Raw genomic sequence first — 231,704 nt, 5'->3', positions numbered from 1 at the left:
CGATGGTGGAGGTGTCGACAGGTAGACCAAGTCAGCGGTGACATGAGCTTTGTACTTCGTCATGGTGTTTAATGATCCTCCATCTGAAGATGACGCGGCAGTAAGCCCGGTAGCTACTTTACTTATCTATTTAATATAATAGATTCGACGCCAGAGAGACCTGCAGAAAACGCAGAGAACTGGCGGCGGCTCATCATCATCCTCTGTCTAATCATTTCGATCGACCGCTTCTCTTTATTTCTGCTGCATAATCCACATGAATGACGCACAGTTTCACCAACGCAGAAACTGTTATTCGCTAAATTAATTACACATTTTTGCCAAACGGGCATTTTTTATACTGCGTGGAATTTTAACTGGAATAAAATTCATAATTTTTCTGAAAATTCCCGAAACAGGCCATTATTTTTCTTTGCCTACGATTTGGTGCATATGGTTTTTGTTTATCTGCTCTCAGAAATGCACAGCCACCTCTATGTCACCTCGTATGCAAGCCCACTTTGCAAACATTACAACGCACTATTTGTTTTTTGAATTGCTTCAAAGCCTACGTGATAAAAAAATTAAAACCATTATTTATAAGTTCAACATTGTTTAATGCAACAATTGCTCGAAATAGGCACTGTTTCTCTCCTGGGAGCATGAATTTTTAACATTTTGCAATATTTCTAGCGTGATTTGTATAATTTCAACTTATAAGAATTGGTTTTAACTTTGTTATCGCGTAGGCTTTGGAAATACTCAGAAAACAAAGAGTGCGTGAGGTGTCACTTGACATACCGTTACATTTGAAAAGAAAAAGTAAGAGGTGGCTGTGCAGTTTTGACAGCAGATAAACAAAAACCGTATCCACCAAATGATGGGCAAGAAAAAACAAAAAGCGACCTGTTTCTGGAATTTTTACAAAAATTGTCTATATCCAAGTTATGAATTTTATTCCAGTTAAAAATTCCACACTGTTTACCTAAGTTAGAGGGCACCAAAAGGTATTTTTTTTTGTTTATCTTTAATAATTTTTTAATGGAACATTGATTTTTACGAAATTTGCTATCAAAACTACATGCTTTGGAGTCATTTCTTGTGTTTTATTATAATTGTAAAAGATTTATTAACAACAAAACACATTTCAAATATTTTTCTTACAGGAGTTATCAAATGAAACAAAAAATGATTCAACTAAGGTCCTGTTATTTTTGATTTTTTCTTTAAACCCGATTTGGAAAAAAATACGAATAGGTTAAGTTTTTAGACAAATAATGACAAGTATTTTAGATGCAAAAATTAGATGTTCAATTTTGGATATTTTCGTAAAAATTCGATCGATCGTCGCCTTTATCAGAAATCAGCTCGCACTAATTGCCATTTAAGTACAACTCTCCGAAATCAATTTGGTATCGGGTAACATGCCTTCCTTTGAATGTTTGATAAATTATTATTTAACAGGGCTAATTGCCGTATAATGGGCCGTTTGTTGTTTGTGATAGCCATGAAATGGACAAGTCTCTCGAAAAAAGTTAAGTCACTCTGTGTTAATTTATCAATATAATCCGAAAAGGGTGGACAAACAAGCGCTGCTACACTTTGTTGTGTTAAGAGATTTATTTAATGAAGTCGTCAGAGAATGACTTTCAAGATTTTCGAGTGCTGATGGTTGAAAAATCACAAAACGAATAGAGTTGTTAGATTTATGTAGGTCGATTTGGAAACTTTACATTTCATTGACGACCACATTTACTCACTATAAAACACAAGCCGTAAAGTTTAAGGATCTCGAAGGAGCCAATAAAATACGAAACTTGGAAAAAATATATTACCATTTTTATGATCTCTTAATAAAGGCTTGATTATAAAAAACTCGTTTTACGAGATGACGTCAACCTTGATATAATTATTATTTAACATACAAGTACGCTAGTTTGGAGTAATTAAAAAATATTTCAGTTTGTAAAACACGAGCCTTAATAAATAATTTCGAAAAAGCACTAATGATGGACACCATGATATTGGATTTTTATTGATCGCACGTTGGTAACGTTACTTGAGACTTTTTATACCAACCTGAAATAAATAAACTAACCAAATTAGATGAAATTAACTTTACTCAAAAGACTTGCTTATCACTATTATTAATTTAATTTAGAACGTTGCTCAAGAGGCGCAAAAACGCTCACTGTTGTGTAAGCCGATCACTTTCTTTTGTGATGAGCCGTGAAATTATCTAAATCAAGTGCGATCTAATTTAATTAAAGTAATAACAGCTGACGAGTGAAATAATTTTTCGCACTAATAGAGGTCCAGTCTGAAAAAGTAGCGTGCGCTCCCTTATTTTTCCCATTAGATGGGCAAAGTGACGCCAAAAAGTCCTGTCTTGAGGCAATTCGTCTCGATTTTGTGTGGTCTAGTCAGGAAGAAACCGTCCTTTGGCGTTTAAAAACGCAGCATCCTAATTAATAGGCACATTAGACGGTAACGAAATCGTTTAGTTCCTGAATAAATTAAAAACCGGTAGCTTTGAAGTGATATTAAAAGTTTGATAAATTAACTTTTTGAAAAGTGTTTGCACAGAAAACTAGCCTGAACTAAGTTGAGAGCCGACAGGATTATTTATGTTGAACAATATATGGTTAACGCCTATCTACCTGGTCGTTTCACGATTTGAAATCGCTAGTTTTACCTGAGCTGCGGCCAGAGGGCTTTTGAGGATCGGGGAAAAGCAATAATGTGACGGGAGATACATAAAAGTCAACGAAAATGGATAAAACTCCGAACACGGCTAATTCGGGCTTAAATAGCCGACAAAAGTTGTGTTTTACACGAGGGTCGTTGAAAAGATTTAAGAGCGAAAACTGAAGATGATGGAACAAAGGACGTGACAAATAAAAACGGGGACATGATTTTTAGGATTGTAACAACTCGTAAACATCATGAAACGTTTTCTGTTACAAGATTCTTACTCATAAAGTAATAAATCAATTTCTACCAAAAAAATTATTAAAACTTTTCGTACAATCTCCTAATTCTCTCCTTCTTCCTTCACTGCTCACAATTTCAGTACAAAAAAATAAACTTACCGTGTACCTACAACAATTATTATTTAAGCAGAGAATATACCTATAGACAAGGAAAAGAGCTACATATTATTTGGTCGGTCCATAAAATAGAAAAATAAAATGAAGGACTCCAAATATTAAAAATAAATAACAAAAATAGTTATTTTTTTTGAAAATAATTACCTTTCTGTCTCAACAATAAGAAACTAAAAATTTGAGAAAAAAATTGAGACTTAATTTCCTGAATTATTTTTTCAATTTAACAAAATTTTTCGAAGAGAACTAGTTTTTATTTCAAAAGCGTGTTTAAAAGCACACGAAAAAGACAAAGAAAATACAACATTTTCAATGCAATTTAACAATTTTTTGTTTTTTTTTTAATCTAACAATCGATTAGGTACCTGACTGAAAAATGTGTATGAATGCTCCCAAAAAGCAAAACTAACAAAATTCTTGACCCAACTCGTTTTTGGACGAAAATATTACTAAATATCATGTTATTTTTTATCCAGTAATTTCTACAAACTTTGAAATAACGCGTTTAATTATGCACCCGAAAAGAAAAAACAACACACTTTTAGACTCAATTTGGTAAATTTTGCTTGAAATAGAACGGTTTTGGGTGAAAAAACATACTATGTACTATAGGTAATATGAATCAAAAGTGGCAAAATTATCTAATTTTTAATCCACAAAAAAAGTAAGTTTTTAATTTTTTTGATTCAAATGCGCTTAAAAAATACAAAAATTACATCATTTCTAACAGAATTACCGATGTTTTGGTACTTATTTATTTCATGAGTAAAATAATTAACTGTCTGACTGAAAAATATGCTTGATCTTTTGTAAAACGCAAATCCACCAACATATTCGACAATATTGTGCTTTATTTTTAAAGAATTATTGGAAGATAAATGAGTTTTTGATGACAAACAATAACATTTTTGATCCCGATTTTCAAACAAAACTTTAAGCTAAGCTTAACTTTTAAAAAAGCAAAAATATCACCATTTTTTTTGAGGTAGTTTTTGACGAAAAGTTGCTGATTAACTGGTTCATCAATTACATCTTGATGCAAAATAAGCAATTAATTTTTCAGCCTGGTTTAGCAAAATTTTGTAATAATTGTGTAACAACATCAAATGCTTAACTCAGTATCTGCTTTTCCGACTAAAAATGTGATTAACTGATAAAACACATGTAAAATATTATACAGTGCGTTCAAAAAGTGTTTAGATCAACTCTTGCTGGAATTTAGATTGACAGATTTTTATGGTCTTTGACAGATTGTCGTTTTATTCTGTTGAAGTGTCATCGCTACTTGCGATTTTCTCCAACGCCAGTATTTTAATCAACATACATTCAAAATTGCACAGCAAGAGTTGATCTAATGACTTTTTTAACGTACTGTACTTATGTTTGATGTAAAAATTAACTCACTATCCTACCTATAGGTACTTTATTTGAAATGTAGAGGAAACTGTGTAATAAAAAAAGGTTGGACAAAAAAGAAATGTAAGAAGTACTACGTAGATTTGTTAGATTTATTAATAATAAATGTACATATTTGTATGTTTTCGTGTTTTTAATGGTTCAAGGAATTGGGTCATTAACATTAAACTCAGCCAAGATTTTTGTGTTTTATTACAGTAAGAGACAGATTTTTGTGCCCTTTGGCTGTTTTTTTCGTTTTGCCCATCAGCCCCAATTTTGGTAATGACGGCAGAGCGCTGCGTTCGATTCCCTTCGCCGTTGCAGGAAGCGAAGGTTAGCCCCGAAACCGCAACATCTTTCGGAATTCGTCATTATTAGTGGTTAACGGTGCCGTGGGGCTCGAGGTCGGGGTTGGGCCCCGTATTGGCGTGTTGTGGTCGCGTGACGAGCAAGGGAGCAGCACGCCCGTGGCGCCATAAGGGTCGCTCCATCCCTTATTCAAGAACCTTTTGATCCGCAGGTGCAGTCGCAAACGGCGCGCTTTCAAACAACAAATACTTGCACTTTATCGACGGAGGCATCTAGCGCTTGCTACTTGCATTCATACATGCGATGATAAGAACAAAGCCGAGCAATTTCATCTCTGTCTGCTTCAAGTAAGACAATGCCAGTTTGGTCTTTTTCTACCTGGACAGGTACGGCGCCACTTAAACACACCTCTGCATCCTTTTGCGGCACCGACACACGGCTCATCACCTCGACGGCTCTTCTGCGGGGCTGCTGCGTCATGGATGGGTTATGCATATCCGGATGCAGGGACGGTTCCGTGGATTGTTGCATTGTGTGGGTTTTCACTTGAAGCGGGAGCTCAGCGAAGATTATTAAAACTTGCTCAATTTCATCTATTTTTCAACTATATTCGTATTCGTGTATAGTTGGCATATCTAATAAAATGATTAATCCACACGATAAACTTCTTTGAATGTAAAATATAGGGTGCGATCGCTGTCACACCTATCCTTATATGAAGCCAAAACAGTAATAAAAACGCAGATATTACTTCGATTAAGTATAATATATTTTTGGTTACAGGAATGTTTCTAATCCTATGATAATATTTTTTCAAACAAAATATTTATTAGTTAATTCAGAAAATAAGGAGAATGTTCTTTAGAAAACTTTTCAAACTGATAGACTCCATAAACTGCTCGAAATGTTAGGGATATTGGTGTTCTAATATAACACTGCTTCATAGCAGTTAAAGAAGTTTTATTTTTCTAACATGAAATAAATTGTAGCAATTTTTGAGCATTTGAACTTTTTTTCCATCAGTTGTTTTTCTCTTAAATTCAATATCTCATAGTATTTTTAACTTTTTTTCAATTAGTTTATTTGAATGAAATAGCAAACCCAGTTCTAGCACTGTCTAAAAATGCAAGATAATTCTATAAATTACATTACAAAACTTGGAAAAGTTCTTTACAATGTCAGAATGTTACCAAATTTTTTAATGTCGATTTTATGTTTAAATCTATTAAACAATCACTCTGTGTTTATTTAAAACGTTTTTGTTGTTCATAAAGCGTGGCCATTTTTACACTTTTTTTCATAATATTACGTTGTCGCTGATCTTTTTCTACCAATAATCATTGAGAATTTTCTATAGGAGTATGAATTAAAACTATTGAAAATTTCTTGAAACTTATTAATTAAACAATTAAAAAATTCAACAAAAATTGTTTGATTTTAATTTTGTTACTATTATTTTAAATCAAAATAAATATATTTTTCGAAAATTAGTTAATTTAGGTTTTTTAAACTTTTAAAATTTTATTCAAATTGATTATAGAAGTTTCGGCTCTATATAGCCATCTTCAGATCTGAAAAATGCACATGGTGTATTTATGTTACACATAAGTTATCATAAATACACCCGTATTTATTTTTTGTTTTTTTAGATCTGATGATGGCTATATAAAGCCGAAACATCTATAATCAACTTTGAATAAAATTTTAAGAATTTAAGGCCTAATTTCTGGTACGATCAAATTTCAGTTAAATTTTGTCTCTCAGTTAGATAATGTAATACGTATCTCATTGGCGTTGCTATGTTTTAACTGGGGTTTAAATTTATCTCTCCGGTAAATATGTTTCAAAAAATTGATCCTTAAGGACCTACATTTTTACAACTTTTTAGAATGGAGCATAATATCAACTTCTATGAAATATATTTGTCACTGTGCCTACATTTTTTACTTACTTATGTAGGTATACTATTATTTATAATCAAAATTGTAGGTATTTATTTTTTTTAAATAATTTTTGGTCGTGTTATACAACTTTATTTTTTTTTAATATTATCACACAGAAGAAGAAACTTAGAAAATTTCTGTTTAAAAACGTATAAAAAATAAATTAAATTTAACACACAATAGGTAGGAATAATTAGAGTAGGTAGGTCTTTTCAAAATCTAGGAACTTAGGAGTAAATTGAATTGTTGTCTCATTCGCCGTATTTACTTTTTTCTCTAAATGTGTTTGAAGAAATTTTTCCAAAAAAACGCGGAGATCTTAATGAGAACATTGAGAACTCTTCAAAATCGGGTTTGAAAATTGGAAAAACGCTGGGCAAAGTTTTCCGAATTTAAGAGCTAAAATGTTAAAAGATTGAAAAAATCAACCCAAGTTTGTATTTAATTATATATGATTTAAGTCAATCAAAGCATTGGCAAAAAATCGGGGGCCCTTTGCATGCCGCTGCGGCATGCATGATGCGCCCGATTAAAATAAGGCAATGAAAAGATGACAATAACAACATTGTTACAAGCGGATTGTTGAGCGTAACAATAAATGAAACGACTGTCAATTTCGTCATATTATCCTTGGATGGTTGAGTGAAACGATCTGTTCTTCTATTATTATCGTTATTAACAGCAGAACGACTAAGGAAATACAAAGCAGTGAGTAACGTGACACTGCTTTTCCACCTTAACTATTATTTTCCTCAAAATTGTGACAAAAAATTATTCATTCATGAGCTACAATAATAATTAGTTCAGAATTATGTCCTCGTGTACGCACTCGATGCATACGAAATAAGCTTTTTTGAATAACAAAGTTCCTTCGTTTTTTCAGAAGAGTTAATAATTTTATTAAACAAATTTATGGTGTGCTCAAGTCAGGTCTGTTATTACTTAAGTATACGCATAAATTATGCAAAGAAAAATTTAAATTGATATCGAGATCAAAACCTCCTCTAATTTGCCACTGCTATACTCTTCCGATTAACTAGAGGATGTGTTGTCTTTAAGGAAACAAAGTACCCACTTTTACCCACTTGGATTTAAAAAAAATCTATAAAATGCATCCGGGAATTGATGACGCACTTTGCATGTTCTGCCAAGGATGTGGGACCTTATTTTTCAAAATTTATTTGTCTCATTACAAATCAGTTAATGATTAATATTTTATAGCACAAAAGCTACGGTTCCTAAACAAGGAAATGGCAAATTTATAACAAGATTTGATTTATTTTTTTCAGACCAGCAGTTGGTAAATATTTAAAAGTGTTAAAATAAGGCGTTTTATCGACAAAATATTTATTTTATTTTATCTTTTCTTACATATAACGAATGAAACTGTAGGTACTTAATTAAAAGTTAAAATATTTTTTGTGGCAAAAATTCTTCAGTAAATTAAAAAATTGATACGCATACCTAAAAAACATCACAAAAGCATAACAATTTGAAAGCATATTTAGTTGGTAAATATTTGTTTTTAAAAATAGACAAACATCTATCTACTTTATTTAATTTTTCCTAACTTATAAGTAATGTATAAGAGACCTAGTGTGCCGTAAGAAATATTTTCCATACGTTTTAATGAGTGAGCTTGTCGTAATAAACCATTTAATTGCGCTATTAGCAATAATTTTGCTCTCGATGTTAAGTTTCGTTTTAATTTTCGACAAATTACATGTTTCCACTATGAATCTATTAAAGAAAGTTATTTTTATAAATTAATGTAGTAAATAATTTGCATAAAAAATGTATAGTATCATTGTGTTATTTGTACTTATCTACAGATACACCTGCAAATCATTCAAGTCCAAATTAATTTTTTAATTACATTAATTAACTATTAATCCAACATTTAGTGTCAACATCAAATTTACCCCAAAACTGTGAATCGGTTAGTGCTAAGCCGTCGTCCTAATGTTCGGTTTGTCTAAAAACCCAATTCACACCATCAAATTATAATGAATTGTCATAGCAAAGCACAATATTTAAAGAGATTGAGCATAATGCGTCCGTAATAAAGCACTCGGTGCTAACAACACCTTAACCTAACCTAAAAATAGCGCGCCTTCAAGTCTAGTAGGGCGTGTTGATCGATCAAGGTCCGCCTCTTAACTGCAACTTGGTCTAAAAACACGTTTACGCCTCGCCCCAATCCCCCGCTCGGCCAATCCAATGCGCTGTGGGCGTGGTTTATCGCGCGTAACGCTGAATGGTAGCTCGATCTGCCGGTTGAAAGGCGCAACTAAGCACCAAAGCCAACTATTATATGATTATTCTTCATTATAGTCCCTACAGTCGTAGGAAGTAGATGGTTGGTTTAGAGCGAGCAATTTTCGCCGTAAAAAAACGCCAATTTCGTGTAATTTGGTTTCGGGTTAATCTTCGGATCGTTCTGAGTCAATTACACGTATTATCGCGGTAATTGTGCGGACGCGTGTGTTCGTAGTGCTTCCAGCAGGTGCTCAATGTGTTGAAGCGGAGCGTCTCCAAAGTGGATAACAAACCCTTCACGACGCTGAATTTCACGGACTTGGGGTCCCCGTTCGGGGGGCCTAACGAGGAGCCGCCGGGGACGCCCAACACCATGTCGGGGGAGGCGCACATCGGGCCGCCGACGCCCCACGAGTCCAACACCTCGACGCCGGTGTCGAAGAGCGCCTTCATCGAGCTGCAGCAGCACGGGTACGGGCCCTTGAGGACGTCCTACCAGCACCACTTTAACTCGCCGGCGGGAAACGCGCACACGGGGCCGACGGGCACCCATGACGCGGGCTTCCCGAGTCCCAGGGGGGCTCTAGGGGCTTATCCCTTTCCGCCCATGCACCAGAACTCCTACACGGGATACCATTTAGGATCGTATGCGGCCAATTGTCCGCCTTCGCCCAAAGATGATGGTAAGTGACGGCGGCGGCGGCGGGAGTGCGGCTTGACAGTGAAGAGTTGTTAAAAATGTGGAAAAATGTTGGGTACTTGGGATAAAAAATCAAGCAAAATGGTTTTTTGAGAATAAGTTTAAAGCAGATTATTTTAATTGTTGTAAAATGAGGTGAGTTCGTTTGTGCGGATCGCAGCGGAGGAACTTAATCAAAAAACAGTTCAGGACTGACTGAATTAAATAAGAAAAATGTACAGAATCTCTAGATGTTGTCAAGATCTAACACTGTCCCTAACCAAAGCGCTCCTTTAGAAAAAAAGAAATGTACTTGATTTTTTTCGAGTGCCGAATGCAATGATTTTTGAAACAGTTCAAAAATTTGTTGGTGTGTTTTTGAAAAAAATGTTTGGTGTAAGTACCTAATTGTTCATTCTTTCAGGAAAAAAGTCACGAAATCGTTTTTTTTTCGAATAACCATATTTTCAAGTACCATGTTACAAAATTTTTGTTAGATTAAGAAACAGAGAAATAACATACCGACGTACCCACACACCTAATCAGTTAGTTGTAGGTACATATATTTTTTTATTATGTGTAGTTTCCTCAGTACAGTGAAGATTTTATGTTGAATATTGGCGTTGATGTGAAACTGTTTGCAATGCATTAACATGGATTTTTTTAAACTGGAGATAGATAATAAATAATGTAATGTGTGTTATGTAATGTTCAACAAAATAAACTCTTTACCATACAATACAGAAGATCTAAGAACTCTAGTAATGCAAATATATGAATTTTTTCAAACTGAACCTATGAGTTTTATGCTAAGTCCATTAAAATGAAACCTCAGTCTATTTCTATAATATAACATCTTTTCACTGCAATAGACGATATTTACAAATAGATAAAATTTTCATAATGTAGTAGCTACTTAAAATAAAAGATTAAAAAAAATTTCAGAAATCATCTACTAGCGATCTTTTTTTCTGAGGTGTATTTTATGTTTCTTTGGTGTGTTGGAGGCATTTTAATGTTTATTGGAGTGATGAAAAAAGAAGGGAAAAGTAGATTCCCAGTGTCTCTTGTTTTGTTTGTGCAAAATTTAAAACTTGATGTTCAGTAAAATAAAAACCTCACTGTATACTTAATTACGCTGTTTTTTAACTATAGTATTTATACCAAGGTACTTAACTAACTCCCTTTGGTATAGTTCTTTCTCATCACGTATTGGTACAGTTCCTTCAATAAAACTTTTATGTCCACATGTTAAAAACAGTTTTTCATTGATTAAAATTAATTTCCAGTTTAAATTATTACGCTTGATACTCAAAAATTTTAATTTCTCGGTTGATTCCAAGTGTAGGTAGGTATACTTACTCGTAATTCCAACTTCAAACAAATGTATAAATTTTGAGATACCTATGATAGGTAGGTACCTACTACTTGAAAAATTAAATAAAAAAAATAACGAAATGAAAAAAAATAAAGATTACAACTACTTATGGTCTTTTTGTTAAGCTGAAAGTGGTCAAATACGACTACCCAATAAAATTTAAAACGGTTTCTAAATTCGCAAAAAGGTGGATAAATTTGTGAGACAGTGTAATTTGAATTAATAAGTTCTTCGGTCTCGTCTAGTGATTTTTTCGAACTTTGATAAAACTTAAAAAAAATGTTTAAAACAAAAAGACTGTAGGTAGACGAATAAAAATGTCAAAGAATGTTAAATACAAAGAAAAAGATAAAGCAAAGTTTATATTTTGTAAAAAAAATGTCTTAAACGGTGGTGAATGATAGCAGCAATGTTTAACTGTTAACGAATCAACAACAGTTTTGAGATAAAGTTTCATTCAAATATATATGAAACGGTAAGTAGAACTGATTTCTGAAAAGTAAATTATTATAGGTACAAAATTTTTCTTCAGTTTTATTGCTTGCGTAGTTTGTTTAAGAGAAGACCTATTTATAATATTTTATAACTTAAGCCAAAAAAAAATTAACTGTAAGTACGGCTAGAGTTTTCAATAGGTACAAATTAAAAATTTTTCTTAAACACGTTAATATTAGAGAAATAACTTGCTTCCATCTGCTTTTTTACAAAATGTTACAATTTCTTGGGAATAAGGTTAAAGCAAATGATTTTAATTACCGTAAAATGAGGCAAAAAGTGAGTTCTAGGAGTAATCTAGATCTAGAAATTTATGATCCAACGTATGGTATGTCGAAACACATTTATTCAAAAGCTGCGAATAATTTTTTAATCTTTATATTAATCACGGAATTGTTATTAAACGGTATAGTTGTGCTTCATGCGACATGTGAATTATTTCACTTTTTCGTACACTTTAAACAATTTTTTTTATCACCTCGTGTGATGGCTGAACAAATATTGGAGATGCCAAAGTACAGGTAATCCTACAACAATTTTTTTGCGAAAATTAAAACTCTTGGGAGTGTTTGTAAAACTAATCATGAGAGTCTGGAATTACTTTTGTATCGGAAACAATTATTATTTATCTTGTTTACTCATTTTAATCATGAATTAACAAAGAACTTGCAATTTTATAAGGGGTGTTGAAAGTAGAAAAGACAATTCTATTGATTATTAAATTTACAGGCACATCAGGTCGTGTAAAATTATGTGAACACTCGGTATAACAGGAAACAACTACGAGTTTTTCAAATATCACTACAAAGAATTTCTTGATAAATATTAAAATTATTTTTTACAACTTCTGTGGCCACTTGGTGAAATATGTAATTAAGAATTTTTAAGTAAATTCACATTCAACAATCAATTGCATCCAGTAACACTTTTTTACAATCCGCACAGTTGTTGTAAATTACTTGTTTCAGAAGAAAATCTGTCTTGTTCTATAATTCATATAATAATGGTACAACTTATTTGAAAGAAATTTATTATTAATATTATAATTTAGAAGTTCGTCTTAAAAACCTCAAGTTAGTTCGAAGGCAGGCACGCAAGTTGCTATTAAAAATTAACTTTTGGGTACAAAAATACAGCAAAAGAACCTTTGTCACTTTATTGAAATTTGAACCAGAAAGCAATGTGTAGAGCTTAAAATTTTTCGTAGTAAATTGTGACTGGCCAATAAAGTTCGCCTTATCACTGTTGTTAATTTTCCAGCAGTGTGTGTTGGTGGCGTATTGTCAAATCAACAAGTGGCAATAATGATTTGAAACGGCAAAAATGAAGGTTGTGTTACCGGAATTGATGTAGATTTACGGCAGGTCTGGCGTAAAGCGATTAACCAATTAAATAATTACAAATTGATGAATTAATTGGCCGTCTTTTAATGGGAACTATTTGTGTCAAATTTCACATGTTCGGCTCGGTGGCATTTGGCGTCTTGTCGCAAATAGAATCATTTCAGGCATAGAGAGAGCATTTAAATCTTGGACAAATTAACTCGTTTTGCCATAGATGTTGACGGTATGTTAAGGAATACAAATTGAGTTGTGCAATAATTAGCCATTTTATATACCAGAGGAATGAAACATTCGATCGCTGGCAAAGGAGCCGCTCGTATTTTAAATAATTAGTCGGAAAGGAAAAATGGCATAGTATTGCGGTTGTGTCTCTGGAAACTATTGATTTACAGCCACAACATTCCCACGAGAGTTATGGATTTTTAACTTTATGGAAGAAACGACTCAAACTCGTTTATACTACTGCATGAAATTTTAGCTGTGTGTCCAACGACTTGCGAAATCGCCGAGCTTTTAATTAATTTTTCTAGGAATCGTGTCACATAAACTTTTCCTCGATCCTAATTACCGGCGACCAATTAACGCAAATATTTTCTTATTGCGAGGAAATTTAATGATATTGGCCAATTTGAATCGCTACTTCATGTCAAATAATAATCTTTGACCGGGATTGACGCGTAATTAATAACATTTTTTCTAATGATCGGATAATTGCAGCAATAATTGCAAAAACAACTTTGGTTCTAGTTCCAGTGTCATTAATAACGGTGAGCTCAAAAAGTCCTTCGATGTGTCCTTTTTTACCGCGGCTCCAATCAGTGTACTGTATTAAAAATGCCACTTTATTGTTACTTTCTAATTCAACACCAATTTCCAACAATTACAGCGGAATTAAAAATTGACCAAAATTACTTGCGGACAGCTTGCGAAATGCCTGTTTGAGGGCCTGGGTCATTAGCTCGAGATGGGCGCACACCCATTTGCCCAATTTCCAAATCAAAAACGGACCGCTTCATGTTTTATTCAAGCATTTTTTTTGGAAAGTATTGTGTTTCTCTTCAAAAATACAAACTTATTTGTAGTAAATTTGTGATGTTTCAGTGTTGAAGTGATTTTGCTCGTTTTTGAGCTAGAAAAATGGTAATGAAGCAATTAATGGCCATAAATGTGTGATTACATTTATTAATTATGGGTATTAATTTCGTTTTATTAATAATACTTAAGTTATTCAGTTATCAACGGATTTAGCGTAATTTAGTTTTTCTTCAAAATCCATTGTATAAATCATTTTTGGCGACGTAAATCACTGGAACAAATAAACTGCCACAGTCGGCAATAAAATAAATCAAAGTCCGATTGCTGCAAATTTATTTGATCCGTGCTGTATGTATTAATAATTATGCGAAAATTAATCAACGTTTCCGCAAATAATAAATCGCCGCTGTTGCCGTTATGCTCACTAATTTTCCCGACATTAGATATTCTCAAATAAATTCGATGTTGGTGACAGTGAAGTGGGCAAATCGAGCGCTTCCACACATTCGTTCCGATAAAATATTCAAATGTTCCCACATATTAGGTCGTATGTAAAAATTGAATTTATGTGGCTTTACATCAATCAAATGAGCGATAAGCCGCCGAAATGAATTGTGTTACAAGTTGGAATATTCGATGAGTTTATCGAATGATACAAGTCGATAAGATCTTTCAATGCTGCTGAAATATAATAGAGTGTTGCCATTAACAAGGTGTTTATTGATGGATATCTTGTGACAATTGTCTGGATACAGCGTTATGGCTAATTTACATCATTAAGGCTGCGTGCAATCACAGGCGCACCTACGGAATTATTCAAGCTAGCCCTTTTTGAGGGCACGAAATTAAATGAACGATATTTTGTTTAACTGAAATCGTTTTAGCTATCTAACTGTCTGTTACTAAATTTTGGTAAAAAATTACTAAAACTTGCAGTTTGCTAGAAATTAATTGCTGAATTAATCACTGAAAACTGAAAATTACCGATTTGATGCAAAATGTTTAACACATTCGCATAAAAAACTCTTAACGTCAGATGCTTCTATTAAAAATTATTCAGCAGTTTGTCAACGAACAAATCAAGAAAAAACACCAAAAATGGTGACTTACTCCTGGCTTTGTTTATTTAGGTAGGTATGTCTGGAAGTCGAAAAAAATTCCATAATTTTATTTTTGGTATTTTAAACAGTGTTACTTAAAATGGAGAATAATTTGAGAAGAACAGAGTTATTAAATTTTTTTTGAGAAATGTTTTGTTTTATAGTCTATTTCCTATAGTTTTGTTCTCTTTTTGGGATTGTCTTGAAAATCTATAAATTTTATTTTTGAATTGTTTTTGTAATTTTTTTTGGTTCGTTTTTAAAACAACCAAAATTTTAATCAAAGATTTTAGTGTACCTACCTAATAATTCTAATCATGTCTCAAATGTTTCTTCGATTTCGATTTTATAAGGCAACAGTTATTGTTTTGTAACAGAAATAATGTTATTTGAATTTTTTCTTCCATCCTTTACAAATCAACTGAAAATGTCTCGTCTGATTGTTAAGTCAACAAAGCTTTGTTAATTAATTTAATTCAGATCGTTTTTCTGTAAACGGGAATATTTTCTAATAATTTTGTTTAAACCTAAACTAATGTAATTGGCGCAGTCGGTAGGTTAGAGACATATTTGTGGCGAAAATTCAAGTCAGTCGTGATAAAAATTGATTTTTTTTCAATTCTTATTATTAATTATTATTAACACTCTTAAAATAATAGTTTTATTAAGAGGATGCATAAAATGAATTAAAAAAATGAATAAAATGACAACGCTTTTTTCTCTAATTTTTTTTGTTGTGGTTGCGAGTGTGGAATAGAATAAAACAATGAATTTTTGGCAACGTTTCGAAACTTTAAGTATTTTTTCTTCAAGCCTCAAATTCTGCTTACTGAACACTATAAATATAATCATTTCAAGATGAAATTTGCTTTTATTTAGTTATATCACAAAGAGCTCTTGTCGGCTTTTCTTTTATAGAAATAAGAGGTACGTATGTAATTAAGAAAAATAAAAAATGTAACTAGATCATGTCTAGTTTCTTTTGTTGTTTTCTAGGTGCTTATATCTTCTATTTTATATCTTTTCGTCTTTTTTAGTATAAAAGCAGGAAAGAAAATATTTACAGAGTAAAAACGTTTTATAAGAAGTATAAGCACCTTTACAGTTTAATTTCTCTTTTACATACTCTTTTGTCTATAAATTTGCGTAGAAAATTTTTCAAATTTTGGCCATAATTTCTTCTAGTTCGTTATTTCCACAATTTTTTTATTATAGTCCGACTAGTTTTACTATTTTTAGTTCGATCTCTATCCATTTTTATATAAACTAAGTTAATTGGCGCAGTCGGTAGGTTTTCAAAATTTGGAAAATCTGTTTGATGATAATACGAAATACTTATGCAAATAAGAAAAGTAACATATGTAACTAAATCAGGCTCATAACAAAAAACGTTGTTTTTTGTTGTTTTCTATATACTTATAAATTTCGCAAATACACTTTTACTTCGCTTTCTGAATTTTGTTGATAAATTTGGTTCATTAAACAAAATCTGCCTCCAGCTTGTTGAAACGTGTCATACTCCAAGTCTTCCTCCTACTTGACATCTTTATCAAGTGTCAAAAAACTAGTTTTAGCCCGACCTAGATCCAAAGTTGTCGTTCAAAAGGCCAAGAGGCGTCACCAATAAATAAACAACAATAATTAAAATTCTTTTATTTGCAATTCATATCACCGACAAACACTTCTGAAATCCACCTTATCAATAAATCAATGCCTCACAACATTAAACATTCACACCACATTGATTTATCCCTATAAATGATTCAGGCCGAGTTTAAAATAGCCAGAAAGTTAAGAGAATTTGAAAGTAACCCCACCGTAACAAATTTGATTTAAATATTTTCCCCAAGAGTTCATTAAGTCCACGATCTTAATCACATAATGGGCGTAACGCGTTGCTGTTGAACTTTTTCTTCTCGGCTGTTCAAACAAATAATTCTGTTGCAGAAAAGTGTTTATCGTTGGAGAGGCCGTCGGGCGGCGGCAAGGGCAAGAAGATGAGGAAACCGAGAACAATCTATTCAAGTCTTCAGCTCCAACAGTTGAACCGGCGGTTTCAAAGAACGCAGTACCTGGCCTTGCCCGAAAGGGCCGAATTAGCAGCCAGTTTAGGTTTAACGCAAACCCAGGTCAGTGTCTGATTCCTTACCAGATTAAATTATTAATGCAGAACAAAGCGGTCAATTTGTTTGTTTGAGACAGAAAAGCGCAATCTGCGGCTCCTGGCTCCTTTGACTTTCGCCGATTTTACCTGAATTCGTCGGTAATTAGAATGACAGTAAAGATAAGACGGTTCTTATCGAATTATAATTAGTAGTTTTACGACAGATAACCACTTTTACAACTACCGGTCGCGTTGGACACCTGAATATGACGAAAAGTTTCGATAAAATTAATATTGTGATAAAAATACTTTGGTGAGGTGGGTCTGATAAAAGCGAGGAGGAAGTCGCTTTTTGACAAATTGCTTGTTTGCTAGTTCGCACGTATGCTAATTGTGCGACTTCGCCGAATTCTGGCGAACAATAAACGGATTTATGTGATTGCGTTAGTGTTGTGCATGAATTAGTTTTATTGCGCGAAATCAAGGTTTAAAGTTTAGACGGGATTATTCATTGGTGACGCACTGGCGCCTATAGCTTTGAAAAATACTCTGATATTTTGTGATATCAATTTCTAACCGAAGTTAAATGTGCAAAATGGAATTTGTAATAAAAAATTCATAAATGTATAAAATAAATAAATAAAAAAATAAATGGTGCATTATTATTAAGTTATTACTTATTACTTTACTTCGTCTAGACTTTACTCTAATTTAAAAAAAACGTCAAAAAATCGTATAAAGTCTAATGAGAAAGCATTGTTTTTTCTACATTAATCATATTAAATATTTTTCAGATTAATTTTTTGGTTTGTTTCCGATTTAGAACATTTTTCACTAATTTCTTGTGAACAATACCATTTAGTTAATTTGCCATCCATTTAAAAAAAAATCGCTTTCTTGTACATTTCACTAGAATATTGCCCGATGTTATAGTTCGTTTCGCCAAAAGTGTATGTTACAACAAATTACAAGACGGCTGCTTCACGTGCAGGTGCACCAACCAACAAATAAAAAACAGTCACGTGACTATTTCCAACCAATCGTTGCGCCGAATTCTTCTTGTTTTTGATCCTTATCTCTGCAAAGTCTATCTCGATGATCGAACGAGTTAATTAAAAAGTCGCCCTTATTCAAACAAAAACGGATCATTGAATATGAAAATATGGCCTACTATGCTGGTAGTTGCCGGCAATTAACCCAATGCGTAAAAATTGTTGATGGATGTTTGCTTGCATTTCCTTGCGGATGGCGCTATTAATTAAAGGTGGAAGTGGTACCGATTGACAATGGGATCGATCGGGTGCCCTGTGGGAAGCAATTTTTGTTCCTTTGTGCGAGTAGGCTCCTTAAGAATAATAAAAGAAAGGCCACAATAATAATATGTATCGAATTAATAATTGTAGGCATGAAATTCGAAATTGCGCTCGGTCCGTTGCCCAGGCAAATCTTGACAATCATTAATTGTTATTTTATTTAACGATGATAATCCGAAACGCGCTTGGTCTACTGCATTTTACAGTATGCTGCCAGGTGAATTAATGATGGCAAGAACAGTAGCGAGTTAATAAAAGAATAAGTAGATGAATGGAATCTCAAGTCTTCATTTGATTTCAATTTCCTTTTTTTATATGCGCTTGCTTTTGTTGTGGCAGTCACTCTAGCGAGGAGAATTTGACACAAATCTATTTTCCCACCTGCGGGACATTTTCTTCAAATATTTGCCAACCGATGGAAGGAGAAGTATTTCAGTAATCAGACATCTTGCCCCGCATCGAGAAAATTCACTTTAAATGTTAAATAGCATCCGGGTTTTTAGTTTAATGATCCTTCTTACATAATGGCTCGGTACTCTTGGATTTTATAGCGGGGCAATTAACATTTTTTTATTTATTTACTGTTTATGTTAGCAAATCGTAATTAGATCCATATTTTATAATATTAAAAGAAAAATTCAAAGTGCCGCTATCTTCCTTTAATCAACCTGTTATTACAAGGGATATTAATGTCATTATTCTTGCAGAGGAGCTTTGTTGTTCTTGCATCTGATGGAAACTTAAGTACTGTTGGGGAAATGAATGAAGTGCAGTTTCCATCAAGATAGCGCAAAATTATTAAACTCATTTTTCATCCCGCCTAATTAACAAATGCAAGCATTAGAAGCGCTACGATGGGCTAAGCACATTTACCGACAAAGTAACCGTTTGATTCTTCACTCGAGCTGATATTTCAAAAATACCGCTCGTAGACAAAAATTAAAACAGACTCTAAATCCGTGAATAATTTTTCATACTTCAATAATTACAATAAAAAATCACTCAACTCTTTCTGTTGGGAACCAAACTTTGGCCCATATCTCGAAAAGTGTTGGCTTTTGATGAAAAATAAGAATGTTTTCGGAATCGTCAGACAATTTTCTATAAGACAAACATACACTTATCTTGGTTCAATTAGTCATTTTGCCAAAAAAAGAACCGATGTTCAGAAATTTTTGGATTTATGACAAATTCAATTTTAATCAGTTTCTCTGACAGATATCTTAAGGACTGTCGCTCCTAGGCACAAAATTAAAACAAATTCGGAATCTGATATGAAAAGCTGAAGTACCAATTGTTTGAATTGTCTTACATCAAAATAAATACTTAATTAAAGCGAGCATCTCTAACTTCAACTGTGAAACCAAACTGTGACCAATAACTTAAAAAGTGTTAGCTGTAGAAAAAAAATAGAAAGAGTTTTGGAATCCTCACACAATTTTACGTAAGAAAAACTATAAGTTGGTGTGATTCTAGAACCGCAAAAAAATTAGAAGAGTTTGGTACTTAGCAAAAAAATTTTAACCAAGCTTCTTAAACTTTGGAATTATGATGGTTGGTAAACAAAAAATGGAAACGGATTCAGAATCTCTGAATAATTTTGCATAAAGCTCGAGTATTAATTATCAAGCTATTCATTTTCGATAAAAATAAATAAAAGGAACTAAACTTCACCAGTGAGAAATCTTTTTCAATTTTTTTAAGAAGTCCCAAAATTTGGGTTGTTTTAACTCTATTTTGCTTGATTAACTGAATTCAAGATTTGTATTTTCTGGTTTGGAAGAGTGAATATGTGGTCGCCGTAACGGTGGTGTCCGACTCCTCGACGTCCACTCGATCAAATTTATGGACGCCGTCGTCGGGGTGGCGTCCATAAAGAAGCAAGATTAGCACTTTCCTAATTGACCATTAGCGTACAACTGGGGCTGCATGGTTCATAAATTGTGTTCGTAATTAGTACAGACTGGCGCAGAAGTCGCGCGACAACACGGGGAAAAGGTGCCGCGTCTGGGGCAATTACTCTTTAATTGCGCTTCGAATTAATTCAATTATGTAAGCTAATTGCGGCTTGTTAACACGCCGATTCTTTTTTCAGGAGGAAAGCGCCGAATCTAACGGATTTTTCCCGTTTTCAGCGACGATTAAATCATTGTCGACGCTAAACTGTTTTTAATCCGACGTTTAGCGGCTTGTGAATTATTTAACGATTCGATGTTTATTTGAATTGATTATTACGGGCGGGTATAATTAGCTCTTGGACGAATGCCGCTTCCTTTAAACTTCATCATTTATAAATTCAAGGGACCCACGATTACTTATTTAGCACTCTGGGGACGTATACATTTGACACTAAATCAACGTTCGGTCGCTATTACAGAAATCAATTACTATGCACATTAAGCTGCCAATAAATTAGGCGTAATCTCGACTTTATGGCAAAAATTTGTTTTAATTTTAATATTAAAGCTTCACTGGGGCGTAAAATATAGATACGAGGATATGCTTTGCATTAATTACGATACCTTGCCGGAAATACCGTGGGTTAAATTTCAAGCAAACGTTGCTAAATTTTGCGTCCGTGTGGGGAAAAATCCCACCCCCTTTCGCCGAGTCAGGCTCCCAATAAATAGTGACTTGCAGGCAATAATTATTAAATAATGAATACTCTCGAGACGCATGATATATTCAACTCCTCCTTCTTTACGCATTTATTTCAATTTTATATTTATCGAGAGGAAACATGCATTCGCCCCAATACTTTATAAATTATAGCTTAATCGATACCGAACGGCGGTTCACAAGAAGCCAGCGTGAAATATATAAATAATTTAAGCCTAAAATATTGTGTTTTCTTTGGTGAATTCACCCCGACTTTGTGATTATCGAACGAGCGAAGGCGCTTTTTGGAAAAACTTGTCGCGAAAGTTTGTGTGGTCTGGGGCAGGTAATGAATCGATTCGGTCCCAACACATACGCTCATCAATCATTCAATTAGCGCTGGAATTATTTACATGGCTTGGGGATGGTGCTCGAAGTTGAGGCTGGGCTGGGTTTAAACTTAACTGGCACGATTCGATTTCATTACGATTTCAGACGCTGGCACGCAATGTGCTCCTCTTTGATCTCCAAATTTCAATAAATCAATAAATTTCAACAAAAAGATTCAGCATAAAAGCACCAAATGACCAAAGTTTTGTTAGAAATTGTTGGGACAAATAAAATAAAACAAATTAGTGACGACGTTTTGACACGTTGAGAGAAGGTAAAAACGTATTACCGTTAGTTGTTTGCAAATTTTATTAATTATTCGGTTAATGCAAATTGACGTGCTAACGTGCTTACTTTTGAAGAAGTTAATTGTAGTGAAAAAATCAAATAAAGTTTTGGCATGGTTTTGCAAAATAAGGCTCAAAAAAATTTCATGATTTCCAAAATTTTATTTTGGCTTGGAAAAAATGTGCTTGGAGTCGAAATTTTTGATTCTCGCTTAGTCGGAGTACAAAAGCGTCAACACCTGCCATTTTTTCCGTTTAGTTTTTTTATACATTGGCATAATATCGTCTGAAAAGCGTGCAAGATGGCGTCGTCCGCTTCAGCCAGTGATTTCTTTCAGTAAACCGGCCATTAGCTCCGTATAATTATTCCCCGTCCCGACACCACTAGTGGCCAGTGGCTCTAAAAGTCATAACAGATCAAACGCAAAAGCTATTATTACAAGGCCTGTGTTAAGTGAAGCACGCCATCATCCACTATCTAAAGACACACAATATTCGAGTAAAAAGTCAACAAACAGTTGGACCATTGAAACAACAACAGCACTGTGTGCTGTTCTCCAAGTTCAACCGGTGATTATCTATTGTAAAAATGTCAAAAGTGTGATCCAAAAATGAGATAGGGGCTAGAGATTAACCTGTGATTAGCACAGAACCGAGATATTGAGTGTGTCAGTGAACTTTGGTCGGGTTTTCGCTTTTTCGGTGCAGATCCTATCAATTAAAATGAGTCAACGTGTATAAATTATGGACATACGGAGGGTTCCGACACCATCCAGGCCGGGGTATTCAGCAGCGGCGCTCGTGGCAACGCGATGTACTAATTATAGGGAACTGAAAACCTTTGACATCTGACCTGATCCACTAACGAGCTATCGACGGGCGTTTTGTTACCAGAATTGCTTAACTATGAGTGCGTATGTGCGTTGGTTGCAAGGGAGGGCTCGCTCACATTTTACTTTTTAACTTTATTACTTACTTATTCGCTATTTGGTTTTGCTGTGGACACCCGGCTATTTTCCTCTTCGTTGGCCCAGTTTTGTCGTTCCGATCGTGTCTTGAAATAATTGAAGGGAATGCGTTTAATAGACAGGTGCTTTGAATTTGATCCGGGCTTCCGACGTGGAACAAGGCCAACAGTTTCATATTTAAGAAATATTGGAGGGAACAATTTTAATTTGTTCCCAGCAATTCGTGATGATGCAAATGAGGGAGCAATCAATTTTTTTCTTTGCGACTGAAATTTCAAATTAACCAAACACATATGTAAAAAGTATTTCTCATAGATTTAGTGTCAAATCTAATAAAAATTCAAGTTACTTAAATTATTTAAATAGATTTTATACAGTGCGATCAAAAATTTTTTGGATCAAGTCTGGCTATGAAATTTTGAGCGTATGTTGATTTCTTACGATTACTACATGCGACAATACTGGCGTTGGAGAAAATCGCAAGTAGCGCGTTTGACACTTTAACAGAAAAAAAGATAATCTAAAAGTTCAGATATTTGTAATCACTATATACAGGGTGTAAGGGAATAGCTTAGCAAAGTTTCGTAAGTGAATTGTCATGAGCAGATGAGTTAAAAACTCTTGTATCATTTTTTCCAAAAAGTGCGTACTTTCTTCAGAAATTTTTATTAACCCACCTGTTGACAGCCACTGTGTGGCTTATGTTAGTTTATTAGCAGTTGTTAATTTTTTTCCATTAAACAAAGTGGAGATGGTGGCGCATGGGCGTTTTGGGAATTTTTATAATTTGTGATCAATATGTTCATTTGTGTGGAAGGTTCAAATCCCGGTCCTGGCAAAAAAATTTTGTTTTTTTTTTTTTCATAAAATTTAATAACAGACAAATTGAAATAGAAGAATAACGTGGTGGATCAAGAAGTTAGTTAATCTCTGATGTTTGGTCGATGATTGGTCGATTTTTATAATTTTAGTTCAGCGGTTCTCAAAATTTGGGACTTTATTTTCAGAACGATTTTTTGGGAAAACCATGCATTATTTATTTACATAAATTTTACTTAATCGATTTGTAAACTTTAAACTTTTGCTAAACCATATACCTATTAAAATTTAATAGTAATTGTCAATCACCCTAACAGTAACAGCTATTATAGTGATATCTATGTAAAAAAATACTTCTTCTAATAGAAAAATAACAGCTGGTAGTTTTAATAAAAAATACCCCACAAAATAGTTTGTAGTAGTAGTAATAGAAATTTTTTTCCGAGTATTAGTTTTTCTTTTTTCTGTGAGTGTAGTAGTTGCGTTTGTTGGTGCAGTGTTTGTTTTTTGAGGAATCAATCGGTCGCCGATTGATTAATCCGTCATGACAGTGCCGACTACCGGAAAATTGCATATTTTGCCTTTGAAAAATTACGAGCAAACATAATAAAACGTATTTTCAGCGTTTAATAACGATAATTATCGGAATTTATTATAATATTTTCTTTGGTAACGTGTAATTTCGTTGTGGGATATATCAGATTCGAATCGCAGCCGTGCGGGAGATTAATGGTCGAGGATGGTCCCAGAACGCATCTGGTCGGCTGGAAACTCGTTTTGTTGCAATTAAAAAGGCATAAAAGTATATTTTTCTTTTTTCCAACCATGATCTGTAAAGTAATAAAACAACAGTTTTATCTATTGCGCGCTGTTATAGTCAAATCCGAATGCAATAAGGGCGCCCGATTGCAATCGTGTTTTGCACCGACCACAAAATTAATCTCTGCAAAAAAACACTAGGGAAATAAAATACCTGGTCTCACGCTTTACGCCCAATTAGTCTTCGCTTACTTTCTTCGACATTTTCCTCGTGGCCGGCGCAAGAAGTGGATAATAAAAAAAACGCGGTAATAAATAAAATTAGATGTGTTATTAAAGAAATTAATGATTCGTTAACCTTTGCAAGTAAGTCCAAAAGGAAATGTTGAGTCGTTCACCTACTGGAAATTAGGGACGTGCTTTTACTTAAATCGTTAACATTTTCTTTCACAAATTTTAATTAAGCCCTTTTAATGTGAAATGTCGGTGTCTTCGCTGCGCAACTGACATGTCTTAAAATTCCATTTTTCTTAATTACCAAGTCCGGAACCGTAACATTTACTAATTGAACTTGTCATGGGGGAAACCCAGAGTTCCGATCTACGAAATACCAATTAATGTTTTTTTCGGCTTTGGAACTCTTCAATAGAAATTCTATTGCATATTGTTTCATGGATAAACACAAGGGCGGTACCGAAATGATTTAGCTTCCATTAAACAATAAAACTACCACCACACATGTTGCATCACTTAATTAAAAGCTCTCGGCTCTTATCAAAGTCATTTGGTTTGAAAGCGACCAAAATAATCGGCGGAGATAATTTGTTTCCAGCTCAGTTTCTTTTATTAGAAATGGGCTCAAAGCAATGAGTTTTCAAAAATGCAATCATATCTTGCCCAAATTAATCCAATTTATAAGATGATATCTAGCGGTTTTAAAAAAAATAACAAGTTAGTACTTATACCAATTATAAAAAAAAAGTTTTGCTTTGAAGAAGTTGAGAAGTTTATTTATACATACATTTTGAAAAATCTAAGCTAAATCTTGTCAAATGATTAAGAAATCCAAAGCCAGTAAACTTAATTCTTCTTCATCTTCTTTTTCTTCTTATTATTATTATTATTATTATTATTATTATTATTATTATTATTATTATTATTATTATTATTATTATTATTATTATTATTATTATTATTATTATTATTATTATTATTATTATTAATATTTTATTATTATTATTAAAGATTCAAAAACAGAGATCCCGTCGCGGCGATCAAATTAAAATAGTTCTTACTTGTTCTTTTGCTGTTTTGTTATAACTTTTTTTCTCTAATATTGTTAGATATATACTTGTGTACTTAAATCGAATTTAATTAAATAATTAAGTGTGAATTATTTTAAACCGGCATGTATGATGAAAGTAATTCATTTATTTCATGGTACTTGATTTCAATGCAAAATAGTTTCGAAGTAAAAAAACTGAAGAGCCAAATGAAATTTCTTTCAGGGAACAGCGTGTGAGTGAAACAATTTGCAAATTTTCCTAGTATGTGCTATTCCACGAGCTTAACATACATAATGTGACAACCAACATGACATTGTCGAATAAAACAACATGTTCTAATTGCCACCATGCCTAATGTATTCCGTACAGCACTCGATTAAAATTCATGAAAATAGCCACACACACCGTACTACGGCTGAACTGGGACAAGTGACCTTTCTGGTAGGCAATCCGTTCGGTAGATCCTCTGCTTAATAGAGCAAAGAGTCAGAGGAAGCGACCGAGTTCCGTCTTTGTACTTTCATCGAAGCCCATATATAAAATATGAGGTTTTTTCCTCCGCAATTACCATAAAATCACATATTAATCAAAAGCAAAAACGGTTTAAAACATCATCCAAGGTAATTAAAACGAGTTTTATGACGTTGGCATACACATGCAGATTTCTACAACACTTATACACCTAATACTCTCCTTCCTGCGGCTCGCGATCATTAATTATGTCAATTAATGTAATTTGGCATAAATAGAAAATAAACACAGGTGACAGCTGTGTGGCTTGCCTTTATGTCTGAATGATTCATGTTTTGAGGAATTCCTTGTTCTTTTTTCCCTCGACGCGATTTGTTTATAAATCAAAGTAATTAGATTTATAACGCGTTGCTGCTGTTTAATCACCGGTGACTTCGATGCGAGACCAAGACCCTAACGAATTTTCCTCGGGAAAAAATCATAAATTAACTCGACGAGATAAAACCGTTCGTGACACTTATAATTACAGCTTTATCAAAACTTGAGTTTGAACAATTAGACAGCTAAATTACAACGTACACACTTTCTGGTATCAATGAGAAACGAGACACACTTTTCTGGAAACGTGTTATAACTTTTCTGATTTATTACCTATTCATATGTAAACGGCCATTCCATTTTAACGGACGGGACACTTTTAATTTTCAGTTTTATAATTTTAAAATTTGAAATACGAGCAGGAAAAAGAAGTGCAAACTGATGACGGACGGGACACCAAAAACACTTCGCATTTTTATTGTTATAAGATTCTGTTAACTTAAAAGGCCTTAATTCCAACAACTATTTTTGAAGTAATGGGTGGAACTTTTTTTTACACATGACGGACGGGACAAAATTAAGACAGGTTTATTTATTAAAGAACTTTAACAACATAAAATTAGACAAAATAAGAACAACATTTTCTGTTTGCGATAACGGACGGGACAGCAAAAGTTAAATGACTCTTTTGTCGCAAAAACCGAATCGTGTATTTTGAAGGAAAACATTCTAAAATAATTTTGAAGTTCGGTGTAGGTAAAATAATTATTGATCTCGTGAGTTATGGCTTTATTCTCGTCTCGTGACGATTGATGATCTTGCAAACGCAAGAAATAAGTCGCAGTGTTAAATATTCTGTTTCTTCATCTCATCATCATAATATACGGCCTTCTTTGTAAGTTATACGGGTGCCACACGCGATCTAGTTACGTGAATATTAACTAACTAGCTGCATCCAGCGCAAAATACGAACGTCTGGAATAAATTAGAAAAAATATTTCTGTTAACAGTAGTGGAAAAAAAACTAGTTTTGGGCTAGACGATATTTTATGCATGCTTGATTAAAAGGATAATTATGTGTTGGCCAGTTATGTGTAAATTTTCGGGTTGTGAACGTCGCTTTAGGTGCATTTCTGCTTAAATTAGGCGCTATCTAAGCGCATCTGTTTGAATATTTCAGCATGGCCTGGGGTGAAAAATCTTTTGGCGATAACAAAACTATGGCCAAGTTTGAATAAATTTCCAGTGGTGACGCAACGTTGGAGGCTTTAAAACCCAATTTCCACAACGTATAAACAGTAGTTTAGTCCCCATGTTCAGTAAAGTGTATCGCTTAATTACGTACCGAATAACAAATCATTTCATTTTTTACGGTGGATGATAAAATGACAATAAAATGTTTTTTCAATCGCGAGGAAATGACGACAAAACACGTTTCAAAACCCATTTTCTATTATTCGGAGCCAAGGCCTGTTCTGTTGTAAACAGGAGACCTTGATGTCGCCTAGTGGATGTTTCGCAGAACAGAACCCTCAAACTTTCAGCTCGGAGTGTACAAGTTTTGGTGTAGAGTGTACTTCACCGCCCATATTGCTTGCATAACCTCACGAGTTGGAAGAGAAAAGAATAATTCAGGAACGCCCATTGGACATGTATACCTCGCATCGATTTATAACAGGCAAAAATGTACTTTAAAATCCGGACGAGTTGGGGCCGGAGTCGGATCCAGACGGTTTTCACGCACGAGACGTTTATATTTTGAGGTTTGGAAATTGCTTTTGGGCAAACACTGCCTACAAGTCTGGGGAAAAGAAACGAGATGCCACCCGGGCCACGTACGATTAAATTCTAGCGAATGACCCGCATCCAAAAACAATCATTTTGAGATTCATGTAACGGTTTTAATGGGAAACAACTTTATCTTCACTCGATGCTTACCTACTACAGCTTTAAAACCAAGCTAGAATTTATGCCGCAATAAAACTCAATACATTCTTGCGACTACTTCTTCCAACTCACAGATTCTATGAACGTGTCTGTTTCTGCCAGGGAATGGTTTAGCAAATATTCGAAAATGCATTGTTCAGAAATTCAGGTTCCAAATTTTGAGAACCACTGAACTAGAATGATAAAAATTAGCGTAAACGTTAAAATTATTGACAAAGCAGAGGTAAATTGCCTTCTTGGTTTACTCCATGATTTTTTTATTTCAATTTGTGTTTTGTTATAAATTTTCCGAAAAAAAAAACAAAAAATTATTATATCAGGACTGGGGTTCGAACCCATGCTAGCCCCAATTTTGAAAAATTTTCAAAACGTCTATGCTTCACTATGTTCATTTTTTTAAGAAAAAAATTAACTGCTAAAAAATACCATAAACCACACAGTGGTTAATATTTTTTTAAGAAAGTGTGCACAGAAGAAACTGCTTATAAACTATCATAAAGCACACAGTGGGAAAAAAGTAATATCGTGTATTTTTGGCCACTTTGTTGCTCGGTTTTCAGTTACAGTTTAGTTAATTTTCTTCGTGGGAGCGTACTGGAGGGTTGATGTAATTAAGGCTTTCCCAAGCCCGAAAATAATTAGCTTAGTAACTCATTTAGGCCAGGAATATTTCAATCGTTCTGGTGGGAAACTCGCTAAGTTGGTAACATGATTAACTGGAAGGCGGACTGACTCTTGTAATGGTTTTATATACCTTCTCATTAATTTTAGTTAATTTGTTTTTCGATCGATCTCGGTCGTCTATTCTTTTATAACACGTCTTTTACTCCAAACTGTAAAAGCTCTCCCGTCGTAAATAATCTTCCCAACCGACACCTGTCCCATCGTAAAACAATAAAAACTTTCTAACTCGGCGACCAATTAGCGGAAAATACAATGCCGCGAAAATGTGAAAATTTAATGGACACAACGTCGACATTTCCACCCATGAATAATGGAGCTTTCCCGGGCACGGGATTAAGACGTCGCGGCATCGAGAATAATTTATATTGACAAATGAGGTGTCAGTGCTGCCACTACAAATGTCGAATACAAATGTTACACCAATGCCTCATTTGCAATTCGAAACGCATCGGCTTTCTGGGCTAGTTTTTGTCCAGCGATCCAATGGGCAAAAAAGCGACCATCGCGGGTTCGTCCACCTCTCAATTAAAGGAACACCACACGAAAAGTCACTTTTGACCAACTTCCGGACACTATAAGCGAAATCAAACGCAAGATCTAGGATAATGCTGGAATGTACTTGCTGTCATACCTACAGTTTACATGGTCTAAGATTGGATTTTCTTAAAATAAATAACATTTAATAATGTGATTTCAAAAACTGCTATTTATACAGGGTGGCCCGGCTCAGCTCCCGTCTTTTGTAACTCGCTTATTAGTAAAGTTGGACTTTTAGTATTTTTAATGGTCAAGACCTTCCTTTATAAAAATGAAAAAAAAAATTTTTTTAAATTCAATCTAGCAAAGTTTTATGGACTTTTCTATGGATTTACAACCCTCTGGAGTTACAAATGGTAGAAAAAAATTAATTGGTTCGATTTTTAGAATTTTGATTTTTCCAATTTTTGTTGCGATTTTGGTCGATTCTGGGGACCCGGAACATTTAGCGAGCAATAGCTCCGGAACTATTAGAGATAACCCCATGAAGTGTATTATCGTTGGAAAGCTCTTTAAATTATCTATTTTTCCCAAAAAAAATTATTGTTCTTCGACTAATAGTTTTCGAACAAATTGCTGCTAAATGCAAAAATTGGTAAAATTTTAAAAAATTCATAACTAAAAAACTATTGGGAATTTGGCAATTTTCTTGATGCCAATCGATTCCCCGGATCATTTTGCATAGGTATGGATCAAAACAGTTCCCCTTTTTAGAATAGTTTAGCCGTAAATGAGAAAATAAAAAAAAATTAAAAAAAGTTAACACCCCCCCCCCTTAAAATCGGTCAATTTTTAAAGTGTCTCAAAATCAAATGAAACCTATTCTATCTTGTAGATTTTGATGTGCTCTTTACGATGGAACAAACCGTTTTCTTCTAGCTCTTTTAGTTTGGCCGTAATCGGCGTTTGAAAATTGAAAATTTTTTTGCGAGATATCGCCTTAAGTCCTATGCCATTTTGTAGAGCTTTTTATTCAGGTTGTTCTCGATTTTTCCGTTTTTCGATAACTCTAATAGTTTGGCCGTAATTGGCGGTTGAATATTGAAAAAAAGCGAAAATGGAAACTTTTTTTGGCGTTTTTCTCGGAAACTGTAAGACTTAGAGCAACGAACAAAAAAACATCTGATAGCGCTTAATTTTATCTATTTTTTCGACCAAACCCGGAGCCGCTTCGGGCAACGGTTCCGGCTACAGAGGCGATCAAAGTTTTTCACTAAAAAAATTCATAAAAAAAAACTAAAAGTCGTAGAGCAATGCAGTTTGTTGGGTTGAATTCTACGGCTCATTTCACATAATATATCAATTTTTCACAAGAATTAAAAATTTAAAAATTTTTGCCTAAATTTAGGGTAGCCATTTGTCATAGTGAAAAATTTTACTCATTAAAAAAATTCATAACTCGAAAACTAAAAGTCGCAGAGCAATGCGGTTTGTTCCATTGAATTCAGCGGCTCATTTTCTGTATTATACCAACTTTTCACGAGATTTAAAATTTTCAATTTTTTTGCTAAAATTTCCTGAGTAAAACCTTAAAAGAGGTGAAAAAAAATTTTTTTTAAACTCACTCCAGTAAATTTTTATGGACTTCTACATGTCTTAACAACCCACAAATGTTGTTAAAAGTCCATAAAAAGTCCATCTGTTCGATTTTTTGATGTTTGATTTTTTCAATTTTCGTCGCAATTTTTGTCGATTTTGGGTACCCGGAACATTTGTTGAGCAATAGCTCCGGAACTATCAGAGATAGCCCCATGAAGTTTATTATCGTTGGAAAGCCTTTTGAATTATCTATTTTTTTCAAAAAAAAAATATTGTTCTCCGACTAATAGTTTTTGAGCACATTGCAGATAAATGCAAAAATTGGTAAAATTTTAAAAAATTTATAACTAAAAAACTATTGGGAATTTGGCGAATTTCTTGATTCCAATCGATTCCCTGGATCATTTTACTTACGTTAAAATAGTTGCACTTTTTCGAATAGTTTTGCCGTAATTGGGAAAACCAAACATTGAATTTGTTACTTTTTGCCACTAAAAGAAAAGGGATGTAGGAGATCCTCTGTGTAAAACTTCCCGGTGCAGTCTAGGTCAGCTAATTGCCTGTCTCGTCCGTTACTCACATCCGATTTGGCCTAATGGCATCGTCCCTCAATGAAAAAGAAAATACAAATTCAAATGGTATTTATATTAGCCGCGTTGCAATCTGTCGCCGTTTCCGCTTTATTAAGCAGGATATAGGCGGCAGCAGGCTCTTCCGGTACGTCATGCCCGTATATTCCGTCAATTCGCTGAAGCGAAGTTGGGTGCGGGTTTTGTGCTTCCAGAGCGAAGAAAGGACGGACATGTGTGAAGTGAAGATCGACGATCTGACCGTTCGTTGTCTTGAATTCGTAAATTATTCACAGGGCGATTATAAGCCAGTTAAGGGACATTAAAAAGCGATTAATTGCTAAATGAAATATGAGAGACTAGGTAAATCCGCCGATAGTTGTTATGTAAGTTCGAGGCTCGATAATTACACGAGAGGCGAACATGACGCAAAATATTGTGTTTTTGTACTTAGTTTCTCACACGAATGACATCTCAAGATGGATGTGCAGCACTTCCGGTGGTCACACTCCTTGACTCGAAACGAAAAAAGGTCATTACTTGCAGCTTTCATGAAACGCTGATTTTTCACGTGTGCGCTGTATTTCATATTTATAATTTTCCACATGGTTAGGCGACGCAAAAAACGGGTTTTCCCCGCCTGATTATTCGAAAATCTAGTTGATAATAACGGATTTTTTCCCTGATCCAGATCCTGATTCGTGTCGATTTATTTAATTCAGAAAAAACGCATTATTGCAGTGACTAATCCGCGACGTATTGCATAATTCCCATTCCTAATAAATGCACATTTATGCACTTTTTCATATCTCTTGATCTTGGTGGTGACCTTCGCAGCCAGTAGCCGGAGTTAATGTTGTTTTGTCCATTGTTTGCATGTAAAAAATACTTTATCAAAGCGATTTTTTCTAACTATAATAAAGGCTTGAGCAGGAACAGCACCGCGGGGATAACCCCGATCTTATCTGCCCTTCATGCGAATCATTCTCATAACCCAAAACCAACACCTGAAAGGATTTCATTGAGAACTGCAAACGCACCACAGGTGAATTTCAATTTAAACATATTAAAATATTAAGAATGTGTAAAGAAATGTGCCAAAAAAAATTCTCTCAATCGTTAGCGGATATGTGCCATATAAAGTATCACCTTTACTCCTAATAACGTAGTCTAATATCATTAACTACTGTGTTCAGTTGAATTATTGTTGGTCCTTGGTGTGATTTTTTCTTTGAAGAAAATTAATTTTTTAAATGTCAAGACTAAAAATTAAAAACTAAAGCTTCGATTAGGTGTAGCAATACCGCAGTATTTCGACAGATATGTTTTTTAATTAAAATAATTTCAAGGTAATCTAATTAATTTTCGAGCAATGTTATTCTCAAAGTCCAGGTTCAGTTTTCCCATTTTTAAGTACGAGTAGGTAAAAACAAACAAATTGCATGTCATCTTGCGGTTTTTTTATTTTTCGATGCAATAATTACGCCCTCGAAACCTTCAACTGCATAAACACACAATTTTCTCTTCGCATGGCTGTTTACTCTACAAACAACCATCGACGTTTTTTTGTAAAAAGTTGTCACCTTTGCGCTCTTTTCCACCACAACACACACTCGGAATCGGAAATGTCTTGGACGTATCCGTCCGTGCCTGCATTCCGCATTTTATTTCTTGTTTTATCAAACAATAAAAATTAGATTGGGATCTTCATTGTTTGTGGGTTTCAAACATTCCCTGATTAAAAACAATAAACGAATTCTTGGAAAAAATGTCTCGAGCAAAAAAAACATCGCGTCGTTAATTAAAAATTATGATCAAATCGCCCGGAGCGGCCCCAACAAAGCGCGTTACTCACTTTTAGCCGATGACGAAACCGATGATTGATCGAATGAAAATTTGAATTTGAGAAATAAAAGGAGCCGCAGGCTCGGATGGAGAGTTTCCTCCGGAGAGCATTTCCGCCGTTCCCAAGCCGCTGCGCCAACTTTCGACAAGAAGTGACATCGACTTCCGCGCGTATTGTTTGATTTGTCGCGAGGTAATTAATTGAGTGTGTTGGGCGAATGTGTTTTTGTTCGACGAGCTGATGGGCATCAAAGCGGCGCGTTCTGCATAGTGGGGCTTACCTACCATGTGTGCAACTGTAAAAATGCAACTAATACAGAGACTGCCAACTCTGAAATTTCCTGTTACTGTCATAAAACGTCAATTCACGCTACGTGGAGCTTCGCTTTTAACGGAAAAACATACTTCACGTCGCATTATAATAATATAGTGCGGCGGATGGAACAGACACTCGCTGCCCAAGTCGCAGGGCACTGATATGTAAAGGAAACCCAAACATCGCAACAATTATTCATGTTTCTGTCCAAATATTAGCACCAAAATTATAAATAACACTGTTGCCATAAAAAAGTTTTTTTTTCAGTTCAAATCAGTTTTTTTCGGAATGAAATAGTCAAGTCATTTCGCTCCAAATATTTTTTAATTCAAGAAGAAAGTTATCTTACGGTTCATGTTTACGTCTTAAGTTATGTTACGCCCTTACGTTTACGTTCTTTTTCGTAAATTTATGCCATAATTACGTTGATTGAACGGCATTTACACATTTATTACGTTGTGGTCTTATGTTTACAATTTTGCGCCTTTATGTGCTTACTTTTTGCTGAATTATTTTCTTATTTTTCCCAAGTTTACGTGTTCTTACTATGTTTACGTCATATTTTATTTGTTTCTACTTTTTTAATAGGAAAATTGTCTCTAGCTAGGGACTTTGACCGTCTTTTGCATGTGTTTTAACACAAATTGTTTAATTTAATAAACATTACAAAGTATAATAATTCGCCTAAAACGCCCATGTTTTGCACAAATCATTTCAAAAGTCGGAAAAACACAAATCATAAAACAGCAAATTAGTACGAAAAAGCATTTTCTTTAGCACTTTTTCTACTTAAATACTCTAATTTTTTAAAAGCACCAAGTCAAGATAAAAAAGATATTGTTTTGGAAATTTCTATGCGTGTAAGTTGAATTTTCTGTACGAAATTTACATATCTTGAGAAATTCTAAATAAAAAATTAAACTTCAATGATAAAATGCTATTGTTTTTACCCCTTTTAGGATTTTTTGCACTTTTTGGACTCAGAAACCCAAGATTTTTGGTGAATTCTGTTACACATTTTTCGGAAGATTTTTAAATATACGTATTTTTTTATCTTTTAGCCAAAAATATTAAAACATATCCAAACCATCGTCAAATTTGCACGGTTTTTCAAGCATTTGTGCACGAAAACTACTAAATTAAGCTGACTATTGCATTATTTTTGAAGTGCATTTTTCAGTCAGAAACTCACTTATTTTGGGAAATTCAAAACCAAAAAAATATCAAATTGCGTCGAAAAAGACAATTTATTGTTTTTCTTTTTCAAAGCGTTTCAGCACTTTATCATCATTATTTATCAACTCATTGTTGTAAGTTTGCGTTTGCTATGATATTAACACGAATTCCAGTATTTTTTTCTGTTTATTTTCAAATTTTTTTACTTAGCAAAAAAATAGTTATTTTAAAGCTATTCTTCACTAAAATCAAGAAGAAATTTGCACCAAAAAACAAGGAATACATTGTTTAATTGTCAAGGAAGTTGTTATGACAAATTAATGAAAAGAAAAACTTGCATCCGTAGCTTTTACAAAGTGTGATTCATAATTAAATGCATTGAAGCAACGTGAAGTGACAGTTGTAATCGTCTGCGAAGTGGAAGTCAAGTTCTTACCACAAACCTTTCCAAATGACTGCAAATGACCATTTTGAACACATTTGAACTACAAAGTCAAAAAATGCGGAAAACATTTTTCACCGTCAATTTTTTTAAAAACTAGACATTTATGAATGAATTTGTGAACACAAAAACCACGTTAATGTATTCGAGCAAATCAGGAATTGATTATACTTGTATTAAACGTGAAATTAACATATAAATTTAAATAATTAAAAAGCAATCTTTCTAATTGGAGCAGCGTAGCGTTTGACTTTATCATTTCGTTAATTGAGAGTGATGCCTGGCGATGCTATCTGCTGTTTGAAACGGTAATCCCTGTTAATCTTTTTTCCAAAGTGTTGGCTTAGTGGTCGTGTTCAATTGAGACCACCTGAACGTACGTCTTGAAATAATTGTTTTATCTTGCTAAACGGCCCATTAATAATCCATCAGCGGTGAAGATGATAAATCACTGTTCGAGGCTTTTGATGCAGAAGAAAGGGTTGTTGAGGGTTATTGCTGATCGATTGTTGCGACATGTAGCACGTGTTGCACCCTTCCCGCTGAGAAAATGGCCTTATTACGATCATTGCGGGTGATTATAAACGACGGCCCCTCTCCACTAACTATCCTTATTCAATCAAGACGGGCATTGTGCGCAGTACGGTCCTGTGTCATTATTATTACCCCATTGTGTCTCGGCCGCCGATGAAAAAACCAACTGGATACCTTGATCCTCAATGAATTTATTCGGTTCCTCATCAGGATAACTTGCCAAGATTTTTCTACGATCCCATTAACCAAAATTGATTCATATCTAACAGAGTCTGTGATCCAGATACAATCGCAGAATCAGTGTTTGTGAATTTCTAAATTACGCCTTGTTTCGCGGAATTCCACTTTTTACAACCATTATTAATCCTAATAATTTTCCTGTTACACTTTGCTCTAATTAATTGATGAAAATCCCATAAATCATTCGGAGAGGTGCACAATGACACCAACGCGTCTTTTTCGCAAGCAAGTGCGTTGGCAAAAGCGAGATGACCTAATAAATGTTAATTGAGGAGGATGCTGCGGCGGAAATTCGTCACAACTCGGTTAGGACCATTAATTCATTACATTACACGTCGTCTTCAAGGACTCACACCTGACCTAGACACGCTTCCAAAGCTGCTCAAAAATTGTGCAACACAATGCTGGGAGAGCGGTCGCTGTGTCTTATCTTGATCGCTGGAAAAATCATGTGAAATCAGAAATTTTTCGATTTGTTTCCTCGCGTGTCGTGCAAGTAGGTTTAGCGATTTTTTCGAAATTAATTTATAGGTAAACACCATGTATCAAGGAAGTTGCCTACAAAGACTGGAAACCTTGAAACCCATTAATTATGAAACTTTATTTTTTGCTTGGTACCTACACAATTAACGTTTCATAAGTATCAGTACCGGGTGATTACGTTCGTCATGTTAGTGTTGTGCACCTATCAAAAACGATAAGTGTAACAAACGTTTAATGCACCAGTGGCGTACCCTCTAATGCGCATTTTTCTAATTGCCACCAAACTTCCATATCGCCGTAAAAGCTCGTAAACAGTGACAGTACGAATTAAGCGTTGGGAAAGGACAAGGTTTATTAACGTTATGACATTTTATATTTGTTTTATTGCGAATGAAAACCGCTTTATCGGTTTAAAGTGCTCGTTAAGAAAAATAATAAAAATGTTGCGTGGAAAACACATAAAAACCGATACAAAATAAACACCAACGAGACAAGACCGCACTATCTGCCCCATTTTCACCAACTTAACTGAGACAAATGTCTATTCTTAAATAGTGGTAAAATCCATCGGAAAATTATTTTCAAAAAAACACGGTGTTATTTGGTGATAACTATTTAATCTGGTACCAGTTTCCAGTAATTCCCATGCAAAATACGGACGTTTGTTTGATTAAAATTGTGTTGTACTGGACACACAACAGGCTCTTTAATGGTTTTTGAGAACCGTATTTTTTATTTAAATTGCATCTCCGTGGCGCGTTTTATGGCTTTTTTTGAGCAGATACCAGCTTTAATTAAAGCATAAAACAATCCTAAAATTTCGGCAAAGCTCCTTTAATTAATTAACTCCTCTAATTAATTGGCCTAAACGGTCGTTATGTCTGAAAGAATGGTAAGAATTTGTAGCACAACGCTTGCTTGGAATAACTTCATTTCATCGTGACTTGTGTTTTTGGCCAGTATTTTACACGAAAATGAAGAAACTGGTGGATGTAACAACAAGATGATTAATGATGGACATGACTCGAATTTTCTTCGAGTGTAACATCTCAATCCGTTGGTTGTTTGAAAATTATTGGAAAGTGTTCAAACATATGTTGTTTGAAACGCATTGAACGTTCTGCAAACCGCGATAATACGTGAACCGTGTCGCTGCATTATTAAAAAAAAATAATAATGGAATAAAATCCGGTGGTGGTCCGGATCGATTAGCCGAGAAGCTGAAAAAACTTTTGCAACGGCAGCAATTAAAAAGCAATCAAGTTCCTTTTCGTCGTCTAATTTGAATACTCGTGAATGATATTAGACGTCCTACAAACGGGAATACCGTTCCCTCGTGCGAACGCCGCGTTATCTAGGCACAAAAATGCACGAAAAATTTTTTTCATTCGAGTGTACAACTACGCCTTAGGCCTTATTCCGTTTCCGCTTTACACATGGCAGAACACACATTACAAATGTTACATCGTGTCAAATCGCTAGGGAGCGGCAAACAGTCTCCCACGATTATGTAACGAGCCGCACACCGACTTGGTGCACAACTGTTATAAAACGATAAATCGTCCGAGAAGGCCAATTTTATGCGTTCAATAAAAGTCGTCGTTTTACCCTAAATTCGGATCGTAAATATGGGCGCGCTTCGACCGGAACGAGCGACTTTTTGTGATGGTTAAACGGTCGCTGGATGGCTAAGCTTACCCATGTTGAAAATTAATTCAATTGTTTTACAAATGATGACATGATTCATTTAGATGATGGGTTTTATGAAAGGGAAATGGGGCTGTTCTCATGGGACTGGGCGGGAAATGGACGCTGGGAAAACGCAACTGCCATAACACTAACACAGTTTTCACAGCTAACTCTAATCACTAGCAAAATTTTTTAAATTAACTACACGTAATTTTTGGTGTTGACCAAAAAAACAAGAAGACGGGAAGAACAGGAAAAAAATGGTAGAATATAAAATAAAAGAGAAAAATGGCAATGTGAAGGGAGAACAGAAAAATAAAAACATAAAAGACAACTTAGAGTTGTAAATAATACAAAGCATTTTGTAAAAAGAATTGGCCAGTCTACTGCAAAAATTTTCAAAAATCTTAAGTAGCTTGACTGCAATATTTCTTACTGTCTTACTGTCTCTGCCAATATTCTGAAATAAGTATGTACATTAACAAATGGCAGTGCATGTCGAAGACTAATTAAACAAATGTAAGGAGGAGTTCAGATCGCCCGATGCAGCAGCTGATGGCAGCAAACATCTCAATTCGGTTGTGTTCAGTTCCGCCAGTTGAATAATTCGAGAAAACATTAAAAAAGCCGCTTTTATCGGAGTCAGCGGCCCGACATAAACCATCTTTATCTAACCGAAGACGTGTAATTAAATTAATTAATTCCCTGAACTCCCATGTGAACGGGAAAAATGTCGGACAATTGATGGGACAGTGGAAAGTGTAAAAAAAATCTAGTGCAAAGTGTGTTCAACTTGTGAAGCCCGCAGCTTGAAGCCGCGGCCACTGTCACTCACATGAAGCGTTGCTTTTTACTCATTATAGAATAATAATTAAAAAAGAGTGAACGAGAGAGAGACAGTGATTACAAAACGCCACAATCTCCGCGATAATCTTGAAGACCTTGTAACATTTCCTTTGCTTCAACCTTTGCAGCCCGAGGGCATCGCGGACTCACGACTCGGAAAAAATTCGATTCAGCAGGATTTTGACGGTTGGGGCGTTTACAGTTACAGTTACAGCAGCAAATGTCATGTAGCCTTTGCCCGATTTGCCAATAAAAGGAGGCTAATAAAATTTAACGGGTGCTGTAATTCCAATTTATTGCGAGCTTTTGAACTTTGCGAATATTAATACCGTTTGTGCAAACAATTATTCGATTTGGTGTCTGTCTCGTTGATGTCAGTCACGAAATTAGCTTCTTCGATGAGGTAATAACAATGATTATGAGAATCCCAGTAGTTAATAATGGGTTTTATTTTAATATTGGGATTATTATGTTACTTTCTGCTTCATAAACTTTTTGACAAGGTCTTGAACCATCGGTGAGTTGTGCCTCCGGCGCGGAATTGTTTCTAACCTTTCTATTGTGGAAATGTAATTGCGTGAGGTCATACGGTTTTACGAGAAATTCATTCATTTCGAAAAAATCGGAAGAAAGCCAATAAAACCGCTGATAAGTTAATTGTTTTCTGATACGACGTGATGTTTTCCACTTGGATTGTGTGCAAATAACTTTTTTTTCAATTAAAAATATATTTGTTATGTAAGACAACCTAATGATGAAAGACTGTTACGTAAGTACAGTTTTTCAGACGGATCTTGGCGAAAAAATATTTCGTTTTCTGGGCACTTGTTGATCGCTTGTTCACCTTTTGCACCGCATGATGGATTGGTTCGGAAAAGTCGTGAATAACAGGCCAGTCATGTGAACCTCCTCATCACCTGGAGGATCTGATTCGCGAAAAAAGCATCAGCGAATGCAAGAAACGAATATGATGTCAATTATCGCTAATAATGATCGAATCCAAGCCGCATGTCAACGTTGAACGTCAATTAAGCGTGCAATTAAAGAGCGATTTCTTTTTGTTCTAGGTCAAAATATGGTTTCAAAATAGAAGAAGCAAGTACAAGAAGATGATGAAGGCGGCGCAGGTTTCGGGGGGCAATAACAATAATGGGACACCTGGGGGGCACTCGGGCCTTCTGGGGCCCAACTCGGCGCTGCCGTCGACGAGTCCAGGACCCCAAGGCCAAAACATGATGGCAGGTAATTAGAAAAGACGATTTTTATATGAAACAAAAAATTTATCTTTACGGTGATATTATCGAACGCCGTTTCCTGTTGGTAATAATGGGATTTAAATAAAGGACCGTTATGTAATTTTATTTTTTCTCCTACCGTGCACTTGAGGCAACAATCAAATTGGGTGCCCAATCAGTGGGCTAATAGACTCATGTCTCCACATGACAGATAATTCGCTTAAAATTACGAATTCGATTCAATTCAAGACTTTCATTAGGTTGAGAAGTTGCGACAGGTGGACTGGCCATCGTCCCAAAAAGAAAGCTTGGACTCGCCGAGATTGTTGTATTTTTTTCTTGTTGTTGTTTGTCATTTCCGGCTTGATCTATCAACAAAGTCTCAAAACGTGCGTGTGTTGCTCTATATTTATGATGTAGTGATAAAAATACAGCGAGTGTTTTTACGCGAACAAATTTGCATGCGAGAAGTGTCACGCATCACTCATAAATGTGAGCAAAAATATCAAAGGCAGGTCGCTATTGTTCGACTTTGACGATTAAAAGCTTTAGCAAGGCTTTTTTCAGACGGAAGAATAGAAAGTTTCGGAGAGATTTAACCTAATCGTGGCAAAAAAAGCGGCTAGCGTGCATATCTAAGATATCTAACGTACTACGAGATTAAATATTTCTAGGACATAGAATATTTTGTCCTTAAAAACTACTGCATCTTGGCAAAAGTTTTCTTGACTAACTTTTACTTTAAAATCGAATTTTTTGACATTCTTTTAAAATATGAGTAACTAATTAATAATTAGTCACCAAAGTAAGAAAATACTCGATTTATAAAAGTGATTTTGTGACTATGAATTCAAAAGCATAAAGAAAATTTTTTCGCGGCTTTAGAAAAAGATAAGGTAGTAAATAATGATTATACAGAAAGTAGACAAAATAACATAACTTTTATGCCTTACATTATGTATCGAACAGATAAATTAATTTACTTGTATAAATAACTACAGTGCGTTCAAAAAGTCTTTAAATCAACTCTTGCTGTGAAATTTTGAACGTATGTTGATTTCTTACGATTATTACATGCTAAAATACTGGTGTTGGAGAGAATCGCAAGTAGAGCATTTGCACTTTATTTGAATAAAACGATAATCTATCAATTCCACAGCAAGAGTTGATCTAAAAGCTTTTGTATTAGATAGCATTGTAACTCCAACAAGTAATGTCTAAAAAAATTGGAGTTTTGATTTAAAAAAGTGGATTTGAAATTTAAAAAAATTGACTTGCTGCAGCTTTTTCGTGAAAACAAAACGTTATATTCTATAATTTTGTCGGTCTTTTTTGCTTGCTTTTCCCTTTGAATTGAAATCAGTTTTCTCCGAGGATGTGACGGGTGGTATGAAATTTTTGACAATTCCAGTCGCCACTTTCACTAGTTCCACGAAGAAAAAGAGGCAGATTTAATAACTACTTGCTATAATAAATTCATCTCGTAATCTGCAATCTTTAATTACATATATTACCTTACCGAAAGCACCTGCACGAACGAATTTTTTAGCTTCTGTCTCCCACTAGCTAAATGTCATTGCAATTAGAAAAGTAGTGTTAAAATTTCCTCCTGTTGCGTAATAATAATAATAATAATCGATGGCACCACGTCCACACCCCTCGGAATAACGTTTTGATGAAGGAACGTCGGGCGCCATCTACTGGCCGTACGCCCACGTGACGCCCATGTTAAAGCAAATTCTTGTGTGTTTCAGGGGGCGGATCGTCGAGCGGTTCACCAGCGACAGGGTACATGCAGCACTCGTCACCAGCCCCCAGCTCGACCCCTGGCTCGGACATGTCGGGACAACCGGCTGCTAGTCCTGGCTGGGACGTCAAGCCCCAGCAACCGATTCACCCGCCACCTCATCCAGCGCCGCACCCACACCCGCCACACAACTACCTCCCACAATACTCGTGGTACCCCACGGACAACCCCGGCCTCCTCACGTAAGTGCCCAACTAAGAACGCTTTCCAACACAAACACCAATCCAATAAACAAAAAACTAAATGAATCTAAATTCCTGCATATTCCTGCAAAGTTCGGACTCTTCTTCAGCAAAATAAAAAGGCAATTAAAATCAAATTAAAAAAAATCAACAACTGACCTGAAAAATCAGTAAAAGCAACTCTTAAAATAAAAAAAATAAGAGACGCAATAGAACTTAGAAATCTTCTAAGCAAAGCATGAGAAGAATTAGATCGACCATATGTACAGGGTGAGTCAATAGTGGGTTATTTCTGACACGTCTTCAGATGCAACCAAAAATACTAATTGCTGTTACCACTTGATTACTTCGTTTAATTTAAAAAAAAATTAATAAAATCAACATTGTTTTTTACTTTTAAAATAACAATAGTCCATAATAAAATTTAGCGAAGCTGTCAAGACAAACTTGACAATATCCAAAACAATGAGATCGTGGATTAATTATAATTTTTTAACAATTATCGATCTGGTCAACTGGAATCAGAGTTAATGGTTGCATGTCAAAAAAAAGTCAGAAACTACCTACAATTGAATCACCCTGTATCTACACTCCTAATCTAGAAACAGACAAAAATATTACAAATTAAAATTCAGAAACAGTTGATAATAATTTAAAAAACAACTAAAAAATGTCTCACAGGACAGAGGGGACGTTTTATTTTTAATTTTAAAATTACTTGTAGTTTTGTTAGTATTTAAATTGCCTTCTTTTTTAATACGTTAATTTTTCATTCGTTAATATGTGATTCTAGGTCTAATTTAATAGTAATTAGAAAAGGTGTTGCATTAATCAGATTTCATTTAAGAAACAGCAAATTAAAGAATGCTGATTTATTCACAACAATAGCCACTGAAAAATTTATAAGTATCATTAGGAATCATCAGAATTAGCTTGGCATCTCATAATATTTATACAAAGTAGACAAAAGTATGGAATCAAGCATTTTTTCTTAAGCCAAAAAAATTAATTGTAAGACATTATCGAGTGCGCTTTCGGATTTTTTTTAGTTTTTAAGGAGATTTTTTAAGAGGTCTGGAGTTTTAAATTATTAAACATTATTTCAAAGCCTAATCGTGTGCTGTACTGAAAAAACTAAAAATAATTTCAAATAATTGTATTATTTAAAAATTATTACAATTTTAACGGACTTGCAACTATAATATACTATAGTTATTTTTTCGAAAAGTAAATAGTTTAGTCAAAAAATGCTTGGTTTTTCTTATTTCTCCATTTTTTAAATAAATTATTATTAATTATTAGTATCAATGTTTTTTTCGTGGATTGTAGCCTTGCTTTAGTTATGGAATATATCGATAAAGGAATTAGAAAAAGACTGACTTTATTTTTTTGTAGAAAATAATTTACTCTTAAGAAACTGATGATATTGATAACAAATAATTACTAAACAGCTCCTTTCACCAAAGAAAAATAAACCAAATTAATTTTCTGACTTTTGTAAAATGTAACACTTATCACGTTTTGGACATTGATTAGTGTAAAAATCGTGTCATCAGAGTATTGATACGCATATTTACTAGAAAAAATAAATCAAACATAGAAAATAAACATAAAGTGTTTGCTTTTTTTTTCTTGTTTATCTTTAACAATTTGCACTACCGCGTAACAAAATTGAAAATCCATTTGAACCTGCTAATATCTTAAACCCAACAATAAATTAAAATTTTTAATGAAAGTAAAGAACATTGTGCAAGCATAATTGCATATTTTGAATAAATTAGTATTAAGAAAAGTGAAGGCAACGAGCAACCATGTATGACGTTTTAGCATTAAAAATCATGAATGAAAACAAAACTTTATTTGCTTAATTTGCAATGACTCAATCTGGTGGCCCACAAACAAATATTTGTTGTAGCTATTTACGCATTTATTCTCTGCTTTTTTTCGGAGGGCTACTCGCTTTGAATGCGTTTTTAATTAAACGTACAAGTATGCAAACTTTACGCCTAAAAGGAAAAATAAATCGCTCGAGGATCGTGACGTCTGCTATGACGTTAATTGCTAGTTTAAATGTTTCAATATTAACGCTGATATAATGAAATTCTTCGAGGGGTGGACTTGCAAGGAGCTCGTTTTCCTGGTTTGGTCAGGTCAACGAACGCACAATTTGTTTATTAAAAAATCGTAATAATTGGTCGATTTGGACGTTTCCATAAACTTTGTTTGTCGGCGTCCACAACAATGAACGAAAACTGAAACAATAACTCCGATTCCCACCAAATTGAAGAACAACATGTTACACTGAAATGAACAATGAGCTAGGCGTTATCTTATCCACTGACACAAGTCTTGGTTTTATTTTTTGTAGCTTAATTAAATTAATTTTTGTCAATTGATTTCGGTTTTGTTGCAGGGTGTGGCCAGCTGTTTAATACTGAAGAAAGTGATTAGTTACTAATTAGGTCTATGAAAATTTGAATAACAACGGACAAAGTGAGTGTGCGAACGTAAAAGTAAAAATCGTTGTTGAGTTATGTTTGGATTGCGACTACAGTTACGATCTCAGCAAAGGCAGAAGAAAAATTCCATCCTGTTTGATAAATAAAACACGAGTTCGGTGCAATATGAAGTAAAACGATTCAATCAACAATTAACGTCTTGTGTTAATTTATTTTCCTATCGGTGACGTTTTGTTGGTTTAGTTGTTGCGCTTTTTCATTCCACGCATCAGTTTGTAAGATAGTGATACGACGTACTAGCGGAATTCGTTAATAAATCCGTGGTATAAAAGTGATTGGCGTTTTGAGGTTTCGTGTAATTTTACAATATTGTTTCGAACCTTTCACGACTCGTTTTTGTACCATGGTTGTTTTTTTGGTGCGTTTTGTTGAATATACGAGGGAAAAGTGGGCGAGCGATTGTTGGAACTTGACAACTTAAACTAATTGCGCGATTTGTCACTGTCGGTCTATAAAAGTTTTAGTGATTCCTTGTATAGTATATTGTAAACTATTAGTTGTTGATGATTGTGGTGAGTGTGAGACAGAAGATGTACCTTATTATGTAAAGTAGTGTTTATTGAAAACTGTCTATAATTTTAGGACGAAATTATTATAATTATTAAATGAGAAAATATTTCTAAATGTGTAAAATATATATAAATAACGAACTTTTTAGCGTTCTTTCTCTTCAAACCCAAGCCGGAAGAGCGACTGCAAGCAGGCCCACAAAAACTAACGTTAGCTACGACGCAAAATTAATATTTCAATCATTTTTCATCGGCTGTGTGACTGAATGATGGATTGATAGAAAGTCAAGTGAGACAACTGACCTTGTTGGATATACGTTACGGGAGGCCTAAATGTGTAGCTCGTGGTCGTTGTTTACAACCTTTATTCTAGTTTTTTAAACTTTGGATTAAAGAAAAAAAAGCACACGCCAAATATTCGCAAAATTTCCATCAACTAGCCGACGTTTGATGTTTTGTTTCATCAAGTGTTACGTAACCAGACTACGGATTTAATATGTACATAATGAATGAATAAATTAATAAGCAAAATGAGAAAAATTCAACCCACTGATGAAGGATTTTGATTACGAGGGGCCAGTGGGAGTGTTACAGTGCAGGTAGGTACGGAGCATTCATTACAACATCCTAAATATAAATAAATAAGAACAAAAGTTTAATTGCAAAATCGTCATTGAAAAAAGATTATAAAATGCGCAGCAGACTGGAAAAAGTATTTACCTCGCAAACCCCACACAAGTTTTATTGACAGATTTTATAGCGTAAAGGTAAGTAACGAAATTTTATTTCTTTTTTCTTCTCTGAATAAAATGAAAAACTCGCCAAAATTTAGGCTAAATATTTTGTTATGGAGCAGTTAAAAAATACGACATACAGAGTGATTTATAACAAACTACCGGCGTAACATAAATCATCGTTAACTTGCTGCATAAAAATTAATAATTTGAATCGTTTTGATCGACATTCTTAGAAAAAAACGTTACACATACCTACAGCTTGAATAATTTAATATTTAGATTGACAGTTGTCTTGGATCTCCTAAAATTTGATTAGTAAAGACTCATTTTTTTTTCTAAACACTGAGCTTTAGTAAATAACCTGTAATAATAAAAATTTTGAATAATTAAAAATTTTAATCTAATCTGGGCTTTTTTTCCCAAAAATTCTTTAACATGTAAATGAAACTCGGAATTCACCCAAAAACTAATTTATTAGCAAATTAGATTCAACAACGACATTGACACTTCCACAGTGTCCTTCCAACTAACTAGGCGTTGCCCGTACGCGCCTCACGCGTCATCATTTCCCGCCAATTTCACCAGCAGCGCCCCCTTCACTTAACAGTCGGCCACGCTTCCTTGTTCCACGTCCTCGGGGAACCATCGGTGTTTCTAAAACAAGTAATTAACCAATACCATGTATCCGAGCCGTAGTATACATCTACAGCCCGAGTCCCACTTAAGAACTATTTATAAACAACCTGAAAATAATCATAATCGTGTTTCTCACGTCGAGAATGAATCTGAAAATAATCATAATCGTGTTTCTCACGTTGAGAATGAATCTGAAAATAATCATAATCGTGTTTCTCACGTTGAGAATTAATTAAGAACAACAATAAGAACACCAACAACAACAACAATAAGAACACCAACACCAACAAGATCAGTAACCTCAAGAATAAGTAGAAGAACAATAACAAGAACAAGAACAATAACAACAACAACAAATCATTAACTCATGAGTTTCAACGTAAAGCGCTTAAAAACAACATTTGGGCCCAAAATCGTGAGTTCACGTTGAACTTCACTCAGCTTCACAGCGAACTCAGTCATTCGTCACTGACATCGTCCATTGTTTCGTCTCCACTCGTCGTGGCGACAACGTAATGTCTCAATTTGTCCACTGAATGGACACCCTCATATCGTTTTTGGGAACGCGTCGCCCCCGGCATGTCCGTCACGACATACCTATCGTAGTCGAGCACTTTCTGAATTCGGTACGGTCCCGAATATTTAGGTAACAGCTTCCGACTTTTGCCCTCGTTTGAAGCTCGCGTGGTGCGTACCAACACGAGATCACCTGCATTAAATCTCTTTGGGGCACAGCGTCGCTTGTCATAACGCTCTTTTTGCTTCTGCTGTTCCTTTTCGACACGCTGAGCAACGTCTGCTCGTGTCCGTGGCAAATCACCATCATGAACACCCTCTGTCACCACGTTGGTGAGGATTGAGTCATTAGCATGTCGAGGTGTATACCCCAACAACAATTCGTATGGACTTTTGCCCGTAGTCGAATTCGGCGTAGAATTAATACCCCAACTAATTCTACTCACAAAGTCATCCCATTTCTCTTCTTCTCTCGAGCTAGCAGCAAGCTGAGATAAAATCGTACGATTTAATCGCTCCACCTGGCCATTAGCCCGTGGTGTGGCAGTCGCGGTTAGTACTAATTTAACGTTTAAATCGGTACAATGTGTCTTAAACTTTTTGCTAGAAAAACAAGCCCCACGATCGGCTATTATACGTTTAGGTACACCAAACATTCCTGTAAGAGAAGCTAAAAATGATAAAACAGGGCCCACCTTAGTATTAGGCACGGCCCTGAGAAAGACAAATTTAGTAAATGCATCGATAATAGCTAAAAGATAAGAATTATGTGATTTGCTCTTTACAAATGGTCCCAAATGATCCATGTGCAATGTGTCCAATGGTTGCGAATTCTTAGGTATGGGATTCAAAAATCCTGGCTGCTTTCCTCCGGCTTCCTTATTGTAGAGACACTCCAAGCAGCTAGAAATATATTTATGAACATACCTCCGCATTGAAGGAAACCAATAAGATTTCGACACAGATGCCAAAGTTTTCTCATTCGATAAATGGCCAATTCCATCGTGGTGTGCTAATAAAATCTGGCGTCTTACCGCTTTTGGTACGACCCATTTTAATCCTGACTCAGTCTGTTTGAATACTCGACCATCTTTTAGTTTATACTCTTTGTGAATGGCACGCTCTTCAGCGTTCGTCGGTGATTTTTCCAATATTTCCTTCAACAATGCGCATCTCGCATCCTTCATTTGAACAGCTAAAATCCAATCATCATCGTTAACATTAATATGCAAGACTTCCACTGAAGGCTCCGAAGGATCTAATACCGGATTTCTACTCAAAGCGTCAACGTGACTCATTTTACTGCCAGGTCTGTATTCTACAGTAAAGTCGAACTCAGAAGTCAACAACCACCATCTCCCAATTCGTGGAATCAAATCTCTCTTGGTAAGGGTTGTTCGTAAAGCATTACAGTCTGTGATCACCTTGAATTGAAGCCCCAACAAGTATACTCGATAATGTTTGAGAGAACAGACCACCGCTAGCGTTTCTAGCTCGTACGAGTGGTACCTTTGTTCCTCTTTGGTCGTCTGTCGGCTGAAAAACATAACTGGACGCAAAGATCCATCACCTTGTCGTTGCAACAGAATGCCACCAATTCCAACTTTAGAAGCGTCAGTGTGTAACTCCGTTTCAGCTTCCGCGTCGTAAATTGCAAGAACTGGTCTGCTCGTCAAGATGTCTTTTAAAGTCTGAAAAGCCCGCTCTTGTGCTTCTTCCCAAACAAATGCACTGCCTTTCTTTAGGAGACTCGTCAAACTGTTTGCTATTGTTGCGTAATCTTTCACGTACTTTCGAAAGTACCCACACAAACCTAAGAATTGCCTAAGTTTGTGTACGTCTGTTGGTTTGGGAAAAGCTGTCACCGCTTTGATTTTTGACTCGCCTGGCTTAATGCCTTCCGCACCAACAGTATGGGACTCGAATATGGCGAGTCTGATTCTCGTATGACTCCGCTACCTAACAAGTCATTTACTATATCTCGAACAATTCTTCTTTCGTGATGCGATAACCGATAAGGACGATAAATTACAGGTTTATCATCAGTCAAAGTTAGCTTCATTTCTGCCGCAGTTGTGGCACCTATTTCCGCTACATTTCGTGCAAAACAATCTCGAAATTCGTTAACGAGTTGTAACAATTGCTCGAACTGAGCCGGGTCTAGATTCTTATTGACTTGTGTAAGAAGTTCCCACCGTTGAAAACTCTTTACCTCAACCTTCCCCACAGAAAACACACTCACCGTCGTAGCTGTCCTTTCCTGCTCGCAAGGCTCAGCTCTCGTAACGATTTGCGCCTTTCGATAGACCAGATCTTGGTGCGATAGATTGCGAACGGTCACTAGGCCTCCATCACATGTGACACACCGATGAACAACGTGTTCGAACCCTGGTCTCGGACGTTGACACCCTTCAACGTAATAAGCTCCTTTCCACCCATCGTCTTTTGCCTTGATTCGTATGCAACCAATGGATTGAGGAGGGATCACTGTTTCCTCTTCCGCCCAAAGTGCAACTTTTCGTGTCGGAAGTTGGCCTAGAAATGCTTGGATCGATTCGTTGTTTCCGTCAACTACTCTCACAGCTTCCTCATTTGCTATAATCGTATTAGCACCCGCATTCAGGAAGGTCTGTCCCACTATGACAGGCACACGTTGTGCACTGTCTTCGACGATCAAAGCTTTTACGTTTGCCTTGACAAGATCCACTTCTAGCTCTACTTCGACTTCCCCATGCACTTTGGTGATTCCCTGGCCATAACCACGAATCAAATGTAAACTTGGCTGCCACATCAGTCCCAATTCTCTAGCAACACTTTGCTTGACAAGGACCGGTTCAGCTCCTGAGTCAATGTAAGCTCGCGTCGGCTTACCATTGACCTTAATGTCTATGTAATAATTCTTATTATTACTTGCGTCAGCTACACTTGTCGTTAGTGCCTGCTTAGACATGTTTTCTTTTACTACGTTACCACGTCGGCACTCAGCATCCACATGTCCAATGCGACCACATTTCTTGCACTCAATTCTTGGTTTCGGGCACTTTGTCGCAACATGTCCTCGATTACGACAATTGTAACACCGAACTGACGAATACAGTTTTTGTGCTTCGACTCGACTTGGAAGGAACCTCCTCCTTTCCCGAGGCGCCTGCTTTGCGAGCGTATCCCGCTTGTCACCTTCGGATCTCAGAGTCGACAAATACTCAGCGTACAAGCTTTCGGGTGTAACGTAACGCCCTGCTCTAGCCCCATTTCTGAGAGTCACGTCAGTCATTCCATCAATAAGACAGGAGACTGCATTCGTTCCTGTTATGTCACAAGCCTGCAACAGATTTAATTTCCCAAAATAATATTGTGCCATCTTCCTTCACCCTATTCACTAGCTTACGAAGTGTGGAAGCATAATCGTGGTGATCGGGGAAGGTGGCTTGTAACAAACGTTTCCATTCATCCCAGCTCCGGTCATATGCTGAGGGATCGAGATTGTCGTACCACTCCTTGGCCAACCCCTTGAGTCGACTTATCATGCCATAAATCGTTGTACGTTCGTCCCAACCGTTCACGAGAGCCAACTGGTCAATTTTATGCAACCACTTAGTGGTACTAAAATTGGGGTTTCCTGGAGCGAATTCAGGAATCAAGTCACTTTTAATGCCAACTTGTCCTGATGTGTGCTCAAAATTGCGGTTTAGCAAACGTCGATTCAAGTTTTCCACGAGTTGCTCAAGTCTCGCGATTCTAGCGGATTCGGCCGAAACTGGGGGTGAATTTACTGTAGTGGAGACCCCAGGCGCGGATCTTTTCGGCCGTGGCTCATCGTCACTTGAGTCCGAGTCGTCCGAGTCCACATTTCCTCGGTACCTGTGACGCCCCATTGCGAAAATCTCACCAGAAAACTTTTCGCGCCTTTTGAGCCACACCCAAATGAAAATTGACAGCGTGTGGTTGCGTAACTCCTAGAACTCGTCAGAAATCAGAAAAACCAGATAAATTCGGCTAGCACCCGACTGATTTGTTCAATTTCAAGTCGTAAAACACAATTTTGTTACGAATGAAACGGTACAGATTCCCAAAACTTCAATTTTTGGCCCTTGCCTTGGCGACCCACAAATTCCTCACAAAATCACCACAATTCACCACTCTCTATCGGAAACGATTATTTGAGCAATATCCTACCGCTGCTCTGTAAATGAAACTCGGAATTCACCCAAAAACTAATTTATTAGCAAATTAGATTCAACAACGACATTGACACTTCCACAGTGTCCTTCCAACTAACTAGGCGTTGCCCGTACGCGCCTCACGCGTCATCATTTCCCGCCAATTTCACCAGCAGCGCCCCCTTCACTTAACAAACAACATTTACAAAACACTAGCTACTCACATAAATGTTGTTTTTTTTTAGAAAATGGCACGATTATATGGATATATTTCGTTTCTGATGGAAAAAGTAATAAAACGCTTCAAAGCAAACAAAAAAAACTGTTATATTTCTGCTTATTTCCACTAAATATTGCAAAATAACTGCGTTTTAGGCAAAAGATCTAACAAAAAAAATGGCAAAAAATTGAAAAAAAGGCAAAAGTACTATTATTTTCAACCTAATTTAGTGAATTTACGAGACTGTTTCTAGACGAAAAAAATACTCTAATAAAAAACATTTTGGGTTTTATTTAGTAATTTCTTAATTTTATGATTATTTTAATAAAATCTTATAGAAAAAGCCGAATCAAAAAAAAAACAGAAATAACAATCTTTTCGACCTAATTTCATAATTTTTCGGTTTATCTTTTTATACAGTTTAGCTGGTTTTTAAATAAGGATTCAAGAAAGATCTACTTATTTTAATGAAACAAGGCCAATTTGACTGGTCTTTGAAGAGATGAACGTATTTCAAATAAAAAATGTATTTCAGAAAGCATTATTTGTAATTGTAAGCAAAAACTTTCTGAAATTAAACTAATACATGCTTTTAAAAATGAGCAATTTATTTATACACTTTAATCCATCTCTGACGGTAAACGAGCGCAGTAGGAAATTTCGCAGGATGTAGGTTACCAACAGAAAAAATGAAATTATCGATTTAACTTCCCGTTAAGCGTAATGCGAAAATTGAATCACATGTCGCACAACTGCTAATAAGCGTACCAATAATGAGAAAAATGCAAATGATTGATTACCAGTTTCCCCGACACCCGGTATATGCTGCATAGTTCTGCAGTAACTGTCTAAAATAAACAAATACAACGTAAAATTGTAATAAAGTTTTGTTTTATTTAGCTTTCGTATCAAAATGCCAGTTTTATCAGTGAAGATATCTCCAACTGTCGGAAAATGATCTAGAACTAGATTCGAATTGTTCCTTTTCCTCAGAAAGCGCGCTCCAAAAAAACAGCACCAAAGAACTCATTAACGAGTGTCTTACTTTATCAAAGCAGTTTCCTGCCATATCAACCCACATTCTCTTAGCATATGTAATTTACGCTACCGTGCGGTTTTAATGGCGCATATCTCGTCGTTTTAAATTTTTCATATAATATGCTTCACCGACAAATTGCTAGCGGGCCTTGTGAAATAGCAGCGGCCTCTTTTATTGCCCGATGGGTACTTACAACAAATTTATTGATACTATAAAATAGATGAATGTCCAGCTTAACACCTTGATGGATTTTTCAACGACTTTTTACATGACAAGTGAGGTTTTAGAATTTTTTGCTTTTATTGGACCTTATAAACAGTCGAGAGTTTATTATCCCGAAGGATGACGGATTTATGGCGCCTCGTTAATTTTTCCAAGGAACTACACACAGCCAATTAATCCACAGGATGGTACTTGATTAAAGCATGTTGTAACGGATTTCCTCCGTGCCGTCTGATGTGCAAACTGTGTTGGTCCTTACGACACTTTCCAATCACAGAAAATTTAATCAGTCTTGATTCAAGAGTGAAAGGTCTGGCTTCAGAATATCTCTCGCTTCGGAATATCTTATCATAACTTAAGTAATAAAATCAACAGATTAATTGATATAAGCACCAGCAATTTATTAATGTGACAGTTGTATGTGGACGTTTTTCAAGACGAAACGAATTTTTACGTTTCAACGATTGTCTTGTTCGATTTGTCTAGCTTTCGTCTCGGACGTGTTGCCATGGCGACGACGTCGTCGCGACGCTAATTTGCCACGTAACAAAATGAGCAGTCTCGAGTTAAGCGGAGATTTTTAATTTTTGTACGGGGCACAAAACCATTATTGTAAGATTATAATTTATTGGTATTGCATAAAATTTGAATTAATCACGAAATTCTAAATAACTTGTTGACGAATCAATTATGTGAAAACGTCCAGTGTCACATCGGACAAATCAAAGCGAGATGTAAATCACTTAATAGAATGAGCAGTGATAAGTTGATTTTGCTGATTGACCCCTTGAACTCGGTATTTAAATGCCGTCCTAATATTATGGATTAGCGGTGTAAATTTTTCGTGCACGTCACGTCTGCCATCTCGGTCCGTCGTTTTAATTGAGCTGGAGAGACACTCCGAAGTGGAGGAAGCCAAAAGCCGCGTTCTAAGTGCGAGCTACTTAAGAACTATTTTGGTGCGAAGCGCACAGACAATGTAATTGTATTCAATAAACGGTGAACGAAGGCTTAATGTGACTTAGCAGGTCAGTCTAATTGTTGCAGAGGTCATATCATTTGTAATGTTTAATCTTTGTTTAAATGATAACGTTGTTTAGAGTGCATGCACGTCGGCCAACATCGACGAATTAGGCTCGCTGTGAAGGACGTTCGTCACACTTGGCTTTCGCAGAATGAATATTTACCCTCTGAGACAAGATTTGTCGAAGGTAAAATCTTTAAAACGGTAACGATTTTGCCTTGCGAATTCTACTCACAACTTTGGCTTCTTCCACTTGAATGGACCAGAAACGGGGATGTTCTAATTCAAAAATTTCCCAGCCTATAATTTCTCTTTGGAGACAAAATAGGACGCCCCTCTTCGGCGGATGCATCTTGCGAGCTCTGATATTCCACACAATGTGTTTAGAATTGCTGGCAATGGGTAGGCAGCGACTTGATTCATTGCAAACTAAGAAATTTTTTTTGTCTATATTTATCCAAACTCCTTACTGTACATGTACATACAACCTGACTGCAAAAATTTGAGCCAAAAAGTAACAAAGACTAGGCGACCAATAAATTTTATTGTTTTTTTTTTGGTGTAAGGTACGTATTTAAACTAAACCAAAGAGTAAATAAAATTAAATAGCTTTTTAAATTGTATTTGCGTAATAGAAAAGCTTGTCATTTGTCAAGTGTAGGAAATGTGTAAAATTTTGTTGGTAAAAGCAACTATTAGAAAAGTTTTATTAACGAAAATTAACGAATTGGTAAATTATTGTCCTAATTTTGGCCGTTTGAACGCTTTTGTTTTGTTTTGTATTGTATTTTTTTGTTAACTAAAAAGTTCTAATAAATAACTTTATTTTTCAACCAGTACTCTAGTTAGTTTTATCGTTATAAGTGATCATGACTTGATATTCTTATAATATGTAGTAGCTACAAATAATTCCAACCGTACTAAATTAATTAAAACTGAAAAATTTTGTTAAATAACTGACTACAGAACATTAAATGCTCGATAAAGGTGAAAATAATGTATCTGTCTAGTTTTCAAATTAAATAGAAGAAATATGGGAGCGTATTTAATCATTTATCAAAAAAAAAAAACACAGTAGTAGGGTGCCATTAATTTTTTGTAAATAATAAGTAGAAAACTAAAACAAATTAAAAAAAATATTTGTGAAATTTTTTTTAAAGTAGGTACTTTATGACGTACTATATAGTTTTTTGTAAGGTTTTTGTAAGATTTACACAGACTATTAAACGTAGATTAATTCTTATTTTAAATTATTAACATTAAAAATTTTGTTCAAAATCCAGACAAACAAGATCACTTAATAAAACGGTCGACAAAGACGAAATAAAATTGGTAATTTTTCGATCTCTTGTTGGGAAATCGCACAAAACAATAAGAATCCAGTTAAAAAATATGCTTTTAAAGATTTTCAGAATTTCAGTAAAAAATAAACTTAAACGAGTAAAATTGCTTCAATGTTGATCTATTTTGGTAATCTTTCAGCCAATATTATGGAAATTTTTGTGAATAAAATTTAGTTTATAAATGCAAAGAGAATACCCGCATTATTACCCTTAAAAATGCGTTTTCAGCTGAAAAGGTTGCTAAAACGGTTGAAAAAGTTAAAAAATGAAATAATTGTTGTCGTTTATTTGGTAATTTGTCGTCTGCTTTAGCAAAATCGCACAAAAACTCAAAACTTAGTTAAACATCGTAGTTAAAGATTTGAGAAAAGTAAATTCTCATCTAAATTTTATAACTTTTCGGCTTATTATTGATGAAATTTCGCTAAAAAACGAAGTAAATCAAGTAAAATTGACAAAATTACGTTAATTTTGTGGTCTTTAGTCATTTTTTGAAGAGATCTTGAAAGTGAAATCAACTGTACGTTTTTGGAAACTGTAGCCAAACAAAAATGAGATAACAGAACAAAACTTTGCTTATTACCGTATGAGACCAAAATATTGAACAGTCTTGAAATCTTGATTTGTTAATCGAAGTTTTCAAAATTATCTTGATCGGATATTAGTTGGCATCATTTAGGTGAAAATTAAAGTGAGCTGATTTTACATATATTTTTCTGTTATTTCGGTTATGCAGATATTGTTTGCATGGAGTATGAGGACTAGCAGTCGTTGGCATAAGCCATCCAATTAAGTTTGCGGTAGGAAAATGACGATGACGGTGTGGTGGAAGAAGAGTCATCGAACAAGACATGGGTACAAACGGTAGCGACAACTAACAAGCGAATAATATTTGGAATTTCGCGCAATTTTTAACGCGGCACTTCAAAGACATCGCTACCGTCTAAAAAACCGCTCCAGTTACATATCGATCCGGACTCGGATAACAAAAAATACACAAGCGGCGAATGCCACAAGTGCATGCGTACGTGTACGAGTTACTTTTTACCAAAAGGAATGAGGCATGCAGGATTATTGTACGGCGAACGTATGCGGCCAAGAGTCGGCGGAAGCCCCCCGAGGGGTGCTCCAAGCACAGCCAGCGCTCGACTTGAGAAAATATTCCTAAAGTAACTGATTTTTCACAACTACATGTATCCAAATCTAATTAAATATGACAAAGTAACGGTTTATTACGTGTACGGTAATTAGTTGACTCGTATATCAAACGGGTAAACCGTAAATTTCAAGATTTTTGCTACCGTTTTATTTAATCGAGAATTTAAGCTTAGTAGTATAAGGTAGTTTTTCTCAAAACCGAAAACATCTGCTTCATTATTTCAAGAAGGCCCGAGTGTTAAAATGAGCTCATTTATTAACCGTGGTAATGACCACACATCGCGTTGCCAAAAGCTCTATTTTTTGTGACTTAAACAGCTGTACCCACGTATGTACACTTAAAAGTGCTTTTTTGGAAAGTAAGTTTCATTTGGTGAAAAGCCTTCACTTGAGATCACTAGAGATCCAGCTCTATTTGGAGACCGGAAGCTCGAATTAGGAGCAATCAAAGTTAATCTGCAGTCAGCTGATTGCATTATGCCATGTCCTACTCTTCCAACACAGAATTCATTAGTAGCGTAGGCTGCATAAAACAATCCCCAATCAAAAGTTGCGCAAAACAGCAAGCCCTCGTGTTTAAGAAGGGAGGCATACGGCAAGCACGCGCCAAAAATTAAAATATCTCTGTACAAATCGTTAAATTATAGCAATCATTCGAAATTACACGTTTGGCAGTGGCGACGCGACGTATGCAGAAGGTAACATAACGGTTTTTAACACACAAAAAACCGATTTGAAAAGATCTGGGGCGGTGAATGAGTGTTTTTGAATGCACTCCTTGGCCCAGTATCGGATGACAATCTGGTGAATGCGCGATTTTTTAGCAGGGTTTTGTTACCGGCCGAGTGGGTGTTCCCAGCTCCTTCCGGACACCGTGCGCCGATCCAGATACACCACCAGGGACTGATTTAACAAGAGCTTTTTAACACATTGGGTCTCACTTTAAACGCAATAACGAGCTTTACATTTCATAATTACTTCTTTAGCTATTTGCTACTGTCTTTTGTCTGCCGAATAGATAAAAGTAAAATAACTAATGTTCTCTGATTTTTTCTAAACTATTAATAAGTAGCGCTCTTCAAAATTTCTAGTTAAATTGGATCTTTAAAATAAGTTAAAATGTACTACAAATCATGCAAAAAAGCAAAAAAAATGTCTACTGAAAATCCTACCGACTGCGCCAATTAAAAAACAAGACATTCCTAAGACACGCAATTTTAATGGCTTTTCTTAAAACGCGAAATAAATTGATTTGTTAATAATGGAAATATTTGACACTCTTTATTTTTCCTAAATTCTTAAATTAAATTGTATTCTAAATAAGTTTCAAACATTCTTCTTAATTTAAAGTAAGATATTTTTTTAAATTTTTTATTAGTACCGGCCGACTATTAATGATCGTGATTTTTGTAGCACGTTTTTAACAAAAACCTAATTTGACAATCTTGACTATCAAATTATTTGTCAAAATTTTATGCTCAGTTGTCATTCATTTCCGACCTACGATCGCTGACTTGGCCGTCAGATGTAACAGCCCTAGCAGGGCTAGCAGAGACCAATAACTCAATGTTGCCAATAGATTTTTTTGCCTCAATCATTAAAAGTCATCCGGTATTTAGTTATTTTATTTTACATCTGGAGATTTTTTTTTCAAGCTTTCAGTATTTCTTTCTTAATTTTCCCATAGTTCTTCATTCTTTTCATTTACCAAATTTTTCAGCATTTTTTTTTACTTTTTATTTATTCTAGTTTTTACGTTTTTCAGCTTTTCAGACTTTCGAGTGTATTGGTAGTTTATTTAGAATCTACACGGAGAAAACTGTCTAATATAGTTTGTCTAGTACGTTTTTTCTAATAAAGTTAATAATTTTTTTGTTAGCATTAATACAGACTGATCCAGAAATACTGAGTCTGTTGGCAACACTGGACTTAAATTTTTAAGGATACCAATGGAGTACTCTTCCAGTTAACAACAATTTAACATTCTTGTGGGGTTGTACGTTAATTAATTGTCAAGAGAAATCGAATTCGGTTACAGTGTTGCAAATTACGAGCACAAATACTTTCAAATGTGTTGCCAACAGACTTAGTATTTCTGGATCAGTCTGTAGTTTTTACGTTTTTTAGCTTTCCAGACTTTCGAGTGTATTGGTAGTTTATTCAGAATCTACACGGAGAAAACTGTCTATTATAATTTGTCTAGTTAGGAGCCAGGTTTTGTTAATGGGTAACTTGAGGTATATTAAAATGTAACAGAATATTTTTAACAGATTATTTTATTATTATTTAATAGACTTTATTTTTAATGAAAATTCTAATAATGTGTATTATATTTTTTATAAAGTCTAATGTTTCTTTTTTCCTGTTCATAGTTTTTTCAGTTTCTCAGTTTTTCTGTCGCTTAGTTTTCAGAATTTCAGTCTCAATATTTTTTAGTTTTTTGTGTTTTTAGTTTCTCAGCCTTAAAGTTCCTTTGTCAGTGTTGAAAATATGCATAATTTAATTCCCTATTAAATATTTTTTTAATTTAAACAATTTTTGTATCAGCCTTGATTTTGGAATGAAAAATAATTTACGTAAAAGTGTCAAAATTGGATTGTAGGCCAGTTGTTAATTTTTATTTAATTTATATATTTAAATTATTACAATTGTAATTATTAATTTTTCCAAATCGACAGTGTAAATTTTAATTAGTTGTGTAAAAGACCTATTTTTCTAAGATTCTTAGTTTTTGTGTAATAAATAAAAAAAGTGTGTTTTCCTCAAACTAAGAAGAATCGCCCATTTTATTTGCAACGAAGGCGAAATCCCGTTTCATGTAAAAGACCAGCCCTATAACCGGTTTCACTCATTTGTCCCAGGAATGAGCAATTGACCAATAAAAATATAAAAATCACCTCCTACTTGTTTATGGGGTGCACAAAAAATTGCAAGACGATTGAAGCGTTTGTCATTGGATATCGGGTGGGAGATTGCCTCCCAACTGTAAAACGGACGAATCATAAACCGATTAAAACTGAGCAAAAAACTGTTGTTTGATTATTTTGTAAATGTCGGCCAAACTATCTGGAATTTCGCTGTTTTCTACCACAGTTGTGTTCAAAAATAATTCTGAAGCAACCTCACACGACCTCATTGTGCCCCTTTTGGCATAATCTGTCCATCAAACGTCTCGCAACACAAAACTCCGTGTCCCTTTTGCAAGCCATGCCATACCTAAACAGCATTATTCCACACCGATGAGCAACATCCACCAGGTCAAAACAATCCCATTGTCGCTGGATAAAGCGCATCGTCGGCATTATCCTTTTCCAGGATTAAGCCGACAATCACTCTTGACCCATATAAGCATAACTAAGCGATTCTGCAAACTCGAGATGATAGACAAGAGATTAAGTGTAGCGAGAATGCGGATGAGAATTGCATTTTATATGCAAACTTTTTGTCGGTATTGCTTCATTAGCTCGTGGTTATTAATGAAGCGGTTCAAGTGCGGCCATCTGTTAACAGATAGGGCCCTATCTTATCGCAAATCTAACAGTTTGGGTGATTGGGATTGATTCAAAGTCGCGTGGCTCTCGTGTCGCTCGTTAGAGCCGATTGTCCAAGTGCGATTTTTCCACGTTGTGCAAGAGAACGGACGTACCTTCGGGTAGTGCACTTGCAGGGATAAATCAATGGTTTAATAAACCGCTCTGTTAACGTATCATTAATGTATTTATTCATTGCCACGTTGCTGTAATGTAATTACGGTTAGAAGACAAGTAGGGACACGACTGACAGTTCAAAGTGGTTGTTTCAGTGTTCCAATAAAATCGTTTCACTATTGCACAATCTCGATACGGAATGGTTTGTTGGTGGGAAGTTTTTGTACCACGTTTGCTACCGGAATACAATGTCCATAACTAATTCCTTTATTAGATTGCATGACGTGAATGGTGCCCTGCTGATGGCGAATCAAATTTTATTCTTCTATACAGTGGGGTCATCATTAATTATGCTATTGGAGAGAATTTTTTGTAAACGTTCAGGTGAATGAATTTATTTAGAGCAGCCGAAAAAATCGCGTGATGAGCACAAAATTCATTTCAGAAGTGACATTAATAATTCATTCCACATGATCGATAGGTGTCATTTTATCATTCTCAAACCACACCGGTCTAAGCAATTAATTTATTACCAAAAAAGAACAATTTAACCGAGAAATTTCTACAGAATGCTCAAAAACTGGCGCACCAACTCACTGGTACGTTAGAAGCAAGTGCAGATTATGGGAAAAATGTTGAAAAAAATTTCTAAACTCATATTTTAACAAAATCTGGAACTACTAACTTATTGTGTTAACTTCTTTAGTTTTCATTATTTTTTTATATTCTTATGTTTCATACCAGGTAATCATTCCGTAACAAAACGATGAATAATTATTTTTAAATTTGCTATCAGATTTTAGCAGTTTTTATAATTTAAAAAAATTAAAATTCATCAAAAAATCACAATGTGTAGATGTGCCAACACTGAGAATTATTTCGTAAAAAACTGTTTCAAAAATAATTTATTTTTATTGTTACTCAAATTCTATTACGATCATGACTGTTAGACAACGTTGCCACATATCATTTTTCTAAAATCTGTTATTTCTCAATATCTTTAATACTAAGAATTTTTTTACTATTTTCATCTTTATATGCGCCAGTTTTTGAGCACGCTGTATAAGCCGAGCTGTAAAGTCATAACTTAATTTTGGTCGTGGACCATTTTGGTCAAGGAGTAGTTTTTGTATTCGCTTGCGCTTGAAAAATCCCATGGCCAGCGTCTGAGCGCTGAATAAAAGTTTCACGTTGCGTCTGTTTAATTAGTTTTTGATTACCAGTGTCGAGCACTTCTAAACCGGAAATTTTATTAGAATATTATGAAGCCTGCATAATAAAAAGCTGTCTTTGTTGCAACACAAGTAAACATCTTGCCTTCATGAGTCACAATGCCATGAATCAAGAAAAATTACAGGTGGTGAAGAATGATGTCTCGGAATTCGAAATCGCGTGCAAAAATCTCAATGTCTAACGCTTTTTTCCAGCTCTAGTAATAATCACCTTCGAGCCAAAAGTCGCATTGATTGTGAAAAAGATGAAATTTTTGATAAGTGTGATGCTCGGAGGAGATCAAAGCAGGTGATTTCTGTCATCATCGTCTTTATTTAGATGCGGCATGCCCGAGAGTTGTAATAAACCACCAACACTCGTGAGCGGAATTAATTTTTATTGGCACTCTGTTTTTTCAATTATTTATCTTGTTGAACATGCATACACGTTTCCTGATGCAAAAACTCAAACAGTTACTTTGCAGAAAGGAATTAATTTTATGGTGGTCAAATTGCCTCAATTAAAAAATTACACACATTCATTTTGCATAATCATGTTTTGACTTTCTTCACATTTGAGCACTGCTTCCCAAATTCCATTTGGGTCGAACAATGGAGCGTTTCAAGCACGACACGATTCCACCGAGATAAGAAATTTTAATTTTAAAGTAGGTGTTACGTTTTGGTAATGGCATTGTTGTTTTAATGTAACAAACTCACTTTTTGTAAATTGCCTCATAAATAATAAAACGTCAAAATGCTTAAAGTGGATAAACAAACAAACAACAAATTATTGAAGACTTTATTAATTAGTCTTAATAGGGGTACAATGTCAGGTGTTGTTCGTAGAGCAATTCGTTTATTTCTACTTCAAATAAGACATCTGGGTATTAAATATGTTCACCGCTTTGTTTTTCACCTACATTGCTCATTTCTGAAGCAATTAAAGCTGTTACTTTTTCCTTATTCTTCAAGCAGAACAAGTTTGTTTATTGCATATTTAAATCCGTTCATTCCGTATTACTAGATACAAGTATCCACGTTTTTCCCGATGATCCAGTTGATTTTTTCTTAATTAACCATCAAGTTATTAATTTCGCTTTTATAAGGCTGGGACTTTATTACCTTCTATTATGCAAGCTGTTTACTTACATTACAGCATAATAAATTATAAACCAGGTATATATTCTTCACATACAGAGTGTTACTAAAGGTGAAGACACAAAAATGCGTACAACTAGCTCTAAATTCAAAAAAATAAACAGAAATTTTAGTAATTTCCATAATTATAATAGGTGTTTTAGATTAAATTTAGTATTTCTAACTAAATTTCGAATTAATTTTGATAATTTAAAAAAAAATAACATTACTTCTAGTTTAACAGTCTCGAATAATTCTAAAAAAATCAGTAATTCTAAATTCCACTAGATATCTAAATAAATTTCGAAAATAAATTTTAAATTTTTCCAAAATTTTGTATTTTTATTTTGTACTTATTAACGACCCCTTACTTTGTGTTCTTTAATTACCTAATTCATTAGACACTGGTCTAGATTTCATTAAGAAATAGGTAATGTATCAAAAAATAATCCAAAAACTGAACAAATAAAATCGAGAATGATATTAACTTTGTTTTTTTCGACCACTTAAACAGTTTTTGATCGAAAAACTCAAATTTTGCGGAAGTTTGAAAAGTCGCAAAACTCGGTAAAAAATGAAATTTCGTCTGCATTTTTGTCTATAAACACAATTATTTTGTAAAATGTAAAAATAAACCAAGAAATAGCTGAATGGTGTGACTAAGAGGTTGTTAATTTTTCCTTCAAAATAAAAATGGCGTTTTTTGCGAAATTTTGTTAAACCAAAAAGAAAAAGTAGTAAATTAAGTCAAAATTACATGAATTACTTTAATTTTTTTATTTTATTAGGTAATTATTATTCATGATGAATTTAAAGATCTTCATCGATCACCAGAAGCAATATTTTTTTCTAAATTATAGATCAATTTTGAGTCTTATTTATGTTTAAATAATTATTGAATAGCAATATTTATTTGAAGTGATATGTATTTTTAGTAGTTTTAGTTAGTTTCTCAAAAAGAAACGGTTAATGGTAAGTTATTAATAAATATTATCCATGAAATAACTAATCCATCTTCTCAGCCGTCAATAGCTCTATGCATAAAATCCGCTTAGAGTTTGCATAATCATTAATCAGTAAACCAATACGACGCCAATGAGCATACTTTCCTTTCATTTTTTGATTTTCTACAGGATGGTTATTTTTAGGCAACAACCAGGAAACCACTCAATAAATATTAAGGGATGTTTGTATTAATTTAACACAGTTGGCTTGATTAATAATGTATTGACTAGTAGAAAGCTCAGCTGAGACATCCTGTGTGTGCTTTCCAAAAAAATCAAATTAGAAATTGTTACAGTTTCTGGTTCATCCTCGCTTGATCGAATCAAGTCAGTATTCACACGTTCCGGGATGCTGTGCAGCGGACATCAAACTGTAGTAAGGTGTGAAGTGTGATATAATTATCTGTATTGTCTGAAGATTAATGACACCGCCTGAGGAGGCCGCCGGCTTCCGTTTGATTGCTCCTGTCCCGGCAACTATCAAATAATCAACTGTGACCGTCTCTGCATTCTGTGGAAATGCCCTGACCACCTAATATGTATTGTTCAGGCCTTGCGTAATTCTTCCATGTATAATTAATAATAACCTGTCAAAAGTAGATTTTTTTTCGCTTGGACCGCGGTCTGCATATTGAGATATTTCCAAAACTTTCAGTTAATTACTCTGCATGTTGGCAACATTTTAAGGGTAGATGGGTCCAGCATGCGGAAACGCACCCTTTCAGGTGATGCGATGTGTAAAAGTAACTACCCTGTCTGTCTCGCATTGTGTCTGGGCAGTCCGCCCAAAATGTCAACCAAATATTGGCATGCCCGTTGAATGCCCATCTAAACACGCATAACAGGGATTAGCCGCCGATGGGAAACAGGAAAACGAGGATAATGGAATCTAGTACCGAGGGAACCAAACTTATAAACGCTGGAATATCGAAATTGTGCATCACAAGGTCGGCTCTGGACTATTTTCGGTTCAGTCGCAACTTTAATTGGGCGTATTCTAGGCTCAGAATGGGCTTGTAATTATTATAATCCACGTCAACAGGCTTGAGCCCACACGGGACGCTTTGCCATGGATATAATGTCTTCGAGTTAACAATTGATTGTCAGTCGAAGAGAAAAGTAAATAATACCGAATTAAAGTAATTTGCATAAAGAATAGAGCTCTAATCGAGTTATGGACGACAAGTTATGCTTTTAACGATTTTATGTCCAATTGTATTCCCTTTTAATAATTACAAGGAGTTGGTTGCCCAATGGACGGGTGTTTTGAAAGGCTGTAGGTGGAGACAACACTGAATTAATTTTTTCCAAACTTGTAACTAGAATTGTAAAAGCAAGCAAAACAAATTGTGAGAAAGGTCTCAACCAAGTCACAGCTGAGAATAAGTTTGTGTTGTTCTCATAACTTGGCTTAACCTTTCACTTTTTTCCTAATTTTGGTAAAACAACGACGAGTTTTCTATTAGTATTAACAACAAGACAATAACTGAAATTACCCTGGAAGAAGCCGCAATTTTCGTTTTGTGTTCATTATTAAAATTATCTCTTACAGTTTTCCAAAACTAAATGGGGGGTTTTTGGTAATAGGCCAGTAAGTACTTAAAAAAATTGCGCTTAATAACCGTCAATTTGATTTTGCTTTACGACTGTATAAATGTCTCAATTAGTCGTACACCACATGAAAAAATTGTTAATTTATGTAGGGAAAAATGATATTATTGTCTACTAATAAAAATACACTCAATTCCAATTGTTGGTTTGTTGAAATGGAAATTTAATGAGTCGCTTTTGCCATTACATAACTTGAAAAACATGCAAGAAGTTCATAACGAACGATACGCAAGGTTAGGCAACCCAAAAAACACGTTCTCAATTCACAGGTTCCATTCATAATGAAGGCGCAATTATTGTAATATCTGCATAAAAGAGTCGCAAATTTCGCACATTATTGACGTGATTTATTATTAATTAAGTGGGTTTAATGGATGTGTGGTGTACAACTCGCAATGAACTATGGTTTTTTAATGCTAGTGAGGACTTTCTTAACACTTCATTGTAATTATCAATTACAGTATCAGTCACCAGCTCATAATAAGAGAGCAATTATCGGATTTTGTATGAATTATTTATACGTTTACGACTGAAACTCAAACATCTGCAAAATTTATTTAACAAAATTTAACAAAAACAAATTTTTATGAAAAAAAAACACCAAGTAATCTGAAAAAATTCAAGATGAAGTTTTCGATAAAAAAAAAATTACACCAATTTGAGTAGAAACTGGTGACTTTTCAGTCTGTTTTTACCAAAGTTTTGCAAATAACTTCGTTTCTGGGTGAAAAACGTGCTCAGCTAATTTTGATTTAAATTGGTGATTTTTTCTGGCGAATGCTTGATGGTGTTAAAAACGCTTGCATCCTCTTAGCATAACTCGTCCCCGAAATGTATTCCGATGCGAATGAAGTCGTTGGGAGATTCGCTAACAGGTCTATCAAAACCGCGGCACCTTGCGGCCGAAGAAGCTTTCAACGTTTCGCTTTTGGAAACTCTATCATTAGACGTCGAATTGATAATAACAATTTGTTGGTAATGTTATGGTGGTAACGAGACACGCTATGATTTTTCCAACGAACGAACGAATACGTTTCTCTGCTCCAGTATATATGGCAAAGGTATAGAGTCGGACCGTGTCTGGTGTGACGGAATTTCAACTTTCCAGCCGAAGGGTTAAGTTCCTTTTACCATCGCCGCGAAAAATGCGCGACTATGTGTTCACTACACTCCGACAGAAAATTCTACTAGTGCAACCGCATTTCTGGCTTTCTTCCTGCCACCGACATGGGAAACATACGTTACAATTATTTTATACACTCCAATTAACGTCCGAAGAGACATTGCGCGCTACTGTTTCATCCTATAAATTTCAGAATGCTTCTTCTTTTACTTCAAATACAAAGATTTAATTAATGGTGGCTTCTTGTTGTAATTTTGCGGGAACTTGGGACAGAAATATTCAACATATCCAAAATTTCAGACGGTAGGACGTTGAACTGGTTCATTCCTTCTTCTTCGTTTTGTTGTATGATGACGATAATTAGTGCCAAGAACGGGATCTTGAGATGGTTTATTGACAACAACTTTCAAGCTTCGACAAGAGAACATGATAGAAACTGCCTGTGTGTGTTCGTAATGTCTTCATGTCAAAGCAAATTTGAGAAAATAAATATCGCTTTCGCGTGGCTATTTCGTGTCATAACGATACTATTTTTTACGAAATCTACACATTATTTGAAAACAAATCCATCAATAACAAAAACGTGCGTCTGTTACGATTATATCAAATTACTACTAATAAAATATTTTTTTAAATTACATTTTTATTAATTAATTAAAACAACCCATTCAAGGTAAGCTAGCTTAAACATCTACAATTTTACTTTTTTGACATTTTCAAATTTATTTAGCATCGAAGAAAAATAAATATTTGTTTAACGAGCATAATGTTTGCCAAAACGAGTGAGCGCAGCGCGTATTACGAACAAATTTTTTCCTAATTCTGAAGTAAATTAACTTAGGTCTTGTTTCGTATCATTAAAACCAATGTGCCAAATTAAAACGTAAAAACTTTTTTAAAATTCAAAATGACTTTAGGTCTGGTTTAAGTAATTTTGTTCTTTTTTTATCTAATTGTTTATATTGCGATTTTGGAACCAATAAAATTTATCTAATAGCAAAAAGAAACTAGTTTTCGAAAAAATGTATTGTTTGAACATTTTTATCAGTTTTATAGTTGATAAGGAAACACCAATCAGATAGGCGTTAACTTAGCGAGTCTACCAAAATGATAACATTTATTAGTTAAATCATTCGAAAAACCTACATTTAGGTACTTGCACAAAATAATACTTAAGTGTCGGTTGTTACAAACGTGATTACAAGTATCTAAAAAAATTCGACAACTAAATATTAATTCATTAAAAAAAATAAAAAAAATTACATGATGTATATAGAGAAAAAATAAAACATTTATTAAGAGCACTGGTTTCTGTGTGATTATCAGTTTTTGACAGACATCAGTAAAAATATACCTACTTTTAACAGACTAACCCTGTATACTTACTGCTATGTACAATGTGTTTAAAAATGGTTGTTCATCAAGGTGACTATGAAATACAAATTTAATTTGTCGATTCATCTAAATTACTATCGTAGTTTCTCTGTCAAGTCTTTGAATTAGCTTATCACTCATTTTTTTGCATTTTTTGTTTTGATTTGTGTTTACATTTCCGTAATTTTTGTTGTAGATTTTTTCGTTTTTGGATTCGAAGCTTTTTTGCATTATTTTGACGGATCTGTCACTTTGACATTCACAATTTAAATTAAGCGGCACATGTTCACACGTTCAAATTTCATAGATGACTTGATGAACAACCATTTTTGAACACATTGTATATCTAGCTATTTAAGCTTTTTTCCACCTTTTGAGTAGTTTTTGTTATTTTTAGTTTGTATTTACATAAAAGTTAAAAAAAAAATTATTCGAACTAATGTTCAAACAACAAATTTTCGAGTTTGTATTGTGGTAATTTGAAAAGTTGTTATTTTGACAAAAAACTTTTATCTTCAAAATTTTTGAAAATGGCTTATTTTTTTATTCTTCTCCTGATCTTCCATGAAATTGCCAATGGTTGGTATAGAAAAAATATGGCGCCTTTCCCAATAGAAATAGTAAAAAAAAATTTTTTCAATTTTTTGAGTTTCCTAACTTGGAAGTTAAGTTGTTTCTATTGATTAAATAAAATAATAACTATGTTGCTGCTGTTTTTTGTTTTTCTGAACATTATGCATATACAGTCAAGTTTGTTGGAATTATAATTATAATTATAGACAAGTTAAGTGTCTCAAAAAACGCCCATTCTTCCAAACCAAAAACTAGCTTAGCAGTGTTCAAGGCCCCACACTCGAGCGTGTGTATTCTCTCACATGCTTTTTTCCATATATATTTTGTTGTATTTGTCTCATTGTAACGTCGGCTTATTTTTCGGTTAGTCTACGAAGCAAAACGGCATTGTTTACATCAAACAATGATTACGTAAAGCATTGACACGAAATGTCGTGGAGCAGCATGCAACGAACAAAGAAAAAAACCACTACATCTTACGACAATCTGTCATTTAATGATAGCCTTCCGCTGACGCAACCATAAAAATTAAAAAAGATTTAAGTTCTGTGAAGGTCTCGTCTTCGGGACCTTGCACGAAACAGCCGCGATCTCCAAGAAGAATTACAAAAAAATTGCGCTGTGCTGTGAAAAACACATTGTACAACAAGTACAGTCAGCGACCGAATAAATGCCCCCAAAGTTTGATTTTTAATTTTGGGAGCTAATGCGACACCCACACGTTAGTTCCCATGACATAAATCCTCATTCATCTAATTTATCCAGCGGAACTAATCGAGCAATGTCGGTAATGTAGATAACGGTGCATGCGGCATCTTTCAAGTCTAATTTGCTAGTACTTAAGAAAAAGCGGTCTAGTTCATGAAAATCGAAAATTCAAGTGCCGCCACTTGAATTACTCCAAATTGAACAATGTGCCATGCTGCCAACTGCATGCGAACAAAGCGAGTGAACAGCACTTGAAATTACAAGCGTACCAACTGTTACAAATTCGTATCAAAAGGTCGCACTGCGAAACTCTGAAGACCTCTTAATGTAACTCACACTTGACGTATGTGTGTGACGCAATATTAATGGAAGTATAGTATTATATTTGTCGAACGACGTGGTAATGATGCGAAAAATTGGGATATTATTCGAAAATATGTACACAGCTACGCTGGGTATTGTTGTGTGTAATTCGAATTTTGCGTGCACCTTGTGACACGATGATTGATATATGTGGTGTTGTTTTAATTTATTAATCATTAACTAATGCGTCGGCCCATAAGCTTTATTATTTTACAAACAAACCATTTCTACACATTTGCAACTTCAGCGGAACATTGACACAACAAATCGAATGCTCTTTATTATAAATAATTATCACAGCTATTTACGTAATTATTTATGAAAAGAGCGATTTTGTTCAACGAGCATAATGTTTGCCAAAACGAGTGAGCGCAGCGAAAATTATAAAGATTTGTAGAAGATTTGTATCGAAACATTCTTGAAGAGTAGATATGGTTCTAAATCAATAAAAAATCTTTGTAATTTGTTTTTATTTTTTTATTACTGCTTTTGATTTCATACTGTTATTAAACATTTTATTTATTTTGAGTTTGTGAATTAAAGTTTTTAAAATCAAAAATGTAAACATGTAAACAAATTTCAAAGTTAACTAGATGGGAATTATTTAAAACACACTGTATTATTAATACAACTTTTAATTCATTTAAATAAAAACTTATTTTCAGTAGCCATGTATTGTGTTTTTTTTTTGACATCTTGCTTACTTGCTCATTCTAATCCAATTTCTTACGTTTTAAACCAATTAAGTGTCTAGTGAGTCGAAAGCTTTAGACAAATTAAGAAAGCATCTTATTAGAATTTTTTTCAAGTGAGTTAACTGAATGTTAAATAAAGCTAAATATAAATATCGATGTTTCCGTTGATTTATTTTTAATAGAACAGTGCGTTCAAAAAGTCTTTAGATCAACTCTTGCTATGAAATGAACGAAATACTGATGTTGGAGAAAATCGCAAGTAGCACGATTGACACTTCAACAGAATAAAACCAATAATCTATCAAAAACAATAAAAATCTGGCAATCTAAATTCTACAGCAAGAGTTGATCTAAAGACTTTTTGAACGCACCGTATAACCATGTTGGCAGTTAAAAATAAATTAAGTTTATTCAAAATATTAATTTAACATTTTGGAGAATCTATAGAAAGCAAGCTTATGAAGCGATAATTTTCAACAGAATTTGTATTTCGTTTTTTGTACAATGATGGTTTAGTTAATTCTATTTCTAGTTTTTGAGAAAAATAATATAACTGAACAGAGTTTAATTAAAAAAAAGAGGTTCTGCCATTAGATTACGCAGCTGAAACATCATTAAGCTCAGTTTGCTCTTTTTCTTAATTTTGCAATATCTGGGAATAGGAAAAATCAAAGTCGAGGAAACGTGCACTCGAACACAGGATGTTGTAGCGTAAAGCAATCATTTATGCAAGTAACCGATTTGTTAAGTAGATGAAATGTGAGCCATGTTATCACATTCCTGTGCTTTTATTACGCGAACATTGTTAATTAGGAACGGAATGAATGTATTTTTTCACTTTGAAATCTCTCTCGAACAAAGACTAGATCGAACCTGCTGGATCCGTCCCTGCTTCCTCCGGCCCACAAAAAATGGACAAAAAGTGAAAAGTCCACGTCGATGAATCTTCTTCCATTTTAGCGGAAGCACTAAAGTCTGAAAGCTCGCAGCACTTCCGGTCTGAAGCTTTTCCACCCCAGTGGAGTGACTTCCATTGGGTCTTGGCGCGTCTGCGCAGACTTTCACAAGGGGATGCCACCCTATCACAGTTTACCTAATCAATAATGTAATTCATGCGCCTTTGGCGAAAAAGCGACCGTTTCACGCATTGACACAACTCTTCTTTCGATATAATTCCAGGACAGGAGGAAACTTGTCAAATATCCTCTCGATCGGTGTAATTTTCAAGACATTGCGGATATCTTAGTAATTAGCATTGTGTGGCATTCGCATTTGCCAGGTGACATTTTTCAATTATTGCATATGAGGGTAATTTGAGGCACGCGAAAAGTGCTCAAAAAATTTCTCGAGAGCACATGGCAAATTGCCAGAATTACTGTCATCTTGTTTGCCAACCTGCAATCTTTTGACTATTACTGTTTTCAAAAGTCGGGAACGGTTGTTGCAAGTGGAGCGTTTTGTTTGCTCGAATATCAATCATTCATTGCATTAATGTTGACTCAATCTGTTTAGGTTTATCTTTTGTTAGTATCTGGGGAGAAAATGGCATTTTTATTGCTGTTATGGCCGTGTAATGCAATGTTTGGATGTGTATTTTTGTGTGTGTACACACGTTGTTTTTCTGTACGTTGAGGAACTAATGGATTAACCTTCGGTACACTCCAGTCAAGGTAAACATAGCATGCAACGAAATGACATCATTTTTTAATAAAAGACATTTCTACCAACCAGATTTATTTATTACCTAATTTCTTTAATTTGTCAGGATGTTAGAAAACGTCCCTAACCCACAGTTTTCTTAAAACTGGAAGTAAATCTGTTTTATTAAAATTAATAATTAAAATTGATTCTAAATATGTTTTAAACATCCTAAGGTTGTGTCTAACCTTTATACTTTAAACTAGCATGTCTTAACAATTTTTTGGTTAGTATTGAGTTGAAAAAAATCATTAGGTTTTTAAATGTACATCTAGAGATTGTTTCAATCTGATAATTTCTTAATATTTCAAACAGTTTTTTTATTTTTGATTTCTATTGTAATAAAATTAATTACTTTATTTATTAATGTGATTTTTTAAAATATTCCTTTTTTATCTTTGTTTTTTCTTCGTTCTTCCTCTTCCTCTTTAATCTTCAGTTTTAATTATTCTTATTAAATAAAGGTAAGTATATATTCCTATGGTAGCGCTCAGCTCCGTTTGCGTGTGCGTCATCTGACATTTCTGTCACTACGTTTACATAGCAGGGGCATAGCGGTGACAAACTATCAAATATTTTTTGAGGTTACGAAGTGTTTAAATTATGAGTTGTTACAAAAAATACAGATTCACAAAACAAGAACTAATAAACGCAGAATCAAAAACCTAACGAAACGCAAATCACAAAACACAATAAACGAACAGAAAATACTTGCGATTAACACCGACAACACTTTCGACAACCATGCGATGACGTCTATAATTTACTGTCAATGTCAGTTTGACAAATTCGTGACACTTGACGGTGTTGTCGAAGTGCACATGTAAATTAATGTTCAAGGATACCACCCTTAGATAGCCCTTAGCTGTTTAAATTTGCATTGTTTTTGATAATTTTTTATAGCTTTGTGTTGGTAATGAAAAAATGAAATTGATGACGCACACGCAAATCGAGCTGACCGCCACTATACCTATACCTTCCTATCAATCAAATTTCAAATTTTGTGTATGCTCTGTAAAAACATATATTGTTATTATTTCGTGTTTTTGTTTTTCTTTCTTTTTGCATTTTTATTACGAAAAAAAAAACAAAAAACAATTCAAAAATATTTGCATTTTTAATCAATAATTCGAAATTAATCAGATTATTTGAATTTAAACAGCAAAATTACAACATTATTATAGATCCAGCTTTATATTGAATATGGATTTATTCGAGAAAAATGTTAGATTTATGAGCAATTATTTCCGAGTTATTTTAAGCACCAGCAGACTGATGAAACGCTCAATTAGCAAAGTCTTGGCTTAAAAATAAGTTGTTGATTCGAAGTTATTTTCCCGTCTCATTCATCCCAGCATCTAATAACAAACAATTCATAATGATCGTAAGAAAATTGGTCAATGAAAATGTGAGACAATGAACGAGTCTGTTCCATGATTGCAGTAGGAACAGTTCGTCAAATCCAACTTCCCGGACTTTATTATTGTATTCAGTAGTTCAAAGCAATGTTTATTGTCTCATTATGATCTTTCCTTCCTAATAACATCAAATCAGAGTGAATCCTCTCCTCCCACCGTGCGAACGGTTTTCGGTGCAAGAGAAAGGTCAAAGACGTGTCAATACATAATTGAAGCCCGAAAGGCGCGTCGGATTAAACTGTCCAATCACGCAAGTCCATCACTGCCACTATTAAAAATGCAACGCCGCTTCCGAGATCTCGTGTTTTATTAAAGTGGCGTCATTTTGATTTCTTACTTGTAAATTGGCGATCGATTCGTAATAATAACTGTGAGATTAAGTGCAGTTTAGTATTTTTGCAGAGGAATAATGCGCTCGTTAGACGGCAGGGATTAAAAAATCGTTCAAGTCCGCCCTTTGCAACAATAAAACTTAACGACGTCGCGCACACGTCCCTTTAGCCAATTTGGGTTCATTCAGAGCGATCGAAGGGCCCGACAAAGGTCCATTGAGGAACGGGCTCATCGGCATTCGGGGGCGCCATAGGCGGGCGTCTGCCCAACTTGGGCAACGCTAATTATAATCATTTCACGAGTCCGCACTGATACAGGGACGCTTTTTTTACTCTCATTTTAATACGACTTAGACTACCAGCCACTTTTTCTAATGACACTGGCGAGGGCGAACGTTGTTATTAGGACGATTCCTTTCGGGGCTTTGTTTCGAAATTAGGACCGGCACGACATTTGTTATTTACAAGGCATCAGGAGATCAGCCGCTCAAATCAACCACACAATGACCTAGCCAGAAAGACATATCTAATTATATTTACTGGGAAAAATTACTCAAAAAGACTTACAACATTAAAATTTTTGTTTTTTTTACCTAAAACTGTACAGCATGTATCACCTAAGATATTTTAGGTGGTTTTTCAATTAGGAGCGAAAAATTATCCCAAGTTAAAAAAATTTAATTTTAAAACGTGTTTGAATCATCCAAAAAAAAAGATGGCCACACAAACAACAACCAAGTCACTTGGCAGAGTTTGGCAAGATTTTGTTGTTAAAAACTTGATCCAGGATTTGTAAATACTTGAGCAGTCACCTGCTGAAACAATTGATGAAGCATTGCTAAGCAGCATTTTGTGCACCACTGAAAAAACTGTCAAAGTGAGCGCACTGTTAGACAAGTAAAACTGTATTAATTTTTTTAAAAACAAACAACAGTGGCAGAAATTTTTGTGTTGTGTTGAAAAAGAAAACAACAATCGCCTGTGGAAAGTGTCGTTAGACTTCTTGTAAAATGTTATTCTAATGAAACTTTTATAAAATTTAAAGTTCAAAGAATTTGCAATAATTTGAAGACACACGAAACGTACGTGAACTAAATTAAGTGAGGACAAAACACGTCACTGGCAACGAAAAAATAGTCTTTTAAAGATAAGTTTTTTATTACAGCATTTTTTATTAACAATATTTTTTTTAATATAAGTCTTAAAAGATTTAACATTTTAAAAGGACAAGTAAAAATTACGTTTTTAAGACTTGAGTTGTTGCATTAATTGGATTTTAATTTTTACCTTATAATATTTGCACATATGTGACATATAAGGCAGGTGAGACACTCTGTATAGTCAAAAAATAATTTTTTTAAAAATTTGTTATTGTAAAGTTTATGCACTTTCTTGTGGCTTTAGAACCTTCTACATTTGTTAAAAGTGCATAAAAAATCAATTGATTTGATTTTAAGATTTTTTTCAATTTCTATTCAGATTTTGTTCGTTTTTCGGTACTTGGAACATTTATTGGGCAATAGCTCCAGAACTATTAGACAAAACCACATTAAGTTTATTATCTTTGAAAAGCTCTTTTCATTATCTATCTTTCTCAATAAAGATCATTGTTCTCCGACTAATAGCTAGTTTTCGAGAAAATGAGAAAATTGCGAACAAAAGCAAAAATAGGTATGATAAAAAAATTCATAACTGAAAAACCGTCGAAAAACTGGCCATTTTGTCGACGCCAATCGGTTCCCCGGATCGTTTTACATAAACTTACATTAAAATAGTGACAATTTTTCAAATAGTTTTGTCCTAGTTAGCAATTAATAAAAAATTAAAAAATTTTATACCTACACCCTTCCGCACAAAATGAGTTTTTTTATAGAGTTATAGAGTTTTATTTTATAAAGTTTTTTAAATCGGTTTTAAAAATTTGTTGTATCCGCAAACCAATGTAATTTATTGTCTTTTACAAAGATACAAGATGAAAACACAAATCCGACCTAATAAACAACAATGCTAAAAAGGTGCGTAGGAACAAATAGGTACTTATACGTCTTACCTATAGGTAATAATATAAAATAAAAAAATGATGCTGCAATTTGAATAAAATTAGATTATTATCTTCATAATTAACATAAATTATACACATTGGCTATATAATCGTTAATAATAATTCATTAACAGTTTAGTTTGTATAATGTGTAGTTGTTAGTTTGGACTACTAAACAGGTAATTGTTGAAATCACAAATCTAATACTAATAATAACACTGTTCAACAATTTCTCATTTTTTCCATCTTGTTTACGATCGTACTTATATAAAAATACAAATGTGTAAACGGGTTCAATTTTATATTTGAGGAATTTTAATAAAATTTAACTGCGCCATTTTGCATTATTTTCCACACTTTTTCTATATAGAACTACATTATCTGTATTAATTTTCTTGTAAGAATCAAACACGAAATCCACTGTTTTCAATCTGCAATATTATTTTAAGTAAGTACGTAATTATTTCATATTGTAATGTGAAGATTTTGAACTTTAAATAAATTTTTATAAAAGAAAACTTAGTTGGGGTTATTGACTATAGATGTTTTTTGCAGTTATTTCTCTAGTTTACTATCGGTTTACTATCAGTCATCATAACAGACAAATCAAGTTTTCTTAGAATAGTAGGTAGTTCTGCATCATAGAATCAATGAAAACAATACAATCAAAAATTATAATGATTTTTTTTTAAATCATTTTAATACGAGTAGAAGTTTTAACTTCTCATTTGGTTTTTGTAACAAATACAATTTATATGTTGATGTTTTCAGTTCTTGAAACTTGAACATGAAGAAAGTCTTAAGTAGTCAGATCCGAGAAACTAGTCATTGAAATATCGTATAAGTGACATTGTCTCAAATTCCCCGATGCATCCTGAAATGTTCTCATTCGTATTCAGAGCGCCTGCTTTCAGCAGTCCCCTGAAACTTATCGACGTATTAAAATGGCGCCTTGGTAAAAAGCGCATTTGGCTTTTTGCAAGTGCAACTCGTCTCTATCTCCTCTGTTTAAGGAAACTGTCACAAAGCCGTGTAAAAATTAGCAAACAGCACACGTATAATCTCCGTACGTACGTATGTATCAACCAGCGACTCGAGCGTTGTATAGCGTGTTCTTTACGGATCATACATATTTATAGACTGATCCCAACCTATAATAATAGCCGTCTGAACCTCTGATAATCTCTGCTTTAACACGACATTCTCATTGGTCCTTAGACGAGCGGAAGGAGGGGCGCCAGCATTTTTATGCATTAATTTTGATTTAATTTTTAGCCAACAACACGGTTTTCCCGCTAAATTAGCAGTTGCCCAGCAATTCATTAAAGGATTAAATCATAGCGGCTGGGATTTTTTCCACAGCGGGACACTATGGCGGTAATTATGATTCAAAGAGAATAGACGAGTTTCCATCAAGTTGTGCCATTTCTGCTAATGCATTTCATTCAATTAAATGAGGAAAAAAGTAAGCGGACGCTTTGCTTCTTGCTACTGAATTGATGCAATTTGCGATTCTTCCACAATTAATCTTCCACCTACTTCTTGCAAAGTACAAATAGACCTATCTGCAAGTATAATGGGTGAGAGGCATTTCTTGCAAATGCAACTAATAGCAAAAAAGCGAGGTTGTGCAAGAATTATGCGCTCATCACAGAATTGCAACCGAAAAACAAAATATTACACGCGTTCGAATTTTTCAAATTGTGTTCCACAAGGCACCATTTTGAGGCCCCTTCTATTTACAATATACAGCACAGAAATATTAGAGTTCCTAAATTATGTAAATATTCATGTCTTTGCAGATGATGTGCAGTTATATTATCATTATCATTACTAATTTTTTTTTCAGTAATTCCTTTCGCTTTTTATTATTTTTTTTTTCTATTATTTTTTTTCAGGTTTTTTAGTTTCAGTAAAGTGCAATTTTGTAAATTTAAGTTTGTTTATTTATTTATTTATCTATTTTTTTGCGTAGTTTTTCCATGTTATTGGCTGCTGGATTTACGTAAAATAATGCCACCTGCGTTATTTTCTGCGGAATGCCCCTTATGTTCCATTAAGCGGCTCTGGCAATAAGTGCTTCCTCTAATTAAGAGCCCAGATCTTGTCCAGCCAGTTCCAGATGAGCTCTCCCAAGGCCGTTATCACGAGAAAAATTGTGTCAATGCTATCCATTTGATTTGCGATATAAATATAGAAGAGTGGAAATAATTGTACAATGGTCCTAATGACGGGTTCGAGTTGTATTTGCTCATCGAGATGCAGTTATAAAATGTAAATTTCGCTAAATAATCGTTAATCGCTTCATTGTTCGATACAATTGCGATAACTGACCACATTTTTAGTCACGCCAATTTATAAGCTTAACGACTGTAACTAGAGGATTAGCTGGGGGAGAAAAAGTGAGTGAAACCGATTTAAAATTTGGGTTTTTGTCGTAGTGTGGTGTCTGTCGGTGCATTGGTGGAGGAAGAAGGAACGTGAATGTGAAATAATGAAATGAGGAGTTTGCGAGAATGGATAATGAGTCCAAGTCTTGTTGTTGCAATGTTTGCACGGATCGTTGGATCGATTCGAGTTATTGCACTTGATTTGATTTGTACAAAGTCACCTTGATTGAATACCGCGGTGGTGCTTATTGTCACGCTCGTTCGTTTGTGGAAGCGCTCAAAAAATAGGGAAACTGATATTTGGAAAAATTGAAAAAACTGAAAAAGTTTTTTGAGTTTTGAAAAAAATGTGTTTGAATAAGGCTGAAGTGCAATGTTTTACAAAAAATTTGAAATAAAATATCAAATTGTGAAAGCATACAAATATGTACAGTCACGATCAAAAAGAATGACACCCCTACCAGCTAGTTAACACAATATTCAGCTACTTTATAAACTAGCCAAACGTACACATTAAGCGTATCATATCGAAAAAACTTGTGGCTGCGGTTTTAAAGGTGTCATTTTTTTATTGTGACTGTACACTGTACAAAAATTTTGCCGTTTTGGTTTGGAAACTAAAAGTTTTTAAGTTCCTTTTCGATTTAAAGCAAATTTTAATAATTTTTTGACTTTGATTTTAGTCTTATTGTAATTTCTTTTAGAATTTTTAAATATCGGTTTTACTTATGTTAGCGATTTTCTTACAATAACTAAGAGTAAATGTAATAAATGGGTATATATTTAGAAAAGTATAAGAACTCTACTAGAACATGACGTAAAACTGTTGGTTGCCAGATTTTTGAACATTTTTTTTAGTTATTTATTACTTTAGAGCTTAATTTGAACAAAAAAGTCTAACAACGACTACTTTTTTATCTTGCCAATTTTAATGTATTTTAGATGTTTAACCTACCTATAATCTGTGGATAGCTATTATCAAAATCCACAAAAAATATAGTTTAGATTCGAAGTTTAAACTTGGGTTTTGGTTTAAAATTTGTCTGAAAATTTAGTTTTATTTTACTGAGTTAAGCAAAAAAATTGCAATTTTTTGCAGAATTTTTCAGTTTAGCTTATTTTTTAAAAAGAATGAATATTTTCTAACAGATTTAGCTCAACCATCATTGCACTAGTTTACATATCAGCCGATTTATTAAATAAATTTATATGTAGTTTAAGATAATCTCAACATGTTTGTCGTATACTTTAACAAATCATATTTGTTAAAATGTGTGCAACTTAGGCAAAAATATGCTTTGAGGTGAGTTGTTTTTGATCATTTCCTTCAATCTGTCTTTTTTTTAAGAATTATTTAGAGAAATTACCGAAGTGCAAAAAAATTGCCGAATGTTTTAAAAATAAGTTTTTAATGTAGCTCTTTAGTTTATCTTGTTCAATAAGAATCTAGCTCTTTTAACAAATTGTGTTTTTCTGTTAAATTAGTGTGAATAATTTCAAAATAAATCGATTTATTAGAAAAAAATTTGTTTATTTTAAGGATTTACAAAACAAGTTATAAGTTTGTATTTTTTGGCAACAGCGCCTTTGACTTACCTATATTACCTTGTTTTTAACCAGAATCAAAATTGGTTTATTAGCTTATTTTTTTCAATCTGGTGTTTTTCGAAAATTTTAATTATTTTTATCTTGTGTAGCAAAAATTTTGCTTATTTTGATAGATTTTTTTTGCGGATTTTCCAGATAACTTCAAAGGCTTTGAAACAACAACAAAAGTAGTAAACTTTATTTGAACTTTTAACAATCATGTCAGGTAAAAACTATATAATTCTTCGTATGACGCAAAATCAAAAAATTAAATTCATACTAGAATTGTTTGCGCGGAACTTTGGACTATTTTAAGTGAATTAGGAAAACCTTAATAATTTAATAATTTTTTTGTATCTGGGAGAATAGTTGTAAAATAAAAGTGGTCGACCAAGTTTAGAATTCGGTGCGTTACCAAAATATCCAAGAAAGTCAATAATAAGCCCAATAAATACATGTTTGTCCATCTCTGAAATAAATATTTGATAGATATCCCATTACGTCGTCGATTCCCGATGGCTCCTTATTAATTTTCCATTTTCCGCTATTTCCCAGAACAAGAAAATTTTAATTGATGACCATCACGCATTTTCCACGTACAATTTAAAGTTTAAACCTTTGTTAACTCCACTGTTCGTGTCCGGCTCTAGTCGAAAACATGTAATTTGGAGATCTCTAAACCGCCCCGCATCTGCAATACGATTTATTCAAATATTCATAGCTTCGTGTCAAATAAACATTTGGCGAATTTATGCATTTCGACGGAAAAATAAAGACAAGAAACGTTAAAAGCTAATTATAAACCGCGTTTAAAACTGAAAAATATGTAATGATGGTAATAACAATGCAAGAGCTGCATTTACATTCGGGCGAAATAGAATAGCTTCATTACAATTTTATACACCCTATTCGGGACAGACATCAGAGGGGGTAATTAGTTTTATTGCCGTTTCGACAACTTTTATTTTATTTTGAGAACAAACCCCGATTAAGTTTTAGATTGGGTGCAGGACTATACTTGCTCTGGCCTTAATCATTTCGAAAATGACTATTTTTTATGCAGGACCGCTAATTTTCGTGAAATTTTATTAAAAGCGGAGGAAGAGGCGGCAAAAAATCGGCGCTCCTCGCAGCTTTGGACGCCTTAAACGCAACCGCTCGCTGCAAATGGTGGTTCGTTGGAAAAAATTTAAATCGAGCGCACGTTTATTCCCGAAATTACCATAATTTTGCTAAAATCGATTACAATCCTAAAGCATGGTGTTTGATATCAACTGTGCAATTAATATAAAACGTGTGTTTAAGGATAGCGGACAATGGCGGACTGTGAAATTATGCGGCGATTTTTCTCGTTTTTTGCCCGTAATTGTGGTATTTTGCCACATTTTTGTGTTTCAAGACCGGAAATTTCTGGAGATTTGCCTAACGATTATCGAGGCGGAGTTTGGAAAAAATAAACTTTTTCGAAAACAAGCTGCGCAACAAAGACGCTATTTTTTTGGTTTCGTTTGCTTGTGATTAGTGGACATTTAGCTATGAAATAAATATTTCATAAGAAAACTACCGAAATGTCGAAGCGCTCTGTAATGATAGGGAAAGCGCGCTTCACCCGAACCGAACTAACGTCAAAAGTATGATAATGAATGCAAATGATGCGAGTGGATGACGAAAAAAAAGTATTTTAATAAACATGAGTAAAGCTAAGTAGCATGTTGGAAAAATTTTTTTGGAATAATTTAATAAATAATATGGCGCTCCGGCGCCGGTAAATAAACTTTTTGAAGTAAAATGAGTCATTGTCTAGACATAAATACCGGAGAAGAGCTAATTTGAGCCGGATAATGTGTGAACAATTAAACGCCAATGAGGCGCACCAATTATGGTGAATTACAACTGTTTATTTTTTAACTATCTGGCTACTTAATGTACTTAATTTGTACTTAAATTCTTAGAATTGTCTATTAACAAACTGTCTGTAAACAGTAGTTGCTGTAAATTCTTTCAACAAGTCAGCCATTCCAGAAAAAATGCAACCTGAAACCAAAATTTCAAAATTATTTTTAGTATTCGGTTTAAATTTAATATATATTTTGCGACAAATGGGTTTTTGGGAGAGGATAATGATTTAAATTGAAGTAATTCATTGGATTCTACAATGTGTCTATAAATAATGTGGGATCGTAGTAGGTATTAAAAGTTTGCCGCTTCTTTCAAGAAACAACAAACAATGTTAGTATATGAAAAAAATGGCTTTACTGGTTGTCTAGGTAGAAAAAGTTGATACTTTTCAGAAATTAAATATAAATAAATAATTAAATGCGGCAAATACAACTTCCAGAACCGCCTGAGATCCTACACTCTCTTATAAACAGTTGTAAATGATAACATAAATTACAGTCCTGTTTGAGTTAAACTTGTGATAAACAAATAAACTTGAACATTAACAGTTGCCATGGCAACAACATGTATGTTATTACATAAAAAAAACTAAAAAAAATATAATGTTAATAATTTACTTATATGTGATTTTAATTATAGCACAAATTTTTAAACAGTTAAATTATTTATATATTATAAATAATGCTGTGAAAAAAAAATTCTCTAAAATAGCTGCTGCCACAAAAATTTAAAATTATTACTTAATTATTTTTTTAAGACTAGTGCCTATTTACTCATTTTTTGAACGAAACAAAGCGTCGCTGGATAATAATCTTTACACCGACTCAATATTAATTAATTAATTTTAATTAATAAGATTGTAGAAAAATTCTGTAAAAATGTCCGGTTACTCGGGCGCCATTAAAAGTTGAAATTCGATTAAAAAGCCCCGGTTATTGGCAGCCAATGGGATCGCTTTGTTAAATTAAGTAAAGAAAACAGCCAGTCATACTACGGCAGTTTTATCAACTTATGCGTTGAAGCAATAACATCGGTCCAATGAATTGTTGATTAGCACGCCTTGAGTGGCACAATGGAGCAATTTATTTGGACGACTGTATGCATGGTACTGCTATATAATTTCCTATACATACACACCCACAAACTCTGATACACCTCACCTTGTGTCTGCAGTTAATCGTTCGTTATAGCACACCAAAATGGACGCGGTTATGAAAAAATTATTAAGCCCAAACTTGACTTTTTATTATATAGTTTTCATATACGTACGTAATAAAAGCGTCTGCAATGTCGTTCTATCAATTTTTCAGTAATTCAATTACTTAACCTCCATATTCACCCCTATAATATTATCAGTTATTTCTCTTTTTATTCCCAATCAATAAATAAATGCAGTCGGAACCGAATTATTAACGATGCTTCCGACAATGGAGCATTTAATCATTGGCGTGCAGTGACGGAAAAAATGCTCAAGAGCCGCCGCATTATTCATCAGTTTGCGTGAGATTATGAGATTGATAATTAAAAATATATCAGGTAATTAATTAAGGAACAACAATGAACACAAAACGCCATTAGTAAATCATACGCTCGCGCGAAACACATGAGAGAAAATGGCATAAAATGCTCACCTGACGCCCAAAAAAATTAGATTTTTTTAACCTGCTCTTGCAAAGTTTGTGGACTTTTTATGACTTTACAACCTTCTGGAGGTGTTAAAAGTTTTGATTTTTACAATTTTTGGCGCGATTTTGGTTGATTCCGGGTCTTCGGAACATTTGTCAAGCAATAACTCCGGAACTATTAGAGATAACCCTATGAAGCGTATTATCGTTGAAAAGCTCTTTTCATATTCTATTTTTTTCAAAAAAGATCATTGTTCTCCGACTAATAGTTTTCGAGAAAAGTTCAAATAAAGGAAATAATAGGTAAAATTTTGAAAAATTTATAACTAAAAAACTATTTGGAATTTGGCGATTTTCTTCACGCCAATAGGTTCCCCGGAGCATTTTACATAAGATATAATCAAAATAGTTTCACTTTTTTGAATATATTTGCCGTAACAAATGTTCCATTTGTCGTCGAAATTTTTGTTGATTTTTAATACCCTGAACATTTATCGAGCAATAGCTCCGAAACTATTAGAGATAACCCTATGAAGTGTATTATCGTTGGAAAGCTCTTTAATTATCTATCTTACTCAAAAAAAAATATTGTTCTCCTACTAATAGTTTTTGAGAAAATTACAGATAAATGCAAAAATTGGTCAAATTTTAAAAAATTCATAACTTAAAAACCATTGAGAATTTGGTAATTTTCTTGATGCCAATCGATTTCTCGGAGCATTTTACAGTTGACAGAATCAAAATAGTTCCACTTTTTGGAATAATTTTGCCGTAGTTGAAAAAATAAAAATTTTTTTTTTACAAAATATGACCAATTTTGATAATGTCTAAATAGACTGAGCCCATCTTTAGGACCCAATTCCACTTAATAACTTAAGAAAAACCAGCATATTCATCTGTGCATTTTTCGATAAAAAAATTTTTTTAAGTATGAAATTTTGAAAAAAAATAATTTTTGGAAATATTTGTTTGTGTGCTGATTTATGGCCTTGTAGGTGTCGCTGGATCGTTTTAGCACCATTCAAGTGACGCACCCGCGCCACTGATCATCCTCTGTATTATGTTGTATCCAATTTCACCGGCAGGTAGATTTAAAAATCTATAATAAGTCAGTCAGCAGGAGGTCCAATCCTGGGCATTATGTCCCCCAGCAGGGGGCTCATCAATGAGCTCTCGCCCCCCATCGCGAACTACTGTTTAATTATACACATTACACGAGTAAAAAAGCACCGGCGACGTCTTTGTAAATCAGTGAAACACACTCGAAGAGGTGTTTCATTCTTTTTAAGTATGCGGAAGCCCTTAATTTTATAATTACGCAAAAATTCCGCACAGTGGCAGAGTGCACAGCACGCACAAAAAGTGAAGCCGTGCACAATTACGGCTTCTTTGGGACACTTAGGCCGTTAAATTGCTTGAAATCAATCTACAACTGTCGAAAGGAAGCCTCAGACTTGCGGAAATGTTGGAGTTTTTCATTATTTCGTTTGGCTGTTGGAGCACGTTTAAGAGGTTAAATTGTTAGTGAAATGTGCACACATTGCTATGACAGACACAGCGAGGAGTGATATGTTGCTGCAACTATGTTATTTAACAACAATACAAATTGTTGAATAATGAAATGCCTGTTATTACCATTATTCATGACTTTGTTTCATGCTTTTATGATAAATAAATTGGAACGTTTAAGAGTGCGAGTTGCTGGCGGCGATTTTCAGTAAGGAGTGAAAGAAAATTGTGCCATTTTGTTGAGTATTTGCGCATAACAGTACAATGCTTTTTATTACAATACCTCAGGGCCTAGACAATGTACAGCGTGAGTCTGCTAAAAGCGATTTTTACTACTTATACCTCAAAAATTAATGATCAGTTTAGATTTTCTATCTGACATTTTTTCGAAACGTTTCAGAAAAAAAATATTTTTTTTTATAAATTTATTCATTATCTAACACAAAAGTAAACGGTAAAAATGATTAGGTAAGTCAAAAGCTAAATTAAACTTTACTAAGTTATTATAAGTTGATGCTTTCTGTTTTAATGCGTTCAAAAAGTCTTTAGATCAACTCGTGCTGTGAAATTTTGAACGTATGTTGATTTCTTACGATTACTACATGCAAAAATACACTTCAACAAAATAAAACGGTAATCTATCAAAGACAATAAAAATCTGTCAATCTGAATTCCACAGCAAGAGTTGATCTAAAGACTTTTTGAACGCACTGTATGATTTATTAATTAGCTTTACTTTTTTCTCTAAAATAGTAAAAACAAATTATTTCAAAACCTAAACAAGACTGACAAACAAAATCTGAATTTTTAGCTTATAAGTGTGGTTGAATGCTCGAAAATGATGAAAATATTACCATATTCGATAAGAGTCGGTCATACTTTGGGCTTTTTTTGGCGAAATCTTCTTAAATAAGTGCGTATTTAATTCAGAAACATGCTTAAAACACACAAAAATGTATTTTTCATATAGTTATTTATTGAAGAAAAACGAAAAATAATGTTAAATCTTCCACCTTGGTTACTTTTCGGTTCAGTTTAGTAAAGTTTTTAAAAAACTGACACAAAAAAGTTAAAAATGTGAACATTGTTGACATAGCTTAATGTCAAATAAGCGTTCAAAAACTGATTTAGTGATTTTCCTGTTCTCCAGCAAAATTTCACAAAAAAACAGATTGCGATCGCAAAAAAACACCAGTTTTAGCCTAATTTAAAAATTTTTCAATTTATTTTTGAGAAATATTTTTGCTTGTATTCATAAAAAACAGCAAAAATAATCTAATTTTCAGTCAGAATTAATTTGTTTTTGTACTATTTAGTACAATCTCGCTCAAAATTGTACATAAACACCCACAAAATAAAAAAAATACACAATTTTTTGCCAAATCCGTAAATGTTTTTGAGTTATTTTGGAAAAAATTACAATAATTTAGTGCTTTTCTGATTCATTTCTGACATTTTGTCAGAAATAACCTTTAGTATTTAACCTTGGGTAAATCATAACCAAGCACTGAAATGCGCCAAACCTGGAAATAAATTGGTAACCAGAATATTTTTGGTTTAACCAACAATTGAAATACCGGGCGTTACTTGACCAGAAAGTCTACGAAATTTTTTCTCTATTTTAGCAATTTTTTTAAACATTATATTAATCACTATCAACAATTTTTTATGTACAGTACCTTTTTTATATTTTACATACACAGCATTAAATTAACGAAAAAACGCTTCGTCATGAAGTACTATTGTTACTAATTTAATTAAGACCCCGAAATCGAGCTTGTAGTTGATTACCATAAAACAACTGATCACAAGTTCTACCTTAAATCCTAGCCCTAATTATTTTAATTGTTGGCCATTGTGTAAAAATCACTGGAAGGAACCGTACGAGCTACACTTGACTTCATCTTGAATTAAAAGGGACGATTTTGTAGCTTAATTTATGGTGTTAAAAGTTTACAAAAAGTTTCTGCAGAATATCAAATGTGTCGTTAGGTTAAACATAAAATTGGCCAATTAGAGTTAAACAGCTATAACATCTGTCACCTTTTGACGTGATTCGATTTAATTAGGCGCATTTACATAATATAAATTTAATTTTTTTGTATCTCATTACGTCAGATAAGATTTCAGCCTGCGCTAATTAAATCGTAATGAAAGCAATAAATTACCGAATGGCCATAAATCTCTACTATCTTCTGATTTATTGTATTATTCCTCTACAAATACTGTATGGACGTAAGGTTACAAAAGAGTATTAAAATAAAACCGCTAGGTTGTCAATAACGTATTTAGTGAATTTCTTTGGTGGCACTTGTGTTTTGCAAAAATCCGCCCACACTGGCTGTCGTCCTCTCGACGTCCATTCTTCGCCACATAATGCACCTCTTCAAGCAGATACAGTTACCCATGACTCGGCTCCACGTCAGTTTTTTGTTTGAGAAGGAGCCACAATTAAAGAAACTCCTTCAGTCAAAACAAAGGGAGAAAATCGCTCGACGATCCGAGATATGAAGAGGCCGTGAAGAGGCTGCCGAAGACAAAACGGCATCAGTACAGTAGTTGTAGTGGCCATGGGAAAATACCAAGTGTTTTAACATTCTTTTCTTTATTATCTTGATGCGTCATTCATCGTAACGATTGTGTGCTAGACGCGCTGCCAATCAGAGCATCCTGAGCCAGGAGAAAAAATACAGAGGCGTGATGGTTGATGGAAAAAAAACTGTTTCTATTACGCGACCAGATTGCAACTAGCATTTTTTCGGAAGTAATAAATTGGACAGCAAGGAAACCAATTTAGGTTGTGGCCACTTCGTACAGCGTTCCTGTGATTGAAAAAATAATAACTGATAGGAATAATTAGCGAACAGTAAATTGTATTTTTTTGCTTTCGTGCACGTCGTCATGATCAGGAAGGGAGAGCCCTGCTGCAATTTTGCTGTCTTTGTTGGCGGAAGTGGCGGTCAGTGGCCAAAGGACAGCGTGAGAGAGAGTCGTCAGTGCTTTGGTTTAGTACTAAATCGAAACCTACGCTTGACTTTGTGACTTTGATTTTTCGGCTGAAAAGAATGTCTAATCTACGTCAATGAACTGGTCTTAATTTGTTTTATTGTATTGTATGTGCGTGTGGGGAGGCTTGGAGGGTATGGAAGCACAGGCTTGGCACAATCTTCCTCGCACCGATGCGTCCACGATTGTTCTACAGACCGGAAGTGCACTCTTTCAAGTGTCACAGAACGGCGGCGGCAAAGCTCGGCTCAGGCCGGGGAGACAATCGAAAAATGAAACGAAAGAATGTTGATGGAACTGTGAGGTTTTAAGGACTGCAGGAAGTGCATCTACTATTTAAGAGATCTCAGGGAAATATTGAAAAAAAAATTATTCTGAACAAGGGATTGAGGTTAATTCAGTGCCAAAAATTAACACTTTATTGGTTAAATTAGGTGTGATTTTGTAAATTTTTGCACTGATAATCTCTCAAAGACGTAGTCAGTTGTTGTATCAATAGGTATAATGAAAGTTTGTCCGCTTACCTTCAAAAAAATCATTTTTTTTAAACTCGCTCTGGGATAGTTTTATGGACATTTCTATGCCTCAACAACCCTCTAGAGTTGTTAAAAGTAGAAAAAAAATTAATTGCTTCGATTTTTAGAGTTTTGATTTTTGCAATTTTTGTCGCAATTTTGGTCGATTCCGGGTACCCCGAACATTTGTCAAGCAATAACTCCGGAACTGTTAGAGATAACCCCATAAAGTGTATTATCGTTGGAAAGCTCTTTAAATTATCTATTTTTCTCAAAAAAAAATATAATTCTCTGACTAATAGTTTTCGAGCAAATTGGAGACAAATGCAAAAATTGGGAAAATTTTAAAAAATTCATAACTAAAAAACTATTGGGAATTTGGCAATTTTCTCGATGCCAATCGATTCCCCGGATCATTTTGCATAGGGATGGATCAAAATAGTTCCACTTTTTCGAATAGTTTAGCTAGAAATGAAAAAATAAAAAAAATAAAAAAATAGTTAACACCCCCCCCTTAAAATTGGTCAATTTTTAAAGTGTTTTAAAATCAAATGAAACCTATTCTATCTTATAGATTTTGATGTGCTCTTTGTGATGGAACAAACCGTTTTCTTCTAGCTCTTTTAGTTTGGCCGTAATCGGCGTTTGAAAATTGAAAATTTTTTTGCGAGATATTGCCTTGAGTCCTATGCCATTTTGTAGAGTTTTTTATTCCGGTTGTCCTCCATTTTTCCGTTCCTCGATAACTCTAATAGTTTCGCCGTAATTAGCGATTGAAAATTGAAAAAAAGTGAAAATGGAAACCTTTTTTTGCGTTTTTCTCGGAAACTGTAAAACTTAGAGCAGCGAACAAAAAACATCTGATAGCGCTCAATTTTATCTATTTTTTCGACCAAACCCGGAGCCGCTCCGGGCAACGGTTCCGGCTACAGAGGCGATCAAAGTTTTTCACTAAAAAAATTCATAAAAAAAAAACTAAAAGTCGTAGAGCAATGCGGTTTGTTCGATTGAATTCTACGGCTCACTTTACATAATATATTAATTTTTCACAAGAATTAAAAATTAAAAATTTTTTGCCTAAATTTAGGGTAGCCATTTGTCATTGTGAAAAAGTTTATCCAACAAAAAAATTCATAACTCAAAAACTAAAGGTCGTAGAGCAATGCGGTTTGTTCCATTGAATTCAGCGGCTCATTTTCTGTATTATACCAGCTTTTCACGAGATTTAAAATTTTCAATTATTTTGCCTAAAATTTTAATGATCAATAATGGACCTTTCGACTTTTTTGTCATTTGACTTTTCCAAATTTTGTCCAGATTTTGGTCGATCACAAAATTGTATCTTAATGAATCTCATTAAAGTATACAGGTCACAAACATTTAACGAACTAGTATTTTAAAGTACGAAAGTGGAAAAAATACTCTTAGCACACTCACCTTATTTCTATGTTTAAGGGAATCAAAAGGTAATTTGTAATACAAGTATTATACAAAAATAGAGCAGATTTTTAAGAAATATATTTTTATTTCGTAAAAATAAGTATAATAGTCTAAAAGTATCACACGGGTGCTTGCGTGTTGGGCTTTTTCGTTCCACGTCTCTGGATTTTTCCTCGCAACGGCAACGGGATACGTCATGCCGAACATTGCATACCTGGTGAGCGGTCTCTTCAAAGACAGAATGCGGTCTCGGCGATGTGCCATTGTTTTCACACACCGGATCGTCGCAAAAACAAGGGCGGCTGTGGCCAGCGCACTCTTTGATACTGGGGACGCCGGGCGACTGTCATTTGTTAGCGGACAAACGAGTATCGCTCCCTATACCTCTGTCGTTGCCGGAGAAGTGAGTTATTGCACAGACTTTTCTGTGCTGCTTGCTCTTCGCTAACGAACAAACTACAATAATTGACAATCCAATCACAACCGAATTATTTTTTCACGAAATGACGGATGCTAAATCTGTATTGTGACCACTTCGGAAATATCTGTGTGGCATTTTAAACACAACTCAAGCAGATAATATATGTGTGAAGCGGATTAAACCTTCCACCAATGAAATAAATTATTTTAAAAAATTAATAGAAAAAAAAATTCACACACAGCGTGACCCATGCGCTTTTGCTATGTGAAATATTACCATGCTTAAAGTCTGAAAACCAATAATATTACACAGGGTGTTGTATACAGGGTGATAAATTAAAGTTTTATTTTTTTAATGAAACACCCTTTATATATTTTTACATAATTAGATTTGATGCAAAAAAAGAATGTAACTTTTTTTGTATAATTTATTCATTTTTAAAATATCCTGAAATGTAGACCGTTATAATGTTTTTTGAACAACTTTTTCGAGTGATTTGAATGGAATTAGTTACCGTTAGGGCAATAATCATTGTTACAAATACTCCAGGTTTTTAATAAAGGTGTTGAAGCCTGTAAATACAGTAGTCGAGCCTCATTCTCATTGTCTATTATTACACTCTAATTGAGTAGTTTTAAAAATACATTTTTCATTCTCTTTGATCATGCTGAATAATGAATTAGAGTCTTACGGTGTGAAGACACGGCAAGTAATGCTTCAAAAACCCCAAACCTGGTAATATTTAAATACAATATACATATTGATGAACAAGCCGCTTTGTTATTTAATAATTTAGAGTAGTTAATTCAAACTTGTGACACTTCCCAATTTAATTTATTAATCAGGCCAGAAAATAATTATAATTCGGGTACATTTTTTCAGAAATATCGGCGAACATGCGTGACTTCAAACAGATATGCGACATGCAAGCCAAACATAAAAAACTGACCAAAGATCGAAACGTTTTCACATTTCTAGTACGGTCCAATTAAAATTTTTTCCGACCAACTTGGCAACGAGTTTTTTCGCCTATAATAAACACGTAGTCAAGGTTGTACAATACAAAACTAAAAAATAAAAAATTCACCTAGTACAAGAAAGAAGTAATGCGAAAGTTGCTGGTGGCGCGCTCTGATGCCGAGTAGTCCAACATTTAAGCTCGCCCAAGTTGGTAAAGTAGGTTTCGTTGTGGCGGACGTAATGGCGGTAATTGCTCAAAATTACGGCAATTTGTTTAATTATACATTAATAGCCGTATCGGTGTTGGTATTATATCACATTTAAGTGAGAGCAGAATTGGGCAATTAGACATGCCAATCTAAGAGACATTGACTTTTTTCTCCACTTGTCTATCATTATCCTATTACTGTTCCAATGTTTACATTAATTTTGTAATTATTGCGTTAAAAGCGCATTAGCATAGACGCTGTTTTATTAATCGGGGAAATGATGGGGCAATTAGTTTGTGATTTGTGGGGATTTTCTTGACCGGTCGCTTCACCATCATGCAGATGTCATTTTGTAAAATAATGAACGTCGGCTCTAATCTAGTCGAAAACCGCCAATTTGTGTTTGCGGTTCCTGGATAAAGGCAGGTGAAAAAAGTCCCGTCTAATGGCACTGATGAAAGTTTGATTGACGGAGATGGGTGGAAAAAATTGCGTTTAGCGGCAAAGGCGATAATAGTGGCATTTTTACAGGTTTAATTGGATCAAGTTTGTAATTTGTTTCATGTTTGTGATTCATGTTTCATGGGCAGGTGCCGGGTCTAAAGTTTTCGACTAAATTGCTTCCTGAAATTGTTTTAGCGAGGTGTCCGTTCGGTTATATATTTAATAAAACTATACACCAAATTTTATGAAAGTTACTACAATTACTTTATATCAATTACAAAATTGTTGCTTATACAATGTGTTTTTTAATTATTCTCATCTTGTTAACTTTGATACTAAAATCTTCTGTCAATAAATGTCAAATCTGTCAGTTGTGAAATTCATTTTTTTTAATTTCGTTAAAATGTAACTAAATTGTTACACTGTGTAAGAAAATACTTTTATTATCGAAGCTTATTTCCGAATTGGAGACAATAAATGGAAAATTCGATGTCTAAACGTCGGTAATTAGTTCTATAAAGCGACATATTGTAATTTTACTGAGAAATCCACAGGCGACTAGATGAGAATCATTCTAACACACATTGTACAAGCATATAATAAAGCAGAATAATATATTTTAATATAATTTTTCTACGATTTTGTCTGTGTACTTCTTGTATACTTGTAAATCAAACAAAAAATGTTCTGCAACAAAAAGGCTTTTAACTATAAAGGCATTATCTACAAAAATATATTTTTTTGATTTAATGATTTTTTTGGTCTAAAATTTTTGACTATTTTTGTCATAATATTAAATTATATATTCAAACTTAGCGTTTATTTTATCGAAACCAATTCTTTTTAAAATCTGTTAGTTTTTTATTGACCTAAAAAACATCAAAAATTGTTGTTTCAAATTAAATTTAATGATTTCTTAGTGATTATGATTATTTTATCAAAAACTGCTTTACTTTATGAAATAATTTGCTATAGTTATCTATTATATTTTTCTTAATGAAAAATAAAATAAAATTATTAATTATTCTAAAACAAACGATACTTAAATAAAGTTTTGTGTAAAAATGCGTAAAAAAAACTTATGCATTTTTTGCATAAAATAACTTATTAAAAATCGTTTGTTTCAAAACTACATAAAAAAATAATAATTCTTTTAGCAGCTATATCTTAAATACATACTTACCTACCCCCAATAAGTAAAAAATTGTAAAAAAAAATTTCAACATTTATAAAGAAAATAAAAATATTTGAAAGCAAACGCTCATTTCTGTGTGATTATTAGTTCTTGAGTTTCTGATGCGTTTCAAAATACTTTAAAACTTTGAATAATAAATAACACAAGAACTTTATATGAAAACGAAGTTGACCAGACAACACTTAAAACAATTAATTCAGTCATTCACGAACTCCAGTGCGAAATCTGGATTTACCTAAAATTACAATGTGTGGTAATTCAGTAATTTAATTTGTTTTAATAAAAATTAAATTCATTAAATTTTACTTACATGGCTTTATGGCTTAGTTATTCTCCCTAAGACATAAGAAACTATTTCATTCTAAAGAAAAAACTTATAAAATATACAGAGCCCATATTAATTTGTATTTAATTAATGTTTCACTGCATGGTAACAACGTGTCTACATTTCATTCTAGACGGTAAACTTGTACAAAAATTAAGAATATTTGGTAAATTGTGTCTATAGCTCGCACAAGCACACGATTAATCACATTTAAATAAAACGCAATAGAATCTTGCTTTCGTAAAATAATAATAGATACTCGTATTTATTTAAGAGAACAGTTCAAAAGAGTTTGGAGTTTGTGTTTAATTTTTTTTAGCAAAAACTCATTTAAGCCAAGAAGTTTGTGAAAATTGTGGCCTCGGGACGCAATGAATAATGCCATTTCAAGTGCAAGTAAATAAATATTACAAATGATTTCCTGCAATTAAATATAATTTTATGCACAAGACTAGTTGGTGGTTCGTTAGGTAATAAAAATTTGCTTATTTCTTCGGAATTACGTTATGAAATATTAGGTTTTCCACATCGTAGCAAATTACAAGGCATTAATTTTACCTTATATAGGTACAGTGTGAAACCTTTCGCTCGTGATACTTACCTTTCTAGTGCCTTTTTAATGATTTTTTGTTCGTTTCGCGTGATAGCGTTGCAGATTGCAAAAAGGCCCTCATGTTCGATGCTGTTGCCGTGATGAATGATACAGGTTAGGCGTTTATCGAGCGAATAAAGATCAAACCGTGCGCCACGTTGTGTGAGACGGACGGGTCTCGGATACCGATTATAAGGCTTGTCTTGATTATATGTTTTGATTTTTGTAATGTATCTCCAAGACAGTGTAATCACTGTGCTCCAGGCAGGGTGATATATTCGGCCATCTCCCCAGACGAAGTGACCAGCGAAAACTTGCCATCATCAAAATTTCGTGTCGTTTGTAAAATTATTTCCATGTGAATAAATTGACACGCATGTGGTGCCCTTCCTCATGGTCACGTCTCCATTGGTCCAACCCGGCCCCGCCTCCCACCCACACCATGGCCCTTCTGATCTTACCACGAAGATACTGTCGGACATTTTCCCAATTAGTTTTCGTGAAGCAATAATAAAATTTATTACGGATGAGGTTGTAATTTTGTGGTCTGTCGTCCATCAGATTTTCAATCTAAAAGAGTGTACATAAATCTATCCAGCCGGATAAATAATATTTTAGATTCAAATGGTTATGAGACCAGTTCGATAGAAGAGCAGGCAAACAGACAGGGCTTGCCCCAGGGCTATAATTATAGTAATAACAGATTCACTAGCCATAAAAGCCGATATTACAATTTCCATACTTCTTGGAGAATGCGTTTTATGTTGTTCGCTTTAGATTTCGACCTGATTCGAGACAGCTGCGGATGGCTGCCGGGTTTGGGGTTGAATAAGAAAAATGCGGTTTCGGCTCAAAACAACTTTATTATTACGTAAGAAAAATCTGCAGGAATGCTACAAAAGTGAAGGAGTGTCTTCAATGCTGGGATTAATAATTTATGATCGGTAATGAAACACTCAGACTCGTCACTCTTTTGTCCGCCGTGGTATGGAATTATGTACAGGGTGCTGAATTTTTGATGACTTAAACAAAGCAGACAATAAACAACTGAAGAAATAAAACATGTGCTGTAACGGAATTTATCGACTTGAACCGATTTACGTCCAAACCAACGGATTTCTATTATCGAATAACGCTTAAACCAATTCCACAAAATTGGCTGTTTCAGTATTTTTATTGTCACTTCAGAAAAAAATAAAATGTCACGGCTGATTTTGTTTAAAAAACAGGATAAACGTTATTTTAGGTACACTCTTTTTTATTATTTTGAAAGTTTGCGGTCAACGAAAAAAATGTTGTAATCAACTCATATGTTAATGAGTGATTAATCTTTCTAGAGGCACTCGCTATGGTTCGTTCGTGCTTTAAACAGTAGGTTATCAGACGCCTTCATTAACGAATTAATTTATTAAATAACTGTTAAAGTCCGTGTGTTTTTACATTGGTCTATCCAACTTTTTTATATAGGTAATCACGTTATTCGAGTATTTTTAAAAAATTACTCTATACCACTAATTTTTTTAGAATTTTTCTACAGTTCTTTCTAATTAAAATTAATTAATCAATTCATTCATTATTATACTAAGTACTTCTTGTTACTTCTTGTGTCATCTTTAAACAAACAATGCTTAAGTGTTATACTTTGTGCTAAAAAATCTGTAAAAAAAAATTAAATACTTAAAAAAACGTAATTCTGGTGTTACCAAAAAATTTTTGAAAATGTTTTGCTCGAAAACTTTAGGTACTTAAACATCGTTATTTAAGAATAACATTAATTAATTTTTCGATTAATTAACACTTTAATATTTTTAAATATTAATATTCTTAGGGCCGGTTTATAGAACTCATATAGGAATAACTTACTTATCAACTGTAGGTACTGTATAAAAATGTTAAAAAAAAACTTTTTATATTAAAAATTATTAGCGGTTTAAAATCTTCGCATTTCTAATTCAAAGACTTCATAATACCTACTCGAAAATATAAATTAAAAACGTCAATTTTTTTTCAGAAAGGAAAGATCAACTTTTCGGAACAAGTACGGTAAACATTTGAAAAATGTGATTGTAGGTACTATGAGAAAGTAAGCTACATTATATCTAAATAGGTTTTAAATTTAGTTTTTGTTTCAAAAAATCATTGCTTTTTGTCTACCAGAAAATTCGACTAATTCTGAATGCATTTAATACATTCAAAGCCTCTTATTTATAAAAATCGACTTAATTACGAACTAAATGTGTTATCTAAAGAATCTTTAACTTAAACACTATGTTCACTCGAAAATATGATAAAGGATAGGCAATAAGTCTAGTAGTTTTAATTTTTTAAGCGCTTTAATAACTTGTGTTAAATGTCGAACGCTGTCAATTTTAATTCACATAGTTGACGAATTCTCTAACGCAAATTTTTTACACCTATATATTTCATGGTTTTTTAAATTAAAAACTAAATAATTGTTAAAAAAACTAAAATTCTTAGGTATTTGAGGAAAGTTTAGGATCTGTTAATTAATAGAGTATATTTCAGAAAAACGTGAACTGGTAAGTGTTAGATAAAGTCTGCTAACGAGCTCGTCGCAGGCGCTAATCCATTTATTGCATAATTTGTAAATAATTGCACATTGTCGAGTTTTGCCATAATTTATGTCTTTAGCTATGAACGTTGTAATCAAAACCGAATTAAAATGGCTTAATTAGTCGGTGAATCTTCTCTAGCACCATGTTGTACGTATTCACATGCAGAGCATTCCTTTATGTAAATGTAAGCCAGAGCGTGGATTGGATGCTTGAGGCGAGCCGCTCCAACAGCCAATGACTTCACAATCCGACACAAGTAAAAACATTCACAGACCCACCCATCCACCCAGAAAAAATAATCATTAAAAATACATCAGGTCCAGACCGTCTGTGTACACATTCTTATAATTAACATTGTTTTTGTTGGTGTGTCTCACGATTCGTCCATCACACCCTCGACAACCCTCAATTACATCACGAGCCTGCTTTTTGATCGGACGACTAAAACAAATTCAATTTTTTCCCATCAATTTTTCATTCGCGCGCAAGACAATGACAAATTAATTTATTTAAAAATAATCAACGTGCACACGCCAAACAAACGAAACGTGAACACACAGTCGAAAAAATGGAGTAATGACGAGCCATCAAACGAGCTCGTTACGTACCAAAGCTAATTACAACGACATACAAAAGTGGATATAGAAAACAAACAGCAGCTAGACGCAGAAGGCCATGACGTATGTTTACATCAATGTAAAAAATCGGACTTTCTCACAGAGCCCCACGATTCCTAGAAACCTGACACAGTGAGCCAAGAAAGAAAAATGGTCAAACTCGCATACGAAACACGCGATGTACATTCAACAAAGCGAAATGCACGAAAATAACCATGTCAGTCACGATACATCCCAAACGTACATTCCATGAGAAAAACAACACATCACCAGCGCCATTTCGAAGGGGAAATTTGAAAGGGCTGAATACCAGAGGTCGCGAGAAATCGACGCTTGAATGTTTGCACTACAATTCAAGCGGAAAAGTGAGAGTAAAGAGCAATCAATCAGTCGACGCTTTACGGAAAAAAGATCACAGGAAAAATTCAAACTTAGAAACAAAGAACAACAAGTATTTTGTTATTGTCAAATAACTTCTAAAGAAATTTATCAAAAGACCAGAAAATAATTTATTTATGACCTGTTTTTGTTGTGAAGTTTTACAAAAAGTCTTTCAAATCTTTACAGAAGAGTATGAGACATGTTTTTTCAAATAAAACTTCGTAGAATAGTAGGTAATAGGTATTGGTAAATATTTGGAAAAACTTGCAATGTCTTTATTTCAAATTTGTTGCAATAAAAATTACAGTGGAATACAATACAGTAAATTAATTTTTTTTAATTTTGTCAACACTTTTGAATTTCATTTTTATTGAATTATTTATTGTACATGTTTATATAAAACTAGCCACCATTTTGCAAGATAAAATCAATCAGAAATTTAAACTTCTTGTTGGATTTCCTTGGCGTAGAAAATAAATAAAACAAAATTTAAAAATCCCGACACACCAAACCTTTATTTAAAAACACTACGCGTTTCAACCACAAAGTGGTCATCCTCAGGTGAGAATATAAACTTTATATTTATTTTATATTCTTTATTTATTTTATATTTTATATTTATATTTTTATATATTATTATTATATATTATTTTATATATTTTTATATTTTATATTTATATTATTATTTTATATTTTTATATTTTCACCTGAGGATGACCACTTTGTGGTTGAAACGCGTAGTGTTTTTAAATAAAGGTTTGGTGTGTCGGGATTTTTAAACTTTGTTTTATTTAATCAAAAATTTGTTGCTTCAAAAGTCAGATCTGTAAAGTTTTCCTTAAGTTTGAGGTTTTTGAAGATTTTTTGACAAAGTTTAGAGAAATAAACAAGTTTCTAACTAAAAAATGAACAACGATATATGAACAAAAGCACACAAAATTTGCTGAATTTTGATCTGAAGTTGAACGAAATTATGCAAAACTTTTGTGTTTCAGGTTGAAAAACATGTTTTTTGACCAAATCTGAAATTTTTTATTACGCATTTCGCAAAATAAGTGAGTTTCTGACTAAAAAGTGAACCTAAAAAATAAGGAAATAGTGAGCTTAATTTTATACTTGGTGAGCAAAAATTCCTAAAAACGGCGTAAACTTCACAATTGTTTGAATCATTTTTGGCGGTTTTTTATGAGATTTATAACGTAATTTAGCAAAAACTTTGGCTTTTTGAGTCAAAACCGTGCCGAAAATAATAAAAAAAAACAAAACAATGTCATTTTAATACTTGAATTTTTCAGTAATACAGAAACTTCGAACTGAAAAATTATCTACACGCTTGGAAACTGGGAATTTGGTGAAAAATTAAAGCACTAAATTAAAAAAAGTGCTAAAACGTTTGGAGAAAATTTTTTATTTGCCGATTTTTGAATTGATTCGTTCAAAGTATTTGCCTAATTAAAACAGTTATAGTTTGTAACGTTGATTTAATTTAAAAAAATGTGTCAAAATCTTAGCAAAAAACATTGAAAGCGCCAAATAGGTAAAATATGACGTAAACCCAAACAAAAACACGTAAACGAAAACCTATCAGAAATAAAACCATAATGCGGCAAAAGGTAAGCACCTAAGGGCGCTAAATTGTAAACGTAAAACCACGATTTAATAAACGTGTTAATACCGTTCAATCAAGGGGATTACGAAGTAAATGTTAACATAAGAGCGTAACATAACTTAAAATAACTTTCTTATTAAATTTAAAAAAAATGACTTGACTTCATTCCGAGAAAGAACAGATTTGAACCGAAAAAAAACTTTATGTATTAAAAAAAATAGCGCCGTTTCGGTGCGTCAGAATTATGTGGAAAACGCCAACAAATATCGTTTTTCAATGAGCCATTAAATTCAATTTGTTGATGAGCTGATGTCTTAATGACCTAGAAAATTGAATAATCAATACGTGATTGGAGCAAAACAGTTATCAAATTTTCAAGTAAGGCAGTAATAATAATTAACCTCGTCACACGAAGATATTACGCTGATGATGACATAATTACACGGCAATATCACAAATCCCGCTCATATTGATTGTGCCATGTATTAAATGAGTCGATATTTAATTTCAATAATACTTGATTTTGTTAAAATATCGTATGTCGTGACACGTGAAAATCGATCCATGTACAAATAATTGGCTGAAAAAATGTGTCTGTGTATAAATCATTCCAAATACAAACTAGTTCATTTATAAATAAATAAACTTTCAATTTTATGCTGACGTTTCATTAAAAAGCGCTTTGTGTTGTTAATGTTATCTGATTTGATTTGTTGGTTCTAGTCCGAGCAAAATTGTGTTACAACAGCCAATGTGGGTATATGGTGGTGTATCAAATTATTATGCTTTTACGTATTATAGCTGTTAAAACTATCGGAAAAATAGATATTAGCATTAATAATTCAGTAATGACGTCAACGGTCTTGCAAACATTCTGGTGAATTATTTATAATTTTATGCTGGGTTCTATTTGCAATCAATCGTAATGCATACGGTTGTTTTTGAATGTTTTATTCCGCACTCAATCGCCCGATAGCGGTTTATCAAATGCACTCAAACGCACAGCTAATAATTATTATTAACTAGAGTTTATTTTATTTCAACAATTTTTCGACTTGCATTTGATCATTTTGCGGCGCAAAGCGCACTCTCGTCCATTATTAACTTGGAAAAGGCAGTGCCCGTTTCCATCAATAATTTACGCCTTTAGAACCGTAGTTTTAATCATAGTGGTGTAGTATCGTGAGAGATAGTAATTAAACAGGTCATAACTTTGTATATTTTTAACACTTGACTTAGATTCACTTTACCGCAGCAATAAATTTACGAAAACTCTGCCTGCCTTCGGTAATTAACGATTTTGGCCGTTGATTATAATTTGTGCCACGTCCTGGCAAATAAATTATTAATTCACACAACACCTGTAAATGTATTCATTTAATTGACAAGAAATGTTGGGTATTTCAGTTCAGGCGGCCATATTGTCCAAAGCGTTCGTCTATAACGTAAGTTCGTCCCCTCTTTTTCTTTCGGAGGCGATAGAGAAGGGGGCTGTGTAATCGTGTGTTTGAATTATTGTGAAAAAAAGTAATTACGATAACTTGATATAACACTACATCATACGTGATGTGCTAAGTACAGGCTCTGGGGTTATGATGGGGAATGATTTATTATATTATAGATGGTGCACCACCAATGTAATTTTATCGGGCCGTTCCTACCAGCAATGCGGACCTCCATCAAAAAATAAAATATATTAGCCTCGGTAAAACGGCGAGTAATGGAGGATAAAAGCCTTACTTGCCATTGGTTTATTTCCATAAATGGCAACTACAATAAATCAGGCATTTTTCGTTTGAGAAAAACGGATAAATTGCGCATGTTGAGTGTCTTGCAAATTTTTGCATATTTCTCAAAACTGCAACCTATAACTGCTCACTTTAATTACAGATTTCAAAATCTCATCAAAAATATATCAAATAGAAATACTTAACTATACAGTGCGTTCAAAAAGACTTTAGGTCAACTCTTGCTGTGAAATTTTGAACGTATGTTGATTTCTTACCATTACTACGAACGAAAATACTGACGTTGGAGAAAATCCCAAATAGCGCGTTTGACACTTCTACAGAATAAAACAATAATCAAAGACAATAAAATCCACAGCAAGAGTTGATCTAAAGACTTTTTAAACGCACCGTACCTAACAGCATTTTTGAGTAGCTATTGTGTTCATGTTTGTATTTAAATGAATAAAATTTATTTTAAATTTTGCTATAAGAAGGTGCAATACCTATAGAAAAACACATTTAAATTCTGTTACAGGTATGAGGAACATTTTTATCTCGATTTTCAATTATTTATTTTAGCTTGTAAATGTAAAGAAAATGTATATTTAGCAAAAATTATTTATTAGAAAAGAATGAAATATTTTTCTACAGCAATTACAACCAGTGAGTTAAATATTCTAAGACAATAAAAAAATGTTAGTCTTCTAGTATGTACCTTACCTAAAAAAACTACCACCCTAATTGTTTCATTTTGGCAAAGTTTCTAAAAAAAACTTGATTATACCTACTCAGATAATACAACGTGTTTTTAAATGATTCTCATCTAGTTAACTTTGAAATTGGTTTACATGTAAAAAAAATTGTGCCGCTTTACTCAATTGAATCCTCTGTCAATAAATGTCAAAGTAAATTATTAAGTAGATACTTATTTCTTATGTTATTTTAGAACAAACTATGCTTGTTTGCTTTTTTGTGCAGAAAGTCCGTTCTTTTATTAAAAATTTCTTGCTCAAAACATCATCAAAGCATCGCTGTTTTATAAAATATAACACCAGATATTAATATTTTCAATTAAAGAATTTAAAATCGAAGGAAACGTAGAAAAAATCTGAAAAAATTTGCAGACATAGACAAAAATATTAAGTAAAAAATAGTAAATGCTGAGTTCTGTACGAATATTGGTTTTTAAGATATACTCGTAAAATTATACTTTTGGTACTCTGTGCGTGTTCATATGTATTAAATTTTTAATTTCAAGTTTATAATAATATATTCGGTTCACTTTCATAAAAATCATTGTGGTGCAAATGGCGTACTCTTGGCATTAACTTTTACATGAGTTGTCATGGCAACAGGTAAGTAATTTGCACCACAATAGTTTTTATCAAAGTGAACTGAAAGTAGATACTTTATTATGTTTCAAAGCAAGATGTGAGATAGTTGCTAAACTAACTAAAACAAAAATATGTTTTTTTCTGATTTTTACCAACTTTATCTTCTTCTGAACAATGGATCAACATTTTACCATGTAATGTGGCGACTTAATTTTTAAAACCACATTAAATAAAAAAGAAAAAAATCTCAAACAGAAAAGAATAATTTTCTACAAATGTTTTATTTGTGTAATAGTTATTATTTGAATTTTATTTCGTATATGCGAAGGAAGGAATATTTTGGCCGCGTGATAAAAAATGAACACTAAATATAAATTAGCAGCTCGTTTGATGAAACGACAGCAATTGTCCGTGACCCCAAAAATCAATTCCGAACCGAATAAAATATGAATAAAACGGAACTTGTTTTAACACCTTTCATAAACACAATAAAATTATATTTAAATCATACAATTAGTATTAATTTAGGGAAAAATAACATTGTTTTATTAAAAAGTTGGAAACAAACGATTACTTTACCCGCATATAGTAAAATTATAAATTTTTAATAAAGCAAATTATAGAACGTCCAGTTTCAACAAACAGTTATTCAAGTATTGTGCTATGAAATGTGAATGGTTGCGCCACCTAATGACGACCATCTGAACCAGCAAGTCTCTCACTTATTTAATTTTATTCAATTATAATTATAACATTAATAACTAAATTAATATTGCATTTACTTTTTACAATAAATGTGATGCATGCAAACGCAATTTTATTCGGAATAACATCACCTTTTTTGTCCAAAACTGTAAATAATTTAATGATAACAAAAATATGATTGTTGCAGTAACAACTTATGCATTTTTAACACGCTACATTAAGTTTAATCGTGCGGATGCGAGAAATATGAGAAATGACAGAAAAATTGGCAAACCAAATCGCTAATTGCACTTGAAATTTCACACTTGAAGATTGGCAATGATTTGAAATGGTTTTATTTTTTCAGTTTTCAGTGGCCACATAATTAAGTTTCCGTCGGAAAGTGTGAACGATTTCCGTCACACAATTAGGGTTGAAACGCTGTGTAAACGCGGACATTTTTCAGTGGCATTATTATTTCATAAACTAAGTACAAATTGCTATACTTATCGCTGATAACAGGACCCAAGCATGTTATTTTCCACATATTTGCAACCTTTTCTTTTTCACCGTCCCTCATATTTTTTTTATTACGTTCCAGTATTCGGTAAGTTCGGACAGATAATAAATTTTCTTAATATATTTCTACCACACCCACATTTTATTCCAGCCGTCCAGTCGATTGATCGACTCGATTCAATGTTTTTTCAGCGGCCACTCCCTTGGCCCGCCGTAGATTTCATATCACATTTATGAATAAGGTATGAGGAGTTTTCTGAGTAAGATTTATTGAGCTTGCGTCAAAATCCGCCTAATTTACAGCGAAAAAACGGAAATATTTTTATGAGATTTTTCCAAAAATAGGCCGACGCATCAAACTTGAATAACTTAGCATTTTAAGCTTGGCTTTAGGCGGAGCCAGCTTTTCGTTTTTTAATCCTGGATTGCAATAGACATGCGGTGTCTAATTTAATTTCGCCAAGTCTGCGATAAATCATCAAGTTCCATCCAAGACTATTAGCATCAAGTTTCAGCCGAAATAGTTTGTTTACTTTTACAAAAAGGTTGCTCCGTAATGCAAAATATTGATTGTGAAAATTTAATGCTGTCACAGGAAAATGCAACGTGACGTCTTATTTTTACAAAAGCTACAAGTACATGCAACGTCTTCGCAGCAATTACATGTCATCATCTTGTTTAATAAAAATACAATAATAAAATATAACTAGCATTTAACTAAGTATGCAGTGTGGATTTAAATTACAACCATTTCAGCGTAATGTGGGACATAAAGATGCGTGCGATTCGTAGAAAAGGGAACAAACATGATGATTATGGCAAGGAACGCAGTATGTAATGATATTTTAAACCAGGAGATACACATTTTTTATTTAGAAAGAATTTTTAAATATCCTTCAAAACGTTCAACATTATTTGAAGAAAAATAGTTTGGCATTCTCTATTTTACAACAATCACTTCCTAAGACTAATAAATTTTTGGTTTTCTCAAAATATCTTGTCATTGGCTCGATTTAAAACGAACTAATTTTTAGCAATTATTGCAGGAAATAAAGTTTATCAAAAAATCTTTTCATTACAAAAAAATATAAGTCAATAAAAATTTAATACATTTTTTTTTAATATTGGCTCGTTTTTAGATAATTTTTTTGAAAAATATTCGTAAAATTTTCTTGATTTTTGCAAAAAAAATCATCGTTTTAGTAAAAAAAACTTATCCTTAGATTAATTCCAGTTCCTAACGAATTTAAAAATTTTCCAGTAATTCTATGCTTCCGTATTACTGCCTATAATTCCATAAGTTATCAAGAATTCATTTTAATTTAAATATTTATTTATTTTTTGTTTTCTATTTATTCTTTGCATACTGTTATAACCTCGTTTAAGCTGCTTCTATTGCTACAGCAAAATAAGTGTAAAAATCTGAATGTTTCCAAATGATTTTGCTCGTTTTTATGTGAGAATGAGAAAATAAACATTTCTCAGCAGTGTTGGGAAAATAAAGCGATTTGAACGATTTTTATGAGCCGTTCTGATCGTTTTAAAGACAAAAATCATTAAAACTCAACAAATTTCTAAAAAAAAATGTTCAAAATGTGACTTTCTCGGCCAACTAAAGCTGTTTGAGATATTCTTTATTAATGAGATCAAAAAGATTAGCAGAGATCGATCAGAGTTTATTCTATCAAATTTCCGAAAACAATTTTTGTTGTATTAAGTTAGATTCGATAAATTTAACAGTTTAACGGGTAAAGTACACAATAAAATTCTCCAATTTTTATGAGATGTTATTGTGGACTCTGTATCTATGTCAAATATAAAAATAATAAATTATAATTCTTAATAATGCTCCCAAAGTTTTTAAAAAAAAAATTATAAGTAATTAATTTATTTTAATAAATGGGCAAGTTTTTTGAAGCAATTTTGAGCAAATTAAATTAAACAAAATAAAAAAGGTAAAACTAAGACTCCAACAAAAGAAAAATAAGGTGATTCGAGCATTAAAGGCTCGATTATAACAGAAAGATCGATATTTTTTAGCGCCAAATGTAAAAATTTTCGATTTTGGTCAAAATGAGACAAAATGCGCAATTTTAATCACTTAACGTATTTTTCAAAAAAGTGTCGTTTTTGATCCAAAAGCAATTTTGGTCGTTTTTCAGCTAAAAAAAGATTTAAGTTATTTTCAAACTCCGATAAACCACAAATAATTCCAGAAATTCCAGTAACTTCACACTATTCAAATAATTTCAAGCAATTACGCTTGAATTAAATATTTATTTATGCAAATAGGTTCAAAATCAAGAGCCCCTTGCTGTTTGAAAGTCTGAGAAGAAAAATTAAAGTGTAATCAAATACAGAGATAAAGAAACACAAGCTGCTGAAAAAATAAAAAATATTTTTTTCATTTTATTTTATACTAAACTGAAGCTGAGATCATTAGTGTCTAGTTTTCAAATTGTAAGTTTGTTCTAAAATTTCGTTAGTTTATTTAAATCCCGAAATTCGAAGTAAATTCGCCCCTGCGGCAGGAACAGGAACCAGAGCCCTGGTTTCCGGTGTACAGCAGGATTAAGTAAGGCAAAGCACGACATTCGGCCATCACGTACAAAAAACAGTTGAGATAGATTTGAGGACGAATATAAGGGCGAGCGAACATCTGCCGGGGATGATGGACATGCGAGATGGTCGCCTTTAAAACAATGAAATTTCAGTCACATTTAGAAAAAGCGAATGCCCATCGTTTCCGGCATAAAAAATATATAATAATATATGTACGTTTGTAGACGTCGGAACATAAGTAATAATTATACGTCTGTTGAGTTGGCTCGCCTGCCTTCGGGCCAAGGGCTAAAGCCGGCATACAGTTGCGCTCTATCATTTTAGGCCCAAATTTGTGTTTTGTACAAACGAACGCGGCGCCGAAGAGCCTTTCCGATTCTTTTTTGCTTTTGTTCGTTTCTCCGGTCTTGCAATTAGGAGAAAAACGAGATTTATTACGAATTCGATCGCGATTCCTTTATTGTACGCACGTAATGTTTTAATTTGCGCGGATTAAATCTGGGATTATAAATGTAATTAAATTATTTTAATTTGAATAATGATGTGTGTAATGAGATTACGCGTAATGTTTATTTAAATTTCGCAATTACAACTAAATGAACTCATTATTGTTATTAACCAGATCAATCTCCACCCGGTATAATAACAAATTACTTTTACACAATTATTACAAAAATCATGTTATTTTTTTAATTATTATAATGTGAAACCTCACACAGATCTCGATGTAATAATATTATTTCAAATATTTAAAAGTTTCACTCTTCGTCAGCCGTCGCATCGCTTGAAATCATTCTAGTTTCGTCTATTTTCAGTCAATCTCACTAAATTAATTTTGCGGTAAATGGAATTAATTTGGTAGTTGTGATTAAGTACTTAGATTCTCATTTAAATGCAAATTCGCTTTTTTACGCAGACTTTTATTTAATATCCGCATTAACACGAACAGCGTGTTTGTTATTTTCTCCGTAACATTTCCCTTAACAATTTTTTTGCTTTATTCATTTGACAGAATAGTTGTTAGTGTTTTTATTATTCCCAATCGTTTGTTGCAGTGACAAGCGTGACCTTTGAAGTAGGTGTTGGTATTTATAAGACTTTGGGCTGATTTAAACCAGAAATAAACTAATTTGAATTAAGTACCAGAGATAAATTAAAATTTATAGCAAATAAATTAAATAATTTATTATTTGCAAATATTTTTATTTACCTATTTAGTGCTACTTTACCAAACATTTAATTGCAATTAATTTGGAGTCTTATACTTAATTTAACGATTGTGAATATCAAGTAATTAAATTTATTTGGCTTTCTGAAAACCAACCCTTACTCCGTATTTTTTGAGATAAAAGTGATTACACTATTATTAATTAAGTAGGTAATAAATATTCTAACATCGATCCTAACTAAAACATACATTTTAATTTAATTTAGTTAATAATTTTTTTAAAGCATGTCACATTTATTGTTGCTTTCTGGATTAATTAATTGTAAATGTAATCAAAAAAATTCAAAATTCATAAAAATTTTGATCAGTAAACACTTCTAAAAACAAGTTTTCTGTAATTAATTAGATTTGATTAATTTAACAAAATTTAACATAACTTTTGTGTGTGACAACTTTTACGTATACACTTTTTTCTATTTTCATGAGATTTTATTGTCCTAATTCGTCTTCAGCAATTGTTAAAAATATAAGAATATAAAAAGCTAAGTTGAAATGAAAAATATAATCCCTATTATATTTCCATTCTTTAGAGTAAATAATAATTAAACTATTTGAAAAACTAAATAACTAAAAGCAAGTTTAACCAAATAAAATTTTTGATAAAGAGTAATTAAAACAAAAATAGGAAAAATTAAAATCTTATACAGGGTCCGGCAAAGTATGAAACCAAGCTTTTTTTGTTTAAATTCTTTACTTTACAAAAAAATTAGTTAGTATATCTTGAAGAGCGTTGAAAATGATTGAAAAATAAAATGTTTTAAAATTCCTTTTAGTTTTGGAGTTACGTAATTTTTTTGTTAAAATCACGATCTTTTTTTTATGGTCTAAAATAACTCTTAAACATTGTTTTATAAACCAGAGAATTTTTTTAATAAGGGTATTAAAGTTGTATTTAAGCATGTCAAAAAAAGCTGTAAAAAATTTGGAAAAATTTAATTCTACAAAAAAGGGCACATTTTTAACGCACTAAGTAACAAATTAATAATACATGCAGCATGTTATAAAAAAACCAAATAAAACATAGTTGATTTATTTTGGTTATTGGTTCAATGATAATAATGCCATTAATCAAGGCATCATCAGATGCACTTTCCTCGCTCTGTAATTAAAAAAGTCATATATGTCAAGTATGGAACCTTGCTGGTCTTTTAATTCGTATCCAAGTCCCAAGTAAAAGGATTATTTATCGTACCAACATCCTGCAACGGTCACAACGCTACTAATTAGCCGACTACCTGTATCAAAAGAAAAAATCGTAACTGCTCATTATCGGAGTCCTCCTCAGTGGACTTTTCCGTGAAATTTTCGACAATATTTCAAATCGGTGTTTGAGAAAAGAGTGAAAACAATAATTTCCATCTACCCTTCCCGCTTATTATTAATCAAAAGCTTAGCACCCCCGAATTAGAGGCTCCGTTTCCCGAAAACTATCAAAGAGAATATTAATTAGGCCATCTCCTGCCACTCCACAATTACCACACGGTTAAAAAAGGAAAAGTGGCAATTAAAAATTACCCTAAAACATATTTTAGCAAAGACGGCAGTAGCTCAGCTAGCCGGTAATTAAACACTGCGCTTAACGTTTAAGTTAATCATTAGTTCACTGTGCACACCACCAGAGGGCCCCTCGGTAAGCGTTCCATCCGATGTTCTTTTGTTTTGTTTTTGGCGCCATCTTGCTGCGGGCGCATTCGGTAACCAACAATTATAGTCTCGGTGCTTAGATATATTACTACTTCTTAACTTTATGGTTTTCGAGGTTGGCGGAAAGAATGATTAAAAGTGAATTAAGAAGTTGGCACTGATTGACAGATGGAAGATGGCACTGCACACGCGATTTTTGGCGCGTCGCGATATTTTTGGGGGTGGCGAAATTTTGGATTTTGTGTCAGGGACATTGTTGTCGCCGCAGCCGCCACGATCGAACTAAAGTAGGCTGCTAAACATGCTCCCAGAGTAATTTGTGACGAAATAAGGGGAAAATTATAAAATTACATTGCTCGCTTAAACTACACTCTTTATTTGTGGCTGTGTGCCAACTCTCCGCTTCTCTAGTGAGGGATCGATACGTTCGAGAAAGTGAGAGGCCAACAATTTCTACAAACCACATTTTCTTTTATGTTTTTTTAAAGCAAATTTTGTTATAAAGTCTCTATAAATTAGATTTTTTTCCGACAGAATGTGAATAAAAGCATAAAAAACATAACTAATAAAACTACTTTTTTTAAATATTTACTCACAAATTGAGTAAATAACAAGTTTTTCTATAAAAATTGCATACCATATAACAAGGCTTCTCATTGGTCGAAACACCCCCCCACCACATTCAGGCTCCGCCCCGTGCCTAAAAACGTGGTCCAGAGTATACATCTCTGTGCTTTTTTTAGACAAAAATCTTCTCTTAGACCTCCTTGCTTTATAAAAATTTTATCTGTTTTATATTGCTCTTAGAAATAGATTTTTTTTAATAATAAGAACCTATAACATAAGTGAAGAAAATTATTTCTGTGAAAACAAATCTGTTTAAAAAAAATAAATAAGTTAGATCTTTAATCTTCGAATAAATCTTTAACTATGTTTTAAAAAATACTAAAATTCTTCAAAATAAAAAAATACAATTGTGGACACGGTTTAAAAACCTTTATACTCGTAAACACTCGAACAATTTTGGTTAATGTTTGACAACATTTTAGAAATTCATTGCGTGTTTGTTTAAAAAAACTTGATAAAAGTACGCAAAAGTAGCATTATTTTAAACATCTTTTTTGGCCAAAGTTTGTAAAATAATTACTTGCTTTACTGGATAAAAACCCATTGACTAAATCTTTTGTAAGCAGTGCGTAATTGGAATCATTTCCATACATAATTTTAAAGACTTTTCCCGAATTACCAAGTTAGTTAGTGACAAAATTTTAAGAGAAAACAAACTATTCATGTAAAATGTCAAATAATTTTTTTTACTTAAAACCGTTAACACATTTAACACTTTTTTAAAATTTTACTAAAAGTTAGATTTTTTTAACTGAAACAAATTTTCAGTACAAAAAGACTTAGGATTATAGCCAAGTTTTGACTCGATGCAATTTTGTGTAGAATTTCAGATTAATAAATTATTCTCACAGGGTGGGATTAAAAGTCATGTGGGTGGTTTTGTATAAAAGATTTATTTACAAAAAATAATACAAAAACAATAAAAATCTGTATTTGAAGCCAATCTGCAAACCTTCTTAACAAAAATGCTGACTATTAACCAAATGGAAACTTTTCCAAGTTAAAAGAATCTTTTCTGACTTGGTAACTTGTCTTCTTGGCCACCCTCACCTCATCTCGAGGCGCCAAAGACAGGCACCTCGTGCCCCTTGCAGTTATCGGTGCTTCCTTCCGTTTAAAATTTCATCGAAAACACGAACTCAAACATACCTTTCAGAGAACTGTGAATAATTAAACAAAGTGAAACCATTCGACCGCTTATTCCATTATTGATAAATCAGCAGCACGCTATTCGTGTGCATTGAGAAGGCATTCCTCTCCCATTCCCAGCCAAAAAATCGCCTCCTCGCTCCGGCCCTGTCTTAAAAATTCATTCAGAAAAGCGGACGCCTGAAATCGCCTTGTTGGCACACGGCCACCACGGAATTAACTTTTTTCATGCGGTCGGGATAATTTGAGTCAATTACGCCATTATAATAATCGTATATTGTACGTAGAAGGGGTACGAGAGAGTATCACCTATTTTCCTCGAACTGATATTTTATGAAAGGAAAACTGGATTAAACACCGTTATGGATTGATGCGAACCTGCAATTGGGACTATTGCTGAAATGACCGGTTCTTTTGTTTTGTCAACGATTCAGCGAATTAAACGATCAATCGGATAAATGCTTCTCCCTGTCATCCACAGTGCACACGCATGTAAACCCAGCGGCTAGTTATTGCCCACGTGCTAATTTATTTTTTTTTTCAGAGTTTTAAGCGATATTGTAATCTAATTTTAAATAGAAAAATTAAATTGAGTCTTTTAAACAATTAGTTAACATTTTTTAACTTTTTTAAAAAAGTACGTAAATAAAAAAGATGACGTTTAGTATTTGATTTAAATAAAAAATTAGTGAAAAGGTTGTAGTCTGCAAAACCGCACCCAAAATTTCGAACCGATTTCAGTAGTGTTTGGTGGGCCTGAAGTTTTTATCTGTGGCAATCTTCCTCCGGTTGGTATTACATATGGAACAATGAGACTAATAAATCTATTAGAATTTATTAGGGGCAGTCCTTTCGCGATACAATCAAAATATACCCACACCACAGGCACTCAATAATTCATCTGTCAATGAATTCATGAATAATACAATACGGCCACGGTACATACTGCGTGTTTTTATTTCCTATCTTAATCATTGTAATTTCAAATATATAATTATAAGTCTCCTGAATATTTCTTATATTATACATGCTACTGTGTAGAGATATGCATTAACAATCAGCCAGCTCGTTCTTCCGAATTAATAACACGGCAGAGCCTCCTCGCAACATTCCCATTATTCACGTGAATATTCAGACTGCCTCGAGTAATGGTCCTGTTTTATGGCTTATATGCTGAAGGAGGAGGAATGGGCTAGACGTGGAAAACACAAGCGCTGCCGTAGGGGCTACTTACTAGTGCTGCAGCGACTCGGAATTAAATTAGGAAAAATAACTTATTATACTGGAATTTATTTGCATTTCATTTCGTATTTATTATTATGGGAATAAATTAAATTTCACTCCTTTCTCAGTATTTTACCCATAATTAGGGTAATTACCGGCTCTTTTGCATCTTTAATTGTGCTCCAGCTCTTTTTACATCAAACGCACATTTTCAATATCAATACCAACTCTCGGGCGAAAAGCGCATTTCTTCCCCAGGCTGCGTTTATACGCTTTCGAGACATTTTCATAATTGCATTGACACTGTCAACCGCTATAAAGATCCGTTCCCTGATAGCTGGTCGCCTTAAGGGAAACAGTGTGATTTCTAAGCCGTCAGATGGCGCGAAATTTATTTTTCTATTCACTTTTTTCGAAAACGCAAAAAGTTTTATAGAATCGTAATCAAAATTTCCATTTCTTGCCGAATTTTGTAAAATCTTTTGTCCTGCCTCAATCATCTCATGGCTGGACTGCTTAAACGCGGCTGTGTACATATTAGCCACCAGCAAAATATTTTTAGTGATATAGAAAAAAATAAATTTCAAGTCACCAACAAAACATTTATGGTTTAATTAATTGGACAGACAAGCATTTAACTGTATTTTTTGTTTTGGAAAAAACGGTCAACCTGATATTAATAAACTTTACAAAAAATTCTTACTACCTACATTAGATTTTGTATCTATTAGAAAAAAAAATTAACTCAATATTTAGTCTTTACTGAAAGATTGGATTTGTCTGTCTTTTTTTCAGATGCTATGCAAAATTTTTAGAACTATGTATTTTTGTACATTTATGCATCCGAGTTTTTTTCTACAATTCCTTATCAATAAATTGGAAATATTTATAATAATATATAATTTATAATAATTAACCAAACTGTCGTTCTAAAACAAACGATGCTTAAATAATGTTTTATGTAAAAAAAATTAAAAGAAATTCACGTACGAGGACCTAAATACAGAAAAAAAATATTTAATAGTAAACGTGAATTCTGGATTATTTTACAAGTAGTTTCTATTTGTTCCGTCGATTTGTTCAGTCCTTATCAGTTTTTTTGTCAAGCTTTTTCTTGGAATGAGAAGCAGGTGTACTTGAGCTTCCGAGAAAATCTTATCTATATCAGAGAATTTAATTGCACAAAATTATTATTTGCTGTCTCAGCTTTCTCAATTTCTATTATTAAAAATCTTCATGACAAATTGACTTTTTGTTTTCCAAAGAGAAAAGTGGATTTTGACGTATTCTAAGCTGTTGATCATTTATCTATTTTTCAATTTTTGGGCAATGGAAAAAAACACACAAAAATGACACAAAAAAACATCGCTGATGCTTGATGCGTCACTAAATTCAGTTAAATAAGTCAAACTTAGTTATTATTTATGGCCAAGCTTTACATGATGACTAATCAAGTCTTGCATCCTCTTATTTCCAACTTTCAATCAGAACAGGCAATTCAGCGACTTCATCCATATTCATGATAGGAGCATAAGAAAAGTTGCCATAAAAACAAAGTTGAGTTCACTTCCTGCAAAGCTTAACACATTCCTGAATAAAATCTATTACACAACGTGTTGAGCTTCTTATTGTCCAGCATCAGAAAACAAAATTTTTTCGTTTTGTTTATACCAGAGCAGTCCCCGTCCTTGTCACACTAATTGCCCACTTCAAAGTATCGCGGCCACAGCTCCTAGTCACTAATTACCGTTTCATAATTAGATGGTAGCAGTGTTTATAGCTATTTGCAAGCGGCGATTTTTACTAAACCACCATCACACCTTTCCATAAGCCAGAGAGATCCAATCTCAACATAAACTAACGATTTATGTGCGCGATAAAAGCGCGCGACATATTTTTCCATTGTGTATAATTTTTTTCTCGTGCTTAGATAATCTCTGACGTCTCTATGCTTGATTTTCGAACATCATGTGAGTGGTACCCAAGGTACCGCCCATACCTCCGGCGATGTGGTAGAGACGGCCATGTTATCGGGGCCGTAGGGGCCACAACCGGTCTTACATTTACTTTTGCATCGTAAACAGCAACTGCTGTTCACTTCTTGTGGCGAAAAAAACGCACACAACTGCGAGAATCGTATCATTACGAACAGGGAATTCGACGTTTTTGCTCCCACATTGCGTGAACGATTTTTTCATTCCCAGAGATTTATTCCGGCAAATCTATACACAAGAAAGACGAATTTTCAACTGAAAATTGGTAAATTTCAGATCAGATTGGTTGGCATCTAATGTATTTTCTGACAAATTTAAAATTCATTACCATTTTTTAATCGAATTTAAATTCTCTGTTACCAATACAAGTCTCCAACAAGTACAGTTAAATATTATTATAAAAAATATTTATAAAACTTATTGAAATTGGGTGTAAACTGTATTTGTTCTAAAAATACAAAGCCAACTTGATTTTTTTTAATGTATTTTTTATAAAGAGCATTTTTGTGCTATGGTATAACACCTGCATACCTTATTTTAGTCGAAACTTAAAAAAATACCGAACAAATAAAATTTGGAAAAATATAACATTTTTTTAGTTTATTGTTAGAGCTCTGCCGCTTGAAATTTGATCAAATAATAAGTATAAGTTAATACTATAATTGTTAAAAAACACTTTTAACTGAAGAAGAACACATTTTAATAAAAAAATGTTTAAACACGAAATACATGATTTTTATGTTACAAAAAATGTTCAATATAATTTCCATTGCAATAATGAATACGTTGAACAAAATTTAGCAAAAAATTAATTAAAATATTTTGCGAAATATTGGCAGTTTCGTTTTTTATTCGTTGTAGGTCTTCGATCGCTAAGTATTTTCAAAATTGACTTAGTTTTTTTTCTCTATAAACCTTTATTATTTTTTTTATTATTATTTGTTCAATTTAATTTACAAATTGACATGCATTTGAAGGTTAAACGATAAAAATTTTTTTCTTTTAAACTTGAAATCTTGCTACAGAAAAAAATGTTATATTACATTATATACACGACGATAAAGATTGTTCATCTGCTCATAAAATAAGTAATCAATCTCATTATCGTCTTGTATAATAAATAACTATAATCTTTATATTGTTAATATTGTAATTATTAATTTTTTCCAAGCAATAATGGATATTGAACGAATTTTAAAAATTGCGTAAAAAACCGTTTGTGTTTTAATGAAATTTTGTGCAGAACATCGAGACATTTTTTTTATATGGCGCATATTGTTTGAGACCATGAACTAGATCCTAAATAATGACACAAAGAAATATATTTTTAAACATAAAAATACTTTTAACGACGCTGTTAGATATCTCTTCACTATAAGCAATTAACTATTTCCATAAACAAGTTGTAAACATATATGACAGTTATTACAACTTAAGTAAACATATTATTTTTTACTTTTACTACGTAGCAAAAATGGAAATTTTGTCCCAACAAAAGCCCAGTCGAATCTAACGTACTTGAATTTTAACAACGGTTATTTTTGCTCATTATTGTGTAGGTGTAGATTAATTATTGAAAATCCCACCTTAATACTACCGACTTTGACATTTGTTTGCCATCTAGTAGGCGAGTACAAAACTAGAAACAACAATTTTAATTTTAATTAAATAAAAGTAACGCAGCTAATTACCATATGATACCAAAATTTCTACGTTTTTAATTTTTTTGTAAAATTTTCAAATACATTATATAAAAAATTTAGATTACAGTTTTCTTTAAATAAAGTGTTACAAATTTGCGAGAGAGGTCGGCACGTTGCGTGACAGCCGTCATGTGTCAAACTAGCACGTAACCTAACTAAACAAATTTCAAAATCGCTCAAAATATGTTTTCCACGAGCACGCAGTGTAAAAATTGGATGTTTAACAGCGAAGATGAGTTAAATAAATTACGCGAAGCTGCGAATTTGAAGCATATCCAAGCCTACGGCCGCCACATCAATGTAAGTTTTTCGTGAGTGTTTCACGTTTTTTGAGTTTGTTGGTGCAGGAAGCCGCTCGTTTCGAGTTTTTTCTCACTGCCGAGGAGGAAAAGATAATGGTGAAACGTTACGAAATCCGATTACGCGATTTTTGTAAACGGTTTCAACCTCCGATGACGCGGTGTGTGATCGGGACTGCGTTCCATTATTTCAAGCGTTTTTACATTCACAATTCGGTAATGAACCACCATCCTAAGGAGATAATGTGAGGGGGAGGGATTTGTGTGTTGGTTTATTTTGACTGTGTTTATTAAAGGGTCACGTGTATTTATTTAGCGTGTAAGGTTGAAGAGTTCAATGTTTCCATTCAGCAATTTGTTGCCAATCTCAAAGGCGACAGGGAGAAGGCCACTGATATTATTTTGAACAACGAGTTGTTGCTGATGGAGCAGCTGAATTTCCAGTTGTCGATTCACAATCCGTTCAGGCCAGTGGAGGGACTACTAATTGATATTAAAGTTGGTTCAAGTACCTTGAAAGACTAATTCTAGGAGGCGAGACGGCGCTTTTTACGCTTTTTTGCCCCAAAAACTTCACTCATTTCACCAAGAATTACCAGTGAATTATACCAGCTTTTCAAGAGATGTAAAATTTTGATTTTTTTTGCTTAAAATTTTATGAAAATGAAAATTTTTTTCTTAAACTCTCTCTAGTAAAGTTTTGTGGACTTTTCTATACGTTCACGACTTCCGACCCGAAGTAAAAAATTCGTTTCGCCTCTTAGTTTTATTTCTTCATCGAATTTGATTTCCATTTAATTGTTTTTAGACTAGATGTGCATTAAATGATCCTGAACGTTTAAGGCCTGGAACTGAACATTTTCTCGAGAGAGCATTTTTAACAGACGTTGTGTTATTGTATTCTCCGAGTCAAGTGGCACTAGCTGCTGTTTTACACGCAGCCTCAAAATTGCAAGAAAATTTAGATTCTTACGTCACTGATACACTATTTGGGGTTGAGGGAAGTGGCAAATTGGCTGAATTAATTGAAGCCGTGCGAGCTATCCGATCTATTGTTAAAATGGTCGACGCTACGCCTGATAAAAATCAACAGAAACTTTTAGACAAGAAATTGGAGAAGTGTAGGAATCCTGAAAATAATCCCGATAGTGAAATGTACATCTCCTCCAAATTTTTATTCTTGGGTTAATTGTTACGTTCCAGATATAAGAAACGAATGCAGGCTTTGCTGGACGAAGATGACGATTTGTATCACCGTATTTCGACAAGGACTGATTCTTTGGATAACTCCGCCTTAGGCATGTCAGTGGGTGGTTCACCCGAAGTAGCGTAATATTGTGTACTGTATTTCAATTTTGTGAATAAAAACTATAACTTAAACATTTATTTCCTTGGTACAAAAATGACTTATTACAAATCTTTGGTTGAGTAAATAATTACGAATTTTCGAAATGTCTTCCGAAATTTTGAAGCTGCATCATTGGTGAGTTTTCATTCTGGTGATGTTCCGGAAAGCTGACGTAGTTTGGAACACACTGTCTAGGCACCAGGGGTGTGGTGGGCGGCGGTGGTAACATGCTGGGCACTGAGGGCACACTAGAGAGCCCGGGTTGGCCAGGATAGTTGAAAAACCTAAAAGTTGTTAGCACAAAATACGAAATTAAAAAACATCAAATAAAGCAACTTTTCATTTATTACAAAAAAAAAGAAGTGAATAAATACCATAATCTGTCTCCCAGAAAAATAGGCCTTGGGGTGAGAATCCCCATCGAGGTGTAATATTGCTGTGCTAGAAGTTCGACATCGTTCGTATATTTCCTCTTCCACTTGGTTCTCCGATTTTGGAACCAGATCTTGATTTGCGTCTCCGTTAATTTGAGCGTCTTGGAGAGTTGGCACCTCTTCGCCACCGACAGATATTTGTTCCGTTCAAATTCCGCCTCCAGAGATTTAATCTGTGAGGCTGTGAAGGCCGTCCTCGGCCTCTTCTTCCTCTCATCGTCCGATCTGTTGTCGCCACACTCTAAAAAGCACGAACCCAACACCAAACAGTTGTTTTTAATTTGCCGTGGCGAAATTTATGTTTTAAATGTCGAGTGGGAAGTGCAGACACGTTAAGAAGACGCTAATTTGCGCCAGAGACAGAATTAGATTTTAAACAGCTAACGATCTGGAAAGCGCTGAAAAATGACACGAAAAAACAAACACGCCGCTATCTTGCGCCCATATATTACGGGGAAACATGACTGCAGGCCTTAAATATTGGCTGATTTAAGGACGGTTTCGTGTGCGACGATTAGTGACATTAATTTCTGTTATAAACGACATTTAAGAAGCCTTTGGTGCTAAATTCAATTTACCAGGACTGCGGGATGTTTTAAATAAATTTATGACACTTGCTGCAGTATTTACAGCGGTTTAATTAGCCTGCCACCAAAACCACATTGTTACAAATCGGCAAACATTGGGATTTTTATTTAATTAATAAAATAATTTGGAATTAATTAATCGTCTGCATATAACTCAAGTTATCTCCTGAAAGATTTCCTGCCGACTAATTGCCGGTACATGACACCGCTGTCTAAACAGAGATTAATTTCTTAACTCCCGAAATAATTGCAGATGGTCGCTGGCTTCACTGTTAAATTTAAGTTGTTGTAATACTAATAATTGTTTGGGATTTGTTGGCAAGCTAATAAGCGTGAGCAATTGTTGCAAATGGACTTGAAATAGCTGCGGAAATCGGTTTGAGGGAGCGGGGTGATGAGAGGTGTTTAGTAATTAGACAGCGTTTAGTGTCACTTTGTCTTTTAAAACACTCGCTGTCAATTAGGCGTTGATGTATGGCCGCACGTACACATGTATATCATTCAGTGGAAAAGGATGTGTAAGGAGGTATGCCAAGAGCCAGAGTCGGATATCCCAGGCATTTTCGAATTTGTCTACGAGTTTAAGTATTTTTAATTTGGGGACGCTGAAACGGTTCCTCGGTATTTAGCAGGAATATGTGGAGGGAAGCAATTAGCGGCAATTTTTCGGTTGACGCACCTTTTTGTTTTGTACGTGAATAATTAAAGCACCTGACCAATAAACATCCTTTAGTGTTCAAAAATTCGTTTTATTTCTCTAAATTAGGAGCATTTTTCCCAAATATCGAGCTTATATCATTTTATACAAATCCAATCGCCTCTCAAAATAGAAATTTACTTTAAGGACTAATTTCAAGTTTTTCTTTGATTCTTTAGTCCTGATATCATGAGTAGTTATCTTTTTTTTCTATTATTGTTTAGTTTTTCCTTATTGATTTATTTCTTTTTACTAAAATTTTGCCTTTTATCCCTTGAAAAGTCTGAGGTACACAGAGTTCAGTTATTTTATTTCCATTTTTTTTAATATTGTTTTCGATAAAATCTGTACTTATCTGAAGTAATGTTAACGAATTTTAATAAACTTATCAACATTAAAAAATACACTAAACACGTAACATTTTCGACCTTGTTTGCAATTGGGAATTTTTCACTTATAGACGAAAATTTTGCGAAATAAGTAAGTTTGTTAAAAGAGTTATTTTGTTAAAAGATAATTTGGTAAATGTTTTACGAAATTTTGAAAAATAGATAAGTACTTGACAGTAAGAAGACATTAACAAAACAATGTTATTTCGACATAGTTTGTGATTTTTTTGAACTCTAGTAACGAATTTGAGCGAAATAACTTGTTTTTTGTTCAAAAGACGTGTTAAAATGCTTGAAAACAAGCAAAAATCATTACGAAAACTTTTTTCTCTTTTCCATCTTATGAAGCTTTTCATATTATGGTCATTTTACAAGCCTCTTTGTCTTTAAATTTTAATTTTGGATTAATTAGAAAATAGCCGCCAACAAAGACTATCTAGTGGTACTTTAATTATTTTATCCTCCACTGAGTAAAACAAAAAATAACTTGCTACTGAGATAATAGTGTTTTTTTTTCATAAATTCTTTTATACGAAACTAAAGCAAGGATTTTTTTCAAGCTCCTCAATAATTCACTAATAATTTGAGATTTTTCCATTTCAAACAGTTGAGATGGAGATTTATTTTTCATTTTTAATTTTTTAAATAAATTTTTATTTCTTACTTTTTTCTTCACGAATTTAATTCTCTAGCAGTCTAGCTTTTAGTCTTTTTTTTATTTTTATTATTGGTTTATTTTGTATATTGTACAGTAAATTGTTTTCACTCCTCATTGGTTTATTTCTTTTTATTACATTTTGCCCGTAAGGAAATTTGGCCTTTTGTTCCTTAAAACCTTAAAAATAAATGAGGTACACCAACAATTTTTTGTGCTTTACTTGTAAATACAGCAAAAAGTTGCTAATTATTTGTGATAATTTTATTTTTATAAAATTAGACCAACGATTTTTCTCAAATTGCTGTCAATAATTCGTCATTTATTTGAGAAGATTTATCCATGTAAAACAATTAGTAATAAATCATACTGAATTACATTGACTTAATAAAGTTGCATTAAAAGTTCTGTGCAAAGACTTTTCCTGTTTTTCTTGTTCATTGTACCACAGATGTTTGTTTCTAATTCACTTTTTATTGTTTGTTTTCTTTAGCCTTTGAAAAACTTGAAATAAATACAACGAAACAGAAATTGAAATGCGTCCTCACAAAGGAACGACAAATTTATTTTCCGTATTTACAATCATTACTTATCCCCTTGATATTTTTATCATTTTGTTTTTGCAAAACTGAAAAATCCTCACCGCAAAAATATGCTCATATTTCATTGTCAAACAATGAGATAAAATTAGTTAATAGCAGAGCGCTACAGTCTAATATCCGAGGTAATATAAATCGTAAAATTTACCTCGACGTGACTTGTTTATTGCCGTATCTGATATCAAAAGCTTTCCCTGGTCTTTGATGTTTTCAGCGCTTGTAAATTTTCAATTATGTGGTCATTTTTTACAAACTAAAGTGGACGTAAATACGCTAATGAGGCTTATTTATCGTTACGATTTATTCGCAAACTCACCCTCTTGGTAATTTCTTTGGTAGAAATCGCCGGAAGTCGACACAACTTCTTCGCATTTTTCTAAACTATCACTTTTTAACGACTTGTTGGGAGACAATAAGGAGTCGATTGAGAAATTGATCGATTTTTCCGAACTGATCTTAACACTATCACAGTTTTCAGTCATTATGTGCGAGGGCTTTAATTTTGAGATTTCAGGCGGCTGAAACAATTTGTCTGAAAATCTGAAAGCAGTTTTAAAATTACTTAAGTTCGTCATGGTTTTGCACCAATGGGTGCCAAGAGGCGGGGTTTCAGGAGGGAAGGGATAATTAAGATACATTTAGTTGAGAACATGTGGCTTCAATGGATATTAGTTTTTCAAGATATGAAGCTAATTATTTTTATGGATCGCCCAATTACCGTTATGAGAAACCAAATTTATTTTCAGCGGTTAAGTGGCCTAGATGTGGGGCCAAATTATTTACACATTAACTAGAAACATATCTTATAGTTCGCCACTTGTTGAAAATTGGCAAGAACGGTGCAGCCGTTTAACAATGTAGGTAAATACACCAGCAATTAGCTTAAAAGAAGTTTTTATTATTCTTTACTTAACAACTTAATAACTCACGCCCAAAATGGCAACAGTGAAGGAAATGGCTCCAGAGAAAACAAACTTTTCCCCAATGTAATCCAGGAGCGGTTTAGTGCAACCTTCCTTATACGTCGGTTCCTTGCAGTCTGAATTGTCCTTACAACAACTTTTGAGGTGACTTGTGTTCAAAACCCTGTGATAATCCTGGAATCCGTCGAATCCGCAACATTTAAACTACAATAAATTTCAATAAGAAAACGCAAAAAAATCATTACAACTTTTTTCTGAATATAGTCGTAAAAATCGTCCCATCCTTTGTGTTTTTTCCGAAGGATTTTTTCGAGCTCCACATCAATATCCTTCATATATGGTGAGGAGGCTTTCTTTAGGTGTAAAGCCACAATGCCAAAGTCGGCATAAATTACAAAAATCAGAAGGAACATACAAGTGTTCTAAAATGCAAAAGTAATTGTGATTTCAATGATTTTTTTGGTGCCCACATTAGAAATATTGAAAGTTCCAATAAAGATATGTGTTTGAAAGTTGGTATTCAGCCATAATCCGTTGAATTCTGCTCAATGAAAATACTTTCAAGATGGCGGCACTTCCGGTTATACCGGAAGTCGCTATAAACTTTGTTATTTTAAATGGAAAACTATGTTTTTCGCTGCATTTTTGGATTAGTTGAGTTATTTTAAGGCCGTTTTTATCATCATTCTCTATACCCAAGTTTAGCCGTTTTCGAGATATTTAAGATTTTTAAAAAAAATTTGAATTTGCAATCGTTTTTAGAAATTTTAAAACACCAAAGAAAAGATCTTGGCTTACTCTTTTAAGTGAGCTAAAAAATATTACCAAATTTTTTAAAATGGCAGTGTTATCGATTTTTGAACTGGAAGGTGCAAATTCAAAAAAAAATTAAAAACCCTAAATATTTCGTAAACGTCTAAATTTAGATATAGGGAGAGCTTATAACTGCGTGAAAATAACTCCAGTAATTCAAAAACGCATTAAAAAATATAGCTTTCCATTGCAAATAAGAAAGTTCCGGTATAACCGGAAGTGTCACCATCTTGAAAATATTTTCGTTGAGCAGGACCTTAAAGATTTTTATAAAAAAAATCAGACGACTATCATTATTAGAACTACCATTATTTCTAATGTGGGGTTTAAACGCAACACTCTGTATACTATAGCTAGGAGAAACTTGTTTTTGGATAAAGTGCCGCAACATCCCATGACTGTTGTATTGCACAAAAAAAGACCAAGGGCTATTAGAACAGCCCCAATGTAAACGAATTGATTTTCCGTCGCTTTCTCGTATTTTATTTCGAATTGGATCCAAGTTATGCCAATGTAGGAAAGAATTACACCTAAAGCCTAAGTAAAGTGTTAGTATTTTTCAACTTATAGTGATTTGTTTTACCAGTATTGCACCATTGAGGCCTAGTATCGCTACTTGGACGGAAAAAACCTTCATTTTAGTTGACACAACTGACATTACATGGTTTTGTCCAAAATTGAAAAAAATGGTTCCAAAAACCTAACATTTTTTAAATAAATCGCTACAAAATAATGCAAATGTAGTCAGACATTCCGCAGGTGTTGTGTTATCTTTATAATATTTATTTTGTATTTAAAAATAATGCGTCTAATCTTCAGTACCAACCTAATTTTTGCCTTCCTTGTAGTTTAACATTCGTAACAAATGCGTTGTTAAAAGTAAAAAGTATTCGAAAATGAGTCAAATCACAGGAAAAGTCGTCCTTTTGGGAAGTTCAGGTAACAAGTCTGTCGTAAAATGAGTACTCCATTTGTTTGTAGGAGTAGGAAAGTCAAGTGTGTTTATTCGCTGCACACACGAATTTTTTCACCCTCGTACCACCGCCACTATTGGCACATTATGCTACTTTAAAACTTTCCGAATCGAAACGACTACAGTAAAACTTGAAGTATTTTTTAAATAAAGTGAGGCCCTGTCTAGGTTTAATTTGTGGTAGATATGGGACACAGCCGGCATGGAGAGATTCCGGGGAATTACTTACATGTATTACCGGCATGCCGACGCAGCTCTGATTTTTTTCGACATCACTTCGAGAAAAAGTTTCCAGGAGGTTAAATTCTGGATCAACGAACTGCGAAATAACTGCGATAATTTCAATGCTCCTGGTAAAAATCTCTTGTTTATTGTGGGAAATAAGCTCGACTTAGCGTCACAACGTGAGGTTTGTGTCTAGTTCTAACGTTTTTCATTTTTATAAAAAAAAATCACAGGTATTCAGAGATGAAGCTTATCAGTACGCCAGAGAACAAGGAGCTGTGTATTACGAGTGTTCGGCAAAGAGCGGCCTGGTAATTGTACTTTAAACACACTAGTAATTTAACATAAACATTTCAAGGGTGTTCAGGAACTGTTTGAAGATGTGGCCCAGAATATTTACGACAAATTTGAACCAAACTCTGTGAAGCTCTCCGAAACTGTTGCCATAAATTCGGAGGATAATGTCCGTCAAACAACCAAATGTTGTAACAAATAATAGTAGATATTTCGCATCCAGACATTTACAAAGCCGTAAAAACACGATCTTATTAAAATAAATAATAGAGTCTATAATTTACCCCAACATTAAGGACCTTATTGAATGTGAAATGTGTGAAGTTTAAGTGTCTCAAATCACAAACACGTGCTAAACTATTTACTGGCCACAAAGTGAATATCCAGATGCAACACATTTAAAAAATAAAGGCGTAAAGTTTGATTAATTTATTATTTAGCACCGACAGCTCTTTTCACAATTTTAAATAGGAAGCGACACATTAAAGGGATACGCTTCATTGACTTTTCCCACATGTGGTGCAGCCCCAAATCAAGTGGAAGCGCCACCAATTAGGAGCACTGTGTGTAAGTTTGATCACACCTTTTGCAACTTGTAATTACAGCTCTTATAAATAAAATATGTGCTTGTTGCAAACGTGGTATTAATGTTTAATTTGAAAAACTGGGCGTTTTGTAATAAATCACTCGTTTTACAGTAGGGTTTACAGGAATTTATGAAATTTCGAAATAATTTGCGGAATCTTAACTATAATTTGACACTTGAGGAGACCTGGCGCCTTTATATCCGCACAGATGTGAATTGCTAAATTGCCGCAAAACTTGACTTACTATCAAGTTTAACTTGTAATTGAATCAGTTTCAAAAGATAGCAAGAAATTGAAAGAAGAGAAAATACCTAGCACGAGTAATTTATTATAATAAAGAACTGAAATATTGAGTATAAAATCATGGTAAATCCATTGGAACATGAGTCACAAGATAAAATATCAGTAGAATCTAAGGAATCTCTGGTTAATTTGACACTCAAGAAGATGTGGCGCCTTCATATCCGGTGATTTTGCTACTGATATCTGTGCCAATTATTAAAACAAATAATAATAATAAATAATAAGCAAATAATTTTTTTTATTATTTCCAATTGAGAAAAATAACCTCTTTACAATTAAGGGCTTTTCTAGAAGCAGAGTTTTAACGAACTGCTCTTTAACGAACATATGATAAATGAAATGAAATTTCAAAACAAACTCAAAACTGGATAAAAGAAGAGAACATCATTTAATTTTCAGGATTTCAACCGATTCTGTTTTACCTCTTTTTTGTCGAAAAAAGCCGAGAAGTATTAAAAAAAAAATAAACGAATAAGAAAAAAAAGAAGGAAATAGTAATAAAAGAAGCAAAAACTCCATTTTTCTTTGCCCATCTTTTGGTTGCGTTGAGAAATAAAAAATGTAAGGAATGGTTTTGGAAAGGGTTTTATAAATGAAACAAAATTTTAAACAAAGTACTTGTTTTTAGGGACAATTTTTTATCTCAGATTTTTAACAAACTGATCCTTGAACATATTTTACTTCTAATTTTAGCAAAGTCAAGCTATGTGTCTGGATTTGTTTACGGATTAAATTTACTATACTTTGTATTTTAAAACTCAAAACTCGATAAAATAAGAAAAAATTTGAACCAGAAACTCATTTATTTTGCAGAATTTCAACTAATTCTAAGTGGTTTATCTTTTTTTGTATCTGAACCTTATTTATTTTAATGATTTTGTCGAAAAATGCCGACAAACATTATAAAAAAGGAAAACAAGATAGATATAAAAAGTGCAGCCCAAGGACTTTTAGTGGAATTTAGATTTTGAGCAAAAACTTCAATTTTATTTGGCCATCTTTTAGATGCGTTGGGAAATTTTGAATAAAGTACTCGTTTTTAGTCAATTTTTTGTATCAGAATTTTCCTGAAGAACACATTTGACTCCTAATTTAAATTAAATATCAACATATTTATCTGAATTTGTTTATGGATAAAATCTTCTATTCTCTGTACCTCAAAATTCGATAACATAAGAGAAAATTTAAACGGGAGACTCATTTATTTTGCAGAACTTTAACCAATTCTGAGTGGTTTACCTCGTTATTCTTTTAACAAAAACTTATTTATTTCAAGCGATTTAGTCCAAAAAATCCGACAAACATTAAAAAAAACAAGATAAACACTCAAGAAAATTTATCACTTTTAAAGTCATCCTTTTGCTTGAGTTGAAATAAATTATAAGGAACGGTTTTGGGGAGGGTTTTAGGCAATGAAACAAAATTTCGATTGTAAAACTTTATTAAACTACGTAGTAAAATAATGCAGAAAATAAAAATGTTATTGAATAAACAAAGTTACGTAAAAGAAAAATATAAATTCTGTTACATGTCATAATGATATGAAAAACGAGGTTAATACTGGGACGCATAAACGCTAAGATAAAATTCCAGTCTATAAAACAGAATACGTAGATTTATTACGTCTTCCTACATATCACAAGTGTTAATTTATCAGTTCCGCTTAACAAAAATATTGCTCCAATGATTTCTTGTGTGTAAAATTAATCACAAATTTTGGATATGGCATCAATTGTTCAGCAACACTTCTTCACAGTATTGCCATGTGCTATGCTATTAATACTCAAATTAACCGTCTCCTCTTTCCCCGTATCTGTGGCTTCGAGCTCGCTCGAATTCGCCATAATATTATCGATATTTTCACTGTCGTACACTTTCAGATTGTGGTCACTGCTATTTCCCAGCAGTCGAATCAAGCCTCGCGCTACGTCGTCAAAAACTAAACCTACGCCCTAAAATAACACCGTTCTTTCAATTAATTTACAATTGAAAGAACAGTACAAAATAAATTACCTGGTCATGCATGGCTGAGCATTCGTGATAAGTAGCTCCTATACTTTTGGCATACTGTATTGCCTCGTCCCTATTCACCTGTTAACAAAAAATAGAGAAAAATCAAAGTTTTGGGTTCGTTTTACTTGTCTATTTTTTGCTAGGTCGCTTTTGTTGCCCACAACGCACAGGACCATTGGATTGTCAACGTTTTGTTTGAGTTCAAAAACCCATCCTTGCATGCTTTCGAAACTTTGTCTTAGTGTGATATCGAAAACGATTAAAGCAGCATTGGCGTTGCGATAGAACATTGGGGCCATTGCTTTGAACCGTTCTTGACCTGCGGTGTCCCATATCTGTTTAAAATAGATTTGAATAAGGAAAGAAAACGCAATAATGTGTGTGAATATACTTGAAGTTTTACAGTGATGTCGTCAATTAGGAGTTTACAGCTGAAGAATGAAGCGCCAACGGTTGGGGTGATGTGCTGGCTGAAAGAATTTTCCACATAGCGTATAACTGTGCTGGTTTTTCCCACACCTATTGTAGTAGTCACAGATAAAACAGATAAAATTTTATCAATTTGAGTACTGGATGATTTAATTTCTATGAATATAGTAAAAAATTTGCTCATGTATTTCAATAAATAAACATGTAATTTTAGTAATGAATGAAAGAAAATACTACTTTTATTCAATACTAATTGATTAATTTTTGTTTACAATCAAGCGATAAAAACAAATAAACATAACACAGATAGTGCATTATTTAATAACAATACCTTGATGTCCCAAAACAACCACTTTACCAACAATTGTTTTCATTGTTGCTAATAAAACAAAACAGCCAGTTTGAAAAACTCACAAATCAGATCACACTGACAAATAGTGAAAATGTTGAAACATTGTACTGTAAATCCCCTCACTAGATAGATTAGTTTGAGGTTATATTTTGACGTTTTGATCATAATAAACCAGTAGACAACCAAAAATACTCACATTTGAAACAGAAATCTGATAGCTTCGTAAGGTTTTTTGATCACAGAGGTCGCAAGGCACGATTAAAATTCCGATTACGGCCAAAATGTATCAAAAATTCACCAATATGATTTTTATTATGGTTTCGATTACAGAGGTATTTTTAATTTCTTATTAAAAAAATTATAATTTAAAAAGTAAAAGTCAAAATACCGTAAAAATACGGTGTGTTACAGCGAATTCTACGGTTAATTTTGTGTGTTATATTAATTTGTTGCAATCATAGATTATTCAGAAACTTAATTTAAAAAAATAGTTAAATTTGAAAAATGGTGGAGGTGCCGGTTTTTAAATAAAAAAATTATTATAATAATATTATATAAAATTATTATATTATTATTATAAGTTGAAAACTGAAACTCCTAGAGCAAAACGGTTTTTGCTATCGTATTCTACAGCGCATTTTACGATTTACAGTGGTTTGTTGCAACTCTAAATTACTGAGAAAGTTTATTTTTAAAAATTATGTTTATGAGAAAAATGGTGGATGCGCCGGGTTTTTAAATTTAAAAATTTATAACTTAAAAACTAAGAATCAAAGATCAAAACGATTTGTTTTACGGTTTTCTACGATTTATTTTACGTATTTTAGAAGTTTGCTATAACTTTAAATTATTTGAAAATTTAATTTACAAAATTATGTATATTTGAAAAATGGTGGGTGCGCCGGTTTTTAAAATAATAATTGTAACTCAATAACTAAAACTTTTACAACAAGACGGTTTGTTTCAGCGCATTCTACGGTCTATTTTTCATATTATAAAAGTTTGTCACAGTCCTAGATTGTTTGAAAACTTAATTAAACAATTATTTTTACTTGGAAAATGGTGGATATGTTGTTTTTTTAATTCGTAACCTAAAAACTAAGAGTCATGGAGCAAAACAGTTTTATCCAGCTTATTATATTATATTTTACGTATTATAGAAATTTATCACAATCCTAGATTGTTTTATTTAAAAAATAGTGAATGCGTCTTTTTTTAATTTATAACTTGAAAACTAAAAGTCTTAGTGCAAAACGGTTTATTCCAGTATTTTCACGTATTACAGTGGTATGTTACAACGTTAGATTATTTGAAAACTTAATTTAAAAAAAATTATTTATATTTAAAAATGGTGGATGCGCCGGTTTTTTTACTACAAAATAATAATAATTAAAAATTAAAGTCTTTAGAACAAAACGGTTTGTTTCAGCGTGTTTTACAGTCTGTTTTACGTATGATAAAAATTTGTTACAACTTAGATTATTTGAGTACGCATTTTTAAAAACATTTATTTTTCAAAAATGGTGGAGGCGCCGGGTTTTACTAGAAATTCGTAACATGAAACCTAAAAGTTTAAGAACAAAACCTATATTGCGGTTCATTAGACTAATTTTTTAAGGGCTTTTTTCTTACATACAGAATATAGGTACCAACAACTTCTAAGCTTGATCTTTTTTTAAATAAATATCAAGGCATCATTAAAACTTGCCAATTTGTCTAGAATTTTTCAAACATATAGCGATGTTTCCGATAAAATCAAGTATCCATCGTCAAAGATCCACTAACACGGAGCAATTGTTATTCCGTCGGAGTAGATCCAGAGTGCCGTTTTCCGCACCACTACTCTCGCTCGTTGATTGGGCGTCAGTATCTGCGGGGAAACAATTACCAATCAACATCCGCCACGGGCACTTCCGTTCAGGAACCGTTAGCGGCGTCTCGGCTGACTTGGCCTCGCAATTTGTTTCATCAAATTAGGGAAATGTGCGCAGCGATCCCTACTTAGATTCCGATGATGCCATTAATGCCGAACGGGGAAAGAATTATTATTTCGTTCCCAAAAATTATAACCAAATATAAAACATTAAAAAATAGTCTTTTAATTATTTCCGAAATTGCTCAAAGTAATCGGCTCTAGAATTGTGATTTTTTTTCTGATTGTTATCTGGTCATGTTTTTCGAGTTTGAGCTCTCCTGCAGATATAAATTTAAACGAGTTGTAAAAGAACCGCAATCGGAACAAAAGCACCCCGATTATAAAAATCATTCCGCTTTTATTTATGCGTCTTGATTTTGCATCCTTGTTGCGCTAGTACGAGAGGGTGAAATGCGTTTATTCTAAAGGGCGAATTGGCATTTGTAACGTTTCTCTCTGAACGAATTGTATGTATTACAAGTCCATATCGTTCTTGATGTAATTTGCTAAAAGGTTTTGTCTAAAGTGGAGTTCTCGCTTAACTTAACAACTGATTCGATATCATGTAATATGTATGAGGGACACTCTGGCGCGAAACTCGTGATCTTTTACTTTTAAACACTTTTACACCAACGAGTTTTGAAAAATTTACGAAACAAAAACATTAAAAAAGATTTGGGTTCGTTGATTATGTTAATGGGCAAAGACTGATCGATTTGTCGGTCGATTGGTTTCATGCCGATTTGAAACGTCCATATTTTCGTCTGCTGGCTGTCGGAGTTCCTTCTTTTCTTGGCTTTTTTCCTCGCAGTGTACTTGGAAACAAGCTCACTAAGGCAATAAATTATGAGTTTCTCGACCAAAATTACTAAGATTGGAACCAATCTAAAAGTTTTCAACCAATCAGCAGACGGCATTACCCCTTCCAAAACGAACGCTATCAGATCACCCTCGTTCGCGCTTCAATTGTTTTACGTATGTTTTATTTGGCTTGCTTCTAGCGGCGCCACCGCATTGAATCATGGGAATACTTTGACAAGATAGTTTGATATGGAAGCAGTTTACAATTGATTTTGGATTCTGTATTTCTTGCACAAATCTAACAATTCTTTCAGCAAAAATTACCCATAATATGTTAAATAGAAACTGTAACATTGATTTGATTGGTTGAAAGTGACTACGTAACTGTAATTGAAAGTTTTTATTGGTTAATTGATTAACTATTGCATACGAGATTGATAAATTGAAAAATTGTTTTCTAGAAATGGTCTTTTAGTAGCAATTTTTGTCTCTTATAAAAAATTTTGAATCTTTGTTCCAGAAAATTCCTATAAGTGCGAATATTACTGTATATTTTTTGTCATAGTCTAATTAAAATTTATAGTGATATTTTTTTCAAATTTTGTTATTTTAAAAATACCAGGACTTCTAAAAATATGCAAATTTTTTTTTTATTATTACAACTAAATATACGAAACGATAGCAAGATTTTTCATAAATGAATTCGAGAATGAATGACAGTCTAGGTAAGCTTTTAGTGGGTACTCAAAAATATTTATTTAAAAATTTTAGCTCAGAGCAGAGTTATTTAAAAAATGTGATTATTATCTCGTCCTATTAATTTTGTAATAATTTGTATTTTCTCCACAGTTGTGATGTTATTTTGCGATTTGGATGTTTGGCGAGTAAGAAAACACAAAAATCGGGTGATAAACTCTCGTTTTATCGTTTATTTTTCATCCTCCATTTACATAGTATTTATAATTAGGAACTTTAAATATGTACAACTCCCTAAGTTTTGGAAATTTAACACAATGAGGTAGCGTCACAAAAACGTATTCAACGAGATCATACTTCACAGTACACTTTATTAATAAATATTTACAATTACAAAAACATAAACGCTAGCAATTTTATCACTGGTTTTTACACAACGTAGGGTCTGTACAGAGATTCATCTTGAATTTTTCGACTATCAGTTTCCACCAACTGACTTTCCATGTTTTCCTGCGACGACGTTGGCTTGCAGTTACTTTGGGACGAACTCACTGCTTGCTTATTCGACGACACTGAATCATCCTTGGACGTACCTTTCGCCTCCTGCTGGGCCTTTTTGCTGCGTTTCCACTTCATTCTCCGGTTTTGAAACCAAATCTTCACCTACAACAACAACAAAAAATCGTAAAACCATTCCTGCAATAACAACAAACAAAATCAAAACTGTTTTCTTCTTGCGAGAGTTATAGCAGGGTTAAGCCCAACTTCAAACAAACAGACAGAAGTCATATTTTAGGATTGTGATGACTAACTGCACGAAATGTGATGCGAATTTATCACGTCTCTGGCTTGATTTCCGATTCTTACTTACTTGAGTTTCGGTCAACATTAGGCTTGTCGCTACTTCGAACCGTTTCGGTCGTGATAGATATTTGTTCTGTCTAAATTGCTTCTCTAATTCTAATAACTGCTGGGAGGTGAAGGCTGTGCGAGGCCGCCGCGTTTTACCCAAAAGAGCGTGGCCAGGGCCGCAACCTGCAACAAGCAAAATTACCGAATGTAATGGCCCGAATAAGCCGGGGGCATGATGAGTGGACACGCACAGGGGGCGAAACGGGGCCGTCTATTTGCAAATTGAATCAATTAGGCATTACTTTCAACTAGTTAGGAGGCGAAACGAGATTTTCTGAACCAAAAAAAATCCAACCAATTTACTAATTATTTGGAAAAAATGCAACAGACAAATAGGACAAATAGAAGAAAAAATTATTTTCAATTAAAAATTTGCGCTTCGTTTCGCATTTTACAAAACGCTGTAAATACGGTTAAATATATAAGAAAAATGTTAGGAAGACATTTGTAGAGAATTAAATTTTCTTCAAAAAAGTCTGCGAGACCATATTTCTAACGTCAAAGGTTTAGGCCTTAAAGATGTTCTGAGACTTTGAAGCGACGGATTTGTTTCATTTTACGGGTGGTTAAGTAACAGAAAGTTAATTTATACCTAAACTGTAGAAGATAGAGATATGGAGTTACGAACTATTTTATAGGAAATTTAATTCTCTACAACTTTGTTCCTTACACTTTTTTTTGTATTTTCAACTGTATTCCCAGCGTTTTGGTTCAAATTCATTCTTCTGGACAGCTGCGCTCTCTGGCGGCATTAACGGAACTATCGAGGACGGGTACGTTTTATTTGTACGTCGTTTCCTATCCTAACATTTACATATCCATACTTTTAACTATTCAATAAAAAATCATTATCGGTTGGTCTTTTACTCAGTTTTGAAAACAATAGGAAAATAAGTGTAAGCACTTGATTAAATAATTTCCCTTTGTGATGTTGGGACCGTGTGTGGCTTGTCCAAATTGGCTTCCCTTCTAATCTCGCAAAAAGCATTAGAATTAGTTATATCAAAAATCAGCGCAGCGTTAAAGCAGGGGGATGCTAATTTCGAAAACAAACATGGTGGTTCAGCCCCAAATAAAACTGAACCATCAGAAAAGCCGTGACATATCGTCGAAGCAAATAACACATGTGGCGTTACGTACGGTATAAATTAAGCGGAGAAAATCCCAGTTAACCACATGGGTTGAGTCGATGAAAGCAACAACCCCTTTCAATTCGCTCGTGTTGACGGCAAGTGCTCTCCGATAAATTACTTTAATTGCTGTCATTAACTTGGATAATGTGTCCCACCTAAACATTCGGCACGTTTGCATACCGGGCTGGGTTTTCAGGACGGATAAAAAGGGCAGCTTTTTTTTTGGCAATTTAAAGCTGGAGACAATTAGTCAAAATCCACAAATTTAGGCAAAAATCCAAGTTTTGTTAATTATTTAATAATAATAACAAACTTGATTGCTGTTATTTAAAAACTTAGAAAAGTGTGAAAACGGGTTCAAAACTTAGGGACATAATTTTTGTAGCTACTAACGGATTGGATACAGATGTTTATTTATGTTTGTGACGAAATCCCAAATAATTATTTTTTGTTGAATTGTTATTTTTGCGAGTATGTGGAGCAAAGTGGCTCTTGTAATAAAGCATCCGAGCTTTGGGCTTTGGCCAAAGAGTCCCTGAGCGCGCTTTTTACGCCACTAAACAAAACAAGCAAGCGTCCGTTAAACGCGCCCAATCAGCCATAAAATCGCCGGCACCACCACCGCCACCATAGTCTTAATGCCGCATCTCGTGGGGTGAAATTAGGGTGTCGTTAAATGTATTAGGATATTAAATTATCATGACAATGGCACAATCAGGGGTCCCAGTGATAAATACACTGCAAACATACGGCCCTTCTGGCCACAGGTTTTATACGCAATATGCTGACAAATTAGGAAGGCCAACAGCAGCACTATGAATAATTAAATAAACAAGGAACGGAAGGAAGGATCTTCAGCTTCATTTTCCAGTCGGCACTAATTGCGGCCGAGCGATATTTCACCGAGGCAATAATTCCTCGGAACGTTTTCTTCCAACAAACATAAAACAAGTTAAGGATAATACCATGGATAATGGCTCTGAAACGTGGAATTTCAGCTGTAAATCAGACCGAAACGATCATCAGAATGTTTTAAAGCCCTCCTGCGATTCGGCCGATTGCTTCCTGATATATGGCGATATGCGAGCGCTCAATGCTTATAAATTGCCGGCATTAGGGCGCTCAATCGGACTTGCGAGACGATTTCAGACGTGTACGCGAGCAAAAAATGCAAATTAGTTTAGACAGGTATCTGCGACTGATTTATAAAAGCCATCGTTCCAGGCTCACGCTCCCTACGTCTCAAAAACGACACAAATTTTGTAAAAACGAAAAAAAATATTACGGCTCTAAAAACTGTCAATTCATTATTTTTGAATAATCAAAGACAATTTACAGATGATTCGCCTAAAAATGCTTTGGAAATGGTTATTTTCTCACTCACTGCGCTCGCTCGTGTTCTAAACAATCCTAAAGTTAGTTATTTATTTACATACTAATCGATGTAATACTAATAGAATTTTTCCATTGCGGCAAAGAATTGTCCACTTGTGCGTCAACAGCCAACAGTTGTAATAATGTCAGTGTGAGGCGGTAATTTCGTGCAGGATAACTGTAAACAAAGTTTAATGATAATGGACGAAAGCCCCTCTCAATTGATCCCATTAGGTGTCATATATTTCACGGCCGGCCTATTATAATTCAATGGATTGTTGATATTTGGCCCTATTTAGAATCACCCTGTATTTATACAAGTTATATTAGCAGGTGGCCATCTGTCGTCCTGCCATGCCACCCCATCATCACTTTGTTTATTTTCAACTTGTACCAATTTATTTATTATCACTATGGGGTGTGTGAATTTTCAATACGTTATTTGACAGCGCGGTAATTCTATTATGATTAATTGATTTTAGAGCGTGATGATGCAGTGGTGGTTTATAACTCGGAAAGAATTTTTCAATCGCATGGAAAAACTGTACGAAATCAGAATTAATAAAACTCAAAGGGCTGGCTGCGCTTATCTGCAATTAATCCAATTTTATTGTGAACTTATCATAATTAAACGCATTTATTAAGCCCCATTTCAATTATGCCGATAACTAAAGCTCGTTTGAAGATAATGACACACTATTTCTGAATTATTATCTCAATCCAAGACATATGGTGATATGATTCAAAATTTAATATAAAATTACGGCATAATTTGCCGGGTCTCATCTGTGATCAAATATTTGGATTATTTATATGGCCGATTTCCAATAAGCGAAATGCTTGCACACGCTAGATTATTTTTAATTAATTTCGTATCAAGCGTGAGAGCTTAATTATCCCTAATTAATATTTTTCGCGCATACTTGGCAACACTGATTCGCACCGCCAACGTTGTCAAAGGCTTGATCTGCCAAAATTCCAAGAAACTGACTCTTTATCCATATTTATCTTTGCACACTGTGTTTGTTCAACACCGTTCACTATCACATTACTCGTTCCGGATTCGATAATATCTTCAAATTAATGTTGCCAACCGAATTTCCAAGTCACAGGCCACTTTAATTTTTGTGCTCGGCTCTAAATCTGTATGACAGTATAACGATGAAAATTACAAATTCAAATCCTCGTCGAGGTCCGATTTCACGGTTACGCGAACTGCTAGCACACGGGCCGTTTAATGCGCATTATATGTGATAATTAAATGCAAATTGCAGCTCATCTAAGCGGCATTGCTGAAAACAGCGCACTCTTGATGAAGTGTAATCAAATTACAGCTAACAATGAACGCGACGCTCGTTCCGGCTCTGGATCGGCCCTCAAAAGCCTCGTTCACAAGACACTTAAATCGAAACGAATATGCCGCAGTCGGAAAATAAATTTCAAGCCGAGGCTTCAAAAAGTTTTAAAGTTTCCAAGCAGTGATTTTAATTAAAGCGAACCAAATTTCAATTAATCTACAGAATATCGAACAGATTAGAATATTCTTTCTTATCACCAGAATGTGGCATAACGTCAAATAAAAACGTAAATAATCATTATATTCCTATACAAACATAATAATATATGAGTACATAAAAATACTTTACTTATCCCTACTTTTTAGCGGCCCTGTATACTGCAAAAAGAAAAGGGCCAATTACAGTGCCTTGAGGATCTCTTGTTTTAATATGTATTTTTTAATTTTTTTTTAAATTCTCTGTGTATGTGGATAGATTTGGTATATTGGTCTTCTTTTTTTATCATTTCTATCTTATTTTATTCGCTTCTCTTTCGCAAGTTTTGAAAAAATCGGATAAAGCCCACAAGAATTGAGCTTTCTTCCAGCTGGAGGCGTGAGTTCGCCATTGCTCGGTTCATTATATAAAAAGTGACCTTCTCTGCAATGGTTGTTCCTGCTGCCGCCATGCCATCAGAGTATGCGTCATCTTATTGGTAAGACAAACAAACCGGCTGACGAGCCGTCGCAAGGCGAGGACGACGATTGTAAATTGGGCTTGTAAACACATTCTAACATGATCAGCACTACATTAGGTCCGGGCGTCTCTGTTACGTTGCTAAACTAACCGGAAAACTCCGGATCCTCCTCTCGCTCGCTGTACTCCACCCACCGCACATAACTCCCAAAAAACCTGCCATCGACATCAACATCGATCCTAAACCTGACAACAAGGCGAAGAAGGATTCTCTCAAGGCGACAAAAACGGAACTGATCGCGAGGAAAATAAACGGATTAACCGCGGGAAAAGTTTCGGATACATTGCAGAAAGCCCAGAGTCAATTATTATTTTTCAGAAAAAGGAAATAGAAATCGTTCGATCGATTAGAGGCTCATCACTCACACAATCGGTGTTGTCAGATTATATCGCAATTATGACCCAAATTCGATTAGATCCATTATTTCCTTCTTAGATCTTGATTTGTGTTTATATTTTTATGAAATAGCTAAAAAAATCCAAGTGTCTGGTATTTATCACCATCAGGTGCAACTACTCTCTATTTCTCTATTGGCATGATCTTGTATTAAAAACAATAAACAATAAGGACATCAATCATATCAGTTATTATAGTGATATCTCGCTTTTTTGGAATTTTCGCCACAGTCGAGTAATTTCTTGACAAAGTCGAAAGAACAAGGCAAATAATGGTTTCGGCTTGAGTCAACAAACCGAAATAACTCATCAGCCTCGATCCATAATCGCCTAATACGCTTTCAGAGGCTGAAAAACAAACCGAATCCATCTGAGATTTCATTTTCCGCCGAAGTAAATTAAACTGCTCCGATTAGTTTCGTCACCGTTTTAACCTCGAATTGATTGACGCGCGATTACCAAATTCCAATTTTGATTGATTAAAACACTTATTAATTCGAATGAGATTTGTTTGTTGTCTTTGAACGAAATTTTTCGATATCGATCTTGGGTGTATTTCCGTTGCTAATTACTAATCTTTAATTCAAATCGCGTCGTGCGCTGAAAACAAAGCACAAATTTTCGTTGAGTAATCAAGTTAACTCTGAACTAAAGGAATAAAGACGCAGCGGAACAAAACATTGACAACACATTGTGAACAGATCCCCGGAAAGGGATCTCCCAAATCAAGTTAGCTAATTGCAGGGGCAGAGCGAAGCAGCGGTGCTAAAATTCGATGGGAAGAGAAGAGCTTGGCGGAAACAGAGCATTTGCAGCGAATTAAGAACGATTTTGCAGGAATGCATAGACTGTACTAATCATTTGTTCGGACGCAATACAATTGGGAATGCCGAGATTTACGATGGGGTTGTTAGTTTTTTACTGTTGCATCAAATGATATTAAAATCACTAAATTTGGCACTGTTTGTATTTTATTAATTTTTAATTTTATTTTTTAATAGTAATCCTTAAATCTATTTGAATAGTATTTTAGCGATTGATCACTAGCTAAAAGGGCATCCTAATGGGCACAAAAAGTAATAGCATTATGTTATTAAAAAATATTATGACGCCACACTTTTTTGGACACTCTGTATATAATTAAAAATTAAATATAAGTACAGAAAATTAGGTTCAATAGTGTCCACACTAAGATAATTAATGAGAAGTTAGATACCCTTTGTATGTAATTTAATTATTCAATTAGGTATCGATAAATTTGTTATTTTTATAACTTTGTAATTGATTATTTTTAAAGATAAAATGCACTTATCAAAAACACGAAAAAAGTTGTATGTCATTAATAAAAAATTAAAAGTGACGTGATTACTCAAAACTCAATAATATTGCTATGGAGTCAAAATGTAGCATTTAAAAAAAAATCGACCAGTGCAAAGATATTTTTTTGATTTTTTGAAAAATTTTACCTATAATAATAAATAATATTATAGAAAAGATATGTTTTAAACTAATCCTGTATACTATTAAAATATTAAACTAAAAAATTATTTTTTATGAAAAAATGCATCTTTTTTTACCTTCTGGACCACCTTGTTTCATTAGTGACATTTTATACACAGATTTTAATTTTTTGCAGAAAAAACACGTAAGTGATTTGAAGTTATTATACAGACAACCAAAGATAGCACACAAAATTTATATCTTTATTAGTCATTTTTCAAAAAAAATCTTCCTCTGGTCAATTTTATTTTTTTAAATTCTGTAAATTCTGCATTCTGACACCATAGTGACATTCGCCATTCGTTATTGAGTTACGATGTCATTTTTTTTTAATGCCAAGTTAAAAAGTAACTTTTTAGCCATAAAGTCACTTATTTCACATAAATTTGGCAAAACAAGCTAAAAATAGCAATATTACTTGTATTGCCTTCAAAACTATCCTTGAGCAAAACAAATTCAGACACACCCTTGTATATTAGTAAACTGTGCAAACTGTTTGCTTACAAACAATTTTTGGTTTGCATGGAAATTAAATATTTTTGATAATTTTGGATAAATACTGCGATACTTTTATTGTAAAAATAAGAACCATCGAAGCGGCTTAGTTTTGTAGTTTTTATTTTTGATATTAATTAATTGATTGTACAAAATTTCAAGAAAACTACAGATGTATCGGTAATTGTAGGTATATAACAACACTTAGTGGCAGATAATAAAATTTTAATTTGTCTTTACTCATTTTTTTGTCTATTTATTCCATTCAAATTATAATTTAACAATTTCAATAAGACCGACCTATTAAGTACCTAGAGCATTTTTTGATTCACTGATTCAATGATTCACTAAAAAATTTTATGAATTTTATTCACCTAGTGAATTCACAAAAATTTTTAAGTGTGAATTGAATATTATTCTACTTTCAAATTGTACATACGAAATAATGTTCAAATAGCACCAATTTTTTTATTTTTATTTTTGAATTAATAACTTTGATGAAAATGGCCTTTTAGCGCGATATTCTCCTAACAATTTCAGTAGTATTTCTACAACCCTACCTGCTAAATCGGGCAGCCTGGGGTAAAACATCCCCGTCCTTGCCAGCCACTCCAGCTGCATCTGGTGCAACTGATTATGATTATGATGATTGACCGGCAACTGGACCTTTTGTATCATCGCACCGTCTAAACTATGAAAGGCCGAAGCTTGAGGTTGCGCCTGATAACCGTAAAAATTGCCTCCATTCGGATAAATGTGGTTTAAAAGTCCCGGCCTTGGTACAAAAGCAGTCTGGGGCACTTCTTCGCTTCCTGGTGAAATCGGGGGACTCCGACTCCTCGTAGACGTCGGCGATATGCTTCGGGACGTCTCGGGCGACGTCGGACGGTCATCACCACGTGAAAGAAGGGCATCTATGCAGAAGGAGCCCTTGTTTTCCTGAATTTTCGTATCCATATTCAGCGGTTTCGCCTGGTAATCGTGCACCAGGTGCGACTCTTCAAATTGCGCCATTTTTTGAATTTATTTAGTGAAACAAAAAACAAGCACAGCCACCGCGACTCGCACTAGATGAGTGTGTCCATGGTCATGTGACAGCAACGCCAACTTCGCCCCAGCCGAGCTGTACATAGACTAACCGATTTGAAATGTATTATCCTAATAATATCATGCATTACAGCGACATTAGACGATACATTACACACACTCGAGCAGTGCGCGGAAACGGCGCCCGCTCATTGGCCTGAAACTTTCAGGCCCCGCCTTTTACCCCCCGTAGTTGCGTGGCAACCACCACCGCGCTTTCAGCCGATTTTCAGCTTTGTGAATGCGGGCTTCTGATCGAGGTTTGTCTGAAAGTGACAGAATCGCAGATATATTTCGGTGAGAGAGGTAATTTATTTTTGTGGTTTTTGCAAGTTGTTTCGATTTGGGTTAATTGTAGCTTGTTTTTTCGGCCTTTATGTGTTGGGGAGTTATTTTCTCTGTCGATAAAACTGATGAGTTATGATGGCCTTCGAGGGGGACGTATGGCTTGGATTAGGTGTTGGGGGATTTGTGGAAAAAATTACTGCACTGATATTTAAACTGATTTAGATTATTGGCTGAAAAATGGGCTAATTCAACAACTGCCGGTATTTAATGTTAATAACAAGACGGAAATAGCTGGGGAATTATGTGGAATTTGCAATCTGCTCTAATGTTGTGTAATAACCAACTTTATTACAAAACACATATACAGATTTTCATTTTAATATTTTCATCACAAACTTGAAAATTTTGAGATTATAGAAATTTCAGGAAAAGCACCAATGCTGGTCAAAGTGGCCTACGACTTTGAAATTAAGTTGGTCACATTGAGTAACTTAATTAAATTAATTTTATTCGGCTTTTATTTATTAATATTATTTTTAATTTAATATTTATAATAATTTATAAGATATACAATGTGTTTAAAAATGGTCGTTTGTCAAGTCACCTATGAAATTTGAACTTAATGTGCCGCTTAATTTAAATTGTGAATACCGTCAAAGGGGCAATCCAGAGACAAAAAAGTAGGTACACAACAACAAAAAATTCGCAACTTTCTGTCATCAATCGAATTCTCGGAACATTTTAGGTACATGTTGTATAAAAAATTACAACTTTGTCTCTTTGTATTTTTTATAATTAGACAAAATAAAAAATTACTAAAACTTAAAAAAATTCGATTTCATAAAAGTTGTCCGTAATTTTTTACGGCATACTAGAGAATCTGGCAAATTTTATTCGATCTAAATTATTTTGTGTTATTTTATTATGCACACAACACACAAATCAAAAATCAAAATTGTACAAAGTGTTCAAAAATGGTTGTTCATCAAGTCGACTATTGAATTCAAATGCAATGTTTCGCTTTGTCCAAATGTCTATTGTAGTTTCTAAGAATTGTCATCACTGTCAAAGCATTGAATTTGCTTTTTACAATTTTTTTTCCATTTTTCGACAAAGATATGGTTTGTGTTTTATATTTCCGTGATTTTTGTTGTTGACAATTCTTTCGTTTTTTGAACGTTTTTTGCATTAATTTGACGACATTTATAATTGAAATTATGCGACACATTACGTTTAAATTTTATAAGTGAAACAACCATTTCTGAACACTGTGTAGATATAAATATTTTTCCATATTTTTAAAATTGTTGATGATTTAGCGGTTTCTTCTAGCATTTTACGTACACATTCCCAAAAAATAACAATTTTGGAAAAAATTATACTAGTAAAAAAAATAATTAAAAAAATATTCTCCGATATCTTGAATACCGTTTGATTTTTCACAGTAATTAACCAGTAACTAACTAAAACTGATAGAAATATACAAGGTTAATCTGTTAAAAGTATATTTTTATCTATTATCTTTATCACAAAAACTAATAGTCATACAAAAGCAGCAAATACTTTAGTATTGTTTCTATATATGTGCATTTTTCATAAATTTATAATAACTTTTAGTTCAAAAAAGCGCTTATTAAAAACTTGAAAAAGCAAAAATAATACTACTTAGGGCCTCATTGTGTGATTTTTTTATTTGGAATAGAATAGAATTCTTACATACATTTCGTAGACAATAATGGTTTTAAAATCTTCAAATTTCAATAAGTGTTGTATTGTTTATACATTAAAAAATAAAAGGTGAGTTAGATACATTGAATTTAATCTTTTAATCAAAGTTTAATCAAAGTCACTTAAACCGTTCTTTTAAAAGAACGACTTTCTTGATTTATTTTGGAGAAAACGTGCTTAAAATAAGTACAGTTAAGATGAATCACTGTTTACTCAGTGCTTTTATTTTTCCAAGCGTTTTAAGTTAAATCGGCCGGTTACCAACATTATTGAACTACATGTGGTAAACGGTAGCCCAACAAAAAGTAAATTTGCTCCGATATTTACGTTCCATCAAGTCCTTAAACCTGACGTTAATTGCTTAACTAATCCACGGATAATTGGGAAGTTATTGGTATAACATGTCTGCGTCAAACAAATTAACACTAGTTAAAAACGGCCACTAATGGACTTCTTCTGTATTAACCGCACTCGACGGTATTTGCGATACACTTGTAGCAGCATCCTCAATTACTCTCCTAATAGGTTTGAGGAATTATTCAAGAAAAGAACAACGAATTTTCGGCCAATAATCTCCAGCCAAGTTTGCGCAATCCTCTCCTGATCTGAGAGTGTTTATTTGTCAATTACTCCTAATTACACGATTAATTGCGAAGTAGAAGCAGTTTCTCAAGTAGTTATCTGCGACAGCGATCTCGCCAGATTAGCCCAAATTGATCGATTGTTGGGTCAACAATGTCCTGCGATAAAGTAAATCCATGCATTATCGATAAAAGGCTTAAATGATATGCTTGTTTTGATTGCATAGTGATGAAGATTAAGTTTGATTGAAATCAAGATTTTGTATTTATGGAAGGTCTGGTTTCGGGCCCACTTGGGCACGTACGTCAACAAGCGATGGGTTTGACCAGCTATTAGCCTTGTTAAAGGTAAATACGACGATTGATTCGATTGAAAAATCTGAAGGCAGCTGAAGCTTATTTACCCATGGCTATTGAAAGGGTACACTCTTAAGAGTGCTGTTGGTGGTAAGATGGGAGCTTTTTTGGGAATGTCGATGTGTATCTGCTTGATGGATCGAACACGCGATCCGTATTTAAGTGATAATTATAAAGTAATAGTGACTTGGCGAAACAATGACACATCTATTAGAGCGATTAATTAGAAAATTAATTGTTAGTTTTGTGCTTGTCACAGTTAAGATAAGGATTAAGTTCAGATTTTGAATGGGCTCAGATTAGTGGGTTTAATTTACAAGTGATTTTAGCAAATAAAATTAAACTGAACATTTTGTGAGCAGTTTGCTCGAAAACTTATTATTTATCCAAACCAAACAGAATTATCACCCTTCCTCCATGTGATTTACAGTTTACACAATAAAACATCCATTAAATTTTTTAATAACCCTTATCGCTGTTGAGTACACATTTCGCCAAAAAGAGCAATCTTGCTCTCACGCGGTGGCATTTAGGCAAGCTTTGATCAGGGATTAGACAAACCAAACAGCGATTTTTCCGGTCAAATGTCTCGAGTGCCAGTAAATTACCCATTTCTATTAAAATAATTTTAATGTGACAGATGGATGGGACCAACTGTCAACAGTATATCATATGCTACCGAACAGATAGAGCGAGCCAGTGATTGAGTTACCTGTTGGGAGCATTATTTGTTTACAGAACTGAGATGGATGACTGGCCGTATCGATAATTGATAAAGTGCTGCAGTTAAATAACACTTATGTTTTAATATAGTCGTATTACTGATTAGGTCGTGTAAATATTTTTCAAAGCATTAAAATATGTTTCACACGGTGGGCGCTTTGTGGGAAATGATCGATTAAAAACGGGACATTAAAGCGACATGAATTATGACTTCAATGAAATAAACCAAATCGTAAAAATGGCATAAATCTTGCGCCTGGCGACAAGGTTATTGTCTAGAGGACTCGACTTAAAAACCAATTACTTTACTAAAATATCACCGAATATCACATAGATTTATTTTTGGATTAAAAGATGATTTTTGATACAAATCTTTCCAATTGACGTCAAGGTGTACCAAAAAACGTCAGTAGATAAAACACTAAAACGCTAAAAAAATTTGATATTTTACCCAGTGTAGTAATTGGCTACTTGTCTTAGTTTTGGGCAAAACTGGCAAAAAATTTCACACAATTTGGCATTACTTTTTGACGAAACAATTTGTCAAAAACTCAACTCAGGGAGATGCAGAAATAAGTTTGAAACCAACATAAAATTTGATCCCTTTTTAAATTAAAATTGACCCGTCTCATCATTTTTTTTTTCAGACTTGGACGAGATCGGAGAATTCAATTTTAGTTTAGACACCCTGTATAGAAGACAAACACGATTTGCAAAACCAAAAACGTTTTGTTATTTTTTCTTTAAATACTTGCCTAGAGAACGGTTGTCAAGTATTTTATTGACAAATTTAATGAAAAAAAGTCGAGAATGGTTATACTTATTAATAATACGAGTGCAAAAACACAAGCCTAAAGTTACTAGACACCCGAGAACTTTCGTATGAGTGTTATCCAAAATTTTTTTGTTGAAACGTCTGAATTAAAACACGTTGCTATGGGAAGCGTGTTTTAAAGTAGTGAAAACATGTTGCTATGGGAAACGTCTTTTAAAATAGCGCTTACAATCATTCAGATATTAAAAAGAAGGCTTAAAAAAATATTTTTTAGTCTATTAATCCAAGGCTGTCTCGATCAAAATCGCCCTTAAGTGTGATAGGGTCATAAAAACCTCCGCCATTCTGAATATTATACGCTTTTTCTAATTCCGTTATATTGCAAACATTTTGTTTTATAATATTCTGCTAATCTCACATATTAATTGAACGTCGGGTTATATCGGGGAAAATCCAAACAAATTATCCTTAAACTGGCATAAAAAAGACATAAAAGACGAGAAACTGCATCGAATCATTAATCTAGAAGTAACTCGAGCAAGATGGCGTCGTAAAAACTGCTGATTGTTCATTTAAGCTTAATTAGTAGGCAGTGAAATCATCTTTATGTCCTTCAGCTAGGGAGTTTCCGGAGGGAAGAGCCTTCCACCTCTCTCCCTCCCTCCCCAATTTGACAAAATTATTATATTTTTTATGATCTAAAGTTAATAACATTTCACAGCCTTTTAGATTTTTTTTAAATTCCTCAAGTTGTGTGTTATAGACCGTTTTGCCGACTCTCCCTTTTCCGAATAATTCGTGCAAGCTGCCCAGCAGAGTACTTAGTGCGTAGTCCGTCCGCAACGGCGCTGCGATCCAAATTAGTCCCAGATTAAAACTGCAATGTCCCCCAACGGCCATTAAGGGTACAGTCCCTTGGGCAAGCGACAATTAACCGGTCCTCTCGCATACTCCTTTACTTTCTCCACCCTCATCCCCTTTTCTTCATCCGTCTCATGATGCGGTACAAACACTCGATTCCAATCTTAATCGAGGCGTGAAAAATTTTTAATCCGATTAACCTGCGAGTTTTTTGTCCAGAGGGTTGAAAAAATGATTGGCTTTAATAAGGCGGCCATGTCTGTATAGTGGGGGTGGTCGCCCCCGGCAGCCATTTGTCTAACTGCCCCACTCCGTGCTACACTTTTAATTAACAGAGCTAAATCGTTTAATGTGTCCCCAGACATTACTTTAATCTGGTGCTAATTATAACATCCCTTCTGCTTCGCTCCCCGCGACGACCGTATATCGCGCACATACAACCACCTTTGTTCCATCCTAAAACGGTTGCGTGTTCATGCGACCAATAATTCAAAACTTTTATTGCCATCGGATGAAAAATCACCAGTTATGCCGATATATTTAATCATTTTTTAGCACGGTTTAGTTGGCAATGTTACTTTTGATCATTTATTAGTGGAGTTAGATAACAAATTATTTTTTGTTTTTATCGTTTTTTATTGTAACTCATCGGTGTTAAAGATACCTACTTCATAAATGATGCTCCTCATACACGTTAACACCTCCTAAATTTTGATTTAAATCTCGGTTTTTGATTCAATTTGTGTTTGAAGTAGGTAGAACCAATTTCACAGAAAAGTGACAAAAGTTAATCTAAAAACCATTCAATTATTCAATTACACATCGTACTAGTTTTGCATAATAGAAAGAAGGAGTTAAAAAATGACTTTCTGAAGACATTATAAGAATAATAACAGAAATAATAATAATAATGTTTTTTATATTTTGTGTAAGAAAGAAAAATTTCTTGGAGGCCGTCTTTTGGGCGCTGAAGAAGCCGTTTCTCGTGCTAAAAACAATAACCGTTACGACTCCACCGCAGTTTATAATTGACAGTACTTAGTGTTGGCAAAGTTAATTTGCATAGTTAAAGCGTCCGCATTCATCTCCTTCAAATTGCCGACGAGATGGATGCACTGGGTCCATTTTCGCGAAGATATGAGTGTAGAGGGAAACACTTGGAGTTAAATGTGTCATCTCTCATAATTGCCTTCTTGGATTGTTTCATTAGCGACATCGTTAAAACTAACGACTCTCGAGTTGCAAGCGTGTCCTCGGAAATTATATCTCGTTCGCTCCAGGCTTGACGTTGCGTCGTCACGATCCACGAAAAACTTGGCCTATTAATTTCCCCATTTTAACTTGCAATCACTTTTCTTTTATTGATTCATTCCACTTAGGACATTATTTATGCAAAGGTCGGGCCTGGGAGTGCGCAAGTTAGTGCTCCTAATGTACTAGTCTGCATTCAGATCGGTGTTCTAGCGTTATAGTGGTAATTAACGTTGTGGTTACCGGTAATCAGTCTCGAACCACTTCGGAACGACTCTTCTGGGATTCGCATTAGTTAACAGCCACTATGTGTACCAATTTACCAAGCCTATATTAAGAGAATTAATTCACAGGAATTGCCAAAAATGCCGAGAGATGCTAGAATTATGCAAAACGGCTAACTTACCTACGCCAATTCATCACATTCGTAACAACTAATTACTAATTATTATTATTTAAATTAAAAAATCAACAAATCGATAAATAAGAAGTTCGCGCTGTGTAAGTTTTTCTTAGGATGTTAACAATGTTAGGTCGAAAAACCGTTCAAAATATGATTTTATCCTTGAAAAAGGCTGCAAAAATGTCTTACCCGAGGTCTTACCCAAAATTACCCAAAGAATTTGCTTGCAAAACCGTTTTTATTTAGGTCGAGTAGTTGTCGAGTTATGATATTTTTATTTTATAAATTCAAAAACTATACCTAATCAAAGCCAATCAAAAAATTTGGCGGTTTAAAAAAAATCCGTGCGACTTGTAGTTTATGAGTTTTGTCACTTATTGTCCTTCAAAATTTTTAAAAAATTGGTAAAAATTAATATAATTATTTTTTTCACACACTCAAAAATTTTAGACTCAAAATAATTTTTATTAAAAAAATTAATTAAGCTTCTCTTTAAACGAAACTATAACTAGAATCGTTATCCAGTTTTTATCATTCGCTTGATGGTAATTTAATTTAAGTCTTAACTGGACAATGATTAGCGTAACCCAATGTAAAAAAATCTGAGCATTTAATTGCGAAGTAAATTAATTTATTCACTGCTAGAAACTGGCGCTAGGGCTGCAACCAACAATACACACGACATGTGCAGACTGCGGGGAGGTTTTTTCGGTTGCATTTTTCTCATTTTTTTAAAGGTGGTGTGGAACATTTAAAGACAGAGTAATACCAGGAGTTTATGAAACAGTTTCTTAGGAGTTACTCTGTTGGCAAAAGGAAAATCTTTGCCTCCTGAATAGGTACGAGTACACTTATGTAAAATATTGTTAATGTGTTATGAGAAAATAAAACAAGCAATAAAAAATTCTAAGTATTTTATTTACATCAAGAAGTACATAACTAGTGAAAAATATTCCAAGTAAGTAATAAGATAATTTACATCTGCTGGGTAGAATTACCGTTCCAGGTATTATTCTCATCATCACTATCGTTTTTATTGGACAAACGATGAATATTCCCCTGCCTTCTAATCACTGTTGTTTCGCCACCCCTTCGAACTTTTGGTTGCCCCCTAAAACAATTCCTCAATAGTACAGGCAGATTTTTTTAGGCCCTAGATTAAGATTGCAATAAAAATATAACTCAGGATAACATAAGTAAAAAAAATGGCAGCAAGCCATGTTTTTTTGACGTATGACATCCACAGCCTTCTTGATGAGTAACTTGAAGAATAGTAAAAATTGTTAACTTCAGTTATAAATCTTAAGAAGAATAACAAACCTGTGATCACTAGATGACGCTTCAGCGGCTCGCTTATTATCGTTGCTAGTAGATGGCGCAGGAGCCGATCCAAACACAAAAGTCTTCAAATAACCCAAAAGAGTCAAAATCGGGGTAATCAAAGTCCACAAAAATCCTGTAAACCCTCCTTCTGTGTTAGTAGCAACGACTCCCCTATTAACCGGCAAGATCAAAATAACAGCAGTTGGAACAAGCCCCAGTTGCAACAACGTTTGACTATTCTCAGCTTCAGTAAATTCTCTTCGAGGGAAAGTTGTGGAAAGTGTGTAATTGCTAAACGGTAGATGCAAATTAGCTTTAATGTGAGCATGGACACTTGCTAGCGTGTCACTGCTCGAAAAATCGTTCGTTGCCGTGCTGCCATCTGGCATTCGGAATTGCAATCTGGCTGTGTTTGTGTTGACAGGTCTTGGAGATGACTGCGATTGCGATGAGTGAGCTTGTGGTTGAACTGTGGCTGTTGGAGAGAATTTTGCCGCTCTTTCAGCCTTGTCTTGAGCGATTTGAGCCAAGACTCGTTCACGAGCCGCCTGACTTTCGCGCTTTTCTCTTTCACGTTCTTCAAGGACTTGCTTCAGCTCTTGGTCCTCCTGCCAACGTTTCAACTGTTGCACGTTTTGGCCCATTTTACGACGCTCAAGCTCCTTCTCGCGCTCTTTCTGCAAGATGTTACGCCATTATTTCACTGAGGATTTTGAAGTTACAAGTGTCAAATGGACTTCAATTTTGACAAATTAAGACCAATCAATAGTTTTCGAGAAAATTGCAAATAAAAGCAAAAATTGGTCAAATTTTGAAAAATTCATAACTTAAAAACTACTGGGAATTTGGCGATTTTCTTGACACCAATCGATTCTCCGGATCATTTTACATGAGACAGAACCAAAATATTGTTGTTTTCGTAGCTGAGTTATGAAAACATCGTTTGTTTTATGAAATGTTGCCAACTTAAATTCAGCCACACATTACCTCAAACTCCTCCTTTCTTTTCTCTTCTCGCTTCAGTTCAACCAACTGCTTGGCCCTTTCAACCTTTTCTTCAACTGTTAAATCCTCTTTTCCTGCCACAGCTTGCTGACTGGTTGAAGGCGTTTCGTCTTTTTTCATGGTGCAAACGTCGTTTTCGCACACAACATTTTGCGCCTGTTCTTTGGTGATAAAATCTTGTGATTGTGAAGCAATCGGAGAAAGTCCGCCTTTTTGCAGAATCGAGTTGAGTTTTTCTTGAAAAGTTTTAACATCATTTACTTCAGTCACAATCTCAATAGGCACTCCTTGCTTCCCAATAAAATAAACCGAAGGGGTTGGAACTTGCTTATCTGACTGAGTTAGGGACAAATCAATTAAAAGTATCAACAAAACTTGGATACTACAAAAAAAGGATACAAATTTGACTAAACTGCTGATAAGGTACAGAGTCGGCTTCGATCTTGATTGCCACAAAGCTATCGCTTCCTAATATTTTAACGATTTCCTCCTTGTCGATTAATTCGGTTATTTGCGCTGACTTATCGTCTTTGCCTAAAAACGGGCGAAAAACGACATGGAGAGGTTAGATAACGTTTGCGTTTCTTACCGTAAACGTAAACTACGAATATTGCCTGTTTGGCTTTCGAAGTGACGATTGCTTGGGCGATTTCACCTTTAAACCAGTTCATTTCGATTAAAACTATTTTTTTTTAATAAAAAATGAGTGTTTGTGACAACTGACGTGTTACATTGACAACTGTCATGTGGCGCTAGGTGCATAGAATATGCTAGGTGTCACAAGCAACGCGCCAAAGTTAAATTTTACGAACAGATTTGGACAGAAAATGTGGCGCTAATTAGCTAAACATCTATGGGGTGTTCAGTGCTATAACGGAAAAAGTCCAGTTTTAGTCATTTTGAAAAACGTAAATTTTTGAAACCACCTCTAAAGTGGCCGAAATAGCAAATAAACAGGCAAAATGCTCTTAAAACTTTATTTTGGGTCGGGTATTGAAAACTGTTCTTTATTAGTCTAACGGAAACCATGGTACAAGGTACCGCAGACATTTGTATCCCGAAAATGCACTCTTCAGTGGTGTTTCCTTCTCAACGGTGCACATCATGACGACTTTATCCACTAATTCGTCACTGTGCACAGATTGTCTAAGCCTTTCCTTTAAAAGATTACTATTAAAAGTGCCTTTGTCTGTCATTAAATTCGTTTTGGTGAGAATGCAATGAGCCATTTTTGCTATTTCAGAATCTTTGATTCTTTGTCCACCTAGCGCAACACAATTTGCTGTATCAGGATTTTGCCCTTCATTTTCAAGAGCAGTGAGTGTCTAAAACAATAAATTTTAACTAAGATTAATAACGAAACAACGATTTTCTTACCGGGATTAGAACGACGACGGTTATTAAACAATAAATTTGTTTCATCGCGGTTTACAATAAATAAGCGGAACAGCCCGTCCGTAGCTTTTAAATATTCAAGTTGGTAAAATTAGCACTTTTATACTGGCCATTACAGATTGCAATCAAGATTGCAGCAAATAAATATGGGATATTATTATTTAACTGAATAGCGATAGAGTCACAAATGACTTATTAACTAGGAAAACTATAGTTTTTTATATGCAATAACAGGTTCAATAAAAATTTAAAACAAGATGTTTCAATGTTCCAGCTTAGACTCGCACAATTTGCCAAAAAAATCTTCGTGGTAGGAATTACATTAAAGTTAATTAAAAATGAAAAAAAAACAAATTAAAAAGTGCTATTAAACAACTATCCTGGCCAGATAATTTGTAATATTTAATATACAATGTGTTCAAAAATGGTTGTTCATCAAGTCGACTATGGAATTCAAACTCAATGTGCCGCTTCATTCACAATACAATCCAACCCTTCACATAAAAATTATAGAGCGTATTTCTTCTGTGTAGGTATAAATATGCAGACCGTAATTACAAAAACAAAATAATGCAACACAAAACATAGCACACTGTACTATAATTAATTAAGAATACATTAAATGTACTGTCTCGCAGCTAACACTGTTTCAGTAATTTTTTTCAATTAGTTGCAACAAAATTGTAAAAAATTTCACATTAATTTAATAATAATAATAATAATAATAATAATAATAAAATAATGTTATTTCCAAGCAACTCTGTTTATAAAAATTTTATTTTATTTCAACAATGTTTTACCTACACAATAATCATAACGTGTAAATGTTGACTTAAAGTTAGGCAGGAAATGGTCCAATTTTTGTTTAAATCGCCCAGTGGCGTCCATTAAGGCTGATTTAATATCGCTGTGGATTATTATTGACGACGTTTACTGCACATTCGAGCGGCGCCTAACTCGACGGTGGCGCCGCGACGACGGTGAGCGTCCAAATCATCCGAAATAAGCTGTTTTGCTTGGCCTAATGTGGGTTTTACTTGTGCTGGAACACCACTCGAAGAATTTACAAAATTTGCCAACGTAAAACAACAATCACTTTTTCTAGACACTGCTACACCCCAAGTAAGTGGAGACTTTAGCTAATTTAGTGCATGCAAAATTACAATAGAAAATTTTTCCAACAACGGACAGCTTCGTGAAAAACCATCTTCCGGGTTTGAATTCCTAGTTAGATTTCTTATCAAATTTTGGTGACGTAGTCGTGGTTACAAGGGATGTTCGCAGTAGACAGAGACACCCTTGGGTCTGCAGATCAATACGGGGCGTAATTTTACGCGTAGTCACCCCACACGTTCGGACTTGGAAAACTATTTAAAATTAATCGCTTCATTTTCACACCGGAAGCTATCATCGTAAATTTTGCAAATTTACGAGGGCTTTTTACTGGGTTATTAATTTTCCGATGGTTTGCGAAAAATTTGCTGAGCTCCTTTTTTTGTTGAAAGTTGAGTGGATCTGATTTTTAAGGGATGAATCGACAGTTCGGTTCGAGAGCTGCTGGTTGGAGTGCACTTGACCGAAATGCCAATCAGGGTGAAAATTTGGAGCTTTTACAAGCATTAAATTCAGTTACCTCATGAAATATAAATTTGGTGCACGTGTTTTCGGTGTTATCGACTGATGAAAATTGGGGGTGGGGTCGGGTTTACTACTTAATGTTTCACAATTTTTGTAGTAAAACTGCAAACTTTTTATTTTTTTTAATAAAGCTTCAGCTGATTCAGAAATAAATAAAATATTGAAGTAAAAAAAATGAAAAAAATTAAACGATAGAAGATAAAGGCACTAAAAACTAACCAAAAAAAATCAATACAGTAAAACCTCTCAACAACGGACACCGACGAGGAACTTTTAATTGTCCGTTGTGGAGAGGTGTCCGCTAATGGGAGATGGAAATTATGGTATCGGTTTTATTACGTTCCTACAAAAATGCCCGTTGTGAAGAGTGTCCGTTATTCGGAGATGTCCGTTAAGGAAGATTTCACTGAATTGCACAAAGATTAGCATTTTCTAATAACTGTTTCTCTTTTTAATTAATTTCAATTAATTAAAAATATTAATAGTATTAATAAAATTACAAATATTAAAATAATTTTTAATTAAAATTTTGCATTTTTATTTTAAAAAATTTTGAGCATTTAATATGACAACTAAACACAAAAAATATAAGCAAAAAACAATTACATTTTTTAAAATAAAAGGTTGAGAAGTTGTTAGAAGGTTTAGTTGCGTACTGTAAACCAGTTAAAAATAAAATAAAAATTCCCAACTTTTGTTAACCTTGGGCTCCAACAAAAGCTCTCGTTATCACGAGCCAAGTTGTCACGTCCAAGCAAACTTTGTTTACTCCACTTCTCACGTTGCGTAATTTATTTGGCGTTATTCAGGTGTCCGATCAATACTCCGATATTCTCTCTTACAAAAATCATTTGCTTTCAGTCTTTCCCACACCCTCAGAAGACTGAATAATAACTCTCCAGCAGCTGTCTTAATGGCCCTTTTTTTACGAAACTTTTGCGTAATGAAACCGACTTAAGCGAGCAATAAAACTGGCGCCGTTTAAATTGAAATTCAGCAGGATGTCAAAGTCGAATTCTTCCACCAGAAGCAATTCGATGGAGACTTCTGCAGAATGCGACAGCGAGGTGTGCAGTCCCCAGAGGGACGTCCCCGCCATTCTGGAGGCGGCGGAGGGGCAGGAGGTGGTGCCGTCCAGCCCGCCGCCGTCCTACGAACACGTTCTCGAAGAGGCAAGTATTACATATTTCCAAATTGGAACGAAGAACCCGCCAAGTTTATTGTAAACAACTTTTCTTATAAATTTTTATTATGAGGTTACAAGATGAATTATGGCGGCATCCCGGAAACAAATCGTAAACATAATTCACTTTCTCATAAAACTTCCTAATAAATAATTGTTTTTCAAAAATGAATACATACAAAGAAAATACAAAATAATGCCAGGAAATTTTTCAGTTTTTCGTCTTGTAATTTCAGTTTTCCAATTTCTTAATGTTTTTACTTTGTAGTTCTCTAGTTTTTTAATTTATCTTATCATTCTTTCAGTCACTTATTACATAGATTTACAGAATTTTAATCTTACTGTTTTTTAGTTTTTTTTGTATACCAGTTTTTATTTTTTTTTAGCTTTTCAGTCTCTTAGTGTATTGGTTTTTTATTCAGAATGTCATATATGTTTCAATTTATTAGTTTTTCTCTTCTACTGAAGATTTACGAGCTTTTCTAACAGTAAATGACTTACTTCTAAGTTGTGAAAAAATAAATTAGTAACAAACTATACAAAAAAACTGATTTTAGTAAATCTACTAAAAATAAAAATGTTAATAGAATGATAATTCATAGAATGTTTTATGAATTTTTATGTTACTTATATAATAAGTAATACTTTCCATTTGTGTATTTCTATTTACATTCTAGTGGCAGGAAACGGTGTTACATTCAATTCTGTTGTGTTTTTCTTGCAGACAAGACTCAAGGCCCAAGCGGACGCCTCATCTCCAGTCAATCCGGCCAAAGGCCCGGAAATAATGCACAAATCGAGCAAGGAACTGTATCGTGCTGTGGCCAAGCAGTTCGGGATAACGTGTAAGATGTCGGATCAGTGTCGTTGTTTCGACTGCCAAAGCCATTATTTCGACTGCGAGTACGAACAGAACGAGCAGGAAAAGACAGACGGGGGCCTTGGAGCTGGAACACCAATGTTCATATCGGAAGTAATGCACGGCACTGCCTGCACCATACTCTAATAACTCTATTTTATCGAAAACTGATCGAATTTCGAGGGCGGAACGCCGACAGAGCTTTAATATTATTCATACGTACCTAATCAAAAAAAAAATTGAAGAGTAAAAACGTCTGGCTTTACAGTGAATGATGCGCACATTTTATTAATGGGTTTGTTTTAACGTAATTCTCGTTAGTGTAATAAAATGTAGACTAGCAAGTAGTTCGTGTTGTAAATACAAAACACTTGTAACATATAGCATGGGATAGCTGCTTTCAAACGATCTCAATTCAAGTTGTACGCAAGAGGTGGCCTAACAGTTGTTACCGCGTAATGTAGAACATTTTCCAACTGGGTTTTTTTATCACCGGTCAAAACAGCTACATTTTTTACGAAAGTGAAACGAAAACAGCCATTAGTGACTTTTCTAACTCTGAATGTTCCATTCCTAAAGTTGTATGTCTCCAGATATTACTATTTTCATACTATATCATGTATGTTAGACTAGCCGTAGTCGTAAGAAGGGTGCAGAAAATGTTTCAATTGCAAATACCTGATGTTGGGAACAATGTCAAATTATACGATTAAGCCATTGGTTTATTACTTTGTCACTGGCGACGGGAGAATTAAAGACAGGGTGTCTTCGAACTGATTAAAATATAATCGTAGATTAAGTCCTTTTTTGATCCACTTTTATTACATTGTCCATTAAATGACTGTCCTACGCCCTGGTTAAACAAGCATACGATGTGTGGCAGAAACATGTACTACATTCACTGTTATAATAGAACATAATTTTGTGTTCAGTATTAAAGTACTGGAAAAGTATAACAAACATAGGGCCTATATCTCGTATAAGGTAAATGTTAATGGAAATCGCACCAAAATACCTTTCGCACGTATATTTTGTATATCGGAATTGCAGATAATCGTGTGATATTTTACTTTACCTTATAGTCATTACTGTGAATGTTTTCCGTTTGATTGAATAAAATAGTCAAAGTACAATGCGTTTCTCTGTTACCTACCAAAATTCATTTTCTGTTTAAAAATGACTTTGCCAGCAATGATTTAGAGTAAAATTATTTTGTTATTTTAGCTGATTTCAAATGGAAAATATTAATAAAAGCAGTTGTCTAGGGTTTGTATTTTACGTAAGTAATGTCTTAGATTTTATTTAACACCTTGTTTATTAATTAATAAATATGGGGTCTAGCATTTTTTTTATTATAAAACATGTTGCTGAATATTGAAAAAAAATTACAACAGTGCAATTTTTAAACCAAAATATTTCACTAAAATAAACATTATGTATAAAAAAATAATCGTGTGATATTTTACTTTACCTTATATTCATTAATGTAAATGATCTTTGTTTTATCAAATAAAATAGTTAAAGTACAATGCGTTTAACATTTTTTTTTATCTAAAAAATGGCTTCTCTAGCAGTAATTTTAAGTAAAATTATTTTGTTATTTAGCTGATTTTAAAGTGGGAAATAAATATGAAGAAAAGTTGGTTTAAGTAAGTTGTCTAGAGTTTGTGTTTCAAGTAATTAACGTCATAGATTTTATTTAACACCTTGTGTATTATAATACAAATATTGCAAATAAAAATAAAAATTATTTTCAGTTTTTTAATAAGCTTGTGGTCTAACATTATTTTTTATTATAATACACGTTGCTGAATAATGTGTAATTTAGCAAAACTTTTAAAGCTAAAATAATTTAGATTTAGATAATTTAGATATTATGTAAAAAAAATCTGGGTAAAACTTATGATATGAAAACCCTCTGAAAATAATTGTGATGAAGTAGAGACTTTTTGGAAGGCATAAAGAGAACGTAATTTAATATTAGATTTTACGCTACAATAGTTCTCAAAAAAATTGTTGTTTTTATATTTATTTATTTATGTTTGATAGAAATGTGTCTTTACTGTTCCACAATTGGTGAGCAATTTCGGGTTACAATAATTCTGAAATAATAATTAGAAAAACAACTTCTACTTAGATCAAACTACGGTTGCATTCAAAAAATCTTTAGATCAACTCTTTCTATGGAATTTAGATTGACAGATTTTTATTGTTTTTGATAGATTATCGTTTCATTCTGTTAAAGTGTATTTTCGTCTGTAGCAATTGTAAAAAATCAACATACGTTCAAAATTTCACAGCAAGAGCTGATCCAAAGACTTTTTTAACGCACTGTATTTTGGTAAATTGCTTTCAAATACCTTTCATTTGTCTTTTGCATATACGCTTTTTCAAATTTTTTCTACAGTTTCTTACAATAAAAGCTTAAAAAAACTCAGTAATTTGTTGAGAAAGTTCATAATAACTTTAATATACAGAGTGTTTCTTATTCTAATATAAAATTTATTAAAACACACAAATAATAAAATAGGTGCGTCTTTTTGCATTTGCTAACGGTGTAATAGTCGAAATTTGTTTACTTTTTTACTTATCACTTGCCAGCTGACTGCACCCTGATTTCTAAAACATTTCGCTTTGCTGTACATTTGCCTACCAGTGACCTGTCGTAATTCATAAAAGAGCAAACCACACAAGAATGCATTTCGTTATCGAAGTTTCCTGATCAGTAAGCAACAAAGTAGTCCTCCGAGTTGCAAATAGTTGTTTATTTGATCAAGTCCCAAATGCTCTCTCGTTATCAGTGTAGTTTCCAGTTTGCAATTAATTGCGATTGATCAAGGGACGTCAATTAATACGTCTTTCGATTGATGTTGCAACCACTAGACCAGCCCACTTCAGCTCGCTCGAAAATGAGGGAATTTGCAAAAAAATTGGCACAAACGACGAAAATAAGCTTTATTAAAACAATGAGAGCATATTTAGAATCGTTGATAGTTATACAAACAGTATTTACAACAGACTGTTCAAGCGATTATACAATATAAAAAATTGAACAATCTTACAACGAGTGTGTTAGTTGGAACAGATCAGTGTTTTATGTACAATACAAGAATAATTTTTTTAGAATATGTATGTTAAAATAACGTGAAAGACGTGGAACACTTAAAATCTTCATGCCTCGATTACGAACCAAAAACGCGGTAAATCAGCCTTAATTTATTCGTTATTGAATGGTACAAGACGAACTGTGATCGACGACACATTCGCTGCTTGGATAATCGATATCCTCCTCGAAGTCGAAGTAATGGCACTGGAAAAAAAAAGCACGAATTAATTTAAATTTCGATCGAAGATGAGAGTTGTTTCATTCACGGCAGGTATTTCTATTGAAAAATTTCCCGAATAAAATTGCTTAGCTGTCGGAAAAACTCGTTTTGACAGTTCTAATATGGAATATCATTTTGCGAGCGGATATAAAGCAATTACTCTTTTTCAGGAATAAATAATACACTTCAAGCGTGAAACGCGGAAAGTTTGCATTGTTTGATGCAAGTTAGCGTTGTCTTGGTGTTTCTACATCAAACTCTATTCAGACCAATGTTATTCACACATCCAGATGGGAGCTTTGATATGTGGCGCTCGGCTGGAATCGAAATTAAAATTTCAAAGTAATTACGAGTGGCTGAAAATATACACATCTCTGGAACTAACGGTCTCTTATTTAGGTGCAAAAAAACTGAAATTACGTATTAAAATCTGGAAGTTTAGAATACTTTTTTATTAATTCTTGCTACAGGATAGGGGAAAAATGCAAACATAATTTTTATTGCAACTTTACAAAAATAAACAAACAAAACGAAATAAAACTATTACACAAAAATTACCTGGCATTCTATACATTTGCAGTCATCAGTCTGTGAGCAAGTGAGGCCTAATATCGAAGCGGCCTCTTCGTATAGATCTATACTACTCCTCCTGCTCCTGCAGCCTTCGGAAGCTGGCGAAGAAGCAGACGTTGAACATTTATTATCAACCGATGTTGTCGACTTATGACTCGTATCTTGTCCTGACGAATTCGCAGACTTACTCTGAATAAAAAACTAGAAAAAGGAAAAACGTTTTTAATAAAAGAAAATTCGATCCGACAAAAATGAAATATGTTTTCGATATTTTTATGGTAATGGAAAGCGGACGAAAACAAACGACCACAAAACAAATAACGAAAGAATCCAATTCCACCGATCAACATAATACATAACTATAAACTTGCTAAAAAAATTTCAAATTGTAATTAAAACATCCCACCACTGCAAATATTTTCCCTCACCTAAGCCACCCCATTTCCATAAATAAACAAACCGTTCTAATTAACTCGAATTTCATTAAGGTCAAGCACAAATCAGGCTTGATCACATTTAAAATTAGATTTTTGGCCGTGTGTCATACGGCACGCAATTTCAGCGAGATATATAGTGTGACAAATACAATGTGGCGTAGTTGGTGCCCGGGGGATTCCCTGTCCGGTGTTCCTGACAGCCAACGTATTAGAAGCGACCGGAAACAAGTCGCAAGGAAAAAAAGAAAAAGGAAAGACTTGGGCAAACAGAGCGTGCTTGTTAACATTGCCGGGATTTTCCCCTAACAATCTTAGCCGCCGGAAAATTCTGAATAAACTTGAATAACGAAACTCCAGCCCGAAAGTGGTCACAATAAAAATTTATAAGTTTTGCGCCACAAACTTTCATAAAATCAACAAAAGCAATACGATTCTAATTTACAAGCTACGGATTTATTGATATATTTTTTTTATAATTTTATTTTTTAGGATAGAATAAAATTGTCTCAATTAAAACAGCCTTTTTACAAAATCATTTAAATAGTTAGTGATAAAAACGTTAATGGTTTACGTTGCAAATAACGTTATTTTTACGTTAGTGTGTTTACTGTGGATTTTTCTAAGAGTTTATTTTTTTAAATAAATACATTCGTAATTATGAAAATTTTGTTGGTGGGCCAGTTCCGGCCCTGAAACTTCCGAACCACTTCGTGGTTAACATAAAAATATTTCAGCATTAGGGCTAAGCTGTGTGCCCGTAACCAGCGTACGTGAGTAAACTTTTTAACGTTTCGAATCATCGATTCGGTCTGAAAGCTCGGAAATATAATATATAAAAGGCGCGCTTCCGAAATAATACACCAGCAAGTTGGTGACTTACCTCTAATGCGGGATTAAGTTTCTGTTTAAGTTTGGGTCTTGGTTTGTACTTGAACATTTCTCTTCCTGCGGGCGATGCGAATAAATTCGCCAGATTGGTATTCTGTAAAAAAGTGAACGAGTTTTGCTAAAATTAGAAACACAAACAATTAGCCGCGTTTACCTCGGATTTCGTGTTGGTCTCCAAAAAGTAAATATCCTTGTGCGTGGGGCAGTTTATTATTTCCCCTTTCATTGCTGGAACAAACAACAGGTCAGTGCTATTGTTACACACGACTGGAAACACAAAATTCGATTAATTGACGCTATTTTCTTAATAAGCGGTGTCGGAGAGCAAAATAAAACTTTTTTCAACTCGTTATTATAATTAAGGGGTTGCTACATTTACGAAGAGATTTCGCCCAGTTAACTTGTTCATTTCGTGCTCATTAAGAAAACGAAGCAGGTTTTTTACATTTTCAACTCTTACTAGGACAAAGTCATTTACATTTTCAAGCCAAAAATAAAATGACAAATGGAGAAATTATGTAGATGCGGGCTTTTAATGGACTCTTCTTAATTGATTTCTCGACTAGCTGGAAAAGACAAGCAAGTGTCACGCCGAGAACTAACAAAAAATTGACGCTTTCTCCAGATAACAACACTTCTAAGATACATTTAGTTAAAAATATTTTTAAACAAATTTTCTTGGACCAAAAAAATATTTTTTACAAATTAAACAATTTGTAATTAAGAAAAGCTTTCTCATTTACAATTTCAAGCCAAAATTTTCCACCCAAAAAGACGTGATTGAATTATTTTCAAAGTTAAGGGTGCATAAGTTAGAAGTTAACTCAAACAAAATGTCTTCATAAGTTTGAATATTGTTGTTTTTCAGCTTGAAATATTTCAGATTATGCATGTTTCTATCAAACAAAACTGTAACCAGTCATTTCAAAGAACGATTATTTTATTAGAAGTGTGTGTATTTTGAACTTTGTTTGTGAAAAATATTTGTGATTTTGGAGAAAAGTTGTTTGCAATTAAATGAACAAAGATTAAAAGGTTAATGCAATTTACACAAACATTTTGTAAACAAATATATAATAAATTGTCTAAAAGTGAACACACAATTTTTACGACGTAACTTTTATCTTGATGCTGTTTAAAAGAGTGAAGTTGTCTTTATTTTAATTTTAAAACCTGTAGTTTTTTTTCTAGACATTGCAAAAATTTGATTAAAGACACGACTTCTTATTCTAAATTTTACAAAAATTTGAATTCATTTGATAGTTTTTTAAACATTTTTTCATAGAAAAATATGCTTTTGACTGAAACAAATTGGCTTAAAAATTTTGGACAATTTATTCGTAATTTTTGACACGAAAAATTGTATAACATTCAAATAAATCAATGAAATAATACCAGAAAATTTTTATTTAACAAATAACAATTTTAGAACACAAAAATCATCCTAAAAATATAATTTATTACAATTTATCAAAATAAAAAACAATATTAAATTAAAAATGAGTGACATAATTTTATCCAATACGTAGAAACGAGTTGTACCTGTTCCTACCCATAGAGGGGTGGAAAGGTGGTGGAAGAAAATCTCTCTGGTGTTGGTACTGGTGGTAGTACCGCAGAACCCTTTCCGTAGTACTAGCTTCTGGAGTAGAAGTTTCCAACTTTTCGCCTTGCAAATCAAACAAACACGAATTATCATTAACATCGTATTTTTCCACGGTACTCATTTCGGGTAAAGTACAGTCAAGCCGATTGTTATTGAGTTTCAAGTGCGAAATTTGAACGGCATTGCTAAAAACATTTTTTGGCAAAACCCTGATTTTGTTATGGTCCAGATACAATTTGTTCAACTTGTAATTAAGAAAAGCTTCCTCATCTATTTCCTCCAGACTATTGTGGCTGAAAATAACGTCAACATTGCACGTCCACGCTTGTCTTGAGCCCAAAATTCTGGTCGGTAGAGCGGTCATTAAATTATTTTCCAAGTTGAGAAAACACAAGTTTGGAGCTAACTCAAACCACGAATTGTGATACATTTGGATCTTGTTGTTCTTCAACTTGATGCTTCTCAGATTGGGCATGTAGCCAAAGGCCCCACTTTCTATCTTCTCAATTTGGTTGTCACTCAGATCCAGTTCTTCGATGTTGGTTGCGGAAAAAGTACCATTGGGGATTTCGGTAAGTAAATTGTGCTTCAGACTGAGTTTTTGTAAGTTTTCCAAAGCCCGGAAAGAATCTTCGTCAATTGATTTAACATTGCAAAACTCGACTTCTAATTTCTTGACTGGGGAAAGTCTATGGAAGGTTTCAGGTGTAATCACTGGAATGTTCTTGTAGGTGAGATGGACGTGGTCCAGTTGATTCTTAATTTGTTCGTCACTGAACGGCCGGGATTTCGTCAAAGGCACGTTTTTGTAAAAATCACACAGCACAAAACTGCAACATGTTGCTAGTAAAGTTAGAGAGAGAAAATAGTAACCAGTCATTGTAACTGAAGTGTTAGCACTGACATTACACGATGGTTATTTAAATATTATATTGCCCATCATGTTTATTACATTTTTTATGTGATTTCGAAGAAGTCTTGTTTATAGTGAAATAACTTAAGATAAAAGGTCACAAAGATAAAACACTTTTGCAAATCAATATAAATATGTAAGTATAAAGTGTTCAAAAGTGTAGACACGATTTTAATTTAATTTTAAACAATTGGTTGTGAACAATACGTTTACAGAAGTGACCACGAATTTGCTTTGAATTCAGTTTAATTTTTAAATTAGTTGAATACTTTCGTTGGAAAAATTTTATTGACGATTTTGACTTTTGGACTAACTGTATGCTGGTAAGAGATAACTTTAGAAAAACAACGCAAGCGTCATTAATTAGTTTGGATTAAATTTTGGCTCGGGTTTTCCCTAAAACATTTAAATTAGGAGTATTCTTACTAAATCTGCGTCAGTCATAAAACACAAGACATTAAACTCCTTTCATTTATAATGTATGAAGCACTCTAACTTTCTACCAACTCTAATGGAACAAAACAATTTTTCGATCCGGTTAAAAATTCACGTAGCGGGTAAGACAAGAGTGTTTTTTCACCATAAATTATTCCGTTGTGTGCATCATATGGCAACAATTGAAAGAGAATAATTCAAGCAATCCTGTAGCTTAATAAGCTGTTCTTTGTGCCCTGTCAGCGCTATTGTCCACAGTCACAAAAAATGTTGAGAGATTTTAATAAACGCCAACAATTTACAGATTTAGTATGTGTATCGATTAATGTTGCACTGCATCTTCTCCACTATGTACTCTCTTTAATTAATAGGAGCGATGTCATGAACACACACCGGCAGCTACCTAGCAAAGCGGGTGATGTAATGTTCTTCCAGAACCATATTTTCCCTTTACACTATTGTACGGCATTTAATTGAGTTTGCTGAAACATTAAATATAAGTATTGATTTGAGCGAGTCTTTGTTTTGCAATTTACAACGTTTATTTGAGCCAACTCATCAGCGGCTAGCAGGCCATATGTTTGTGCAAATATTGACCAAATAAATACATGTTGCAATAAAGACAATTAACACGAATTGCAGTATCAAATGTCGCAGAATTGAATTAATTTTGATTAGGCAAGAACCCGCATTGCCTCACATCTATCCGAAATTAAGCTCGCTAATATCTTACGACCTCACTGCGGACATAACTCCAAAAAGCCATGTTCTAACACGCATTCTATAAATCTTACAACCCCTTGTCGCCATTACTCCGAAAGGGCACAGAGACGGTTTAAATAATCGCCAGAAGGACGTGGACTAAGAGCTATCAGTATAAGAAAATATTTGATTATGCCGTAAACAAGTGTTATTAATTAATCAAGTCAATTAGGAAGTTGCAAAATTAATTTAGTATTCAAACATATTGTGTGGCTTTGGAGTAAATATTAAAGAGGCTGCTGCGTTTCCTTATTCGTGTGTTAATTTGCGTTATTTATGGTGCGCAGATTTGCGCATAATTTGAGGCACAAACGAATTGTGACGGTGGCAAAAAGACGTAAACAACACATATTTTATTCTTTCCAGACTCGTTCTGTAACTTTTTATGAGAAAAATTAATGGGAGTGTTTATCCGCCTGGAATCCTGGATTCAGCGCACCAAAACTTACAAGCGGAGTTGCGGATATTTAATGCTTGAACTAAATAATAAATTGATTATTTAACACTAATAAAATGTTGGCAAATAATAATAATGTGAAGTTATGTGTATCTTGTGAAAATTATTTTCTTCCTCCAAAAGTTTTGTTACTGTTTACAGCCAGTAATGGAAACATCTCTCAATATTTTGGAAAAAACAGACCAAATTTTACAAAGTGAAGCCGAAAATTATGAGTTTGTAAAGGTAAGCGAAAATTATACTACCTCAGCACCTTTCAACCAAAAATTAAAAAAAATGATCACAAGTTATCTTATTTCAGTTTTTCTGACAGAAAAAATTATTAGTTATTTAAGGCGGGGAGTAATTAAAATTTATATTTTTCGCGACGTTTCTATTTTTATTATATCTTCATCAGGTTTCAATAATTAAGCGTCTTACTTGAACTTGACATGGCACAAACACGTATAATTATTAAAGCCTGATGAAGATTTAATAAAAATCGAAACGTTGCCCTAAATATAACCAATAATCTTTTCTGATCATAATCATAATTTTCAAGGGCATAAATGTCATCTCAATTTTTTTTGAGCATTTAAGCATCTGTTAGAGTTAAAGTTTGTTCTTGAGTTTTCGCGAAAAGAAATCGAAAAGTCACTAACACTTAAATTCCAAAATTACTTCCTTACTTTTTTTTTAACGCATTTTTCAGCCAAAAATGCTGTTATTTTGCAAAATTTTGTAAAAAATAAGACACTTAAATATTCTGAAATGAAATTTATTTTAGCTTACTTTAAGTCTTGTTGAGTTTTTATCAAAAAAATTACTGTAAATTGAATCAAAAATAACTGAACTGATTTATTTTGTAACAATTTGTTAAAACACATTTTAAAATATTAATATAAATAAAAACTAATGTAAGTTGCTCTCAATTTGGTTCGTTTTTGAGCAAAACTTTGTCAAAATAATATTTGGGCAAAAAACATATTTTTAACTTAAAATTTTAAGCTAAGAAATTTTGCAAAAACCAAGCGAAAAATCGCTAAATTAAGTTAAAAATTACATAATTATTGTTTTTAAAACCAGCCAAAAAATAAAAAAAATATCGCAATTGAACTTTGCCTGTTTCAGTAGATTTTGTTTGTTTTAGAGCAAAATTGTGTCAAAAATAAGCAAAAATGTCAAGATTTTACTGTTTTCATGTTTTTAAATATGTTTTTGAGTGATGAATTAAACGTTCCGAATCACAGAAAGAGTGCATGAAGATCATTTATTAAATTTATAAGCCGATATTTAGGACTGTTGTAACATGGGCATAACAGTTCGCTCAACATAATCATAAATTCAGAGGGCAACATGTGCAGTGATCAATAATTCCGGTCAGCAGCATGAAAATATGAACAATCGCTGCCATGTCACAGTACTAAACGCCAAACTGTTAGTTTTATTCCCCTTTCCTTTTGTTCCCTAATGGACAATATTCCCGTTGAAAAACGCCTCCCAGTGTCGTCTATTAAAACCGTGGTCAAACCGGAACAAAACCTCCGTTTCCAATCAATCAATAAAAGGAATGCAAACGTGTCGAATTGTTGGAATCGGAATTGCATCACAAGCGTTCATCAGCGGCAACGTGTTTGCAAAGTTTGTTTAGCGCCATGTGTCGTTAAAGGGCCATTTACGTCCATTACCGCATGGGCGCCCACGCCAAACCAGCTATTTATGGCAGATAGCCTAACAATGAAAGTTTATTCCGCCGGCAAAAACAATCATAAATTCTTGCTCTTTGCGGTTATTGAATATGTGGGGTCGCTTCTTTACACTTGATGAACGACACATTGTAGCCGTAAAACGGCCCAAATTGCAAGGGAAACACATCAAAAGAGCAATGACGGTTTTTACTGGACGGTCTTAACTGAAAAAATCACATTACGGGACCTAATGGGAACAAGGACAAATCCTGTCATCAGGGTTTTATTTTCAGGATCCTGAAGCTTTTCTACAATCTTACGTGCAAAGAAAATGTTTTAGTTTATTTTATTAATTAACCGAATAATATGATACAGCGTGATGTTTTGACCCGATCCGGGCTTTGTTTGTAGTTGATACACGATTATGTCAAAAAGTTAAAGTACATAGCTTACATGCAACACAATGTTTCAAGCTTTTGTGTTAAAGATCAAAGCGAGAAGCTTCTTTGAAGTTAAACATATTGATAACTAAATGAATATTACTGTCTCCAGACCCAATTTAGCTCCATAACACAGTCTAGATAAAAGATTATTTGTTAATGAAATCTCGCAATATTTTATATTAAAAGTGAACTTTGAGTATTATTTATGTAATTTAATTTTTTTACATTCAGTTCTAAGAAGCTATTGATGATTTACTGTTTTTGATTGTCTTTGATTTCTACAAAAACGAGAAAAATTTGACAGAAATTCGCTAAAAATTGTTACAAAAAAATCAAAACTTTTCTTAAAACACTAAAAAGTGATTGTCGGTTCACTCTTTTTACAGTTGAAGAAGCTTTTATTAAACTGTGTTCTCTGAAAACCTAAAAAATTTAATAAACAATTTTTCTTTAATAATTTGTCAAAAATAAACCAAAGTCAAAATATTTTTAAAAACTCAATTTTTTAATGCCTTATAAAGTGATTGTCGGTTTACTGTATTTTACAATTGAAAAATTCAACAAAACTCAATTCACATAATTATATTAAAAGTTACATTATTTTTGCTAAGTTCAAGTTCTAAGAATTTAAACACGTGTTTAGACAGATTATTTGCCAAATGAGCCCAAATATTTAAAAAAATTAAAAGGATTTCCAAAGATCTAAGAAATTATTGTCAGATTAGTGTTTTTTACAGTTGAAAGATTTTTTTATAAATTTTACAGAAAACTAGTCATTTACGAGATATTTTAAGAAAACCAAAAAACTTATTTATAATACGACCTAGAATATTTTCCATATTGTATAATATTTATTATTTTTGAAAATTTGTGTTCAATAAATGGGTGAAAAAAACTAGCAAAAACACCCTCCAGTGTTGAATGGCAAGTAAATCTAGTTTTAGCAACAACAACCCTGCCCACAACGTGAGCAGCCTGAGCCGTGTTCAATGAGAATTTTCAGTCATCAGCAAATTGCCTAATTATCCCTCTTTCAATTTGCAAATCGTTCCATCGCTTTAAAACGATTCAGAAATCCCGTTTCAATTAACCCTCTGAATAATTAATAGTCCATAACAAATACACACACTGTGTCAATACATTTTACCTGTGTCATACGAACCACCTGTCATTTCTCGCACCGATAAAAGCACTAACCATTTTTATAGTTGTGTTACTTTTGCGTCTTATTACTGAGATAAACTCGACTTCCTCCCGCAAAATTACTCCGGAAGACATTGGGGCGGAACATAATTTAAATACAGGAGCAAAAAAGTAAACACCTTTAACGGGGCTAATAAAATTAGATTTAAGGAGCCAGTCTGCCGTGAAACGTTTCACTCGGGGCGATGTAGTCGTGGCGTAAGTTAATATTCTAGCAGCAGGATTTTTATTTTTCTTCGACTTTACAGGATATAGGATCCTGCGATGTTGTAATTAGCTTTACGCAATTGCTGTTACCTCAAGAAAAAAAAAACTAAATCGTTAGACACGGCAATAAATCCGCATAGTTTTCGGAAGCTCTCCAAGGGATGCAGACGCAGCTCAACATCCCTTAATTACGTCTAATGGCGCCCTAATTATGGCCCTTAATCAGGGTCTGCATTCTATAAATTAACACGGCTAGTTGTGGAGAATGACGGCGTATTTATGGCAGGTGGAGCCGTGTCCGTTATTACAACCCGGCAGATTTATTTATGAAGTTGTCGGTTACCAATCTCTCGTTGAAGCCCACATTTCGAAATTAACTATTGTAATCCTGATTTCTTTTACAAACACACTTATTCTGCGAAAATTGAAAAGCGTGAAAGCCTGAAATTGAAATTTGCAAACGCTATAAGGTCGTTTTTATGAGAGCTCGAAAATAGTTGGGAGAAAATTAGAATCGGCTTTGAGGTCTTCTGAACGCAGTGCGGGATTGAGTCTCTCACCTCGGGTATTAATCACGCGCCAACAAGGAGCCGAAGATAAGAGGATGATGGAGGATCGGCAACCACTCCTAGACTTGGACCTAATGGACCGTGGATGGTAAGATGTGACGTTCCTTTCGACCGGAAAAGCAGCGAGGACATGGCCGAACCCTCATTAATTGGAAACGCCGGTATTCAGACGAGTAAGCTGTAAAACGCTACAGCTGCTCGCAAACAGGGCCCACCCACACACCCAACCGCTTAACAATTACCAGTTTCAAATAGCTTTCCTTATATTCTTTGACAAAAGTTCAGTTCTCGCCTTATTTTTGAAAAAACGGGCCCAATTTTGTGATTTTCCTGTCGAAGTTAGCGAAATTAATCGAAAACGTTTTGTGCTTAAACACAGGAAAAATAAATATTTTGGTGATTTATTTATCCTACATTTGTAGAGTTGTTTTTGTTGGTTAGAGCAAAATTTTGCGATAAATACTAACTACACTATGGTAGCGCTCAGCTCCGTTTGCGTGTGCGTCATCTGACATTTCTGTCACTAAGTTTACATAGAAGGGGCATACCGGTGACAAACTATCAAATACTTTTTGAGGTTACGAAGTGTTTAAATTATGAGTTGTTACAAAAAAACAGATTCACAAAACAAGAACTGATAAACGCAGAATCAAAAACCTAACGAAACGCAAATCACAAAACACAATAAACGAACAGAAAATACTTGCGATTAACACCGATAACACTTTCGACAACCATGCGACGACGTCTATAATTTACTGTCAATGTCAGTTTGACAAATTCGTGACACTTGACGGTGTTGTCGAAGTGCACATGTAAATTAATGTTCAAGGATACCACCCTTAGATAGCCCTTAGCTGTTTAAATTTGCATTGTTTTTGATAATTTTTTATAGCTTTGTGTTGGTAATGAAAAAATGAAATTGATGACGCACACGCAAATCGAGCTGACCGCCACTATAACTGAAATAATTTTTCGACATTTTGAAAAGAAATTAGTTTTTTGCTTTAAAACCAGCTGGGTTTTTATTAGAAATTTTTTACAAATTAATGAGAAATAAGTTTGTTTTTGACTCAAAAAAGCTAAAGAATTTAAAAAGGCAAAAGTCTTAAAGTGGTTTAGGACTTTTCTAGAAAAATATCACTTCGATCGTTCTATTTTAAACTAAAAATTTGCTTGCTTTCCTTAATTTATTCTGAGAGTTATTCAAAAAGAAACTCACTTATTATCACCCCTTATGTTTCTAAAATAAGCCAAAAATCACAAATAAAGCTTGAATATGACAGATATTTTGTTAGTTGTGAATTGAATTTAAAATTTTTATTTAAAAAAACAGAGCGAAAACTATTTCTTTTCCTGTAAAGAACTGAATGGCAGGAAGAGGCATCAGTGAATGCTTTGTAAAACAAAGTATGTATTGTTCATGAAACATTAATTGTCAGTCGTCATAAAGTGCGCTGCCTAATCTTAAATTCATATTATCCATTCATGACCTTTCTAGATAAGGGTTGGTATGGAAATTTGACAGCTTTGTCTGTGGAAATTCAATTAAGTTAGCCCATGTGCCAAAGAAGTAAATACCAACCCAGTTGGCAGCGTAAAATCAAAACAAAACGAATTTTGTTTCATAGTTTTTCAAGAAATGATATCTAACAAATTTATACTTTTCTATATTAATTATATGATGTATTGATTACTATTTAAGTCTATTTCCTATTAAAAAATAATTAAACTAAAAAATGGTGAATGCGCCGGGTTATTTATTAATAATTTATAACTCAAAAATTAAGACTTTTTAAAGCATAACGATTTATTTTACTAAATATTACATCTTATTTTTGTGTTCTACCAGCTTTTTTATAACGCAAAAAACTTATTTTAACAAAAAATTATTTTAGCTTAAAAATGGTGGATGCGCCGGGTTATTTTTTAAACATTTTTAACCCCAAAACTCATGGTTCTACAATAACACAGTTTGTTCCAATAATTTTTACGCATTACACTAGTACAAATTCACAAAATTTAATAATTTTTTCCAGTTGACTTCAAAGAATCAAAAATACTACTTTTTTAAAACTTGCTCTAGCAAACTTTTGGTGACTTTTCTATGCGTCTACAACCTTCTTGAGTTCTTATAAGTACAAAATAATCAATTGCTTTAATTTTTTATAGATGAGTTTTCTAATTTTTGTCGAGATTTTAGTAAAATTTCAGAATATTGTGTCAAGCAATGACTTAAATTCGTCCTTTATTGCTTTGGTCTTTTAGATTCACTTAAAAGAACAAAGTTGTAGTCACATGTGTCGTTTATGACAAAATAGTTTTATGTTTTCTATCTCAATTTTATAGCATTTTAAGATTAAAAAATAGTCTTAATTTTTGTTTCATATTTTTCAATAAATTATATTCAACAAATTTAGACTTTTTAAACTAGACCATATCGTACTTTAACTCAGTTTCGAAAGGGTGAGAACGTAGTTTCCAACCGCATCGTGATAAATTTAGCCACTTTAGATTGCAGATTAGTTCAGTGCAGTGTTCGTTCCTTTTTATATTGGAAACGTAATGAAATGCAGTCGATGAGGAATCGCTCTGTCATTTCCAGGCTTACGGGCGATGTGGCCAAATTAATGTAATATGGCGTCGAAGAAGGAGCTCGACAATAATTCAATAAATTATTGTCATCGCTGACCCAAATATAAAAATTTTCTGAACGCGCAGCACTCAAGGGAGAACTCGATCACAAAAACTAGCGGCGAAAAGGCAGAGAACAATAAATCATAAATTCAAGAATAAAACAAACAAACGTCCTCGTGGATAATCGAAGAGTCAGATTTTTGCGAAATTTTCATGTTTGTACAAGACTCATTAGAATTTCAAACGACATTTCCATTTTAGATTGCAGATTCATGAAAAATTGTCGAAACCCAGCCTGGCGGTAAGTTTCAATTAATTACGCAGGCTTGGCGATGTTTGCTAATTAAAATTCAAACGACTTCATGGAACTGAAGCGATACATTCTGATATAAACACTTGTCTCGGCTGCTGAAGAGATCATGCAAAGTGTTATGGAGGTGTTGAGAGTGCGACTCGAGAAAGGAGAGCCTTTAAATCATACAATAAAGAGCTTTGGAGAGACATTTAAGTTTTCTCTTGTCGTTTGAAATTCTCATGAAAACTTTGAAATACTGACGTTGTCTTTTACTGCAGATGACGCTTCTGACGCCACCTGATACGTCCGCTTTCCATAAATAATTTTTTAAATCGGCTTTGCACAGAACTTGAGCTACACGTCAGTCTTCATCAATTCGGTCCTTTGTGGACACGGCATTGATTTGATGCTCGTGGCCGTTATCCTCTTGAAACAGTCGATTGCCATAAATCAACGATTATGACATGTGGGAAAGCGAGCTATGAACTCCCACCAGGCACGATTTACATGTTTTCCAAACACTCGAACATTTTATTGTGTAAAAAGTATCATAATTTATTATCTAAATATCGAATTAAAACTTTTCCTTGAAAATTTATCGAAAGATTACCAATAAAGGTCAAAACCTACATCATTTTTAGTTTTTAGTTTTTAATCAGAAAATCAAATTTGTTCGAAATTGCTTTGTGAGAGTTTTTTGAGCACTTTGAGTGCCATATTTAATTAATTTCTTTTACTAAACAAAGACTTATATATTTTTTGTTTTTTTGCACAATTATTTAGACTGGAGATTTTTGCGCCGACAATTTGGCAAAAGGAATCATTAAAATTGAACACATGACTAGTTTCCAGACATACTTTTCGTGAAAGAGATTCAAGTTATCGATCTATCATTAACAACATAACATAAAACAAGTCCTGGAACGTGCACTGCGAAATGTAGATTAGACAGAGTAAACAAGCAAGCTTGGAGAGTTGATACCAAACATTTGTTGCCCGAAGTTTATTCACTAACGTAACACGACACTTGAAACAGATAATATTTGCGAAAACCAGTCATTGTAGTTGATTTCTGGTGGCAGTTCGAATAAAAGGCCTGAGATTGGTTTATGGCTAGGGCGAAAAATTGGCCGTAAAATGACGGCCTGCAATTTGTCTCGATCGCAAAATTTCGTATAATCAAGACACAGAAAGGCACCCTAATGAACATTTTCTCATCGTAATGAACCATTTACTTGTGATGGTGTAATAATCCGACTCACAGTCACAGAATGGGCGAAATTAAAGTCAGTTGGAGTTTTTTGTAATTTTTTCTTGGCAGCTGGGAAGAGTCAAGAGATCAAAGTGAAGCGAAACCGCGAGAATTTTATGCGAGGAATTGAAGCAATTAGCCTGTATGCCGTAATAAAGCGATTCGAGTCTTGTTCAAAGGATAATGATCGATCAGACCCATCCAATTTCTCGCTGATTTGATTTTCGTCTTAATTCCATTATGGAATATCAGGAGAAAAAGTTCCGCTTTGATTGAAGTGTAATACAGTGTAATTAAAGAGCGTATCGATCGGTTGCCTCTAATTGAAACTTCTTCACATTCAGAAGTTTGATCTTGCAAGCAACCAAAAAATGGAAGTCAAAAACGTTTCAGGAGAAAGACCGGGCGCTGCAGAAGGCGGAAACATCAATTAGATTATATCCGAAATTGTGTTTATTTTTAAATTTATTCGCGAATATTTCCGGCCAGTGATTTAGAAACTGAAAGGTACATCGTTCATATGACCGTTTCAGATTTAGTCAAGTGTGAGAATCTCTTTTGCTTCACAGATGAAAACAAACAAATGGTGATGTGCTGAATAAAATTTTATGTTCCTCGTAGGAAAATCTCTGAGAGATAAAATACAAAGGATTTCCGATTGTTAACCACGAATCTAATGAAACGGCGTTGCAACAAAAAAATTATTGATTACATTTTGTTTCGAAATGTAGGCCGGTGTTGTAATAAATTTCGTTTGACAGGTGAGTAATGCAAATATAATTTTAATTTTTTGAAACAAAGCATTTCGTGTTTTATTTCCTCTCCAAATTAACTGTGAAGGTTACAACTCATTACTCGCCCGTTTTTGTAATTAATTAAATAACTTCCCAGAGAAAAATTTAAAACCCGGCAAGGCCAGCTTTAGAGAAAGAATGTAAGATGGAAAAATATTTCTCTTTCAAATTTAATTGATGTTTTGTTTTCCGGGATTATTTTAGCCTTTTAAACATTGTCTCCCTAATTAAAAAGCAATGCTAATTAAAAATAAGAATTGAAGACACAATTAAATGCCAGTAGCAACCAACAAAGAATAAGACTAACTGTTTTACTTAAAGTAAAATAAATAAGTAAATAAATGAATTTCCTAAAAAATTATTTATGTGTTTCCGTTTTTTGTCGTTCTTTCGACTTTTGCATAAAACGGAATAGTTTTTGCTCTGTCCGCCGTATTACTAATAAAATTCCCATTTTGCTGGGAACATGGCAATGCGATAAAAAGCTTGGCTGGGGGCTAGATTCAATATTCGAAGTTCTTAAGTATCGCTTTAAATTGGGAATTTATTTTCAGTTTAAGAGAAGTTCCCAACAAAAACCCAACTTTATTTCACACTTGAGCTTTTTCCACCAAATCCCTCAAGTTTAATTATTTCTCTTGCATAGAAATCACCTCACGTAACAAACTACCACCCCTTCGTTTTTCAAACGCGTCTCCCATGCATAAACGTCACAAATTGATTGTGAACGGACCGGTCCCTTCTAATTTCCGCTTTTTGGAATCGAATACGCCCACCTTTGCCAGTCGTGTTACCTTGTTATGAATAAATAGAATTCCGCCCCTAATGGAGTATGAGGCGAAAAGTGGATCAAAAGACGAGAAACGGAAATAATCCGACCATCAGTAAAATTGGATAGCCAAAAGGCTGCTTTTTAATAAGAAAGCAAAAAGAGATTGTTGTTTGCGCTCTAGATGACTTATGAATGGTCAAAGTCTCAAAGGGAAAAACTATTTCACAAAAGTTACTCTAATTAGACTAATTGAAGAGCGGTGCTCCAACGAAACAGTTAATAATAATAATCTTTAGAAATATTGGGAAAAGTGGGTAAATAATTTGGCTACGTCTAGGCGCCAGATAACAATACGCCCAGCGTCTGATCAAATTTCGCTCGATAATAAGTAATAAGACCCTTAGCAATCTTCACATCACTTCGGAATTGGCTTAGGAGCACTAATGAGCCTGTTGCAAGGCACTGTTAACAAAACGAAGTGACTTTCAAAACTAACGAGCTTTGTATCGAAACACATTACTTTCAGAATGGATTTTGATGTGCTTTTTCCGATGGAGTAAAATTTTTTCTTAGCTCATTTTGTCGCAAAAAGTGTTTGTGAGATGTTGAATTTATAACTTGGAAACTGAAAGTTCTAGAACAAGACGGTTTGTTCCAGCGCCTTGTAGGGTTTATTTTATGTATTGTATTAAATTTTTTTACCATACTTTATTTTTTTAAATTAGTTGTTATAACACTTCGAACAAAAAAAATAACTCGTCGTGTTAGTAAAGTTTTATACACTTTTTACGTTTTAAGAATTTTTTTATTCCTCAAAAGTGTAAAAAACAGTCAAATGATTCGATTATTTAAAATAATTTTTTTGAATTTTTTAAAATTATTTTCAGAATTTTGGTCGATTTTTAGTACCCGGAACTATAACACGTATTGTCATTAGGTTTATTATCGTTAACAAATCTTTTTAATTAACTATCTTCAAAAAACAAAAACAAAAATAAAAAATAAAAAAAAACTTAAAAAATGGTGGATGCGCCGGGTTATTTTCTTTACCAATTTTTAACTCAATAACTAGAAGTTTTGCAATAACACAGATTATTTCAGTGGATTTTACACTTGTGCAAATTTAACTCAGTTAACTATTGGAAATTCTTGGATCATTTTACAAAGTCTTACAAAATAGTTTAATTTTTTCGAATAGTTTTGCCGTAAATAAGAAACTATAAAGTTGTAGTAGACAGAAAACAGAAAAAGCTTTTTGACACGTCCAGGATACAAAAATAATAAATCGGGCTTCAGCCTTCAACAGAGCATCATTGTTGATTTTGTCCGCCTCTTGGCGCCTCACTTTCATAAATCCTCAAACCGTAAATATAGATAATTGACATAATACTTGACACGGTCGTGCAAAAACGGCTCCCTCGGTGACTATAATCCTCCAGATGAATCATAATAACATTAAGATGAAATAAAGTATCGCAGAGATTGCAAAAAAGCTCACACATTGAGCCAAAGCCCCAAGAGATTATTATTTGCCCTTATAATCCTCAAAGCTTCCGCTTGCGTTATTATTGTTATTAACCCATTCCTAAGCCTTGCCCAGCGATGGACAATTCAATTTAAATTCATGTTTTTCGCAATGATTTCGCCATTATTATGGAAATTGTTTGCAGTCGGGATTTGAGCTAAATACAGACTCTTTTAATGTCTAGCTTGACGGTAAATAGAGTTACTCGTGCATATTACTCTCAAAAAAGCGTGATGCGTTTCGACAGAGGAAAGCAGATCACACCTACTGAAAGCTCGCATTTTTCAGTTGCTGAAAAGCAAGAACCCTATTGTTTGCATACAAACGATTGGAAGTTTTAATTAACAAAAGTTTTACTAATTATGAACGCTCACCTAACACCGCCAGATGTAACTCATTTTAAAAGCAAAATTTTGTGTTTCGTTCTTGCAATTAAAAAGTTAGAAAAATACTTACTTGGTGTTTTAGGGCGGCGATCTGCAATAGAATAAAAATCTATTAAATTGGAACAACATGTAGAGCGAAATTTATATCAAGCGATAAATCACACGAATGAAAAAGCAATTAAAAGCATTTGTGTGAGTTTATCGATTGATTTGATTACAGTGAATAATAAATTATTAAACTGTGCATGGCAGGGGCAAAACAATAAATCGTGTTTGAATTAAAATCTTAAGTAGCACTAGAATTTAATATCGTTTCTTCGGCACCAAAACAATAATGAAAAATTCTCGGTGGCATTAATTACAATTTTATCAGCGAGGTTCCAGCTTTTGCACCGTAAACAATTAAAAGGGCGATTTATTCGCGCAAATTTATGGCCCGAATTTAGGACGATTCAAGTCCAAGACAAGAGTAATGAATCGAAAATTAGTCTTCAGGGTCAAGCAAGTTAAACAACATATTAATTTTGACTTTTTCCCCGTCATCAATCATTTTCTTTCGGCCGGAAAAAGGGACGCTCTAAAGACTATTATCTGACACGAACGCCGTCTGACACACATGCACCGTTTCATCTTTATTGCTTTCTCGACATACGCAGAAAAATAAAATTACGAGTAGTTTGTTTTCGATTGACAATGGACGTTATCGAAATGAAACGTTAGAGGGCGAAATCAACAATGCAATAAAATCAGTTGAGGGTTCTTTTGAGATAAGAAACTGGCGGACCCGAAACTTGATGCGATCTCTCCGAGAATTTTTATTGCCACATTAAGTCCCACAAGTTTAAATTATTTTGTAGCATTTTACAAAACTGCTAATAAGGGGATTAAAATTGATTTAAATTAGCCTTTTTGCGAATTTTTTACTAAAATTTTTCACAAAACTCATTTTTTGTTAGAGAAAACGCACCAAGTTAACTTTAGCATTACATAGTTCTTAATTTTTTCGTGTTGTTATGCTTTTTTATGTCAGAATTTTAATTATTTTGGAAGTACATCATCAAATTATTTTTTCGGAAATTTAAGCATATTTTTTGGGGTTATAGCAAAATATTTTGGATTAATTACGCTAAAACTAGCTAAAAAATCATCAGATATATACACTAGTCTTATAAAAAAATTGAAATTTTACATTTTCTTAGGTAAAGTTAGGATAGCCATTTCATAAAAGAATACTTAATTCTTCAACAAAAAATTTATAATACAAAAATTAAAAGTCGTAGTAAAGCTAAATGGTTTGTTGGTTTGAATTTTGCGGCCAACTTTACGTATTATATCAGATTTCTAAAACACTAGCTTACTTGAAAACTTACTTTTATAAAAATATTTTAGATTAGAAAAATGGTGGATGCGCCGGGTTATTATATTTTTAAATTTATAACTTAAAAACTAAAAGTCGTAGAGCAAAACTGTTTACCTCATTAAATTTTCCAGCAAATTTTAGATGTGATACTAGCTTTTTACAACACAAGATTGTACCAAAATCTATTTGAAAAATATTTTAAATAAAAATAGTAAATGTGCCGGTATTTTTAATTATAATTTAAAAACTACAGGTCGTAGAGCTGAACGGTTTGTTTTATTAAATTCTGCGACAAATTGTACGTATTATACCAACAATTCTACAACTCTAGTTTATTTGAAAACGTATTTTTAAAATTAAGTTAAATAGAAAAATGGTGGATGCGCCAGGTTATTTTATTAAAACATTAACTTGTTTCAGTGAATGCTGGGGCAAACTGTACGTACTTCACAAGCTTTTCGACAACACCAGCGTACACAAAAAAATATTTTAAAAAATATTTTAAGTTTAAAAATGGTGGATGCGCCGGGCAAATTTTTTAATTTTTTTTTAAAATTATAACTAAAAGTCGTAGAGTAAAACGGTTTGTTCTAGTAAATTGTGTGGCTGATTCTTCGTATTATATTAGCTTTTCTACTACACCACTTGCTCAAGAACTTATTTGAAAAATTATTTTAGACATGTCAGTTGCTTCGATTTTAGAATTGATCTTAGTTTGCCTGGAGCCAAGTTTTATTAAGGTGTGTCATTTGTTTTTAAACAAATTTTTGATTCTTTTACCTAATTTTGTTTAATTTGTTTACTGCGATGATTGTTTAGGTTTAAAACTTGTTCTTTTTAAATGCATTTAAAGCAAACACTCGTTTTCCGGGTTGTTGGTTAATTTTAGTTAGAGTTCAAAATCAAATTAAAAACTTCTCTCCGAGGGTGAACATCAACGAAATGATGTAAAAATAAGTCGCGTTTTTTCTCTTTCTTTGCGCTTTTTTTACAAACAAAGTTAGTTGCAGCTATAAAAGCCAAACATTTTGTTGTTTTCGGTTCATTAAATGTGCAGTTTTAGTAAAAACAGTTTTGTTTGCCTAATTTTTCGTGTTTTCCTACTCACATGCCATTTAAATTCATTGGGCATATTTGAGCGAGTACGTGCCATGCATCCGTACGTTTTGATTTGGTTTCTCGTTCGACATGATTCGAAGGAATTGACATATCTGAGAAGTTATTAACTTGGGGTCGAGTAAAGCCCTTGACACATTCGCACTGAAATAAATTACGTTCGGTGGAAAATTCAATTTGTGTGTAAAAATGTGACGTCGTGGAGATAATAGAGTGGTACACTTCTTAGAAAAATTTAATCCGGGGTTATTGCAGTCACAGCGTGAAAAGAAACATTCAACAATACCCAACTTGCTCCGATTCTTTTCAAGTGGATGTTCGTTCAAAAACTTTCGATTACAGAATAGCTCCGATTCAATTTGTTAAAGTGTAGTCCGCTTTAATCCTTTTTTAATCCCAGCGCAGCATTCGAAGCTGGTCAAGATATTTCCCTTTCACGAACGTCAATCAAGCGGTCCGAAAATCAACTAAAAATTGCGCCGCAAATGCCTGAAGGAATAAATTAATGTAGGCTTGTCTGCTTCGGATTCGGGACGCGGAAGTAATTTTCAAAGATTCATTTGACTTTATTGAAAATTCGAAAAGGGTTGCGCGCAGAGGGGAAGTCGAAATGCTGGGAAGATTAAGTTGTAAATGATCGTAATATGCGGATTCTCGCAGACATCAAATGCCGCTTTATTACTCGAATATCATGGAAATCGAATTAATGCAAATATTGCTGTGTCTATAAAATATAATAAAAGAAACTTTGACAAAAATCAACAAAGGTTTTTCACTTTCAAGATATTTTTTGTTCTAACTCAATTAGAGATGTTTGAAAAAAATTGAAAAAGCTCTCTTTTTGCACAATGGTTTAATTATTGCCATTTTTAGTTTTTGGGCGAAACTGTAATTTTGAATAATATATGCTAAATGTTGTAGTTCCACACTTCAACAAATTCACTATAAATTCGCGAAATAACATGGATGCGAGCCGGGTCTGACGTTGCAATTTATCAGAAAGCTCTCGTCTACCAAACATCTACAAAGTTGTTTTTTAAGAAATGAAACTCGCATCAACGGCCCAACTCTAAACAGAGCTACGCAATATTTTACACATACTTCAAACTCAAGAAATGCGAATTGGGCAAAAAAGCATCGATTAATATTTGGTGAAACGACGACAGATTTGATTAATGTTGAAAATAATTCGCAACAGCGCTTTTTGCAGCCTTTGTATATACAAAATGACTGGGCCAGACCTGTTTAGCAGAGTTTCAAGCGAGCAGGCTGGAAAACAATTCAGAATTCATAAAGATTTCGAGACGAAGAACTTTGGTAATTAGGACGGAAACTTGATCTATTGTCATTAACACTGAGCAACCGCCGGTTCAGATAAAAATGCTGTAAAGGTTGTTATCTTGCGATTAAGTGAAAAACTTTGCCTGGAATTATTAGGTGGAAATAATAAATTGTACAAATCTGTCTAATCTACCAAAAAAATTGCAAGTTCATGGTGCGTGAATTTTGCAGCAATGACGGAGTAGTTGTCCGTTTTTTTTTCTTTTATTTCGCCCAAATTGGTAGTAAACAGTGAGCGATCGTTAAAAGAGCGTTTTATGCCAGTTTCATTGCTTGTGCGGCCTTTTTATTAAAATGTCTTCCTACAAGGTGGACAAATTTAATTATTTCCATCCCTTGCATGAAATTATTCCCGTTATAACATATAGCAGTTTCAATTAAGTGGAAAAACCAACAGAACGTACGTTTCACGAAGTGCTTTTATAATGTATTTACTTGTTAAGGAAGTCCTTGGTGGAGTTGGCGCCATAGTATGCATTTGTTAGCCGCAGGACATTAAGTCTGTCCTACATTCATTGTCTGGAAGCTAGTAAAACACAAAATGTTGTGCTGAAAATGTGGCGACTTCAATAACATGAAGTTAAATCTTTGCTGTTCGGTTTTTGTATATTATTAAAGTTTGGACGAGGAAAAACAACAAAACACTCGCCTTTGTTCCAAAGTTGTAATCAAAACTAGTCTGAAATTATAAGTGAAGCTCATTTGTTGGGGTTAACTTTATTGGGAAGTTGCTGATTTTGCGGTTTTTTCAGGCAATTTTCCTGAAATTAGTTGAGCTTTTCTACTAGGCAATTATGCTGGAAATGTGCTTCAGGACATTTGCTTTGAGTTTATACTGAATCGCACCATATTCTTGTTTCAGAATGAGAGATTTTTGAGGTAATGTAGCAATAATAAGCAAATGTAGCTTATTTGAAAACATATTTAAAAAAAATGGTGGATGCGCCGGGCTATTTTATTAAAAAGTTGCCAACTTAAAAATTGAGAGTCATAAAGCAAAACGGTTTGTTTCAGTAAGAGCTGCGGCAAATTTTACGTACTTTACCAGCTTTTCTACATACCAGCTTACTCAAAAACTTATTTTAAAAATATTGTAATTGTAAAAATGGTGGATGCGCTGGGCTATTTTTTTTAAAATTATGATTTTATAACTAATAATTATGGAAGGAAACAATTTGTTCTAGTAAATTTTGTGACTGATTTTCCGTATTATATCAGCTTTTTCAATTTTTTAGTTTTCCTGAAACTAGTTGTAGCTTTTCTTCTAGGCAATTATGCTGGAGATGTGCTTTAGGACATTTGCTTTGAGTTTATACTGAATCGCATTATATTCTAGTTTCAGAATGAGAAATTTTTGAGATAATGTAGCAATAATAAGCAAATGTAGCTTATTTGAAAACGTATTTTCAAAATAAATTAAATTAAAAATGGTGGATGCGCCGGGTTATTTTATTAAAAGTTGTCAACTAAAAAATTGAGAGTCATAAAGCAAAACAGTTTGATTCAGTAAAAGCTGCGGCAAATTTTACATACTTTACCAGCTTTTCTACATACCAGCTTACTCAAAAACTTATTTTAAAAAAATATTGTAATTGTAAAAATGGTGGATGCGCCGGGTTATTTTTTTTAAATTATGATTTTATAACTAATAGTTGTAGAGCGAAACAATTTGTTCTAGTAAATTTTGTGACTGATTTTCCGTATTATATCAGCTTTTTCAATTTTTTAGTTTTCCTGAAACTAGTTGTAGCTTTTCTACTAGGCAATTATGCTAGAAATGTGCTTCAGGACATTTGCTTTGAGTTTATAATACGGAATCGCACCATATTCTAGTTTCAGAATGAAAGTTTTTCGAGGTACCTCACGTGTAATATCACGAGAAAGCAGGCCCTAAAGCACCTTGTTTCTAAAATTTCAAACATTTGTGCGTTACATTTTCGTAGCGAATTTTTGATCCATATTTTGTGTAACAATAAAGGTATTTGTGCACTTGGTAGTTAACCTATTTAGCGCTTATTGAAAATTTAAAACAGCGCGGAAAGCCGTTTAGTGAACTATCTGCATCCTAATTTAACTCGCGTCTTATTAGACGATAAATTAATATAATAGCTCTCGCGATGCAAGCACCGCTCGAATTAATTTTAATGAAATACGAAACTTTGATATAGAAATGAATTGGTGGAAATTGCGCCTTGTCCGTTTCAATTAACTTTGGGGCACTGCCATAATGGAGAACTCATGTCATACATCTATCTCCTCCATTCAGAAATGTTTATTGCTCCATTAGGAAAAAAATATAGCGAACGCATAAATTCCGCCGGCAATAAATTCACCAATGTTTCACTCTAACCTACAAATCGGTTAACAAATCGCTCGGATTAGGCTAGTGCCTGTCTAACCTATTTTTCTTTCTCCGAAATCCGACTATTTTCCTGCAGCGAACACATAAATTCATCAATCTGAATCAGTTGACGACCAGCTAATTGCAAAAATAAAACATTTAAACAACATTAACCACTAATCTTAAATTAAGTTAATGTGGCTGAGAAAGGCCATAAAGTGCTTCTCCGTGCATGAAATGTTGCAACTTGAAGCTTTATGCAACCTGGCTCACTTGAATCCAAAGCTTCTAATAAAACGGCAATAAATCCTGGCCGTTTCGCTCCGGTAAAAGCGCGCTTTATTTAAAATTTATAGAAAGAGCTCGATTTTTAATGTAATCATGGCTCGGAGAGCTGTTTTCCACAAAGTTTTTGTTCCACAAGCAAATTTTGCCCGACTTTATCCGAGAAATAAGAAATGGAGAAACAGGTTATTTATTCAAAGATTTCAATAAGCACTGCAAAATATCATTTGATTAAGTAAGTTTTGAACAAGGGAAATGCGGGTAAACTGTTCACTAAACGTTACCTGTTTTGGTTAAGGAATACTTAATTCTTCAACAACAAAAATTATAATTCAAAAATTAAAAGCCGTAGTAGAGCTAAACAGTGTGTCTCAGTAAATTCTGTAGCTAATTTCACGTAATATACTAGATTTTTTACAACAATAGATTATTTGAGAACACATTTTAAAAAATAATAAATATTAAAAAAATGGTGGATGCGCCGGGTTATTTATTTAAAAAATTTATAACTCAAAAGCTAAAAGTTGTAGAGCAATGCGGTTTGTTTCGTTGAATTCAGCGGCTTATTTTCTATATACCTATATACCAACTTTTTACGATATTTAAAATTTTGAATTATTTTGATAAAATTTCTTGAGTTACACTTCAAGAAAGTGAAAAAATTAAATTTTTTTAAAACTCGTTCTGTCATAGTATTTTAAACTTATATAAGTTTTTACATCCCTATAGAGTTGTTAAAAGTCCACAAAAAGTCTAGTTGATTGATTTTTTAATATTTGATTTTTCCAATTTATGTCGCGATTTTGGTCAACTTTCGGTATCCGAAACATTTATCAAGCTGTAACTCCGAAACTGTTAGCAATAACCCCATAAAGTGTATTATCGTTGGAAAGCTTTTAACATTATCTATTTTTTTCAAAAAAGCTTATTGTTCTCCGACTAATAATTTTCGAGAAATTGCAAATAAACGTAAAAATAAGTACAATTTTAAAAAATTTAAAACCAAGAAACTATTGGAAATTTGGCAATTTTTTCGATGCCAATCGATTCCTTGGGTCATTTTGCATAGGTGTGGGTAAATAGAGTTCCACCTTTTTGAATAGTTTAGCCGTAATTGAGAAAATAAAAAAAATAAAAAAAGTTAAGCCCGACTTTATCCGAGAAATAAGGGAGAAAAGATTATTTATTTAAAGATTTTAATAACACGGCAAAATGTCTCTTGATTAAGTAAGTTTTCAACTAGAGAAATGCAAGTAAACAGTTTTCATTCCAACGTCACCTTTTCCAAGCACTAATTGAATTTTTCTCCTTGTTTGCCGGATTTGTGCTTTATGAATCCGATTAAAAACGAGCAAAGTTGCTGAAACAATAAACTTTTCGCTAGTCACCAATCAGTGTTTGATTTATCGTCATTGGAGTGAACCTTCTAGCGAACAGTTTAAATTTGGCTAAGAAATAATTTTTCTGTAATCCCAGTAATCCATAACCTTTTTGCAATTCAAAGGAGTTAATCCAGAATCAGAGGCGTAATCTGGCTTGGATGTCTGAACACGTATTTCCGCCAAATTTAACAATCACGAAGCAATTGGTTAGGTTGAAGAGGGCGTCTTGTGTACTGCTTACTGAATTAAGACGTTAAACTTATACACACAAACTTTTGAGTGGAGCAAATTTTGGATTAATGGAGAGATAGAGTGCGCTAAAGCAACGACATTGCCTTTATCTTGTTTAATCAAGAGGGAAAGAGAAGTAAAAACGTTGCTTTTTAAATAGTTTAAGTTTAAGTTTCATTGCAGTTGGGGAGAAGATTCGAATTGGAACCACAGATTTCCATTTAAAAGAGCTCAAGGCAAAGCAAATCAACTTTTTCACTGTCGCCGGATATTTGTGTTCCTTCTTTTTCAAGCGTAGGACGAACACATTCCAACTCGGGGCATGAAATTTTACGCGTCTATTTTTTAAACATGTAGTTAATTAACCAAATACTGGATTATTGCCCAAAGGCTGCTGTAGTTTCCAGTTATAACATTTTATCATGTAGTGAGATAACAAGAAGTGCGTCATAAATTCACACACTTTAGTATTGTTGTATTGTTCAGTTACCACAACCCTTCCAAAATGACCCTCTTTCAAAGAGCATTGATGATTTATTCCGGAATAACCCTGTTTCTTTTTTTCCTCCAAGTGAATTTAATTTTTCTCAACTCGAGCCGATTTATCATTTATTAATTTAATTTTAAATTAAATTTGTACCATATTTATTGGACATTCTGTAAATTATTCAAACAGTTAGACCAACCACACAGCGCATTCCTCTCGGCTCCTCAGTTCACCGCAGGGCTTACAGTCCCACAGGAAAACAAATTTGGCATTGTTTTCGGTAATTTAAAAAGTGTGAGCATTTTATGCCTTAAATTTGCGCAGTTTTGGAATTTGTGATTAAGTCGTCTTTCCAGCGTATTGTCACACACGGATTAGCATCTCAGCTTGTGCAAATATTTGCAAAATCCCCAATAAACCTCGGTTGCAGTTTCGGATTAAAAAACCAAGCCGTTATTAGCTCGATTATAGCAAAGACGGGTGAACATGAGCTCCATAACCGGATATTTATGCACGTTTTTCATATTCGTCTATTATGTTCTCTGCTTATGACAGTGTAATATGCGATCATTTTCACACTTTATACATGATGGAGGTATTGATGGTGCGCTCGAAACGAGTTCCATTTCCACGTTATCACAACTAATTTATTGACCCTTTTTACGTCTCCATCACCAGTAGAAGCCAGATTTTAGAAAACTTTCCCAAACGCTGGTTTTAAAGACTTCTAGTAAAACTTGAAATTATTTAAAAAAATATTTATTTCAATTTTTAGTTTTTGTGTAATAATAAAAAATGTGTATTTAAAAAAAAACAAATTATTGAAAAAAACTAAGCCAAATCGACCATTTTGTTCGCACCTAAGACGAAATCCTGTTCTGTGAAAAAAATCGGTCCTTAAACCGGTTCACTGGTGTCTCATTTGCTCCAGAAATGAGTGATTGACTAATAAAAATATAAAAATCACCTTCTACTTCTTTATCAAAAAAAAATTAAGTTTTTTACCACACTTGGGTTAAAAAATCGTGGATAAATTATGAATTGATTTATACATATTTTACGCCTGTTTTCGATTTTCTGCCAAAATTGGCGCGAGATTGAAAGCGCCGTAATAAACTGGAGGCTGAAATTTCCTTCTGATGGGCCCATTACCCGAATAAATTGCATCTAAAATCGCGTATGCAACAAGCCATCCGGCGCGAATCCGGTGATACTTAGCGAGGAAATCACTTTTAAGCCCTAGTGTGTGAAGTTGAGTTAGTGGAGTCCTAATTTACCGTCAGACGCATTGTTCCCTTTGACAATAATTTGGTGGAGATTGCAAGTGAGGGTCCTTACACATGTCACAACCGAGGAACTAATTTCTTATCGCGTCCAATTAGAGCAAACGTGCCTTTAACCAGCGTCCGATTTTTCCGTCAGTTGTGTTGGCAATTAGTAATTTAACGGCTAATTACGGAATGACATAATCGTATTGAAGTTTATTGTTGTAGTTGATTAATTACTTATGGACAGTTACAATACGTTAGTCTCGGTGGGTTACCGCCGACATTCGCCAACGTCATTATCTCTCCAATAAACTGACATTATGAGGGACTTTCAGTGCAAATAAATCACGACCAATATCGTTAATATTCGACTTTATTAACTTTTCAGAGCGCTTCCCAATTTGTTTGTTGTTTAGATGATTGATTGGATGCATGGTTTTAATAACCGAGCAAATATTTTTACGAATAATCTGAGTAGAATAATTTTTTTTTATTTTTTTAATTTTGTCTAATTTCTTGGCGCGAAACGCGAGCAAATCGCGCCTTAACCCGAACGTCCCTCGACATGGTGACAGTGAATACGTAATTTGTCTTCACCAAAAGCAAACAATGCAAGCGCGCACTATTCAAATTTACTTTCAGGGCGCTTGACATCCAACCCGATTTAATTTATAACCGAAGATTTTTTACCTCAAATGCCACTTGACTGTAAGCGTTTTCCTTGCAAGTGAAATAAGACTAAAGCTAAATGTAAAGCAACCGCACGCGATCTCTTTGTCGTCGTGCTTTAATAAATTGGGCAGAATATTTTCGTTTGAAATTCGATTCCTAAGAAGCTTATTGTGAACGGTGGCTGACCTCTCCAGATCTCGCTTCGAAGACCGGATTCGATTTTCTCATCGTCAGTTTTAAAAAACTTTAACAAAGCCTGTTTATGCACACTAATAGTTTTGACGTAAACATCCTAATTAACGATAATAATGCATGTGTAAATATTTTAATTAAACCCGTAACGAATTCACTTGATAACTATTATATTAAAGGATTATTGAAATGTTAATTAACTCTCGTCGCACTGTTGGTGGGAGTATAAATAAAGTAGATTAGGGGACAAAACGTGTGTTAGTGTTTACAACTGTTTGCAGTACGGGTCCTAAAACTTTATTCATCGCATACTTTACCACCCTTTTTGTGTGGAAAAGGGTCAATAAATTTGCTAATTTAATTTACAAGTTGAAAAAATTTCGACAAACTTTTAATAAAGCATTAATAGTCAATAAACTAGTGCGATATTTAATACCAAAAGCAATAACGCACAAAATTTATTATTTTGTTAGTTAGGTAATTTTTCAAAAAAAAAACTTGAAAAGGTCGATTTTTGGCCCAGAGCAACTTTCATCAAGTCACTGGTTTTTGAGTAATAACGTAATTTTTTATTTTATTGTTATTACTATTTTCAGTAATAACCAATATTTTTTAGTTTATGATTTACGATAACAGTACGTTTATACTAAAAAAATTTAATAACAAAAAATAAATTCAAAAATCAATACACTTATCAATGATTTTACACATAAGTTCTTATTTTACCAAAATGATAGATTGTTTTGTGTTTAAATAACAGCCAAATTATTACAAAAAAATTATAAAATACCAATCACTCATTGTAAAATAAGCCAAAAACAAAAAGAGAAAAACTTTTCAACTACCTATTTGGTATTTTATATTAATTCTATTGTAAGTTTTCTGGAAGCAAAAAATTATAACTTTAAAGAAAAATACTTTACATTTATTTTCGTTATAGAATTTCTAATAATATATAACTTCGTTTAAAGCTGAATAATAGTTGCAGATAAATTTAAAATTGTTCAGCACTTGTTGCAAATAGATCATGCATTGTTTGCATTGTAATAATTAAAAAAACAAATGATTCATAACTAAATAAATAACAAAATAATTTATTTAAATATTTTTCTATACATCACATTTTAATTAAATCTTCAGAATTAAAAGACAGGACAACAATAAAAATTTATTTAATAGCATAAAATAAAAATATTTGTATATCAAAAAAGTGCTTTGAATTTTTGAAAAAAGCTCACTAAACTAGAAACTGAAACATCAAAACCAAATTAGAAAGATTAAACACAATATTATGATATTTAAAACATTTTTAATTAATATTTTTTATATTTATTCGTAATAGATGCAAATAGTAAGAAAAAATATTTTTTTTTATTTAGTTCAATTAAAGGTATAATCAAAAACGTGTCAACTTGTCTCAAGTTGTTTTAATTTCAAAATTTACATTTTAGGAAAACAAAGAAATTTTTGATGTCAAAACACTTGAAATAATTTGCAAAATGTTTGTCATAAAATTATTGATGTAAAAACTGCAATACGAGCTAATAATTCAATTTTGTGGAAACTCCCGAAAGGCAGAAAAATGGATATTAATAATGGATTTACGTTTTACATAACTATTTTTCATCAATGTGTAACAAAAACATTTTCAAATTTACACTTTGGTTTGTATCCATAAATAAAATCAAACTGTATATAATGTTGAATTTATTGCATTTATTGCATTGCTCTTAACAAAAAATACGTCTAATTATGAACGAACGAAGAGAGATAATTTTTCTAGATATTTTATCAAAACTTTGGCTTTGACTTTCCGCAACCATTCGCTTTAAAAATACCCCATGCCCGGAACCACTTACCTTCCTAGTCCTGCAATGTGCCTAACATCGAAAACCGTCTGTATAAAAGCGCAACATCAACTCAATTCGCTTGGAAAAAAGCCCACAGCCCAACAAAAATTGCAAACGTGTGCTGAAAGCACGTTGGCTCGCGTGCTTTTCACTAAAACAGTGCCCAGTTGCTAGGCAGTATCCCAGATGAGACTGAGCTTAAATCTTCAGCGTATGAGCTTTTACGTTCGCGAGCAGATTCGTGCGGTTCCGTCCACGGTCGATTTGGGAAATTTGCAACTTAACGTGGGACCTGTAGCCTTACTCTCGCCCGGAGTCTGACCGGAAAAGAGAACGAGACGGGCGATGTACGCCCGGAACTTGTATTGTTAATAACACACGATAAGAATCATACGGAGATACGTTCCAACACGGGACGCTTTTAATTAATTGGAGGATTTTAACCGGGGGGTTAAAACCCTTGCTGGAGGTTTTTTGATTCTGGGTGACATGACGTGGTGAAATCGGCTTAGGTTTGACCTTATCGGTATTTCAATTCTGGTTGTATTTATTTTCGCTTATAATGAAATCAAACGCAGCCACATTGATATTAAACGCTTTAGGAAAAAATAATGAACGTAATGAGCGTGTTCTGCTCGTAGGACAATAAACAGTACACGAATACAATAAATTGTGAACAGACAGTGCTAGATTCTACCACTAATTAGCACGTGTATAAATAATACTGTAGTAATTACTAAGCCAAAATAAAAGACATTGTTAACTGGAATAATTAACAGTGAATTGATAAATGCGCTTCTGTGGCACTTTTCAACACAGATGAAAATGCAATTAGCACACATTGTGTTGAATTTTTATTAGGTAAAGTAATATTGAAATATTTCTTTGATACTATTGGTAATACGAGTTCAGAACTTATTTCAATTTAAAAAAAATAAAGAATTTTTTCTGGGTTTCCTAAAACTAAAAATGTATTAATTGTTTACAAATCTAATATGTTTTTGTAATTTTTGCATAAAATAAATTGACAAAGTTAATTAACTAATTAAATTTCGCTTTAAATAATATGTGGTTTTATTTGCCCGGCGCCTCCACCATAATTTTAATTATTGTGCTATGAGTTTTGCGATAACTTTCAACCAAATATTTAAAAATATTTAAAAACAAAAAGTAAGTCTGCTAGTTTTAACATTTGTTTTACACTTGTCTGCTTCAAAATCCTCTTTCAAATATAAAAATTTACGAAGACGATAAACACTGTTAATCTGTTTAAACCTACTGAGCCTATGGAAAAGTAAAAAAGCTTTTTCCTAATAACGTTAAATACAACTATAAATACAAATAAAAATTACACTAAAAAATTGATAAACGTGTTTGGAAATTGTTGATTAGTGACAAAAAAAGAAAATAAATTTTAGTGTACATAAAGAAAAACAAAGAGATGGATAAAAAACAAAATTTGTAGTTGTTTTTATGGGTTTAAAAATCTTTAATCATTTAAAATTAATTACCTTACTATACCTAATTATGTAGTATAAAATTGTTTCAAACTTTTTCCAATCTAATACCTACACATACTTTAAAAAAGTTGCATTTAATTTTGAACGAAGCAAAGCTTGCATTACTAAACTTCTAGAAGGTAAATTTAATAACCGGTAAACTCGCTTTCTTTGCGAAATTACAAGAGACGTTTCAGGAAATTAAGTCGTTTTGTATGTCTACACTTGCAAGTTGAAAGTTTTTCCTGTTTTTGCAACGTTATTACAATTTTAAATTGTATCAGATTGAAACTTTAATCCTCATTTTTTCCTGCTGAAAAATCCTAACAGTAAGTTAGTTAGAATTTTGCAAATTTACGCCCACTGAAAACACGTTATCGCAGATGCATCCCAAATCAGGACACGATTTCTATCCTCGAATAAATTACAATTTAAAATTCCGCATTTTCCAGCTGGAATGAATTTAATTAAAGTGCGCATGCTGCTCCGAACCAAAACAAAATCTAGCAATTTATTTGAATCAAAAGGACACAATTTACCGGTTGGACCTCACCCAAGAATGCAATTGGACCACGAGCAGCGGAATGAATTTTTCAAAACAATTCCTCCGCATGTGCCAATTGACTCCGTGACGAGCGGATTATGTTAATTTCGAGAGAATTGGAAGAATCAAGTTCTCAAGCACAAAAATTAAAATAAATGGAAAACTGGGCCATTGTTACTTGACTGGGTGCAGTTTTAATTTGAGGTGAGCTTTTGTGGCGTAATTAACTTGTCTTTTTTGTTGTCAGCTCGGCACAATATAATTTTTCGCGCATTTAAATTGTGACGATAATTTGACAGGTGAGCGTTGCTTTCATTGAGATATTTTGATAAGTGATGCTTTAGTTTCGACTTTAAATTTTAGATTGCGCTTTAGCTCGGTTAAAAATTCCGGAATTGACAAATTTTCCGGAGTGAAACTTCCACTCTGTGTGGGAGTGTTCGGAATATTTTATTTGTGGATTAATTCCCCGCTACAAGCCGCCGATAAATTACTTTTATCGCTGATTGAAATCTCTCATTTAAAAAGGAAAATCGATTATTGAAACCGGAAAATAGGACGTTTCAGCGATTTTATCCGTGCGTTGAACCGGGCAATGAGCGAGTCCTTTTATCCTTCGGACAATCTGTTTATCTTTCGTACGCTGTTTGAGCTGCACCTTTTAATTAATGCCCTCACTAACTAGCACCCAATTTTATTTACCGGAAATTGTTTGCTTCACGGGATTTCGTCGTCTCGGGCTAATCCTGAGAGGGAATCATTCGTTATGGAGCATAATACAAATTAGATAGGTAAGTCGGTGATTAAATTACTCAGTTAATGAGCCAATCTCGAGAGATTAATGCCTCCGTTAATCTGTTTGCCCTCACTGAGGCAGAAACCTATTCAAATAACCCCAAAATTAAAAGCACTTAATGCAACTGAAAAAAGTTGCAATTGAATTATGTGTGAAGTCTTGCACTGTGAGATAATCCGGAGACATACGTCTGCTAGTTACTCCACTCTCTGTCTCCCCGAATAATTCATTGCCTTTTAGAGCACCTCCTAAAATATGCAATTTCTTTTCTTCGGCGTTAGTTAACTTAGCTTTGAGATAGAGATTTATGGCGTGCTTAAAATGCAAATCGGGTTCATCAAAGAGTTTCCATGTAAGTTGGGACTAATAATCAGTCTTTTATTTACAGCTTGCGTCCGCAAAGTGCACAGAATAATTACGTGGTGTGAAAATATTGATTGAACAATGTCGGAGATTTACTCAGTCCCTTCAGTCGAGTCTTAAATTTTACAAAGACGTTTGGTACCTAGAGACTCAATTATTTGGAAACATGTGTGCTCCATATCCAAATAAGCAACTCTAGGGACTTCCACAGCTACTAACCCGCTACTTCAATTATCATAATTCCCCTCACTAAATTGCGGTAGGTCGTAATATACCTCCTATACTATAAATTTTGCCAAGTATTGACTATTCGATCAATGATCGTCAATCCCAAAGGACACTACCATTTAGATAAACTGTTCTGTAGAATTTAAATTTAATTCAAATTTACGGTCAAACGCAGAAGCTAACCTTTATTTTACGGGCGCTCGTAATTAATTGAAAATTTGGAACTTTTAGCTACAAAATGTGGTTTCTAAAACTTTGACCTAAATTTACGACAGGGAGAATAAGTACATTAATCTGCCAAAAATGGGTTAATTTTATTTATTTATTTATTCTGACGATCTTCTAACTATTTCCAGTTGTATTGTCTCTCATCTATGTGTAATATTTCGTAATAAAATCTTTATTCATGTTTATTGATTGTACGAAAATTTTCGATAATAAAACGCAAGTAAAAATTAAAAAAATCATAACAAAAAAAATCTCGACTGATTTCTTACCTTGTTTATCTTCTTATCACCTAAAACATTTTTTATATCTTACGTACAGAAACGATTCTAATTAATTAAAATAGCGTAAATGTAACAAAAAAACACAAAAAATATTAAATTTTGGGAAATTAATTTTTTTATGTGTTAGCAGATGTAAATTTAGCACTTTTAAACCTTATATTTTTACTAATTTTTATTTAAAAGAGGATATCGTTGCAGACCAGTGTTAATTTTTTTCAGTTTTATCCAGGATAACTGAAAATTTGAAGTTTAGACGTTACTTTAAACACATCTGTATAATCAGGTCGATCCTGGAGCATTTTTGTCACTCTTTATTAATATTTAAACAACAAAAACGCCAATAAGACTGAAATCCTACTGGTTTTTATTTTTTGTGTAATTAATTTGGTCAGGAAATAAAACACAGCGACAGTAAAATTATGGAGTTTATTCAAAATACAGACTAGTTTAATACTATTAATAAATTTAAAACTTTGTTTTATCTTATATAATCATACAACCTAACTTATTAAAAAAAATTCGATTACATTAGTGTAATTTCCGTTTATTTGAGAATAAAAAACGGTCTACTTTTCTTAAATTTTGTTGAATGAAGGCAAATAATTTCATTAAATATTAATTAATTTATACTATTTTTTTTCATCAATCAAATTCTTTATTTTTTGTAAGCATTTTTTTTAATAAAATTATATGCACTGCAAATCTTTATTTTATATTTTTTCTACAGGATGAGAAAAAATTTATGTGTTACTTTAAACACACTCTGCATAATCTGGTCGATTCTGGAAGTTAAAAACGCACATTTTCATCACTTCTTGTTAATATTTAGGCAACAAAAACTCCAATAAGATTGGTGAAAAAATTATCTCACTGGGTTCTGTTTTTTCAATAAAATAAAGTGTGTAGTTAATTAGGGCAGGAAATAAAACACGTCGACAGTAAAATTACGGCGTTTATTCAAAATACAGACTAGTTAAATAATTAATATTAATTTAAAAATAGTTATTACAGTTAAGAGTCAATATTTTGAAGCTGGTTCGTTAAAATCGTCGGTCTTTGCACGTGATATAAAATTCGCATGCAAGTTTCTTCCGAATCGTTGATTTAATGGCCGCATGTTAATTGAATAAAGCTGGCAGTATTAAATTAGTATTGCGTTTTTACAAACCCTCTCGCACTGTGCAGATGAAGAATGTTTTTATCACAGACATATTTACATCGCAATTATTCCAATTGGTTTCTGCACCTCGTATTTACAAGAACAATCTGAACAAAACTAAAAGCGAAATAACGGCTAGATCGAAATTGCGCGCTGACGATGAGTTTTCTGCCACAATGGAAGTGTAAGAGCGCTCCTCTTTGCTCTCTAGGCTTTTTAAGTTGTTGTCGTCTAGGGTTTTATAAAGCCTCCGATTATCCGTCATTTGATTGCCGACTATCAGCATCTTGTTATTGTACATCACTGTCTGGTTCTCGATTAGGTCTTTCAACTTTTCCGATCCCTCTTCATAATCGACTTTTATGAACGACGTGATGGTTATTTCGAATAAGCCGTTAGGACTGCTGGGATTTGAGGAAATGGCGCGCCGCTTTCGACCGTAGCCGATCTGGCCGTCGCTGCACTCCACCTGGGAAACAAATAAACTTCACAACTAGAGTACATAAAGAAAGTAAGGCGGAAAAATGAGTTTTCTTCGAGTTGGATGGGTGGAGCAACGAGTAATAAGATGAAATATTATTTTCAATTTAGTTTCATACAATGAAAACAACTTCATTCGCCTCTACTCTCCTGCAATATTACCAAACTTTTAAACTTTTTCGGTAAAAAATTGTTATTAAAAGCAAACGCAATAATCGAAATCGATCCAAATCACTTTTTTGCCCAAAAATATACTACATCAAAAATTTTAACTATAATTAGAAATATTTACGAAGTACGGCGTTCAATATGCAGGACAGCCTATCATTTTTTCAATAGACAATAAAACTGAAATTAGAAAATAGTAAATATCTAGATTTCTGTGAATAATTTCTTGCTTAAAAACGACAAAACTCGCTGTAAAAAGTCAGAAATAGCTTTATTTTAATATTTTTCATTATCCAATTTAATAAACGTCGCAGAAAACGAGTTTACAATTAAAAAAAGTATTTAACCGCATAAAATGGCTGAAAAAACATCATCTTTAGTTCCTAATTTATTTTTTAAAACTATGATAACGTAATTTTTTTTCTCCATTTTTTTTCAATTTTTCTGTTACCTTCTTTCTATTACCTAAAATAGTCTTTAATATAAAAAATTTAAGGTAATATAGTAAAATGCTTCTTTTTGGGGCTGTGTGTTATTTTATTTTGTTCTTCTTATTTATTTTTATTATTATATTTTTATCTCTAGAGTATCTATTTTATAGAATTGTTTTTTTTTCTAAATTTTTATTAACATGTTATTAAGCTTTATTTTTTACGTTTTTTATACGTTTGTGCATATTCTGTTGGTGATATAATAAATTATTTGCAAAACAAAAAATCGTAACATGTTTTTTGTTCTTTACAAATAGCAATTGAAGGGCTGCTTTCGCGCACAACAAAGTGTATTAAAAAACTTTCGCAATAACCGTAATCGAATAATTTGAGGCAAATTAGAACTAGTTCAGAGCTGGGGATCAGAGCTGAGCTCTTTGTCTTTTTCTCCAATAAGTTTGCGTCTTGTGACATCAATAACTCTAAGCTGAATCCTTGTGTAACCTCGGCGACGTTTGTAGCGCATAAAACAGATTTCTTTCCCGGGAAATGTTTCGACACATCGTGCAGATTTAGCCATTTTCGCAAATAACAAAGCGACCTTTTCCTTGGATAAAATTAATTTTTGAGAATGGAACAGCGTCACTTCTACACATTTGAATCGGAAAGTTTAATTAATTGAGCCAAAAATTGAATCCCCGCATAGGTGAAATTGTTTCGGAGTGAATATCAACACTAATAGGAGGTCGTTGATAAAGTTAGGCTTGAATATTCATGTCGGCCGCAATAAAACAACTAGTGGCCTGCAATATTACTTGTGTATTTATGAATATTCAGACGGATTTAAACTTGTGGGTAATTAAAATTTCGCTTACCCCTTTGCATTTGTCGAGACATACGTTGACCGTTCCTTTAAATTGGACGTAAGTTGATTCGGGGAATTTGAAAGCTCGAAATTTGGCGGCGAGGAAGTCGCCGTCCACTGTGTTGAAGTTTTCGAATAGGTATGGATCGACCGAGCACCTGAAAAATTATAACAAGGGAAGTTGGAATGAGTTTGTTATTAATTGGCAAAGTTCGGAAATTAGACCGAATGGAAGGAGGCTGCGGAACATTGACAAGAAAGGTAAATAATGACAGCAAAAAGGTAAACACAACAGCAAATAAATTGACTCGAATTAAATGCGAGTTGCTACAAAAACGAAAAACACTGAGTGCAGTAACTAACTCACGATCGATTAAGCCTCTATTTTTACACAGTCTACAATTTTACTATTTGTTTCTTTCATTACCTTCTTGTAATATTTACATTTTACCTACTTTTGAAACCAAAAATACAAATTTACCATAACTGCACACACTAAAAATTGTCCAAAAAATCATTCAATTGGCAAAATATTGTTATTTTTTTAAGCACTTTAGACGAGTCAAAACTTAGTTTTTGGCAAAATTTTGTTAAAAAATAATAATAATTAGGTAAAAATTTATGTTAACTTCTTTTTTTTAAGTATTTGAGAATGGTTCAGCCAATAGTCAAAAACGCAATTACATTAAATTCAATCAGAAATATGACAAAAAAATTGCTCAATATATTGGGTCCAAGATGGTTTTATTTTTACTTTATTGGGCGCTGAAACTAGATCTTGAAACTAAGCTAAAAGTCTTTTTTTTCTTTTTTTTTTGGCTTTTTTAGCACATTATTTAATAAAAATTGTTCCAAATAAACCAAAAAGTCAAAAAGTAAAAGTAATTCATTTAGTAGAAAAATCATTAAAATGGATAAAAACATTTATTTTTACAAACTTTCAGTAAAAATGCAATTTTTTAATAAAATTTCGCCAAAAATTAACGAAATAATATTGTAAAAATAAAGCTATCCCAAATTTTTCGAACATATATAAAAACACTATAATGGAGATGATAATGCAGTTATTGCAAAAACTTGGTAAACCGAGCTGAATTGTACAGAAAATATAATAGAATTTTACAATGTTTGCATTATATTACCACGTTCTTTATTCAAAAACGCAATAATTCGTCTAAATTTACCCAAAAAAATCGCCTAATTCAGTCAAAAATAAAACTTTTTTTAAGTTATATGAGAAAGATTTTCGTCTAAAAACTTGTTTTGTGAATGTTCTATAAAAATAAACATCAAATTTGCAAAAATTGGCAGTCAGATGATCGATTTATTTTACATAATTTTCTTAAAATATACAAAAACAAATTTTTCACTGGATTAAAAATATTGGTGTTTTTGTCTCTTTACAGCGCTTAAACAAGTCACAACTTAGTTTTTTTCGCAAACTTTTATTGAAATAAATAAAAAATGAATTGAAATTGAAGTAAAAAATTTAAAATTTTTTTGGGTCGTTTTAGCACGTTATTATTTTATTTAAGCACAATTTTAATAACAGAATTTTGTTCAAAATAAGTGTAAAGTTAAAATATTTTTGGTTTCGCATTTTTTCCAACTTTTTACTTAGTTTTTCTAAAACACAAAAAATTATCGAATTAGATCGAGAATAATATTTTGCTTGAATTATTTTGAATTATTTTGCTTCTTTGGATGTAAACTTTTTACTTAGTTGTTAATAAAATTACGCTAAAAATTAATCAAAAAATAGTATTTTGTGCATTTTTTGAGTGCACTATTGAAAAAAACGTAGTTTTTCTGGCAATTTGTTAAACTGATATATAAAGAGTTATTTTTTATTTCAAGACGCAATTATTTTGCAAAATTTCGCTAAAACAAACTAAAAACTCGCATATATTACGAGCAGTTATACACATTTGTCAGTCAGATAATCATTTATTTTACAAAATTTTTGCCATTTTTTTCCCTTTTTAAACATATTACATTGTCTGTATGGCTGGTCCAGTAATTACTTCACGAGAGAATTTTATAAAAATTTAATGTGAACCAGATCAAACTAAAAACTGCGTTTATTTAATAATGTATTCCTGGGTTTAATAATTTTTAATCAACCAAAGTTATCAGCTTCATCAAATTTATCACTCCGCCCGATTAAATCTTCACTTTTCCTGTAGATTTATTCGCAATCGAAATTTCGGTGGTGAGTGGGTGGTTCGTAAAAATAACTCGAGGATACTTTATTCGAGTCTCTCACGCACTCGTTTAAATCGCAGCGGGTGATACAATTAACGAAAACCTCCCAAAAAACAGTCTAATTACTCACCCGTTGTAAATGATGGTCTCCTCCTGGACATTGGTGTCGGTGACTTGCATATGAGTGACCAGGAGCCCATAGATGGGCGCCGAGGCCTTATCCAGGAAAATCTCCATCTGGAGCGGAGTTCCCGGCGAAACGTTCAATTCTCCCGTAACCAATTTCCCGGCTTGGCGCACTCCCACTCCCAGGATCGGGTCTGGAGCCCTCGACTCCGAGATATTCATAAACTGCAAATCGGCGTCCCTAAAAATCATCGTCATGTGATCGGGAGAATTAATTCGTAAGAGGACATACTCGGCTTCCTGGAATCCCGCCGGGAGCACGTCTCGGCGCGCTATCGAATGGTTCCTTGAGGAGAATAGGGAACACTTAACGTGGAGCGTTTCCTGGATCTCTTTCGCCACTCCTTCCACATTTTCCAAGGATTCTATCACTAATGTTTGGTAATAAATCTGCTTGCCCTGGAACGGAGCGAAACTTAACATTAATTTTCCCATTCTCGACGTCAAAACACGTAATCAATTTTCCCGAGCTTCCACAAAATTAAAACGATCGAGGGAAAACATCAAGTGTGACTCTAAAGTTGGATTTTTTCGCGTTCAAGCCACTGGACCAAACGACTTGATTCAATTAGACGCTCCAGCAAATGCGTGAGGGATTTGCAGAACGAATTTGATTGGAGTATAATATGTGAAACGGTTTTTCGCTTTAATTATTTATCGTTGCGAAAAGATAAATCTGGCGAGAATTCAATCCGGATTGATACTAATTTCAGATAGTTTATTGAATTATACAGAAACAGAGTTGGATTACTGATGGAGTTGAATAGATTAGAGTCCAGAACGGGGAGTCATTAATATTAAATGCACTTTAATATTCTTGTGTGTACAGCTTAGAACTGACTGAAACTTTAATTAAGAATTAAGTGTGCTGAAACTGCTATTAACCTGAATTATTCAATAACATCACTCTTTGCAAAGCACTGAAAAGTCCAAATCTATTTTAAGCGCCTAATTGAAATGCAATTTTTATCAACTCCAAAGTAATTAAATGGTTTAAACATTAGCAAAGTCAGCGAACGATGGAGGTTGCCAGTTCTACGTGTAATTTTACAACTTTTATCCAACAAAAAAATTCATAACTCAAAAACTAAAAGTCGTAGAGCAATGCGGTTTGTTCCATTGAATTCAGCGGCTCATTTTCTGTATTATACCAATTTTTCACGAGATTTAAAATTTTCAATTTTTTTGCTAAAATTTCCTGAGTAAAACTTACCTTCAAAGAGGTGAAAAAAATTTTTTTTTAAACTTACTCCAGTAAATTTTTATGGACTTCTACATGTCTTAACAACCCACAAAAGTTGTTTTTAGTCCACAAAAAGTCCATATGTTCGATTTTTAGAAGTTTGATTTTTCAATTTTCGTCGCAGTTTTTGTCGATTTTGGATACCCGGAACTTTTGTCAAGCAATAGCTCCGGAACTATCAGAGATAACCTCATGAAGTGTATTATCGTTGGAAAGCTCTTTAAATTATCTATCTTTTTCAAAAAAAATTATTGTTCTCCGACTAAGAGTTTTCGAGCAAATTGGAGACAAATGCAAAAATTGGAAAAATTTTAAAAAATTCATAAATAAAAAACTGTTGGGAATTTGGCAATTTTCTCGATGCCAATCGATTCCCCGGATCATTTTGCATAGGTATGGATCAAAATAGTTCCACTTTTTCGAATAGTTTAGCCAGAAATAAGAAAATAAAAAAAATTAAAAAAAAGTTAACACCCCCCCCCCCCTTAAAATCGGTCAATTTCTAAAGTGTCTCTAAATCAAATAAAACTAATTCTATCTTATAGATTTTGATGTGCTCTTTCCGACCTAAAAAAGCATTTTCTCCTAACTCTTTTGGTTTGGCCGTAATCGGCGTTTGAAAATTGAAAAATTTTTTGCGAGATATCGCCTTGAGTCCTATGCCATTTTGTAGAGTTTTTTATTCCGGTTGTCCTCCATTTTTCCGTTTCTCGATAGCTCTAATAGTTTCGCCGTAATTGGCGGTTGAAAATTGAAAAAAAGTGAAAATGAAAACCTTTTTTTGCGTTTTTCTCGGAAACTGTAAAACTTAGAGCAACAAACAAAAAATCATCTGATAGCGCTTAATTTTGTCTATTTTTTCGATTAAACCCGGAGCCGCTCCGGGCAATGGTTCCGACTACAGAGGCGATCAAAGTTTTTTACTAAAAAAATTCATAAAAAAAAACCTAAAAGTCGTAGAGCATTGCGGTTTGTTCGGTTGAATTCTACGGCTCATTTTACATATTATATCAATTTTTCATAAGAATTAAAAATTTAAAATTTTTTGCCTAAATTTAGGGTAGCCATTTGTCAAAGTGGAAAATTTTATTCATTAAAAAAATTCATAACTCCAAAACTCAAAGTCGTAGAGCAATGCGGTTTGTTCCATTGAATTCGGCGGCTCATTTTCTGTATGATACCAACTTTTTACGAGATTTTATATTTTGAAATTTTTGCTAAAGCTTCCTGAGTACCTTCAGAAAAGTGAAAAAAATATTTTTTTAAACTTGTTTTAGCAGATTTTTAGGCTTCAAAATACTTTGCGTTCAAATTACTTTCGCACTTCTTTATTCTTAAATAGTTTTCGCACTAAAGCAGTTTCAAAGTTAATTTCCAATAAACTGCAGCTTCAACTTCAGTGTCATTCTCCCATCTGAGTCAGTCCTTTTAAAACTTCTTTATTAATGGATAAAACGCCGGTACTTGGACCATCAGGATTAGCTCAACAATAATTTCATCCCGAAATTAAATAAAGCTCTCGCCTTAAACCCTATAAAAGGATTATCGTTCTCACGGCAGAGCTTACTAATGTTTTAATAGGAGAAGAAAAAGAACGTCACAAAACGAAAATAGATACACGAAACCAATTTCCTGCTGTGCATGTAAAGGAGCGTAAAACGCGCCGGGAATAGCAGGAGTTTAAGGGAGCAAGCAGGTGAAGGAAGGTATCGATTAATTGAAAAAAGTGTACCGTCTGCTTGTTGACGACTCTGGTGACGGCACATCGATAAACATCAGTCAGGTTGAGCTCCAACACGGCGAGAGTTCCCGAGGGATCGGTGTAGGGCCTGCAGGCGGGGTCTGGATAGTCCCGCAAACTGCCCAGGTAGACGCGCTTCGTCGACGCCGAAATGGGAATCTCCACCCTCATCAGCTCGGGAGTGCATTTTACTTTTGGGGTCACTGCAACAAAAGGAACCTCTCAGCACCGGAATGATTTATTTCGCTCGCAAAAAATCATTCAAAGGAAACAGACGTTCCAGAGCAATCATAATTAAAGAAAAATAACCCAGAGCGAGTTTTACAAAACGTGAGAGCGCAGTGGTTTGCATAGGTGAAAGTTGGTCAAGCTAGCCAATTTTATGTCCGGTTCAGTTTGTTTTTCTAATAATTTATGGTGAATAAAAAATAAGTAAAAGTACTAAAAACAATTAATAAATTATTTAAAAAATTATTATTACTCTTTTAAGACTTTTTAAGTAACAACAATTGTTTTTTTTGTTGTTCCTTGATGGACCTAATATTTATGATGGTCCTCCGCAAGTGTGTGAAACGGCTGGAGCTGGCGCTAAATTTTTGCTTTATCCCGAAATAAATCCCTCGGGTGCAAATATAATGAAAGTGATAATGCCCGGCCAACTCCAAGTTAAATAAATCATCGAGGTTAATTATCCTTCTTGAATACTTTAAAGGGGAGAAAGTTTTTTTCAAGCAATTTTGTCCAAAAGTTGCAAGAGAATTAGGTCAAGTCTCCCTCGTATTTTCGCATCGAGACCTCCCTCGCGACATAACCGAGTTGGGGAGAAAGTAAGAGGTGTAAAGAGAACGGTTAGACAGCCCATTAATATAGCGGAAAGACAACAAGGTTATATTACACACTATCTGACCCAGTTTGAGCCTCTCCTCAAAACAGAAGTCCTCGAAAGAGAATTAGCCAGACTCTGGCTTATCTTTCTGGTTCAGGAACAAGCTCCTCAACCAGATTTAATTAGCCCGAAGCCAGTTTTTACGTTCACTGTGTGTATGCCAGCTTCTTTGTCACAGCTCAAATGTCGGCTGTAATCTGGTTAATGACTTTCCAGTCTGTGACTTTTATTTTCACTTTTTGTCGGCGATTTTTCAAAATTGTGATTTGTAACGAATTTACCTCTAGTTTCTCGAAACTGAATTCATTTAAATTCTTGTCGATTTTATCCCGTTAGAAAATAATATTTCGTTCCGAAAAAATTACCCTCTGGCGCTGTTGATAAGAAACAAGCAAAACACTAAATTATGAAAAATGCGGAATATCGGAAAGTCATTTCCGCACCATCTGACCTGACTAAACTTTAAAAATTTCAGCACAACGATGCTGTGGCCTTTTTAATTAAAAATATGAGCTTAAAAGCGCCACATCTGGCCAAGTTGAACTCGAGTTATTAGTTGGAGATAAATTGAATTTAATTGTTTATCGCTCAATATAATTCCAACAGTTAATAAAAGAAGAGGCTTCTTGTCGCAAATTGAGTAGAATATGTGAGTTCTCAAGGGAATTGGTTCATTAGTTTTGAGAATATTATTAACAGCAGTGCATCCCCAATTGTGTAATTTGTATTGTGCCACATACATATTTATGCCCTGCTGAGTACAGCGTGTAACTGGTGGATTATAATTCAATTTAGGCCCAGATTTCAATTTATGCACCAACATTTTTATCAACTTGAGCTAATCTATTCAAAACAATCAATGTTTTCCACCACCATTAAAAAATTAATTACTTTTTGAATGTTTTTCTTTCAGGTTCTGAGACAAAATCTTGATACATATTTGGAAAATGAAGAAGGAAAAACATTTAAACGGTAAAAACTAAAATAAAATTATTAGATAAACAGATGAGTAGACCCGATTTAAGGAACAGTCCTAATTGAAATAATTAAAAAATGATTTACTTTATAACAAAATTTTACTTTGTAATTTTAGTAAAACGCAAAGAACTATAACAAGATTAAAAATTGTTGCTTCTCGCTTCAAGCTATTGAACTGAAGAAATTAAAATATTTCTAAAATAAACTTCAGAAGTTATAAAAAATTAACAGTGAGAAACTAAAACAAACTTTACGAAAAAATTTAAAAACAATAAACTGTAGAAAATTAAAAATGAATGGCATAAAAATGTAGTGCAATTCAAAGAAATAATTTTTTAGGTTGAAAGCAATTTATGAAGAAATTTATAAAGCAAATTTAAATCTAGTTTTATTACAAAATTTGTAAAAGATTAATTAACTTGTTCACAGCCTTTCTCTTTTGTGCAATAATTTAGTTTGTTACTGTACGTATTTTGTTGTTTGCTTTGTTTTGTTTGCTTTTGTAATTAAATTTATTACAATTAAAAAATACGGACAATTAAACATAATAGGCTTTTGGTTCTTAACTTGTTTTACCTTTTTTTTCTTTCATTATCATTATCATTATCAAAACTTTTAATGTGGCACCTAAACACAAAAATAACAAAAAACAATTACTTCTTATAAAATAAAACAAAAAAGAAAAGATAGAACTTTTTGTGTATTACTTTCAATATCTTTGACAAATTTTTTATTACATTCTCTTCTTTTTTTATTTTTTATTCTTATCAAAAAAATAGAACTAAACAAAAAAAATAAAAATGACGACATTATACTCAAAAATAATGATGTAAAAAGAGTCATACTTTAAAAAAAATAAATCAAATTTTGAAAATTTCGTGCGTTACTTTTGGTTCAGTCTGTACTTAGAACAAGACGTAATTTTTTTATGCAATTTTGTAGGAATATTTGTGCTTAGATTTTGCCCACTGTTAAAAATTAGCCACGAAGCGAGTCATAATTCACTGATAATATTTTATTGCGTATTAAAATTTTTTACATGTTTCTTATTGCCGTCATAAATTCGTTACTTTGGGCTAATTACCATCTGCAACCTCTTCCAGTGTTATAAATCGCAAGATCGCATCAAAATCGAAAACATGACGTAATAATTTTTTAGCACATTAATTTATTACATCTGTCGGCTTTGCACAAAGCTTTTAAATTAATTCGCCCGCAAAAAACAAATTTTTATTCCCACTGTTTGTGCTGATCTGTTCCCAGGCCAAAGTTGTGGATGTTCGAGTGCATATTACCGCGGAAAATTGCTGTGATTATCAAAGTATATCAAGTGCAACCGAGGAAAGAGTGTGCGATTAAATGCGACTTGAGCGCAATGTAACAAACGAAATTTAAACCGGCAAGTGAACTTTTAAATTGCGAGACACGGCATTGCCTTTTAGAAAGGATAAATCATGTTTTCACAATCTACCTTCAGCCTATCATTACGAGAGATATGACAATAATCACGCCGAGATGATGCATTGTCTTTCAGATTTTGCTTTCAGGAAAATTATTTTTCCAGCAGGAAGGGCCACTTATTGCCGGAAAAACCCAGTTCAGGCTTCAGTTTAATAATAAAGAGATAAAGTATTTTTAAATTGTCGGATGTTCGTACAAATTCCAGGCTGTAAGCTCCCACGCGCTGTAATAAACACAGAAGGATAAACGACAATTCCTTTGTGCTGTCTAATGCCGGGATTTGGAAATACGCAGTCGTATTAAAAATCCGATAATTTTCGCGTCGTGTTAAAAACTTAATTTTAAATTAAGCATGCATTAGGAGGATAATGCGCCACACAAGCCGCCGTAGCCATATACGGCTAATCGCAAGGATTCCTCATGTTCACACCTCTATTTCTTGTACCGCTATACAATTAATTATCTCATAAACACTTTTCCCAACTTTCGTAACATTGCACTTAACCTCTGATTAGTGCTTTGCCAGCTTAATTGATAGAATTCCAAACTTGTTCATAAATTCCTAGGTGGACCCTTCACTCAAAGGCTCCGCTCCTATTTGCGATTATAACAAAATTAGTAGACACTACAAATCAATGGGTCACGCTTGGAAATTCGCAATTAATGGACCGAAATAAATGGAATTTTCCACTTTAATCGGACATGGATGTTGCTTTTAATTGAGCCAAAAGGTTAATGGGCCGCCGGTTCATCGATAAAAGAACTTACAGCCATTAGTGTGATTGTACATTTTTACCGGGTCAAGGAATTTACCAGTACGCTGCTTTTTTTGCTGATAAATTGTAAAGAAAATCTGAGAAAACATGCACTTTTAGAATCATCTTTGTTTTTAAAATCTTTTAAGTTGTGTACAGAAATAATGCAGAAAAATTCGAAAGGAAATCTTATTAAGGTCTCGGAAATAATCAAAGAAAAGCAAAGCAAAATCTAAATAAAAATTTAAAGAATGTAATAAATAATAATATACCAAAGGAGAATCCAAACACAGTACAAAAACAATAATATAGAAATGTTGTAAAGAAAACTAAAAAATATTTTGAAAAAGCGTAAAATGAAACAAAGAAGAGAATTTTAAAAAAGTTGAAAAAAATGCAAAATTGTTTATAATAAAATAATATTGAGTAGAGTCTAAAAAAGGATTATAAAGAGCATCAGAAAAAGAATTGATAAAAAATCTAAATAATGAAATAATCCAAATAGTTCAGATTTCATATCTACGAGTAGAAACGACTCCAGAAAAAATTCAGAATAAGATTTTAAGAAAGATGTTGAAAAAAGTACAAAAACAATGCGAAAAAATTATCTGAAAAAATAATAACCAAAACAGACGCAGAGTAGAATCTAAAAGATAAATCTAGAGAGTACAAAATAATAAAAAAAAAATGTATAAAAAAAATGAGAGCTGTATTTATGAAATAATCTAAAGAAAATGCTTTTATAAAAAAATCAGGAAACATTCCCTAAGAAAAATCTATAGAAGAGTACAGAAGATAGTTAAAGAATAATAATCTAAATGAAACTAGAAAAGAATTTTCTAGTAAAATAGAATCAAAAATGATTTTGTGTAGAGGCTAGAAAATAATTGAAAGAAGTACATATCTGAAAAAGAATTAATAAAAGAATTTAAAAATGTGTTTATGAAATGAACTAAATAGCTTAAATTTTATATTCAAAAAGAGCTCTAAAAAAATTAAAGAATACAAATGATAAGAAAAATCTAAAGAAAAGTGCAAAGTTTTCAAAACATGTAGAGCAGAGTAGAGAAACAATTCTAAAAAATAACCTAAAAAATTTTGAACGAAACAACAGAAGAATTTTGAAAAGACGCAGAGTGAAATCTAGAGGAGTATTTGAAGAAAACAAAAAAATGTAGAAGTGTTTACACTTGTAAAAAAATTTGGAGATTGCATAAAAATTTACAAAAAATTCTACAAAATAATTCGTCAAATTTATAAACAAAGAAAAAATAATCTGGAAGGATTCTAAACAATATTTGAGAAGAATTTTAAAAAGAAAAATTTAAAACACAATTTAAAGCAAATAAATAATAGTAGCAGTGTTTATACTCGTAAAAAAATTGAATCAAGTCTAGAAAATAAGGAGAAAGTAAAGAAGCAACTGAAGAAAAAAATATGAAGATCTGGAAACAATTATACGGAAAAAAATATAATAAAAATCTAGAGACAACAACAAAGCCAAAGAATAATGTAGAAAAATTCTTAACGACTAGAGAAAAACTTTGAAAATAGTAAAATTTGAGAGAGCATCTAGAGAATGTTTATTGTTTATTTTATTTACGATGTTTTCTTTAAATCGTTTTATGTTTCGTTTAAATATGTATTTGCATTTAAGTGAAAAAAACTAAAAAAATTTCGTTGTGTGATGATGATGTGCAATAATGTTAAGCAGCCTGTTTGTATGCAAAACGATTTATATAAACATTGCTACGCCTGCAGAAAATTGATTGCTGGTCAGGCAAATGATTCGATTTTTTCATATTGAAACATGCAGAGGATGGGTCACATTGTTTTATGCATGGGCGTGCGGTTCGTTGACCACTGCCCAAAAAAGAATTCGCAAAAAATTAATTAACACATTACTATTTTCCGATTGCTTTATTTAACAATAATTAGTTTACACTTCAGTCAATTAGTGGTTTTAATACAGCTACTATGGCCAGTTTTGCGATTTTTTTTCCAGCTCAAAGCTCCCCTCGAGCTTTCATTTGAATTCTTTATCAGTGAAAATTTCCTGGCCCCATAAAACCTGCCTTGCTTGAATAATTAATCCAAATTCCGCGCAGGGTTTGTTGTGAGCAAATAAGTTTATGGTTGTGTGAACGTTCGGTCAAATAAAACAGGTCCTGTGCCCACTTTTGTCAATGGCTGGCAGTGTTGTCTGGTCCGAACGGAAAGCCAATGCCCCTAACCAAACACTGTAAAATAATACCATACGGACGAATGTCTTTGCTTAACCAGCCGTTGAAGCATTATAAAGTGGTGAAGGTACTAATTCAGTGTCTTCGTCTCGCCAACAATGCACAATGGACGCCGATATTTTACGCAAGGCGGTTTTTCTGTTCGCATGAGCTGGCCAGGAAACACACCGTATGAGTAAAACATTTAATTTGTATGCGTTTCAAGGACAAGGATGTGCACAATAAACTGACTTTTCCCATGGAAGAAGTCGCTTTTTAAAGCGGCTTACAACTTTGGATAGTTGCGCCGAGCCGCAGGCAGAGCCCGGTTTAAGAATTTGGCGGTTAGTTCGACAAGACGATTTAATTAGGAAAAGCCCTAATTGAGATTCAAACTTTAGATTAACTATCTCAAGTTTGGGGTTCAAGCGGATTCGAAAACACTCACTCGTTTTATTAAAAAATGTCATGTTAGAACGAGTTCTTAGTTTTCTAGGGCGATGCTCGATGTTTCTTATTCATTAAAGTATAATCGAATTCTAGGTTCAGATTACAGAAAAACTCATTTAATGGTACGTTGAGCAGCAAGGGTAGTTAGGTTGCTGTTTAATCTAGACTAAGTGCGCAGAAAAACAGCACTTTTTAAATTAAAAATTGAATCCTAATCCTAATTAAATCATTTTATTTAGTAAATTTAATAGTTAGTCAGGACTATATGTTCTAGCAAGCAAAATAAATGAGTAATTTTTTTTTGAGCACATCAGTAATATTTTTTTTTTTTGGAATTTTTGCTAATGGGCATACTTTTAGTCAAAAGAAATAAATGTTCGCCATTTATTCGCATCTAAGGCGAAACCTTGTTCTGTGAAAAGGGTTGGCTTTCAAACCGGTTGGTCTCTCATTTGTCCCAGGAATAAATAATTCGACCAATAAAAATATAAAAATTACCACCTGCTTGCTTATCTAGCGCGCAAAAAATGGCAAGACGTTCGTTATTGGATATCGGTAGACTAATGCACTCCCAACTATCTAACAGACCAATCACAAGGCGCTCAATACGCTGAGCAAAAACTTGATGTTTGATTATTTTGTGAATGTCGGCCACAAAGAGTGTTGTGATCAATTAAAAAATCTCTTTCTTATTCATTGCAGTCAAGAAAATAAATAGACTCACGAAATTAATTATTGACTTCAGTGTTAATTGAAAAATATATTAGGCGAGTTTCAAGCCTTTCAGCTGTACAAAGTATCAGTATTATAATTCTTTGTTCAATAGAAAAATAAAAAAGTATTTGTTGCATCTTTATTTTAATAAGAGATTGGAAACAGAACTGCAGATTTATTAGACGTTTCTAGCCAATAGTCCAAAATTAGTAAACATTTCTTCAAGCAAATTTAAAAAAATTTCTACTGACTAGATTATTCTACTTAATCATTTGTTTTTTTGCAAAATGTTTGTGAAAATTTGTCTAAATCACACTAAAAATCAATTTATTTGTGTTGACTTTTTTAAGCGATCAAAAGATTTTTTCAAGCTGAGTTATCTGTAGATAGTTTCTGGTGGAGACTTTTCAAAACAAGAACTTCTAGAAAATTTAGGGTTCTTTGAGATGAAAAAATTTTTAAGATATCGATAAAAAATGACCGTTTCTTTTCGTAATCTAAAAACTTTGAAAATTTTATTTTTGTTTAAGGTTTTAGAATTTCTCGAAAATTCAAAAATTTTCAGTAATTTTTATTCAAGAAAAAAATAGATATATCAAAGATCGTAATTAGGTGGATACCTACTTATGGTAGATAGGTACATTTTGTTTTCATGGCAACTTAAAAACCTTAAGACTAGGACATTCGGATCTGTCTGTATTAAAAACTATTTCAAAATGCAAGTTTTAATCATGAATTTTAAATCTTAGGGTTTTTACTTCTTTTATTTTAATCTGAAACTGTCTATTCACTGAAATTTTATAACTTTGAGAAATAAAATTAAAAGTAAAACTCGTTGATTAATTTGGCAGTGCATGCTCAAAATTCTGCAAGTCGTTCAAGCTTGTATCACATTTAATCTGGTAATTGCCCATCTGCATCACATTTGCAACAAGCAAGTCAGTAAAACCCAATTACCAATTTGGGACTTGAAACTCGTCCTGAAACACCTAAAATCCTCCGTAAAGTCAAGACCGCTGCACTTTAGATTTACCACACCCTAACCTTTAATAAAACACTGACCTTTATTTACTTTAAACGCTACACTTTCTTATTAAATAGCAGCAAAATCTACTTGACAATAAAGAAGGTAAAGTGACTCCAGAACGACTTTTTAAATTTTCACTGGGTGGAAATTGATGCTTTGTTTAATAAGAACTGCTATTAAGTAATTAAGAAAACAAAAATTGAATAGCTAAAGTGTCATTAGAGGTAAAAGGACCACGGGTTTAGGCAATATAATTTTTTATGTGTACAAAAATGACGAACAAACAGCCCTAAGCAAGCGAATATGAAAATAGGCCATTAAATTCATATAATTTTTTCGTCATCGATCCTTTGTTTTCTGCCTGGGCAACGTCCTGAATTTAAAAGCGTATTTTTTCCGCGAATCACTTCTTATGTAAATGCCCTCGAGATGTGGGTAGAACAAGCTGTTCTTCTTAAAAAGGCAAGTGTAATGATTCCAGCCCGAGCCACCCACTTCCACATATGCGTCACACGTTGAAACCGTTACCTGTCGAAGAATAAATTTCCTTGAAAAATTATTATTATTATTATTACCAAACACGTGACTTTCGATCACGTGCGCCGGCTTTTTGCACATCCGTAGCCACAAGCAAGTGCTGCGGAATTGTCTGTGTACAGGTGGCCCAGAAATAGGCCATTAACAGCTAACTTTCTCTAACTAGCATTTCGTTTTCTTTAATTGTCTAGGTTGTGTCGCTGCCTTTGCACGGTAGTTTCACCCTTCTTGACCTTTACAAATTTAATTATAGATGATTTGGGCGAAAACTCTGTGTGGTGTAAAGGTTATTTATCTCTCAAGCTGTTGGCTGGGTTTAACTTGTGCGACCTTCAGGCGTGAAATTGTATTCCTTTTATAAAAAGACGCGTGGGTGGATCGACAGGAGTGTGGGCGAGTGAAAAATTGGTGAATATTTCAAACACATTAGTAATAATTTCGCCATTTCGGCGCTTCCATTAGCCCAGTCATCAAATGATCAAAGATGATGGGGGAATGGAGTCGTTCAAACCCTTCAGGAAAATAATTAAAACCTTGATGGAACCAACCCTTCACACTGCACAATCAAGTTTATGCTCTTCCACATGCAAATATTTGACTGGCGTGAATTATTCACATTATTATCTGGATGTGGAGCAAACGCCGTCCCGTTAATTATTGACATTTCATTAACAATTTGCATAATTTAAAACCCGTTTACGCGGCGACATTGCTAAACCTACTTACGATTTCGAACAAAAACCAATTAAATTTATTCTCCACACAATACGTAACGGTCCCCAAGCGCTGAAAACGATGAGAAGTGTCTTTTCAGCTCTGAAATAAGTGGGTTAATGAAGCGTGGATCGTTAGGAAGAAGACACGATCTCAATTTTTTAACTTCCTTGGTGAAAAATGAATTGTTTCGATTAAAACCGACTTAATCCTAATTAGGCGGAAGTTTCAAGGGTGCAAGTTTTGCAAGAACTTTATTAAATAGAGCAGCGGAAGCAACTTGGACCGTAAGCAGGATCAGACTGCTTTAATTGGGAGCTGTGTTTCGCAAAGTTCCGTGATACTAAAAATGCTTCGAAAGCCCCACTACATACAGTCTGTTCCGTTTATTAAAACTTTAATGGTCAAAGCAAGCAACTAGGAAAGTACCTTAAAAAAAGTTAATTTTTTTTTAAACTGTAACATAGTTTTATGGACTTTTATATGTCTTTACAACCTTCTCGAGTTGTTAGAAAATAAAAAGAAGTCTATATGTTCGATTTTTTGATGTTTGATTTTTTCAATTTTTGTCGCGATTTTGGTCGATTTCAAGTACCCGGAACATTTGTCAAGCAATAACTCCGGAACTATTAGAAATAACCCTATAAAGTGTAATATCGTTGGAAAGCTCATTTAATAATCTATGTTATTCAAAAAAGATTATTGTTGTCCGACTTATAGTTTTCGAGAAAATGCAAATAAAAGCAAAAATTAGATCATATACTCAAAAATTCATAACTAAAAAACTATTGGGAATTTGGTAATTTTCTTGATGCCAATCGATTCCCCGGATCATTTTGCATGGGTAAGGATTAAGATAGTACTACTTTTTTGAATAGTTTTGCCGTAATTGAGAAAATAAAAAAAAATAAAAAATGTTAACACCCGGCTACAGAGGCGATTAAAGTTTTACACTAAAAAAATTCGTAACTTAAAAACTAAAAGTCGCAGAGCAATGCGGTTTATTTCATTGAATTTAGCGGCTCATTTTCTGTATTATACCAACTTTTCACGAGATTTAATATTTTGATTTTTTTGATAAAATTTCCTGAGTAATAAATACTCTTACCTTCAAAAAAGTGAAAAAAATATTTTTTTTAAAAACTCGTTCTATCATAGTTTTTCAGACTTATATATGCCTTAACAACCCTCTAGAGTTGTTGAAATTAAAAAAAAACTGGTTCGATTTTTAGAGTTTTGATTTTTGCCATTTTTGTCGCGATTTTGGTCGATTCCGGGTACCCGGCACATTTGTCGAGCAATAACTCCGGAACTATTAGAGATAACCCTATAATGTGTGTTATCGTTGGAAAGCTCTTTGAATTATCTATTTATTTCAAAAAAGATCATGGTTCTCCGACTAACAGTTTTCGAGAAAATTGCAAATAAAAGTAAAATTTGGTCAAACTTTAAAAAATTCATAACTTAAAAACTATTGAGAATTTGGTAATTTTCTTGATGCATTTTGCATAGGTAAGGATTAAAATAGTACTACTTTTTCGAATAGTTTTGCCGTAATTGAGAAAATAAAAAGAATTAAAATAAGTTAACAGCGATTTCAGTTGACATTACATAATAATGAACAATTTAACAACAAATTAAAAAATAATGCATTAATAAGATAAGCTACAAGAGAAAATTAAAGTTTGATGATTTCATCTTGTGTTGGCTCATCGGTCCAAAAAGTAACCTCCAACCTTTAAACAGTCGCTTATTTATTGCAGCAACCGTTAACAGCCCGATTAAAAAATCGAGCCATTAATTATTTAGTATCGCTCCCATCCATCATTTTTCGAAAATGTAATAGTTCGTTTTTCGATTTAACGGCGTAATTAAGTGTGAAGTAATAGTAGAGCAGTTAATTGCATTCTCTTCACACACGTCGCGGATATCTCACACAAATATGTAATTAAATTCGAAAAAAGGGGTCAAAAATTTCCGCCGTAATCGAACTCCAATTAATTCCTCTGCAGCCTGATTGAAAACATTGAGGTGTGTCTCCTGCAGTGAAAAACTGACCCACTAATTACCACCTGACCGTATAACTGTGAGAGTTAATAGGGCTATCGAGGTGTTTCAAATGTAACTTGAACAAAATTTAAATTACCTGCCGCTTGAGAGGGAGTCAAGGTGAGCGGAGGTGGTCGTGGGCTTACCTGAAAAAATTATTATTATTAGAATATTTGAGTGGGAACAGGTCAACAGCTGGAAAAATATGATTCAAACACGACCAAATTTGTGAAATAGCATCCAGTCATCATTATTTTGGCCAATCAATGACTGCAAGTTTTACCACAAGACAAACTTTCCACTAATGATTGACAAATTAGATTCTTGACATATGGGAATCGGGTAAACCGAGCAACGGAATTAAATAGGTTTCAGATTGTTAAGAATAGGCCTTAATGAACACTACAACACTCCATGAAATTTTTTACTTTTAACAAAAGGTTCTTGCAACAGATTGTCCATCACAATAATAAAATTCGTCGGCTTAAAAAAATAATGGGAGAAAAACTACAGTTGTCAGCATGTTTCTTTCAATTTTGTTTAACTTTTTCTTATAGAAAAAATGAAGAGTTCTCCTCAACGGCCTATTTGTACGAAACGTTCTCCAGTTGCAGCGAATTCCCCGCCTTGATTGTTGGCATTTTCGCCATTGCAGAGGGCATACGACTTTGTCCTACATGGCCATACTTTACATAATCAAATGACATAGACAATTACCGCCGTTACGAACGTACGACACGACGTTAAGTGTAATGGTGCAGTAAATGTCACAGAAGATGAAAGTGACTGCTCTGGTCTGCGGTGTTAGAAGGTTGTTCCAATGTCCTTGTGGCATTTTTGCCACAAAAACTGACCCTAGCCCACCCCCAGCGAAACATCTTCTAATTCTTGTTAAAAATTTGCGAAAAATTTTCGGCCAGATGTGATTTCAAAGCGTCCAATAAAAATTTATTGTGCTTTTACTGAGCGAGCCGAGCACTCGGATGAAATTGCAATAAAATAAAGCTTGCTGAATATTTAATCATTTTGCTCGGTCTTAGGCAAGGAACCATCATAAATTCTGCGTTTCATTTTTATATCAAAAGTTGCCAGTGTCATCAACAGAACAAAAGTAAATAAATCTTTTTACAATTCTTTTGTTAAAAATAACTAACAATGTAATTTACATTAATTACATGATGAGTAAAGTAATATTTTTGTTGTTGACGTCCTTCTAACAAAATTTAGATGAAATAACAGCATTATTTGTAATTTTTTGTAAAAAATATTCAATTGGTTTAACCTTGCAAAGCTCAAACATAAATAATGGAAACAATAACCTTGGCTGTGGTTATTCTTTTATATATTATTATATTTTTACAGATCTCTGGTAAACAAAAAAACAATAATTTAAAAATTGAACATCTGTCTGTTTGGGTGCGAAAAACCCTCATAATAATTATGTTCTACACCCACGTGTGCTAGATTTGGAACAAAATTACAAGTTAAAAAATAAATGTTCTCTAGTAGAAGCAATTTGGTTTATTGTGCTGAAAATCAATAGTCTTTGATGGAGAATTTGTGTTGTAGAAGAGGCTTTTTAATCATATTACGTATTCTATTACACTTTCCATTTAGCGAAGCGCCGCCAACGAACGGTCGCCTCTCAAGGTAAATTAGAAAAAGATAATAGTCATTGTCCTCACTTTTCCAGGCGCGTCTCCTTCGAAAATAAGTGTGCAAACAAACACCGGGTGAACGAAACTTAAAGTTTGAGAAAAAAATCATCAGATAATATTGTAATTTCCTCGCGAGGCGATTTTGTTTCGGTTTTCAGACCCTGTAATTACACTGCACGCATTTAAAAAACTTAATGTTCTCACAATTAAAAGAATATCAAAAAACTTTGTTAACCTTTGAACCTGGAATATTTTCACGCTTAATCGTATCGATCAAAGTGCCTTTAGTCATGGATTTGTGAAAGTTTACTATGTTATTAGAGGAGGGAGATAACGTACGCATTATTTGCAGTACGGCCAAGAATTCTAATTTTTCCCCGATCGATCGCAGTGCGAGAAAGGCGCGGGTCTATTAATTTTTGCTATTACATCTGATAGATCTGAGATTTATTGCGCTACGCACCCCATCTTTACCGCGATTTATTTTCCCTTAGCGAAATACGACGCTTAATTGGAATGCTATTATCGTGATATGTGGCATGTCAGTGTCATGGCTTCGCTGCTTGTATTTCACTTCGGATTTTGGTCACAATCTTCCTTTTTTCCCATTCTACGGACGCTTATTGAGATAAGATGGGCTGATAGCGAATTCTACCACATTTTAACTGAATACAAGGAGCTTTTCGACCAAACATTGCCTCACTTAAACGAGTTTCTGCAAGATAACGTCAATTAGTCAATGTTTATTATAATTAAGAAGCTTCTCATGTCGATTTGGGTAATTTCCGCTGGCGCAAAAACTCAACTCAACCATGAGAATGACAAGTCCAGTCGTAGATTAAGTCAGCCGGTAAAACTGTCGCCACCCGTCAAATTAAGCACCAATTAGGCAGCTCATAATTATTTTTCTTTGCTATTTACACCTAAAAATATAAATATAAAAAAAACAATTTCTGTTCTGTGATCTTGACGCAATTATATTCTCTCTAATTCACGTTGTCAGGTGAAGGTGTTATAAAATTTCACTTTGTTGTGCATTGTTTAACAAAATTGCGACTTGAATCAAATATAACCCAAATTTACCAAAAAATATTGGTAGAAGTTAATAAACAGCTGTAATAAAATTTCAAGAAAATTTTAAGTGTCGGTTTACAAAAAAGCAAAATTAAAATTTAATTCAGAATTAAACTAATTCGAATTTAATTACCATTTAGGGCCGGCTTATAGAAAGCTTTATTACATTTTAATTCGTTGTTAAAAGTTAACAACGCGAATAGACCAATCACTTGACTCCAATTTGGTCACGTGATCAGCTAATCACGCATTTAATTCCGAATTAAATTAATGAGGCTTTTATGAACCGCTCCTTAAAATGCATTGACAAATTGACAAATTAAATTTTAATTGCGAATAAAACCTCCTGTACACCGACCCTAAGACGGATTTATAGAAGCGTCATTAATTTAATTCGCAATTAAATGCGTGATTAACTGATCACGTGACCAAATTGAACCACTTTGATTGGTGTATTCGCGTTTTTAACTTTTAACAACGTAATAAATTTTAATGAAACTTTCTGTAAACCAGTCCTAAAAGTTTAAGGGCCAGTTTATAGAAGAGTCATTAATTTAGTCCGCAATTAAATGCGATTAGCTGATCACGTGACCAAATCGAACCTATTTGATTGGTCCATTCGCGTTGTTAACTTTTAACAACCAATTAAATTTTAACAAAGTTTTCTACAAACAAGCCCTTAAAATTTTAACCGACAACTGTAATCCTTCCTTTTTCTGTTTTTTTCAAATTATGTCGTAAATTGTGAAAAAAATAATTTAAAAATATTTCTAAAATAACACTTTTTTTATAGAACATACAATTAGAGACTTGATTAGTTGCAAATATTACAATAAGTTGCGTTTATAATTTTTGGTCATAAAAATAGTTTTTTATTGTCTACCCGGTTTATATGAAATGCGGTGGTTCGGTGTCATTCCCAGCAAATAAATAACTATTCATCAGTAAAGAGCGCTCAAATGTCACACGTCATAAATTTTAAAACGTTTGGAATTTATTTCCTGCTCGTTTGTTTCATTGCTATAGATTTTTCAAGGCGTGTAATTGTTGTGAAAGAAAAAAAGGTAAACGTTCGTAAAATTAGTCCGCGAGGGGTCTTTGTCCTGTTTCGGCTCGTTATTAGAATGGAAATGTAAATAGCGCATTGTTATGTCGTTAAGTGCGTGGACAAAACGACTCTGAAGTGTCCATAAGGAACTAATCACCATCAGCATTCGGCAACCGTGAGTTCATCACCGAGCCAGTGGAAGAAAAAATCGCCTATAATTGGCGATTCCGGCGTGCCAGACCTCAAGAATCGCTCAAGTTTAACGGTGCAGTCCGCCTTGTTAAATTAAATTAAGTATGAAAGTGAACAGTGAGATCGCGTGTAATTTTTCTTGTGGTTCTTCAATGTTATGCAACTCCGTGGTAATCACGCTGCATGGTGTTTAATGGACTCGCTGGCAGAAACACACTTGTCCATCTAAATTTCAAATCAGGCCACTCGGCTTTTTCCTCAACAAATTGGATTTTGCTCATCGGAGACCAGTTTCGATTGCGGAAACGTGTCCCCTTGTAAAATTTATCATGCAGACAAGAAATTGTTGCAAAAATTAATGTGCGAGCCTTTAACCTTAGCGGGATCCAAACCCGGTTCTGGATAACACAAATGTGTTTGACGCGACAAATTTATTGGACTGCAGCGCGCCAGATGAAAATGCAGACTTGTTGGCTGGTTGGAGGAAATTATTTGCATAAAAAATCGCACCTCTTAACAATTTACGTGTTGTCGGCAAAAAGACGGAATATTAATAGTTAATGATGGACGTTTAACGTCGTTATAACCAGTTCCTGGGTCGGATACTGTTTTTGAGCCTAATTGGTTCGATGCAAAAATCGGGTACTGTTTAATCAGCTCCGCAAAAATGAGCTGTTGTTGCGCTAGGAAAAATGTCAATGCCGAGTGGAAATGCCAACAGAATCTAACTCAAAAATTTCAAATCTCTTCCACCTGCACTTCTTGCAAGCTGTTAGATACCAGACTAGCAAGCCACCCAAAGGCCAGATCATGTAGCAAAATTTCCTAGTTTTAATCGACATTTTTCGCGATGGTGGAACGTGGAAATGCCTCAAGTCTTGTGGTGAAATTGATACGTTAGCAGACGTAATTAAAATCCGCTCTTATCGGTGTGTGGTCATTATCAATAATTAAAGGCCGGCTCTGACAGTAGTAAGTAATCAATCATTTAGTGGCTAATTGGTCGCCCATCTTTTAATCATTCAGGATGTGGACGCGCAGACGCTTTCATTTTTCCGCAAGAATCATCAACATTGTCCGCACAAAAAGCACGCATGTAATCCGAGAAACCTGCCAATCATATAAATGAGCTACAAGTTTACTGAAATGTGTGCGTAAACGTGAAATGACATAACTATTTCCTTCGCCAGAACACTATAAACGTTTGTTAAATGAACAGCCAAAGTGGACAAAAGTTGTAGCGTCCACGCTAACGTGAGATGTAACTAAAAATTGCTACTTATGTAATAACTTGGAGTAAGGACTGGCTTTTACTCACGCGATGCGAACAACACGTGAAGTGCTTAGAATTTTTATAATTATCGTTTTTCATTTACAATTTAATACAAGGGAACTCTGCTAAAACTATATATTTTGGAAAATTCAGTGAGGAATTCTCTAACTTTCGAATATTTTCAGATCCACAGAATTTTAATTTTACTGTTTTTATTTTTTTAAATTCCAGTTTTTAAGTTTTTCAGCTTTTCAGTCTTTTATTAGTGTTCGTTTATTATTCAGAATCTCTTGTTTCAATTTATTAGTGTTTTTCTTATGCAGTTCTATAGTTTTTTCAGTACCTTACTTTTTCAGTCACCTAGTTCTCCAGAATTTCAGTTTAAATATTTTTTATATTTTGTAATTTCTAAGTGTTAAGTTTCTTTGTCAGTTTTTCAAATTTAGTTTTTCAAGTTCAGAAATTGATTAACTTGTTTTATAGCTTTTTTGTGTAATTGATACCTAATTTTAAGTTTTTGACAAAACGAAGCTAGTGTTGTTTGTTTGTTATTATTTTTGCTGGAAAAGGAATTAACAAAAAATGTATCCAAAATTACCAAATTTATTAGTACTTTTTGACACCTAAATAAGGTTTTTAATTTCATAAAAATCCGGTCTCTAATTATAACAACCAGTTATTTTTTTGCCGTAATCTTGTTAGTTTGTGCAAAGTGCATAATAAATTAAACTAAATGATTTTACGTTTTGATTAGCTCGAGATAGTGAGATACATCTTAAAGTGCTTCTTAACCTTCTCACCGGAACGAATTAATCGTGTTTATGACAATATTATCATCAAATAGCTATTTGTGTATCTCGAAAACATAATAGTCACAGAAAACCATTGTTTTTATTAAACTACATTTTTTCAATGTTTTTCTTCAGTTTCTGGGAATAAATAGATAGGAAATATTTAATAAAATGAAAAATATATGAAAATATTTTTTCTAAAATATTCTAGGATTTCGCATCTTTCCACAATTATTTTATAGTCTCGTTTATAATGTGTTCAAATTATTATCAGCATTCTTCTGCAGATTTTTCTAAAGGTTTATTTCGAATTCTTTTCTAAATACGTTTCTAGATCTAAAATCTGTACTCTTCTTTAGATTTTTTTATAAATTCATCTCCAGATGCTTTTTTACAATTACTTTCCAACTGCTTACTACATTTTCTATTCTCTTAACTTTACGTGCCTTTCCGAAGCCGTTCCAGTTTGTGCTTGGGTTATGCTGTATTTTTGAGTGAAAACAGCGAGGGCATAAATCTGTAAAAATCCAATTAGAATCAATTCCCGGCGTCAAATCGCTGGCTTTCAGTGGGCTCCTGATAACGATCCGACATAAATTATGCCCTAATCGCTTTAATTGAAGCTTAATTAATCCGATGATGAATGTCGAAGATTAGAGCCGGTAGTGTTTTGGAAACTATACACTCGGCGAACTTGAAAAACCAGACCGGACGAATAGCTTTGGAAGCATAACAAAGAGGCATGATTAATAAATTCATATAGGAGCGCAGCAGGGATGAAAATAAAGTCGTAATATAGACGCACTAAATTGCATCGAGCTTGGAACATTCATCGGTTAATTGATGAGGAGGATTTGAGAGTTTGAAAAGTTGTGCTGCATCTTTATTGCCTTCCTTCGGAATCGCGAAAACGGTAAATTCATTTTTAAATTGCGGCAAAGCCATCGCTTTGATATTCGCGAATAAACTCCGATGATAAAGTGAATGGGACTTGCCGTAAATTTTCGCGATTTGTGCAAGAGTTTCTTTCGATATTTACTGTTAGTGGAGGTCTTGACTTAAAAATTGAAATATCTCAAATAGTTATGCGAGGGGAATGCAGACAGGTATGACTGCTGCAGACTTAAAAAGGAATAGATAAATAAATAATGAAATATTCGCTTTTTCCAGCCAGCAGATATTTTTAAATTGGGGATAATTAGCGACTCGCCCAAGGACAATATTTTATTAAATCGTAAATCACTCAACATTTTATTATGCCGAACCCTAATGAAGAAGAAGAATCATTTGGCAATTAAGCATCAACATTTATTTTTTTGTTTAATTACGTTTATTGCCTCTGACGCAAATTTCCGCGTTTTTTGTCGGGGGAATGTCCCTCCAATTAATTAAATCTTCTGTAAGTTGCTACAAAACTTTGTAATTACATAGACCACAGAACTAGAGAAGCGGATCTTGATATAAAAGCAAATTCATTCATGCACTAGGCCGGAAATGTAAACGACAAAACAGCGACCGGCGGCGGAAATTGCTACAAAACATTTTAGGAAGTGGATTCCTTAAAGAATTTTACTCAAAGGACTAACATAACAGAAAAATAGTCGTAGGTGGGTATAATGTTTCAGAAAACTTCCTCCAAAGACTTTGTCTCTAAACTGCCGAAAGAGCAGTTATTAACGAAAGTTGGGGCAAAATAAAAAATGTCGCTTTATTTGAAATTCATGCTACGCACAAACCTCGACATGCATTTAAAGTAGTCTCTTTGGAAGTTGTTGTATTTCTCTGTTAAATCAATAGCTGGTGTCGACACCCTCGGCCGTTTTTCGGCTCGAGAAATATTTACGCTCCTGATTTATGCAAAGTCGAATTTTTAAGAAGTTCGATACGCAAGCCTAAACATAGAGGATTAGTAACAAGTTGAGAAAGCCGTCATGAATAAAATATGAAGTATTGTTTCGAGGCAGTGCGAGTAAGTTTTCCAACTCGCATAATTAATAAAACCGAGTGATGGACACTTTCACAAGTGCTGTAATTGCACACTTACGTATCAGACAAAAATAATGCAAGTTAACACAGTCATATCTAAATATTTATGGGCTATAATTCTCGGTGCCGCGATATTTTAATGCCACTTGGTCTCATCAATACAACTATAACTAGAATAAATCTGCGGATGTAACACGGTTTGTTGTATATGGACGTTAAAGGACTTGTTAGTGTGAGTTGCGTGCCACTAAATCATCGCAGAGACACGGAAAACACATTTTTTTGCTCAAGAACCACTGAAGGCGCGCATATTAAACCGAACGAAACGCCTCCGATGAAATGGGTATTAGGGATTTTAACAGTTAGACCATTAATTACTCGTGTTAAGACTTAATGAATGATAAAATAACAACGTACGGTATGGAAATTAAGCTTATCTCGGGGCTACCGCTAAGGCTGTTTAGACTTGCACATGCTCTAACACTGAAATCAGGCGAAGGCGCGACTTTGACCACGGATTTTAAGAGGGAATATTAAATTCAGGACATTTCTGTTAATTGCTTCATCTTGTTCTTATTTTTTTTCGAAAAAAAATACTTTATTTGTTTTTATCTAAGGAAAGTCAGTTTTGGTTTTTGGTCAAACAACTTTTTCTTATTTGAGCAGCTCTTTTTTATTAAACAAGAAAAATTACGTTCAAGCAAAATTAAAAAAAATCTCTTTTAAAATCATTTAAGAGCAATGTCATTTGTTATTTTAAAAAGTTTAAAATAATTCAAGACCTAGTTCTGTTAATTGCTTGGTCTTGTTCTTTTTCTTTTTAAAAATATTTACTTTATTTGTTTTTTTATGTACTAAAGATCTTCGTTTTCGAGCAAAATAAGGCGACTTAGAGCTTTGACTCATTTTTAAGGAAAGTCAGTTTTTTTCAACAAAACTACTATTGATCAGAGTTTTTGGTCAAATAACTTTTTCTTTTCGAGCAGATTTTTTTTCTAAAAAGATGAAAAATTACGTTCAAGCAAAATAGGAGAAAATCTTTTCGAAAATCAGTTAAGAACTCGAAATGATTTAGCAGTAGAACAGTTTATTTGTTATTTGTTGTTATTATTATTTTTTTATTTTTACCAGAGAATAAGTAAATTAAGACACATATCTAACTCCGTAAATGGTTATAGAACAATACTTTTTTTGAAAAAATAATACTTTAGTTTTTGATAACTGTAATTTGTTTACAGATTGGTCAACTTTTTGGTTTTTCGAAGAAATTTTAATAACTTATTCTTATTTGGGCAGTTTTTTTTCTAAAATGATGAAAAATTACGTCTAAATGTAAGACTGAAAGATTTTAATAGTAGAGCAGTGTTATTATTTGTTATTTAAAAAAGTTGTTAGTATTAGATACATTACCCTTCGTTTTCCCCTAAAAATAATTAAGAAACAAATCTCACTCTTCAAATAGTTTTAGGACATTTTAGAAATTTATTTTAGAAAGCGATAGTTTTTTCTCACTATTAAGAACCTATTTAGAGGACTTTTCTACAATTCATTGAATATTATTCTAATTGGAAACTGACAGATGGCATTAGAAATATCAAAAGATTAAGCACTATAATAGACTTGATTAGGTGTATAATAATAATCAGAGAAAGGAGTAAAGGAGATCAAAGATACGTGTGTATGTTTTGTCGATAAGCGCCTGAAGACTTCGTCTTTTATGGTTGATTACACTTAAATCAGTTGGCGAAATAATGGTTAGGCAAAGTTTAGTTAACAGTTTTAAACAGGTCAATGTATAAATAATTTAGTTTTTGAATCAGCGGCTTTGTTCAGTTTAATTTTACAACATGTCACTTTAAAGATGTTTGCTGGATAACACGGAACCAGCCGGAAGAGAAGGGAATCTTCAGGACGTGTCTAAATTCCCCTATCAGAACGCAAATCTCCAGCAAGTACTTAACCTTTAGTGGTGTAGCAAAAACCACTTTTCTGGCGTTTCTTATTCAAAGCCTTTTTCCCGAAGATTTTTCTTTTGGTTTAGTTAGCATTGTCTGTGAATAAATAGCAACCGATATTTACGATACGTCTAACAATTGTAAATGCCTCCAGTCCCCTGATGGTTGGTACAAATCTGGAAGCCTTGTAACAATGCCCAAACCGTTAATTATTCCAGAGATTCAATCCCGTTGTCCAAAACAACGTCTGCTTCAGATTGACGAAACGGTCACGACCTTCATTCGCTGCAAACCGGAGATTTAGCCCCATTCCAAAACGCCACCGCATAAATCATAGTTTACATAACAAGGTGAACCTCCGTGGACAACGTCGAAGTCATACATCATTCAGGCTCCAGTCGGATGCATTTCGAGACCGATTCCGCACAATGGAAGCTTTTTCCGCGTTTTGTTGCGATAATCCAGGCTTTACAAATTAATTCGTCTGCTTCAGCCAGCATACAATCGTGCCCAATTAACCATAATTTTGCCGGTTTTTACATCTCAAGGTAAACAGTTTATGAATCAAACCCAAAACTCTATTTGCAAGGCAAATCATTTGTGTGGGCTTAAATTTAAAAACTAACGGTTTCATTTTTGCTCCCTCAGTTCAAACTTCATGCTTCGAAAAGTATAAAAAACAGCAAGTGGAAGTGCGAACTGTAACACGCCGAGTAATAAATTCCGATGAATGTTTAATAAACTAATTAATGTAATGTCTGCGGACGCTTGTTCGAGATTAGATACATGATAAAAATTGTCATAAACAAGATTAATTCGTTCCAGTGAGGAGGTTAAGAAAGTACAAGTGCTCCCAAGTCGTCTCTTTCGCATTATGTGGAAAAGTGTATTAATAATTGATAATTAAAGCACACAAGCTAACAAGATTACAGTGGAAAGTAAAAGTAGCTGGACGTTAACTAATGGGCGATTTTTATTAGAAACCGGTAAAATTTCAGAAAATTCTGTGTCTATTACAAACATTCGTGTTCTGGCATTACGAGAGTAGCTATTACACTAGTGGCAGATTATTACAGTATTATACTTCCACTCTTTCAGATTCCAGGCCGATAACCTTAAACTTTCAGTTTTATCTATTAAAATAGTACACAACAAACACGCAACGTAATAAATAAATTTATTGAACGTTTAATAAAGTAATTAGTAGCGCGTCTCTCAGAGATTAGATCTGCGATAAAAAGACAAGATTAATTCGTTCCTGTGCAAGTCCACGAAAAAACGAGATTTACGAGGGTTGGAGCAATTTGTCAGCGAACCACCGAATTAGCTAAACACGCAACTACAACGACTCAAAATTACCTCAAGTAGTTTTTAAACGCCGGTTCTTACACACCTGGCAGCGATAAAGCATCCTATTAATGGGAATCCAGTGGCTGTTTAATCGAATTTAATTAGAGGAGCGTGTTTTTATACGGTTTTATCACTGCAGTGAAGACAAATCGCGTAATTCATATTTAATATGCAAGGGGAGATTGCTGGTTACGGCCCACTTTACAATTTTGTAAATCACTATAATCAATCATTTTTCGGAGCACGGCTAATTATTCCTTGGATGGATACTGATTTGATTTCTTTTTTTCGAAAAAGGGAACACGCCCGACTTGTACATAACGATTTATTTTGTTTAAAAATAATGACAGAGACGTGATGTATTATTTAGAGAGCGCAGCAATCATGCAACATGATCTACTTCGCTTTGGCACAGATGAAATGAATTCTTGAAGGCGATTTGCGGAGACTTCTTGGGCGGAAAAACGCATTTCTTTGTATTCGCAAGGGAATTTAATTTGTAAGACCATTACGGTTATCTGTTTTTCTACACAAGCGGGACGCAAAATCATTTCATATTTTGTTAGTTCCACCGCGGTATAGAATTATAATCTTGCACTAAACTACGGAGGACTATAACTTAGGAGATACAATATTGCAGGATTTTGTGAACCCAAAAAATAGTATAGACTTTTTCATAGGAAATTTAATTCTCTACAACTTTGTTCCTTACACTTTTTTTGTATCTTCAACCGTATTCCCAGCGTTTTGATAAATATGCACCGGTGCACCTAGAATTATTAATTTGCGTTCCACCTTATATTTTAGCGAACGCTGAGAATACGATTGAAGATACAGAAAAAGTGTAAGGAACAAAGTTGTAGAGAATTAAATTTTCTACAAAAAAGTTTGCGACACCATATTTCTGTCTTCAACGGTTTAGGTATAAATTAACTTTCTAGTACTTGACCACCGGGAAAATGAGGCAAATAAGTCGCTTAAGCGTCTTTGGACGACTTTAGGGCCTAAATGATGAAAAATAGTAATATAGTCTCGCTGACTTTTTTGTAGTAAATTTAATTCTCTACAACTTTCTTCTTGACATTTTTCTTGTAACTGTAACTGTATTCGCAGCGTTTTGAAAAATATGGGACAGAATGCAATTGGTAAAAGTTTGAAATTTTTTTAAATATAGTTTACGATAAAATGTTTACATTATATTTTTGCTTTTTTATTGAGGATTTAATGCTCGATGTGCCTGTATTTTTTTGTTTGCTTTGTATTAGCCGTTATACAAATAAAATCATTTTTCCAAATTCATTGCTCTGAAAACTTACGGTAGTGGACCACTGCGCTCTCTGGCGACATTAGCGGAACTATCGAGAACGGGAATGTTTTATCTGTACGTCATTTCGCATCCTAACCTTTAGTTACCCGTAGTTCTAACAAAGAATTTGGAAAAATACTGTGATTTTGTAACCAGTGGAGTTGATTTGCATTCGTAAATAATCACAACGTCCAAAGGAAACGATAGATAAAACGTTTCAGTGTTACAAGTTTGGAAAAAAAAGCGTATGGTAGTTACACGTATAAAATTGTTATTTTCATTGCTCCATAAAACATGTATTTGGTTTCTGACATCAGTTAGTTAAGTCATTAAAATGAGGAAATAACTTGTTCTTACTTTTTCAATACCCACTGCATTATATCACATGTTTTACGTTAGATTCGCAGACGGTTACCATAATCATGCAGCGAATTACATTTTTGAGTTGTGATTAAATGAAGAAGACGTTCGCTAGCCAAGAATCTGTTTTTTGAGGCATGAACTTGTCTTGCCTTTGCACAAATAAACCAAAGGTGAAACTAGTACCACTTGTACTAGTGTTTTTCATTGCTTTCCGTATAAGTCGAAATGTCAACGTGCCATTATTTCGCAAAATTGAAAAGTTTTGCACACAAGGGCGTTAATGTACAGCAGGTCTTAATTAGACGCGACCAATTAAGATCATATCTTGTGCAATAATTGGGAAAATATCTTATTAAATCAAGATTCGGTCGTAAAATCGCGATCTTGCCAATCATTGAATTCATTACCCGCAGTTATAATAAACTTGAAAATAGACGAGTTTAATAAATTCGTTGCTCTGATTTATTAAATGTGCGAATCGATTATACCGTTAATAAATTCGCCACAGTTTGCTGCTTAATATTCAGTTATTAAGTTATTGTTAGCTTGGCGATAAATCATTATCGGAATGGGCTTTTAATCGTTTTAATGGAATTTTTCATAAAGATGCTCTTGTTTTGCGCCAAGTAATTAGGTTTGTTTGATGTACAGTGGGCCAGAACGCTAACGACTGGACCGTTAGCACGAAACAAAAATTAGCGAAACTGATTAATCTCCGATTTTTCCACCTCACACAATGTTTTGACTTATGTAGCGTCCATTTTATGGTAATGACTCCTAACGGTCGCTTTTTTACACACGTTTCCTTTCGTTGGAATTGTATAATTGTGAGCTTTATATCCAGTAAGTTGCTTATCTCATTATCACTGCTACAAGGTGGTCTTTAACCCAGGCTTCGCTAAATTATAGTAATGCTAGATTTAGGTCAGGAATTTATCGTAGTATTAGATGATGCCGGTAATGCTACCAACTTGGAACTTTTCTCTCTAACGAGCTGGAACCGTGTCATATTAACCACACACGCTCCATGGAAATTGTTAAAGTAAGGAAAAAGCTTGACCGCATAAGTGATGGTGAATAAAACCGGTACAGGATATGATCCGTGAAATCAATGATGATGATATTATCAGACTTTGATCTCATCTAGCATAAATCTTGGCGAAAAAACAAGACAAAGGTCTGGTATGTGGAATCTGTCTGCATTTTTGTCAGGCACCCGCAGGAAAAAACCTGATCCATCTCAGCTCACATCAAAAAATTTAAATACAATTAACCGGCAGTTATTGCATTATCTAAACAAACACAGCGAATAATTAGATGAGTGGATAACAGTGCAGTCGTAATATGAGATTTTTGAGAAAAAGCGACTGCGCATAATGTAATTAAACCCGGCTTTGTGAGATCTATCATCTGAAAGATTCTGTCATGACTTCATCTACTCTGACTTAATTAACCAGACTTGAGCACATTCTACGGTTTTTACAGAAAGTTTAAAAATTTCCGAATGGTTTGGTTTATTAAGATTTAGTTTCATCGAAGCGCAGAAAAACTGAAGCTTTTCTGGCTAATGAATTACCGAGGTACTGCCTTGATTGGCAATCGTATGCCAGAAAATGTCGACTACTTTGACTTGTTCACTAGAATGCATCTAAAAAGTAGAAACATTTTTTCCAAACGTGTACAAGTAAGAGAATTATTTATTTTCAACGTATTGCTCCAAAAGTCAAATTTTACATAAAATTAGAAAACTTCAGTAGGAATATAAAATCGGCATTATAACAAAAAACATGTTTTTTTAACCTTTTCAATATATTGAAAAGGTTGGCTTTCAAGGAATTATTTATTTTAGACTATAACTTAGGAGATACAATATTGCAGGATTTTGTGAACCTAAAAAATAGTATAGACTTTTTCATAGGAAATTTAATTCTCTACAACTTTGTTCCTTACACTTTTTTTGTATCTTCAACCGTATTCCCAGCGTTTTGATAAATATGCACCGGTGCACGAAGAATTATCAATTTGCGTTCCACCTTATATTTTAGCGAACGCTGCGAATATGATTAAAGATACAGAAAAAGTGTAAGGAACAAAGTTGTAGAGAATTAAATTTTCTACAAAAAAATTTTGCGACACCATATTTCTATCTTCAACGGTTTAGTTATAAATTAACTTTTCAGTACTTGACCACCGGCAAAATGAGGCAAATCAGACAAATTATTTATTTTCAACGTATTGCTTCAAAAGTCAAATTTTACATAAAATTAGAAAACTTCATTAGGAATATAAGATCGGCATTATAACAAGAAACATGTTTTTTTAACCTTTTCAATATATTGAAAAGGTTAGCTTTCAAGGAATTATTTTTGGTCAGGTGGTAACTTTTTGAAAGGATTAAATCTCGGAGATGTTCGTTGCTGTTTATTGGCTTTCGCTTGTTGCTTGCAGTGAAAATATTCAGTCTCGAGTGTTTAAATGCTCGCATTCCCTCGAATTATCATAATCCGAACTAGCAAAATTCGCACAAGTATGAATAGTCATTGTGTACCCTCTTGCTACTGCTTATACAAAACGAGAAACTCTGTAAGAAGTACTGTTAAGGCAGGATTCAAGCTTTCGATGACAGAACAAATATCCATTAATGTAAAGTTACAACCTTCCATTTCTCAGAGGAATAAAATACAAATTACTTTTCCTATTATACACAGTGGGGCGGTACTTCCAATGACAGTACCTATACTTATCTGCAATTATGATTTTTTCGTCCTGTAATTGGACCAACATGGAGGGAAATTGATAAATTGGCAATTTTTCCACGTGCTGAATCAGTGACACTAGTCATTGAAATGCGGTTTTTCGAGGTTGTAACTTACATAATCTCGTTTCAAGTTTTTTGAGAAAGTACCTATAGTAGCTAGCATCCGAATTTATTCGATTCTCATGCTAATAAGCCCAGGTTCATGTTAATTAACGCGGTTCTGGTAAATAAATATGCGAGCCACAGATAGCTGTATCTTCGAAATTAGCACATGACAAAGCCAGAGAGACTGTGGTACCACCCTGCCCAAACCATCGATCGATATGTATGGCTCAAGACTCACCTTTGGCCGAACAAATCAAGAAGAAGGTGAAAAAGACCAACACTTTCACTAGCATTGTGGTGGCCGTTTTGGGCACAATATTTCGAGAAAGGTCACTCCGAGCTGTTGAAGAACCGATTTGAAAGTGAATTGGTCACAATGTTTGTGTCATTTCTTTGGCACGGCGCGAGTGGGTTGCTTGCTTGGCTTAAGTGCCTGAGATCAAACTGACTGAGTGTGTTTAGCAGGTTTGGTGGGCTGTTCTCTCTCCACTCACCTGGTCATGCTGCTTTACCTCGCCTTGTGTTAGTGTCTTTCTTGTGCGCCGATTGCCTACCTGCGACGTCTACACAGCGGACTAGAAACAAACTTTAGATGGGTGTAATGAGCCGCGGCAAAAAACTACACCAGGAGATGGAGAGACTTTAATGATAGAGCAAACAGACGAACCTTGTTCCTGCTACTCTGCAGGAAGTTTCGATTTTGCAAAAACGGCCAAAAATGAACAAACTGTATTTCTAAAGTTCATGTTCTTTCATATTCAGTGTTTACTTCACTCCCGAAATACTCCGAAATGCAAGTGAGCTTATCAGCAGGAAGTTCAAATTTCGGGTTCAAATCAAAACCGGAAAATCGTAAAATAAATAAGCGAATGGAAGCACTCTGGTGAACAATAGATAATCATCTAGCACTCGTTTAAAAATTTTGTAAAATAAAAGCAGCTATAAAGTATCTACAAAAAACATCTTTATAACCTTTTATTGCACTTCATTCTTGCTTATTTTTTTAATAGTTTTTTTATTATAGAGAAATTTTTTATTTTTTTCTTTTCTTTCTCGTGACCGATTTTGGAATTTGGAGGAAAAAGCCTCGAGTAGCGTGTCGTGTCGTGACTGCATAATTAAACATAATTGAACTTGTGTAAAAATGGGTTTCGTCAAGAAAAAACGGACAATACATCCTTGCGGAAGTTGCAGAAAAATCGCCGGCTCTTAATACGCCATAATTGCAAGGATATTTAAGACACGCGATGTGCTAGCACTAGGGCATCATTACACAAGAACAAGTTCTGTGACATTTTTCGCATCTTTGGACAGTTAGGGTTAATTAATAGCGAGTGTGAATTGTTGAGACAAAGGAAGAAAAATAAATACTCTGTTCTGGAGATTTTCCCCTCATTTTAATTTATAGTTTACAGTTTTTGCAGTCGTTATCTGTGGTAATCTATCAGCAAACATCGCCAAAAATAACCACAAGAACCGTGAAGAGGAAACGTCGCTGGAATTTATGCAGCGTTATTAATATCAGTTTCTCGGATATATGTGCAATTTTCTTTTCAAAAACACGATTTAAATATTTACTTAACAAGTCTTATGCATATGAAAACAGACCTAATAGATATCAAGTCACCGAAGACATAATAATTAATCACATTTGACAAAGTAAAATAGAGTTCTAGCGGTATTCTCGATGTTTATAGCGATGTTTTCCCATGGAATCTTGTAACGTCAACGTCTCCAAATTTTAGCATAAATTTGTGCATTTATTTTATTAATACGTAATTCCAAATTCAAGTCGCTCTCGTGTTATGCGATAGTGGTTTAAAGTAGGGTATCTCTAACGACACTCCAGACCGCTCTAAATGTACAATAAAGTTGTAGAACTAGAACGCATTCTTAATATTAGATTTGCAGGAACTGCAGTGTTTTTATTGAGAATAACGTGGAAAATTGTGGACAAATCCAGGTCAGTGAATAACTAGCGCAAGAAATAAATATTTCCCTCGCAGTACCGATTTCTTTGGCATAACTGTTTGAACACACAAACAATATCTTTGATCGATAAAATTATGTCAGTTAAAGCTATTCTTATCAGCGTAAATTGCGGCTGTTAACTGGCTTCAAATTTATTAATCTGTATCGATCGAAATCATTTTACGGTTTTGCACAGCTTGAGAAAGCTGCGATGTAATAATTATTTGTTTAATAGTTGTCGTAAATTATCGGTTTCGCGCTCAAACAAGGCTACCACAACACGAAATCGAGATAGTTTTTGTAATTAGAACACTTTAAAGTAGGAAATTCGATATATTATTATTTTAATAGCAGTCACTTATTTAATGACGTAACTGTGCATGCGGTGCATTCATAATTTATTAATTGTGATGAATCTCTCGAAAACTACCAACTGGACTGGCTCGTTTATAAGGAGAATAAATGAGCGCAGTTATCTCTACTAGACGTTTGAAAAATGAAACTATTTTGTCTCAAGTGTGTCGACAATTTGATTCCGGAGCTGAAAAAGTGAAAAGTGACCGACTATGGGTTTCTGACGGGTAATCAGAATCGACAGAGCAATTACCCAGGATCTGGAGCTCGATTAATCTTATTGGGAGTCTTGATGAATATGCGGAACTCACTTATTCTAAATCGAAAGTTTTTCTCTTAATTAATCATATCTAGCGCTTGATTTTTGTCGCAATTACGCAAAGATCAAATATTTACACTCTAATCGATTTATTAACTGTTGTAGCAGGTCAAGACTAATAATCATAGACAAAAAATGACTAAGCAATTCTTCCAAAACGGTTTTGCATTGACTGGCATTTGATGTGTCTTTGGAACACTCCTCAAGAAGTTTTAATAAAGTGTCGTAAAATTTAACGGGACTTTTACTAAATTACAAACTGGGCTCGGCCGAGGTTTTAGTTAGTCACTAAATGAGAGATGGCACAAAGAGGACATAAAATTGAAACCGTGATATGCAGCTGTTAAGGCACGAAAATGACAAATATTCGACATTCCGGTTTTATATTTTTCGGATTTTCTGCTAATTTTCTTGCAGGAAGATAAATAAATTGTCCACTGCCTATAATTTTAGATTTCGGGTCATGAATTTTTTTAGTAGGAAAAACTAAAAGTATCTTTCCAGCGAATTGTACGATTTATTTTACGTATTATAAATACGTATTATAAATTATATAAATTTATTTACTGTTTGTAAAAATATTGTTGATGAAGTAGCTCCAATATGTTGTAAAAGGCTTAATACAAAATTGCCATGGTATGATAGTGAAGTCTCCAAAATCGCGCAAGCTAGAGACCTGCAATATCGCAAATTTAAGCAAACTGCTGATGCGGAAAGGGAAATTCACTGGTTAAATTTTAAAAAGCTAAGAAACGAAGTTGTCAATTTGATAAAATGTAAAAAAGATAAATATTACCACGAGAAAATCGACAATAATAAACATTCACCAAAAAAAAATGTGGAAAACGTTAAAACAACTCATTAGTAAACCTACCTGTGATGCACCAAAGTCTGTGATATTTCCCATAGATAATCAGAACAAAACATATAGCTGTGATAAAAAAATCTGTGATAATTTTAATTTATATTTTGTAAATAGTATTAAGGACATAGCCAATAGTATTACTTGCAATAATGTTATGCCGACAACTGATCTTCAACTTAACATACATGTAAATAGTAAGTTTTGTAATTTTAAACTTTTGGAAATGAAAGAGCTCAAAAGTATAATTTTATCTTTCGAAAATAAAATTAATATATATGATTTTTTTAATCCCACATTATTAAAACATTTTTTTTATGTCATTGGTCATGTCCTATTACATTTTGTTAATACATCACTTGATAAGGGTGAATTCCCTGATGCTTTAAAAACTAGTACGATAATTCCAATACCAAAAATTGCTAATACTTCAAAAGCTGAAGAATTTAGACCTATTAATACATTACCCACATTTGAAAAATTGATTGAAAGAGCAGTATATGAACAGTTAGTAGAATATTTTGATAAAAATAAATTACTGTTTACAAATCAGTCAGGTTTTAGAAAAAATCACTCTTGTGAATCAGCCCTGCAGTTAACTGTTACCAAATTTAAAAGAGAAATTGACGGTGGTAGATATGTGGTAGCAGTTTTTTTAGATCTTAAAAGAGCATTCGAAACTATCGATAGAAATATTT

At 33.6% G+C, this 231,704-nt stretch overlaps 12 protein-coding genes, 1 long non-coding RNA gene and 1 other non-coding gene across 21 annotated transcripts; 5 read left to right on the top strand and 9 right to left on the bottom strand.

The window, feature by feature from the left end:
* Positions 1-9,100: 9,100 nt before the first annotated feature.
* On the top strand, positions 9,101-45,583 carry Dll (Distal-less). Its single transcript, NM_001039439.2, is given in 5 exon segments — positions 9,101-9,678; positions 16,973-17,154; positions 40,253-40,427; positions 42,175-42,409; positions 44,823-45,583. Coding segments are annotated over 5 exon segments (921 nt in total). The 5' UTR covers positions 9,101-9,368; the 3' UTR covers positions 44,842-45,583.
* A 1,685-nt stretch (positions 45,584-47,268) lies between these two features.
* Positions 47,269-51,108, bottom strand: LOC135265578 (uncharacterized). The gene is made up of 4 exons (XM_064355319.1): positions 50,986-51,108; positions 49,208-50,929; positions 48,361-49,139; positions 47,269-47,814 (listed from the first exon to the last, which is right to left on the bottom strand). The coding sequence occupies exons 2-4, from the start codon at positions 50,685-50,687 to the stop codon at positions 47,269-47,271; spliced, it is 2,805 nt and encodes a 934-aa protein (XP_064211389.1). The 5' UTR covers positions 50,688-50,929; positions 50,986-51,108.
* Positions 51,109-115,226: 64,118 nt separating this feature from the next.
* CycH (Cyclin H) lies at positions 115,227-116,807 on the top strand. Its single transcript, XM_967877.4, has 5 exons — positions 115,227-115,428; positions 115,476-115,672; positions 115,724-115,925; positions 116,236-116,582; positions 116,631-116,807. Exons 1-5 carry the CDS (start codon positions 115,312-115,314, stop codon positions 116,758-116,760), a joined length of 993 nt encoding a protein of 330 aa, XP_972970.1. The 5' UTR covers positions 115,227-115,311; the 3' UTR covers positions 116,761-116,807.
* Positions 116,797-122,640, bottom strand: lms (lateral muscles scarcer). Of its 5 annotated transcripts, none has more exons than XM_064355549.1 (8): positions 122,456-122,626; positions 122,221-122,409; positions 121,308-121,481; positions 121,066-121,263; positions 120,855-121,017; positions 120,453-120,654; positions 117,150-117,450; positions 116,797-117,059 (listed from the first exon to the last, which is right to left on the bottom strand). In XM_064355549.1, exons 6-8 carry the CDS (start codon positions 120,616-120,618, stop codon positions 116,864-116,866), a joined length of 663 nt encoding a protein of 220 aa, XP_064211619.1. In that variant the 5' UTR covers positions 120,619-120,654; positions 120,855-121,017; positions 121,066-121,263; positions 121,308-121,481; positions 122,221-122,409; positions 122,456-122,626; the 3' UTR covers positions 116,797-116,863. The 5 variants fall into 5 exon arrangements, with proteins under 5 accessions (XP_064211619.1, XP_064211618.1, XP_064211620.1 ...); XM_064355548.1 differs by having other exon boundaries at positions 120,453-120,676; positions 122,456-122,625; XM_064355550.1 differs by having other exon boundaries at positions 120,453-120,676; positions 122,221-122,402; positions 122,456-122,625.
* A 31-nt stretch (positions 122,641-122,671) lies between these two features.
* Positions 122,672-123,788, top strand: LOC661647 (ras-related protein Rab-5A). Of its 3 annotated transcripts, none has more exons than XM_015981260.2 (5): positions 122,672-122,811; positions 122,854-122,981; positions 123,030-123,254; positions 123,304-123,381; positions 123,438-123,788. In XM_015981260.2, exons 1-5 carry the CDS (start codon positions 122,769-122,771, stop codon positions 123,564-123,566), a joined length of 603 nt encoding a protein of 200 aa, XP_015836746.1. In that variant the 5' UTR covers positions 122,672-122,768; the 3' UTR covers positions 123,567-123,788. The 3 variants fall into 3 exon arrangements, with proteins under 3 accessions (XP_015836746.1, XP_064211621.1, XP_008195249.2); XM_064355551.1 differs by having other exon boundaries at positions 122,674-122,811; positions 122,860-122,981; positions 123,429-123,788; XM_008197027.3 differs by having other exon boundaries at positions 122,675-122,811; positions 123,429-123,788.
* A 2,061-nt stretch (positions 123,789-125,849) lies between these two features.
* Positions 125,850-127,213, bottom strand: LOC661602 (uncharacterized). Its single transcript, XM_967753.4, has 5 exons — positions 127,028-127,213; positions 126,659-126,786; positions 126,393-126,602; positions 126,268-126,345; positions 125,850-126,206 (listed from the first exon to the last, which is right to left on the bottom strand). The coding sequence occupies exons 1-5, from the start codon at positions 127,068-127,070 to the stop codon at positions 125,991-125,993; spliced, it is 675 nt and encodes a 224-aa protein (XP_972846.1). The 5' UTR covers positions 127,071-127,213; the 3' UTR covers positions 125,850-125,990.
* Positions 127,214-130,811: 3,598 nt separating this feature from the next.
* Positions 130,812-139,465, bottom strand: exex (extra-extra). Its single transcript, XM_008196938.3, has 3 exons — positions 138,864-139,465; positions 131,332-131,495; positions 130,812-131,123 (listed from the first exon to the last, which is right to left on the bottom strand). The coding sequence occupies exons 1-3, from the start codon at positions 139,315-139,317 to the stop codon at positions 130,890-130,892; spliced, it is 852 nt and encodes a 283-aa protein (XP_008195160.1). The 5' UTR covers positions 139,318-139,465; the 3' UTR covers positions 130,812-130,889.
* A 7,788-nt stretch (positions 139,466-147,253) lies between these two features.
* Positions 147,254-149,445, bottom strand: LOC661512 (uncharacterized protein). Its single transcript, XM_967667.5, has 5 exons — positions 149,274-149,445; positions 149,084-149,218; positions 148,667-149,016; positions 147,677-148,356; positions 147,254-147,467 (listed from the first exon to the last, which is right to left on the bottom strand). Exons 1-5 carry the CDS (start codon positions 149,353-149,355, stop codon positions 147,332-147,334), a joined length of 1,383 nt encoding a protein of 460 aa, XP_972760.1. The 5' UTR covers positions 149,356-149,445; the 3' UTR covers positions 147,254-147,331.
* A 202-nt stretch (positions 149,446-149,647) lies between these two features.
* Positions 149,648-150,256, bottom strand: LOC100142067 (odorant binding protein C21). The gene is made up of 2 exons (XR_010333447.1): positions 150,062-150,256; positions 149,648-150,009 (listed from the first exon to the last, which is right to left on the bottom strand). It is a non-coding gene; the product is annotated as an odorant binding protein C21 (transcript).
* Positions 150,257-151,060: 804 nt separating this feature from the next.
* Positions 151,061-154,255, top strand: LOC103313501 (uncharacterized). Its single transcript, XM_008196937.3, has 3 exons — positions 151,061-151,201; positions 152,579-152,889; positions 153,625-154,255. Exons 2-3 carry the CDS (start codon positions 152,719-152,721, stop codon positions 153,904-153,906), a joined length of 453 nt encoding a protein of 150 aa, XP_008195159.1. The 5' UTR covers positions 151,061-151,201; positions 152,579-152,718; the 3' UTR covers positions 153,907-154,255.
* Positions 154,256-156,697: 2,442 nt separating this feature from the next.
* LOC103313539 (uncharacterized) lies at positions 156,698-187,634 on the bottom strand. Of its 2 annotated transcripts, XM_015981237.2 has the most exons (6): positions 187,441-187,634; positions 174,977-174,997; positions 159,138-159,211; positions 158,976-159,077; positions 157,644-157,859; positions 156,698-157,069 (listed from the first exon to the last, which is right to left on the bottom strand). In XM_015981237.2, the coding sequence occupies exons 3-6, from the start codon at positions 159,207-159,209 to the stop codon at positions 156,983-156,985; spliced, it is 477 nt and encodes a 158-aa protein (XP_015836723.1). In that variant the 5' UTR covers positions 159,210-159,211; positions 174,977-174,997; positions 187,441-187,634; the 3' UTR covers positions 156,698-156,982. The 2 variants fall into 2 exon arrangements, with proteins under 2 accessions (XP_015836723.1, XP_064211642.1); XM_064355572.1 differs by lacking the exon at positions 174,977-174,997.
* Positions 160,498-161,469, bottom strand: LOC107398155 (carboxypeptidase N subunit 2-like). The gene has a single exon (XM_015981236.2). It carries the CDS (start codon positions 161,467-161,469, stop codon positions 160,498-160,500), a length of 972 nt encoding a protein of 323 aa, XP_015836722.1.
* On the top strand, positions 161,941-163,248 carry LOC135265655 (uncharacterized). The gene is made up of 2 exons (XR_010333402.1): positions 161,941-162,059; positions 163,066-163,248. It is a non-coding gene; the product is annotated as an uncharacterized LOC135265655 (long non-coding RNA).
* A 4,673-nt stretch (positions 187,635-192,307) lies between the features above and the next one.
* Positions 192,308-227,972, bottom strand: qsm (quasimodo). The gene is made up of 6 exons (XM_967498.5): positions 227,739-227,972; positions 199,840-200,051; positions 197,097-197,263; positions 196,809-197,045; positions 194,484-194,631; positions 192,308-192,998 (listed from the first exon to the last, which is right to left on the bottom strand). Exons 1-6 carry the CDS (start codon positions 227,791-227,793, stop codon positions 192,624-192,626), a joined length of 1,194 nt encoding a protein of 397 aa, XP_972591.1. The 5' UTR covers positions 227,794-227,972; the 3' UTR covers positions 192,308-192,623.
* Positions 227,973-231,704: the final 3,732 nt, after the last annotated feature.

The sequence above is a fragment of the Tribolium castaneum genome, chromosome 3 (assembly GCF_031307605.1).
Source record: "Tribolium castaneum strain GA2 chromosome 3, icTriCast1.1, whole genome shotgun sequence".
Taxonomy (NCBI): Eukaryota; Metazoa; Arthropoda; class Insecta; order Coleoptera; family Tenebrionidae; genus Tribolium; species Tribolium castaneum.
Note: the sequence above shows the minus strand (reverse complement) of the source record. Positions and strands in the feature narration are given on the sequence as shown.

Excerpts from the sequence above, each read along its gene's own strand:
- exex (XM_008196938.3), bottom strand. The coding sequence starts at position 139,317 with ATGGCGCAATTTGAAGAGTCGCACCTGGTGCACGATTACCAGGCGAAA. Across the intron at positions 131,496-138,863 it reads CAGGCTGCCCGATTTAGCAG|GTTGCGGCCCTGGCCACGCT; the intron begins GTAGGGTTGTAG and ends TGCTTGTTGCAG. Across the intron at positions 131,124-131,331 it reads TAATGTTGACCGAAACTCAA|GTGAAGATTTGGTTTCAAAA; the intron begins GTAAGTAAGAAT and ends TTGTTGTTGTAG.
- LOC103313539 (XM_015981237.2), bottom strand. The coding sequence starts at position 159,209 with ATGAAAGGGGAAATAATAAACTGCCCCACGCACAAGGATATTTACTTT. Across the intron at positions 159,078-159,137 it reads AGACCAACACGAAATCCGAG|AATACCAATCTGGCGAATTT; the intron begins GTAAACGCGGCT and ends ACTTTTTTACAG. Across the intron at positions 157,070-157,643 it reads GCAAATGTATAGAATGCCAG|TGCCATTACTTCGACTTCGA; the intron begins GTAATTTTTGTG and ends TTTTTTTTCCAG.
- LOC107398155 (XM_015981236.2), bottom strand. The coding sequence starts at position 161,469 with ATGACTGGTTACTATTTTCTCTCTCTAACTTTACTAGCAACATGTTGC.
- LOC661602 (XM_967753.4), bottom strand. The coding sequence starts at position 127,070 with ATGAAAACAATTGTTGGTAAAGTGGTTGTTTTGGGACATCAAG. Across the intron at positions 126,787-127,027 it reads GGTTGTTTTGGGACATCAAG|GTGTGGGAAAAACCAGCACA; the intron begins GTATTGTTATTA and ends CTACTACAATAG. Across the intron at positions 126,603-126,658 it reads ACATCACTGTAAAACTTCAA|ATATGGGACACCGCAGGTCA; the intron begins GTATATTCACAC and ends TATTTTAAACAG.
- LOC661512 (XM_967667.5), bottom strand. The coding sequence starts at position 149,355 with ATGAACTGGTTTAAAGGTGAAATCGCCCAAGCAATCGTCACTTCGAAA. Across the intron at positions 149,219-149,273 it reads ATTCGTAGTTTACGTTTACG|GCAAAGACGATAAGTCAGCG; the intron begins GTAAGAAACGCA and ends GCCCGTTTTTAG. Across the intron at positions 148,357-148,666 it reads AAAGAAAGGAGGAGTTTGAG|AAAGAGCGCGAGAAGGAGCT; the intron begins GTAATGTGTGGC and ends AACATCTTGCAG.
- lms (XM_015981259.2), bottom strand. The coding sequence starts at position 122,530 with ATGTCAGTTGTGTCAACTAAAATGAAGGTTTTTTCCGTCCAAGTAGCG. Across the intron at positions 121,482-122,220 it reads ACAAGTTTCTCCTAGCTATA|AACACTTGTATGTTCCTTCT; the intron begins GTATACAGAGTG and ends TTTGCATTTTAG. Across the intron at positions 121,264-121,307 it reads ACGACTATATTCAGAAAAAA|TTTAAATGTTGCGGATTCGA; the intron begins GTTGTAATGATT and ends AATTTATTGTAG.
- LOC661647 (XM_008197027.3), top strand. The coding sequence starts at position 122,769 with ATGAGTCAAATCACAGGAAAAGTCGTCCTTTTGGGAAGTTCAG. Across the intron at positions 122,982-123,029 it reads CGACTACAGTAAAACTTGAA|ATATGGGACACAGCCGGCAT; the intron begins GTATTTTTTAAA and ends AATTTGTGGTAG. Across the intron at positions 123,255-123,303 it reads ACTTAGCGTCACAACGTGAG|GTATTCAGAGATGAAGCTTA; the intron begins GTTTGTGTCTAG and ends AAAAAATCACAG.
- LOC103313501 (XM_008196937.3), top strand. The coding sequence starts at position 152,719 with ATGTCAAAGTCGAATTCTTCCACCAGAAGCAATTCGATGGAGACTTCT. Across the intron at positions 152,890-153,624 it reads ACGAACACGTTCTCGAAGAG|ACAAGACTCAAGGCCCAAGC; the intron begins GCAAGTATTACA and ends TTTTTCTTGCAG.
- LOC135265578 (XM_064355319.1), bottom strand. The coding sequence starts at position 50,687 with ATGGCACAATATTATTTTGGGAAATTAAATCTGTTGCAGGCTTGTGAC. Across the intron at positions 49,140-49,207 it reads GAAGGCATTAAGCCAGGCGA|GTTTGTGTGGGTACTTTCGA; the intron begins GTCAAAAATCAA and ends GGCAATTCTTAG. Across the intron at positions 47,815-48,360 it reads AATGGGTCGTACCAAAAGCG|CTTGCTGCTAGCTCGAGAGA; the intron begins GTAAGACGCCAG and ends ATTTTATCTCAG.
- CycH (XM_967877.4), top strand. The coding sequence starts at position 115,312 with ATGTTTTCCACGAGCACGCAGTGTAAAAATTGGATGTTTAACAGCGAA. Across the intron at positions 115,673-115,723 it reads CACCATCCTAAGGAGATAAT|GGTCACGTGTATTTATTTAG; the intron begins GTGAGGGGGAGG and ends TGTTTATTAAAG. Across the intron at positions 115,926-116,235 it reads GACTACTAATTGATATTAAA|ACTAGATGTGCATTAAATGA; the intron begins GTTGGTTCAAGT and ends AATTGTTTTTAG.
- qsm (XM_967498.5), bottom strand. The coding sequence starts at position 227,793 with ATGCTAGTGAAAGTGTTGGTCTTTTTCACCTTCTTCTTGATTTGTTCG. Across the intron at positions 197,046-197,096 it reads GCGGGATTCCAGGAAGCCGA|GGACGCCGATTTGCAGTTTA; the intron begins GTATGTCCTCTT and ends GATGATTTTTAG. Across the intron at positions 194,632-196,808 it reads GAGACCATCATTTACAACGG|GTGCTCGGTCGATCCATACC; the intron begins GTGAGTAATTAG and ends ATAATTTTTCAG.